This window comes from Urocitellus parryii, unplaced genomic scaffold (genome assembly GCF_045843805.1).
Source record: "Urocitellus parryii isolate mUroPar1 unplaced genomic scaffold, mUroPar1.hap1 Scaffold_45, whole genome shotgun sequence".
NCBI classification, from domain to species: domain Eukaryota; kingdom Metazoa; phylum Chordata; class Mammalia; order Rodentia; family Sciuridae; genus Urocitellus; species Urocitellus parryii.
Genome location: NW_027554016.1, coordinates 4196106 through 4470000, shown reverse-complemented (window position 1 = coordinate 4470000; position 273895 = coordinate 4196106). Strand labels below are relative to the sequence as shown.

General features: G+C 34.6%; 2 protein-coding genes and 1 pseudogene across 2 annotated transcripts; 1 reads left to right on the top strand and 2 right to left on the bottom strand.

The window, feature by feature from the left end:
• Nucleotides 1-31944: 31944 nt before the first annotated feature.
• On the bottom strand, nt 31945-190729 carry LOC144252550 (roundabout homolog 1-like; annotated as a pseudogene).
• Nucleotides 190730-195930: 5201 nt separating this feature from the next.
• LOC144252549 (nucleosome assembly protein 1-like 3) lies at nt 195931-217583 on the bottom strand. The gene is given in 4 exon segments (XM_077794803.1): nt 195931-196386; nt 196388-197240; nt 211139-211266; nt 217563-217583. Coding segments are annotated over 4 exon segments (1458 nt in total).
• A 26354-nt stretch (nt 217584-243937) lies between these two features.
• On the top strand, nt 243938-265925 carry LOC144252548 (protein FAM151B-like). Its single transcript, XM_077794802.1, has 6 exons — nt 243938-243947; nt 244266-244391; nt 245896-246061; nt 249625-249842; nt 252766-252901; nt 265766-265925. Exons 1-6 carry the CDS (start codon nt 243938-243940, stop codon nt 265923-265925), a joined length of 816 nt encoding a protein of 271 aa, XP_077650928.1.
• The last annotated feature ends 7970 nt before the right edge of the window (nt 265926-273895 follow it).

Sequence of the window (273895 nt, the reverse complement as noted above, 5' to 3'; positions counted from 1 at the left end):
ATCAGTGAAGGGATTTCTGAAGTGAGTTGGCATAATAGGTCCTTGGCACTTTGCTTTAAGATGATTTATCTTCCATAAGGCTCAAACTTGAAAAGTTTAGATGACTAGAGCATGACTATGACTATTAGACTCTTTGTTTGAAACATTAGAAGTTGTCTGTCATACACACTTGGCGCTAAGAACAAAATCATGGTTGATTGATTTGTTACTGAATTTTCTTACAATGATGGTGTTGGCTACATTAGAAGTAGTATGAGAAATCAAGTATACTACTGTATTTAGCAAATTCAGGAACAAGACTCTTTCACAGAGAAAAAATAAGGTTAATTCACTGCAGTACAGGGTAGCTATAATCATATGTGTAGGTAGCATGGACCATTCAGTGTTCAAGGTAGAAAAATAAGAGAAAGAAAACAAGAGAGTTGAGGAAGGATTTTCCCTATAGAAAAGTAATATGGGACTTCCCATCTTAGGGGAAAGTCTAGACATAAGGAGGAAGAAAATATATCTGCAAGAGAAAATAACAATAAATTAATTTGGCAAAAATAGAGATTTAAGATGTTCTTCCTATGCTAATATTAAAACATCAATAAGATTTATTTTTATTTTTGTCAGTATTGACAAATGTAGCTTTCTCTTACTTTTACTTTGGCAGACTTCAGACAGGACCTTTCTCTCTAGTGACTAATCAAATTATCTCTTCCACTACTGATCAAAGCTAACTTATAATCACTATGTTGCTGAAATATATAATAGCTATTAAAATTATGAACTCTTTAATTTTTATAGCAATTCAAAACCACAATGCATTTTATCACTTGAATTAAAATTTTATGTTAACCTAATAAACCTTCCAAAACCTATAAATAAGAATTCAAAAGCCCAGGGATCTGTGTACATTCATGAGACACAATATAACTCCTATTATGGAATGTAACTCTCCAATTACTCTTCTGCCTTTGGTTTAGAGCACCACTAGCCCATTTTCAGGAAGGTAATGAATTATAAATTACTAACTTGGTCCTGGGGGGAAAACTTCGGTCACTTTTAAATTATAATACTTCAATATTTGTGCTGCCTCTTATAGACATCATATTCACAAGTATTTACAGTATCTGAAACTCCGAAATGTCCCAGGAGTAGGAGTGGAAGTTCTAAGGGCTTTTATATGCTTCCTGTTGCTAAGGTAACCACATCCTTGATATCCATGTGTTCAACATGTCACTCTCATTTTGTGTCTCGCTCTCAGAGAGCCAGCACGGGTGCATGGCATCAAAGAAACACAAGAAATAAAAAAAAATAAAAAAGACAAAAGACCAAGGGAACTGTTCCTTCTCAAAGATATTTGTCTGCAGTAAATTCTCTCAAGATAATGTTGAATGAAATCCTTCAATTTCTAAATTGAAGTCACAAAGATATTTAATGAGAAATGAAGAAGTACTATTTAGGGTTATTAAGATCATTAAGTACTACAGTAAATTGAAAGAAACAAGTTTTTTTATGAGTCAACTATAGAATAACATTCACACATGAAGCAAAAGCAAAGGGATACTGAATTAGAATACAGATTGCTAAATAAACTCAACAAACTTTTACAAAGGTTAACTATAAATATACCAAACATAATTGCCTAAATATAAAAGTCAGCTCAATCATGAAAACTTTGATCAACATTAAAAGCCCATTTAAGAGAAAGGAACTTAAATTTATATGATAAATATGAACAAATCCATTAATATTTTTATTACTATTTGAAACAAATCTTTCCTATATTCTGATTTCTTTGTAAAAATATATATTTAAGTTTAGGTCAATAGAAGCAGTAATTTAAAATTTAAATTTTAAGCTAATTTAAAATCATTATATATATAATATTCAGAGGAATTTAGAGATATTTTCATCCGTCCCAAATTAAAAACAACAAATTATCTTTCTGTGTCTAATTCTAAATAAATCTGGTGGCATGAACACTGTAGGAGATGACTAAAGGTAGTCCACCCAAGAAATACCTGTTCTTCCCCCTTGAATTTTTGTCTATGTCTGTCTTTAACATTACTGACTACAGTTTCAGGTTTCAATATAACAGAATTCTAAGTTTTATCTCTATATCTATGTAGACATCAGAAATCCAGCAACTTCTTTTGATTTAGCATAATCTTCAGTTTACAGCAAGAGGAGCCCAGTTTCTTTTTCTCCTTTTTTAGTGCCTGTCTCTCCAACAATCCCTATAACTCTGAGACACTGCCTACCAAGATTGAGCCAAAGCTTAAACTGCTGAATATAAAGTATAGAAAGGGCTTCAGTGTCACCCAGCAATGTTAATATATGGACAAATGGTCGAAAAGTGAATTGCATTATAGAGGACACTTCTTAATACAATATAAATATTGTATCACCATTTTAGCATTTTGGACAGCTACTGCTATTCCTTTAAAAAAAAGTATTGACAACCCATGACATAGAAATTCTAATATAAACATTTTACTACTAGAGCAAACTTAGAGAAAATACATACCTAATTCTGATCTGGGTCTCTTAAACAGTACAGATAAAAGTGTACATTTTCTTACAGTACTCAAGTAAAAAATACTTACATGGTTTGGTTTTAAAGTGCACAGATTTTTTTTTTGTCACAGAGCATTAACAACTAATGTTAAGGACATAAGAAAAAATGGTGATCAGTTGGCGAGTCTCAATAAAAATTAAAGGTATATAGCACTGATATTAGTCATGGCTTTTCTTTTTTTCTTTTCTTTCTTTCTTTTTTTTTTTTTTTTACTAGGGATTGAACTCAGGGGCACTGGACTACTGATCTACATCCCCAGCACTATTTTGTATTTTATTTTGAGACATGGAGTTGCGTAGCACCTCACCATTGCTGAGGCTGGCTTTCAACTCACAATCCTTCTGTCTCTGTTTCTGAGCGGCTGAGATTATAGGTGTGCACCACTACTCCCAGCTAGTCACAGCTTTTCAAACTGACCAATTGACCAGCCTGTTGACTCCAACTGATTCAGGACTTAAGACTTTTTAAAACCAAAAATAATACTTTTTAAATAAACTTTTTGAAACATAATTTTAATACTGATACAGGTAAATTGTAAAAAAAAAAAAAACATGAAAATGATATGTTCATTAATTGTTTTTATGCAGGTGTTTTAACAGTAAAAGTCTGATACACACCCCCCTACATCCTGAGATAAGAAACAAGACAAGGATATCTTATGTGTAATTTTAGATTTCTACAAATTTGAAGTATATAATTCTCCGTGCCTTATATTAACATTTTTAATATGAAATATTCATCAAAGCAAAATTCTACCAGTAACATAGTATTCTATCAAATTGATATACATATATTTAAACATTTCCCATTATTGGAAAATGTGATTACTTTTAAGTTTTTTTTTTTTTTTTTTTTTTTTTTTTTTTTTTTAATAAACAACATTTGGAAAGCATACTGAGTCAAATAATAGGGGAACTTACAAAGACTTTGATCTACTTGACAAAATCCTTATCCTGTAAGTTTTCACTAATTTGTACCCCTACCAGAACTGCCTATCTTACCCAATATTAAATAGCTTGAAGTAATATTTTGAAATTTCAAAATTTTTATATATCAAAGACAGAAAATGTTAATTTACATTAAGAAGCCTTAATTTTCTTAATTTATATTTTTATTTATATAAAAATATTTTTCATGTTTATTGGCATTCCTATTATTTTATGTTATCTGTTCATATTTTGAAATATTTTATTGGAATGTAAAATAATTTTATTTGCAATTGATATATAAAAGTATGAACTTGCACATAATCATGTGTCAAAAGTGTTTTATCATTCTTTAAATCTAGTTTAATGAATCAAATTTTAATTTTTTAGAAAGAAAAAAATTATTAGTTCATTTTTAATTTCCTTTTGAGATTTGTCAAATTGTTAGCAATATATTCAATATAGTTTCATTTGTAACTCTATAATTCATGCAGTTTTGATAAGTTTATCCACTGTTAAAAAATATACATACATTGAAAACAAAGCAAAAGAAGGATGATATCAATATCATGCTGATACATTAAATAAAAGGCCCACACAAGGTGTATTTAATTCACAAAGAGAATATTATTTCCTTTGATATATTATTTACTCTTAATCAGGGTCCAAGTTCTCAAATTATATATTAATTTATTATTTTTTTTCTAGTGGCTACCCAATTTATTTTTGCCCAAAAGTAATCTCAAAGGTTCAGAGTTATTTTTCTATCTTCTAAAAAGTTTTTATATAATATTAGCAATTTTATTCCAACATTTCTTTTTCATGGACTGCACTGAATACTTAGTTCTTCAGATATTCTTGAAACCTGATGGATCATATAAATTGATTTCTTTATTAATTTTTTAAATTGGTTTATATATTTTTTGACACATGTTCCTTTAGACTTGTATAATGCTCATGTTTACATGACATTTATAACTTTATGAGAATTAACGGTACATATGGATCTACATACAAATTTAAGTTCCATATATTTTAATCAAAAACTTTATCTTCATTATATGCTATTTATTTAGCATCTTTTATATTTGTACTCTTGTTACTAAAAAAATATTCTTTGATACTTTTACTTGTTTCATTTATTTTGGTTTTTAATATGATTTGAATGATCATATATTATTTGGGTTTAATTCATGTTACTTTTATTTTATCAACATTTTAAACTTTAATCTTAAATATCAAAAAAGAAAGGTAAGCTTTGCATTTTATCATAGTTTTAAACCTTTTCTGCTACTCACTTTACTGGCAACCCAACTCTAGTGGCTTTCTTATAATGCAGTCTTGGGTTTCAGGTTGAGACTATTGAAAATACATTATTATTGATGTTGTTGTTAACCCTCTTTCTCCTCCTCCTTCTCCTGTTGAAACTCTTGACCCTTTGTATCCATAGGTTTTACAACTACAGATTAAACAATTTCAGATAAAAAATATTTGGAAAAAAATTCCAGCTGTAATTAATATAACCAGACATTTTTTTCTTTATCATTATCCCCTAAACAGTATGACAACTATCTACAAACCATTTACATTGCTTTCGATGTTATAAATAATCTTTTAAAAATAATCTAAAGATAATACATACAGGAGGATGTGCTTAGGTTATATGCAAATGCTATATCTTTTATTGAAGGGACTTATGCTTTTGTGGATTTCAGTATCCTCAGAGTACTTGGAACTAATTTCCCATGTATAACAAGAAATAGTTATCTGTGCTTTCATTCAAAAATATCTCCACTAAATTTTATCACCACAACTAAAACAAGGTTAATTAATAATAATATGCCAGAACTGTGGAGAATATTTAAGATACCTTATTTGGCCACTAATGATCTTTTTAGTTTGCTTTTTATTATTACTCCCACCTAAGAAAACAATCTGAAGCTTTGCCCAAGGTCACAGATTTCTTCTGCTGCTGTTGTTGTTTTTAGATATACATGACAGTAGAGTGAATTTTGACATATTATACATACATGGAATACAACTCCTTTCAATTAGAATCCCATTTTTGTGGTTATACATAATGTGGATACAGTAGTTGTGTATTCATTTATAAGCAAAGGAAAGTTATGTCTAATTCATTATACTGTCCTTCATATTCCCATCCCCCTTCCTTTCCTTCATTCCCATTTTGTTTAATACAATGAACTTCCATTCTTCCCCTTCCTACCCTTCCTTGTGGTGGATTAGCATCCATATACTAGAGAGAATATTCAGCCTTTAGTTTTTGGAACTGGCTTATTTCACTTACCATGATATTTTACAGTTTCATCCATTTACCTGCAAAATCCATAATTCTACTCTTCTTCATGGCTGAGAAATATTCCATTGTGTATATGATAAGGCTGCATCACAGTAGTGTGCTGATTTTAAGTCCTTTGGGTATGGACCTAGGAGTGGAGTGAGATAATTGAGTTAAATGGTGGTTCCAGTCCAAGTTTTCTAAAGAATCTCTATACTGCTTTCCAGAGTGATTGCACCAATTTGCAGACCCACAGGAATGTCTGAGTGAACTTTTTCCCCCACATCTGAAACAACATTTATTATTTGTATTCTTGATGATTGCCATTTTGACTGGAGTGAGATGGAATTTCAGAGTAGTTTTAATTTGCATATCTCTAATTGCTATAGATGTTGAACTTTTTTTCACATACTTGTTGATCTTCTGTGAATTGCCTCTTCAGTTCCTCTGCCTATTTATTGATTAAGTTATTTGGGTCTTATGATGGCAAGATTTTGAGTTCTTTGTATATCCTGGAGATTATGGTCCATTTGAGTTGTAGGTGGGAAAGATTTTCTCCCATATTGTAGGCTTTCTGTTCACATTCTTAATTGCTTCCTTTGCTGTGAATAAGCTTTTTAGTTTAATACCATCCCATTTATTGATTCTTGATTTTACTTCTTGTGGTTTAAGAGTCTTATTGAGGATGTCTGTTCCGAGCTGGCATGATGGAGAGTTGGGCCTATTTTTTCTTCTAGCAGGTGCAGGGCCTCTGGTCTAATGCCTAGGTCCTTGATCCACTTTGAGTTGAGTTTTGTTCAGGGTGAAAGATAGGGGTTCAATTTCGTTCTATCACATGAATTTTTAAGTGGCCCACTCAGGAATGAAATATACTTTGTCTTCCTAGAACCTGTGTTTTAAACCACTGTCGGATGTTACTTTTTAATTTATATTCAACTTCATGTTTGTCTGACATCAATGCTCATTATCAAACATTTTCTGTCATGTTCCTGTATTTAAAAATAATTGGGTTGCATCTTTTGTTACCCATATTACACTGTAAAGATTATTTTCCTTAAAGATGAAACACTGAGAAATATTTTCTAAGACCTTAAATATGAAAGTCTATATTTTTATTGATTTCACAATTTTATGACAACTCAATGGCAAATAAAGATTGCATATCATAATCTTTTGCATTTTAATTCAGTAGATTTTGCTCCAGTAGCACATTTAATGTCACATTGCAAACAGAAAAGAAGTTTCCATCCCAAGTTTTCAGTTTTATCTCTTAGTTTTCTATCCAAATGCTAATTCCTCAACTAAAAAAATAATAAGTGGTAATTACAACATTTTCAGGATATATCCAGATATTTATCTCTTTCCATCAATTTTGTATGTAATATAGTGAACATTTTTGCTATAAGTAATCAATTCTTTAGTTGTGAAAAGTTTTCAAGTATAATAATTGTTACACTTGTTTTTTCATGTCCCCTATAATTATTCTTTCTACTTTCAATTCATTCAAGAATATCTCACAATCTTTTCCTTATTGACTATTTTCATAGTGAGTACCAAAGAATTCTCTAATATATTTCACCTTTCACAGATAAATTACTTTTCTATTGGCTCTATGTTATTTGTTTCCTTTTTTTTTTTTTGTATCAACACTGGTAAATCTCAATTATTTCCGGAGTACATATTAACCTGGACTTCAGTTTCTAAAATGAGGGTTTTGTGAATTGCTTGTTGTCCTATTTGGGGAATAATGGGCAGCAAATCAATAATTTAGCAGAAATATACTTGTCTAAAAATGAATGAGCAAATAAAAGCAAATAAGAAAATATGGTTTAATAGGCAAAAGGATATAAGTAATAAGATAGACATGTCATGATGTGGGCTTAATACAACTACACAATGGGACATAATGCAATATTTTAAAAATCAGAATAATAATGGGGAAAAGTACACAGATTGCATTTCAAGAGTGATAGAATCAACAAATTTTACTTTGTATTTCACCTACCATGCTTATTTTCAGATATGTGTGCCCAGTTATTTTTGATGATGATGAAAATGATAACAATAAAAGGAGGCAAAGAATATATGTACCATATACAATATTATTATGTTCAAAACCCTGAGATAGGTGTGTGATTTCTTTGCTTGTTTATTTTTGATATGAAGTACAATAACTGAAAAGTTGGAAATAGAAATGTGTATCATTTAATGGGTTTTATTGTTTTTTTTTAATACTTGAGTACTAAATACATTTTTATCCCATGGATAACCAATACTTTTCATTGTTTTAAGTTAGATATCTAGATAGCTAGTCCAATTTCTAGTAATGAAAGAGTTTTGCCAGAACTCTAAAATTTATATAAACCTTTAACATGCATACAAAGTTAAATATCTAATACTTAAACACAATATATGTTTTCATTCTATAAGTTACAACCTGGTTCATTGTGAAGACATTTAAATTAGAATAAATGCTTAAGCCAATAGGAAGACTTCCTAAACAAATCATTTTACTTTCTTTTATTTCTAACCAAAATCATACTGAAAAATAATTAAGAATTCTTACACTTCACTGCCAAGAAAGAGGACCTTTCCCACAGAACAAAAGAGCTTCTCAGTTAAAAAAAATGTTCAGAAATGAAGACCTCAAGGTCTAAGTACTGTCATTTAATTTGAATTTTCAGCACAATATTAAGGGATTGTTTTTCATCAGTTGCCACCCACATGCCATTGATCAGCAACCTCCTTTATTTTTGAGCTCCAAATGTTCTAAAGTGTCGCTTTGACAGCTAAAAATTCTCTAAACAGCCCAAGGGACATTTAAATATCTAACTTCCATAAAAAGAGATTTTAATATAAATGATGTAGAATGTAATGAGACAATACTAATTATATATTGTACTTAAGGAAAATGTCTAAAAATAATGCATTTTTTAAAAGGACTAAGAACTATGGTAATGCAGTCAATAAAATGAGTTAAGTACAGGGTAGTGTAATTTGAATCACTTTACAATTGAAAAAAAATTTTTTTTAGTTATACATAGAAACAACATCTTTATTCTTTATTTATTTTTTAATGTGGTGCTGAGGATTGAACCCAGTGCCTCACGTGTTCGAGGCATGTGCTTTGCCACTGAGCTGCAACCCCATCTTGGAAAAAGGTTTTAATAGTCCATTCACATTCTATGTTTTGTATAGATAAAGGAACAATTAAAAATAATTTCTGATATCTTTTTAGTCTTTCATATATTCTAGTTCCTGTTTTTCTCTTATATTTATCTTTCACTAGAAACCTGAAGTACTTACATTAAAAATATTGCTTACAGTCATGCAGATGACTTCAAATATTTCTTCACGGTGAATTGCTCATTTACCTGAGTGTTTAACAGTGTCAGTGTGCTCAACATTATCATATTTAATTGAATAGTTCAACAAGATAATATGCCAGGGCACATATCATCCTGTGAAATCATCCAATGCATTAGACTCACAACAAATAAAATAACACTTAAATGCAATACAGGGGACTTAGAGGAAATTACAAAAACAGTAGAGACAAAAGAGAGATGAGCAAGAAAGAGGAAATTTGATGGAGAAAATAAACTTAACTGGATATAAGATATTTCTGAAGTTTGATGACATCAATTCTTACATTTTATTTTCTCAAATGGCACTAAGAGTAGTCATAACTCAGATATTCCTCATCACCAACACATATTTGACTTGTCCTCAAGAATACCTTCTTATCAAGTGAAGCAGAGAAGTATTCAAATCCAAATGCAAGTTTCAAATAATATGGAGTAACAATGTGTCAGTCATTTAGAAAATTTTTGAAAGATTTTGAAGTTGTGAAAATGATTAAAATTACTAAGGCAATTAAAATAGTATGGAATGACATCAGGATTATCTCTCAGGATTATTTATTCATCCTAGAGCTATTTATCAAATATTTTAAAGATAATCACATTTGGCTTACTTTTACTGAACTCCAAATTATAATAACAGTTACTATGTTTCTTACTTCTGAAACAAAGACAAATGCTTTGCCTGATTTTTCCCAAAACTTCTCAAGATTAACAAATGCTTAGGAAACTGATGGACTAGGACTCACATTCCAGCTTTATCACTGGCCAAAAATTTGACCTCTGATAAATTATTAAATATCTTTGTACTTCATTTTCCAAATATGTAAAATGATAATAGAAATCCTTTTATTTTTTCTCCTCCCCCCTATATTTTTGGTGCATTATAATTGTACATAAAGTTGTAATTCATTGGTACATATTCATACATGCATACAATAAAACAATATAATATGGTCAATATCATTTCCCCAGAATTTCCCCTTGCCCTCCCTTGCTCCACCACTCTGGTCTGTTTCCTCTCAACTGTTCCTTCTTTAATTTTCATGAGAACCCCTCTCCACCTTTCTTTTATTTTTTTTCTCTAGCTTCTACAGATGACAGAAAACATAGAACCCTTGACTTTCTGAGTTTGGCTTATTTTGCTTACCATAATGGTCTCAAATTCCACTCATTTTCCAATAAGTGACAAAATTTCATTCTTCTATTAGGCTGAATAAAACTCCATTGTGTACACATACAGAAATACTTCTTATTAGAAGATAATTGGTGTAGAAGAAAACCAATAGCAATTAAACATTTTTCAATAAGTGCCAAATTTTTGTTGTGATTAATCAGGGTTGAAATGGCCTAATTGGGAATTTTTTAAAAAAATGTAATTAAAATTATGGATATGAATTTACCTTTAATAAGATAAATATAATCTTGTAAATACAAGTATGTATTTATTCTTAGAACATAATAAAGGATTGTATTAATGGAGAGGGAGGTATAACTGTTTTGGATAAAATACATGATTGCATGATGTGACTTACAGGAGGAATTTTCTTCAAATTTCAAATTTTAGGTCCCAAGTCAACATTTTTGCAAAAAAAAAAAAATCATATTATTTAAAACAAAACTCTTCAAAATAGATAAACTAAAAATAAAGTTAATCAAGAAAAGAACCACTTGCTACTTAAGTAATTATAGCATGTACCTCTATTTTAGATATTCCATATACTTCATTTTGATCTAAAACCAAATTGTCTTCATTGCATCAGTAAAATATTAGATAAGGTATGTGAATATTTTAAATTATTTTTAAAAATCTTTGTAAATGTTAGGAAGAAGTAGTTTGGAGTTTTATTGTTGTTTTTACAACCAAATTAGGTACAGATATTTTAAATGATTTTATTTCTGAATTGACTCACTCTGAAGATCATTACAAAGTATTGACAAAATATGTGAAATGATGTTCCTCTAATTATACTTAGAAACTCACATTTAGATATAATGATATGAACCATACTAACCTTGTGAATATAGTTCACAAGGAACTTAAATCTACAGCTTTCTTATAAGAACGAATTTACTTTGAGTATTAAAAGCCATGGGCCTTTTCATTTTTAAGACCAAATAACAAGCATATAATATTCCTTAATGGATTTTTAAAAATGGCACAATTGTTGTAAAACTGTAAAATGATAGGATATTCATAGCAGTTGAAATTATGAAGCTAAAATGTGTGACATGAAACAACATAGTTACAGTTTTTCTTTAATACTTGGACTCATAAAGCATTTGGTTTGAAAACTTTAAGATCACATCATATGACAGTGGGATGAATCAGACAGAATTCCCCTATGTGCATATATGATTACATGACCATGTACAACCAGAAGAATGAAAAGCTACACTCCATTTATGTATGATATGTCAAATGCATTCTACTGTCATGTAAACCTAATTCGAACAAATTAAAAGAAGATCACAGCATATAACATACATCCGTTTTCTTTAGATATGGTTTTCTATTTTTTTTTTAGTTCATATCATCTAACATAAATTTTTACACATTTTAAGCAGACTAAGAGAGTACATGCTGTCACAATGAGTAGTTTGCTACAGAAACTTAAGAGTATTTATTTAGACATTAAATCAGTTCATCCATAAGAAATTGGAAATTGAATTATAATACAAGGAACAAGTTTGGCAGTTCTTTCTGTGATTATATCAAGCATATAAATGTATCTAAGTCATAATGGACAACCATTTTACTAAGCAAGTTGCTATATTAGGCAACTTAATGCCCACTTATTTAAGTTTAACTAGTACCATGTAAGCATTTCCATAAAATACATAAACAGAAAGAAACATCTAATTTAAAATTTAAATTAAATCATAAGAATTCAATGTTTTTAATATGTATGAACCACAAGATCATGAATCAAGTTGAACAGAATGTTACAAATATAAACATATAACTTAAAGGAAGTTTCCAAGATTACACAAAGATTCTTGCAGAGGATTCTTAAATAAACCCTGGTGTGGTGGCATATACCTGTAATCTCAGTGGCTTGGGCAGTGAAGGCAGAAGGATTGCAAGTTCAAAGCCAGCCTCAGTAACTTGGAGATATCCAAAGCAACTCAGTGAGACCCTAAATAAAACTTTAAAGGGCCTGGGGATGTGGCTTGGTGGTTGAGTGCCCCTTGGATAAATCTCTGGTACCAAAAATTTAAAAACCTATCCTATATTATGCTAATTGAGGTATTGTTGAATTTCAATAAAAACTGGTCTTTAAAGAGAAGGATTTCTCAGCTAATCATTATCATATTTGGAGTTGATAAAAACTCATATATACATACCATCAGGATCAGAATAAAGAAATGCCATTATCTTGATTATGTGGTATATTTCAAGATAATCTTTTTTGGGGGGAGGGGATACCAGGTATTAAACTCAGGGGCACTTCCCCACTGAGCCACATCCCCAGTCCTATTTTGTATTTTAATTTAGAGACAGGGTCTTACTGAGTTGCTTAGCACCTCACTTTTGCTAAGGCTTGCTTTGATAATGGCAAAAAAAGAATGATGGAAAATGTTACACTATTTTTCATTTAGTTTTCTTTCTTTTTCAAGTCTATCATACTCTAGCAAAAAAAGCATATATGAGTGAACTTTTTCCCAAAAAAATGTGAAGTCAGGATGCCACAGTCTGGCTGGGCACAAATCACCGAGCCGCCACAGCCACAAAGCACTTGTATATCAAACAGGAAGCTTTATTGCCCAAACTCCACCAGCACTCCAGGCACACTCCCCGCTTTCTCTTCCAGCTCTCCACCGGGCTCTGCCCCAACTCTCTGGGAACCCCACGACAACTCAACTCCAATGTAATGGGTGCCTGAGGCAGCAAGAGCTGCCCTATTGCCGGACAGCAAAGGTCTAATATACAACTGAATACACAGCTTAACTAACCATTATCATCTCAATGGCTCACTGGCAGCACCTTTCAACCATTCCCTCTGGCAAAATGCCATGTGTCATTCCGACTAGGCTGTGGCCCTCAACATCAGGATATTAAAGAATGATATTGATTGTCCAAGATTTATTTTGATTTTAAAAATTAGAAATTATTTGCCATTGCAATAGACTAGAAATATGGAAACAAGTTTTGCATTGGGAACAGCTATCCAGATATGTATTGTGTGTGTGTTTGTGTGTGTGTGTGTATGTGTGTGTGTGTGTGTGTGTGTGTGTGTGTGAGAGAGAGAGAGAGAGAGAGAGAGAGAGGTCCACCTGTCTGTTATCATGTTTCTTTCTTTTTCTTTTTAACCTTTAAATTGTGTTCTAAAAAATCAAAATGTTCTACAAGAAGATTTTTATTTCTGTCGTTTGTACTGTATGATTCTGAAGAAACGAAAGTCCACACTTAAGCAAATCAACAAAGAAGAAATAAAAAATACAACAAAAAGTCTTACTACATTTCAATACCACATGCAAATAAACTGCATTTTTTCAGTTTTACATTGGGCTGTATTACTCACAACTTCATCAATGCACCAAAATATGGAAGGAAGTACTTACATTTAGATTGGATAAATAAAGTAGTGAATAAAAGCCTCCATAGTAACATTCAAATTGACCATGACTGTCAACTGTGACTTATTCAAAGGCTATAAATTACCCATATTCACATGCATCCTCAGAAAGATCCAAAAGAAACTGGACAGTTAGGAATGCTCCAAAGGTGGTACAATATCTTTCCTGCTTAGCCTTCAATGTCAAGGTCATAATTTTTGACCAAATGTTGTACTGATCAAATATTCACTATGTATTGAATGCCTAGCTCCTATTTAAGTAAATATTGGTGACACATCTGATATAATGAGTTAATATTGATACGAGTTTTCTCTCTTTGGTTGAAATACACACAATATTGTGATATGCACACATACATATATAGACACAAACAGGTCATTTGTATGCATACCTAACATACATAGATTGTGCTGTAATCACTCCTTGTAAATAAACCTTGGGATGGTCCAAGACTAGCAAGGAACATTGCAATTTTTATTGTCAGGGTTTTCTTTTAATTGGGAGAAATATTTTAATAGCAAATATGCTGGAAAAGAATATTTTAATACAGAAACATCATCACATATTTCACCTAAAGTCAAAGGGAAAATATGATTTAATTTTGAAATTTGCATTTTAAAGCAATATTTTTGGAACAAGTATCCATCATTTATTGGCAGTTAGTCTATGTTGTTATTACAGATAAATAATAGTTTTCCAGTACTATTCCTGGTTTAGTAACTGTTTTTTTGTGCATTTCTCATTAGAAGTGTTTGGGTTTTTTAAATTTTTTTTTTAGTTGTAGTTGGACACAATACCTTTATTTATTTATTTTTATGTGGTGCTGAGGATTGGACGCAGTGCCTCACACGTGCTGGGTGAGAACTCTACCACTGAGCCACAACCCCAGCCCCTAGAAGTATTTTAATATTGCTATTTTAGGTGAGATTATTTTTCTATTATTTTTAGCTGTCTATTGTTGGTATGAAGTAAAAGTATTCATGGGTATATTGAGCTTGAATCTATGTACTTTGATGAATTCTTCTATTAATTTGAATCCTTTGTTCATTGACTGTCTTTGAATTTTGAGGTTATCATATCACTTACAAATAATTAATATTTTTCCTCTCTTTCTTAATAGTTAACTCTCATGTTTTCTGCTGTATTATACATTATCTAAATTCACTCCAAATAGTTGAATGATAGCAGCAATGCATGCTTATATTGTTTGGGATACAATGGAATTTCCATTACATCTCACATGTATTTAAATTTGTTATATTCTCAATAACAGAGTTTATCATGATAAATATTTGTCTACATAAGAGATATTTTAGTAGATATTTACCAAATATGTACAATAAAGTAGTCCTTTGATTAGCCTACAATTTTTTAAAACAATTTTTTAGATGTTGATGAACCTTTATTTATTTATTTATATGTGGTACAATGCTCTACTACTGAGCCACAAATCCAGTCCCTGATTAGCCTATAATTTTAAAATTAATACTTGTAAAAATATTTTTATAACAAAAAACAAGATTTCCAATAGGAAGTAAAAATGAGCGTTTTTGACTATCATGAAAATTGAAAAAAAATGGAACTTATATCTGTGGTTTGAAGTTTCAGGAAACTAGGAACTACAGAAATGATAATTTTTAATTAATGATTTGAATGAAAACAAATGAGTTTTAAATTAATATTTTTAAATACACACTTGCATTTGTTAAAATAACTCCAAAGTAAATGTGTACTTAATTTTTATGAGTAGGACATATTTCAGGATGTTTTAAGCAGGAACAAAACCAATATTTATTTTTGGCACCAAAAAAGCCTAAAGAGTACAAACATGTATCATGAATATTGAATTGGGATCTTTGGGATTATAACACAGAGATTCAAAAGACTGAAGTACAGAATTATTAAAATTGAAGTAGTACATGAGATATGAAGGCAAAGAACTGACTTTAACCCTGGTTCTGTTTTTAACTATCTATATGTTTGTGGATTCATAATTTATTTTTCATGAACTATAATTAGTCTATGTGAAATAAGAAGTAAATGATATGTTTCTATTTTTTCATCAAGAATGTTTCTGTTTTATTTATTTTGTCCATACCCCAGTGGCTATTATCAATATTCTATCATGAATTAAAGTATTAATAGAGGAAAAACAATAATTGTTCTCTGATATCCTTGACTACCTAATCTTTAATTTGTTTTCTGGAGTGTCTACATAAGCCTTTATAGAAATGATCAGTTGGTTTATTTAAATCAAATTGTGATGATTAACTGGACTATTGATTATGTGAAAATATTGGTTAAAATCTAAGCAAAAATAATGGAATAAATTTATAATACAGATCTACACATAATCAGATCAAAATGATGCTCTTACTTTAAAAATAATTTTAAAAAAGAAGTCAATAAATTAATATATGTCAAAAATATCTCCAATCTGGTGGAGTATTTGAAGTTATAAGTAGATTCACACAGAAATTTCTATACACAAATTTACATACTAAAATTTCTGTACATACATATACTACATGTATACACAATATTCATTCCCTGTCCATTACTTAAAAATATCTTAGACTAGGAAGATTATTTTTCAAGTTACTAGTTTTTTTGTTTGTTTTCTTTATTCATAATAAATTTTAGTTTGGTTACTTAAGCTAATTTTTCCCTTAATAAAATTTACATCCAATTACACACATGGACACTGGTGAAGTCTCCCACTGTACGGCTCAGAAAGAAAAAGAGGGGGCTCCCAAGTGCCGCCTGACCTTTTCGATGTCAGGCCAACTCCAGACTAGAGATGCTGTACCTTGTATTATAAAAGAACAGGTCAATGCCAAGAGGAATCCCAAAACAAACAACCAAACTGGATTTTAGCTCTGCGGCACAGACCTCGGCGCATTGCAGTTCCGATCCTGCTCCAGTATAGACCTCCGTCCTGTCTTCCTGTAATTCCTCTCTGTTCTATCTGAACATTTTAATCAAAATAAGAGTGATTTCAGTCACTTTTCTTATTAAAACTGCCAGAAAGACACACACAGTTACATCTTCTCATATCATGTGTGCACAGATGCACAAAAAACACCGACATGGATTTTACTCAATGATCAAGGTCAGAATGAGGGATATATTTATAATCAAGTTGAAAAATCCGAAGGTGTCCACTTAAACATCTTGGTATGTTATATCCAAATGTTCACTCTTTACCACGGAAAAAGGAAATTTTATCCAGAAAACGTTAAGGTCTTAAGAAATAAATACTCACATTTTTCTTCCATGTATACAAGGTGGGTTTTTGGGTTTGCTTTGGTTTGTTTTGTTTTTGTGGTACTGGGGATGGGACTCAACAAGTTAATGTTAATCTTATACTTGACCCATTTTATTAATGTATTTAGATGTTGGCAACTCTGTGAAGTTGTGATGTTGAAGCAGAAAGAAGGGATAAGCCTACCAGAAAAGAAAGGAGAAGAGGAAACAAAATAAAGGGGAGGGGCCATTCTTAATGCCTTAAAATTACAGGAGATATTACTTCTTTGATCAGGAAGTTTTGAAAAGTATATTTTCTGCCAAAGAAAGAAAGAACCCCCCCACACACACACACACACATACCACACAGAGAGAGAGAGAGAGAGAGAGAGAGAGAGAGAGAGAGAGAGAGAGAGAAAATAAAGCAACTTGAAAGATAAGAGTGGTGAATACAAGAAAGGATTCTGCAAAGTTTCTCTAAATATTCTGGATAATATTATCCATCCAGATTTTCAAACCATATTCTAAAACATAACCTTTAATTAGTTACTGAAAAAAACAAGTGCTTTAAAACATTTATTAGAAGTTGCAGGAGCTGCAAATGAAAGTCTGAATCTGTTTATTCTGAAGAGGGAGTCAGGTGGGATGCCTTCTGTTTGCAGAGAGGGCCATTTGCACAGTTTTTCCCCCCTTCCAGAAACCAACTAAGAATGATGCGTGCACATAAGCCAGCAATGGTGGACCTAGGAACACAACAGAGATATTCAAACCTGGTGATGAACATAGACTAACAACTTCAGGGTGAAAGATACTTTGATTCCTAAATTATTTCTGGATTTCAGAGGAAACTACCATCTTGGTCAAACTGCCTATGAGGGGACCCTGCTAACAGCCAAGAGGGACGGGGTAATGTCATTGGCCTGGGAAAGGCTGAAGTCCATGAGAATGGGTTGGATTCAGAGGACAGGTCTCTATGTAACTTCAGGTCTCTAACATGAACTCTTCACAAGCTTTGACACACTTTGGACTAGGTTTCTATAAAATTTCCACCTCTGAGTCCCCTTCTCGGGACCAAGGTGGCAGTGCACCCCCAAATTATGTCACAAATGCCTAGCCCTGAACTCTTGAGGCAGAGTGAGTAAGGGATTCTGGTGAGGTGAATCCTTTTAATCCATAAACAGATTCTCTACTTCCAGACCTGGCTGATCCTCAGGGTTACCTAGGACAGAGGTGGGAAAGGAAGGCAGCTTTTAAATGTGGGCTGTGAGGGGCCTATCTGATTTAGGAATCAGAAATTCCTATTTAACTCCCAAATTGGCATTCTGTAAGATGAGAGGCAAGGCGAATCTGATCACCAGGCAGCCACGAACATGGGTGGGAGCGGGAGTAAGGGTCCACTGATCCAGAGGCATGGGTGCATCTCCTGCAGCTCAGTAAGGGGGCAGGGATCTGCAGCAGTTTAGCCAGACTACCACGCTGCAGGACTGAGGTCTTTGAATCTCCTGGCCCAGAGCCAAAAGTAGCTGCTGCCTGCAATTGCTCTTGTGCTGTTGCCCCAGGACACTGGGCCAGAGATCAAGTACCTTGATTCTAGGTAGCACATCCCTAGGTCCATCTTCATCTCTGGGCCAAGGATACCTGTTATCTGCCCTTGAAATGCTGTGTGCTTAGCATGGCGTGTTTGAAACTTGAGCGTGCACAGAAATCTCCTGTAGTGTTGGTTAAAATACAGATTTCTGGGTCCCATTACAGAGTTCAAGATCAGTAGAACTAGAGTGGGACCCAGTGATCAACTTTTCAGGTGCTGCTGCTGCACACTTAGAGAACCATTGCTTTAGTCTGCTTTTTCTCATCTACTTATCTTATTTTATTTGTTATTTGTTCTTTTTCGATATACATGCCAGTTGAGCGTATTTTGACATATTATATATACATAGAGTATAACTTATTCTAATTAGGATCCCATTCTTGTACATGATCTCAGTCTTTCTTTGATTAGGAGGGAAAAGATATTGTAGTATCTAGGGCATATGACATGGGATGATATGGCTGACAGGTTGAGGCCCAGGAGTGCTGTAAGAGAAACAAAAAGGCTATGGAAAGGTGAGGTTTAATGTGTTAGTCAGCTTTCTGTTGCTGTAACAAAAGAGCTGAAGAAAACAACCTAAAAAAAGAAAGATATTTTGGCTCATGATTTCAGAGCTTTCAGTCTGCTTAGTTACCTCCCTTGTTTTGGGGCCTGAGGCAGGGCAGTACATCATGGCAGAAAGGTGTGGTAGAGTAAAGCTGCTCACCTCATGGCAGCCAGGAAGCAGCAAGAGAACTGAAAAAAAGGGAGTGTAGGACAAATGTAATCCCCACAGGCATGCCCCAAAAGACCTACTCCCTTGAAGTATGTCCCGCTTCCAACAGTTTCCACCACCTTCTAATAGTCCATTTAGCTACAAATTCATAAAAGTATTAATTGATCCAAGGCTCTCATTACCACATCACTTTGTAAAAGCTTCTCCTCTGAACGCAGTTGCCTTGGGAATCAAGCTTTCAACACATGAGCCTTCGGACACATTCCAGCTACACACTGTAACAGTCAGCTTGAGTAGTTACTGCTAACTCCTTATTTGAAGAAGCAGAGGCTAGAGGATCTATGTTCTTTCTTGCCCAAAGGGTACGTGGGGTATTTAAAAATTGTCCTTTCCTTTCCCAAATCTCACCAGAAGAATGACAGTTTTTCTTAAGTCCCTCAGAAACAAAAGACCTAATTATTCACTAATCCACACTGGCACCATTAAGACACTCCAGAGACCAGCCCAAGAATAAAGGTTTTTCTTCAGACAATTATTTGTTATTGCTGAATCAAAGTGCCATCTCTACTCAATCTATACTACACACACACACACACACACACACACACACACACACACACACATTGAGCACCTGTTTTATACTTCATTTGGTTCCAGGAACTGTGCATAAAACATAATCATTCCTGCTGAAGAGCAGATGATTAAGAAAAAAATTAAAGGGAGGTAATTACTATGTAGAAAAACAAAACAGAAGGTGAAAGAAGGTATGGCAGTTGAGCTACAATTTTAAACAAAGTCATTACACAAGATGTCATTAGAAAACAAAGACTTGAAACAAAAAATTTAAGCTTGGTATAGCTAGAGGAAGAGTGTATTAATTTCAGGGAAATCAAATGCAAATACTTAAAGGTAGGGTGTTTACCAGATGTATTCACTGAACAGAAGGAGGTCATGTGACTGGAAATTAGTGGTAGGTTGTTATAGTTTCAATTTGCAATGTCTTCCAAAACTTCTGTGGCGAAAGCTTGGTCCTCAATGTAGCAGTGTCCAGAGGTGGGGCTTTTGGCAAGTGACTGAATCATGAGGGCTCTCTCCTGGTCAATGTATTAATCTACTAATAGATGAATAAACTAGTAGGTGGAGGTGGAACTGTAGGCAGTAGGGCATGGTGGGAGGAAGTAGCTCACTGGGGGTATGGCCTCGGGGATTGTTAGGTTCAGATATGAGATATCCCCCCAAAGCTTCTGTTAATGACGGACTATTTTGAGGTGAGATGATTGTAAGTCCTAAAAAGTCCTAACCTAATCTGTTCCATTCTAGTTTGAATAGGCTGACGGGGTGGTAATTTTTGGCAGGTGTTGTGTGATAACTGCAGGAAGTGGATGTCCTAGAAGAGTTGTTCTTCTTGTGATCCCTTCTTCTGTTTCTCTCTTATTCTCCCTCTGCCCCCATTTCCTTGCTGCAATGAGAGGAACAGCTTTCCTTTGCTAGACCCTTCCTCCATGCTGGGCAGCCTCACCCTGGGTCCGGAGCAGCGGAGTTAGCTCTCCATGGACTGAGACTGCTGAAACTGTAAGCCCCAAATAAACTTTTCTTCTCTAAGTTGTTCTTATTGGGTATTTTGGTCACCATTACAGAAATGCTAACTAAAACAGGGACTCTGTCTTGTGCTGGAATGCTTTTTCTCTCTCTTCCTGGCTACCATGAGCTGAGTAGCTTTCTTCCCACCATCTCCTTTTGCCCTGATGTTTTGCCTCGCCTTGAGCCCAAAGCAATGAAGTCAGTCAGTCATGAACTGAAAAGTTGTGAGCCAACATAAATCTTTTCTCCTATAAGTTGTTTATGTTGGATATCTTGGTCACAATGACAAAAATCTGGCTAAAACACGGGTAAGGTCATAGAGATAAATGGAAAGAGGGTTCATAGCTCATTGTATTTATTTATTTATACTATGAATGAGAACAAAGCTAGGGGAGCTTCGAAAGAGATTCAGAATGATGATCAAAAATACATTTTAGAAGTTTCACTCTGATTGCTATATGAAAAACATACTTGCTTTATGTTAAACCACTCTGTGGAATATTTTTGTAAACCAATATAGTTACACACACAAGTTCAATGACCAAAGGAAAAAAAAATCTCCGTGAAACTATAGATAATTTGTGCTGGAGATACTAGTTCAATCATCAATTACTCTTCAGAGTGAATTGTCTTTAAGTCAACAGGTTACCAGTTCTACAAGTCCCAGGGAATTGAGTTAAAGAAAAGAAATTTCCTTGATTCCAAATATGAGAATGTACCCTGTTTGGGTTCTCAGAGTGGTAGTAAATCACAACTAGTAGTTTATAAACAACCGTGCCAGTGCATTTATAATTCTGGTACCATAATGCCAAACAGGGATAGCCACTCGTTAGTCCTCTTTTCTGTGTATTGTGGAACATCATGCTTCTGTAAATCCCCAAATTCTTTCCAATGTTTCCAAATTCTTGAAAAATATTAGGTGGATAAAGACTAAAATTCAACACCTGCACAGACAAGGTCCTTGAGATATTAATGGGAGAAGATATTGAAATACAGGTGTTGTTTGAATTGATAGTACAGTAAATTCAGGTTATTATAGTCAATCTAGAACTTATAAACTAGATTTATGTCTATTTTTTAGTAACTTAGGTGTGTGAACTGGGGCAAATCACCTTCTGAAGCCTTATTGTCTCATCTGAAAATTAAAGTTATGATGATGATTCTATTTGAAATGCATTTAAAAATTCATTATTATCTGATAAATACTATAAACATTATAAAGAAGTAGGGAAATAGTCTATCAAATTTTAATTTTTTTATTAAACCTTTGTTTCTAGTAAAGGGAATAATATTAACTAATCTTTCTCTGTATTGATGTTTATTGCCTTGGTAAAATTAGAAATAAGAAATAATGAAAAAGAATAGAGGCAGGAGGAAAGATAAGAAAAATTGTGTGATTGCCATATCTGTGTGAATGATTTAGGTCCTGGTTACTAGCAGAAGAGCTGTTTCCTAAACTTCAAAATTTCTTTTAAGAACTCCTGCTGCATCTCTGGCACATAAAATCAGGGGAAGAAATATATATTTCTGGTTTATAAAGTAAAACCTGAGAACTAGTGACTTGATGTGTGTGTTCTGGGCAGCAGATTTCTTTATAGCTGGACAATATACTACTTGGATCACTAAGAGTGATGCTATACATACAGTACAAGGGTTTTGTTTATCATCATACTATTTCAACCCTTCATCCTCCACTCTCGAAACATATGATATTGCTTAAATGCCTGGCAACTTCCCTTTTTTTTCATATCTTTCTTCCTGTTTCTACGTTTATGGATTTTCTATTCACTAGAGACATTCAAACAATTCTGGTTATTGCTGTGTAAAAACCACCCCACACTTGGTGATTTAAAGTGTCATTAATTTATGCTCATGGATTCTGTGGGTCAGAATTCCAGGCACAGCTGGGACATCTTGTCTTGTGAAGTCTTCATGGCTGCTTCATGAAGTCCAGGGTACTAGTTGGGGCGATGTGAATGACTGGGGTGTCTCAAATGGCTGAAGGTTGGAATCCTCAGATTCCCGTGACAGGCAGTAAAGCTGGCCTCTTTTGAGATTGTTGACCTATACAAAAACCTTTTAGATGGCTTCATGTTTTTGGTAGCATAGCAACTATATTAAAAGAGTGAGATAGTGTAGCGTAAATTTCCAAAGGACTAGAAGGAAGTTTCATTGATTTTTAATGACTTAATCACAGAAGTCATGATCTTTCTCTGGTGGTTGAAGCAGTCAAACATGCATCTAGAGAATTCATGGTGATAAACCTTGCCTCCTAATGAGAAAAGTGTCAAAAACTTTATAATCATTTAAAATAGTTCCACATACACTAAGTATAAGTGTTCACGTAGCACACAGACTAACTGCTAAATATATTAGTGAGAATGTTTATTTTGTTCCTTGTCGGGTACTTTCCTATTATCCATTCTCTTCAACAAACAGTCCAAATGCTTCAGGCATTGTAGGTCAATATATTTCAGCAGAGGGAAATCTAGGTTTAAGTCAAATAGTGTATGGTATTATTCTGGACACAGGATTGGTCCTGGAAAGAGTATGTATAACAATTGATATCACTGGATGCACTGTCAGAGTCTTTTGAGAAGTTAAATTGTAATTCTTTTGAGATAGGCTCTCACTATATTGTGATATTCCTGCCTTGCCTCTAAATTGTGATATTCCTGATTTGCCTCAAATGTCTGGGATTATAGGCCTGTGCCACTGCACCTGGACTATCTGCTATGATAACACTGTGAGAAAGCAGTATGGGGAACTAAGCAGAGCAAAGAAGTTCACAGACAGGTGGAGTTGGAGCCTTGGTTGAACCATGTCTCCTCTGAGTCCTCTTGTATGTCTCACTTCCATTGCACCATTACACCATAAATTTAATTCATTGCATTGACCTGGATTTCATGTGTTTTTTTTTTGTTGTTGTTTATAACTTGAGTTCAGAAGCATCAGTAATGATTTTCTGTCTATATAAGGGAGAAAATAAATATTAAAAAAAATTAATCCCAAATCCTCTTAATAAGTTTCATCAGTTAATCCTTCTATGCATTTATTGGTAAATTCTTTAAATTTGTGTGGTTCTAAAACTGTTTTAGCTGGAGAATGATGGAAACTGACCAATAAAAACAAACAATCTAAATCATTACTCAAACATGATTAATAATTGATCCTTTGGCTCATTTAAATCATTTTTAATTTTCAAATGTCTTCTATGTGCTTCTGTTGAGAATATAATTGAGATACACAAGATTCATATGCTATAAATGAGTTTATGACTTCCTTTTCAGCCTTCATGATCCAGATAAAACATGCCTTCAGTTCCTTTTTAAAGCTCCCTGACACTGTGTGGATACTTCTACCACACAATCCACACTGCTGTGTGTATGTCTAGAGTTTTCTTTTCTTCCTATATATTGGAGATGCTCAGAAGATCACAGAATCAAGGAATGACTACCTAGATAGAAATCAGAGTAAAGAACATGAAAAATAGTTGATGAGTAACTTTATCAGACTCTTGAATACCTTATAGAGGGTGACTTTTTTAAGTTAATCTGGTAGTCATAATTTTGGTACCCTATTATATAGCAGAATTAAGAATTTTATCCATAATGATTGCTTAATTATGTACACTTGAAATATGTGAGGCTTAATTAATGATTGTTGATATTAAATCATCCAGATAAAATACATGAGCTTCCAAATATATGCTAATGCTATGCATAGGTACATTATTAGTATAAGCAATTTATTATTTTTCTTGACTTATTTTTCCAAAGCACCTCAAAATTCAAATGGCAAAAATATTATTATAAATGTATTAGCAAATTTAAGAAAAACAATGCAAAAAATGCTAAAACTTCTCCAAAACATTTCACTTTTCATGGAAATAGGGATGAGCTGGACCAATGGGATTGCTGGGTCAGGTAAAGCAATGAAAAATTCTGATCCGAGAAGCAATTTCTATGACCTTGAATAACTTCTTGAGTTCTTCTATTATAAATGATGCTGAGTAGCACTTGAAAAGTTAAGTTTTGTTAAATTAAATTGTTAAGTTCTTTTAATATTGAAAATGTTAATATGGGATGATTGTATATATTATATGCAATTCTTAGAAATTTACATTCACAATTTCTTATTTTTAAAAGTGGTCTTTGCATGCCTAAATAATATTTTAAGATTTACATATATTTTACAGTCAATGGCACTTTTAAATATTTACAAAGACCACTTTTAGCACCCCTACACCCACATACAGATACCATTCTTGTATTCTACTTAAGAATGGAATTTGGGTATTGTTTTAATGTTTATTCATGTTTATTAACTTGGTCTCGAGGATTGTTTTAAATTCTGAAAGGGCACTAGAGTTGAGTAAGATTCATTTACAATACTCTATTTTTATCTCCCTATTGTGAATTTCAGCAAGTTTCCTAGTCTTGGTTTCCTTGTCAAAGGAAGTGAACTACACATTTCATACCAATTTTGGCCAAAATTCAGTTTGACTATATGTTGAAATCCTAGCAGGTACATAATAATGACTTAATTTTTTGGGTATCCACTTATTCACAATTTACTTCTTACGATATTCCCCACAGTAGCTATTCTGAATGGTTTCCACTTCCCAAGCCCTTACTGACATGTTGCATAATTTTTTCTTGTAAGTTCAAAAGCAAAATGTATGTAAAGAACCATTAACTTTATCATTGCCACCCAAATCACAGAGACACACATAAACATTCATTTCCATACACACAAGGAAGATTCATTTTAGAAATGATGTATGAGTGTCCTCTACAGAGGACAGGTAGATAATGTGCTGAATATATACTATCTAATCTTATTGTGGAAAACACTAAGTAGAGTATTAAATAGGCATTTAACATAAAACTCAGGTTTATATTAGATTTGGTTTAAAACCATGCCGCTTCCCTGTGTTCAGAGTTGTTCTAGCCGGCAGCCAGGGCAAATATTTCTACAGGGCTCCTATCTATAGTAACAATTTAAGTCACCCCAAATCAGATGACAGTGCTATTCTGGCAGCATAACCCCACTCAATTTTATGAAAAATAAGTAAGTCAGCCAGTGTGAGCAATCTGCCAACAAAGCTACTTTCCTGGAACCAGGGAGCCAGCTCCAGGGCCCCAGGAGGACTCCCTAGGCTCTAATTCTGAAACTACCAGATGTCAACTCCAAGGTACACATTGGTCCCTATGTAGGCTCTAAAACTCAGTTCTGATGACACTGCCTGCCCTGGCCAGTTGCATGCAACAGAGAAGGACTTAAGTTCCAAACAAGGCTCTCCAAAGTGTAGAAGACCCCTAAAGTGCAGGTCAGAGAAAATGTCCCACTTGTCCAGGTTACTTTTGTTAATTTCTGAACTAAGAAAGTTATAGAAATCACTTGACCTAGAAGCACTGAAAGTTCTGTTTTACTCAGAATCAAAACCCTCAGTTTCTCCCAAAAGAATTTTTAATAACTCAAAGATTAACTTGCACAGAGAGCTGGTGATTACGCCAAAGACCTGTCTTACTATTTTCAACCTGTTGTTACAAATTACTATAGATAATGTGGCTTGATAAATAACAAATCTAACAGTTCTAGAGGCTAGAAGTTCAAGATCAAGGTGGAAGTCTACTAGGTCTTAGTGCACTGACTTCTCCTGTATCATGGCAGAAAAAAGAAAGAGCGTTCCAGGGTCCCCTTTTATAAGGACACCAGTCCCATTCATGAAGGCTCCACCCTCAAGACCTCTTTAGTTCCCAAAGGCCCCAATTCATAAGGCCATTACATTGGAGATTAGTAGTTAAACATTTGGGAAGACAAACATTAAGTTTGCTCGAGTACCCAATTCATGTAAATTTTATGAGCACAATTTAAGGGAATAAGCTCATATACATGTTACATTTCATTAAATTTAATACTCCATTAAATTAACAGGTTTGTTTTATGAGATTCTGTGAAAATGCTACCAACTTTTGTTACAATATAATGCCTCAATGATAGTCTTAGACAACAAATGAATTGGTTACGCCATCCTCAACATTGCTTGGTATTTCTTTCATTTTATTCCAAGGGATTTGGTAATTTAGCCTGCCTTCATCCACTATGTGTGTGTGTGTGTGTGTGTGTGTGTGTGTGTGTTTGTGTGTGTGTGTGTGTGTATGTGTGAGAGAGAGAGAGAGGGAGGGAGGGAGGGAGAGAGAGAGCACATGTGTTAGAAGTTACTTTATTGATTGTGAACACTTATTTTTCTTATGTATAGTAAAGCTTTTCTCTTTATCAGAAAATGGAAAATTGCAGCTATTTTTCTAAGGATCCTCTTTGTGTCTGTTTTCATATCCTTTATTTTGTTGTATTTTAATGCTGATACTGTAAAAATTTTTAGAAGGTTAAATGGCAGTTAAAATTCAACACATATACTACCAATAATTGATAATTTGTCATAACTCCACCAATGTGAAAGTAATTTGAGTAATTGTGACTAATTTCATTTAGGGTATTAGGAAAGAATATTTACCTTAAATTTGGAAAATGGTAAGCTGAGGATTATTTGATTTTTGATACCAATTTGAAGCATTTTTCTGACAATCCTATTCATAGGAGCTGCCACTGAGGACTCACAGTGGCTGTCATTTCTCTTTGAGCTCAGACTCACCTCCTCTTGGCAACTTCCCAGCTCAAATGCCTGCCAGATGCTGCCTCCTTTCTGCTTCATCTTTTCTGCTCCCACTTGGTCGACTCACTATAGTGTTTGGAAGTTAGGTCCCTTACCCAACGAGCAACCTGCAACTAATAAGGAACAGGAACCAAATGATAATGACCCAGGTTCCTGTCCTTCTGTGCAAGGTTCTGGGAGGCATTTTGAATTCTTCTCAGAAGAACCAGTGAAGCCCTCCAGTGGAGGTATTTTCACATCCTTTCAAGGACTTACATAAACTTTTTCTTCTTTTATTCACCTCTCACTTCCACTTCCTGGGATTGTATCCCAAATATATTCTTCACATCCAAGTCTTTGTCTCAGACTCTGTTTCTGGAGAAACATGGACTAGAGTAAGTCACTGACCTCTTCATCTTCATGGATGAGTGTAAATTCTCCAAGGATTTTTTTGATTAATATTTTGCAAATAATAAATGTGATTCATGTAGCCCTGAGGGTAGTGGTTATTTAGCCTAAAGAAAAAGAATGGTTTTAGGGTTCTCTAGCCCAGTAGAGATAATAATATCATGTTTGCATTGTCCTAAAGAAAGTTAACTAAGCAATCATATGTAAGTTCCTTCTGCAGTTGCTTGCTCTTCAACTGCTCTTGTCTTCTTGCAGTTTTCCTTATTAATGAGGCAAATAAAAGTTTGACACATGTTCACTATCTGTTTTTATGAGACCTAATTTTTTTAATGGCAAGCAGTGAAAACTACATCATGAATGTCACCTGGCTGAAGTGATTGTTTAAGATACTGCAGCTGTAGGATGCATTCCAGTTTCAGACATACAACAATGATTTGTTAGGATAATGGCTTCCAAACTATTTTTAATGTAAAGGGGTTTATCTTCAAAATGCAAATGATTTTACTTTAGAGTTTTCCAAACTGCAGTGGTAGCTCTCATCCTCTTCTCCAATCCACACACTGCCCAAACGTGGCGTGCAGTTGAGGAGGCATAGCAGTACCTTGAAAGGCTCTGAGGAAGTCCCAAGTCTCTAGAGCCCCAGATATCTAAATCCTGGGTCTCTGGAGTCCCAACATGGCATGGAAGAGTGTAAAAACTTTCCTCCCAGCTTGCTACTCAACCTACCTCAAAGGACTCAGAAGTGTCTAGGGAGGGTCATTGGATAAGAAAATCAAGGCTGGAAACCAGAGGCTACACATCAAGGGTTCAACAAATGGAGATCACCAGAAATTTTGGCAATAGCAATACCCCAAGCCCCCTGTCTCCCACGTCCCTGTGCTTTCTACACATGGAGTCAGCCTCTGGAATGTAGATGCCACCTTGCAAAGGTGGAAATTAGACTATATCTGAAATGAAAGCAAGCCAGATATGACCTAAATCTCCTGGAATTAGGATTACATTTTCTGCCTCTAGGCAGAACAGCAGCCCAATATACCAAATCTATATATGGAGAGTTCAAGTGACATGTTTGCATCCCTGAGTTGTGAAAAGAGTGCTGGAAACATCATTATCACCACCCCTTGTATGGCCCTTGAATTCAGAAGCAAGCAGACAAACAATAACACCAAGAATTTATTCCACAATTAGGTATTTCACAGTGAATTTTACTTACCGGAAACTGACCACCCTCATCCTTATACCACACTTATTCTTTTACGTTCATGCAAATATTTAAGAACAAACTATGTATGAAAATGGGGTTGCATGTGTAATGAATTTCAGTCCATGAATATAAGATCTTGTATTGTTTGTGGAGTTTACAAAGTCCATACCATATACATTAACTCACTAAATCATGACAATAGCTCCATGAGGTAGGTATTACTGAATTTATAGGTGAGGTACCTGAGACTTAGAGGTTAAGTAACATGTCCAAGGAAACACAGTCAAGAAAAAACTGGGACTAAAATTCAGGGCCTTGATACACATAATTTGCATGTGTATTGCATACTATAAAAAAAGAAAGGCTTAACTAGTCTGCCCATCAAGGAAAAGAAAAAATTAGGCCATTAAACATGACTCTTCATTGTTTTCCTTCAGAAAGCTTGGAAACTGACTTGACCTGTGGACCTATTCATCTATAAATGGATGCTGGCAATTTGAAATTTCACTGCTTTTTCAGTTTTTTACTGATTTTCAAATTCTGATACACATAAAATTTAGGTAGGAGAACAATATATATGTCATAGCAAAAGAACCTTCCACAGTTTCTTTTGCTTTTATCATTTCCAAGACATGATACCCATCTCATCCATCTAAAGTTGAATGCTTAAAAATGCTGACTTTATCGAATCATAATGTGCAACCTGGTATATGGTTTCTTAAAATGTCACATGAATTTGTAACAAGAAAAAAGATAGTTACTAATGAGCAATTTGGATTCTTTTGGTCAACAGAATGTAGGCAGTTCAAACTTTACAAATCAGGTTTATCATAGTTGAATTCTGATTATTTTAGAAATAGGGTTACTGAAATTCAGATGCACATACATAAACAAATACAGCAAACCCTTAAGAGTTACTCTTTTACCAAATAGTTAACTTCAAGCTCAGATTCATCTCACATTTTTCATATCAGAGAAATTAAATGGGAATTTTTCCTTATAAGTAAAACCTGGATGTCCATAAAACTAATTGAGAATTTTTACTCATTTGATAATATAGTGGTGAAATGTTCAGACAAAACGACTTTGTGATTAAATGAAGTAAATTTGATCAGCACACAATGGAAAAAAATCAACACAAGAAAGAATGATGTATTTGAGAACATTTTTAATAAATAATGTGACAAAATTACTTTTCTGATTATTGGATTTTCAGTATGCAAAATTATGGCTAAAAATAAGAGGCTTCTTACATGAACATAATGAAAACATTAATCACATGGGTTGTTCCCTTAGTACTGCACACGCTTTCTATGAAACTTTCTCAAATAATCTAAGTGAGCACTTTTCATTTTTGGTGAATACCAGCCATTGTTTGTGGTTCAGTTTTGTTTTGCTTTGTTTTTCCAGTGGGGTCAGGCCTGATACCTGTATATGAATAAATGTACATTTTTTTCTTCAAATAGCACCAATTATAAAGTCAATGAATTTCATATAATGACAAAAAAAGATCATAAAAATCTACAGTCAGAGGGCATCGTTTGGCAATTCAAAGCAGTAATGCCCTATTTGAGCTTATAATGAAAGCTTGTAGGATTCTACATTGGCCACAACAAACTTAAACCATTTTTTTTTCTTTAAATCTAGGAAAAGTAAGAACCTCTAGTTCATGGCCCACGATAAAGTATGCACGTGACTCCACCATCTCTTATCATTCAAATATTCCAAATACAAATATAGAGCATTAACGAAACAGGTTAAAAACGCTTCTCAACATTTTTTTTTTCAATAAGACAAAAAAGGTTAATAGTTACAATGTTTTACAAATAAAGTTTAGTGATTGTGCTTTTAAAACAAACAAAAAAAAAGATTAAAAACAGTGCATTACAAAAACAAAAATCAAATAAAATTCCTTAAGTGGCACTTCTGAAAGCTGAACTGACACTACCAGAAGAAATTTAGGCCAGTTAAGATAGGATGTCTTTACTCGATTGGTCATCAAAGGCATCCATTTGTTTCTAATGTGCATTTATAATTGCTTCTCGATTGAAAAATAGAACAAGGTTTTTGCTAGGCGTCCTTATGACAATGACTAGACAACCAGAGATCCAATTGGCTTAGCCCTCCTTATCAAAAAGTACATTTCCAATAAGAATATACTTCCATGGTTGAAATGAAGACAAAATAAAGTACCACCAGGGGTTGCAAAGAGTATATATTTACAATGTTTCTACCCCGTTCGAATTGTTTGTTGTTCTGCATTTGCTATATTTTTAGTTTCTCCCCACAAAGGGCGGTATGAAAGACTGATTTCAAAATCATGTTAAAATGAAATATGCTTTGATTTGCATTAGCAGTCGGTTATAGAAAGATTATACTTTGAGAGCCCTTGGCATGAGGTTGATAAATCAAGTTTGTATCTTCAATCAATATTTTGCTATAAGTTAGCTTGGTATATAAGCAGTGCAATGCCATATTTCAGGGGCAAAATGCAAAAGAACTGTTTGGTTCTTTCTTGAGGCTGATGACTGAAGCAAGAAGTTGATACACTTCTCTTGCTGGAAGTCAAGAGAAATGGTTCCAACATCGAGGGGAAGAGAAAGGTTCTTCCTAGGGTTAGGGATCAAAGAGCAACAATAAAAACCCAATAACTTTTTTTTTTAAAATGGTACCCCAATACGAGGAATAGAAACGACAATTTGTACATTCTGATTGCACTGAACATTTTATCTGGCGTCATGTGTCATCAGACAGGAGGCATCTTGACTGATAATTTTCACATTAGATCGCATAAGCCTCTCTGGTTGTCTTCAGCTTTCAGTTTCCTGTAAAAGAGGCAGTATTGTTAAACTTGAAGATAAATCACAAGAGTATTGACTCGTCTTGTTTTTTAGGCATTTATTCTTACAGTCTAATGGTTTTTTTTTTCACTCATTCACTGGCATAAGTTGAAAAGTACTCATGACAACTAATTCATCTATCAACTTTAGTTGTCTTGATAGCAAATCCAACAGTTCTCTAACAAGCACAAAACTGTTTTGCACTGTGCCTCAGTGTTGTGGGGGCAGAACACAGGGCTCTGCAGGAGAAGGAATATGCTGAGTTCTCCATCCCTCTCCATCTCAACTCAATCCTATAACTCTGCCTTTGTTGACTTTAAATATTAGAATTAACTATAATGATTTTTTATCCTCCAAGAGGGTTTTCCTATATAAAACAGGCAAATTTGACAAAAAAAATCTCCCCAAAGCATTTGCAGCAGGAAAGACTTTTTCCAAACTTCAAAATCAAAATACATTTGGCTTTAGACAGCATTCAATCAGACATGATTGGTTCTAATATTTTCTTCATTTATTATGAAGTTATAGTTTAATCCTCACCATCTATTTGAGGCTAAATATATTTGTAATAGGAAAAATTTATTCTGTGCTGATTTTTTATTAAATGTAGAAAACAATAATTTTTAAAAGGGAGGGGATTTTATAATATGACATGACTTGCAATTCTATCGTGCATCATAATTTATAGATTCCAATAAGGGAGGAAATATTTGAATATTTAAAAGAATGAAAGTGGAAGATATTATCCAGGGCTGGGGCTGTGGCTCAGTGGTAGAGGACTTGCCTCAAATGGGTAAGGCACTGGGTTCGGTCCTCAGCACCACATAAAAATAAATAAATAAATAAATGAGGATATTGTTTCCCATCTACAACTAAAATATATACATAATATATATATAAAGTTGTGTGTCCAAATCAGCTAAATTGATCCTGGTGATTGCTAGACTGACAGGTAACATGGGCTACGCACTCTCACATTATAAAACTCCATCACCTCACTGAGTTTTCATATAACAATAGGAATTACAGTATATCTAGATCTATAATTCTTATTTCCCATCATTATCTTTGCCATGTATATTTCTTATCTGAAAATATCTTCAAAGAAACTACTACTGACATTTAAAATTATAAAATACATTTCAAGAAAATCCTTATATGCTCAGAAGTTTAGTTTTTGACATCACAAACATTAGGGTATAGAGAAGTGTGTAATAAAAATAGTAATGTTTCTGCACACTGATGGATATTCCTAATTTTGAGGTTGACATATTAACTACAGTCTAATGAGGAAAAAAATTGGGAACAAAATAGAGATACCTCTAATTCTTCATTATTATCTTCTCCTCTTTCATATCCTCCAAGTACTTGCATTTCTGCAATATTTCTTCGACCTACATTTGCTTGTTCTCTTTGTCTGCTTCCTGATCCTCTTGATGACATTGAGCTTGAGGAACTGGGATCTCTGGGATTATTCAATGTTGGAAAAGTAGGTCTACAGTAAGGTAGAATATCCTCTGTGTAACAGAATATAATAAATGCATGTGAACACCACTGTGCACTTTCATTGTATAAAGCATCCCTCCTGTCTCAGTAATTCTGAATGGGGAATCATCAGTAACTCCAAAGAATAAATAAGGGTACTATAAAAGCATAATGCATAATGCACACTGGCTTTTGAAAATAAAAGTAGCAAGCCTTGTTTTCCTAGTAGTGGCTGGAGATTTGGATTGACTCCACTCCTAAGCTTATATCCACATCAGAATTCTCTTGGGACTGATAACACTTAAGGAAGTAAACCAAACCTGGAGTCGACTTGGTTTCCAATTCTATGTCATTCACCATGTGATCTCTGATCATTATTTAGGCTTTAGTTTCCATTTTTTTTTCCCAAAAAAGTGATAATAGACTCTACTTAGAGAAGCTCCTGGTGTTGATATAAATACAGATAAGATAGCGAAATATACATGTAAGCTGCAGAGTGTTCTTAAAAGGAATCAGCAGAAATGAAACCCAGTCTTCTAGAACTACTAAATCAGAGCCAAGCCTGGGTTTACTCCCCAGCCACAGAGGTAGTCAATGTGTATGTCTTATGGAACTCTGGACTTCAGAAGCCTGCCATTATTGCTGACTTTAAAACACAAGGCATGCTCGTCAATGTCTAGCTAGTATCTGAATTTCTATCTCCAGACTATTTTCAATTTACTGCCACTTTTATTGAAGATGCACCATTCAATTGGTCACATTTCTTTGTATCCTGTCCACTCTACCCTCTGAGCATGAAAGACATCAAAACCAATCTCTTCTACATGCTTCCCCCCACCCTGAAATGCTTCCTCTGCCATCCACATTGTCTGAAGAAACCCCACTTCTTCTGACATGCCCACTGGTACTCTTCCTAGAGGAAGGGTCAGGTTAGAAGACTTGCCGCTCACTCACAGCACCACTTCTAAATGATCACTCCTCCAATCTCGCACAAAATAACGTTGTCCTCCTCCAAGTCTGAGCCATCTATCATTCTACTTCATCCGCAGATGGGACTCATGGGGGTGTCCCAGACCATAAGGATGAACTCTCAGGCAACTTCTCTTCGGAGACTTGGTCACCTGAGGCCTTAGCCCTCTGTCCCTGTTTCAGAAACCTTTTTCTTTCTATTGATTCCAGTTTTACCTGATATATCTGTACCTATAATACATTAAAAATATTTTCTGCTAAAATTTTGCTTTACCCTCTTTTCTGTAGGAATCAATACCTTCTTTCTTCACTGCTCAGCTGAGCTTCTTGAAAAGCAATTTTGACTCAGTATTGGTAGTTACAACTCCCAATCACTCCGTCTCCCCTGAAATCTATTCATGCCCACATTACTACTGTAAAACTCAAAAAAAATGGATAATGCTAACCAAGTTTCATTCCTTAATCTCTGGACTTCTCACTGCCCTTATCATTTAAATGTTTCTATTCTCTTAGTTCCAGTACTCCTTCCTTCCTGACCAATTTTCTGGAGAATGCTTTTGATTTTAAGAAGTGCCTCTTGCATGCCAGCACCCTATAGTTCTCTTCTGTCAGCCCAGTGCCTCTTATTCAGATAGTATGCTATCTCTCCCATTCATCCTGGGTGATTTCTGTCACTCTTATAGATTGAACCTTTTCCAGAATATAATTGCCATGAGGACAGGTGTTTTTGTCAGCTTCACATATTGATATATTCCCCGTTTGACATAGGTCATTAATAAGTAGTTTCAAATGCATGAATGAGTGAGCACCTTTAACTGCTATTTTCATCATTAGGTAACATTCATTTATATTTTTGACTCCCAAATTATGTCCGAATCTTTGGGCCCCACAGCCAGCCTAACTGAACACCTCCTCAGATTCAGCATACAGACAATGATCTCATCCTGCCCATCTCCCTGAGATTTCATCCCCCTTTCTATTCTCTAGTACAACTACTGGTATCACTAATCACTAGGATATTCAAGGTAGAAAATTTGTATTGCCTGAGATTCTTTCAAAAACCTTCCTGTATGTCTTAAATGTACTTCCTCCATATATTTAAACATACAAAAAGTAAGGATGATTTTGACTCTAAGAGTTTCTTGAATTTTCCTAATAACTCATCAATTCTCCGATATCCTGGTTTAAATTCTCTGTATCTCTTGTGTGGGAATTGTACACATCTTCTAACACATCTCTGCCTCTACAGCAGTTACCATATCAACCAGCTTCTCTCAACATCCTTCCTCTTTCTATGATCTATGGGCGCCTATGATTTAAGCCTTCTTCACCTCAAGAGCTTCATCTTTGCACTTTTATTGATTGAATTTCCTACAATCTCCCCAATGGGACCATATAGCTTTAAACGCTGACTTTTCCATGTGAACAATCCACTTTCCTTGCCTGGCTAAATCCCACCCATGCTCAAACACTCAGTTTACATGTGTTAATTGTCCCTGTTTCAGACTTTCAAGTAGCATAATACCATGAAAAGTATACTGAATATAAAATAAAAATATTCATTTGACTGAGACTTTAGGGCTGCCTAGAGGCTCAATGGTCAGCAATGATGGCCCTAGGGAGGCTGCAGAAATTTAAAAATTAAATAAAAATATCCGTGAATTTATAGATTATCTGTCTCTCTCTTTCTGACTTCAGTTCCTTAGGGTCAAGGTTCATGCTTACACAAATCTCAGGACTTAGTACAATAATTAATAGCATAGTGGGCATTTGATAGATGCAGAAATAAATTGAACTCACAGAGGTAAATGCCAGCAAAAAGATCAGATGTTCAAGTCTCAAAAACCACTCTTCTTAATTAAAAAGTACCATACATTACACATGTAAATCAGCATGCCTCTTTCATTATAAATAATGTAAGTTGAATTATGAAGGTGAAAATTACAGCAAGCATAGAAATGATAATCTAATGACACATACAGAGGGCCATGGTTCAAAAAAAAAATCTGAAAAGCAGTATACTCAATACTTTTCATGAAACAGAAAGAATTTCTTGTTTCAAGATTAATGGTTCCAGAGCTGGGGTTATGGCTCATCCGTAGAAGGCTCTCCTAACACTTGTGAGGTGCTGGGTTTGATCCTCAGCACCACATAAAAATAAATAAATAATATAAAGGTATTGTGTCCAACTACAACTAAAAAATATACATATATATCTTAAAAAAAAGGTTAATGGTTCCAGTCTTAGTTCACTCATTAAATTTCTGAAGATCAATGTTTAAATTTTCTTTCTTTGTCCCACTTTTGTGACACCAAGATCCTTACCAGGCTTGTAAAGTTTCCTCCTGAGGAATCCCACCTACTTTGGAGAGAGAGATTGCTTCGAGCAGGAAATCGGTCTACAGTTTCTGGCAAGATATAAAATTCATAACTTACATCGTGACTTTTTATTGATGAATCAGTACTTGGAGCACTGTCACCATGAGCCAAAAGCTCAGGTCCAGATCCACTCAACTTAATTGATTTAAAAATAAGCAAGCACATTACTGAAATTTTGGGTTGTGGTGACGTCTCCAGGGGTTTGTGGTCCCAGAGTGGAGGTGACTGAAGAGCAAAACAGAACTCTCTACCTCACTTCTGAGTGCACACATGCAGTAGGAGTCCAGGTTTCAGTCCCTGAAAAAAGCCAAACTGCCCTCCATGTTGAAGGGAAGTTCACGACTGCCCAGATGCCCACAGTGGACAGAGCAACAGACGGATGTCAGAGCTTACCACGACATAATCTCTATAGGGAAGTACCCTCAGCTTTCCTGTCTACTACCCTCTCTCTTTCCTGACTCCTCCTTCAAGCGAATTTTGTTCTTGAATCTCTTCCTCTTAAATGGTTTCTTCTCCTTATTTATAAAGTACATGTTCAAATCCCTCATCCTCAAAGATTTCCACCAATTTGACTTTCCTGCCAACCCTACTGCAGCCCTTCCTTCTCTTCAACTCAATTTTCTGGAAAGAGGTTTTGCTCAACACCTCCCTTTCCAAATTTCCATTCACTTTTCAATCCTCTGAATTCTGGCTCCTATTTTGCATACTGCGCTGAAGAGTTTTGTTTGTTTTAATACTACTAGTACTCATGGGTGATGTATTAAAAAATCCTTTCCTCCTCCATTATTTCCAGTTTATTTTTTTGGGGGGGGATGGGCAATGCTGAAGGTCAACTCAAAGCCGCTCATATGTGTTAGCAAGCTCTCTACCCCTGAGCCACACCCCAACATTAGCACACTATGTTCAAAACCCTGGATAATTTTGATTATTATCTGTAGACAGGACAATCTCAGTTTCCTTTACAGAGCATGGATTCTCTGCCTACTTTCTAATTATAATCTTCTGTGGCTGGCGGTGACACTTTGGGACATCTCACTAGAAACTATTGTACTTGTCTCTTCCTATTACCACATTCACCAATCACCTCTAAGTAGATTAAAAACAAAGTTAACAGAATGCTACAAATTAGTCTTGAGGTTTTTTTCTCCCTGAGAACTGATGGCTAACCATTTACCAGCATATCACTGCTGATATTTAGCTTTTGTAAATCACAATTATCACCTCTGGGTCCTTGGTTCCAAAATCTACTCTACCCACAACCTTCCTCCTGATCTTTAAAAACAATCTTCTACATTCTTATTGATTTTCTTTATATCTATGCTCTTGTCAGCATCTTCATTTAAGACTAAATTTATTTTCCCCATGAAAATTATTATTTTTTTCTTTTTTCTATATTGGTTTAAATAATTCTGCTCAATTATATTACAACTCAGACAGGGCCACCTAATCAACATTTGGATAATTGTCTTTAACTGGATTACTTCAATTTACATTCTGACATCTGATGAGTCATCAAGTCCTATTGGGCCCATCTCTGAAATGCAGATGTAGGCTGTTCTCTCCTTTTCATTCAATCCATTTTAATTCAGTGCTTTCACATTTTATGCCTGGATGATCACTGCACTATTCCACCTGGTTCCAGTCTCTTTCTGTGCCATACAGCCCAGGCAGTTATTTTGCTAAAGTCAAATCTGATTGCTATTTCTCACTCAGAATTCTTTATTGGCTCACTATATCCTATAACATAAATCCCAAACTCTTTTGAAGAGTACCTCTGGCCTTTCCAATCTAATTACCTTTTCTATTTTTACCATTTTTCCATTTATCCCCTGGCCTTAAGCATCCTATTCTTCAACCAAACTGGAAACCACTGTTCATCAAACATTCATTTTCACAATTTCATGTTTTTGTTTGGCCTATATTCTCTATCTGATATCTTGTTTCACTTGTGGAACCTGTTGAAATTATTCTTAAGCTTTAGATTTCATGGAGGAAAATAATTTCCACCTTGAATTAGGATGCTGACAAGAACACAGATATAAAGAAAATCAATAAGAATGTAGACAGTTGGTTTTAAAGATCAGGAGAAAAGTTGTGGGTGGAGTGAATTTCAGAACCAAGGACACAGAGGTGATAACTGTGTGATTTACAAAAGCCAGGGTACATGCCTGGCTCCATGATAAGGAGCGAACTTCTTGATCTTACCTCTCTTCATATAGCCCTAGGTAGCCTGTGTGCCTTGCACTGTGTTTTCTCATCTGTGTTTTCTATGCATAAGTAAATAAGTACCTTGGATGAGATGAGTCTTTGCTGGTGGAAGGTCTCACTTTGCTGCCTTGTTTCCTAGTCCTTTCCCATCATTTTGCTGTTCCTGTGCTTCTCTGGGATCACCCGGGTTTGTTCGCAGGTCAGCAACCTGCCTTCCATCCAATACTTCTCTCCCCTTGTAACTGCCTCCTTTTCGATCTGACGATCTGTCTGTTCTGGTTTCAGCAGAAGGGAGTTTTGGCACCATTACAGGTCGTACCTCCAGCTGTGCCTTGGATTGGACAGTAGGTGATTTTATAGCAGGTGGTGGCACTGGGGGAGGTGGAAGATCTAAAAAGAAATATTTAAAATATTTTAAGAAGTTTGCCACTTAGAAAATAATCAAATATTACTGGAGTCACATTCAACCGTGAAATATTGTATCTTAAAGGAACCAGATGAAGACAGCCAATGGATAAGACAACTGCCAAATTCAATGTTCTCTCATTGTCTAGCAAGGGACTACTGAATGACAGGGTGGGGACGTAGAGATTATCTTCTGGGACAGACAGTACTGAGCACAGGTACTGTAATTTCTCCTACTCCATTTAGGGCAAGACTTCCTAATTGATTTCAGCATAATATTGTTGAACCCAGATACAAGTGCTCTTACACCCTCAGATAACCACACCAGATTGAGTGAACATGGCACTTCAGTTGAGACTTACTGGCCATTGTCCAATCCAGCCTAAATCCCTTCTTGTTTTGTAGACAAGAAAGCTCCAGATAGTCTTAAAGCTAATTCCAATCTCAAAAGCAGGATACAACAGAATCAGGACTAATGTCTTTGTATTCTAAATTTCTGGTTTAGTGTTCTTTATGCTTCTTCATTTAATCACATTTATAATCTCACATCCATTGATGGACTCTCTCCCTTCTGTATAGATCTGCGAGTTTTAAGCCACATAATTACTAATATATATACAGATTGATTACTTCATACATATATGTTGTATATATGTATACTCATAGCTATATTTAAATAATATAAATAATAAACTAATTTAATTTCTTACATTGTAGACATATACAAGAATGAAAGCATAACATTTGATAACTAGGAAATATTTGTTTTATTTAAACAGTACACTCTTTTATTTATTTTTTATTTTTTGGCACTGGGGATTGAACTCAGGGGCACTAAACCACTGAGCCACAACCCCAGCCCTATTTTATGTTTTATTTAGAGACAGGGTCTCACTGAGTTGATTAGCACCTTGCTTTTGCTGAGGTTGGCTTTGAATTCGTAATCCTCCTGCCTCAGCCTCCCGAGACACTGAGATTATGGGCATGTGCCACCATGACCGGCCAGTATACCCTTTAAAAATGAATCATAAACATTCCAGGGAGGAAAGGTAGATATGTCTTAATAATATTTGATAAATTAGTAGAAGATTATGAACAGGTTTTTACAGGTTAGATTGTTTGAGCTATGGTATGAAGGATGGATTAAAATTTTAAAAGTTTCACTTTGGGAGGCCATAATGTTATTACAATTGCTCATATAAGTAATGACAGAAAATGGAACAATGTTGGTGGTTGTTCAAATGAAGAGTATCTTGAGACACTGAGGAAGGAAAAGCAATATCACCTAATGATCAATGGAATATAGCTTGGAGGGGGTGGTGAAGGGAACGTAAGATGACTTTTAGGACTTTAGCCATAGATGGCTAAGTTGATGAGAAAAACATCACCGAAAGTATGGAATGTAGGAATAGGAAGAGATGTTTATGAAGAAAGAGTGTGAGCTCAGTTTTAGAAAAGTGAAAGGGAGGAGCTTTAGAGATAGCCAGATAGAGATGTAGGATAGGTAAATCCATATAAAATCTGAATTTCAAGAGTGTCAAAACCAGAGAAACAGAGATTTGGGAATTAACAACATAATTATGTTTTCAGTCATGTCATTAGAGATGTCTATAATAAACAGCCTAAAAAGTATTCATAAAACATTTATTAAATATTTAGTACTTTAAGATTTTAAACAAAAAAATACATTTACATAGTAAAAAATTTTACACATTTTTAAGGATTTAAATTTAAAATTACAACATTTAGTAGCTCCCATCTGCATTTCAAATCTTCAATGTTGATTTTACAGAGTACTCAATCTGAACTATTTTCTATAGACCATTCCCCAAAATATAGCACTTTTACATGTTCAAAACACTAGAAAAACTAGGGATAACAGGAACATATCTCAACATTGTAAAGGCTATCTATGCTAAGCCTCAGTCTAGCATCATTCTAAATGGAGAAAAATTAAAGGCATTCTCTCTAAAAACTGAAATAAGACAGGGATGCCCTCTTTCACCACTTCTATTTAACATAGTTCTTGAAACACTGGCAATTAGACAGACAAAAGAAATTAAAGGGATATCTATAGGAAAAGACGAATTTAAATTAGCACTATTTACTGATGATATGATTCTATACCTGGAAGGCCAAAAAAGCTCCACCAGAAAACTTCTAGATCTAGTAAATAAATTCAGCAAAGTAGCAGGATATAAAATCAAGTCCCATAAATCAAAGGCATTTCTGTATATCAGTGACAAATCCTCTGAGAAGGAAATGAGGAAAACTACCCCATTTAAAATAACCTCAAATAAAAATAAGATACTGGGGAGACAACTTAATGAAAGAGGTGAAAGATCTATACAATGAAAACCACAGAACCCTAAAGAAAGAAATAAAAGAAGACCTTAGAAGATGGAAAGATCTACCTTACTCTTGGATAGGCAGAATTAGTATTATCAAAATGACCATACTACCAAAAGCACTATACAGATTTGATGCAATTTTTATCAAAATCCCAATGGCATTCCTCATAGAAATAGAAAAAACAATCACAAAATTCATCTGAAAAAATAAGAGACCCACCAGAATAGCTAAAGCATCCTTAGCAGGAAGAGTGAAGCAGGTGGCATGACTATACCAGACCTTAAACTATACTATAGAGCAATAGTAACAAAAGCAGCATGGTACTGGCACCAAAACAGACTGGTAGACCAGTGGTACAGAATAGAGGACACAGAGACTAACCCACAAAATTACAATTATATTAGACAAAGGTGCCAAGAACATACATTGGAGAAAAGATATCATCTTCAACAAATGGTGCTGGGAAAACTGGAAATCCATATGCAACAAAATGAAATTAAACCCCTATCTTTCACCTTGCACAAAACTCAACTCAAAGTGGATCAAGGATCTAGGAATTAAACCAGAGACTCTGCATCTAATAGAAGAAAAAGTAGGCCCTAATCTTCATCATGTGGGATTAGGCCCCAACTTCCTTAATAAGACTCCTATAGCACAAGAATTAAAACCAATAATCAATAAATAGGATGGAATCAAACTAAAAAGTTTCATCTCAGTAAAATAAACAATCTGTGAGGTGAACAGAGAACCTACATCTTGGGAGCAAATTTTTACCCCTCACACATCAGATAGAGCACTAATCTCTAGGGTATATAAAGAACTCAAAAAGGTAAGCACCGAAAAACAAATAACCCAATCAACAAATGGGCCAAGGACCTGAACAGACACTTCTAAGAAGAGGATACATAATCAGTCAACAAATATATGGAAAAATGTTTATCATCTCTAGCAATTAAAGAAATGTAAATCAAAACTACTCTAAGATATCATCTTACTCCTGTCAGAATGGCAGCTATTATGAATACAAACAATAAGAAGTGTTGGTGAGGATGTGGGGAAAAAGGTACATTCATACATTGCTGGTGGGAATGCATATTGGTGCAGCCAATAAGCAAAGCAGGATGGAAATTCTTTAGAAAACTTAGAATGGATCCACCATTTGACCCAGCTATCCCTCTCCTCAATCTATACCCAAAAGACTTAAAAACATCATACCACAGGGATACAGCCACATCGATGTTTCTAGCAGCACAGTTCACAATAGCTAAACTGTGGAATCAACATAGATGTCCTTCAGTAAATGAATGGATAAAAAAATGTGGCATATATACACAATGAAATATTACTCAGCAATAAAAGAGAATAAAATCATGGTATTTGCAGGTAAATGGATGGCATTGGAGAAGATAATGCTAAGTGAAGTTAGCCAATCCCAAAAAACAAATGTCAAATGTTTTCTCTGATATGAGGAGGCTGACTCATAGTGGGGTAGGGAGAGGGGAGCATGGGAGGAATAGAGGAACTCTAGATAGGGCAGAGGGGTGGGAGGGAAAGGGAGGGGGCAGGGGATTAGCAAGGATGGTGGAATGTGATGGACATCATTATCCAAAGTACATTTATGAAGACAGGAATTGGTGTGAATATACTTTGTATACAACCAGATATATGAAAAATTGTGCTGTATATGTATAATAAGAATTGTAATGCATTCCACTGTGATTTATTTAAACAAACAACAACAAAAACAGGGTGGCCAACTCATAAACTCAAAGAAGCAGCATTCATAGTCAAGGACCACCAAAAATGGTCACACTTGGGATTAAATATAGTGCTTACCTGATAATCCACAGATGGCAAGCCTGAGAGATTGTGCCAGACACAAGTATATAGCCTTCTGTGTTTAATACATGAATTGGATTGTACTTTTTTTTCTTTTTACCATGTAATCATATATTTTTTATAAATGCATACTTTTTTGAGAAGTTTTCATAACAATTTGTTCTATTAATATATAATTAATTTAGCCAATGTCTTCAGAGGAATATGTAGGCTATTTCCAATTATTTTATTATTACTAACAATGGTCTACCAACTATCATTTACATGTACCAATATGAGAAACTTAAACGTTAAAATTGTGACTTGAAGATTTTTACAATAGTATATTGAAGGACCTAGAAAGCATCAGCTTTAATCTAGGAGTCTATTCTTATATTTAAAAGATAATAAATGAACCCTTTATTTTTTCCTAAAAAAATTGTAAGATTTTCTTAACTAATTTTCTCTTGACATTATAGGCTAAAGCTTAAAGCATTAGGATTCATGGCATTGGTCTTTGAAAGAAGCAGCTTGAACTCACATTTTTTTTTAGTACCAGCTGCTGTATTTGAGAACCCATTATAAAAAGTGATCAAAGTTTTAATTTCAATTTCTTGTTGTTGGCTTTCAGGGACTTAACATGTTCAAGTGTCATATCAATAGCCTCAACATAGTAGTTAATATGGTGGCCAAAATAGAGCCAACAGTACTAATTTCTCTCTGATGTTAAAATTCTAAGTATTCTGTCTTGCAACATGGATTGCCACTGTTACTAGTACATGAATTACTTCCTTTGTCCATTATTTGAGTGGATTTTTCAAAAATATTACTTAAAAATAAGTACAAGATGTGTCCTAGATAAGTCCTCCCTCTGCTACTTGTTGATCAAGTTAACAGAAAGAGTTAAAAACCAGACCATAATGAAGGGCCTAAAGGCAGGAAACCCAAGGCAGAGTGCTTTAAATTCATATTGAACCTGGGACTAAAAACAAGAGGAAGGGAAAAATCCTCATTCAGAGCATACTCTGGCTGTAGATGCATTTCCCTACTCTCTATTTACTGTAAACATAAACCAGATTGTGAACTCAGGTTATCAGGAAACAGATGAGTAAAAGCCACTACCATCAAATCACAAATTATCTGTGTTTATCAACTATCAAATCTAACAATTACCACTAACACAAGATCATACAAAGTCTTGGGAACATATAACTCTTAAGACAAAACCTATTACCACATGTTCCATTAGGTGCTGTCTGTAACACAGGTCAAAAGTAGAACTCAGTGATGATTTAAAGATTCCAACTTCCTGTATATAATCTTCACTGTGTTTAATTGACAATTATAGAGGAATGCTAGCACGTTTAATTTCTCATATAAACATGTTTGCCCAAGAAATTATTTAGGATTATAAAATGATTATGAACTCAAACCAGGCATAATCACGTGTAAACAATACACCTATGTGAAGTAGTTTTTTCACGTAATTCATGTCATAAAGTACTTCAAATTGGGTTTAAGAACTGGGATTATGGACCTGATTTACGTGTGTGTGTGTGTGTGTGTGTGTGTGTGTATTCTTTCTTTATATAAGAATACTAACTCACTTCTTACACAAGACTCTAAATAACAAATTAATATAGCATGTACAGAAATATGTAAGAACATGTGTATGCAGACAATTCTGCCAGCACAGCATTAACTCACTATAGAGATTCTGCAGCCTATTTACTTAACTGCTTAAAGTCCCAAGACCTTGTAATTAATGATAAATCAAGTCAAAATAACATCATTCCAAAGAGTGTGGCAAATTTATAATTTATGAAAAGTACAGCTAGAGAAATAACGTAGATTTGGTTTTTAAATCAAGTATGTAAATGTATTGGAAAGGTTGAAAAGAGGGGGTGGGAAGAATCTATTAGAAGGTCCTAGAAATGCACTTGTGCTTGGCTATAACTCCATAAGATTTCAGCTGATAAATATTCATATATTTTAATTCTATCCTCCATCTGGGTTAAACTTGAATGTGGCAAATATGAAATAAATAAATAATCAGATGCTGCCTGTCAGTCTGACTGTGGTGTGAAGCACGATGCCTAGCATTCAGCAGTCCCACAATGCAAGCATTCTGGAGGGGCTGGTAGAATCTTAGGGACCAGAATATGTCCCCCTAAAATTCAAATCAAAAAGTCCTAACTCCCCATACCTCAGAATGTGACTGTATTTGGAGTCTCTAGAGAAGTTATTAAGATGAATTCTCTGGTGTGAGTTTTCATCTAACCAAAGACATTCTAAGAAGTGGAGATAAGGACACAGATACAGGCAGTTGGAAGATTATGTAAGACACAGGGACAATACCATCATCTTGAAGCCAGAGAGGCTTCCCAAGACACCAACCCTGCTGTCACCTTCTTAGTGATCTTCTAACCTCTAGAGCTCAGGAAAGAAACCTCTGTTGTTTAAGTCACCCAATCTTTGGTAGATTATTTTGGCAGCCTTAGCAGCTACTATGGGGACTGAGAAGACTCATTCCAGATCGCTCTCTCAGTTCAAAGTTACTCTTTATTCTTCTTCATAGAGTTTACAAAAATTCTACCAAGGGAATACAGAATTTGAACTAAATTTACAAAGTAAAAGAGCTACAAATGCAAAACTGATACATCATGTTCTAGACAGTGGACATAAATCTATAAACTATAATCAAGCTCATCCATCAGTCTATGCATTACATTCAGAAAAAAAGAAAAGCCAACAAACCTTCCATATCTTACTGATATGTGGAATTCACATTCTAACAATTGTAAGCTTTTAAAATTCTATCTCCTTCCCACTTCTCCTTTTAAATTATTATACAAATTTTGTCTGCTTTGAGCTTCATTGTAGAATGGTTTGTGAGTATATGTTTAAAAAATATAATGTAGTAAGTTGATAAAAGAGTTTGTGAGAAAATGACTTTTCTTCCTGTCATACCCATAGCCATTAAGACTATGTACATTTCAGAGGGGGTAGGTAGCTCAGTGGTAGACTCTTGCCCCACCTATCTGAGGCCCTGGGTTCAATCTCTAGCGCTATGGAGTATGGGGATACATGAATTTCTTTTATTTGAGGCATTAAGAAATATCTGCATTTTTGTGGTTTTAATTAATTGATGTGCATGCTGGGATATGTATAAAATATAGCTTTATTACTTTTTCTCCTACCCACCAGTAAACACACTGAATTAAATTCAAGAAATATTAGTATAATAAGCATAACTTAGCAAAATGTTGAAGGGAAGTTAAATATATAATTTTAAAACAGTTTTAGTTATTTCTCCATTTGATCTAATTTTGTTACCTAAAGAAAATAATTATTAGCTTCTATATTAAAGTATGTACTATGATAATTTTGCATAATCACTTTTGTGAAATAAGCAATTAGAAATCCAAATAATGTTTCAGATTAACTTTTTGGCTTTACACATGTTTCAATATAGTTCTTTGGTATTCCTGAAATTAAATTAAAAAAAAAATAACTTGTGTGCTTCATCATTCAATTTAAGTTATTATTCAGGGATTAGTTAGAATTTACATTTAATTATTAAACACACTGAAATAAGTACTGTGGAATGAGGACAATAAATACAGATAACAATTTTCCAGCACAGTGTAATTCAGAACTACAATGCTGTATTTTTCAACTTGGCATGTTTGCATTACTTAAAACATTTTCAGGGGGCATTATTCAATGCCATGTTTCCCAAAGAAACACACATAAAGAAGAAGTGGAAAGATCTGATTTAGGAAGATTTTCCCTTATGCATTCAATTTAGATGTGTTTACATCCAGACTCCATGTTGGCCAGTTTTCCAGTTAGGAGCACGCTCTTCTAGATAATAAAAATTGATAAAACAGCCATAAAACTTGTAAAATGGCATTACAGGGATCCCATAAATGTAAAATTGCTGGTAGAGTTGGGGAATTTACACCTAGTGTTTTCCCCTCACAGAGGCAAACACGCACAAAGCCACTGTAATAACCCTTCAAAATCAGATAATATTCTGACAGCTCAGTTTCACTGACAAAAGAGTCCTGGGAGGAAGCCAGGAGGCCCAGGTGCGCTGTGTCACACCAGTATTTAATGTAGTCTAATATCAGATAGATGCTAGTGAGAGAAAGTACTCAGAATAAAGTACAGATAATAGCCCGGACAGCCACTCATTGCAAAATTACTTGTGCTCATCGTGCTGTGAGCTTTGTATTAAATTTTTCTGTCAAGTGGCAGGAATCACAGGGAGAAGTACCTCAGAAAACCCTCCTCGTAACCTTGGATACGGATCTATAATATTAGGCTTTCATATGATAATGGCAAATGATGCCCTTTTTGAAAAATTGCTGACTTGTAATGAAAGTCCTAATCAGATTGTGGTTGCAGAGGACCAGGAGGTGGAGGAACTGTGCCTGTGACAGCCTTCGTCCCCCACCCCTTTAGCAAATTTAGAAAACTTGACAAGGTGGGTGAGTTGGAGAGAATTTATCTTACATGCATTTCCGACGAAGCCCGTGGCGTTGTGTTATAAAATGAGAAGGTGGCGGTTTAATAAATGCTGGGCCACCTGAGGCACTTTCATTAAAGTCTTTCTCTAGACAACATCACAGTGGTTTGCATTCTCCTCCCATGCTCCCTTGAGAATACAAGCAGCCCCTCTTCAGTGAGAGTCAATATCATATGTGAAGGCACGAAGAAGATGATTTGATTTGCCTTTTGGTGCACAAAATAACTGGGTGGTGATACCACTGCGGGTAGAATTAATATTCACACAAATGTATTGTCTTCTGTTTGAATGTTATGTTGTAAAAAAAGTAAAATGAAAAAAAATTAGAGATACTTTGGAGGAATCTGACAAAAGTCAATCCTCTGCCATTATTTCAAATATAGTCACATCCAATTGTTTGAAAAATGAAAACTTCAAAATATTAAACGTGTACACTTGTTCTTAAATAATCAACTTATTAGAAAACAATAAGGGCTAGAGGAGCTTGACAAGCTATGGAAGTAGATCACTCCTGTACATAATGTGACACTTACTATCAATGAATTTTTAATGTAATTTCTAATGTTAGTGAACCCATTCACTGATCCCAGAGAGGCAGGGTAAACAGGCGGGATTCATAGGTGCTTTTCAGTGGACTTACCATCTGTGTAGGCTTCTCTGCGCAGATGTACTGGCTGGTGTTTTTGTTTCTTGGCTGGTCTGGCTTTCTGCATGACCGCAGCACTCATGTTGCTGTCTGTAGACACAGGACTTGTGGGCCTCGGGCACTGAGATGCATGAAAATGTCAGCGACCTGGGAAAGAAGCAACAGAGCCAGACACATCAGTGAATATTAATTATCAACAGGAACAACAACAGCAAAACACTGAAGCTAGGAATCTAATTTTAAAAATCACTTGAATAAAATCTAACAAATACTAGGCTGTTTCCCACTCTGTGCTAGTCACTAGAGAAAAAAGCCTAAAAGAATTTCCAGTCTTTATTTTTCTTTTATTATTTTAATCACTTCTTATATTCTGTAAGAGTTCATGATACTTATTTGGTAAAGAAAAACATTCTTTTTTTTTTAATTTGTGGTGCTGGGTATTGAACCCAGGGCCTTGTGTATGTGAAGCAAGTACTCTACCAACTAAGCTATATCCCTAGCTCCACATTCCCATATTTTTGCAACTAGTATTAGTAAATGTTCTTGGACAAAAATGTTAATTAAAAATTTTCATAATATATTCAATGTTTGTTGTTTTCTCCAAAGAGTCAGAGTCCATAAAAAATTCATGTTCTAAGAATGAACTGTTCTAATCACATCCTTATTTTAGCTAAATATATATTTTCGACATTCTATGATGGCAGAATCCAATGTATTTCTTTTGAGGTGATCTAAAATTATCTATCTCACATATTTAGATGAACCAAAAATTACTTACATCCCTTTTCTGTCTCAAGATAGTTGCTGATTCTAGATAATGTGACTCTTCTAAACACTGTGTTTTGATGGAGGTAGAGGTAGTTTTTGGTTATTTATTTTTGGAGAAACAATACTCCAGATACCAATGGGAACTGAATTTACCAATCAGACATGGTGCATTTCAGTGCTATCAAACTCTCTGGCTCTCCCACATAGATGATCTATTACAACAGGTACAACATACTTAACCCAGAAGGGCAATGAAGAGCCATTGGCCTTCTGGTGACCTTCCCTATTTTGGTTTCTACAAAATCCAGTCACAAACCCAGAACTCCTTAGTACCATAAGAAATTTCAAACAGACCTGACAACATATATTTTGACTATAAACAGAAGAAGCCACATACAGAGAAATGAACACATTTAAAAATGCTAACCCAAGCATATTAAATAATAGACATTAATGCAGCCAAGTGAGAAGCAAGGTGATTGGATTATTCATTCATATTAACTTCAAGTCACATGGTGAGCACCACCATTTCCTGAAAAGAACACTGCAATAGGCAGACATGTATTTAGTTCATTATAATCATGAGCCAAGAGAAAACCAGAAATGCTACTCAATTACAATATAATAAAATATTAAACCAAAACCTCTCCTTAGCTGTGATAGAGACTATTACAATTAACGTTACATATCCATGAAAGCAGAGAATTAGGGCTGAGAGGAAGCCCATTACTCATTCTATTGTGTAAGGCCATCCACTGCTCATAGACCCTAAGGCATAAGGTCCTTTACAGATGAATTTTCAACATCATTTCTATGTTTTCCTGATTTAATGAACTGAAAAACACCCTTAATGCAATCTGAAAGTAGTGGTCTGACATGCTTAATTTCCTGTATTTTTTTTAGCAGAGAATTAAAAAGGAAAGGGAAACAAAAGCTATATATAAGGTTATTTATTCATTAAGAAACAGAATTAGGTTTGCATATTTTACTGAATTCAGCAGCTACTGGAAGAAAAGATATTTGTCTAAATTTCATAAAATATAGACCTGACTAAAATACATACATATATATATATATATATATATATATATTCCATAATAATAAGATGAAGAAAATTAGAAATCTTTTTTCTGCAACATATTCAGGATAAAAAAAATTTATAGAGATGACTTAACGATGCAAGTTAAATTTTCTCTGAAAATATTCTATACTGATAAAAAATAATGACCAATGAAGTATCTAGAAAACACAGAAAATTACCAATGTGGTAGTTGTTAGTAAAACAACTAAGTAACAAGTATCAATTGTTGTGATAGTCTTTTCTTTTTCCTAAATATTATCTCTTTTTTTGATGACCACATTCTTTTATTCTACTACTTGCATTTTTAGACTCGAGAAATACACATGCATGCGTGTGCACACACACACAGACGCGAATGCACCACACAATAATATGAATATATGTATTAATATAAACATAGATTCATCCTACACAAATTTAATCATATAAAAATCTATTTTATATTCAAATTATTTTCTTTATCATACTTGGGAGGAGAAGGCAATAAGCAAAAATGAGTTAAAACATAATAAGAGATACATTCTCATTAAAAATAGGTTACTGGCAATGAGAAAGGGAAACAGAAAATTTATTATGTGCATCTGGATTAACCTGCTCTCTCAATTATTAGATCAAAGAGGGAAAATATTTATGCTTGCAAATGTGTGTGTGTTATCCAAATCTTTAATTTTTCCCAATTAAATTAATATTCTAGTTTGAAAAGCCACGAGGAAATGAGTTTCAAAAAGAAATAGCCTATTTTCCAATGGCTGACTGTCCCACCTGGATATGTAAATATTTCTTTGACAGAACATCTGATTAAATGAAATAAAAGAATTATCACAATAAATTTTATCTGGTTTACTTTATACATACTAAGCATTGAGCAACACAAAGCTCATTTAACTGAGTAAATACATACCTTAAAGAAACTAGACCAGGGGAGGTGGTGAGGCTTGTGTGGGTGTGAGAGGCTTGTGGGAAGCCTGTGGTGGCAGTTGGGCTCTGAGGGTTTTTTCCTGAGGAGCTGTTTTGTTTGGCGTTTGTAGTTCTAAAAATAAAGTTAGTTTCTTTTGACAAGTGGCTCCTGAATTGTGCCCAGCCAGACTGTGGCTTTTGGTGGCTCGCACAGGGAGTGACTGAGGTCTCATCCCCCACAGCGGACACTCCACCGAGGCAGTCAGCGGCCACCATCCGGGAAAGCTGAAGGATACACCGCCACTCTCCTTCAGAGTGCAACATCAAAACAGGTCGGTGTCATTCAGCTCACCCCCCAGACAGCGGGAATTCGCATAAAATCTCTCCTAGGCTTGCCGGGAGAGGGAGTATCAAGCTGAGCCTCCATAAAGACTAGGGGGAAACCAGAGACACCTGACCTCCAACCCCTCCTCCCAGTAGCAGCCAAAAGGAAACCTGGCTAGCCAGCGCTGGGGGAGGGGCAAGCAGAAAAAATCAAAGTGATAGAGTGCCAGGGATCCCAGCAGCCTGCAGCAGGGCCCCGGAGATCCAGGCCAACTGATTCGCGCGGCCTGCCCTGCGGCTACAGAAGGCGTGGCGCCTCAGTGAAGCCATTAATTAGCAAGCAGGGAGGTTAGGGAAGGCCATTAGGTGGAATCCCACCAGCCAAGCCCACACGGACCCTTGGGCCTAGCACGGGATCTCAGAAGGGGAAGGAAGCGATACAGTCCCATCCCCCACAGCGGACACTCCACCGAGGCAGTCAGCGGCCATCATCCGGGAAAGCTGAAGGATACACCGCCACTCTCCTTCAGAGTGCAACATCAAAACAGCGGACACTCCATCCAGGCAGTCAGCGGCCACCATCCGGGAAAGCTGAAGAATACACCACCACTCTCCAACAGCTTGCAACATCAAAACAGCCAGCAGCAGGACCCCGGAGATCCAGGCCAACTGATTCGCGCGGCCTGCCCCGCAGCTACAGAAGGCGTGGCGCCTCAGAGAAGCCATTAATTAGCAAGCAGGGAGGTTAGGGATTGCCATTAGGTGGAATCCCGCCAGCCAAGCCCACCGCCCACGCCCGGAACAGGCCCAGCGACCTGCCAGCATTGTAGTCACGACACCCCAATTGGAATAGGGACAGAACAGAGCCGCCTTCCACTCCCGGAACAGGCCCAGAGAGCCGCCAGCGTGGTAGACACGTCACCCCAATTGGAGTAGGGGCACAGCCGCCGCCCGCACCTGCAAGGGAGACTTTTCAAGTATACAAGAGCAACATAAATAAATAGGGGGTAAATTTCAAAACACAACAGTTGCACCAAGCAGAAAGAAACGCGAGCAGTATGAAAAGACAAGGAAAGAAAGGACCACAAGCAATGCAGGTCAACTCAACTTTAGAAGAGGTAATAGCTGCAACAGATGGAATATCAGATAAAGAGTTCAGGATATATATGCTTCAGATGATCTGAAGTCTCAAGGAAGACATGAGACAGCAAAATCAGACAATGAAAGATCACATTGACAAACAAATCCAGGAAGTAAAAGATCAATTTCACAGGGAGATAGAGGTAATAAAAAACAAACAAATAGAAATTCTAGAAATGCAGGAAACAATAAACCAACTTAAAAACTCAATTGAGAATACTACCAGCAGAGTAGATCACTTAGAAGAGAGAACATCAGACAATGAAGACAAAGTATTTCAACTGGAAAAGAACATAGACAGCTCAGCAAGTCTGCTAAGAAACCATGAGCAGAACATCCAAGAATTATGGGACAATATCAAAAGACCAAATTTAAGAGTCATTGGGATACAGGAAGGCACAGAGCTCCATTCCAAAGGAATAAACAGTCTATTCAGTGAAATAATACGAGAAAACTTCCCAGAATTGAAGAATGAGACAGAATCCCAAATCCTAGAAGCCTACAGGACGCCGAATGTGCAAAATCATAAGAGATCCACACCTAGACACATTATAATGAAGATGTCCAACATACAGAATAAGGAGAGAATTTTAAAAGCTGCAAGAGAAAGAAAGCAGATTACATTTAGGGGTAAACCAATCAGGATAACAGCTGATCTCTCAACACAGACTCTGAAAGCTAGAAGATCCTGGAATAACATATTTCAAACACTGAAAGACAATGGGCTCCAACCAAGAATCGTGTATCCGGCGAAATTAAGCTTCAGGTTAGAAGATGAAATTAAAACCTTCCACAATAAACAAAAGTTAAAAGAATTTGCAGCTAGAAAACCATCTCTTCAAAAAATCCTTGGCAAAACATTACAGGAAGAGGAAATGGAAAATAACATTGAAAACCAACAATGGGAGGTAGGACAGTAAAGGGGGGAAAGTAGTCAAAGAGGATAACAAATCAGGTTTAGTAACATCAATAAACAAATATGGATAGAAGAACAAACCATATCTCAATAATAACCCTAAATGTTAATGGCTTAAACTCACCAATTAAGAGACACAGGCTAGTAGAATGGATCAAAAAACAAGACCCAACAATATGCTGTCTACAGGAGACGCATTTGATAGGAAAAGATATACATAGACTGAAGGTGAAAGGTTGGGAAAAATCATATCACTCATATGGACCGCGGAAACAAGCAGGAGTGTCCATACTCATATCTAATAAAATAGATTTCAAGCCAAAGCTAATCAAAAGGGATATAGAAGGACACTTCATACTGCTCAAGGGAACCATACACCAACAAGACATAACAATCATAAATATATATGCCCCAAATAATGGTGCAGCTGTGTTCATCAAGCAAACTCTTCTCAAGTTCAAGAGTCTAATAGACCAACATACAATAATCATGGGAGACTTCAACACACCTCTCTCACCACTGGACAGATCTTCCAAACAAAAGTTAAATAAGGAAACTATAGAACTCAATAACACAATTAACAACCTAGACTTAATTGACATATATAGACTATACCACCCAACATCAAGTAGCTACACTTTTTTCTCAGCAGCACATGGAACCTTCTCAAAAATAGACCATATACTATGTCACAGGGCAACTCTTAGACAATACAAAGGGGTAGAGATAATACCATGCATCTTATCTGATCATAATGGAATGAAACTGAAAATCAATGATAAAAGAAGAAAGGAAAAATCAAGCATCACCTGGAGAATGAACAATAGGTTGCTGAGTGATCAATGGGTTTTAGAAGACATCAAGGAGGAAATTAAAAAATTCCTAGAGTTAAATGAAAACACAGACACAACATATCGGAATCTATGGGACACATTGAAAGCAGTTCTAAGAGGAAAATTCATTGCTTGGAGTTCATTCCTCAAAAAAAGAAAAAACCAACAAATAAATGATCTCATACTTCATCTCAAAATCCTAGAAAAAGAAGAGCAAAACAACAGCAAAAGAAGTAGAAGGCAAGAAATAATTAAAATCAGAGCTGAAATTAATGAAATTGAAACAAAAGAAACAATTGAAAAATTGACAAAACTAAAAGCTGGTTCTTTGAAAAAATAAATAAAATTGACAGACCCTTAGCCATGCTAACGAAGAGAAGAAGAGAGAGAACCCAAATTACTAGCATACAGGATGAAAAAGGCAATATCACAACAGACACTTCAGAAATACAGAAGATAATCAGAAATTACTTTGAATCCTTATACTCCAATAAAATAGAAGATAGTGAAGGCATAGATAAATTCCTTGAGTCCTATGATCTGCCCAGATTGAGCCAGGAGGATATAGACAACCTAAACAGACCAATAACAATAGAGGAAATAGAAGAAACCATCAAAAGACTACCAACTAAGAAAAGCCCAGGACCGGATGGGTATACAGCAGAGTTTTACAAAACCTTTAAAGAGGAACTAACACCAATACTTTTCAAGCTATTTCAGGAAATAGAAAAAGAGGGAGAACTTCCAAATTCATTCTACGAGGCCAACATCACCCTGATTCCGAAACCAGACAAAGACACATCAAAGAAGGAAAACTACAGACCAATATCTCTAATGAACCTTGACGCAAAAATCCTCAATAAAATTCTGGCGAATCGGATTCAAATACATATCAAAAAAATTATACATCATGATCAAGTAGGATTCATCCCTGGGATGCAAGGCTGGTTTAATATACGGAAATCAATAAATGTTATTCACCACATCAATAGACTTAAAAATAAGAACCATATGATCATCTCAATAGATGCAGAAAAAGCATTCGACAAAGTACAGCATCCCTTTATGTTCAAAACGCTAGAAAAATTAGGGATAACAGGATCATACCTCAACATTGTAAAAGCAATCTATGATAAGCCACAGGCCAGCATCATTCTGAATGGAGAAAAATTGAAGGCATTCCCTCTAAGATCTGGTAAAAGACAGGGATGCCCTCTCTCACCACTTCTGTTCAACATAGTCCTCGAAACACTGGCCAGAGCAATTAGACAGTCAAAAGAAATTAAAGGCATAAAAATAGGAAAAGAAGAACTTAAATTATCACTATTTGCAGATGATATGATTCTATACCTAGCAGACCCAAAAGGGTCTACAAAGAAGCTATTAGAGCTAATAAATGAATTCAGCAAAGTGGCAGGATATAAGATCAACACTCATAAATCAAAGGAATTCCTGTATATCAGCGACAAATCCTCTGAAACGGAAATGAGGACAACTACTCCATTCACAATATCCCCCCCAAAAATAAAATACTTGGGAATCAACCTAACAAAAGAGGTGAAAGATTTATACAATGAAAATTACAGAACCCTAAAGAAAGACATAGAAGAAGACCTTAGAAGATGGAAAAACATACCCTGCTCATGGATAGGCAGAACTAACATCATCAAAATGGCGATATTACCAAAAGTTCTCTATAAGTTCAATGCAATGCCAATCAAAATCCCAACAGCATATCTTGTAGAAATAGATAAAAGAATCATGAAATTCATATGGAATAATAAAAGACCCAGAATAGCAAAAACAATACTAAGCAGGAAGTGTGAATCAGGCGGTATAGCGATACCAGACTTCAAACTATACTACAGAGCAATAGTAACAAAAACAGCATGGTACTGGTACCAAAACAGGCGGGTGGACCAATGGTACAGAATAGAGGACACAGTAACCAATCCACAAAACTACAACTATCTTATATTTGATAAAGGGGCTAAAAGCATGCAATGGAGGAAGGATAGCATCTTCAACAAATGGTGCTGGGAAAACTGGAAATCCATTTGCACCAAAATGAATCTGAATCCCTATCTCTCGCCGTGCACAAAAGTTAACTCAAAATGGATCAAGGAGCTTGATATTAAATCAGAGACACGGCATTTGATAGAAGAAAAAGTTGGTTATGATCTACACGCTGTGGGATCGGGCTCCAAATTCCTCAATAGGACACCCATAGCGCTAGAGTTAACAAATAGAATCAACAAATGGGACTTACTCAAACTAAAAAGTTTTTTCTCAGCAAAAGAAACAATAAGAGAGATAAACAGGGAGCCTACATCCTGGGAACAAATCTTTACTCCACACACTTCAGATAGAGCCCTAATAACCAGAATATACAAAGAACTCAAAAAATTAGACAATAAGATAACAAATAACCCAATCAATAAATGGGCCAAGGACCTGAACAGACACTTCTCAGAGGAGGACATACAATCAATCAACAAGTACATGAAAGAATGCTCACCATCGCTAGCAGTCAGAGAAATGCAAATCAAAACTACCCTAAGATACCATCTCACTCCAGTAAGACTGGCAGCCATTAGGAAGTCAAACAACAATAAGTGCTGGAGAGGATGCGGGGAAAAGGGCACTCTTGTTCATTGCTGGTGGGACTGCAAATTGGTGCAGCCAATTTGGAAAGCAGTATGGAGATTTCTCGGAAAGCTGGGAATGGAACCACCATTTGACCCAGCTATTCCCCTTCTCGGTCTATTCCCTAAAGCCCTAACAAGAGCATGCTACAGGGACACTGCTACATCGATGTTCATAGCAGCTCAATTCACGATAGCAAGACTGTGGAACCAGCCTAGATGCCCTTCAATAGATGAATGGATAAAAAAAAATGTGGCATTTATACACTATGGAGTATTACTCTGCATTAAAAAATGACAAAATCATTGAATTTGGAGGGAAATGGATGGCATTAGAGCAGATTATGCTAAGTGAAGCTAGTCAATCTTTAAAAAACAAATACCAAATGACTCCTTTGATATAAGGGGTGTAAACAAGGACAGGGTAGGGACGAAGAGCTTGAGAAGAATATTTACAGTAAACAGGGATGAGAGGTGGGAGGGAAAGGGAGTGAGAAGGGAAATTGCATGGAAATGGAAGGCGATCCTCAGGGTTATACAAAATGTCATATAAGAGGAAAGGAGGGGTAAGACAAGAGAATACAAATGGAAGAAATGATTTACAGTAGAAGGGGTAGAGAGAGAAAAGGGGAGGGGAGGGGAGGGGAGGGGAGGGGGGATAGTAGACAACAGGACAGCCAGCAGAATACATCAGACACTAGAAAGGCAATATGTCAATCAATGGAAGGGTAACTGATGTGATACAGCAATTTGTATACGGGGTAAAAGCGGGAGTTCATAATCCACTTGAATCAAACCGTGTAATATGATGTATTAAGAACTATGTAATGTTATGAACGACCAATAAAAAAAAAATGACAGAATAATAAGAAAAAAAAATAAAAATAAAATCTATTGTGTATAATTAAAAAAAATAAAAAAATAAAAGGCATAAACAAAAAAAAAAAAGAAACTAGACCAATCAGTGTGAAACAGACACACAGATATACAGTCATATATATTTATACAATTACACTTAAAATGAGGACATTTGAATTAGCTTCTTTTTACTCTCATTATATAGCATTTATTCAATAAATGCAGAGTTTAAAAGTCTGATAAAAAAAAGGAAGGAAAGAAAGAAAATAATACAAATAAATTATATTCTTGGACTTTGGTTTCCTTACTCAATTAAAAAAAGAAAAGAAAAAGTAGTTATAAATTAGACACCAGACCATAGGTGCTAACCAGCACTAATGCACACACATTGAGCTTTCTTTGTGGCTTGGGGAAAGTGCCCGACTTACCACCAGCATCCTGCATCTGCCTTCGCGCCACTTTCAGACCAGCATACTCTGCGGCTGCTGCCACTGCCTGGGCAAAATCAGCATCAGTGAAAAATGAGCCATCGGAAGAACTAACACTGGAACGCCCACTGGAGATGTTGTCCTCCTCTGAGGCTGAACCCCAGCCGTTGATCATGGACCCAGTGACAGAGCTCTCCAGGTCCCCAACGCTTGAGGCAGGGGTCTGTTCAAGCCCAAGCAATAAAAGCCTTCTAGTTTGTATTTTGGCAACTTCCATGTCTGCTTCATCTTCTTCCTCTTCTGGCGCATCCGTATCCATATCTGAGACCAGGGGTCCTGAAATGTAGCCATAGGTGTGCAGGGGAGAAATCGGCCGCGGAGGCAGAGGAGGACTCGCTGGCTGCCTTCTGCATGGAGAGGAATCAAAAGCAAGAGCTCAGCTCATTATCTAAGTCAGGACCCAATGAAGCAACCAGAAATTCACAAGGAAACTGATTTGATCTTTGCTTCTGTTGAGCTGAATTGCTCAGAGGGAGAAAAAAAAAGGCTATAAATCTTTTATATCAGAGTTTGATTTTACTTTGGTTTGTATCTCACTTAGGGGCTTCCCTGCAGTACATTTTATTCAAGTTTTATAGAAATATACTCAGCTAAGTCTCATGTTTATCGGTTGAATTGAAAAGTTTTTAAAAGTTAAAATAGGAAGTGATACATATTTTAATGTTTTTATTAGTGCATTATAATTATACACAATAGTGTGGTTCATTGTGAAATATTCATGTATGCACCTATAACATAGTTTGTTCCACTTCATTGATTAATACTCTTTTGGGGAGCATCCAACTATATATTTGTCCTAAAGACTTTCCAAATTATCGATAGCTTATTATTGCCAAAGACAACATTCATTCATCCCCAATTCACTCCAAAACATTCATTTCTTTCCCTTTTCTTTATTGCCACTCTACAATTCCAAGTGAACGAAGTCAATTCAACTAGACTATAAATAGTAAAATTTCATAGAATTAACAAAAACATATTCAGCACATAACACAATTCCTTTCATATTTTAATATGTATGTAACATATATGTATTAAATAATACTATACATTCATTTTATTTTTTTATTTTTTTAAGAGAGAGAGAGAGAGAGAGAGAGAATTTTTAATATTTATTTTTTAGTTCTCGGCGGACACAACATCTTTGTTGGTATGTGGTGCTGAGGATCGAACCCAGGCCGCACGCATGCCAGGCGAGCGTGCTACCACTGAGCCACATCTCCAGCCCCTATACATTCATTTTAAAAGCTATGGGACCCAAGAGCAATTTTTCTCTAATTTACTCATTTATGAGTTTAAATGAAGGTATTTGGCTGTTCTAAACTTACTTGGTTTTCTGTTATTCTATCTATCTCTTTAATAATATGCTTAAAGATATTTTTTTCTAATGAGCTGAAATTAGTTAAGGATCAAAAAGGAGGGTAAAATTAAGTAGTATCCCACAGTCTTAGTTCACAGAGTAACTGATGTTTCAGCCACCTCTCCACAGGCTTGAAGAACATCAGTTAAAAGCAGTCTTTCTACTAACGCTACCCAATATACTCCAGTGAATATAAGATGTCTGAGAAGATAGAGAGCATTTGGACTTAAGTGAAAGAAAAGTCATGAAAAGGTGTTATTCTCAAGGTAGAAGAATAACAAGAGAACAGCACCTAATTAAGAGCATGCCTGCAAAAAAGGGAAACGGACACACAGTGATGCTCAGAAGATGCAAGGTCAAAGATGGGACACAATGGGGGACTACCAAGCAGAAGGTTCATGACAGCACCTCATCAGATCCTGCACTCCTGATTTCATAGAATTAAAAAACACAGATTCAGCACATGACAGTTAAAATAAATGATAATTATTTTAAACACAACAACTAACTCACTGAGCACATATTTTGTATCTAAGCATATTTTACAATGTTATCTCAATTCTCAGAGCAATTTTCTGAGTTACTTTTTAAATTATCATTTTATATGTGAGGATATTGAAATTCAGAGGAATTAAGGATTTTGTCAAAGTTCTTAAAGGTAGGGTATCTAAAATTCAGAATTTAAACTCAAATTTTGCTTCCAAGATCATGACCTTCCTTCCTTCTAGGAATGGTATTAACACACACACACACACAAAAAAAAAAAGTATGCCAAGAGAGGTGTGTGTGTGTGAGTGTGTGTGCATGCACGCGCACGCCAGGAGAGGTATGTTTCAGTTATATTTGAATTAAAGACACAAGAAACAAAAATAACATGTTTTAGTAAAGGACTATGTGTATATAAGTATACATTATTACACATTTTTTATATGTTCACACATGCAGGGTTCTTTAATATAATTCATCATTTTTCATTTCTGGGTGGTTTGTAATGTGTCTGTGTGTGGCACTAGAAGAAATATGAAAAATGTGCCAAAGCTGGAGTTATTTAAGAGATTAAAATGGATAATTGTTTCAATGTGGATTCTGTCATACACATAGGAGGAAAACCTTTGTTTAATTTGGAATGCAATAAAATAGCATACTTAAAAGTTAATTTGCAGCCTTTGTAAGCATGCACATCCAAAATACCACAAGAAATTTCTTTTTTTTTACAGTCATGTAAGAGTTTTTAGTACAAAGGGTACTGTTTTGACTATCAATAAAGGGGTGTAGAATGGCCAGCTTCCCTGTGAAAGGATGCCAGCATTGCTGTTTGGATAATTCACATTCTGTAGAGCAAAAATGTTAAACAAGGGCTGTCTTTTAACTACTACCAACACGTGCAAATTCTGAAGAAAGACAGGAAAAAAAATGTATTCAAACCATCTGTAAATAAGGCCATCCCGGGGAAAGTGTGATAAACATGTACAGTTTGAAATATGTAATATATTCTACTTGAAAACAAAAAGCTATTTCGAGATGCTGCATTCAAGTGGGGCTTGTTGAAAATGAACCTCAACCTTTTAGATTCCTCCCCCTGAGGGGTTTTCAGCATCTTCTGAAATAATGTACAAGTATATGACTGTGACTCACAACACTCTAGGCTCCTACAAAAATGATGCCTTCATAAATATGTTCAAGAAAGAAAGGGGTGATTCCATTAATTTATGAAAGCAGGTGTCTCTACAGTTCACCATATAGCATGTACCAGGAAAAAGACAAAAGGGGAAAAAAAAATCCATACCTTACAAATCCTTTTTTCTAACACTAGTGTAGTTTCAATTTTTTTGTATAATCAACTATTACCTAGTTTGTAAAAAGACAAGATATTTAATTTTCCTTTACCTTATTTCTTTCTTTTCCTTCTAACAATATCATATTCAACTTCTCTGTATGAAAAAACATTCGACAATTTTCTACTTCATACATGAAAACTATTTTTGCTGTTCAAGGTATTTTTATTATTAACTGCAGTGAATGCAATAGTGTCATTTTTTGAAACAATATGTATCAGTTTAATTATATTATTTTCATTGTTCTTATATGAGAAAAAGAGAAGGGTTGCTACTATGTTAGTCACTTAGTTTATCTAATTTTAGACAATATGGAATATCCTAGAAGCTCATAAGAACAAAAAATCGCAATATTAATAATAGTTCAAGCCTTTAAGGCTTATAAAATTAATATTGTGGTATTATAATACTTTTTTCATTAACTTTTTGTTACATATATTGTAATATTTACATATGCCCCTAATCAACAAGCATAAAATAATGTATTTATTCTTTTTTTAAAAAGTTTTTTTAGTTACACATGGACACAATTTCTTTGTTTACTTTTATGTGGTACTGAGGATCAAACCCACTGCTGTACATGTGCGAGGCAAGCGCTCTGCCACTGAGCCACAACCCCAGCCCCAGTGTATTTATTCTTTAAACATCTATTGTGCATATATTATTGTGTGGTCCCTACTAGATTTTGAGTCTAAGGATTATAAGGATTCAGTTTTAAGGCATACATACTGAATACAAACTAACTATACATATCTGGGCCAGAGAGATCTCATTTTTCAAAATACCCATAATAATATCTCTAAATTCAAATGATCTTCTGAAACAAGAGAGGGAATTTGGTTCTACATTGTTAAATCAGAATGAGCTTTGTGACTGCTTTGACCAATAGGCTATAGAAGGAGTAAGATTATGCCCCTAATCGGAATATAGTACTAAAATGATTTGAAAACTTTCTCTTTCTGCCTTCTTTGAAACCAGCTGACATGTTAAAAGTGTCTCTATCCTGAAACCTTATATTATGAGAAGCCCAGGCTTATGTGATGACACTTTGGAGATGGAGGCTGAGGAATATTGGGACATCAGATATGAGGGATAAAACTAACTTGGCAGGAGATCTTACCCCCCAAACCAGGCGAAAGTCACGTAGATTAGAGATGAATTGTCCAACTGAATTTTTTTCAGAATCCCAAATTCATGGGATTGTGAATAAAATAAAATGGTTGTTATAGGCCACCAAGCTTTAGAGTAGTTTGTTAGACAGCAATAGAGACAGGAATTCAGACACTATGTTAGAAATTCAGCTGAATAAAATATACTTCTTATTTGAACTTGTAGTCCAGTGGAAGAGATCAACAATTCATTATGTGTGCAATCATAATACATTAAGTCAGCACCCTAATGGGGCTATATACGGTGTTGTGGGAATACATATAACAGGCTCCCATCCCTTCATTGTGGTATTAGGGAAGGAGGATCTGCCACTTAATTTTGAGTTTAAAGAATACATAGGTGTTAGCTCTGAAAAAGGAGCAGATAATAGTGTTCCAGGAAGTTGGGCAGAATGTGCAGAGACCTTGAAGTGAACAAGAACTGTTCTTCTTCCAGGAACTGGAAGAAACTTAAGAGTAAAACAATACAGACATTGATGGGGGTGTGGCAGTGGGCAAGGATGAAGTCACAGAGGGGTCAGATCACAAAGGGTCTTGATTGCTACATTAAGGAATCTTGTCTTTATTTTAAGGGGAATGGGAAACCATTGTGAGATTTCAAGCATTGATGAAACTTGATCAGCATTGCATTTTAGGAAAATGTCTCTGTACAGCCTTCAGCAGGGGCACAGTTTGAAGAAGGGGCAGGGTCAAAGGCACTGAGACCACTTAGCAGAACATTACTGTAATGCAGGCATGAGAAAATGGCTGCTGGAACAAGAAAAGTGCATTTATGCCTGAATATATGTGCTTCTCTCAGAGTGATATTTAGGCAGTAAAAATCTGCAGGAATAAGTACTGGGATATATGGGTCGAAGCTCTAGAATGAGACCTGTAGAGAAATAGCTATCTATCTCTAATGATTGCATCATTAGGGAAGTGGCAGAATGATAAGAAACAGAAGTCATTGACTGATGGGACTGATGTTTGAATAGGTAAAAGGATTGAGAAGAGGCTTCACTCAAGGACTTAACTACAGATGAGAGTCCAACACTCTATCTAGTCTCAACAGGGTAGGCACAATTTAAATGCCAACATTAGGGAATGAGCTACATAAATTACAGTATCTATTTAACCCAAGTGTCTACACTAAAAGTTACCAACAGAGAAAAATACACTGTTCAGCTAAAAGAGTAACTTGCAAAATAATATTGGCAAGCTACCAATTCAAGACAATGTGAAAACAGGTAGAGATGAAAGTTTGAAAGGATTTTTACTGAGCTCTGAACAGTGACTGCTTCTGACTATACAGATCATTGGTACTTTATATTTTCATTTTGCTTATCTGTATTTTTAAAATGTCATACAGAGTCTATAGTCACCATTTCAAAAGCATTAACAGGATTTTCTTTTTTTTTAATGGGCTCACACCACCTTTTTATTAGTGTCCAGAATTATTTCCAGCAATGATCCTGGAAATAAAATTCATAATTTCTTTATAGACTGAAAATAAAAAAAAACTTAAAAGCTAAAACTAGTTAAATTCACTATAAGTGCTGCAGGTATGGTGTTTTTCTCAATCACATCTGTATACTTCAAGATCATACATGTATTTGTCACCCTAAAACAGGAGAAAGTAGGTCATTTTCAGTATCAGATTTCAGCCATCATTTACTGGGTCGGGGGGTGGGGGAAATTCTGTGAAGGCAAAGACGTGAGAAAGACATGAATTCTGACATCAGAGAGCTTTGAATTTAAATAGAGGATCAGATAAACAAATAGGAAATACTAAAGCAACAAGAAAACTGATTAACTGAGATGGGAACAGAGCCTGATGAAGATGAAAAAGAAGACTGGTGGATTTTTGCCAGTCAATCAGAGGAAAGCTCCATGGAGTGTTTCTGAGCAGGACTTGGAAAGATGAACAATGCTTGCCAAGCAATCAAAAAAACAGCATGTCCTAGACCAGGATGTTGGGTGAGTTTAAGATAAACTCAGAGAATTTCAAACAGACTAATTAGAAATGTTGTGGGAAGGGAAAGAGAGGACAGTCAGGGGCTTTGAGTGCGGGGCTCCAGAGGAGGACTGGAAATGGGGGAAACAGATCCAGACTTCCATGCAATGAATGAACATTGGAAGGTAAAGAGAGAAAGGAATGAAAAATGGATATCATTTCAAGAGTATGGGAAAATTCCAAGGGACAGGGATCGGGCCCCTGGTCCAGTAGCAAGAGAAATGGCAACAAAGGAATAAAATCGTAGGCTATTTTGGAATTAGAATTAAAGGGAAACGGTAAATATTTTAATTCATAGACGGTTTGAAAACCACAGATGAGGCAGAAGGATAATTAAGCTCATCTCCAAATGGCAAAAGTATTTTTTATGCTTTTGCCTATCCCTTTGGTATATAAATAAGTAGTCATTAAAGTAGGACAAGGAGCAAGTGTTCACTGCAAAGATGATCAATTTGGGTTAAGACATGTGGAGATGTCCAAGTGAAAATATCATTGTGACACACAGGGAAAAGGTCTGGGCTGGCTAAATAAATTTGACAGCCATCAGAATATAATTGTCAAATCAAGTGATGGGGTGATACACAAGGAGGAGGACAAAAGGGAACTAGTATTTGCTGAAAACTTATCCCTCTGCAGGTACTTAACATACATTATCTCATTCAATTCTCCAAACAATTTATAAAACTGCCATCATTGCAGAAAGCTCAAGAAAAATAAGGGCAAAGAAGTCTTTAGATTTTAGCATTAGGAAGTTACTTTCAGCAGACAGATGGAAGCAAAAAGTGTAGAAGCTAGGACACAATGGGCAGAGTTGTAGCCAGGAACTGGGAAGGTGGAGGTGGCTGAACCACAGTCAGCAGTAGGAGAGTCTGTACCCTGTAACCGGGAGAGAAGGCTACGGAAAGTTTAAAAGCCACATAGTTAATAGGGAAAGAAGGGAGGATTGAAGGGAGAGCCTACGTCTGTAATGTCCACACAGATGACAGGAAACTCATGTTTGTTTTTTGTTTACAAGGAAGGTAAAAAGGATTACAGAAGGAATAATTAAACAAACAAACAAAAGGCTATTCAGGAGGAAGATCTGGGGTCCCAGTGGCCACAAAGAGGAGATAGAAGGAAATAGGTTACTATTGAGAGAAGGAAAGAAGCTTAATGGTCTCTGTCCGTCTCTCATTTGCTTCTAATAAAAGTAACTGAGATGGCTTGTGATGCTAATAGGAAAAAAAAGACAACTTATTTGCTTTCAATCTTCATGAAGTTCAAAGGTTAATACTATTTAAATATATGGCAATCTAAGTTTCCCCTTGTCACACAGGGAAAGGTTTAACTACTTCTTTCTGTTTAAGAAGTATAGGATTTGAATTTGGTAATAACTTCTTAATGACAGAATTGTTAGCAAACGCTGCAAATTCTATCTTAATCAGCAGAATAAAATTCAAACAGCACAAACCAGGATTTGTTATTCATTCAAGAATATTGAGGAAAAATCTTCTGAGGCAAATGATATACCCGATTTCAAATGATATTAGGAATATGGAAAGCAATAGACACATATTATAATGTGTCAAGGGCAATAAAATAGTACAAACAATATCATCAACAATTAGAGAAGAGCTAACATGATACAGTAATAGCTTTTATGTGGTAGAAATGACAACTGAAATCCCAGATAACAAAAATATGTATTGGATGATGATGTTCACTAGGGTAAAAAGTCTAAACACACACACTCACACCCACACCCACTCACACATATTGTGTAGTAACCTGGATAAAAATAATCCCAACCTATATCAAAGTAAAGGTATCTGAGGTCAACATAAAATGAACACACTAAACTCATTCATTCTACTATGACATTACAGCTATGAAAGAACAAATCATTATGTGGAACTCAATTTTAGAAGATAAGAGAAAAATCTCTTTTTCTAAAGAAAGAAGTGGTTTGCTTATGCACAACGAAAGTTAAAGTACAAAAAACACCCACCAGCAATAACATGTCATGAGACTAGCAGGCCACGTGTACTTGAATGTAATTATCATAAGTGGGTAAGTATCAATGCCCATTATTTTATGGTTGCAAGTGCCCTGGGATCAATTAATCTAATGTCATGGTCAACAGTATTACTGATATGTCCTTTATCAGGCTTTACTGTGGGAAAATACTCCAAGAAAATGCTCATGTGATTTGAAAACTGCTTCATGGGACAGCATTCAGTGAGTAGTGGAAATGATCTGATTCTGCTAAAATTTATTTCTAAACCACATACCGCCTGTCTGGTGGGTGTTGCATATGGCCAATCTCCTCTGGGCAATCCTGCAACATGGGCTGGAGTTCTTCCTGTGGGGACGGGGTCAGAGTGGCAGTGGACTGATGGCTATAGGACACAGCAGCTGGAGAAGAAGCTGCTCCCCGCACAGGAGGTGTGGGGCCTCTTTCATCTTCCTCCTCTTCTAATTCATCCTGCTGCAAATACATCCGTGCTGGTGGTACAGGACATGGCATTTCTTGATCATAGCTGAAACAACATGTTATGTGTTACTATAAGAACATGCTGACTTACTTCAGTTTCTCCCAATGAACTACTGCTATAGTAAGTGGAATGTCAGCTTTGACTTGTTTTCAAATATGAAGAGAGAAATGAATTGTGGAAGAGCTTATTGAAGAAGAGGAAAAGGAAAAATTTTGTACAAGACTTCTAGTTTGGATGAATGAGGAAACTGCTAGGCTACTTGATCACAAAGAAAACAGAGGAAAAGTGTTACACAGAGTGAGACAGTGGGATTAGGAAAGCAAAAAAGATACAAAGCACCCACACGATTTGAGCATCAACTTTCCTGAGCTAATGTCATCAATTTAGGTGGTAGAGAATAAGCAAGAGAGATGTAATGAAATTACAACTTATATAATGCAATACATCACCGCCCTGCTAATTCTTCTAAATCATAGTAAGGAGTCATTGTTTTAAAAAGTCTGCTATCATAAAGATTTTTGAAGTATTACATATACTATTTTTCTCTGCAAGATTGTAAATTATTATTAGCATATTATACAGGCTGAGAAATTATAAAGAAACAGTAAAAAAACCCACTTAACATAGTTTAACTTAGTATATATCAAATGTACTATGTTCTATTCCTCCAGTGCAACATATTCTCAAGAAGATGCAAAGATGGCATTGCAGATAGTCTGATGATGAAGTTCTAGACCCTGAGCAAAGGACTTTCTAAATTCTTTCAAAGGGAGAGATACTGGAAACAACTTACATAGTTCAATAGAACTCTCTTTTGAAAATGCAAATAGATCATTATTTCTTCAGTTGGGCACAAAATGAACTGGTTGGTTTGAATTTAGGATGGTGAGTGAAAAATACAATACCCCTAAACAGTAAAATGCTCTTCTGCTCCTGGGCTAGATCTGAGTAGGAAACAAGATAAATCTGGAGAGTACTTACACTTTTCTATCTTATCTTATCCCAGGAATATGTTTAATGATTAGAATGACAAAGATGTACTGCATTATATAAACTGTTTGATTACTGCTCTCTCTTATTTGTTCTCTACCACCCCACCTTGTTTACTTTACCTTAGGAAAACTGATGCTTAAATAATGTGGTTGCTTTTTATCTTTTTTAATTCCCTAATCCTCCTACCTCAATTTTTGTAACTCCTTCTTATGTTTCCTTTGTTATCAAGTAGCCAAGCAATTTGCTCACCTATCCAAATTAGTAATCTTGAAGAGAATTATTCCTTTCTCCTCTTCATTAACCTGTCTCACAATTCATCTGTATTCTACCTATAAGGACTCTCTACAATCTGTTCCCTTGTTTTCATCTGTTGCATGTCCTACTGCAATAATCTTTTAATTGATCTCTTTGCCGCCAGTCACTCCTTGCTTCGCCATGGTCACATTGTTCCAAAATTGCTTTACTATAATACAAGTCACTGTCAGGTCGTTCATTTGCTCCAAGTAATAAATGGCTCTCTAATTGCTTAGAGAATAAAATAAAAATGCTGCAGCAAGGCATTTGAGTATCGGCATAATCTGGCTTACGTTTGCCTTCCCAGTTTTCCCACCCCTGCCATGTTAGTTTTGCAAAAGTCCATATCTCTGCATGGTCCCAGGATCCATAAAAATCCCTGCTCTTAATTGATAACTTTATCATTTTCAAGGTGAAAAACACTTATCAGCAGATTAGATTCATTCTTACCAGGCAAATCAAATCTTTCTCTTTGGGGAGAAGTTGTATATCTTGTAGTATTTTTTTTAAATCTACAATAGCATATTTTATTTTAACCCTTTTTAGTCAACTAAAATAGAAGAAAATATTCTATTAAAATAGCCTGGAAAACAAACTATTATGACCAAACTTATCTTCACGATTTGCAGATTCTATATTCGCAAATTCACTGATTCAGTGAATTTGAAACCCCCATATCAATACTAGTGATGTTTTTGTGGCCATCTTCATACATACAAAAAGACACCAAAAAATTGAACCACCTGACATGCATGTACCCAGCAGAAGCAAAACAAGACAACACATATTTTCTTTCGTCAGCTCTCACATCATTTGAACAGTTGATTTAGGGCCCACATTGCTTGAAATTTTCTTGCTTAATATCAGTGATTTCCCTGTTAAAAATGGCACCCAGAGGAAATGTTAACATGCAGCTTGGCACTCCTAACTTAAGAGGGTTGTGATGTGCCTAACAGAGAAAATGTGTCTATAACAGATGTGTTTTCTCAGAAATGACACTATATTAATGAAAAATATATATTAAATAATGGTGCTTTAAACAAAACACATATAAAAAAAGGCCTCAGATCAACCAAAATGTTGTGACCTGAGGCTCAAAGAATCTAACCCTGTATTTCCCCTAGAGACTAATGGTTCCATATTCACCAATTCAGTGTTCACAGCAACTTTATAAAACATAACTACTATGGATAATGGGAATCGCCTGTTAACATTTTTGTAAAAGAATTTTACTTGAAAATATATGTTATTTAAAAATGATTAAAAAACAGAAGCACAGAGGTTTTGTCTTCTGTGCACAGCTGGGACTGTAAAACTCTTTTTTATAAGAATTAAAAAACAAAGCCTTTATTTCTATAAAGTCATTGAAAAGACTATTTCCAAGTAGATTTCATTTTTTTTGTAGTTAATTCTCTAAGTCAAGAGAATTCTCTGCTTTTAATCTCACTACTAAAGCAGCTGTTTTGTTTTGTTTGAGGTATCATGTCCAATTATAAAGATTCTGGAATGAGAGGAAGCACTCTAACTTTTCATTTTTTCATGTGGACTATTTGTTCTTGTTAAATCCTTCTGAGAAATAGTTCAGGGAAGTTTAAACCTCTACAAGTAATTTTCAGCATAATGTGATAATATCTAAGAAAAATGTAGTCTCCAGAAATTGTGGTATGTAAATCCACATAATTATTTTATGAAAACTTAACAATGTGTCAAAGAAATTCTAACACAGTCATGTATCACTTAACTACAGGAACATGCTCTAAGAAACACCTTGTTTAGGGATTTCATGACTGTCTGAACTTCAGAGTAGATTTAGACAAACTCCCATGGCATTAACACAAACCGGGCTAAATAATATAGCCTATTGCTCCTAGGCTCTGGACCTGTATATCATCATACTTAATACTGAACGCCTCTGTAACACCAGGGGAAGTAGTCAGGTATCTAGGCACATCTAAGTATGGAAAAGGTACAGTACAAATAATAGACAATGGGAATTTTTCTGCTCCATTTTAATATTATGGGAAGAGCATCATATATGTGGTCTGCCATTGACTGAAATGACCTTAGGCAGTGCATGACTATTTTGAAAATCACAAAATCATATGTGAAATTCTATATATACAAACTCAAGATTTCCTGTGTGTGTGTGTGTGTGTGTGTGTGTGTGTGTGTGTGTAATTCCCAGTTCCTAAAGAAGTTTCTAGAGCACTCATTCTTTTATGGGCATCCCTGAGGAGGGTTTTAAAGCGACACTGATCAACATTGTCTTATTTAGAGATAACACTGTGAACTTCAGGAGTCAGTCTCCTCTTGGCAGTACAGGGTAACAACTACTTGGGTGGGTATAAGCAAATGTATTATACCATTCACAGGTTATGTTCCGCCTACCTTTCATCTACAGAAATACTGTACTCTTCACTGTTGCCATGGGGAGAAGGATGTGCCGGGGGAGGAGGAAGCAAGTCTGCCCAGTTCATGCCACCCTGTTTGGGAACCTTGGGTGTCCGTGCCCCTTTCTTGTGCCCTTGACTTCCTAGAGAAGAAATTAAGTACAAGTCTTTTATTCCTGGCCTTTAATTTTTTTTCCTATTATCCATGATTAATTATTTTCTGTGAATATGATCTTATAATTTATTCAGGTATATAGAGATAAACACACTTTTCTTCATTAATTTTAATTCAGAATTTTATAGAAGAGAAGAAGCAAAGAATTGTCAATTTAACTGTAGAACGCATAGCAAAAAAGCAATAAAACCATAAATGAATTTTACAAGTCATATCATTAATAGTGATCTTCCTACAGTAATTAATTGCATTATGGATTATCATCTAAAACAAATGAGCTGTAGACATATTTTCTGGAGTGCCTTTCTATTATTTAATTGCTGAAACCTAAAATACAATATGATACAGATACGATCTATTAGAGTTCCACTGTTGCATTAAATCACTGAATATATATAATTTGTACTTGTCCATTGAAATGTTTTGGGCACAATGAAATTATTAGTTTTCTTCAGAAGGGCAGATACAGATGAGAATAAATGCTGGAAGAACTAATATAACTAACGACAAAAGAAGCCAAAAAATGCTCTTAGAAAGGGACAGACATCTTCTCAGCCGCTGTTTCTATAAAATTGTGGCTTATAGTAAAATAATGTTGCTGAACGTTCCTAATAGTTTGAAATAACCCAATTCTTCAAGTGCTACAGTTTTCCAATTTTAGATTTGGTGTATTCTTTGAACACCATAGATGCATATGTTCCCCTTTTAAAACCTTCAGGTCAAAAGGTATCTGGGGATAAAGTTCTCCCCCTGAATATATTTTAGAATCATATTTATATTATAGACAATAATTGTTAATTGCAATTGAATTGTAATTGATTTTTCTCATATGATCCTGTAATATCAGTGAATTGTCTTGATCTTTTTTTTTTTTAAATCCTAACTTAAACAGCTACATGTCACCCTGCATATGACACAGGTCTTAGCTTACTCAGTGGCAGAGGGACTTACTTTTTTTTAAGTCACTTGGGAATTTTCTAACGGCAGTGTTTGTTATACCAGATGTTCTTGCCTTGGTATGTTACAACACCAAGTGTGGGCTGAGGAACAGGCTGTTACTAATAAACTGTGACTCCAGCCCTGAGCCTGGGTGTCTCTGTTTCTGTCTGTCACTCGGTTGTTATGTACTGGGGTGACTGGGCATGCATGACAGAGTCAACATTGGCCAGTGTCTTCCTCTGGATTTCCTGAGACACATGCATGGTAGTAACTCCACCTGACCCAGTGACTTGACCCATACAAACCTTTCCTGTACTTCATGTACTAGCTTTACTTGCTCCCTACCTTCACCAGACCTCACTCCTTTATAATTGTTTTACCAAATATCCACAGAATAACAGGTGATGAATAGCAGCATGGCATCATGGTCTCAGTGTCTAAGCTAAGAGATGGAGAAGGTCAATCGAAAATTAATAACCTAGAATCATGGGGTTTTTCCCCTATTAAAATATGATTTTCTCTATAAGTAAGAATATAAAGATGAAATGACATCAACATTCAAATATCTAAATATTTTATGTTTTTATGTTTTTCCCAAAAGTAGATCTTTGACATTTTTAAGTCAGTTTACTTGATTTAAAAAAGAAAAAAAATATTTGATAATATTTTCATTGTTAATACAAATTAATGTACAGTAGATTCTGAGAAAATCTACAAAGAAAAAGGGCCATTTCTAAGCTCCTTTAAATAAGAAAAATTTCAACACAGGTTAGAAAATGTTAAACCAGCATACTTTAGCTAAAAGAAGGCAGCAAACTGTGAATGTGATGTTCTTTACAGAAGGAGGTAGAGACACTTGGCTAAAAGAACCTAGCAATGACTTTGATCCAGTTGCTGGGAGGTGCAATTTCTACCCTCTCCTGCAGATACATGCTCCATTCAAGACCAATTAGTTTGTTCTCATTGTGGTGTGACTTGCCACATGTTAGTTCTAATAATGAACCACCTTTAATTAGAAAAACAGGACTTAAGTACCATCAAGCTCCCATCTGCAACCCCTATCAGGAAAACAGCTGGCAAACAGCTGTCCCAGCATGAAGACCACAGGGAGGAGTCTCTGTGGTTTTTGAGGCATGGACAAATTGAGGCTGAGAGGTTGCTTTATGAGGCTCTTGAACAAGAACGGAGGGATCACAGAGAAAGTACAAACTGAGACAGTAGCTGGATCTCAGGTTATTGTCTCTCAGGTTTTTACAGTGCTGAAGTGTACTTAAACGTTACTTGCTTTAATAGCATTATTTCAAATGGTAACAGATTTATCTGATTACCTATATGTACAACATTTCTTATGTTATATTTTGGAAAAGGGAGAAAAAAGTTTCAGCTGCCTTTAAAGTTTAGTGGTAGCTGCTTTTAAATTTTAGTTCATACTTTTGATTTACTGATAAAGGAAGAAAACAGGGAGCTTAGTATTTGATACCTAATGGAAAATAAAATGGTTTACTGAGAATATAGTCCCTTAAACTGAAAAAATAAGACCCATGTCTGATATAAAAAACAAAAACCCAAGCCTGATATAAAGAAAGATTAGATTCAAATGATATAAAGTGATTCAATACTTCAGTCCATCTGGGGCTGTACCATCTTTTAAACAGAGAGGTAGATGTTTCCTGGGATCCCCTTACCAGATGTACTACTGTCCTGATTCGAACTGTTGTAGGATCCTCCCGTATTCTGGTCATATGAGTGATTGTATGGAATTGTTGGAGGAACTGTGTCATTTGCTCGATAATCTAGATATTTCAGATAGAAAAAATATATACATTTATGTTTTCTTTGTGAGTTATTTCTAATCTCTTTATTTTGTATATATTTCTGAGTACATTAAGAAACCAATTGTCTGTTTTTCTCTTTTATTTTTAGATTCAAATTGTCAGGCTATAAAAAGACTTACACTCAAAATGGATGTCTATATATCCATTTAAAAATATAGGAATAGAAACTGGGGGTATAGCTAAGTGGTAAAGCACATACTTAGTATGCATGAGACCCAGTACCCTCAATCAGTAGTACTCTCCCCCCAAAATATGTACATACATGTATATATAGTAACAAAATAATTCTAACAAGAATAAATCAGAAAATGCCACATCTGCAACTCATAAAACATAAATTACAATAAAATAAAAATAAAACGGAAACTTGTCAGCTAGATGATATCTCATAAAAATGTATCCCTGATAAGAAAATAAAATATCTAATCTGCCCCAGAAATGCTTCTCCTTATTTAGGCAAAGGTGAAAATCCAGATGATAAGCTTGCTACTGGAATGTAGTCAGTAATAATCTGTCAGCCTAGCTGCATTCCGGGGTCTTTATTACACTCTGACATACCAAATCTGCTTACAAGCAGTACAAACAATAAATCAGAGTTCTGAAATGTTTGTACAGAGGACTGTCAGAGCTTTCTGAGGTCCAGAGTAAAACCACACACTATGGAAAAATAATGTAATGGTTTGAATCCCCACAGTAATCTCCATAGCTGCAGAATCTGCTCTCAATTTTGTCAGTCTTTGTCATCAATGTATGTAGGAATCTTAATAAATATTTATTAAATTGGATTATTATACCAGTTAAGTACCTTCTCAAACTTGGGAAAAAGCTAGATGACTTTATTATCAAATTAAAACATGACATGAACTTAATGAAATGTTTAAATTATCTTGTTATACTCTCCAGCTTCACAAAGTTTTATTTTTGAAGAAAATGCTCTCAACTCAAGCCTAAGAAAATAAATCCGTACCTCTAATTATGTACCATAAAATGCATTCTTGACCAGGATACGTGCACAACATTGCCCCGTCTATTCAAATTAGAGCAATCTAGTTATAGCTAGAGGTATATAACTTTGCAAATCATGTTATTAAAGCAGTAGCCTGAAGAACTACAAAGAAATCAAACACCTATCTCTTTCAACCCACATGCATTACAACATTACAATACACAGATATTCCCCTCAGGCCATAAAATACTATTCTGCTGCTTCAAGTTAATACTAAACTCCATTTATTTTAGGTTCTATACTGGCAGACTTCAATCAGGTCAACCCAAGAAATTGAGGTTCTAAAATTATATACATCATAGCAATCTCAGGAACCACACAAGGTCTGAGAAATACAACAAATTGAACCACTTCTCCAGTTCAAGTTTAATTTAATTATTTTTCTTCAGTTTGATATAAAAAGGCCCTTCATTCATAGGACCATGTAGAAGCAATTATCTTCCATCCTCAAGTGGAAAGAGTGGAATAGTCTATTTATTGAAAATTCGAGGTATTGTGACAGTTGTACATCTGCCTTATGAATAAAAGATTGTATGTCCTCAGCAATCCCTCACCTACTATTAAATTTAAATTAATCTCAAAACCATTTGAAAATACTTATATATTATTATAAAATCAATTTTCCAAGCTTATTGTGGTGCTAATTAACTCTTTGACACTGGAAATTCCGAAACCAAAGAAAGAAGAAAATCACAATAACCAAAGGAAAGAGGTGACTTTCGAGTCACAGACAGTTGTTGACATCTAGTGCCGAGGGGCTAAGAATGTCAACATGGGAAAGAGAAGGAATAAGGGCCGAGCTGTTCACCTTTGTTCAGTTTGTTTTGCTCCATGATGTTATACTGAATTGGTGCCACTTCTTGTTTCTGCTGACCGGGTGGTTTCCAGTGCTTCTCGCTGGAGTCCCCGCTGCCATTGTTCATGTTATTGGTGAGGTTGGACTGGATGAGCTGGGTGGTGGCATAAGGAGTGGGCTGCCCTGATGGATTGACAAAACGCCCGTACTTCAGATTTGGGCTATTGAAGGTTTTCATCTCATTGATTTTGTTACTAAGATCCACATCACCATAAACAGTTGACTCAGGGAGCATCAGATTTGTTTGTTTGTTATCCAGTTGGTTGTTATAATTTGCTATACAATCAGCTATGTGCAATGGAGAGGAAAAGGAAAAAGTCATTCTGCATGGTTATTCGTTTTCAATTTCTTTCTAAGAAGCTTTGTGAGTCACAGTAAAATTGCGATGTAAAGTACAAATGGGCTTAAATTAGATCAATAGAAAGGGCCCCATATTCATATGGACTTTCTAAGGGAAATCAAACTTGAGGGAATAAGAGCATCCAGAGCATTTGTGTAGAGAGGACATAATTATAAACTTATGCCACTGCTGTATGCTAAATAATTCATCTAATTTAAAATAGGAATTTCCTTTAACAACCATTTTAACAGGAATTCCACTAAAATAATACATACGTGAATCTTTGTTAACTTTAAATTTTCTAGTCTTGGGTTAATGAACTATTTGAAGCTACAGAACAAAGCACATAAGAATCCAAAGAGGAAAATGTATCCACAGGTCAATTCTAATATTTTTATCCTCAAAAGATAAGATGAGCAGGGATAAGGTGATAGTTAATAGTGCTTAGGAGAATTTTATTAGTTCCTATCTTGGTCATATAGGGTAATCATTATTGAAGAGAAATGCTACATAATCATTTTTTCATGGTTTCGTAATGACATCCCAAGTATAAAATGACAATAATGATGACAAAATGAACCACACTAACCAGGTCACTTAATCAAATAATGCCTGAAATAATATCTACTATGTCTAATACCTCATTCCACTCTGATCTTCCCTTCATTGAAATATTTAGAAATTAAATAACTGATCACACACACACACACACACACATACGCACGCACGCACACACAAACACACACACACACACACAGAGAGAGAGAGAGAGAGAGAGAGAGAGAGAGAGAGAGATATTTAAGGCTTATGATTGAAAATATTAAAACAGCAGGAATAATTAAAGTCATATTGTAAGGATAAACATTTTTAAATTAAAAAAGGTGCTATGGAAAAACATCATTATTCTATTCAGATTGATTAAAAGTGGCACTATCACTAACAGGTCTCTTTAAGAATTGGTTTTAACTGGATATCTTAATAAATGAAAATTAACATGCTTTCTACTGTAGATGTAAATATGAATATAATCTTAAGAAAAATTTTCAGCTTCTCTATGTTACTAAATTTAGCTACTTAATTTAATCATACATGATCAAGCAGCAGAGATATTTGGTACATCTGGATTACAGTAATTCTCATATCAAATTTCTAGGAATTGTTTTGTTTAATGATGATTAAAAAATAATCTAAAGGCACTATACTCATTTTGCTTTGCCAATATTTCTATATGAGTGTTATCCAAAAGGTCTTCTAAAAGTGTTGGACTTGTCCTAGACTCCAGTGTCCAATATAGTTGCCACTGGCCACATAACAGCTATGGAGAACTTGAAATGTGGGTAGTGAGAATGAGGAGCTGAATTTCAAACTGTATTTTATTTAGTTGATTTGAATTTAAGTAGCCATCTGTTGCCAGTAACTATCATACTGGACAATGCAACATATTAATTCCAGTAGGTGTCCCTTTTGTTTATGATACATGACTATCTATATAGACAGCAGAACCTGGGCCTCTGGAGGACACACACTAGTTGTGTGAATGGTCATATCCACATCTAATAATGGAGACATGGGATTGTTTTTAGGGTAGACATATTCATAGTTCTATGATTTGTTCTTTATAATTTATTACATCTTTACTTGCATGCCATCTTCTCATTCTCATTTCCTTAGCTCCAGGCATTATTTTACTTTCATAGGCATCTTATTTGTTTCTTTACAACTATTTAAATGTTTCCTATCTTATTAATAATGGGACTTTTTGTTTCATAAGAAATTATCTGTATTTTTTTCTGCCTTTAGATCTTGCAGTGCTCCATATCTACTTGTCTTACTGTGATGTTTTAGCATGAAATTTTAGTGAAGTAATTTACTCACACATATTTCAGAACCAAAGTATAACAGACTATAAATGTACACTTACACACCTGAAATATATATGGATGTGTGTATTTCTTATGTCTTCAGGATTTACATCTATACTATAATATCTGATTTAAACTTTCATTTAAATTTTTTTGTTATTATTCTTGTTCAAATATTATAACTCTTACTGTTAGAATTAAGTCCACTCAAACTATGGATTTATTGACCTTTTGATCTTTGTTATTTATTCCTAAAATCATGAATATAATAAATTATTGCAACTAAACTTATCATTGTACTCATTCTTATAAATGATTGTGCATGACTTTGTTTTCTTGCAATCTATGCTAGAGCTTGTCTTCTTCATTCTCTGAGGAAATCTTGGTGGAGGGTGAAATATAAAAGTTTAGAAATGGAGAAAATATTTGAATCATGCTAGCTTGCTACACAGTGTTGGACATTTCATGAAAATGTGGATCAAAGTTCCCTTCCCCAGGTGGGCAGAGGGAAAGGAAAGTCAGCTGCTTCTGGATAACTAGCCCAAGGCCAGTGCATATCTCCCTCTCTCCGTGTCCCTAACCTGGGCGGCTGTAGGTGGTCAGGTTGCTGTGGCTGTTTCCATTGCCCGCGGTGCAGCAGTTGATGGAGCAGTCATTGTGGCTGTTGCCAGTATTAGGCCACTTGTCTGCCAGCCACAGCTGTGCGGCAGGTTCACTGATGTTGAGAAGTCCTGGCCTAGAGAGAAAAAAAAAGAGTAAATGTTATATGGACAGAAAATAATATTTTCTATTCAGAATTGCAGCAAATATTTCATTTAATTGTTCTTACAATAATTTGGTGCATTATACTGAATGATATTATTCTTTTTATTTACAGAGAGGCAATTATAATATATCGTTCCAGATGTATCTCAGTGCACACAGCCATACATCTGTGAACTGGTACTGCTGTACTTCAGACTTAAAATCTTTTACTGTTTACAATGTTCTATTCTGCCTTTAGTCATGGTGATTGAAAAATCAAACGTGGAATCTGAAAACACAGATGCATAAAGACTTTTAGTAACTAAAAATTATTCTAGCTAAATCTGTTTGCATTTCTTCATTTTTGACCTATTAAAAAATTGCAACTCTTCTCACAACTTCATTAAAAAAATGCAACAATTTCCTTTATGGAGACAATGAACCCTTCACATTAGGCAGATTTACAGATTTTGCTTCCAACCCATGTTTAAGAAACAGTGAGCGCAGACTGGCGTGACATTTTGCACAGAGCTACAATGATGTTTCAGTGAACAGTTCTGTGAGCTTGTCAACATTTTCTGATGGTGACAATGTAAAATGCCGTGAGTTCCTAAATAAACAAAGGAAAGCTACTGAATGAAATCTGGTAAAACAAAGATGTCGACTAAAAGAAATATTAGCACTCATGTTTTTTTTTTGGCACAACAGATGTTAATCCTCTTTCACCAAGTGCTGGAGAGGCCAAGTGCATCGGGAGATATTAATGGGAGCCCTGGACCACCAGTGCCAGGGACTCAAACTGGAGTCCAAGAGCAGCATTCTTCACGTCCTTTTTCAACATTGACTCCGTGTGATAACTCAGCAAAAGAGGCGATGATGTATGATGTGCTGTCCAATCCTCAATAAACAGTCTGGCGCTACAGACTATGCAAAGATTTTCTTGGTGGTTTCATTTTCTTTGTTAAAATGCAATAACCAGCCTTCTCATTTACTTGAGAAGCAAGAAACTGACATTGCCCTCTAAATGGTTCCTATTTTGCCACAGAGAAACATATTTTGCAAGTGATGGTTATTTGTAAGTCAGTTAAAATGAAGAATATGGATTTGCAGTCCATATATCTGTATCCATATATGTGCATATTTATACAATTAAGGATGCATGTGTTTCCTCTTTGTTTACAGTGGGAGAGGCACTTTGAATTCTTTACATATATTCATTTATTGAACCATCACAGCCATTTTACAGGCAGGGATTGCTAATACCCAAGTTTTACAGATGAGGAAATGGGACACTTGGGGGAAGTCAAGGCACATGGGCACAGCTATATGGAGTGAGTGAGTGACTACCTGGGATTCCAGCACAAGCTGTGGCCCTGGAGTTCACACCATGAACTAGGATGCTATAAACACACACTGGAGCCTGAGGAAGTTCCCTGAAGCTCTTAAACATTCTTAATGGAGAGTGAAAAAAATATCTGAAGGCCCCAAATTCAGGACAAAGTTGCTAAAATTGAATTACCTATTATAATTGTTGATAAAAATATGCTTTGAAGCCTGGTGCAGTAGTACATGCCTGTAATCCCAGTCACTCAGGAGGCTGAGGAAGGAGGATGGCAATTCTGAGGCCAGCCTCAGCAAAATAAAATAAAAAAGATCTGGGGTTGTAGTTCAGTGGTAAAACATCCATGGATTCAATCCCCAGTAACAGATAAATAAATAATTTGCTTTGAAGAGAAATGTCGCTGGACTTAAAATTTCATGCATTTAAATGATATCTAGTGTCTGTGAAATACATGTTGGTTATAGAACTTCTGCATCTAGTAACCTTTAGCTTTCCTACTTTATTTCTCCTTGAACTTAAACCATAAATGCTATCACTGTCGAAGTTATTCAAAATAAAACTCCCATTTTTGACACTGAAGAGATGATACTATGTCTGCAGTAGAGGTCAAGTAGAAATTCTCCACAGCTCAACTTATATGTTTTAATAGAAAGAGACAATATTTTCATGCTACTATGACTCCCTCTGTATGTCTGTGGTTGTGGGGAGTGTTAATATTTTTCCAGTGAATGCTTTGCTAGCATCACTGGCTTAGAGAACTTTTCATATAGATGGGTGATTTCCAACAGGAAGTAGGATTAACAACTCACATCCTGCTTTCTGTTTAGACTTGAGTTTGGAATGCTAATTATTTAAGGAAAAAGGTAAGCCATGTTCACTGTCCCATGATGGATCTTAAAATGCTGTGTGTGTGTGTCCAAGGTCTTGGAGGAAGGTGAGGTCACTGGCAGCTACTCTGACAACAGAGCGTGAGAAGTCTTTCAAAGTAACAGCTTCACAGGCTCCCTGTATCCCTTAAAACTCATCAGCATGCATCAGACAATCAAACTACAGCCAAATATGAAGCAAAAGCAAAACATGTGTTCGTTACCGAGGTTAACGTGTGCCTAACACATCAATACATCATGTTACATATTAAGGGGACAGACCTGCGTCATGAAGGAGAAGAGGGCAAACGTGCACTAATAATTAGGAGGCAACTGCCTTCAATTCCTGCTCTGCTACTTGATACATTCCAATCACTCACTCTGAGAGAACCTGTTTAAACTGTTAAACCACAAAATATAAGACTATGGGGTTCCAGAGCTGGGGATATGGCAGAGGGCCCTTACAGAAAGTAAGTATTGTCAGCTGTGGGTCATGTCTGACCCCCTGCCAGGCTGAATGAGTGGCCAAGGTTTAAAGAGCACCTTCACCTGATGCTGCATTTCTCTCCTCCCTCTTACTGACAGGGAATGTGGTACTGGCTTTTCACCAGGTTATCTTCACTTGTTCACTGCTTTTTTTTTTGGAGTTTTCTCTAATTTTTCCTGGTTGAATCTGTGGTTTGAATTTTAAGCAGAGGTTTTGGAAGACACAACTGGAATTTTCCAGGGAAAGAAAAGAAATTAATAAAGACGGCTCCTTAGTATTTCTATGTTTCTCTCCTGCGTTACCTCAAAGGTCATTTGCCATTTTCAAGTTGAGCCCAGAGTTCTCTTGGCTTACCATTATGTTATTCTCTCTTTTCTGAGAATAACTAAATGACAGTTTGGAGAACTAGGAGAGAGTTCCAGACCACCTCCTCATTTATTAGAGGACACAATCCAGCACCGAATAATTTCCTTAAAGTCATCAAGAACTGAATTGAGGTCTTCTGACATTCACTTATTAAATAACTCATTTGTTCTTTTTTTAGGTAACTTGTAAATGACTGAAAGTTCATACAGTTTTTGAATTTACTGATGTCCTTCACTGAACTACATTTATTACATTACAAAAAAATTAACTTATCGATAAATAAACCTCATATTTTCTATAATCCAGGATCTCATATTCTCTTGTCAGAGGCAATTCTATCTACCATGGTTGGCAAACTCTCTCTGTAAAAGGACCAAATAGAAACCACTGAAATCTCTGCAGGTCATTCAATTTCTGTTGTAACCACTTGACTTTTCTTTTATAGCTCAAATAAATGAGAGCCTGTCTGTATTCTTATAAAACTTCATTTACAAAAACAGATGGCAGGTGGACTCAGGGCAAAAGCTATAATTTGGTGACTCTTGATACAAAGAAAAGCAAATGCATTGTCTCCTCCTGGGTAGGAGACAATGTGATAGTTGCATAGTACAGATTTTGTAGAGGGTACAGCAGGTAAAATCTGATACACTAACTAGGGATAATGGGTGGGAAGACATTGTTAGCCTGTGTATAAGCAATGTGCCATGTAGCAAGGATACAGGACACTGACATACTGGAGATAAGCTGACACAAGGGATCATAGGGCACAGCACATAATAGTGAAAAATGGGGCTGCAAAGTTCAAGACTTTATGGACTTCACAGGCTATGGCACGTTTGGACTTGATATTTTAAACACAGCAAGTTCTGCTGCAGGTGGGATTTTTCAACAGCTCAGGAACTTACACAATTAGCATGAATTTCAAAGATTATTCTGCCTCTACTGGAAAGAGAATTAGTAGACAACAGTGCTAATAAAACTGGATGAACTTAGGACAGCTGGGAGCTCATAGTTTTGGCAAGGGAGAATAAGTGCTTAAAAAGAAAGAATATCAGTCATAGTGGAGGGGTAAAAAAAAAAGGATCCATAGAACACAGTAATGGTTGCAGGAAGCAAAAGAGGATGATCAACAGATCTTAGCTTAGGTGCCATCAGCCAAGAGAGGTGGTAGGTCCAGGGAGGACCCATGAAGTTTGTGATGAATGAAGAAAACCAAGACAAGGGTTGGAGGTGAGGAAAGCCAAGTGGATATTGAATTTGCTATTCATTCTCTTTTCCAGTGACCACAAAACTCAGTGTTATGGTTTGGATCTGGAATGTCCTCCAAAAGCTCTTGTGTTGAAGATTGGTCCCCACGTAGCAAAGTTCGGAGGTTGGGCTTTTAGGCAATGATTGGATGGTGAGGGCTCCGACCTTATCAGTGGCTGAGTTCATTTGATCAGTGGATTAATCCACTTGATGGATTAATACATTGAGAGCTCAGCAGACTACTGGGAAGTGAGACCTCGTCAGAGGAAGTAATCACCAGGGGCATGCTCTGGAAGAGTTTATTTTGTCCTTGGCCCTTCCTCAACTCTCACCTCTCTGCTTCCCAGCTGCTGAGAGTTGAGCAGCTTTCCTCTGCCATACACCATGATGCTTGAGCCTAAAGAAATGAGGTCAATGGGGGCTGGGGTTGTAGTTCCTTGGTAGAGTGCCCGCCTAGCACGTGCAAGGTGCTGGGTTCAATCCATAGCACTACATAATATGTATTAAAAAAAAAAGCTGCAGAAATGAAGTCAATGGACCAGAGCTTGAGACCTGTGAGACTGAGCCAAAACACTTTCCTCCCTAAGTTGTTCTTTTAGGTATTTTGGTCCTAGCAACCCCTCCCTACCCCCGCACAGATTCATCATGGCTAGGAAAGAGGCCTCTTCTTAATGAACCTTCTCTTTCTCGTCCTACTTGATTTTTACCCCAGTACTTATCAACTGTTGACACTGTACAGTTGACCTTTTAAAAAATGTTTATTATCCATCTTCCATCTCTCCCACCATAATCAAATGCCCACAAGATCAGGAATTTTATCCACTTTGCTCACTGATGCATTCCAAGCAGCTAACACAGTATCTGCCCTGTAGTCAGTGTCCATTATAGTTAATGAATAAATACATTTAAAATTGTGTGTATAACTGTCAGTTGAGCACTGACTCTAAAATTTTTATTTAACTATTATTGCCTCTGTGACATTCCAGCATCTTTTATCAATTCATTTAGTAAAATGATGATTTCTAGTTAGTATTTGAGATATATCCATTTCACTGTCTGGATTCTGTTTTTTAGTTGAAAACGCTATGATTCTTTGTTAGTGAGCTTTCCAAATAGACAGTTCAGGAACTTGACAATTCTTTATTCCTGTCCTAGAAACCACCATTTCCCACCTATGCATTCCTGCCACTGTCTTCCATGAGACCATTTGGTCTGTCTGGGTTGTAAATTGTTTAGAGAAGGAGCTAGGTTAATATTTTATGGGTGTGCACGTGTGTATAAGCATGTGAACACATGCCCATGCACAGGAGCTAGTGCCAATAAAACTGAAGTCAACAGTCATGAATAGACACAGAGAGAGGTAGTTAAACAATCAGGCATTCCAGATTCACCCACAGGAAAATGTTCTCATGGCAGAAGCTCTTTCATGAATGTCTGGACTGTGACTTATATGGAATTCCCCTGGATGCAAAAATGTGTTCTGCTTTCATCCCTCAATCAAGTGGATTTACTCCTCATAAAAACCACCCCAATATTTGGGTCTTTTGGTGGCTGGCTTTGTTTCACAGTTGTGAAAACAGGAAGTTAGTAGTACCCAGGAAAGAAAAGATTAATGCTTACTGACACATTTGTACAGCACCAGCTAAAGGCAGTCAATATATATATATATATATATATATATATATATATATATATATATATTTAAATAACTCTTTGTCATAAACTAAGTTTAGTAATTTTCTTATTAGGAGGTATATTCCTTGGATTCAGGAATAATATCTTACTCATTTTTTGACTATTCAGTAGCTAACCATATTATCCGACCATATGAAGAAGGGCACTCTAATAAGCTAATTTAATTGAATTATAAATTGGTTTTGGTTAGAAATTTTTTTTCTCCCTTTGTGCCTAGGTGCTACTGTTTTTGAAAAAAAGAAAAATCACCTTATTGTGGAAAATCCTGGAACTTGCCTAATGTAATTTACATCCTGTTTCAGCCCCTTTAAGCCGCCTGTCACATTAATTTGTGATTTCTCTGTGAATATATTAAAGTTCACTGAATAATAATTACCTCAAAAATCATAAGTATAGGACTGAGGATATTTTTAGTTAAAGGGTGAAAAATTTCTTTGTTAACAAACTACCTAGATTTCTTTTTTTATCTGAATGTATTTCCCTGCAAACGGAGGTATCTACTAAGCTGAATTCATAACAAGAACAAACAAACATAACCTATAACTTCTGAGCAACTGCTTAGTTCAGCAGGTTTTCAAATGAGCACTTTTTCTTTGATAGTATCTGTTAACTAGCTATATTTCTTAATCTTCATAAATGCCACAGCTTAATCACTTTAACTCCTTTTAATCATCTGCTAAATCAGCAGTCTGTTTTTCTTGGTTAACGTACTCCCTCTGGTGGCCATTGTCTAAAGTGCAACAGCTCCATCAGGAACTGTATTTCTGTGTAAATGACTTGGTTCAACACCCCAGATGAATGGATTCTTTCCAAAAGATTGGGACACTTTTTATCTTTAAGTTGTTAAACCTCTGAAGCAATGAAACTTGCATCGGTGAGGAAGACAAGAAGAAATATTTTTAATTCCCCCAAGGATCTACAAAACAAGGAAGATAATTACCTCCCTCCACTGCTCACAGCTTCGCCTCCTCTCTGATAAGTTACTAGAATGTTAAAAAAAAGGAACAATTAATAGACACATTTATATATCAAAAGCTATTACATTCACAAGCATCTTTGTACAATGGAATTCTTTATCCCTTCCTACCCAGTAACATTGTAAAAATCCTTACAGGACATAGCAGTTTTCTAATTCAGCTAATAATTTAAAATTCTTATTAAATTAAATATGCATCATTCTTAGCCTTAACAATATTGAGAAAAGCAACAGTAAAATTTCAGCAGATTCTTGGTAAATGTAACTATTATATATTTATTTGTACATTAGCATTCCCATAGATTTTTATTTTGAGTGTACTAGATCATACCACTTTATAATTCTGTAGGTATAATCTTAAAGTCTTGCCCTTGTAGGTAAATATTACAAAACCCTACTAGATTTTCCCATAAGATTGAGAACCAGTGAGACAAAAAATAGATGTTAAGCCCTTCCAAAGACAAAGACGTAAAGTTGTGACTATAGATGTGACCATTTTTTAACCTATTTTTTCTTATTGTGGCTTTTTGAAACTCATACTCATTATATTTTCATAACTATATTTTCATAAAATATGGTTTAATGCTTTTGAAGGCTTTCTCAGCTAAATAAATTTGGGGTATAAAAATAGAACTGTACCACAAAAAGATTTGCACATAGTTATGCAAAGGGTTAAGAAGATTAGCTTTTCTGTAAATACAGACACATTTTCTAAGAAGAAATGTATTTTTAAAAGCTGCCAAGTTCTGCTACTTAGAAAAACTCCAAACTGAGAGTCTGCTTGGGAGAGATAACTGCTCCCAGTGATTCCAATAACTGGATTAAAACTGAGGCGGCATAACTACAGGTACATCTTTTACTAGAGGTGATGTGAAAGAAGAGGATCCACTTTGAAAGAAACTGAATAGAACAGAATATGAGGACTCAGACTTAGGGAAAATGAAAAGTTTTATCTTTCACATGTGCTGGGTATTTTGGTTACCTTTCAGAATACTGATTCTATGGACAGAGAATTACAAGGCAGAGAAATTTTTGTTGGAAAACCTAAAAGCTTAAGTTAAGGGAGGGGGGAATGCATTGCCAAGTATGAAAATAATCAATAAGATGATTAGCATGTTAAATCATGCTGAGGCTAGAAACACTGTGTCTTTTTAATGAAAATACATGCAAACAGGGCTAAGATGCAACGTGGAGTGGTGAATAAATAAATGCATTGGATGGATGAAAAGCAACACCAACCATTTCTACTTCAAATGCATGCCTGCCGTGAGTAAATGAAGTATTGTATTCCATTTAAGTCCTTTCCCCCCAGTTACTGCTGAAAATGAGATAAAACCAGAAACACAATAGTACAACACATGCCAAACTAACAAAGGATAGGAGGAGGGTAAGTGCAAATATATACCTGTTGGCGTGAAGGTAAAGGATGGGACTGAAAATCAAAACAAAATATAAACCAGTTATTAAGCTGAAGAGAAAGGGAACATATCACATTAGTATGAATCAAGCAGACAGCTGAACATAAAACAAATGTAAATAACCAAGCCAGTAGGTCTGAAACTCTGATATATGAATAAAACCCAATATGAGGTTAGAAAAAGAAGCTTGTCTCTACAGGTACCATTTTGAAGTGTCTGACATTCTAGTACCTTGGGAGGGGAGCTGTGCGTTACCCTGTGAATGACCCTGCATTTAGCAACAGAGATTTAGCTCATGGGCTCCAGTACAAACAGGAATCCTCTGCTATTAATCATTTCCAAACACTGGATGATGGATTCTTAAACAAGTATTATCAGGTGTATGCTGGAACCTTATCTAGGAATCTGAAAGTAAATGCTTATTAAATGGACTAATAGGTGCACTTAAGTATTTATTATTGGAGGAAAGAAAGGAGAAGAAAGAGGAAAAAGGGAGGGAAGGAAGGAAGGAGGGAGGGAGAAAGGAATGAAGGAAAAGCAAAGAGAATCATAAAAATCAAAACGTCCTATAAGTCTGATGCCTTACACAAACAGTACAACACTACATTTTTATCATTATAAACATTTCTGAACGGATAGAAAAATGTGTGGAGTTTTAAACTTTGATTTCTGTGTCATAATTTACATTTAGAAGCTGGTTGAGTAGGCTGAACATTTTTCTAATGCCACGCTAGAAGCTAAACAATAGAACAATAACACCCCTCTGAGAACCTTCACTCTCTCTGCAGTTATAAATCTTAATCTAATCAATAATGCCTGAAATTGAACTTCAGACCTCAAAAGTAGCAGCATGGCCTCCCCCACTTTTCCTATCTTCTATTCCTGGTGTGGGATCACACCAGAGCAATTTGCATGTCATTTCATAAAGGGAGGAGACTGACATATTTTCCAATCTTTTCCCCTTAATTTAAAGTAAATGCTGCTCTGGATGAAAAAAAAAAGCAAGGAAATCCACATTACACCCTTTAAGGTTAAAGCTTGCCTGGAAAAAAAAAATCTTTACAACAAACAAACTAGAATATTTATCACCGATCATGTATCAAAAAAGCTGCCAAAATGCATTTTCCATTGTACATTTGAACAATGATAAGAAATTTACTTTAGGATTAGAGCTCTGGGTTTGCAAAGTGGAACACATAGCATCCTCTACAACTGTCACTTCTTACCAAACCACTTCATCTCTGAGCAGACTGGAAAGAACAACAACAAAAACCTTAATGCTGTGTACCCAATTGATACACTGGCCTTCCTCTGCAGCACAGCAGCCCCTGTCTTAAGAATTCCATTGTGTTGTCTTTCAGTCAGATCTTTTCAGAGAGTCAATGTAATTTAGCTACATTCAAAAATTCAGAGCCATAGTAACAAGTCTTCATAAAAAGAAAAAAAAAAAGGTACATTTGAAACTAAAGCTATTCAAGCAAGAGTGGAGTGCTTGAACATTAATTTGCAATCACAAGGACACGGGAAATATGAAAGGTCCTTGTCATTACTTCTCATAGATAACTGCTAACCCCAGTTTGAGGAATTGAAGAAGAAATGAAAAAAAAAGTCAGCCTTAAATGAAATTTTCGCTGCTAGCACACCAAAGAACAACTTAATTTTCAGAGCTTCCAATAATAAATATAATTAACTCTGTGTACTGAGTGGTGCTGATGTAATATGTGGATGTATGTGGATGGAGCCCCCAGTGTCCCAGCAGATGTCACACCTATAGCTATACGTAAGGGGAAATGCTAAAACAATGCTCATGAGTACCCAAAGTCACACTCTGGCTTGATATTTTATGTCAAGAGGTTCTTTTCATTTATTTAAAATATTTTACTTCCTGTTTCCCTGAAACCAAACAAAACTGGCATTGTGTTTGGCATAGTAAAATTTAAGATACCCAAAATGCACTTTAAAAAAAAAGTGCATAGACATAGAATTTTGAAAAAGTTCCAACAGGATGAAGTGAGGAAAGCAGAATCAGTGCTCATCCAATTACATTTGTAATTATGTTCTATGATTTCTGCTTAAACAGAAGCTAGTTGAAAAGACCAGGATATTAGTTTAAAGGTCCCATAGAAAGATCACATGGGCATTTGTCAGCATGCTCAAAGGACATTAGTAAAGAACAAGGAGCATTTCAGAAAGGAGAGTTTTCCTGTCACATTCTTAGACTTCAAGACAATACAGAGCATTAAACTGTTATAATCACACAGCTATGACACTTGATCATGACAAGGAACACTGGATTTCACTGACTGGCTGTTTATGAAATGGAGTTAATGGGGCAAGTCTGATGAACAGAAAATTCACATCTAAATGTTAGTTGCTTTTCCTTATTGAAATCAGATTTCTAAACCTAGTCTCCTCCCAGAATCCTGCCCCTTCCCCACTCCACCAAACACATTCATAAACCCCGTCTCTGCATGGATTTGCAGTCAAAGGTTCTATTTAGTAACACATGTGCCTGACATTGTTCTCTTTCTATACATAATGAGCACCACTCTCTTCTCAGTAACCTCTAAGCCCTTGTTTTCCATTTCACAGGCAGGGGTACTGACATTTTGCTTCATGTCTAGGTAGGACACATATCTGAAAAAAAACATATTTCAGGGTGATAACGCTAAGGCAAATCTATGCATATGAGGAGACTGCTGCCGAGCCACAGGCAGGAGGCACATGGATTTATTTCACAGTATTGATGATGAATCTCTGTTGACTCTTTTTTCCCAAGACCTCCAGGAACAGCACAAATATCCCACACTGTTGACACAGAATGTTTTATAAATGTGTAACGACATTCAAGTTTTACCTCGTCTTGAAAATTTCATGTGATTAGAGAAATACTCTGTCCAAGATACACAGAAAATGTTCTCTTAGGAGATATGTAGACCATTAGGAAAAGAAAGGATAAGTGACAGTCAAGGAAGGGATGACTTAATTTCTTGGTAATTATCTTTAAATTTGCTTTGCAGCAAAGCAAAACTTTTTTGTTATGTTGGCTCTGTAACGAAGGTGAATGTGTAATTTTCAATCCAAACCATGGCATTTTTTGAGAGTAAAATGCAACACTATGAATCATTTTATTGAACTAAAGACATAAAAATGGACTAAAATCGGAAAACTAGGAGGCCACACAATCTACAGCCGAGGTATGACGACCAGAGTTGGAGGATATATTTGGGGGAGAGGAAGGAGCAGGATTATGTGCCTCAATGTTTAGATTGTCAACAATTCATAGGACTTGAAGATATGTAGCCAAGGTATTTATGAAATATATTGGCAGAGTCTATCTTTGAAAATGTAAATAATAGCAAATATTTTTTTTCCTAAAATTATAAAGACATACGTAACAAAATCATCATCATTAATGGACAGTATAAAAGACATTGGATTGCAGGATCTTAAGTCTATGAATGGAAAAGTACTAACACTCTTCCCTCCCTAGGCAGGACATCCCTCATAATGTGATCATATTCACTAAGAAAGGACTGCTTCTAAAAATAATCAAAGAAATCTCTCTTTTTGTTGCTTTTCAAAGGACAACAATCCCCTTAAAACTATGTGAGTTTAAAGACCCAATTTATAATTCCTGTGACAGGGAGATTACAAATTTCCCCCAAGAAATAAAGTAATAAAATAATTGCCTAAGAGAAGAAGGCCACAGTATCACAGACAAGCCTAGATGTACCTTAGTGAAACATATTTGAAAGGATCTGGGTCCTAAGAAACTGATTAACTCTGTTGTACTGCCACAGGAGAGTTGTTCATATGCAGATATCATGATAAAAGTACTTTAGAGAATTGCTGTATATTGAAATAATTTAACAGGTAGGATATGTGTCCCTGTGAATCAGGTGGAGTCAGGTGTAAAACTAAGAGTTTCATAAACATATTAAAATATGAAAAACCTGAGAAAGCGAATACCTTTCCTGATACCCGCGTAAGTACTAGTAAGTCCGTTCCTCTTCTTCCTGTGTCGGTAGAGCCAGATGCTGAAGACCATGAAGATGATCCAGCAGGCTGCTCCGATTCCTGCGATGAACGCTGGCTGCTTCACCACGTCTGAAATCTGCTGAGCAATGCTGACCTGGTCCTCAGGTGACACAGGGTTCCCATGAGAATCTGAAAGGCCATCTTCTGATGAGTTGGGAGTAAGACTCAGTGTGATGATGTAAGAATACATATATGATGTAAAATACCTGTCATTATATTTTGTTAATTTTGGACCATGATTTCTCTTTTTCATTCTGCATTACTGCAGGGAAGTGAATGAGTTCATGAGATCACTAGTAAAATTCATTCATTTTAATTTAAAAGAAGTATGGGTGTAATTTTGTGTGATCTTAGCTGAAACAAGGACAGTAGCACTCTGTTTTCTTTTTATTTTACAAGTTTGTGGGATCCTGTTTAGATTTAGTTTCAGAGAAACAATGCTCACTAATTGAGATAAATATAAAAGTGTTAATACCATAAAATGCAAACCCCCAGCCAAAACCAAGAATACTTTAATGCAATTATACAAATAAATAACAGGTACTGAATATTATATTATAGAAAAGGTTGAAAAATTCTCAAAATTCTATAGAAACATCAAATATGTGCTGTAAAAAGGCTTAAAATAAAATTTTACTTTTTCTTCAGGCTAGATATTGAAAAATGGTGTGTGTGTGTGTGCGTGCATGTGTGTGTATTTGCATACTCCTCCCCAAGATTATATTGCAACATCCTTCACTGTCTTAGAAACATATTATTTGAACCCACGATCAGAACGTCCTATAAAATTAAAGATCATTAAAACACAATGACAGATTAAGATAATGTTACCATTGTAAGAACTATGAATAATCTTTCTTTTAAAATAATAACCATCACCAGCAATAGATATAAGAAAAGAACATTAAATATGTAAAAGAATTATCAAGTGTTATGAATAGTCAAAAAGACATTCTCGGTTGGATATTTTGATTCAAGAATTAAAAATTGATGGATTATATGGCTAATAAAATACGCTTATTTTACATTTATGTCTTAAGCCTACGGTGATATTTTTCAAGCCCGCCATTACTCCAGGTCACACAGAGCAGCCTGCAAAGTCTTTGTAGAAAACGCAAGACTGTCGCTCTTCCATCAAAGCTGTATGTCACTTTGTAGACACCTTGTGATGCTAGTCCTGAGGTTGCCCAGTGGGGAGAATTCCCAGTGGTGTCTGTAGTCTTAATGTTCTTCCCCTGCAACATCTGATGACATAAGAAGGGGCTTGTGCATTTCATTAAGATTGGGAGATTGGGGCTTCCTCACAATTATTAAATCATTTAACTTGGAAAAGATTCATGTACCACACTTTTAAAATTTTATGTTGCTTCTGCATTCATTTTGAATCTAAGATTAAATACTAAAAGACGGGTTTAGTTACCCGGACAGAGTTGCCAGCTCTCTGCTAACTCCCAATTCCTCAGTATGGTCAGGGCAGATATCCCCCTTATATAACTGCCTCCTGGTGACCACCTCCCCATGGGCCACAGAGATACCACCTCCTGGACTCATCATCCACAGAACTGACAACTCTTAGTCACAGCACGACCCCATGGAATCCTTCCAGCTTTCTCTAAGAACAATTAGAACTCCCTGTAGGAAACCTCCTTGAACAACAAACACCCTGAGCACCAATAAAACCCTCAGCCCACAGGTCCTCTCTCTCTGTCTCCCCACCTGCAGCCACCCCCCCCCGGCCGCTCAGTGGCCCCTGGGCCTTCTGACTGGCTCTTGTCAGCACCTCTGCTCTTGTGGATCTGTGAGTAACCCACTCCTGCTATTTCATGTGTTCTGTTGCTTCACCCCTCTGAGTTGAATCTGATTAACACACCTGGCAGGATCTCTCCTCCCAGCTGGGGCTCTCCCAGAGAGGAGCTATCTTAGCAGGTCAAAAAAGCCAGAAGGGCATCTGCTGGTTGAACAGTCTGCTGTGAGAAGGACACCCAGTCACAGGGTTGGATACTTAGGCATTATGCTCTCTGTCAGGACAAAAGAGTATCCCACGGGCTCCATGTAAACATCTACAACCAAATCCCTTGGAGCCCTGTCAGGTGGGTTTATAGCTGCTTCACAGATCTCCAGACCAAATTTGAGAGAAATACAATCTGCTAATGTAATACAGTCTGCTTTGAAATAGAAATCTTTCCAGTCCAAAAATATATTTTCCATAAAAATAATTAGTATAACTCATTCGATAGGGATAACAGTTCTTGAAGAAAAAAAATCCTACAGGTTTTCTTATTAAATGATATTGCATCTTAATATGATAATTGGCAGAAAAAAATCAGCAGCATTCAATAGCTATGGAAACAGCCTTTCTCTGTGAAATGCTGAATTCCTTCTGTTGTGTGTATATATGTTGTGGGGGGAGGATATTTCCTTTTTTTTGTTTTTCTTGATTCCAGATTTCATGCTATGGAGGATCAAGACTGAAAACCTTATTTTCACAAGCAGTCACCTGCCTTCAACTGTTTGTTGACTGAAAGTTTTATTTCATGTTCCAGACCCTTTTATCTCTGGTTATCCTAAAAGCACTTCATCCTCTAAAAGTTCACTAACCAGACCTATTCTTTTTATTCCTAATACATCCTTTGTATCTGCTAGGTTTATAGACTTTATGCCTATTTGCGCAAGTTTATCTTGGGTAGCTTCAGATTTTATGGAAACAGCCCAGAGAGGTTCCGTGCGAGCAAGCAGATGGACCTAACAGAATAAAGTGCAGTGTGACTAATGAATTAAAGCAGCCCCTCTCTACCTCAGGCTATGTCTCCCTGCAGCTGAGGCTATATTAAGATCTGAAAAACTGGAACCCACTTATAATTTCAAGGAAATCAACTTGACCCTTAAATCCCATGATTTAAATCTTCAATAAATAAAATTTACATATGGTTCTTTTTCCAATTCATCTTCCCAAAACTAGGACTAAACATCGTATGTTCTAAAAACAGGTAAACAGTATCCACAATGGTTAGGGTCATTCAAGACATACCTTTTAATTTCAGTTTTAATAACCTAATGCTGACATTTGAAAAAAGTGGACAAATATTCGAATATCAGCTATAATTTTTCAATATAAACTCCCCTTCCCCATGTTATATAACATTGCAACAGATGCATCAAACGATTTTTCCTAGTTTCCCGTATTGCTTGAAATAAACCAGGAAGCTATTTTTGTCTAGAAGTTTTTAAATAATCATTTAAAAATGTGTAACATGGAAAAAAAGAGTCCAAAAAAAATAATATAAAATTCTGGCCCAGATTGTGACAGTCAGCAAGCCCCCACTGAAGGCTTGAATGGGCCTCTCATAATTGACTGCTGGGAGGCAGCTCCTGGCCGCTGCTTTCATTTAGTCCTCGTTCACCTTCTTACAATCACATCAGGCATGAGTCATGTGCACCTTTCTAGCCTGCACCATTTCAAGCTTCCCATAGAATATATATTTCCTTTCTTGCATTCTGTTGGTGCAGGGACAACCTTGGAAGCCCACATTAAGAAATTAGGGCTCTTCAGCTTACAACCCACAAACACTAGGTGAAACAGAGACCTACTGGACAACTGGAATTGTAGTAGACTTTACTGTGTTATGTCATATAAACTTTGCAAGTTTATGCATTGCAGCAGCTAGCATTGTCTTAACAGTGGAACATTAACAATATTTTCAAAATAAATATGAAGTTCTTTAGGTATTGCAACAGAGTTAATCAAAGTCAAATGTTTCTTTTACTTTTATTATGAAATAATTCCAGGATGTCATTCATACTTCTTTAATATGCCAAAATAGTATGTACTCATTTGTGAAGCATAAAGATTGCTACAAATGATCCTTTTTCATAATTTGCATCTGACATAAAATATTACTGATGCTTAACTTCTGATTTGCAATATAAAGACACAAACCAGACTGTATACTTCTTGGCCTCTTTCCTAATTTAAATGTTAACTCTTAAAATCTGACCTTTTTCTCCCCACTTCTTAGTTGCAATATTGTTTTATTGGCATTTCAGTTGTTGCTTGTTTACATGTAAATAGCAATCACTTACTAATTCATATAGTATGTTCATAATAGTTTGCCTATAGTGATCTCTAGTAATGAAACACAGGTCAGGTTTGCTGTTTTTTTTTTAATTTATGTATAATTTTCAAAACACAAATTGTATTTAAATTTGAGTGATTAGCATAGAAACATTCCAGTGCTCTGACATCTCAACTTATCTTCTTCTTTATTCACTGCAGTGTCCTTGGACTTGATTAGTAGTATTAGTTAAATAGATGAAAAAAATTTCCACAGGGCCCCAGTTAGGATGATACTGAATATTACCTAACTTTTATTTGAACTATCATCTAAAATGTATATTTGGATAAGGTTAGTTTAGTTATAAGATATCTACAGTCATGCCTCACATAACGTTTCTATCAACGAGGAATGATTTCTATTGACTGTTGTATAAGATGATACTGGCTAATGACATCACATATATTTTAGTTTGTGTAACTACACTCCGTGATGTTCACACAAGGACAAAATTGCTTACCAATGTCTTTGTTGGAAAGTGGCCTTGTTGGTAACCAAGGCATAACACTGTATGTGAGTGTATTTTAAGTGAAGCTAACACCACTGTAGTTATAAGCCTCACTTCTGAATTCTATTAACTTCCAACAGTGGCTCAGACACATGTAAAAACAGCAAAGCAGGACAAGTAGTACAGTGACAGACTGTGAAACTGGACTGCTTGGACACTCACCTAACTGGATGAATTGAGGCTCACTTTTCACCCCAGGTCCAGCACCAGTGCTGGCTGCCACTTCCACACTGTACCGGATCCCGGGAACCAGGGAGGGAATAACCACAGAAAAGGTAGAACCATCTACTGTCTTGTTTATATGGTATCGGGTTTCATTGCCCAGACACCAAACCTGGAAGAAGAACATAATGAAAATCAAGCTGGTAAAATTTCCAAGATAATGCAAAGATCCACAGAGGGTGAAGACGGACTTTAGACCTTGACCCAGTTGAGATGCCGCATGAACCACCAACACAAGGTTTCAAAAAAGTCATTCTTCTCCAAGAGGGAGCTCTGAGAAGACTCTTCCAGTCAAGCCCAGTATTGGTAATAGCTGCACAATTGGAGAATTGTAATAGTTACACTTTCTCAAATATCTTAAAGGATTGTATAAGGTGAGTCTACAAACTTTTGCTTGAAGATAAACATTCCTCTCAATCCACATCATATCGCATATCATTAGGTTTTTATTCTTTTTATTTAAAAAAAATTTTAATAGCATGAGGTTATTTGTCAGGAAAAACAGGACTCTGCAAAAAGTTATACATATCCAGGTAAAGAATAACAATGTGTGTAAAATTATTCGACATTTGTGTGATAGATGTGGTGCCCAATGACCAGGCATCAAAGGTGAGGAGGGAACTCTGTCTGACACTTCAACAGTTCTCTGGGATAGAATCACCTGGTACTGTCACTTCACATTTCGTATCAAACTCATGAAGTGGTTGATTTAAAAGGAGAGTAGTTTCTGCATAATACAAAGAAGTATGTATAAATAAGATTATTAAAAATAAAACTGCACTCCAGGAGGAAAAAAAACCATCCTAGGCTTTTATTCAGCTTTTGGTACGCTGAACTAATATCAATGAGATAAATTAGCAATCTGGTATTATAGTTAAAGGAGAATATTAACTAGTCTTTCACAACATCCATAAGATCATAAAGAATAAGAGTACATACTCGAAGTGCAAGAAAGACATTCTATAATGAGAAAGTTGTCGTATGCCTCATTGACTTTGATAGTGATATTTGTGATAGGAAATTGTATTTGGATTCAGTTTCCATAAGAGAATAATCCGTGCAGGAGTGAAGAACACTCTATATTCCTTATGATATCCTCAAGCTAAATATAGGATTAGCTTCAAGTGGACTACTGTCCACACTGGAATAGGAAATGGGATTTTAAATTAATCTAAAAACACCAGCATCCTCTACTACTTGGTCAATAACCTTTAATTTTGTTCTTTGAAATTTAATATTATTTTCATATAGTTTCAACGTGTAATGCCACCGAATGGTCAGACACTATATCAGGATCTGACCATTTGGAAATAAAGACTCCTTTGTGAATCTTTTTCCACCCAATTACATTACACAGCTGAACCGAAGCCACAAACTGATTTTGTACCAGTCAATCAGATTCTGAAAGGCATTTTATTATTTTAAATTGACCATGAAGTTAAGTGAAATCCACCCTTTCACATTTCTTGAGGAAAGAAATGAGTTTTGACTCTTAGGGGAAAATGCCTACATTATACAATTTTGCGTGAGAGCTGAGACATCACCTCATTTTAAATCCTTAAAAATCTTCTGTAACAGTCTATTTTTCCAGACTGAAACATAGCATCCTGTCACTCACCAGTATTGAAATAACCTTGAAACTTGTGAGAAAGCACTTAAAAGTATGGATATTTTTACCTTCTAATAACTAAGTTACGCTAGAAAAAGCCTTATTCAAAATATCTCAAAACATCCACAGTGCATTTGTAGTCATATTTTAAATATATTTTAAAGCAGCCCTATTGATATACTTAAATTTCACAAAATGTTGTTTTTTAAATTTGATTTAAAAATAATTTTAAAATAAAATATCATACCCGAAATTAAGCTTAGATTGGTTTTTAGTTATCAAACAAATAAATTTGCTACTCAAAAGAATGTATGAGAGATTTATCAGGATACACATGTAAGGGACCTGTCAGATCAACTGCAATGATTCTGCTGTTGGCCTATACTTGAAAATCCCTGACCTATACTAGTGAAGGTAGATATCCTATGTCCTGTCAATGGACACATATCAAGGTGTGTCTACTCTAACCTCAGTTATGAATCAATAACTTCATATCACCTTCATAAAATCAGTTTCACATCCTAAACAATGATCTGGAATATTTACATATAGAAATTAATATTCTAAGTATCATTATTTAGCTAGTCAACTAAAAAATGACTCAGACATCAGAGAAATACAGATCACTCAGCAGAGAAGTACATCTTTTATAGTTAAAATTCTTCTAGTATGTAACTGTCGAAAAAGTACACATAAAAATGTACACATATATTTTCTATTTATATTTATCCATTCTGACAGCACATTAGGATCATCCTATAATACAGATTCATTAATAAGTTCAAACACAATCTTTCAGCTAAGTCTCATGTCTCCATCTCAGTTTTTGATGCATCTTGGCATGCTTGAAAATATTTGCCTAAAATGAATCCATGTTAAGATTGTCCATATTTATTGAATAGAGCTGCTTTATTTCATAGGGAAAAATAATTATTCAGAACCACTGGATTAAATCAACCGATAATACACACATGTTTTAAAAGTTTATATAAACATACGGAAATTTATAAAGGACTATTTCCTGAGACATGATATTTTGTTTTGAAACAAAAACAAGAGATATATAAACATATGATTTCCACACACACCAAAATTATTTTTCCAACTTTGTTCGAAGTTTCTAAAATCTCAAAGATGTAAATGATTTAAATTAAATTAAAAAGTTAGAAAAAATCTGGTAGAAAGTGACTCTCTATATAGCCAATTCCATAGTGCAATCCAATTCTGAAAAATATGTTAAAGCATTTTTCAGAGAGGAAAATATTATTACCATTTAAATTTATTGATTTTGTAGAATTAGATGGATGTGTAAGTTTTGTAACCATTTGGACTCTCTCTAGCATTTTTTTTTAAGTAACTTTTCTAGCAAAGAAATTATTCCAAGACTAGGTCTATGAATAATTGTACATGTTGGTAGTTTTACCAGCAGATGGCGCCAAATATCTATAAACAATTTATTTAGCTTTGTGAGTAGAAGAGGGTGTCCATCAGTAAATTAGCATATGTGTATTACCTTATATTCTTGAACCATTCCATTTTGAGTGTCTTCTGGAGGTGGCTGCCAGCTGACAAGAATTGCTGTTCCATTTCCATCATTCTTTGATACAGTTACACTTTGGGGTGGGGCACTTGGTGCTATTAAATTGTTTCAAAAAGCAGATATATTAAAGTGTGCTACAGAACACTGAAAAGCAGATAATTAATACTTATTAATTAATATAAGTAAATATCAATAGTGAACTGATTAAAATTAATATTTAAAATTAAAAAGAAGTATATGGATTTTAAATTCAATATCTGCATGATTCAAAGATGTAACCCACTTAAATGTTAATAGTCCAAAATTACTTTTTTCCCTCAACCTTACCAACCTGATGTTATTGTGAATTTCCATAATCAAAGTTATATATATTATCTCCATGAAACATGAAAGGACTTCTATTTGTACTTCTTTGTAACCCTAATTTCCTGTTTCCCCAAAACATGGAAAAATATAAAAAGTGAATGCTAATCAGGATATTAACCACATCCTATCACTAATCCAAGAAGTGGCAAGGACATATTAGGAGACATTATTAATGTTTTTATGGAGTGTAGTTGTGACACAAAACTATTTACATAAACAATACTTTTTAATTTCTAGTTTTATGGTAACCAGTCATACTGGTTTGCCTAGAACTGAGGGATTTCCAGATAGGGGATGAAAAAGGACAGAATGATAATTCTGGAAAGTCCTGGAAAACCCAGGTGTTACTCACCTTCTTTATAAATCATTAATCAAAGTAACATTCAATAAATGGGTGGTGGAAAGGCAAGCAAATTGAGAGTGAGTCCATCTTTGAATGTGGACTGGAGTTCTGAGTAATTCAACAGACCCTGTCTATGTCATTAAGTAACACAAGGTTCACATTTGCACTTTTTTAATGTATAGGCCACTAATAAAGCAAGTCAACGCTTACAGCATTTTGGTTTTTCTATTTAACCAAAAATAGTTGTCCTATTTAAACAAAATTTCTTAACAAAGTATGTTTAATATCAAGACAGTTAAACAATGGATTCTACTATCATGTATAGCTAAAAAGAATCCATTTTAAAAAAAAGACAGTTAAACATTCAAGAAAGACACTCTTAACATTTTAACAACTCCAAGTTAATAAAAGCCCAACAAATCTACTGCAGTGCACAGATATCACACACTCCATATACTTGCCTTCTTCTAAGGTTTTGGCAAACTTGATTTGGCTATCTGCTCCTTGAAATTCATTAAAAAAAGGGAGAGCCTTAATTTCATAGTTGACTCCCTTTCTGAGATCAGGGATAACCACACTATTTTTGGTTGGAGTTCTCACTTCAAAAACTAACCACTCCGATTCACCATGGTTGGCTCCAGATGGCCGATAGAGAATTTTATATCCTTGAATATACTGAGATTGTTGGTCCACCTATTAAAATAACAAAATAAAAATGCAATCACTCATAGCTTTTTATTGCTTATTGCAAAATAATAAAAAATGAAGTGCAACAAAACACATTTTTTTTTCCTATCAGGTTTCACCCTGAGTATTTCTAGTTCACCTAAGTTAATACTTAAAAAATCTTTTATCTTTTGTAGGATGATATTAATTTCTGTGCCTTATGAATAAATATGAAGTGTCATAGCAGTTCTGAGATATATCATCTAGAGACACGTGAAGGTCAAGGGTATGTGTTTTACTACTTCCTGATCTTAAAAGCCTACTTAATACTACTTGGAAATATTTCTAAGATTAAAAAAAAATCCTTTGATAATGGGCCTACCATAAGTTGCAAATTCATAGTTAATATTTTGGAGTTTTGTCCTCTGAGAGGGGTAGAGTTCATTATTTCATTATATAAACAAAAAGAAATATACACAAATAAGAAGCTTTTATTGATAAAAGTCCGTCCATGGCTACCATAGTAAATGACAGTCATGTGTTACATGAGAAAGCTGTCATGGCATAGAAGTGATCAACAGGTAATTAAATTATATCTTATATATATATTTATATATATTTTATATATATATATATATATATATATATATATATATATATATATATATATAAAATGATCTCAGACAAGCCACTTGCTTATTAAGACTGAGATAAAATATTACAAGAACAACTCACTGTCCAGTGCACTTCAATTTATGAGGAAGAAAGGATGGTGGGATTGTGGAGGTGCAGGACGACGTTTCCCAGTTCTCTCTGGACCTGCTTGTGGTCCACCCCCTGACTTGTCGGTGGAACATCTGCAAGGATTCAAGAAGACCCTGTCAGGCTCCGCATCATGCTAACGAACTGAAGCAAAGCAGCTTGAACCAGTCCTTTCAATCAGAGCCACTCTTAGAAAAGAAGACTCACTGGGCCTAGGAAGCCAACCTGTGCTACAGAACAACATAAGAACAACTTAGCCTTTTCATTAGGTTCAGAAGACTAGGGACCTACAGAGAAAGAGGAGGGGAAGGGAACAAGTAGAGGGCCTGCAGAGAGCCCGAGGGCAAGAAACAAAAAGACAATGGCAAATAGTAAAGTGTAAGGGCTGCTCCCACCATGTCATGATCATGTTCACGCTGAGAGTGAGGCTAGGCAGTCCTCTCTGGTATAACCTTCCAGAAGGATCCCAACTTTAAAAAAAAAAAAAAAAAAAAAAAACAGAAGGATCCCAACTAAGCAAGGAAGACAACAACCAGACCTGTTAGCAGAGAGTTGGGCAAGGAAGAGCAGAGAAACATGGGCAGCAGAAGCAAGCCCAGAAAGAAGCCCAACAGCTACATTTCATAAGAGAGCCCTGGTCTCTTCCCAGGCAGGCAGGGTGGATAAGGAAGTGGCAGCAATATGGGATGCAGAAGGCACTACTGAGGCCAATAAAATCAATTAGATCCATGAGCAAAGAGCACTTATTAACATCATCTTAATTGATGATGGTTTACGTTAGTTATTGTATCACAGTGAAGAATGCTTAATAAAGAGCATTAGCCATTTTGCAATGGCAGTCTTTTATGTGTTATTTTAGAAAATTTCATATTAGAAAGAAAAATAGAAAGTGATGCCTAGAAATGTAATTTGGAAATGCTTATGAATTGATCCTTTTATTTTTCTTGTTCTCCTCCTGAAAGAAATGTTTTATAATTCAGAAAGGCTTTTCCCCACACTCAGAATTGGACTGGCAGGAAATCTTAATATTGCTCTATCCTACAGCTTCACAGGTACTGGAATCCCTCTATGCATTGTTCAGAATTCACCCACTATTTATAGTAACTGTCATCTTCTTATCAATATTCTATACACCATCTTTCATTCTGTGTAAGTGTACATTTCCTTTAAATAATAGGGCTCAAGAATGTTTCAAGGACACGAAATGTGGAGGTAGAATAATAGCAATAGAGGTGACGGCCACCCCATCCCAACAATGACCACTATCCACCCAATTCCATCCCTGGCTGCCAGTTTCTTAGCTCCTCCTCCTTGCAGAGTCCAATCTTGCGCTTGGTGACAAGGAGCTAACTCCAATGTGACACAGGTCTGTCTACCTGACTCCTATACTACAAACCTGTTCTCTGTATGTATGCATGTTTAACTTTTGGTTACAGCTCATTCATTGGTGTCTCCACTTGGGGAAGACTCTGGTGCAACCATATTTCCCAAGTGGTTATAGACACCATGCCTGTTCCCTTGGAAATCAATTGCCAACAAATCTTCCCTGAACTTTCTGCATGATTTCCTTTCCCTTACAGCATATGCATTCTGTCACCTCCGATAGATTTTTTTTTCTTTTTTAGGTCCTTTCCAAGATTTCTACTATGATCATAATCCTCAATTGGGTTGTACAGTGTCTCAAAAGCAGATTAAGAACTAAGTAATAAAACACGCCTCTATTATTTTCACTCATTGGTTGCTTCTTGTGTCCTGGAGTCAGAAAAAAGCATGTTATCGTCCAGTCTCCTAAAATATTAAGGAAAGGATGTCATGTTTCCTCTAACACTTCTTTCTTTTGGGGCTAATCATGCCAAGAGCATTGCATTTCCTCTGTGAAGTGATCTTCGGCTTTCCATGCACTATGTTCTCTTAAAAGTCCATCTGAAAATGCAGTGCTCACAGCAAACCCATCACTCCATTTGTGATTTGACCAGTTCGCAGTGAAAGAGACGACGCCTTGATCCAGAAACAATTGTGTTATTCCAGCAAAAACAACATTGGCTCTTTTTGCGGCTATATCACTCAGGGGTTACAGATAGGTGTTTGAGTTGACTCCAAACACCAAGTCTGTCCACCTCCCAGAGCACCAACATGCACACACTTCTATTCCTATAAGCCTAGAGTTCTCAGACTATCCTTTTAAAGCTAATTTTTTCAACCTCAGTTCAAGTACCTGACTCTTTAATTTGCTCTGTTAATTTCAATCATGTTAGTGCTGGCTCTTCATTCCAGTCTGTCAAGATATATTTGATTCTGATTCTCTCACTTGGCTGACTAGCTCTCTTTCTTGGTTTTTTGATAGCTGCAAATTTTATGAACTTTATTTTTAATCTGGACACTGAAAGAAACAAAAGTAATTATGGCATTTTAAAAAAAAATTAAATCTATGCTCATATATTGATTTATTTATCCTGCATGCTTATTTGTTGATTAATTTGTTCTGATAGAGATTAATTCAGTCTGGGTCCAGTCCCGAAGAATGCACTTATTTAGTTCCATTCCAAAGGCAAAAAGACCAAAATGCAGAAGGATTGCCTATCTTCCTCAATGTCACAGAGCTACAAGACTGAAGAGCTGAGATGAAAATGTCTTTGACTTCCAAATGTGTGCCTGTTTCCCCATATATCAGTTTCTGGTTGACCTAGATTCATTTCCCTTAGATTCATTTCCCTTAGATTGTTCCTCCCACTATGCATAAACAAAGGGAAGTTGATTAAAACTTTCTTTTCTAAAAAAATTAATATTCAGATAAGATATTAACTACCCTTACAAATGACAATATAGATTATAAAACCGTTCACATGAATGCAAGATAGAATCAGATGAAGTAGTAGTATGACTTTTGGTTAGAGTCCACTAGATAGAGACACCTGTACTGGGGACAAAAGTTTAAATTCATTTTACAGCTGCCATAGTTTCTGCATTCTTTACAAATGCGTATCCAATATTGAAAACCTCAAACTGCCTCAGGGCGGGCTCCAAGTGTATTAAAGCTCCTGATGAGGTGACTCATAACAGCAAATATAGGCATCTGGGTGTGTTGAATTCACACAGCCAGAGACAGACAGACGTGGGCATGTTCTTTAGCTCAGCTTGCTTTCTCTTGAATTCTGAGGCAGAATCCCTTCCATAAAGATTGTTAATACACACATTTGAAAAGACAAAATGTGCAGACCCCTTCTGAACCAGGAGAAAAGTTGTTCTGGTCTTTTAGTCACCTTGCACATAATTTGTTTCTTTCATCAGAACTAATTTGTGATTTTTCCTTTGGAAATGTTAACTTACAAGAGAAATGTTGATTCCCCTCTATGTTGGAAAAAGAATTTTGTATTTCCAATTAGCACCTCTAAGAATTATCTTTCCATGCTAATATAAGAACAAGTACATTTAATTGCAATGATATAGGTTATAAGAAAGGTAAAGGTTAATTCAAATGATTCTTTTTTTAATTTCAATGTAATATAAGAGTCTCTATCAGAGCACTAAAATAATAAAAATGAGCAAAAGAGTAAAAGGTAATAATAATTTGTCGGGCTGGGGATGTGGCTCAAGCGGTAGCGCACTCGCCTGGCATGCGTGCGGCCCGGGTTCGATCCTCAGCACCGCATACAAAACAAAGATGTTGTGACCGCTGATAACTAAAACATAAATATTAAAAAATTCTCTCTCTCTCTCTCTCTCCCTCTCTCTTTAAAAAAATAATTTGTCTACTGAGAGATAAAATAATTTCTCTTCAGAGAATGTAAAAGCCATATCCAAAACAGTCCAAGTGAACCAAATTTTGAGTTTTAAATGGCTTAGAAACAGCTTTAAACATGTCCTTTTTAAAATTTTTATCTATTTCTTCAACCTACCTTTGATCAATCTATAGGTATTTTACATTGAAGAGTCTCAAATATTTTGGCTGATATAATCAACAATGAAAGACCAGTCAAACAAATATAAAGACCTAAATATTTTCCATGCTCTGTAGGAGGGTGATTGGACATAGGAATTAAGAACAAGTTCCCAAATATCTCCTACATTTGTGTGATTTTGAAAAAGTATGACTTGATTAAGATAGAAATCCTGAAAACTCACCCAGAAGGTGATGAGTACTGAATTTAAACATAAATAGTATATTCAATGTTAAATACAATTACCTTATGATTAGGATATTATATCCACATATATCTATATTTAAAAATCAACAAATTGAATATAATACACAAACATTCATGTAATATTTTTGCCTTAAGAATTTGTATTTTTATGAGAAACAGTTCTCTCTGTTATCAACCTTACCTTCCTATTCCTAAAACAGAAAATAATAAAGTTTGTGGACACTGTGTCTGTGTATTTAAAAAATTAGTTAAGCAATTTGAACAGACTGTAAATGTACAATCCTAGCATTTAGTACAAATGATGTGCCTGTAAATTATAACTCTAAGGATAAGTAGGTGTCACCAGGTTAAGTAAATCAATATTTACCTTGTGTTTTCACCGGGTCTGATATTTGGCTTGGATCACTAATTCCATAAGCGTTAGCTGCCCTCACAAGGAAAAGGTAAATTGCACTAGGTTTGAGTCCTTTAATGGCAAATGTTTCTGTTTTCACATTCTCTGCTACGGTCTGCCAGCTGCTACCAGATGCATGGCTAAAGACAGATACAGAAGTTAGAACACGCATATTAAATGCATAATTTTTTTAAACAAAAGAACAACCAAAAAACGTCCTTTTCACTCTACCTGAAGGCTTCTATAATATAAGATGGTGGAGTTGCTCCTGAATTCAAATTTGGTTGCCATGATAAAGTGACTGTGTTTCTGCTGACATCTGTGACTTCAGGTTTTGAAGGGGCACTAGGGATTAAATTTGGGTCAGTAGGTCTCGGAGGTTGAACTGGAACTCCAAATTCTAACAAGTGGGAAAGAAATAAAAGGAAGCTGTTTATCCATGTACAGATAAGCATATAAATGTAGATGACTTATCCACACATCTACTCAGGAACAGGATGTTTACTTCACCAACTTACCATAAAGTAAACAACTAACTTTATTTTCAGCCTCTTTTTAAGGCAAAAACAATAATTTACCTTGGACTTCAATGTAAGCACTCCAAGTGGCCTCACCACTGGGGGTCGATGCGATGCAGGTGTACCGACCAGTGTCACCCAGCTGCAGAGGCAGACAGAAGATAAATATTTGCAACAATCAAGAGCTTACTGGGCTGGAAAAGCAATTACAGGTTTGTATATGGTCCATGAATATGGATAACTGCATTAAAATTCACTAAGTAGGAACATTCCCTTAATCGAACATATTTTTATTGAATCTAAAACATTACAGGAGGACAGGAAAAAAAATTATATGATTATTCTCATTGTATAATAGAATATAGTATTAATTACATTAACTAAAAATTTACAATTGACATTATTATCAATACCAGGGACAATAAATAATTGCTAAGGTATATAATTCTTCAAAATCAAAGGGCTAATCTTTATGGCTAAATTATATCTCTATGATTAATAAGTCACAAAATAAGGCTTATTGCATATTTTATCACTGTAACACTTATATGGATATTTGAGACAAACAGATGTTGTAGAAAAAGAATCAGCATGAAATATTTTCTTATAATTTTTTAAAAAGTAATCATTCTTATTTTCCCTAATTTTTTAAATGAAAACTTAAGGCAGTCTATGAAGTATGAAGCCAAATTCCTGCCTGAATAAACACTCTCTCGCCCTTCTGAAGATGGAATGCCAAAAAACAAACACAGACCACACATTCAATTTCAAAATCATTAGCAACTCAATAAACCTCTATACTTCTGCTTATTGTAATAATTCTATCTTCAAGTAACATTTGATAAAACAAAACCCTTGTCATCTTGCTCTGGCAATTGCAATAACAAAGTCACAACAGTTGTAACATAAAAGCACAACATATTAACTTCTGAGGCATACAGAAATTAACTGTGATGCTGATTCAAAATTCCAAAGAAGCCACCCACAATAGGTAATAAAGCTATTTCAATTTATGTTTACTGCTGTCAAAACTAACTCTTTCATATGCTTTTTTAAGGAGCTTGTCTTGACCTAAAAAAGAAAAAGAAAATCAAAACAAATAATACAGTCCTGAAAAATCTGATATGAGATATGACACCCAGGAAGGTAAATTCCTAAATGTTTCCCCCAAACCTGTGGGCTTTCAATCATTTAACATTCTGATTTGAAATGCTTAGTCAGTGTGTGCATTGCTTTATAGGTTTCTTTGCATGTACAGTGCTTTGGAACTGCAAAATTTTGAACCAAATACTCAAAATAGAAGAACGGTAAGTACACTGCACATAAAATATTACTGGAATATAACTTAGAAAATGCATTATGAAATGACTGCATCATACCACTATTTAGAAGGTATTTTTTCCCCCACAAATTCCCATCTACTTTCCTCAACAGGTTAAGTTATTTTTTATCCTCCTCCATAAAACAAAAAATTGCTTTTCATGGGCTAAATTATGAGTCAAATCATCTCAAGTGCATATAGTAAAATGCCTGCAAAAAATCAAGCATCAAATAAAAAATACATTCATACTTTCACTCAATATTTCAATCATGCTAAGAGGTCTCAACACAAGTTTCTGGAGACAAGAACAAAGTGGAACAAAACAGGAAGTCCAGTGTGTCATTGGAAGTTTCCTTTGCATATCGGATCTGCAACACTCCTGTCTCCAGCTGTTTGATTCGGGAATCTTGGGTTGAAACAAGGATTCCATCCTTTCTCCACAGAATTGTGGGCACTGGACTGCCTGTGGCCACACAGCTGAGGACTAAAGTACCATCCACAGCTACGGTCTGATTCACAGGACCTTGTCGAATGACTGGGGGAGGCCGGTCTGCAATCACTGCCAGAAGAAACAACAGGAAATAGATTTCTGCAACTGGAAGCAATTTTTCTAATCATCCAAGCAATAGCAGTTGCTTTGAAACAAACTGAAGATAATTAAACAAATAATTAAAGTAGGAGACATGCATTATTCAGAATGCATTTATATGATGCACTGATTCAGAATATTAAGAAGAGATACAATGTCCTTTCAAAGGGCCAACCACTGACTGAGCTTGCTGCATTGTCAAGGAACCTATTTAGGAGTTCAAGAACTCAAAGAGGATTGTGGATGGTGAAGTAGATAAGTAGTGGTGCACATGGAATACTGTAAACATGAAAAAAACAGAACACAAAACCAAATAAAAACATTTTTCCCAAGGAAACACACGAGACAAATTTTAATGAATGATCGAAACCCGATGTGACATTTCAAAACTGTTTGGTGCTCAACAACAACAAAATAATGGTACTAGAGCAGCATATGATTTTGGATTTAAAAAGGTGCTTTGGACTTTCACACCTCAATAGGATCAAACACCCTGTGTCTATTTATCTAGGATTTTTTTCTATTAAAATAGATATGGGTTGAAAATTACCCAAGTATAACAAATTCAAAGAAACTGAAAAATTGCCCAAATTCATTGTTGGCAGCCTGATCCAAAGATAGCTCATGAAGATGTTCAAACTTGGCAAATATCATACTCCTCTATTAGAATTATCAGGAATGACAAAAGCACTTAAACCATTCTGTTACTTCATAATAGATTTAATTGCACTATGAAAAGTAACAACGAGAAGCACTTTTATTATGTGTAGATAAAATTATTCTTGTTATATAAAAATTCTACAACCTGAAAACTTTGCTGAGATCAAGTCATTACTTTAAGGAAAATCTAAAACAAGTATTGGGGAATGAAAACAAATAAAATAAAATTGCAGAAAAAAATTAAAACTATAAAGCCTTAAATATCTGGATACTAGTTAGAGTAAAAAAAAAAACAAAAACACAAATACTCAAAAGAAAATTGTAAGAAATTGCCTGATTAAAGGAAGCCAGTTGCCAGAATAACTACATTTGGGGTGCAAAAATTTACAAATCTGGATATGTCATGTTCAAAGTTGTATGCACCAAAGATTTCACAAGCTAGAGTCACACTTCAAGTTGTTCCTCATTTATCATGCAATAATTACTAATTTTCTGCATTCATTTTTTTTAAAGAAAAGCAATGACATGAAATCAGCAAGTGTGCATTTCCACTCTACTCTTCAAATTATCTCTGTGTCATCACTGGTGTGAAATTTGCTGATACCAAAAGGTGTATTCTAGAAAGCTAAATTTTGAAACTTGGCAGGAATGTTTAAGATAATACATGGTTGAAAAATGTAAACCAGTAGTTCCACTGGTTAGAAATTTTAATCTGTTCCACACTATCAGTAGAGGTTGCTAATAACAAATTAGAAGCCCCTTTTGATATGTATTATAAAAATAGGAAAATATTTGACTGCATTGAGGTATTCCTTTCATTATAGGGAATGAATGAACATGTAGTTTCAGACATTAATTAAATTAGTAGCAGAGTGCTTCTCTATAATTGATTTTAATTAAGTCCAGTAAAGGTGTGGTTATATTTGGGAGTCTCATAATATATAGAAGCAATCCGACACCTGGAATTTACTCAACTTTCTTTATGTCTACAGTCCTTGGTTATTTGCATCATATTTAGCATCAGGCATACCTCCTTATTCCATTCCAACCCAGTTTACTGGTGCAGTTTCTCTGTCATCTATTTCTGCATGATTTCCACTGGGCAGTTAAGAAAAATAAAGCAAGAAAAGGATCAGCTCTATCATCTGTCATGAGACTTTGGACAAGTTCTTTAACTTCTATAAGCCTCAGATTTTTTTCAACATGTAAAATGAGGATAATAAAATCTGTTCTTAATAGCTCAGGGGATTGCTATGGACATTTAAGTGTAATAAGAAGTATGAAAGTGCTTGGCTAATTGTAAAAGACTAGACATCTATATACATATTACTACTTGTCCTTTTTACAAAAAAACTAATATGTAAACCAGTGCTGAAAGATTTAATAGTTCATTAAGGCAATCCATGTCTTTAGGTATAAAAAATAAAATCATAAATTTCAATAAAATACCAATGAAACGTTTAAACTTTTAACACCTATGTAGTACATTTATAAATCAAACCTAGAATTTAATAGACAAATTTCAAATTAGGGTTTAATATCTTTCATGGTAATTATTAGAATGAAATATCAGGCAACAAAAACAGTAAGGTGGAACACCCCATTTAGTGTTGGAAATGAACAATCTACTAGGAATAAATCCCTAATTCCCAGGGTTAGTTAGGTTTTTAAAAAAATTTTTTGGGGGCTATGGCTCAAGCTGTAGCGCGCTTGCCTGGCATGCATATGGCACTGGGTTCAATCCTCAGCACCACATAAAAGTAAAATAAAGATGTTGTGTCCACCAAAAACTAAAAAATAAATATTAAAAAATTCAAAAAAAAATTTTAAGTAAATGTTCTATGCATGTCTAATCTCAAAAATACAAACCATTTGTGATAGTATCATGGTGCTATTTAAAGACTATAAACTTTATTCTGTGAGCACTAGTCCATCAAATAATGAAAATTTGTGTTCTAAAAATGTCCTCCGTATTTTTTAAAAATATGAAATAATTTCAAAAATTCTAGTAAACATTATGTGTGATTGTGAATTATTAAATGCTTTCCCTTGGAAGTTAAGATCACGATGATTACATTGACCATCACCAATTCTACTCACTATACTGAAGCTTATAAACAATATAGGACAACACAAAGAAGTCACAAGTGGTACCACATTAAGAAAGAAGTAAAAGTATCTATCTAAAGTTGACAGATGTTGTACAAGAAAATTTCAGAATAACCTATGTAAAAATTTTTGAGAAATAATATGTGGATTTAGAAAAGTTGCTGGACATAAGGTTAATATACAAAAGTCAATTGTACAACTAGAAAATTTCCTTAAACAATTCAATGATGAAACTTTGAAAATGTTGAAACTTAAAATATACATATATAATCTCATCAAAAAACATAAAATATCTTAAGTATAACACTACTAAATCATATTCATGACCTGTATCCAGGAAACTATAAAATATTACTAAGAGAAACTTTATAACATATAAACAAATTAAAAGGCATATGTGGGATATATACCATTTCTTTGAATTGAAAGCTTCAGGTTGCTAAGAAGCTAATTCTCACTAAATAATCCAGTACTAAAATTGAATCTAAATTGTTTATTGGTTATTGGTTCATATGTACAGAATTTTATAAGTTTATTTTAAAATTTATAAGGAATGCAGAGGATCTTCAACAGTAAGCCTAAAACAATGAAAAATAAAGTTCGAGACTAATACTACCAGTCTTTAAGACTTACTATAAAGCTGCAATAAGTAAGACCCTATGTAATGGCATAAATAGGTCACTGGACCAGAAAAGAGATATTACAAATCAACCACTAATTTATGTTCATCTGAATCATGATAGAATACCACCAGAGTTAGGGAAAGAATAGTCTTGACAATAAGTGATGAAGAAACAATTAGATTTCTTAAAAGGAAAATAAAGAGTTTTGATTCCTGACTCACACCATTAATTTGGATGGATCAAAAACTTGAATCTCAAAGGAATAAATAATAAAGTTTTTAGAAAAAGAAAGAACATATTTGTAGCCTGAGGAAAGAACAGGACATTAAAAGTGCTAATAATAAAAGAAAAATAATTATTACCCATTGATCATTATTAAAATTAACTTCCTAATACTTAAAATAACCATGAAGAGAATTGGAAGAGGACTGGGGTTGTAGCTCAGTGGCAGAGCTCTTGGATAGCATGTGTGAGGCACTGGATTTGATCTTCGGCACCACATTAAAAAAATAAATAAAAATAAAGGCATGCTGTCCCTCTACAACTATGATTTAAAAAAGAGAGAGAATAGGAAGAAATAATTACAATGCATACATCTGAGAAAGAAATGTATTTTAACTAGATGATAAAATGAAAAGAAGAAAAATTAGTACACATGTCCACCAAAAAGCAAACCCAGATAAGTAAGTGCACGTGCCCATCAATAGACTGTATAAGAATATTTAAAACCCTAAACTGAAAACAATCTATCAGTAAAAGAGCACAGAAATAAATTATGGCCTATTTATGCTATGAAGTACTACACAGCACTAAAATGTGAATGAACTGCTGTTATATACATGGATGAATTTCACTGACATTATTTTGAACCAAAGATGCTATAACACAGGAGATTAGATACTATGTGATTTCACTTAGTTGAGTTTCCGGAATAAGCAAAACTGATCGATGGTGATGAAAGTCCTAAAAGTCATTTTATCTCTGCAGAGAGAGGCTTATTAACTAATAATTGTAAGCCTTCTACAGTCCTGGAAATGCTCCATATCTTGATCTGAGTGATCATTATGTGAATAAATTAATCATACTGCATTTGCTTACTTGACTTACTTTACAGTATGCATATTATATTTCCATTTATATAACTGGGAAGAAAAAGAGCGGTCTAGAGAAAAAAACGCTCCAGCAACAATATGAAAATGTAATTTGGGAGTGCAGTGAACAAGAAAGGATGGAATTAGTAGGTTATTGCAGTTTCAGGTGATTAGGACTGGGAGTGATAAAGATAACCGGATGGATTTGAAAGATTATTGAGTGGATTCAGTGATAAGGAAGGATGAGTGTCAAAGATGACTCCACAGTTTCTAATTAAAGAAATGCTACTGTGTATGATATTTTAATCATTATCTGAAGTTTAAAAACAAGCAAATTGAATGAAAAGAACAAATATATTTTATTACTGATTCTCTTCCCTGACTCATGTTCCATCACCATCTTTGAAAGACATTTGTTTCATCTTTAACATGTTCCTTTACCTACTGTTTAGAATTGGGGGTAAAAAATCATTTCAATTGCTCTAATATATTTAGTTTTAGAAGCAACAAACTTCTTAACTGTATTATGCTTTCAGTTTTATTTTTAATTTGGAAATATTTCCTGATTACACATAGACTAATATATTGTGTGTACTATCTATGCTTTCAATGGTTCTGCAAAACCACTTGTGTTCATCCAATGTATTTATAGGTATCTTCCTTATGTAGAAATAGATGTGTATACATATATACATTGCATACCCTTATAGGTATTTTTTCTCTTTGAGCTTCAAACTATCACTACTCTCTTATAATCTGGAGATTATTCTCAATTAACCATATCTTTATAGTTGGTGTTAATCTATCACATTCAAAGATGTTGATAAACAGAATAACATCAGATCATTTAAAAAAAAACTTGTTCACTATCATTGATTGTGAGTTGTTAGACTTTGGATTTATGACCAATTCATTTTGTTACCTTAATTTAGAGAAAACACAATAGTCAATAATTTACAATAAGAGATTGCAAAATAATCTTTTCATCTCCAAAACATGAAATATTCCTGTGTACAACTATAAACTTCTCCTTGGATAACTGTTATGCTTTTACGAATCTAACTTGATACTAGACATTAGTTCATTTATATTAAAGTAAAAGTTTGAACTTATTATTGTATAAATTTACTCTTAAGTTTTACATTAAAATATCTGTAAAAATATTTAAAGTGGAAAAAATACATCTATTGACATTCTCTCTAGATCCTAGGACAAATTGAACGTTCTGAAATAAATGTTTGACATTACCATCAGTAACTTCCAAATATGCTTTCGTGATGATACTTCCAGCAACATTCAAAGTCTGGCAGATATAATAACCAACATCAGATCTCTGAACATTAGTAATAGTGAGGTCACCAGTCTGAGAGACAGAAAACCGGCTGGATGATTGTGGTGGCTGGTATGAGAAAAGCAGATTCTAAAACCAGAATTTGGGAGGAAAGAATTAAAATAGGTTAAATGCTAGGTTCCAACATTTTGGCAAAGCTACATATACATTTATAAATATATGTGAATATGTATAAATACACACATATATATACAAAAATAAACTCAATATTCTTTCGTCATATACCCACATATAAAGATGTGTACATGTTTAAACATCATTAAACACACATGGATTTAACAAGGCAGGCTTAAATAGGATCATGTAAAATTTTAAATCAATCTCAATATTGACATATGGTCTTATAACTATCAATTTTGAAACAACATAAGGATATTAGGTATCATTAGTATAGAAGATTTTATACATGTAAGCCCACTATGACAAAATCCTTGGTTTACATTTTGCTACCAGAAAAACCTTAAGACCTTTACTACATAAGCAGAATAGAATTCTGATTCATTCTTATAAATTATAATGGAGTATAATACCATTTTGGCATCATGACCAGTATCTCATTAGCTGCCCATTATAAATGTCCAGGAACCTTAACAGTTGCTATCCAGATTTTCATATTAAAAGGTAAGAATTTGTCAGGTGCAATGGTGCACACCTGTTACCCCAGTGGCTTGGGAGGCTGAGGCAGGAGGATTGCAAATTGAAAGACAGCCTCAGCAATTTATTGAGGTTCTGAGCAACTTAGTTGGGACCCTGTCTTGATAAAAAGAAAAAAGCCTGGGAACTGAGGAGTAGCTCAGTGATTGAGTGCCCCTGGTTCAATCCCTGGTACAAAATAAAAAAAAATAAATTTTAAAAAAGGTAAAACTTTCTAGAATGGATTTCTTTGAAATTTCTATATTGTTCTGAATCAAAAGATCATGCTTCTTCGAGTGTACATTTCATGCATAATAATGATCCATACTAATTGAAGTTCATAAAATAAAGAATATCAACTTTTCTTCTAATCAAATAAAGTTGCTTGTTTTAAAGAGTTTTGGTGCTTTTTAGCATACATCATTTTTATTAAGGATTAATTAGTGATCCACAGATACATATGTAATGACAAAAATTTTAACGAAAAATGACTTGTATCATTAAACCAAACCACATGAACCAAAACTTTTTTGGAAATTTAATCTGGAGTTTAAATAACTTAAGTGAATCATCTATATATTATACTATTAAGAAAAACTTCTAGTGGGTTCACTCTTTTTACTATCCAGATTTTCTTCTATAATCTACTTCCAATTTTTCCTACTGCATTAAAATATTTTGTTCTGTTTTGTCTTTAACTTGCTATCAGCAAATTTAATCCTGGGAGGCCAACTGGAGTATCCTAGAATCCAGCATTATAGTAGTATAAAAATGATAGTTTACATACCATAAATCAATATTTGTCTACCAAAGTAAAAACAGAAGTGAACTTGAACATATTGTCTATAAAAGATTATTGAGTTCCATCAGTAAACTACCTGTTTGTTATTTGTAAGGGTACATTAGAAGCAAGACAATGAAGCAAAACACCGAAGATTGATTCAAGCAAAAACAAAAATGGTCAGGAATAACTATTAAAAATGAATAAGAATCAGTTTTTTACAAGCATCAAAAATAAGTGAAGAGAAATGTTTTGCTTTCCTGTGAGAGGGAAGTCATTAAGAAATGAGATAAAAAGATAATTTAAATTATTTTAATATTTCTTCTTATTAAATGGAAGCCCAAGAGTCAATTTAAAAGAGTGTAGATCTCTATATTCTAGTGTGGATAGAAAACTCTGGATTATAAAATGTTTAGAAAATAGGATTACTGGCAAATAATGATCAGATTTGACAGTTTAAAAGAATATAATGAACTTATAATTTAGGTGACATCAATATTAACTCATCATCTCAGATGTGGAACATCTACAAAAACTTGAATATGGTATGTAATATGTAATTACATAACATATAATTGCAAATAATATGATTAACAATATCAATTAATATCAATATATATAAGTTATCAATTATGATTTTTAACCTATTTTCACCTGTGATAATTTTGTTAAAATATTCATAGAATTGAAAATTTGGAACTTAATTTTTTAATTCTAGATATTTGAATAACAGAAATGCTAATTCAATTATGTGGAAAAAGAGTAGTTTTTTTTTAATATTTCTGAAGTAGAAATAAAAATAACACTTACATGATACAACAGTGACTTCTACATACCACCCTCTGTACCAAATGGAAGCAGGAAAATACTGCTTTGAGAATTAAGGCAAGGAAAATAGCTTGCCTCCTCTCATTCTGAGAGGAACCAGTTTCTGGATTCTCTTAATGGAACAGCTAGATAGCTACATCACACATTGGTTTTTCTTCTCATAGAACAGGCCCCCATTTCTACTGATTAAAAACAAACAAACAAACAAAACAAACAAAAACAAAACTAGTAAAAGGTTGTACCTGACTCCCTTCTCTCCTCCAAAAAATAGCTGGTTGAGGGTTTCCTGTTGCTTCACACTGAAAAGTCACAGTTCGTCCTAAGGCAACAACCTGGTCACGAGGTTTCACAACAAAATGTGGAGGTTCTAAAGGAGATGAAAAAATTACATTGACTCAGAAGCATGCAGTTAAGATCCCAACTTTGAGGCAGCTTCCTGATAACCCAAGTGCTGCCTTTATTTTTATACAACACATTATGTATACTACTAATAATTGACCAATTTTCACCCTTAATTTTAAGTTAAACTGTTAAGTGCATATTTATAGAATGAAATAGAGATGTATTATGAAAAGGTTTTTTTTTTAATGACTTGACCTCCTAAGATTAACCTTCAAATGTAAGATAATTCTTGAGCTACATTTTGACCCTTCACATTCAAAGAGTACCTGAAATATGTATGAATAAATATTATCTTTTCTCATTCAGAGTGCTTAAAGGTGAATGAACTTTAATCATATACACAAGGACCTTCTGATGCAGGCAGGTCCTGAAATTACTTCAATTTGACTCAAAAGCTCCTGAAATGCTACCAGGCAAATTATAATATTTCAAATCTTCAGTCCAGTTGCTTGAATAGAAATGAATTTAAAGCAATAGTGCAGTCAAATGCTTCCTTCATTTACATAGGCAAGGGCATGCTCAAACAGAATATATATGGAAATGAGGGCAAATTTGAAACATCTGCTCATCCTGACATTATAAATACTGCCAGCTTTGTCCAAACTGTTTGATTTATACAGGCTTAAATGGCCACTTCATCCAGCGGTAAGTAGAGTGTCACAAAATTGTGTCAATTACATTGGGTGCAATGGCACTTGGAAACATTAGGTGTGCTGACTAAGCAATCCTGGCCCCAAAAAAGAAAAAAAAATCTTGTTTTGAGGATGAGTTTTGAGGATGGAAAAATATGTACTGAATTTAAATCCTTTTACCTACTGTTTACACTTTCCTATCCATTTCTTATCGGCTGGCTGTCTGAAACACCTAATTATTCTTCTCTCTTGTCTCAGTTCAAATTCAAGTGAACAAATGTTTCAAGCCAGACATTTAGCAGGACAGGATTATTCTAATACACTTTTTAAGGATTTTTCATTATTTCTAAAGTTTTCTTTAAAAGTATTTTCTTTAAAAGTATTTTCAGTTACTTATGTCAGTCATCACTTAAGGTAACTCCCCAAAGTAAATATGAATCAAAAATTGTATTCAGATTAGACTGCAAATGTTACCATTCTGCTTACTTCTTTGTTACTAAAAGTCAGTATTCATTAAGATTCTTTCTCTTGTTTAATATTTTCTAGTCAACTGCAGCAAATGTATAATATATGTATAGTATGTATTATATAATACACTTATAAACTTATGCATTTACAAAAAATAGTTGACATGCCCTTTACTCTGGGTACTTAAATACATAAGTCATTAAAAAACACTAAAGTCTATTTAATATGTACATTATTTATAAATATATTTAAAATATAAAATCCCTTAAAAATGAAATGTAAAATGACTTTTCTGAGATTGTATTATGGCAAAACTGAAGAAAGTAATTAGATCTCCTAACTTCTAGATTAGTGTGCTTTCTTCTATGCTTTCTTTCTCTTTTTTTTTAAAGAAAATTGAGGTTTAGTAGAAATTATACCATTTGACTAGAAAATTATAGGAGACCTGAAAAATCAGGTCAAATGCTTTCAAATGTCCTCTAACTTATAGGGAAGAAAATACAAAGTTAGAAGATACAGTTTAAGTTCAGTTTGGTAATGGTGAAGTTCTAGCTTATAATTTTTTTAAACTGTGATTGTAATTGAGTGGTTTACTCATGAATTTAACAAACACTATCATTACCCAGGTATAATAATAGGCATGTACATCATCCTTTCGGGATTTTCCTCCAGTACAAATCCATACAGGAGCATTTTATTCCTTACTTAAGGGTTGGAATAATTGACACAGAAATCAGACCAAGAAATTGAAAGGACTGAATGGATAATAAACAAAACCTAGTCTAGAGTTTGGTGTCTTACAATGAAAGAAAACCAAGTGATTAATCAGATGAGTGGGAGAATATGACTTTCCAATATGAAGGGAATTTGAGTAGGAAAATATAAATGTTCAAACCATTTAGTCAAGCAAAATCTTCGTGTGGTCTCTTTCCGAAATCTCAGGAGCATGTCTAAGAATGTGTGCCAGAATCTGTGTTTCTTTTATAAAATGCCAGCTCTCTTCAAAACCTCAAAGACTTGGTGGGGAACAAGGCACACAAACCCTCATGCTAACTACATTTATCCTGAAGCAATCCTTCTACACAGGATATTTGCCTGGAAATGAATTTACTGTATTTTGTAGGCATATTCTCAAGCCAACATCAACAGTGACATCAGCCACAAGACATGTCTCAGAAATAAAGCTTTTAAAAATCCTCTTCATCCAACCTCAGTGACACATAGGGTGTTCCAGCTACTTAGCAGGCTGAGGAAGGAGAAATACCTTGAGACCAGGAGTTCAAGGCCAGCATGGGCAATGTAGCAAAACCCTGTCTCCAAAAAACAACAACAAAAAAATACAAAAATCCTCTACTTTCACATTAGATGTCAGATGTAGCCATATCTCTAAGAAAAAAAAAATCATGGACTAAATTTGCTTCTATTTATCAATCTATTGTGTTTACCAATCTAGACTGAGGCCATTAATCAAATGCATCTACTTGAATTTTATGAGGATATATTGGAGTTTTCTGAAGGATAAAATATTTTTTTTAAAGAGAGAGTGAGAGAGAGAGGGACAGAGAGAGAGAGAGAGAGAGAGAATTTTAACATTTATTTATTTTTTCTTAGTTCTCGGCGGACACAACATCTTTGTTTGTATGTGGTGCTGAGGATTGAACCCGGGCCGCACACACGCTAGGCAAGCGCGCTACCGCTTGAGCCACATCCCCAGCCCCTGAAGGATAAAATATTGAAACTTTCTATAATCAAATATGCATAATCATACTGACAATGTCATATATATTCAGTGTTGAAAATTTGAAAAGTTGGACAAAGAGGAAAAACAGAAAAGCCACTTAGAATTCTACCATGCAAACTGGCTTTAAAATATTCTCCTATAATATCATTTTAATGACTCTACAATAACCAATTTACAAATTATCTTAAATTATTTAACCACTCTTAGACTCTTCTCGTTTTCACTTTTAAAGATGGTGTAAGATTAACACCCTTCTCCTAAAGATATTCAAGATTATTTCCTAGAGGCAAAATTACAAAGTCTGAAAATATGCAAAGGTCTAGAGCACATTAAAAAATAGCTCAGTTGTGCTCAGGAATACTTTTAATCAACTGAGATTTTCACTAATAGCACACAAATTGCCTTTTCTCCCAAATTTTATCAACACTGAACATTAACATCATTGCCAACCTCAGAATAGACTTTCCTCTTAATTAATATTTTTACCTTTGTGAGTTTAAGTATGTGTCTTCACATTACCTTTCTGCCTCTGAGAACAGGACACAGGTACCTCCTCAAGCACTTCCCGATTCAGAGGTGGCTCATATACTTATTGCTACTGATTCTCTGGCCCCAGTTCAGAGGGTTCTGCTCTATTTGTTTTGGATATTATGTTCATATGTTTATTTATATTTTATTTCTGATTTCTAAGAACTGTTGGTAAGATCAAACTTTTCATATCAGTTATAAATGTCTTTTTTCATTTTGTTAATACTCCTTCTAATCTGTTTAGGCAATATTTTTGTTATTGTATCAATAAAATGATATGATAATGGTATTGTGTAATATACCATTACATATGTATAGAATATAATACATTACATAAATATTCAACTCCAATTGCACCCATACTTTAATGCCCTTATTATTTTTAATTTTTAATCCAACTATAATTTTGTATATATGGTATCATAAAGAAAGCAATTTTTTTCCCAAATAGCCATTGACAGCATCACAATTATTGAGCAGTCCATCCTATCTGCATTAATACGGAATGTCATTTCAGTAATATTTGTGTCAATTTTTAGCTTATAGAATAGTGAGAGAGAACCTTTTAGGGTGACATACCCTTTAGCATACCATATTCATGTAAAATTCTCTAAAAATGGTGTTCTAGAAGCTTACAGAATAAAAAAGCCTTCTCCCAAGGTAAGTGCTTAGAAACATGAGGATGCTTTCTTTATAGAGGGACAAATGTTTATTAAAATAAATTTGATAAACTGTGGATAAACCATGTAGTTATTTCATATAGAATGAAATGAATCTGACACAGAAATGAAAATGAATGCAAGAAAGCTTGTAGTGCAAAGGCTATTCACCAACAGAACTTTAATACTATTACTGACTTATAGCTATGAAAACCTAGACATGCATGAATTAATAAATATTCTGAAGGGGGAAAAACCAAATTATTCTCTAGACATATATTTTGGTTGTTTGTTTAATCTTGTAAGATGTAAATTGAAATAGTACTTAACCAATCAATCCTAGCACTTATCACTTATTTAAGGACAGAAGAAATTAAAGGATGCAGACCATACATGATTTAATAAAGACATAAAGTTAGCAACCCCATTACCTTTACTCTTTGCCAGTTACCCATACTTCCTGCAGACTTTATTCTGTGCAGTCTGTCTTTGTGGCCAATGACAAGTGAAACATGGAGGCTGATTGGTTGAAGGACATGGAAGGGTATGGATGGAAAGGGGAAGAGAAGTTCCAGTCACAGTGACACAGTGATTAGAAGATGGCGAATAAAATGTCAACTTACCAGACCCAACTAAAACAAAACAAAAAAAAAAAAACATGGAATAAATAAAATTAAGGAAACATAAAATGAAACAGAAAAAGTATAAGATTTGACTTAACAATGATCCTTCTATTAATGTAAAATAAAAAAAAAACATGTTAATATTTGGATATAATAAGCACACTATGGATGGAAATTTGTTAGCATTTCAAGTGTAATTATGAATAATTTTAGAAAAATAGAAACAAATCTTCAAATCTTTACTATGATTAAATGGCAGAGCTACGATTGATGGTAACCATGAAATTATAAAACATTTTTCAATGACTCTACATTTTGCTACCAGAAGAAAGGTTAGATAACTATATGTGTAATGGATTTAAAAACACTATAAATCTTAGCCACTAAGGCTATACAGAGATCAAAATTGATCATCTTTTAAAGATAAGGAATGTTAAAACCCATAACTCCATCAACAGACTAGTTTTTAAAAGATTCATGCTACCAATAATATTCCACTCAGATCATGCTTTCACATGTGAATAAACATACAAATCATCAGACAATCTGGTTAAAATACAGATTATGGTTACATGGGTCAGGGCAGTGGCCTGAGATTCTGCATTTCTAACATGGACAAGATGCTATTGGTCCATGATTATAAGTCAATCAGGAAAGATATTTTAAAATGTTTCACTTAAATTTTTGCATATTATAGATGAGAAGATCTATAGAAAAAATGTGAGTAAATTACAAGATCAGAAAAAACTTTTATAACCTTAGATATAAGTCAAAATCACCTTACTTAATTTTAGTGCTGAAACGTTGGGCATTTTAATATAGAAAGCTCAAATTATATATGTTCAAACTAATGCAAAACAATTCTTTTATTTTAAAAATACATAGAATTACTGTTAAATGCAGTACTTTTCCATATTAGTAGAGTCAAAACCCACACTACATTTACTTCAAATAAATAGATCCTATATCTGCTAGTAACTCAAAATTAATTAGACTTACTAAATATTCCTGTAGTTTAAATAAAAAAATGAAGGGCTGATGCTATAAAATAGTAGACTTATAAAACAGAGGCAAGGTTCTCTGTTATATATTTGCTATATATGCACTATGCCATAAAATGGCAGATATGGAAAATACATGCAAAATGTTAAGGTAAATCAAAAACACATTTTAAATCACACATTCCAATAATAAAAATGAGTGAAATAATTTCTCTTTATTTTTTTATTCTAAAGTAAAAATTTAGCATAATTTTCACTCATTCAATTAGAAAAAATGTTTTAAAAAATCTTATTACTCAGGCTTAACATTTATTGTATCACTAGCTTTCATAACTAGACTCAAAACCATAGAGGAGGTAGGCATTCTTACATTTCATAATACTTTAACAATAGTATCTGTTAAATGACAGGAAGAAACATTTAATACAAGAGTACCTAATGAACTGTCAAAATAAAATTTTTCTTTGAATCAACAAAAATTGTGAAATTATTTTTGGCTTAATTGGTGAAAATAAGTTTGATCCCATTAAACTAATGTAGTTAAGTCAGAAGACTAGAAAAATAATTCTAATTTTTTTTACCTATTTTTGTAATTTAAAATTCATTAAATATTTAAAAAATATATGATATAGGAAAAAACAAGATAATAACTGGAAAGCAGCAACTTTAAAACTTAAAATATCCCTTTCCTTGTGTAGAGTTTTTAACTACAATTGGGTCACAGCATTAGAATAATTTTATTAATTAAAATCCAATATAAGAAATTCAGACTATTACATTTGCATATCATATCAATGACAACTTTCAGTCTGTTAAGGATCTTAAAAGTTAGGTAAGCACATCCTCTAACACAGAAGCTTCTTAAACATCAGAGATTGTTGAGAAAACTCTATTTTGAATGATCATTTAAGCTTTTAACAACCAAGATTATCAGGAAATGATGTTTCCTGTCCCAATGAAAACCTGTCTGCTCACAGATTAACATCCCTTTGCATCTGTGCCAGTTTCTGTAAACAAATAAAAGCCAATAAATCCTCCACATAAAATCCCTTTACTCACCGGAAGGAAATTTTCATCCCTCACTTCTGTTCTAAAGGCCACATTATATAAACTTACTTAAATTTTTTTTTACACCTATTTCCCCTTTATCTACATTTCTCCTAGGGTCAGGTAAAAGGATTCTCTTTTCATACAGAGAACAGGAACACTTCTATAAAACGGTCAGTGCCCATTATTGTCCAGTTGATTACATCAGAAAGACACAGGCAAAGGGAGAGTGGCTAGGAATCTGCTTATCTGTAATCCTAACTCTGAAGTTCTGCGTTCATGGGGGACCTCAACTCCCACCCTTAGGCTAGCTCCCCTCCACTTTCCTTTCCACTTTTAAGGTTCAGAGCACATCTAACCTGTCCCCTTCACTCTAGCAAAGAGGAAAAGCTTGTCTGTCTCTACCTCTAATAAAACAATAAAACTATAAAATGCTGGCACTGGAAGAGACCTTAGAACTTAAAGAGTCTAACCCTCATTCTTTCTGCATGAGAAGACAGAGAACCTAAATTGTTAAATAACTTTCTCAAGTTCACAGATGGTTAAGCCAAGAATGGCTTCCAGGTCTCTGGACTAAATCATGTCTCTGTACAAATTCTCCTACTGACTTATCAGTTAGTAGAGACACATGCAATAGGACACCGAATAGATTTGATTTTACACTTAAACTTTTAAGAGCTGTTTAACCTAATATTTACTACATACACATATGAAATATGTTTTTAAATAATTCCTTATGATATAAAAACACCTTTGAGAATAGTTAGCTGAAGTCTTTAAAAGCATGGGAAGCTAAGAAGTGATAAAGCAGACTTAAAGCTGCTTGAAAAGTTTGCCCTTTTGCAATGAAAAGTAATGTAATCTTTTAAGGGTAAACCAATTTTCACCCTTCCTTCACTTGTAATCATTATAAATTGAATAAAATAGTTATCACTTTTAGAATATGAGAAAAAAATATGTTTTGGCAAAAGTACTTTGTAAAGTGAATACATAAATAGGCAGATAAAATACCTTTAAAAAGCGAATATATATTTTTAAATTTTTTTTAGTTGTAGATGAACAGAAACCTTTATTTTATTGATTTATTTTTATGTGGTGCTGAGGATCAAACCATAAACCCAGTGCCTCACATGTGTCAGGCAAGCACTCTACCACGGAGCTACAACCCCAGCCATGAATATACATTCTTAAAAAGAGTAAAATTTACTGTTTTTTTTCTTAATCTAGCAACATTGTGCAGTATCTACAGTGATAGCTCTAAATTTTCTTAGTTTAGAAGAGAATTTAGAAGGGGTGAAGGATTAGAAAATTTGCCATGAGGCTGAATTTAAATAAAAATATACTGTTTTCACCTACATTCCTCTTTTTTGGTGAGGAAGGAAGAGGGAGTAAAGCAAAGCCTGAAATATGTGTTATGCATAAATTCACATCATGCATATAAGGTATGACATTGTAAAATTCTATGGTACCTTTTGAGTCTAAAAAGGAAAAACAATAACTGTGTAAAGTATTGGAAGATATATAAATATTATTATATAATTAAATAATAGTTTTTTTTAAAACTGTTTAAAAAATTGGGGAGAATTTAGCATCCTTCTCCCACTGGTCGGTCTCTCTCTCTCTCTCTTTCTCTCTCTCTCTCTCTCACACACACACACACACACACACACACACAGAGAATAAAAAGATGCTCTAAGATTCTCTTCCTTTTTTTGAATGTAGCATCAAAAGCCTCCTTATTTTGAGATATTCTATAATCTAAGAGTATATACTTTCAGACAATAATCTTTGGATAGACCAGCTTGGAAAAAAATACAAGGAAGGGTGGGGAGTGGGAAAGAGAAGCAAGGAGGTTAGGGAGGCAGAGAATATGCCTCATATTTCTTCCATCTTCTTGTCATATTCAGGAGGCATGAGTCCGAAAGATGATAAATGTTTGAAAATAAATTATATAGGAGTTGGAGGAAAGACTTTTCTGTTCTGAAGAAAAGAAGTTAGCTCCATAGATCCTTCAGAAGTCTCCAGATTGGGTTTAATAAACAGAGAAAGCAGCCAATTTTGACAAACACTTAGGCCAGAAGAAAAGATAATGGGCCTAAATAATAGCAAGAACATCCTAGGCAAAGTGTAGAAAAGAAGCAGTTAACAGTAAAGGTCAGTGAACCACGAAGTGGTTGCCAACTGTGATGTCTCTAGAGGTCTTTAAAATGGGATTTGTTTCCATTTGGCCACCTCAGTTTAAATATAACCCTGTCTGGCAAAGGCAAGTTGAATCTTAAAGTGCTTTCAGTGCTAGTGTCTTAAGAATGTGGTCATTCAGAGGGAAAGCAGGACAACTGATACCTCCTTCTGCCCTGGTAGCTTCCTTTCCCATTACAAATATTAAACTGCATATTCTACAAGGAAAAAGTCCTCAAGAACATTCTTTTCAGATCATATCATCTTAAAGGAAGAAGTACTTTACACATGTGGATCCTATGATAATTTCAGGACACATCAGAAAATTCCAAGTAAATGAAATATTTGCATAAATGATGACACTATTATGATTAAGATTTTGGTATTTTCACAATGAGATTGTAATATTGAGGCATATTGGCAAACGTATTTGTATCTATCCTTATGAATTAAATATAGAAATTCTTCACTGTTAGCAATAAGTGAGAAGTGTATCAGAGATCTTGGCTCTAAAATAATAAAAGTACGCTACATTCCTAGGATGATTCAATGGAAGATTCAGTTAACCAAATTTATCTGTGATAAGAGCAATCCTACTAATCAACAGAGAAAAGCATTTTTGTTGAATTGGCTATTAATGAAATAAACTTGACTCAGAAATTCTTCTGCTAGTTAATAGATACTAGTTTTTCATTATCAGTAGCTAATTTCTAACAAGTCTTAAACATAATGTGATTTTTTTCCCATTTAATCTATAGTGTTTTTTTTCAATAGCAGGGCTCAATTAACAAATCTGACAGACTAGTACTGTAAATACCACATTCCACGAGAATATGAATGGATATAAGGTAGTGAGTTACAAGACTTTTTTGGAAGAAACACTTAGTTAAACAGAGGAACACTCAAATTTTCAAGTGGTGAAACGATCTACATTTGTACTGAGAAAACCCAGTCACTGGGATAATGGAAAAATGATATGCACAGGAACTCATGAATGATAACATCTCTAACAATTAAAACTCTTAGGATACTTTAATACAAGGTATGATTTCTTTGGGAGTGAAAAGATTGAGTTTAACATAAAAGCCTGTCATTATGTCTTTCAATTTTTCAGACATAAAAATAGAGAGAATAAAAGGGCATTTTTAGAATATATTTAATAGATACATAAAATGCTATGAACTTTTTGCCTCCACTCAAATATCTAATGCTATTCTGTAGCTCATAGTTCTAGAGACAATTTTGGCTGTCACAACTGAAGTGGAGAGGAAGTGGGAGAGGCTGGCCAGTAGCTCTACCTCATAGGACAGAAGTCAGGGATTCTAATAAATATCCCACAATACACAAAATAACCCACCACCACCACCACAAATAATACCCTAGCTCAAAATTCCAGTGTCATAGCTGAGAAACCTTGCTGGAGGTTATTGAAAGAGTTTAAAAAAGAATTGTCCAGAATATGTACTAACAAACACTTCCAATTTATGTAAAAGTACCCTGTACAATGCCTGATATGTCACAGGAACTCAGAAAAGATGAATAACACTCTTCTTCCTTTCCTTCCTCTTCTAAAAATACCCATACTCTCCCACAAAGCACAGTTGTTAAATGGTTCTACTTATTTATTTGTCCATTAAAGAATCCAAACATCAAAAAAAACAAAACAAAAAACTATCCAGCCATCTATGACAATGTGCATATTACCTGACATGGATCTCAGGGTCATCATTTTAATGATAACATTCCCTAAGTCAGCCTTTAGAAAGCATCACATCAGAATGCTTTCTTTTCCATCCTCCCTGAAAGATGTACTTAATTACCAATGGTCATTGCTTTTATTTTGTAACTACTTGTGATTTTAACCATCTGTTTCTGGATACCACAACCCTGGCAAAGCTATCAAATGACACTCATCTTAACTAATGACTTGTATTTTTCTAATCTAATCTCACATTGCAACCAGAGGGATTAAAACAAAACAAGGCAAAACAAAACTAAACTGATCATAGAACTTATGTGATTAAAATCCTTCAATATCATCCAGTGCTCTTAAAACAGAGAGCTAAATCCTTTACATGGTCTTGTGCATTATGCTCTCTGTCTTCTCAAACCATCCCCCACCCCTCCCTCATTTCCTCAACCTGGCCTCATAAACATTCTTTTGGATCTTAAGTACACCATGCTCCATCTTACCTCCAGTTCTATGCACGCCATCCCTCAAAATCTCTCCCTTCCCCTATTTAATTCTTACTCACCCTTCAGATCTTAGCTCAAAATCCAATGCTTTTTTCAAGAAATAATCAGGTCTTCTATCCTTCATAAATTTCATACATGTTCTAACTCTCAGTTTAACAAGAAGAAGCTATCAATGTTAGCTGTATGTCAGACCAAAATATTAGAAATTCTCTTAGCAAAGAAATAATTCAATATCCCAAATGTGCAAAGGTTGGAAAGTGAAGATTCAGGGGCTTTCTTAAAGCTGCTCATCAGGTAAGAAAAGAATTGGAAATTCAAGTATGTCCAGCTTTTAAAAATCTCGCTTTTCTTATTACACTGCATTTTTTTTTCAAGATTTAAACCTTACTTTAATGTAATTTTTGTTCTATTTTTTTTCTCCAAATCAGTAATAAGTAATATGAATGTATGATGTGCATAGTAATACATTAAATAAACACATACATAATGATTCCACTTACATAGACATATTTCATATGTACAAAAAATTGGGAGAAGAAACAACTCATGTTATATTTTATTTTCTCTTAGCAACAATGTCAAAAAAGCCAATTCCATCTCCAACATGTGATGTGATATAATCATTTAGGACAATCACTATAAACTTTCAGACTATATAGTCAAGAAATTAAGAATTAGAATTCAAGTGTCTCCAGCTTTTAGAATCCTTGTTTTTCACTGCACATTTAAAATATGCAGTCAAGAAATTAAGTATGCATGATTTAAGTTGACTATTTAATATAAAGACACATAGGAGCTCATTTTTCTCATTTGTAAGATAATTCCAAAGTAAATGATTTGTAGACTACCATTCATGAAAGTTTCAAAAATCCAGCATAGGATTCATAATTTCACATTTATTCCCAAGATATGTAAATAAAGCCAAAATTTTCATTTCTATCTAGCGATTGTGTACATGTTTTAGAGTAAAAAGCCTAAAAATGCGCCTCCTCTCTTTAACTAATAAACTAAAAAGTACAGTTGGAAATGACTACCATACACTAAGTTAACTTTTTAAAAGCACCTTTGTAAAATGGCCCATCTATCAGCTTTAATTGTGCAGTGCTCTAAATTCTCTCCTAAGAACATCGACCACACAAAATAAATGTCCTAAAGCTAACATTAACAACCATTTATGGATTTTCCTATCCTCATAAATCTGTTATAAAGCAATTATTCAGCTATATTTTGTCTTATACCTATTTTAGTATTTTCTGCAGGTGTGTTTATTTTGGCACATTATTTATCAAGTCATGAGAATTATAGTTTAAAAGCAAATTAAAGTGCTCATGGTATTTTAATCAGTTTTTGCAAACTTTGGGTATGATATTTCAAAATGTTCATTTTTCAATCTATGCAGAATCCTCTTAAAATAAAAATAATTACTTCATATTTTAAATTATTGAAATAAAGCTCAAAGGACACCAGATGCTAACATAATTCTAAAGTTTATTTATTTTAATGATTACCTGATGTTTGGAATATGCTGAAAAGATTTACTAAATCTACAAAAAATGAATGCAGTTAAAAATTATTTTTAATACTGCATAAATCTGTTGGAAAATAAAATCATGTCAAATAAATAATAAAATAGTTAATACATATGGATGAATAAAAATCCAATTTTCAATCATTTTATGTATAGAATTATCCAGAGTTTTCCATAACAAAAAGGCATCCTTAATATACTCTATATTATTCTCTTTATGATTATTGTCATTTAAATAATAAATAATTTCTATTACTTGATGTCTGAACAATTTCAGATAAAATACAGCAAGATGAAATTAATTTAGGTTTATTTCTTTTACATTCAGTGATAAACAATTTCACATAATAATTCCATGTTTTAAAATTATGTGAGCTTGTTAGCAGAGAATCTAACATTTTAAAACAGTTATCTGTAAATGACTAGGGCAAAAATGTAATTTATTTCTCTGAATATCATTCTCAGGCCGAGTGATTCAGATTTTATAGATCCACACAACTCAATTACATATTTCCATGTTGACACCTTTATTTGATAATGTTGGCTGCTAAAGATAGTTGCTCAGTTATACATGCATATAACTGCCTCACAAGAAATCCCAATCCACTGTTACACAGAAGAATAAATCACAGTGAAGCTGAGACCATAATGGAAGGCCCGTGATGTACTATTTACTAGTGTGGTGCTGTGTAATTACTTGTCACCAAATTATCTCATGAATCAATTATTTCTTCTACCTGACTGCTCTTCTTATTTCTTCAAATATTTGCCCGGCACATACATTAAGAGAATGTTTCGAATTTTCTGTAGTAAGATCACCTGGTGAAGGCTTTTTCTTTTGATTAATTTTTACAATTTATATCAGTGCATTTGAAATAACTGAAAGTAATCCAAAACCTGTATATGAGTGAAAGAAATCTAAAAGGATATCACATCTTTAGTGATCATTTTGGTGGAAATTTTAAGTTACAAGAGCACAAGAATTTCTTTACTACTGGAAAAAAAATATGTCAAGTTATCACATGTCAAAATGATACTGGGACTCAATCAAACCAAATATTAAAAAAAAACCCAGCAGGAGTGAAGCTCTGCATCCTATTTACACTACTGGATCAGGACAGTTAGGGAGGGAGCTGTTCTCACAAATCATTCTCTTGTTAAATTCTGTGGTAGGACTTCATTAAACCTCTTAGCTGATGGCATTTTACTTTCTTTCAGTCTGCTCACAAAGAACTCAGCTGGCAATACTGAAACTTGAAACTTGAAAAGTTTCCATCACATATTGAGTTTTTAAAATTTTTTGGGGGGGGTGTTTCTTTTTACAATCACAAACCTTTTTTCCTCATTCCCCCCTCTAAATTTCAGTTGAATTTTTCCAGTCATCAGCTGAACTATGAAACAACCATGAGAAGAAAATGAAGCGCACAATAAAAGCATAAAAATTCTAGGAGGGTGGCATTTTGAATTTGACTCTAGAATTCAGCATTAAGAGGAGCAATATATACAGGAGGAAGTAAGTATAGATATGTAATTACATGCATAATGTATGTATTCATGTAACTATCTTATATTCTCCACCCCATGAAGCACCTTGCCTTTCCTGATTATTGTCATCTGTCACGAAGAACCATCTCCTAAAAGATTCAGTTTGCTTATCTTGTCAGAGTCTGACAAAAGTATCACACACATAATCAAGGTTCTTAAAAACATGAAGTGAAGCTTTGGAGGTCTCCTAATATGTATTTCTTCAAAATGGTGATGAACTCATGGTTTTGTAACCAGAATCATGGATTAGAGTAAATCTCATTGAACCTGCAAAAGGCCCCTTGACACTATTAGTTTTGGCTTTGACTCAAATAACCAGGTTAATGGTCAGAAACTATGCACCATTACACTTTTCTCAAATGAGCAAGTTAAGGAAATGGTTCCAGCAAATGATTTAAATGAAGTATCCATCATTTTATTCCTTTTTATACCTAGATATCATATGAACTCCAAAATGTCATGTGACTTTTGTATAAAGATCTCATGTGCTGATAGAAAGTGAAACATGGTGAACTCTATTTATGGAAAGCACAAATTCACAAAATAAACCTTCTTTTCCTGAGTTTGTTTGTTTGTTTGTTCGAGGTGTGTGTGATGCTGGGGATTGAACCCAGGGCCTTGTGTATGTGAGGTAAGCACTCTACCAACGGAGCTATATCCCAGCCCCCAGAGTTTATTTTTTAATGAAAGTTTTTAAAAAGTTCATTCTGTACTACTGAGAGTAAAGTCTACATGAAAGCTATAATGTTTTACATTTATTTAAATACTTAAAATTTTTACTTTTATTTTACTTAAATTTTTACTTAAAATTTTAAATTTTACATTCTAAAATAATTATCTAATAGGTCCATAAAAAGTCACATGTGCATATAATATTTTCTATTATGTAACATTAATATGTATATTGATCATTTTCAAAGTTATTATTTTATATGTTAGAAAATGATCAAATTCATAGATGCAAATTTATTTTAAGGAATTACGCCTGTTGATTCATTTCAAGACCAAATTATAAAGTAGTTATAGCTGGGCACCATCTACCCAAATTCAGTTGTTCCTCTGTAAATGTAGGGAATTGGTTCTAGGAACCTTGTGGATACCAAAATCCACATATTCTTAATTCTTTTATACAAATGGTGTACTACTTGCATGTGATAAATGAATGTCTTCCCCTGTACTTTAAATCAGTTCTAGATTATTTATAATACCTAATATTTTGTAAATGCTATGGGAATAATTGTCATACTATATTGTTGAGAATAAAGATAAGAAAAATAGTTGGTATGCATTTAGTACAGTTGAATTTCTCTTTTTGAACTTGCTTATATGGAAGGATGACTGTATTTTTAACTTCAGTGCACTCAATTGTTCTAATATTTGTATTATTTTTATGGAGTGAGGTGTGAAACATTTCAATATTATTTGTTTTGTCAGGAAATTCAGCATCATCAAACATATCCAGAGGGATAATAATTATGTTAACTGTCTGAAAGAATCATGTAAATTGTGGATCTGTTTAATTTAAAAAAGTAAATATATGATTTGGTTCTCAAATATATATTAGATTCATAGAATTAATACAAAAAAGGAATTTTAACTAAATGCAGATTTCTAATTTTATATATCACTTGTCCAGTTTTGCTAAAGTGAACTAGAAAAGACAACTGACATTTTTGAACCACAGTCACAGATATTCTGCTATAATTCGTTGAAAAATATTTATTGTGTTTCTGTAAAAACTTAGGTGGATGTATAAAAAACTCAAACCTTAATTCTTTTACACAGCTAGTTGTAGGAAGCAAGGACAAAGGCAGATATAGTAAGATTCTGACACACACAACACACATCACTGAAATGACAATTTAAGTGCCTCAGATGATGTACTAAGCATTGGATGTTTGTCAGTTCTTCAATGTCTGCTATCTATGAGAAACATTTTCACTCCCACTTGTTTTCTTTTCTTTTTGTTACTGGGGATGGAACACTGGGGCACTCAACCACTGAGTCATATCCCCAGCCTTCTTTTTTTTTTTTTTTTAGAGACAGGGTCTCCCTGAGCTGCTTAGGATCTCAATGCAGAGTTGCTGAGGCTAGTTTTGAACTCACAATCCTCCTGTCTCAGCCTCCTGAAACACCATTTTACAGGTAGCCTGTTTCCAGAAGAGATTATTGTTTGAAACAGTACATTAGACAAAGAAGTTCTTCCCTCACCAACGTGGGAAGGCATCATCTAATCCAATGAAAGTCTGAATGGGAAAAGAAAAAGTGGAGGAAGGACAAATTTTCTCTCTGACCTAGAGGTGGGACATCCATCCTCCCCTGCTCTCAATCATCAGAACTCTAGGTTCTCAGATCTGTGGACTTGGACTGAATTGCACCTCCTGCTTTCCTGGTTCTCCAGCTTGCTGTGGGACTTTTCAGCACTGCTGATCATGTGAGCCCATTCTCTTAATTAACCCTTTTATATATCCTACTGGTTCTATTTCTCTAAAAGAGATGCCTCTGAGACAGTAGAACGCAAAGGGACTAAGAAGACAAAGGAAACCAAAGTGCACCCCTAAGAAGCTCATATTCAAGCAGGGTAAACAGAAATGCAATAAGGGCAGTTATAGCATCCAGAGGGTCTATGAATGAGGGACACCTCATGTGTGCTGGGATGGACAATGTCTGAAAAGTTTTCTGGAGAATGCTAATCTTCTCTGAGTCCAAGGAAAGTGTAATTAGCAAGTACAAGTGGTTCAGGCAGGGTTTGGGGCATTTTAGAGGCAACATAACAAAAAGAACTAAGTTACAGGGTAGTACATGCGTGAAACAAAATTGAAAATATAGTGTATTAGATTGAAGGGAGAAGTGAGAGAGGAGGCTAGCACCAGTACATATTGTGGATCTTATGTATAGAGAGGGAACCATGACCAAGTTTTATGGAAGGAACTACTATAACTAGATTGTGTTTTAGACAGATGTGTCTGTTATGGACAATAGATACAGCAAGATAAAAGCTAATTGGTTAGAGGTTAGCACTTTACAGACAGATGACAAAGATGTGAATAGGTGGAATGGTAAGAAGGGGAGAGAGCTAGTAAGAGCTCACAATAGTGAAAAGCCAAAAGAAGTGGGACTCTGTGGCAATTAGGAGTAGGACATGGGAAAAGCAGGAGAGTAAAGGATGACTCCCCTCCTCACACTGTCTGCTGGATATGTCTCTGCAGGCTGCACTACCAACAACCAAAATGGAGGTTTTGCAAAATTTAGCTTTGAATGTCTAGTCTGATCTTATCTTCACTGCATCACTACTACACTCTGTGAATTATACTTACAGCCTGGTTTAGAAGGGACTTAGCATACACACCTTTGACAGTTGCTTCTTGTTTTACTGAAAGCTATAATTACTCTTCAATTCCTAGTTCATTGGGATACTTAACAGGGGTCAATCATAAACTGTGGCACCCCAAATATTTCAGCAAAGCTCCCTGTTTGAAGCATGTAGTTCACTACTAGCAAGGAAAGAAGCTCGAGGAAACATTCCATTAGTAGCAATTAAGTCAGCCAAAAGACAGCCCAGGTCTTTTTTCTGCCTTTGTGTCTCCCTCATTTCATGTCAATCTCATACTTTAAGGCTCAGCCTTCCAGCAGCTGTCACTGGCTAATCAATCCTAATGAGCAAGTGCTTTGCTCATTCATTATATGCTTGGCATAAATACTTATGGGAAGCATAAGACAAAATAGCAATTCTACAGAGTAGAACAGAATGCACATCCTTTTGATGACTCATTTTAACATTCTTACCATAGGTCAACAATAAATTTAAAGAGTTAACAATATAATTCAAACCATATTTAATAGTTTAAAAACAGGTGATGAAACTGAGAGAATGGAGTAATTTCACATCAAGGGAATAAAAATTGGCAAGCACTATTTAGAGAAGGGCTGAGATTTCACAGAAATCCCATCCATCTGATCACAGAGCATGAACCGGCTTGGCAATGTTTGGCACTTGACTTTTCTTTCTTTTTTTTTTTAAACACAGCTTGCAGAAAGGGCAGAAAAACAACCATTCCTTGACCTTCAAAGAATAACTGGTCCCTGTGAGAAGTCTAGTGAGGAGTGTAGTGGGGGGTGAACGGAGATCTAAATGTATGGCTTCCTTTGTCTAGTGGCCCAGTATTCAGGCCTCCAGGGAAACAGGAGGACTAAATGTCTTTTAGTTCCTTTTGTAAGAGAGATGAACAAAAATGAGATTAGATTTTCCTAATGGTCCAACTCAGGGAGATAAAAGGTGATTGCCTAGGAAATGGCTGGTGGGTGGAAGTCGGGTTCAGTTCAGTTTCCTGTGACGGATGGGACATGGCGATGAGAACATGATCATTCTGGTGATAGAGTCACAAATTCACTTTGGGAATAAAATTGTGACAGTAATAAGAGCTGCTTTATCTGTGAAGCTGCAAAGAGAGTGGAAAGATTAATAACGCCATCTAGTTTGCCCTTTTTAAGAAATGAGTTGCTGAAGCAAAGACTCATAAGGAATGTTTGAGGCTGAGGATAAAATTGGAAATGGAAGAAACTCAAAGTTGAAACTGTGTGGCTTTCTCTGCTATATTTCTTTGGGGATAGCACTCCCCAGAAAAGAAGTGATTTAAAAAGCCATCCATAGGATTGCTATTATGAGTAAATAATTTGTAAATTTTATGGGGTTTGTTATTAGTAATAATAAACAGAATAATGTTTCTTCCTTTATTTTTTGAAGTATTTTGAGATTGTATTCTCTATCCTTTTCCTCAAATCTATCTTTAAGAAAAGAAAAAAAGCACTCACTTTTTAAATTAACCATGAATGGATCCTGAAATAGCAAACTAATTTGACTATCCTGATTCCAAGAAGAAACTTGAGGCCCACATGACAAGCATCTAATAAAGAACTAATGGGTTTAGATTAAGACAGTAAAATAATATAAAACAAACCTGCAACCGGACTCAAACACCAATGGGAAGCATAAATTTTAGCAGGTTCAATTACACAATGTTTAAAACCTTGGCAGGGTGCCTCTATGCATCTATTTTGTTCTGGTTAGATTTTTATGTTTTATAGGTATGTCACAACCTATAAAATTGTTATAAATACTACAATAAATATCTTTTTCCTTAAAACATGGGAGTTATTAGGCAATACGAAACACTAGTTCAAAAAATAAGTCATTCCTACCAAGCCAGCAATCCTAACACTTGTCCATTCGTGACACCAGAATTCAAATATAACAATAGAACAAATCAAAATTGTGGTGTGATATGTCTGTAAAAAGTTACCTCATTTTGTTTGTAAATTTTAGGTTCATAAAAAGAATGCTTGAGGGTGTGCAAGATGTTATACATCTGAAAGGAAAACAGTTGCAGACAAACATTAAGTATAAATAAAATAACTGATGGTTAAATGATGGCTTACATTTATAGGCAGTCAATATTTGATAAGTCTAACAAATGAGTAAGCATAAACATTTCTGGTGTAATTAGTCCAAAATGGCATTTTATTTTTCTTTTCTTTTCTTTTCTCTTTTTGTTTTGTTTGGTACTGAACCCAAGGGTGCTGTACCACTGACCTACATACCCAGCCCTTTATTTTTGAAATTTGGAAACAGTCTCTTGCTAAGTGGTTGCCCATGTTGGTCTCAAACTTTGGATCCTCATTGCCTCAGCTCCCCAGTAGCTGGGATTACAGGCATGCAACACTGTGCCCAACTATTCCACTGTGCTTATTTGTTGTGTAATGAAGGTTATTCTTCTTCAATAGGTCAAATTACTCTAGACCTTTGAGTTTCATTCTAATAATGAGATTCAGAGACATACCAAAATTGATATGCAGGTTAAAGGCACTGGGATATTTTTATTGGCTAAATATTTTCAGAGGCCAGTGGAAATATATCTTTACTCTGAAACTACCTAGTATCACCAAATTTTATTACAATTTGCCTATTTTCAAAGTAAAATAAAAATCTTTTATATTAAATAGTCAATATTTTGATTTGTTTCAGATATTTAAGTTTGGTACTTTGCTCTGTGCGAAGAAGTAACCCAGACATTGATGTGCTACTAAGAGAGTATGATCTCATATTGCTCCCATGTTTTGGAGTGGTTAATTGAAGTTTCCAAATGGCTATGAAGATGAGTAATCAGTTTTTGAAGATAGTTACTCATGGATAATCTTCTTACTATTCTCTGAATCATAAGAAAATGCACCTGTTTTATAGGAAGATAGATTGAGGGTTTGAGAACCTTAGAAATTGGAAAACAAGAAATAATGAAATAAAATTGAGGTCAAATGATTTCTGCTGAATGTTTTCCCACAACAATAATATACCACTGCATATAAAATGCAATTTTTAAATGATCTCTATTCCCAAATAGCCATAATTTTCATTATTGAGTTATTTTGTAAAACTTTAATGAGTCTACCACTATTTTAACAAAACTAGCAAAATCCAGCATATTTACTACAAAAGTCAATATTGACTTTTAACATGGAAATGCAATGATTTGTATTTGAGAAGAGTTTTTAATAATTGTTTGCACAATAAATTGTCATGTATATGTTAGTATTTCAGATTTCTCATTTGCAATAGCAGAAGAACTATTAGAATGAGCTACTAGAACTATCTAGAATTAACTCAGAATTAGTATTTTTGTTACTCAATAATTATTAAAATCAAGCAATAGAACTATCAAAAATAAAAACACTCATATGAGTACTGTGCTCCTTATTTATAAATCATTTACTCATAATAGACAATATGTTAAATATTAATATATAAATAATTTAACTCCTATAAAAATGCTGTGATATTGTATTACTATACCCATTTTACATAGGGGGAAACCAAGTCCTCAGTCACATACTTCTGAGTCACATAGTAGTAAACAGTACAAGAAGGATCCAACTAAATCCAGTCTGATGCTAATGTCAATGCTCTTAGCAACCATTCTTTATAGCAATTCTACTACATCTGGAAAGTCCCAAACTACAAAGAAATGTTTTAAAGTCCTTCATTCTTTCTGTCAGTTTATCTTATAACTCCTCATGCATGGGATTTGTGAACTTGCTTGCTTAAAAACAAAAATCAAAACAAATTTCTGTGTCCTAACCCAGATCTTTGGAAAGAGATTCTCCAGAGGCCATGTCTGATAATCCGCATACTTAACAAGAAACTTCAGATAATTTAGGAAATTCTGTCTGGTCCTAGATTTTACTGTGCTCTCTTTCTCCTCCCCCCATCTCTGCCCCTTTGGTATTAGGGATTGAACCTAGGGGTACTCTTCCACTGAGGTACATCCCTATTCCTTTTTATTTTTTATTTTGAGACAGGATCTCCCTAAGTTGCCCAGGCTGTGCTCAAACTTAAATCCGTCTGCATCAGCCTCCAAAGTCATTGGGATTACAGGTGTCATGAGCCTTGTTCCCTTTATTTTCTTAATAAATTTTATTTCATATATTTAAAATATAAAACATGATATGCTGAGATACATATAGATAATAAATTGGGTCCCCTTCTTTGTTCTTTTGAACACAGATTTCCAGGCAGCATTGATCATAAATGGTGAGCGCCTCAATTTTGAGCCACAGGTACTTATTGCAGGCACCCAGGATCAGAGCTTTCAGCAGCTGCTAGAGTTTCCCGATTCCCTGTGCTGTTTCCACCACTCAAGCAGTATTTTTTAGACAAAGTGCCTACTAGATGTGTAGTACAAATCCAAGCACTGTGAAGAGTACCCACATTTAAAGACCAAGGAAAAGCTAGGCCTAAGAAAAGAATACTTAAGTGTATCTTTACAGACAAGCATCTACAGAAGAGAAATTAGAACAAGATATAGTCCATGCTTGTGCAATTATATCAAAATGGATTCTACTGTCATGTATAACTAAAAAGAACCAATAAGAAAGAGAAATGATTCTCAAATCAAGGATCTTTTAAAGATGTTGAAATTAATTACTTCTGTAATAGGGGGGGTGAAAATCAAATAACCACCCTTATTTAAGATAATTTTCCCCATAAGTTCTATCTTCAGCATATAGTTTTATTGCCTTAACTCAATTCTCTGAATTAAGTACTCACTGGATAAGGGGTAAGGGGGTAGAAATTTATTTTTAAACATATACTTACTCCAATAGTGTCTCTTTAAAAATGAACCACATATAAAACAAAGAAATAAAAACCAAATTCTCTACTGAATTTCTTATTGTAATTGTTTCCTGCTACCAGAGGGTTTCACTTGTGATGTAGTTTCCTTTGTAGTCACTAATATTTTCTACATTCTTCTCAAAGGAAGAAACAAGACCTAACTTCTCAGGTTTCCTTTGAATGCTTTTTCTTAGTTATCTTTTGCAGTTGGGAGTCATGTTACTTTCTCTAACATACTGTGTACATTATTCTAACATGTTAAAGACATTTTAGCAGTGATGCTAATGTGCATATTCTATTTTAATATTGAATCAAATAATATATTCTAAACTATATACAGATCCTTCATAAGTTTATAGCTAAATTCAGTTGAAATGAGAGCATCTGCATTCATCAAGTAGTTTCTGGATTTGATCATTTGTACCCAATTTCAACTGAAATCCAGGCTTAGGGAGCAAGCATTCCATATGGATATCTTAAGGCTGAATTAGCTTTGGAGCTGAGTTTAAAATTGCAGGAGGAAACTCTATTTTGATTTCAATGTCTGCTGCATGCATAGCAGAATGGCTATTATTTATAAAACATCAGGATACCAAGGTATGAAAACTTTAAAACATAAAGTGAAACATATTTCACTGACTGATGTGATAGACAATCAAGCTCCCTGTCACAATTGCCTAGAGACAGACACACCTTTTAATGTCCTATATTCATCCTGGCTACTTTTACTCCCTCTGAAGGGCTTTTGAACTTGGATTTGACATCTCTTAAACTTATGCTTTCTCTAAATGGAAAGGGGTTTTCTTTTCTTACAGTCTCAGCCTCACGTAGAGTTCAAGTCTAACTTAGATTAAAGAGAAGTAGTCTAGGCCTTAGAAATTCAATGTTTGTTCTTGATCTTTTTTTTTTCTTTTGTTTTTATGAGGTTGAGCTAAAAACCCCAAAGTGGGACATAATGGCTTTAGAGACAGGAAGGAAATATTCTTTATTCTTTCTTCTAGTGTAAAAAGCCCACAAGGCTCTTTTGTAGAAAGCCCGCAGTAGAAGCACTCCCTCAAAAGCCACCTTTTTCTTCTTAATAGCCTCTGAAGAGACAGTGTTGAGAAAGATGACAGCACCAGGCATTGCTAATGTTAGGCCCAGAAACAAGCTAAGTGGTTTATGGTCAAAACCCTTGTTTACTACAGTCGCTTGTCAAAATAGGGAATTTTTTCCACCAATAAAATGTTTTAAAGGTCATTGCCTCTCAAATTGCACAATAAACAAGTCATCACCAGAAAGGGGAAAAAAATGTGGGAAATAATAATTTTGACGTCAGAGACAAAGGAGGAAAGTAATGATGAGGAAATGCCTGTATTGTGGATACCACAGAGGTGACAGAAACGTCTCTGATTTTAAAACTTGAAGTCTGCTGGGTGCAGTGGCACATGTCTGTAAAACATCTCAGTGGCTCAGGAGGCTGAAGTGAGAGGGTTGCAAATTCAAAGCCACCCTCAGCAATTTAGCAAGGCCCTACGCAACTTAGGGAAAACCTGTCTCAAAAAAATTTTTTTAATATTTATTTACTTTTTTTTTTAGTTTTCGGTGGACACAACATCTTTGCTTGTATATGGTGCTGAGGATCGAACCCCGGGCTGCACGCATGCCAGGCGAGTGCACTACCTCTTGAGCCACATCCCCAGCCCCTCAAAATTTTTTTTTAAAAAAATCTGGGCATGTAGATCAGTGGTGAAGCGCTCCTGGGATCAATCTCTGGTACCAAAACATCTAAATAAACCAAGTAACCAAAATAACCATTAAAAAACAAACAAAAAAACAACAACAACAACAACAAAAAAAAACTTGAAGCCTTTAAAGCCCTATCCACCAAATAATAAGGAATGAAATTGACCAAATTATATTGTTATGTTGTGTGCACATAGGAGTATAGAAATATGTAACAATGAATTCCACTGTTATGTATAATTATAATGCACAATAAATACGTATGTACAAAAAACAGCAAAAATAATAAATCTTTATAAAAATTAGCAAAGTACAAATGCAAATCATTCATCCAACAAATATTGAATGTCTGTTAGATCACAGGAACTATGTGCTCAGAATAAAGATGGCGAAGTCCCTATTGTACAGATGGATCTTACATTCTAAAGGGCAATAGATCCATCCATGTTTATGCTATAAATTGCATAGACCCTTGAAAGCACATCATCTGAAGTAATGAAGATGTGTTTTCCTCCAAAGACAATGTTTTCACAGCAATAGCTGTCATGTAATTAACGATTAGAAATATACTATGTTTAAGGACCCAGAGAATAAAACACCATCTTCTCTGACCCAAGATAGAACTCTTCATAATTTCAAAAATGTAATTCATTCTTCTTTAATAAACACTTACATAATATATAATAGTGCCCATTGGTAAAGCAATGCTTTCTTAAATATGTTTGACATAAAATTCTATTCAAAATCAACATCCTATTTCACATGATAAAACAACCACAATGACGAGCTCCCCGGTGCCTACCTTGAACAGTCAGAGTGGCTGATGCTTCAGCTTTTCCAACCATATTTTCTGCAACACAAGTATATGATCCCATGTCACCAGCCATCACCTTCAGAATTTACAAGGTATGATCATCTCGGATTTCATATCTAATATTGCAGCAAAAACAGCATGGTTAAGGATTTTGTTCTTGAATGATCCCATTTTTACACTATGATGTATCCAGACATCAAATCACATGCAATAATCCCTTCAGTAATTCAAAACAAAATTGAGGATGTGATGTTCCTCTAAGTTAGCAGGCAGAAGAAATGAGCTTGTTTCCACGTGTATATGAACTAACATTAAAATATTTTCTTAAAAATAACATTTTTGAGTAAAGTTAACATTTATACATCTATTTCCTCAAGCTGTGGTACTCACACTAAAATTAAATGGCATTGAAAATTAATTAAATTTTTATAATGTGCTGGACTTTAAATGATCTATAGATTTTACCTTCTTAAATTCTTATAACAATTTTATAAGATAAGTATTAACCTTATCTTCATTTTGTAGGTGAGGAAACTGAGAAACAGGAAAGTAAGGTTACTTGGCCTTGGTCCTCAGGGAATTTCAGGGCAGAGCTAAAATTTTGAACCCAGATAGTCTTCTAGAGTTCACTTGATTTGTCTAGACTTCCCTGCCCTTAAAAATAGGGATTCTTGATATAAAATTTTCTCATATAAAATTTTCCTGAGTTATATTGTCTGATACGGTTTATATATTGATAGACCAGATACTTCCCACACTCCAAGTAAATCCCCTATTCACATTCCCAACTTACTAACAATTAGACATCACATTTCAAGGGACCCTAATATTTAATATGTTCAATAATTCTTTTCTTCTCTTAACATAATCCTCCTCCTCCTTCTACCCCAATCTGCCTATCTTCCTTCATCAACTCTCTATTTCTAACTAGTCGTCCAGTTTGCCACTGTAGTCTCAGAAATTTCTCTCCACTCTGTACATTATCTCCATCTCTCCAGGCTAAACAATATACAACTCTGATTTGTTCAATCAAATAATGGTGTCCCTATAACCGGCTTCTCCTCATAGTAATGGAACATACATCATGCTAACAAAATTATGTTATTCTAAAAACTAATCCTGCTCATAATAATATTTCTCAACTCATCAATGTCATACAATATGATGTGAGATTTATTATTACACAAAGCCCCTGATGATATGTCCCCAGTATTTCCAATATGATATCCATTACTTCTCACCACATATATTATGTGCTAGTGATGCTCAACTTTCTACCATTCAAAATATGTGGTGTTCTTTCTTTTTTTTTTTTTTATTGGTCGTTCATAACATTACATAGTTCTTAATACATCATATTACACGGTTTGATTCAAGTGGATTATGAACTCCCGCTTTTACCCCGTATACAAATTGCTGTATCACATCAGTTACCCTTCCATTGATTGACATATTGCCTTTCTAGTGTCTGATGTATTCTGCTGTCTGTCCTATTGTCTACTATCCCCCCTCCCCTCCCCTCCCCTCCCCTCCCCTTTTCTCTCTCTACCCCTTCTACTGTAAATCATGTCTTCCATTTGTATTCTCTTGACTTACCCCTCCTTACCTCTTATATGACATTTTGTATAACCCTGAGGATCGCCTTCCATTTCCATGCAATTTCCCTTCTCACTCCCTTTCCCTCCCACCTCTCATCCCTGTTTACTGTAAATATTCTTCTCAAGCTCTTCGTCCCTACCCTGTCCTTGTTTACACCCCTTATATCAAAGGAGTCATTTGGTATTTGTTTTTTAAAGATTGACTAGCTTCACTTAGCATAATCTGCTCTAATGCCATCCATTTCCCTCCAAATTCTATAATTTTGTCATTTTTTAATGCAGAGTAATACTCCATAGTGTATAAATGCCACATTTTTTTTATCCATTCATCTATTGAAGGGCATCTAGGCTGGTTCCACAGTCTTGCTATCGTGAATTGAGCTGCTATGAACATTGATATAGCAGTGTCCCTGTAGCATGCTCTTGTTAGGGCTTTAGGGAATAGACCGAGAAGGGGAATAGCTGGGTCAAATGGTGGTTCCATTCCCAGCTTTCCGAGAAATCTCCATACTGCTTTCCAAATTGGCTGCACCAATTTGCAGTCCCACCAGCAATGAACAAGAGTGCCCTTTTCCCCGCATCCTCTCCAGCACTTATTGTTGTTTGACTTCCTAATGGCTGCCAGTCTTACTGGAGTGAGATGGTATCTTAGGGTAGTTTTGATTTGCATTTCTCTGACTGCTAGCGATGGTGAGCATTTTTTCATGTACTTGTTGATTGATTGTATGTCCTCCTCCGAGAAGTGTCTGTTCAGGTCCTTGGCCCATTTATTGATTGGGTTATTTGTTATCTTATTGTCTAATTTTTTGAGTTCTTTGTATATTCTGGTTATTAGGGCTCTATCTGAAGTGTGTGGAGTAAAGATTTGTTCCCAGGATGTAGGCTCCCTATTTATCTCTCTTATTGTTTCTTTTGCTGAGAAAAAACTTTTTAGTTTGAGTAAGTCCCATTTGTTGATTCTATTTGTTAACTCTAGCGCTATGGGTGTCCTATTGAGGAATTTGGAGCCCGATCCCACAGCGTGTAGATCATAACCAACTTTTTCTTCTATCAGATGCCGTGTCTCTGATTTAATATCAAGCTCCTTGATCCATTTTGAGTTAACTTTTGTGCACGGCGAGAGATAGGGATTCAGATTCATTTTGGTGCAAATGGATTTCCAGTTTTCCCAGCACCATTTGTTGAAGATGCTATCCTTCCTCCATTGCATGCTTTTAGCCCCTTTATCAAAAATAAGATAGTTGTAGTTTTGTGGATTGGTTACTGTGTCCTCTATTCTGTACCATTGGTCCACCCGCCTGTTTTGGTACCAGTACCATGCTCTTTTTGTTACTATTGCTCTGTAGTATAGTTTGAAGTCTGGTATCGCTATACCGCCTGATTCACACTTCCTGCTTAGTATTGTTTTTGCTATTCTGGGTCTTTTATTATTCCATATGAATTTCATGATTCTTTTATCTATTTCTACAAGATATGCTGTTGGGATTTTGATTGGCATTGCATTGAACTTATAGAGAACTTTTGGTAATATCGCCATTTTGATGATGTTAGTTCTGCCTATCCATGAGCAGGGTATGTTTTTCCATCTTCTAAGGTCTTCTTCTATGTCTTTCTTTAGGGTTCTGTAATTTTCATTGTATAAATCTTTCACCTCTTTTGTTAGGTTGATTCCCAAGTATTTTATTTTTTGGGGGGATATTGTGAATGGAGTAGTTGTCCTCATTTCCATTTCAGAGGATTTGTCGCTCATATACAGGAATGCCTTTGATTTATGCATGTTGATCTTATATCCTGCCACTTTGCTGAATTCATTTATTAGCTCTAATAGCTTCTTTGTAGACCCTTTTGGGTCTGCTAGGTATAGAATCATATCATCTGCAAATAGTGATAATTTAAGTTCTTCTTTTCCTATTTTTATGCCTTTAATTTCTTTTGACTGTCTAATTGCTCTGGCCAGTGTTTCGAGGACTATGTTGAACAGAAGTGGTGAGAGAGGGCATCCCTGTCTTGTACCAGATCTTAGAGGGAATGCCTTCAATTTTTCTCCATTCAGAATGATGCTGGCCTGTGGCTTATCATAGATTGCTTTTACAATGTTGAGGTATGATCCTGTTATCCCTAATTTTTCTAGCGTTTTGAACATAAAGGGATGCTGTACTTTGTCGAATGCTTTTTCTGCATCTATTGAGATGATCATATGGTTCTTATTTTTAAGTCTATTGATGTGGTGAATAACATTTATTGATTTCCGTATATTAAACCAGCCTTGCATCCCAGGGATGAATCCTACTTGATCATGATGTATAATTTTTTTGATATGTATTTGAATCCGATTCGCCAGAATTTTATTGAGGATTTTTGCGTCAAGGTTCATTAGAGATATTGGTCTGTAGTTTTCCTTCTTTGATGTGTCTTTGTCTGGTTTCGGAATCAGGGTGATGTTGGCCTCGTAGAATGAATTTGGAAGTTCTCCCTCTTTTTCTATTTCCTGAAATAGCTTGAAAAGTATTGGTGTTAGTTCCTCTTTAAAGGTTTTGTATAACTCTGCTGTATACCCATCCGGTCCTGGGCTTTTCTTAGTTGGTAGTCTTTTGATGGTTTCTTCTATTTCCTCTATTGTTATTGGTCTGTTTAGGTTGTCTATATCCTCCTGGCTCAATCTGGGCAGATCATAGGACTCAAGGAATTTATCTATGCCTTCACTATCTTCTATTTTATTGGAGTATAAGGATTCAAAGTAATTTCTGATTATCTTCTGTATTTCTGAAGTGTCTGTTGTGATATTGCCTTTTTCATCCCGTATGCTAGTAATTTGGGTTCTCTCTCTTCTTCTCTTCGTTAGCATGGCTAAGGGTCTGTCAATTTTATTTATTTTTTCAAAGAACCAGCTTTTAGTTTTGTCAATTTTTTCAATTGTTTCTTTTGTTTCAATTTCATTAATTTCAGCTCTGATTTTAATTATTTCTTGCCTTCTACTTCTTTTGCTGTTGTTTTGCTCTTCTTTTTCTAGGATTTTGAGATGAAGTATGAGATCATTTATTTGTTGGTTTTTTCTTTTTTTGAGGAATGAACTCCAAGCAATGAATTTTCCTCTTAGAACTGCTTTCAATGTGTCCCATAGATTCCGATATGTTGTGTCTGTGTTTTCATTTAACTCTAGGAATTTTTTAATTTCCTCCTTGATGTCTTCTAAAACCCATTGATCACTCAGCAACCTATTGTTCATTCTCCAGGTGATGCTTGCTTTTTCCTTTCTTCTTTTATCATTGATTTTCAGTTTCATTCCATTATGATCAGATAAGATGCATGGTATTATCTCTATCCCTTGGTATTGTCTAAGAGTTGCCCTGTGACATAGTATATGGTCTATTTTTGAGAAGGTTCCATGTGCTGCTGAGAAAAAAGTGTAGCTACTTGATGTTGGGTGGTATAGTCTATATATGTCAATTAAGTCTAGGTTGTTAATTGTGTTATTGAGTTCTATAGTTTCCTTATTTAACTTTTGTTTGGAAGATCTGTCCAGTGGTGAGAGAGGTGTGTTGAAGTCTCCCATGATTATTGTATGTTGGTCTATTAGTCTCTTGAACTTGAGAAGAGTTTGCTTGATGAATACAGCTGCACCATTATTTGGGGCATATATATTTATGATTGTTATGTCTTGTTGGTGTATGGTTCCCTTGAGCAGTATGAAGTGTCCTTCTATATCCCTTTTGATTAGCTTTGGCTTGAAATCTATTTTATTAGATATGAGTATGGACACTCCTGCTTGTTTCCGTGGTCCATATGAGTGATATGATTTTTCCCAACCTTTCACCTTCAGTATATGTATATCTTTTCCTATCAAATGCGTCTCCTGTAGACAGCATATTGTTGGGTCTTGTTTTTTGATCCATTCTACTAGCCTGTGTCTCTTAATTGGTGAGTTTAAGCCATTAACATTTAGGGTTATTATTGAGATATGATTTGTTCTTCTATCCATATTTGTTTATTGATGTTACTAAACCTGATTTGTTATCCTCTTTGACTACTTTCCCCCCTTTACTGTCCTACCTCCCATTGTTGGTTTTCAATGTTGTTTTCCATTTCCTCTTCCTGTAATGTTTTGCCAAGGATTTTTTGAAGAGATGGTTTTCTAGCTGCGAATTCTTTTAACTTTTGTTTATTGTGGAAGGTTTTAATTTCATCTTCTAACCTGAAGCTTAATTTCGCCGGATACACGATTCTTGGTTGGAGCCCATTGTCTTTCAGTGTTTGAAATATGTTATTCCAGGATCTTCTAGCTTTCAGAGTCTGTGTTGAGAGATCAGCTGTTATCCTGATTGGTTTACCCCTAAATGTAATCTGCTTTCTTTCTCTTGCAGCTTTTAAAATTCTCTCCTTATTCTGTATGTTGGACATCTTCATTATAATGTGTCTAGGTGTGGATCTCTTATGATTTTGCACATTCGGCGTCCTGTAGGCTTCTAGGATTTGGGATTCTGTCTCAATCTTCAATTCTGGGAAGTTTTCTCGTATTATTTCACTGAATAGACTGTTTATTCCTTTGGAATGGAGCTCTGTGCCTTCCTGTATCCCAATGACTCTTAAATTTGGTCTTTTGATATTGTCCCATAATTCTTGGATGTTCTGCTCATGGTTTCTTAGCAGACTTGCTGAGCTGTCTATGTTCTTTTCCAGTTGAAATACTTTGTCTTCATTGTCTGATGTTCTCTCTTCTAAGTGATCTACTCTGCTGGTAGTATTCTCAATTGAGTTTTTAAGTTGGTTTATTGTTTCCTGCATTTCTAGAATTTCAATTTGTTTGTTTTTTATTACCTCTATCTCCATGTGAAATTGATCTTTTACTTCCTGGATTTGTTTGTCGATGTGATCTTTCATTGTCTGATTTTGCTGTCTCATGTCTTCCTTGAGACTCCAGATCATCTGAAGCATATATATCCTGAACTCTTTATCTGATATTCCATCTGTTGCAGCTATTACCTCTTCTAAGGTTGAGTTGACCTGCATTGCTTGTGGTCCTTTCTTTCCTTGTCTTTTCATACTGCTCGCGTTTCTTTCTGCTTGGTGCAACTGTTGTGTTTTGAAATTTACCCCCTATTTATTTATGTTGCTCTTGTATACTTGAAAAGTCTCCCTTGCAGGTGCGGGCGGCGGCTGTGCCCCTACTCCTATTGGGGTGACGTGTCTACCACGCTGGCGGCTCTCTGGGCCTGTTCCGGGAGTGGAAGGCGGCTCTGCTCTGTCCCTATTCCAATTGGGGTGTCGTGACTACAATGCTGGCAGGACGCTGGGCCTGTTCCGGGCGTGGGCGGTGGGCTTGGCTGGCGGGATTCCACCTAATGGCAGTCCCTAACCTCCCTGCTTGCTAATTAATGGCTTCTCTGAGGCGCCACGCCTTCTGTAGCTTCGGGGCAGGCCGCGCGAATCAGTTGGCCTTGATCTCCGGGGTCCTGCTGCTGGCTGTTTTGATGTTGCAAGCTATTGGAGAGTGGTGGTGTGTTCTTCAGCTTTCCCGGATGGTGGCCGCTGACTGCCTTGGCGGAGTGTCCGCTGTGGGGGATGGGACTGTACCGCTTCCTTCCCCTTCTGAGAACCCGAGCTCGGCCCAAGGGTCCGTGTGGGCTTGGCTGGTGGGATTCCACCTAATGTCCTTCCCTAACCTCCCTGCTTGCCAATTAATGGCTTCACTGAGGCGCCACGCCTTCTGTAGCCGCAGGGCAGGCCACGCGAATCAGTTGGCCTGGGTCTCCGGGGCCCTGCTGCAGGCTGCTGGGATCCCTGGCACTCTATCACTTTGATTTTTTCTGCTTGCCCCTCCCCCAGCGCTGGCTAGCCAGGTTTCCTTTTGGCTGCTACTGGGAGGAGGGGTTGGAGGTCAGATGTCTCTGGTTTCCCCCTAGCCTGTATGGAGGCTCAGCTTGATACTCCCTCTCCCGGCAAGCCTAGGAGAGATTTTATGCGAATTCCCGCTGTCTGGGGGGTGAGCTGAATGACACCGACCTGTTTTGATGTCGCACTCTGAAGGAGAGTGGCGGTGTATCCTTCAGCTTTCCCGGATGGTGGCCGCTGACTGCCTCGGCGGAGTGTCCGCTGTGGGGGATGGGACTGTACCGCTTCCTTCCCCTTCTGAGAACCCGTGCTCGGCCCAAGGGTCCGTGTGGGCTTGGCTGGTGGGATTCCACCTAATGGCCTTCCCTAACCTCCCTGCTTGCCAATTAATGGCTTCACTGAGGCGCCACGCCTTCTGTAGCTGCAGGGCAGGCCACGCGAATCAGTTGGCCTGGGTCTCCGGGGCCCTGCTGCAGGCTGCTGGGATCCCTGGCACTCTATCACTTTGATTTTTTCTGCTTGCCCCTCCCCCAGCGCTGGCTAGCCAGGTTTCCTTTTGGCTGCTACTGGGAGGAGGGGTTGGAGGTCAGATGTCTCTGGTTTCCCCCTAGCCTGTATGGAGGCTCAGCTTGATACTCCCTCTCCCGGCAAGCCTAGGAGAGATTTTATGCGAATTCCCGCTGTCTGGGGGGTGAGCTGAATGACACCGACCTGTTTTGATGTCGCACTCTGAAGGAGAGTGGCGGTGTATCCTTCAGCTTTCCCGGATGGTGGCCGCTGACTGCCTCGGCGGAGTGTCCGCTGTGGGGGATGGGACTGTACCGCTTCCTTCCCCTTCTGAGAACCCGTGCTCGGCCCAAGGGTCCGTGTGGGCTTGGCTGGTGGGATTCCACCTAATGGCCTTCCCTAACCTCCCTGCTTGCCAATTAATGGCTTCACTGAGGCGCCACGCCTTCTGTAGCCGCAGGGCAGGCCACTTGAATCAGTTGGCCTGGGTCTCCGGGGCCCTGCTGCAGGCTGCTGGGATCCCTGGCACTCTATCACTTTGATTTTTTCTGCTTGCCCCTCCCCCAGCGCTGGCTAGCCAGGTTTCCTTTTGGCTGCTACTGGGAGGAGGGGTTGGAGGTCAGATGTCTCTGGTTTCCCCCTAGCCTGTATGGAGGCTCAGCTTGATACTCCCTCTCCCGGCAAGCCTAGGAGAGATTTTATGCGAATTCCCGCTGTCTGGGGGGTGAGCTGAATGACACCGACCTGTTTTGATGTCGCACTCTGAAGGAGAGTGGCGGTGTATCCTTCAGCTTTCCCGGATGGTGGCCGCTGACTGCCTTGGCGGAGTGTCCGCTGTGGGGGATGGGACTGTACCGCTTCCTTCCCCTTCTGAGAACCCGTGCTCGGCCCAAGGGTCCGTGTGGGCTTGGCTGGTGGGATTCCACCTAATGGCCTTCCCTAACCTCCCTGCTTGCCAATTAATGGCTTCACTGAGGCGCCACGCCTTCTGTAGCTGCAGGGCAGGCCACGCGAATCAGTTGGCCTGGGTCTCCGGGGCCCTGCTGCAGGCTGCTGGGATCCCTGGCACTCTATCACTTTGATTTTTTTTCGTGGTGTTCTTTCTTACATTCGTGTCTATGTTGTAAGGATCTTCTGTCTGGAACACAGGACTCTTTTTTTTTCTTGCTTATCATATTGGTACCTATTTTTGAAGACTGTGCTTATCTGTCCTATTCCATGGGTATTCTCCTTATTCTTTCTCCCTACAGTTGCATAGGTCTGCCTTTTCGTCATGAAAGGGAATAATGAGGTTATTCCATATCTACCCATAAATGTGTCTTTTTGCAAGCTCCTCGAGAGCAGATGCCCTCTCTATGCCAATGTTGTAACCCCAACACCTAGCAGGCATTCAATGCGTGCATGCTGACAGCTAACTGGCAAACTCAAATGCTTTATTCCACCGTCTCATTCCCCAAAGCTTGGTATTTCCTGAATCACTGCTCCTAGCCAATTTAAGTCCTTATCAGACACTAAGAAACTTCGAACTCTTCTACCATTCATTAGTGACACATAGCTGAGGAAAGCAAAGTCTGATTTTTAATTGGTTCATAATTCTATCATTATTGCTATATGTTTCTTCCTTTTCCTACCTGGCCATATATAAGAAGTTGGTATTAAATGTGATTTGGCTGAGCAGGAAAGAAACTGTCTATAGAATACCATGTTTTACTAGGGAAAACCAGGGTCACAAAAATATAATCCAACCCCAGAGGAAATCTGGAAACCTCCTGGTTCAAAGTATCTCTAGTATTCTATTCTGGCTCCTGATCAAGGAGTCTACAGATGCTCCTCAACCTTTGACAGGGATGTGTCTTTGTAAACCTATCATAAATTGAAATACCAAGAGTACAAAACTGCATTTTGTTCACCTAGCCCACTGAAGACCCCACATGGCAACACAGTACACTGTAGAGTATTGGTTCTTTCTCCTCCTGGTTACAAAGCCAACTGAAAGCTATGGCTCACCACTGCAGCTAGCTTAGAGTATCACACCACATATCACCAGCCTGGGAAAGATCCAGATTTGAAGTATGGTGTCTACAGAGTGAATATAGCTTTCATACTGTCTTAAAGTAGAACATTTTAAATCAAACCTTAGCAGTCAAAGACCATCTATAGAGTTAACCATCTATCGGCACCTAGAGTCTGATGAGAAACAGAAATTCTAAGTCGATGAATCACATCATTAAATTCTGATCTGTACCTGGATTTGGGCAACTCTCCATCATCTTTTCTCCATTGGACTGTAGGCACAGGGTCTCCTTGGGCCTCACACTTAAATTCTGCACTGTCATCCACGGTCACTGCCAAGTTACTAGGTCTCTTCACAAAGGATGGTCTCTCTAAAATTAGAAAGAGCCATCTCAAGATAAAACACTTCAGATGTTCAGTGAGAAAAGATTTATAATTCAAAATATTGTTTAGAAAATTACTTCGCATAATTTCCAAGTTGTAGAGACTACTCCCCATCTTTAATATTTCCTTCTACTTCTTTTTCCACATCTTTGGCTATTTTATATCAGGTCACTTCACTTCTCTTTCTACCCCCAAAACAATGATATAAGAATATTTCTTTCTTATATAAAGATCATTTGTATTTTGATTAAATATTATTTTATTCTCCCTTGTACAAAAATATAATAATGATAAAAATAATGATGATAATAAGAAGAAGGCTGTACAGTAGTAAGAAGATTTGATACAATGGCACTTACCTAAAACAGTGAGCTCTGCTACTTCACTCTCACGTTCCCCGACCATATTGGTCCCAACACAAACATATTTGCCAGCATCACTTTTACGGGTGTAAGTAATCATTAGCTTTCCTCCTCGTATCTTAAAAAAAGAAAAAGTTTGACATATATACCATTAAAAGAATTTTAGCTATGGTTTTGTGGCAGGTCTTCATAAATGAATTCCACTCAAAGCTATATACCAAAGCCTAGTTATATCAAACAGCTGGTGTGTACTGTTTGCTATATTTATAGGTAGTAACTTTAAACAGAGTAAATTCCAAAAATATAATATAAAAGGAAAACATGTTGCATTACCTACATTTCTTGTAAAATTTTTATATTCTAACTATGCTTGTGTTTCAAATCAACCAAGTTCTTTCCTATAAATTAATTAAGTGAAAACCACAAAGACAGTGCTTGAATAACTTGATTAGCAAGTGTAAGAAAGAAAAAGGAGTCTTACTATCATATTATACATGTAAAATGTAAATGTATTTATGTAATAATTGATTTCAGGAAAGAATATTCTAATATTGTTGTATGTGTAACAAAAAATTCTCTAGTAAGTTTTCCAGAGTTTTCTTAAAGAAATATATCTTATTTTCCAAAATGTAGTAAAATCTGCCATTTTCTAAATATATATGTGTGTGTGTGTGTGTGTGTGTGTGTGCGCGCGCATGCACGCACATATTTATTTTTTTCAAATATATTTATATATATGTAGATGTACATGTAGCTCTCTCCCAAGCAGCTTCTTGGTAACTTTAGAGGCACAGATTGAACAGATCCCAATCAATCACTTGGAAAGTCATGTTCAGGTATAGTCTTGAACATTAATTGAATAATTACAAATATAAATAAATATCCAGTTCAAAAAGTAGACTGAAGTCAAATATGAATTAAGATTGGGATGCAGAAATTGGACTGGATTTACTTAATGTAATTTATTTAATGCAACACACTTTCAATTAGGGAGTTGAGTTCAGTTACCCATGAATATCTATAATGTCCCAAATTTTACAAGGATAACTTCTAAAATGTTTATTCATGAAGGTTTTAATCTCACATTTGCTTATTTATGGTGAGCAGATTAAACAAAGGAAAAAAGAAACAGAAACAATGAAGGATGAAAGAAGAGAGGGAGAGAGGGTAGAAGAAAGGAAACGTTCAAGCACTTTTTTCATTATGCCTAATAGAGTTTATTGAAATCTCTATAAAAGTTTTACTATTTTGGAATGTCTGAGTTATTTCAATGTAGAAAATCAAACTAAATATTCTGGTTGTATAAGAACAAACCAAATATTAACAGAGAGGTTTTCATTTCTGTTGTTTTAAAATTTAGTATTTTTTCAATAGTTGTATAAACAAATGATGAGGTGCTCTAAGGTTCTACTGTAAATATCATCCTGGTATTTTTTCTTTGCATTGTTCATTCTCTAACTTTCATATCTGAAATAATACCTGCATACAATAATCATGAGATGTGTTGACTAGAAACTACTATTATAGGTAAAATCTAGTTATTTATCCAATTTGATATAGTTTATAAAGGTTTATATATGTTAAAATATACTAAAGTTTCCTTATCCATTCATCTACTGAAGGGCATTTAGGTTGGTTCCACAATTTCACTATTGTAAATTGTTCTGCTATAAACATTGATATGGCTATGTCCCTGTAGTATGCTCTTTTTAAGTCCTTTGGGTAAAGACCGAGGAGTGGGAAAGCTGGGTGGAATGATGGTTCCATTCCAAGTTTTCCAAGGAATCTCCATACTGCTTTCCAGATTGGCTGCTGCAATTTGCAGTCCCACCAGCAATGTATAAGTGTGCCTTTTCCCCAACATCCTCACCAACACTTATTGTTGTTTGTATTCTTAATAGCTGCCATTCTGACTGGAGTGAGATGAAATCTTAGTTTGATTTGCATTTCTATAATTGCTAGAGATGTTGAACATTTTCTCATACATTTGTTGATTGATTGTATATCCTCTTCTGAGAAGTGTCTGTTCAGTTTCTTGGCCCCTTTATTGATTGGGTTTGATTTTTTGTTGTTAAGGTTTTTGAGTTTTCTTTATATACCCTAGAGACTAGTGCTCTGTCTGATGTGTGGAACATTACTCAGCATTAAAAGAGAATAAAATCATGGCATTTGAAGGTAAATGGACAAAGTTGGAGAATTTCAAGTGAATCAGGCCAATCCTAAAAAACCAAAAGCCAAATGTTTTCTTTGATGTGAGGATGCTTGTTAGAGTCTGTAAACAAGTCAGGATGGCACCTGGCATTTTGCCAGAGGGAGTGTTTGTGAAGTAACGCCATCGAGCCATTAAGTGTGGAGATTCCTTATTGGTTGACTGCTGTATCTAGTTTATGTTAATTAAGATAAGCTGTGTGGAATGTATAAATACCTCTGTTGTCCTACAATAAACGGCTCCCACTCCTGCTGTATCAATGTACACAAGTTGTTCGTCACCCCCCCCCCCGCCCTGGTTATTTTGCTGCAGCTGGACTGCAGCAGATGCTGATTCATAATGGTGATGGGGTAGGAGGAGCATGGAGGAATGGAAGAACTTTAGATAGGGCAAAGGGGAGGAAGGGGAAAGAAAGCCTTAAAGGGGTAGGAATGATGGTGGAATGAATTAGACATCATTACCTTAAGTACATGTATGAAGACACCAACGGTGTGAAAATACTTTGTGTTCAGTGACTTGAGAAATCGTGCTCTATATGTGCATTATGAAAGGAATTGCATTCTGCCATCATGTATAACAAATTACAATAAACAATTAAAAAATAAATGTTAAAATATACAATTATAATTTCATTGCTTCCATATGTATTTAAATTTTTGAATAAATCAGGGAAGAAAATATATGTCACACTAAAAAGAAAAAAAAATCTTCCAGAGCTAATTATTATCCATGTTTTGTGATCTTTCTTTTTAGCTTTCTCTCCGCATGTATGTGTGTGCATGTATATGTGTGTGTGTGTGTATATATATATATATATATATATATATATATATACTCATACATATATAAGTATTCACAAATGTAGTATATGCACACAGGCAATAAGATATGCATAAACATATATACATATGAACATATGTACATATTAAAATTCTACTTTACTAAAATAGAATCATGTGGTCTTCTGTGACCTGAATTTTCAATGAAAATGAGGAGACTTTTACATTTTGATTGCTAAAATATAGAACAGTTATTCAGCATTAATTTAAATGGCTACATAGTATTCATTGTATGGTTTTACATATTTTGTCAAATTTTTCCCCTACTGATAGATATTTAAAATGTTCCCATGTTTCCTCTCATAAATAGCACTGAAATCAGCATCAGCATTACATGTCTGTGTGTTTCTTATGCATCTGCAATCATCTCAGAAAATCTTGAAGTAGGATTCTTAAATAAAATGAAAACCCAGCTTGAGACTCTTGGTTCTTGGTGCTACCTATTTTGTTTCAGGAGATGCTTTTGGTGTAAACATATCATTTTAAATATTGGTCTTTAGTGAAATCCCACAGTTAGAATGGCAGCAAATGTGTTATAATACCCTCATTTCTCACTAAAGGGATCAGCAGCTCAGCAAACTGCAACCTTACCTCCCACTCACCTCCACTGTGTTCATCATTACAACATGTTCTAATTGTGCTTTTAAATGTCAGATTTTCCTTCCTGACTGTGAATTACAAGGCAGAGGAGCATATCTAATTCCTCTTCATAGCCTCAGAACCTGTCACCATGCCTAGTAAACAGTCAGAATTTTCTGGGAGGAAAGTGACTTGTCTGATGTCACATAACAAGTTGGAACAGGGCTAAGATTCTAGGCAAGATATGGGTCTCTGGTTATGTGAGTTGGACAGATGAAAATACATGCACAGCCCACAATCCTGTTATCATCATTACTCTTTAATAAATTTGAGTTTAATAAACTTGAATGCTTGAGAGTCAGAACAATTTGAGTATCATAAAATCAAGACCTTCCAACGAAGACCCACTATCACCTTTCATCATATACTTACTTTGTAACACATGAACATTTCTAAATATTCTGAAGAAACAAACTTATTATAGCTAAAAGAAGAGTGAAAAACCCCAGTACTGAAAGAGAACGTAATTGATCTGAGATGTGGTCCTAGATGTACTTTTTTAAATATTTTTTTTTAGTTATAGTTGGACACAATACTTTTATTTTATTTATTTATATTTATGTGGTGCTGAGAATCAATCCAGCACCTCTCATGTTCTAGGCAAGCACTCCCCTGCTGAGCTACAACCCCAGCCCCTAGATGTACTTTTTTGGTTCTGTATTTTGGACAACACATTCAGCTTCCTTCTCAGCCTCAGAATCTAACCTTGAATGTCCTGGTATGTTTATTTAGGAAACTGATTAATTTCAGAAAGAATTACACAATAATAGATAAAAGAGATAGGAAAAACAGAGGAAACAAATGGTTTAAACATTATTTTTGTTCTTAAAATCAATAAGTCAAGGTATTTTATCTAAAATCAAATGCAAGGCTTTGGGAATAATTTTAAAACCTATTTAAGTGTATGTTTTAAACATATGTAGAAAATGAGAGCCAAAACATAATAACATATAAATAATTTTCAACAGTAGAGATTTATTTCTAAGCTTTTGTATAATATAGTACTAATTTACTTTTATAATTTTTAAATACTTGGCAATGTCTAGTCTTGCTTATGCACACATGGGAATAACATTATTATTATAATACAGCCCAATGCTATTATATTTTAAAGGAATTCTTATAAATGGAGGAGGAGAATTTTGTTAGTAGGAGTTAAGAGAGGATTGCCTGGAGATTCTCAAGACATGGAACAATTCCAATTGTGAGATGAATGGTAGGAAACAATAATGAGATGAACCAAAACTCAAAGAGAGCTAAGAAATCCAAAAGACTTTGTAGTACACACCCTGTTATTACAGTCCTGACTGTAATAACTCAGCTCAATTATGGAAAAACTTGATAATTCATTTGACAAGGAGGCATGCTTTGGGAACACATATTGGTGTTTTCAGTATTTAATATAAATAGAAAAAACTGTTTCTATTTTTTATATAAATTTGCTTTACAGTTATCATTTACAATTGAATTGTATCTAGTATATAAATTAAAAGTAACCCACTAGAGCCAGGTGTTTTGGTGTACGCCTGTAATCCCAGCAGGTAAGGAGGCTGAGGCAGGAGAATCTGGAGTTCAAAGCCAGCCTCAGCAAAAGTGAGGTGCTAAACAACTCCGTGAGACCCTGTCTCTAAATAAAATACAAAATAGGACTGAGGATGTGGCTCGATAATCAAGTGCCCCTGAGTTCAACCCTCAGTAACCCCCCCCCCAAAAAAAACTAATCCACTAGGCTTTCTACAAATATTTTCTCTATCTTTTGTAAGTATACAAATACTAATAATATGTACCATTTAAACAATTTTTTTAAGAAATGTTCTTTGATGAGTCAAGTATCTTGAGAAGTTTTTTTTATTCTTAGTAGCATAGAACTAAATGGATAAACATCATGACTGCAATGCATATATAATTTACATACTGATGCAAAAAAATCTTCCAAACTTATAAAAGCTTTAAAAATTAAATTTATAAAACATTTTAAATTTAAAAAATGTATTTTCTTACATCAATAACAACGATTTTAGCTGTCAATGACTGAAAAACATCAACCAAATTGCACCTTTGATTTTCCACTTACGGTATTCTTCATTAATATTTTCTAAGATAGTACTATATATACAAAAATTATATAAGATATTTAAAACATTTTTAAATCCCAGACAATCTTTCAATACACACAGAGATACGTACATATAGACAAAACAAAAAATATCTACCAGTTATAATAATTGTATATTATACTATGCACTTGATCGATTCAAGAGATTAGTGCTCTATCTGATGTGTGAAGGATAAAAATTGCTCCTAGGATTTGGGCTCTCTGTTCACCTCACAGATTGTTTCTTTTGCTGAGAAGAAACTTTTTAGTTTGATTCCATCCCATTTATTGATTTTTGGTTTTAAGTCTTGCGCTATAGGAGTTTTATTAAGGAAGTTGGGTCCTAATCCCCCATGATGAAGATTAGGGCCTACTTTTTCTTCTATTAGATGCAGAGTCTCTCTGGTCTAATTCCTAGATCCTTGATCCATTTTGAGTTGAGTTTTGTGCATGGTGAGAGATAGGGGTTTAATTTCATTTTGTTGCATATGGATTTCCAGTTTACCCAGCACCATTTGTTGAGGATGCTATCTTTTCTTCAGTGCATGTCTTTGGCACCTTTGTCTAATATAAGATAACTGTAATTTTGTGGGTTAGTCTCTGTGTCCTCTATTCTGTACCACTGGTCTACCAGTCTGTTTTGGTGCCAATACCATGCTGTTTTTGTTACTACTGCTCTGTAATATAGTTTAAGGTCTGGTATAGCCACCTGCTTCACTCTTCCAGTTAAGGATTGCTTTAGTTATTCTGGATCTCTTATTTTTCCAGATGAATTTCATGATTGCTTTTTCTATTTCTATGAGGAATGACACTGGGATTTTGATCAAAATCTCATTAAATCTCTATAGTGCTTTTGGTAGTATGGTCATTTTGATAATATTAATTTTGCCTATCCAAGAGCATTTCCATTTTCTAAGGTCTTCTCTGATTTCTCTCTTTAGGGTTCTGTAGTTTTCATTGTATAGATCTTTCACCTCCCTCACACATTAGATAGAGCACTAATCTCTAAGATATATAAAGAACTAAAAAAGCTAAGCATGAAAAAAAACCCGAATAACCCAATCAACAAATGGGCCAAGGACCTGAACAGACACATCTCAGAAGTGGACATACAATCAATCAACAAATATATGAAAAAATGCTCATCATCTCTAGCAATCAGAGAAATGCAAATCAAAATTACTCTAAGATATCATCTCACTCCAGTCAGAATGGCAGCTACTATGAAGACAAACAACAATAAGTGTTGGAGAGGATGTGGGGAAAAAGGCACACTCATTCATTGCTGGTGGGACTGCAAATTGGTGCAGCCAATATGGAAAGCAATATGGAGTTTTCTTGGAAATCTGGGAATGGAACCACCATTTGACCCAGCTATCCCTCTCCTCGGACTATACCTAAAGGACTTAAAAACAGCGTACTACAGGGATACAGCTACATCAATTTTTATAGAAGCACAATTCACAATAGGTAAACTTGGAGTTAACCTAGATGCCCTTCAGTGGATGAACAGATAAAAAAAAAGTTGCATATATACACATGAAATTTTACTCAGCGCTAAAAGAGAATAAAATCATGGCATTTGCAGGTAAATGGATGGCATTTGAGAAGATAATGCTAAGTGAAGTTAGCCAATCCCCCAAAACCAAATGCTGAATGTTTTCTCTGATATAAGGAGGCTGACTCATAGTAGGGTAGGGAGGGGCAGCATTGGAGGATTAGATGAATTCTAGATAGGGAAGAGGGGTGGGAAGGATAGGGAGGGGCAGGGGATTAGCAAGGGTAGTGGAATGTGATAGACATCATTATCCAAAGTATATGTATGAAGATTCTTATTGGGTGTAAACATACTTTATGTATAAACAGATATGAAAATATTGTGGTATATATGTGTAATAAGAATTGTAATGCAAAAAAAAGTACATGTATAAAGGCATGAATTGGCCTAAACATACTCTATATACAAAGATGAAAAATTGTACTCTATATGTATAATAAGAACTATAATGCATTCCGCTATCGTGTATTTAAAAAACAATAAAATCAATAAAACTAAAAAAAAACCTAAAAATTGATTCAAGAGATTCCTGTCTAATCAAAAGTAATCTCCTTTGTTAGGCCAAATCTAGCATTATTCTATTAAAATTAATAACTAACATATCTTTCATTTGTTTTATCTGGAAACATATGCATGTGTATTAACACTGTAAAGCCTAACAAATAAGTTATACTTAGGCTTTATATGTTATAAATGTTTCCTCCAAAACAATGATTCTCAGTGAGGGCAATCACCCTAATCTTTCCTCATGGATATTTGGCAATATCTGGATATATATGTACATATTTGATTGTCAGAAGTAGGAGAAAGGGGGACTAAGGATGTATCTCAGTGTAGGACACTTTTATAGCATGTTCAAGGGCCTGGGCTCAAGTCCCACCATCAAAAAAATGAAAACAAAAAAGAAAGAAAGAGCAACTGGAGGGCTGGGGCTGTAGCTCAGCGGCAGAGCACTTGCCTAGCATGCATGAGGCACTGGGTTCGATCCTCAGCACCACATAAAAATAAAAATAAATAAAATAAAGGCATTCTGTCTGCAGCTACAAAAAAGATTAAAAAGAAAAAAAGCAGCTGGAGTCATAGTTGTAGAGTAGTTGCCTAACATGTGTGAGGCACTGGGTTTGATTCTCAGCACTGCATATCAATAAAATAAAATAAAGGTTCATTGAATATATATATATATATATAGACCCAGTTTGTATAAAAAAGAAAAAGAAAGAAAGAATGAATGAATTAGGAGCAGAGACAGTGTTACTGGTATCTAGTGGGTACCTGGCAGAGATGCTATTAAACATCCTACAAAGTACAGGGTAATCCTTCACATTAAAGAACTATCTGACTCAAAACATCAATAGTGCTTATTCTGAGACACTTTGTTCTAAAGGTCGAGCTCTGGACTACGGAGAAAGGCTGAATTAAAATGATAAATGGAAGGAGAAGATAAAATTAGATGATATAAGACACATTTATTCTATTTGGAAAAAAATTGATTGGACTTCCCCAATTGGTATAAACACTTCTCAAGCCCACAACCCCTGCCCACTCCATCAATAAGACAATTTCACTGTAAAATACAACATCCCATTTAGTATCCTGGCAATAACATTTAAGAATCCCAAAGATGTTACAACTCCAATGGAATTTTAAACAAGCTTCATTAAGCCTGAGAGAAACTGATTTCCTCAAAGATTATAAACACAGAAATTCATAAAAGTATAAGGAACAAGCAACACAGTTGGACAAAAGGAGAAAAAAAATATAATAATAGTCTATCATTTCTATAAAATCAAATTGATTTAGGAATTATGGCAATGCCATTTGGCAATGGCTGAACTGAAGCCTTAGTTCTCTTTGCCACAACAACCAATATGGAATACAAAGTGTCCTATTCTTTTCAAAACACAGAACAGAAACAGCACATAGTATGGTGCCCTCCATCAAATTAGCATACCAGCTTTCAGTTGGTACATAATGTACTATTAACCATCACCAATTTATGTTGAGTCATATGTAATACCTATTGTAAATTTAGGATGCCCCTTTTTAACGAAAATTTGACATTTCCTCTCTCTGTGAAAGGAGGAAAAATATGTCTAACACACACAAAATACTAGAAATGTGAAAACGGCACTATTTGAAACAATCTAAGAAATGTTTCTTGGCAGGTTTCTTCCTACAGCTGGATTTGACAGCCAAATTGTAAACCTATCAAAAACTAGTTTGTATAATGAACAGACACAATGTTAAACACTGAGCTGCTGCAGCACTTCTTCAATTAACATAATCCTGGGGGTGCAGAAGCAGAACGTGTTCAGCTTGCAGATAATATGCTGGCATCTAGCCTATGTCAAAAATCCAAGGCAGAGGTCTTGCTTCCTCATTACCATCCACCTTACGAGCCCCAGTGGTAACCACATTAGAAGCCCACATTTCCATAAGCTCTAGACAGTGCTTAAAGGGGGGCCTCAGCCATATACATACTTGATGAAAGCAAAACAAAAAGAAGGTCCCAGTAGTCTTGCTCCTTGTGGGGAAGGAGACAGGAAGGAAGAGAAGAAGGGTGGTAAAATTTTTTTTTCAAAGTCTCAAATATCTTTAAACTTTATATTCTTCATTGGAAGAGTCAGAATTTTTTTAAAAAGAAAATGTTTTGAAGACGCTGAGGTATAAAAGTCTTCAGTGTAGTCAATCCATTTGATTTTATACAGCAGAAATAGTCCCTATGAGTAAGTAGACTTGATTATCTTCCTGAGAAGTGAAAGTCCTCTAGAAACACTTAAAGACTGCTCTGGAGCAAGAGGAAATCCCTTTGTCTAAGGCTTTATCTCCTTTTCTGACCTGTTTACTGAATAACAATAATGAAAACTCAGGTATAAAGTACATTTTTTCTGCCCAAAGTGAAGAAAATCATTTATATCTCCTGATTCGCATGAAAAAAAAATCTACCATCATTATTTTTATTTTCGGAATACAGGAGAAAATTCGTATTATCTTTGCAAACATAAAAGCATGCTTCTTTATAAAAAAGTAAATTAAGTAAGCTTTTTGGTTTAGTTATTCTGTGGAGTACACAGCTTACCCTGCAATCAGAGCTCACAATCAGAAATAAAGATGAACTTAGAATGAACTCCTTGGTACATCTTCATTTTCTAACCTAGAGCAAGTCAGATGATTTGCAGGATCTGTTACACAGGAATTTTTTTTTCAGGCATCAACCCCACAATGTTATCCATACACATCTGGGTTAACACACTAAACCGACTGGGCCTAATTAACTAGTTTGGCTACACAAAATCTTTTCTGCTTTTAATTACATTAACCTAATGTGACTTGAATTCAACAGACCAAAAACGAAACCGCTAATTATATTAAGGGCTTCAAAGATGATTTCAAATTGCTAACCACCAAACTGTCATATAATTTATCTCATTTCCTTTTATAGACTTTGCATTCAAAAATCTGTGCTTTTTACTAGAAATACTAAGACATTTAAGAAATACCATCCAAATAATGGATTAATAGAATACTGATTTAGAATGCTAAAAGAGAAGCAGTTCAGGTAATACATACAAGACACACATAGGCATTATCTTACTAATGAAAAATATGTGTGATACTTAATTTTTATAATTTTCTAAAAGATTGGAAATATTCACTTATAGTAGTAACAGTTTGATTAGCAGGATTAATATGAAATGTTAATTTTTCTAAAGCACCTAGGATTAGAAGTGATTTTTTTCTGAAAAATCTCAGTTCTTTACCATGGAATCATTTTCATGCTATTTTCCAAAGAAACTGAGATGAGACTTTAGAATTGTAATTTAGTCTATTGTTCTTAAACAATTTTCCACTGATTCTGCATGGGCAGGATATCTCTTCATAGCAATGTTGTCAGTTCTGCCTGGATCCTTGACCTACAGACTGGACAACAAGCTGTTGTGAACTACAGAAATGCCTTGTATGGCTCCTTAGTGACAATGAGATGCAGGTATCCCAGATGGCCAGCCATAACCCCTAGACATTCTCCTTGGTGAAGTAAGCTGCAGGACAGATTTGGATGGTCTCCAAGGACTTCTTTCAACAGAAACACATGAAGAAGAGTCACAGCAATAACAGCTCTTCTTTCTTAAAATGTGGCATTAATTCAACAATGGTAACAACAATAACCAAAAAAAAAAAATGTAACCTTGTGTGAGCTTGGAACATAGAGAAGGAAAAAGCAAAATAACTCCCATTACTTTTTATTGGGTGATAAGGTTGGTGTCAACCTCTAGTGTTAGGCAGTGCAGAATAAAGCATCCGAATCTTTTAACACATATCACCTTTATTTCAAAAATAATCATCTTTTGCTGCACTCTAAATCAAGCAAAAACACTGGTAGCATAATTACATTGTATAAATAATAGACAAAGGATTGGATAAACAATCCATAAAGACTCGTTAGCAATCTAAAACAATATAATTAAGTAAAAAATACTTCAGATAATTCTGATCTTATATAATATCAGAGAAAATACAGTATTTCTCATTTGGCCACATTTCTTACGCATATCCCCAGGTAAGTAGTACAATAAAAACAGCTTTAAAGAAGACATAGTATTAAATGATATCATGTTTTTATTAATTATTGCTTAATATTATATGTATGTACTTTATATTTCTGAATACACACATTAATAATTTTGCTTTTCTCCTTGAGATCTGACTTTTATTGTATTTATGAAATAAAAATTAAAATTTTTGATAAATTTCCACCATCAAAAATCATTGACATAAGGTTTATATCTTTTATTCTGGTCACTTCTCTTAAGTATTTGTATTTCAGGCTGGGTTTTAGCTCAGTGGTAGATTGATTGCCTAGCATGTGTGAGGCACTGGGTTCAATTCTCAGCATGGCATATAAATAAAATAAAGGTCCATTAACAACTAAAAATGTGTTTAAAAATATATGTATCTCAAGAAATTAATTTTAACATTCTCTGCTTATATTAAGTTAGCACAAAAAATAACACTTTTAAATGATATCGTATATCCACTGCAAAATAAATTCATATTTAAGTCTCCGAGCACAAGTTTTATTTTGGATAAATATAAAAAATAAACAAAGGGAAGTGAAATCAGTTATTCCTCAAGGCAAGCAAAGTTTATTAAAGTTTATTTACTCTTTCTAGTTTTCATGAAAGCTACTGACTCTCATTTCATTTTCCAAAAATTTTCATATCTCCCTATTCCTATTTCATTCTGCTTCATAGGCCTATTGGAGAGATGAGTGGGGTGGGGGAGGAGAAGAGGGAGGAGGATGAGGAGGAATAAAAACACACACATGGTTTTAAGTATGTCTTGATTGGAACATATCTGGTTTCATGTTGCTTGTCCAGAGGCCAGGAGATGAAGCTACATGTTCTCGTGACCATTATATAAACTGAGAGTACCCTGAGATAGGTCAAACTAAGAAAAACAGAGGAATGCTAATATTGACCAGATTGATTTTGTTGTTGTTGTTGTTATTTGTTTGTTTACCAGTGAGGTTTCAATCATATTGTAAAGAATATTCAATTTGATTTTTAAAGATTCATGTTGATTTCACTAATCCATTTACCAGTCAATTTTAAAGCAAAATGTATTTCATCTTTCACAGTCTATTTAAAATATATATAACACCTCTGGGATTTGCAAATACACACACACACACACATCTTGTCTAACAAAATCATGCTGGGTGAGTATATAGGTCTTGTAAAGAAAACTGAAAGCAGCCTACTGAAAGCAGTTGAAGGGCCATTCTAAATTTTACCAGGTGACATAAAGTGGACAGCGTTACAAGGAGAAAAAAAAATGTACTTATAAGTGTTTCGATTATTCTCTTAGGAATGGAATTGAGAGAAAAGTAGGCAATTAGGAGCTCTCCATTGGTGTCCCATGTTTGCCTGGACTACACAGATACAAGAGAACATGATCCAATTTCATTTGCTTGCTGGTACACTTTACAATACCATTTGAAAACCAACATGAATTCAGCCAGGAGTTTAAACACACTTGATCATCAGAGAGAAACAGCAAGAGGCTCATGCAGAAAAAGCAATTATCCCAGTGGGAACACGTGGCTCTCCACACAGCTTGGTGAGCTGCCAGCTGAGCACACAGGCCAGGGAGAGTTGCTGCCTAGGACTATGGCAGCTGCATTTCTCTGTTATTTCCATTTTTCCTTTTAAACTTTTCATTTCTTCCTCTTAGCGATTTATAAATTGGTAGTTGGCTGTTTGCTGCTGCAGAAGCACACCTATGATAATTTGATTATAGTCTACACCAGAAAGAGCTGTATTGTTAATTGCAGGAAAGTGAGAGCCACCCTGCAGAGAGACATATTTAACTTAAAGGGAAAAGATGATTTTCTTTGTGAAGGTATAAATTAGTACCTTTCTATCTATCTACTATATCACCAGAATACCTTTTTAATGAATCCTAATCTTAACAAAGAATAAAAGAAAGAAGAAACACAGGCTTCTTTAAATATACTTATTTTGACTGCTTAAGTGTGTCTCAAAGCCAGAACAAAGACTTGAGTTTGGCATTTTCTCTTGCAAACCCATTTTCTTGGGGCACTCAGAGGTATGTAGTCTAAAGCAATCAACCGAGAAATCACCCCCTAATTTATAGTATTATAAACTAGGGACAGACAAGTGGAATGAGTGCTGACGAAATGCAAAGCAGATGACTCACTGAAGCCTTTTAGCAGATTCCCCAGGTGTCTGGTTCCCAAGTCATTAATACTGGAACCTAAAAGTGAATCCTATAAAAAGCATGCAATATAAAGAGTGGTTTTCTAATAAAATAGCCTTTGCTAGCTATCTCCTAAAAGCGAAAAAGAAAGCTGATTGGTGTTTACCTCTATGAAAATTCTGGACAGATTACATGGCAGTATTCAGCATGGATATGAAAAATTAATTTAGCTTATAGCTATTAAAGTTAATGTATTATTTCCTTCACAGGTCTCATGAAACAATGTCCCGCTGTTTTAAAGGTAAAAACAAAGTCTTATGGGCAATTTTCACTTTCCCACAAAACCAGGTTTGTTTTTTATCACCTCATCCAACCATCTGGCTATAATTCTGAATTTACATACAGTCACTGCTAAAACAGACTGAACCTAAAATCTATGGAGGAATTATGACTATGCTCTAGAAATAAAGATGACAAATGTTCATAGTAGTTGAGGGGAGAAAAGCTCATTTTTAAACTCTTGTCTCTTTGGAGTTATAAGTTCACCAGCTGAAAATACTTTTCCAACAGTAAATCCCTATTTTTCCTCTATGGGTTCTTAAGCTTGGTTGTTCTCTATAGTTTTGTTCCAGTGTGAGAATTTCCCTCACTACCAAATACCTTGCTAAGATAATGCCTTTTCCAGAGACCTGTGTAATTTTTTCCTCTGGAAATTTAAATCCACTTATATTCTGAAGAAGACACAAAGCCATGGCAGACAAAGTCAATCTGGCTGTGTATGCCAGGAATTCTTGGATTCAGAAATTGAGAATGACAAAATTTACAAAACCATATTTTTAATTGTAAATACAAAAGAGCAATAAAGTAGTTCAATATCATTAGCTAACACACTGTAGAAGTATGAACATGTCTAAAATAGTTGCAAAATGAAATAAACTCTCATTTCTGTTCTGTGGTATTTTAATCCCAAAGCATCAAAGGGGAGCAAGAAGAGCTTGTGACAAGCTTAATTGATTAATCAGAAGTCAGGCCTCATCAGGCCAGAGTCAGAGATTCAATATCCATATGGCCAGTCGCTTTACTCTCTTTTATTGATCACAAGACTATGCTAGAATCTAGCTCAGTTATTTGGCAAATTTGTTGCTCATTTTATAAAAGGTACATGATAAGAAGATAAATAACTCCCATGTGCCCCTACGCTACATGGTAATATAAATGAAAATGTATCTGTGTGCTTCCAAAGAGGAAGAAGGTAGACAAATTCACCTATATAAGGAAGAAAATATAATCTTTGGAAGAAAAGTTTGAAATGGAACTTACAGGAACTTTTCTATAGGTTAAATAAAGCTACAGTGTTATCTACAGATACTTCTCACCATGGCCTGAGAAATAATGATTAACTTGTGGGCAAATAAAAGGTTAAAATAAATGCATCCTGTCCACCTCTGACTCCATAGTTATCTCCGAAAACAAAATTAATGGGAAAATTAAATCTACCTAAAAAGTAGTTCAAAAGTTGTTTGGATTAGTATTTGAGATATCCTTTCTCACTCAATAAATGGTCCAGTTCCATGACGGGGACAAAATGCATACTGAATAGAAAATGTGGGGTAAATAATATTAAGGGATATTGGTATTTTGAATTGTTTCTGATCCAAGTCTAGGTTGCATTGTTGCAGTTTTGAATTGAAAAAAAAATCAAGATTTCCTGAATCCTCAGTTGCTTTCATAAAAACACCTAATTAGGAATTCCCATGTTAAGGGGTGGGAAAGTTTCTGGAAGAAGGGATATCAGCCATAGGAAAGATTAATGGTCAAAGTAAAACCACTGGAAAAGTTTCTTACCTCTTTTTTTTTAAACATAGAATATGTATTCCATGATGACAAGTACTTTACCTAAACTTTGGCATTTAAAATGCAAACCTTCTATGTAGAAATAAAATTATCTGTATTTTTCACAGAGATTGGCTATGTAGAATTGTTTACACTTTCAGTCGTCATCTCTTCAGAAAAAGAATTAATAGTTTAGAATTTATATTTAAGACACACTATTTTATATTACATTACAGAAAACAAATTGAAATCCTATACACCAAAATAACAAAATTTAAATTTCTGTCATTTCTACAGAAATTTTAAAGAACAAATTGCATAACTTGTTAAAACATAACATCTGAAAAAAATGTAATTGATGGTTCTTTCTGAAAACCCATGAACAATGCATCAGTAAATCTGTGGTAAATTTAATAAATACACTAATGAATTTATTAAAAATATATATTATTGCTGTAATAAGAACTGTGATGTACTAATGTCCTAACATCTGCCATCCACAAGGTACTGTTATGTGCATATTCTTTAGTTTTACAATATTCTCGCACGGAAAAGTATAGTTTCCTATTTTTGAATGAGAAAACTGAGGTTCAGAGAATATCGAAATTTGCTCCAGATCATTTAGTAAGTGTATCGGAGCCCATTCTGGATAAGTCCAAAGAAAAGTTTCTGTAGATGACTTTCTTTTAGGTAGAAAACAAATGCTTCCCATGCCAATTCCACAAACTAGCTATATCTTGCACATATGTAGATACCAACACCGAACGACTGGAGGAAAAAACAGGTGTGATCCGTTGACTCCCTGAGTATGTCAGATTGAGAGTCCACTTTCCATCATATTCACCCCACAGTTAAGCCTGCTTGATGCGAACAGCCAACCTAATTGCCTTTAATCCATCTAGTTGTCATCAGAAAAAAAAATGTGCATATTTACATTTCACACATGCACATTTCATTTGCAGGAGCAAATATAGTTAAATACCCACATTAGTTTTTATTCAGAGGAATTGCTCTCCTATTCCCATATAATCCTGAGATTATGAGTGTAGCATGTTTAAAGTGTGAACAGAATATTTACAAATTTCCCTAATAAAGATGAGAAAATTTGACATGATCTTCTATAAGCATACTGTCTGGTACAATATGGTGATGTGATATATCTAAGTGAGATAAGAGTGACACCATGTATGTTAAAAGCAAAGACATAAGAAATAATGGATTCCTTACTAAATTACACTTTATCCACTCAAAGAGACAAATTTCCATTTTTCAGCCAGTATTATATAGATTGAGCTCAACTACTCTTGAAATTTTCCCATACAAGACAATGCTCTTAAACATGAGCCTGTTTCTAATGAGATGGGCCTTTAAAGCTTTGTGATCACCTAGATTTGTAAGATTTGAGAAAACCTGCACCATCTGGTAGCAATTTTGTTAATGCACACCACATTATTTTACAAGTGTACGATTTATCATATTATCAAATTCTTTAGTTTCAAGGAGATAAAAACTGAAATGGTCAGATATTCCTGGTAACTATTTGGTTAAAGCAACTAGCCTTTAAACAAAGAAAATGCACAATCAGCACTAGATTAGAGGAGACCTCAGCCTCAGCATAAAATTTAGGATTATCCTTTAATAGAGAATCTTTAAATAAAAGTGATAATGTGGCCAAGATGAAGAAACAGATAAAGTTAACCTTGGCCAATTATAAATAATGAAAAGGAAATCCCAGCTCCCTTTAAAAGGCTCAGATTTAAAATTGTTTAAAACTTAAGCCTTAAAAGTATATTCAATTTCTGCACTTTGGACTCTGCTTTAAGGATAGAATTCCTTGTACAATAAGTGCATTTTTTAAATGTACTTCTTGGAAAAAAAAGATTGCCATTCATTTGGTTTTATGTAAACAGAAAGAAACACATGCTGTTTGGGTCCTCATGAATAATCACAAAGACTAAAAGCAATTGGAAAAGTCAATTTTTTAAAAAAGAGAAATTTACCAAAAAATATTCTGATTTCATTTAAATTTTTCCCAATTTTAAACATAAGATTTTTAAGCACTGCTTTAAAATAAACTTTAAACTATACATTTAGGGAAGCAGCTCATCTGTGATTAATAGAACACTGAAAATAAACTAAACTGGTTAGAACACCATCCTTGAACCCACAAAAGAGTGTGCCTTTAATTTGGCAAACTACTAACCTATAATTAAACAAAGTGCTCCCAGGCAGTAGTAAAATTCCACTAGTCTTTGGCCATTTGGAGAAATGTAATGGCCTGATCAGATATATCAAAGTGCTTAGAAACTGAAGAAACTCAGCTTCTTGAGTAAGCATATATTGTAAGGAAAAAAATAAAAGAGGAGACTGCATTTGAAAGTCTGCTGTCTCTGGTGGAATAGTAAAACTAATCTCAAATTTCTGTTACAGGCATTGTCATTTGGCCATGTGTGTTGAGTCTGTAGAGTTATAATATTTCTGCTTAGTGTACTTTATTGATAATTACTTTGAATGATGAGCACCAACTTTTTTTGGCTGATTACTCGAATTTCTGAGACTTTTTTTGCTTTCTAGAAGAGCTACTCTGATTGAAGAATCGTAGATGCTGACCAGCAGCACACTTCCACACCAAGCTTTGGCCCAGTCATTTCAAAAGAGTTGGCCAGATTCCATATGGAAGGCAGTGTAGGCAGACCCGTCAAGCAGTCCTCTATGTTGCCTAATGGGACTCTGACTGAACACAACTTGGGTGGGACTAGGCTTTGGGAAAACATTCAAAACTGGTTTTGAGGATAACTATTTGAGAAAAAAAATGAGGAAAATAATCTCAAGAGATTTATCAGAATACTGACAGCAGGCAACAATCAAAACAGCATAAAACACCAATATTGAACAATTCCCAAACTGTATTGAGATTATTCAGATTTTTCACATACGTGAAGACATTTACTCAGATGGAGGTCCATTTTAACTACTTAAAAGAAACTTAAAATATACATATCACTTCCCAAAGTGACCAAAACACGCTATAAAACACACTATCTGGCAATCTTTGGCTTGTACTACTTTCTGCATCTAAGCACTGAAACCCTTTCTATGGTTCTTGAATCAGTTTAATTGGACCTGTCAGGGCTCTGTAAGGAATTATAACTGGGTATCCTGAAGCACCTGGAGTGGGGTGGGGGAATGGCATGCAGACCCTAAACTGGACTCTACTAAATGCATATGTCATACAAAGAAGACATAAAATTGATAGATACTTGTAAATTGGTTAAAACAGGATGTACCACAGTGTTACAGGTATGGGGTAGTTCTTTTTAGTATATATTCAATTTAAATTTTAATCACTGACATTAAATATTTTTGGTTTCTGGATTCTCTCTATCATTAATATTGTACAGAAAGAACATTAGTTGAAGTTAAAGATGAGGAGTACTAAAAATAAGCTTACAATGAGGCTGTTATTCCTCAAAATACTTTCAACTACTATGACTTGATTCTCATAAGAATCCTGAAAATTATTATGCAGAGAAGATACTATAACCTTAATATTTTAACAATTAAAGGATTTGATCAAGGTTTGATTATTAGTGGGGCTCAAAAAAAGAACGTCAGACATAAGAGATTTTTTTTTTTTTACCAACATGGCCATAAATTAAATTACTATGTAAATTGCTGTAATTTTGTCAATGAGATTGTGAGGTGAACTCAGACATTCAATTAAGATGAATTGGACCTTTTTCTAATAACAAAGAGAATATATAGAATAATAATAAAAAACCCATAGCTATTTTTATTGTAAGCCAACCAATAAAGAAATAAATAATGTTGTTAAACCCTATGTATTTCATGTATCATTTTAGTACCAGTGCCAAAATAGGAAATACTGAATTTAGGGTACAAAGCAAGTCAAGAAATTGTCTGAAATAAATCCAGTAAAGCACTGTATTTGTGGCTTTTTTGTTAATCTATATCATAAACAAAGTTAAGTCTTGTTTTAAATGGGTTGACCTAATTTGTCATGAGAAAGGTATAAACAGAAAGAAATCTATATGGAGAGGTTTGCCACTTATTCCAGATTTAAGACTAATCCATTATGTGACTCAGGATAAATCAACTTCCCTGGCTTCCCTTTCATTCCCCAAAAATGAAAGAGATTGCCTATTCACAATCTCTCAAATCAGCACCATCTATAAGGTTCTGTGAATAGCCGTAAGCCACACTTAAGATAATATATGTGTTCAAATAATCTGTGTAATATTTCCTATTGTTAAACCAATGGAAACCAGTAACTGGGGCAAGGATATTCTTGTTCTATATTATGCGAATTGAGGAAAACAAATACATAATTGTGCATGATAATAAAATTAAGAAAATCAAATGTGTTCAAATTAGCAACTTTTCAGTGTAGGGTATTTTAACAAGACATTATTTCTGATTAATATTTCATTCATTTAACATTTTCTCAAGAAATTTTATATTGAGCTCCTACCATAGGACACATACAAGGAATACAGCTTGCCCTGAAATGTGTCTTAGGCATGGTTAGAAGTAATGTATACATCATGATTTGAACACATTAGAAATAAAATACTTGGCAAAAAAAAAGTAACTGTGGTAGGATTCAGTAGAACATTCTCCTGAAGACAATACCTTTAAGTTGGAACTTGAAAAATGAGTGAATTAGACAAAGGGGTGGAGGAGGCAGAATATTCTAGGCATATAGAATAGCATGTGCAAAAATAAAGACTTTCATAAATCTGTGAAGCTCTGATATCCAAGTCTGTACATGCACATCTAGTAAATGAATAATGAAAAACTAGAGTAACCATCAAATGCTCATCAGAATTATATTAATAATTGTACTGTGATCTAAATTAACTTGTGTGCTACAACTGAGAATGCCTTAGTTCATTATCATCTTTTCAAAGAGTGCTTTGGCTTCTCAACTAAGTAAGGAATGCTTGCATTTATGTTTTTCTGGTTTTAGTGTCCAGACATGATAAGTGTATATGCAATTATTTAAGTAGATTTATGAGTTTGTGGTAAGGTTCAGGGTGTTCCTTGGGAAGACAAACCAGCCTTTCTCATCTGAATCACAAAATTTCTCAATTCCCTTAAGGATGGTTCATAACTAAAATGTTCTAGACTCATGGAAAAAGAGTTGATTCATAACACCATGGATGCCTTAGAGCATTAGGGCTTAATTCCCTTGTGGAATCACCAGTTGACTATTTCATTGCACAACAATGGTGAACACAAAACTTAAAACAATTTCTTCATTTTAACACTAGTCTAAATTCTTTAATTACTCATAATATTCACCCATGGTTATTCTGTGAAAACTGGAAATACTCTTACAGTTGTGGATCACATATAGATACAAACAAGGAGAGAGGAGATATAATGCTGGATTTATTTTCATATACATTCAAATGATCTTGCTTATGTGGGATATTTGGAATTATTATGGTACAAATATCCCTGATTTTCCTTCTCCATAAAGTTTTTGATGACCAAATACATAGTGGAGCTCATACTGCTTTACTAACCCAGAGAACTCATTACTAATATGTAGAGAGTGTGTTACAATTGCATGTATTTTCTCATTGTATTCCTATAATAGCTAGGTAAGCTATTAGGCAATTTACTTGGCAGATGCAAACAATGAAATGCATGGAGTTCAAATGACTTTCTTAAGATTATACATTTAACAGATGTGAAAACCTTATAACGCAGTGTTATAATGTGCAAGCCTATGCTGTATTCTATTAATCTAGTGTTTTCAGTTATGAATTTTAAAAATTCAGGATAAGAAATAAATTCATTTTTTAACTCATTTCTTCCTGTTGTTACTGATATACAAGAATTATGTTAGTTTAACTTACACTTATATTTAAAAACACTTAATTTAAAATTTAACTCTTTATAAGATATAAAATATATAATGTGCATTGACCTTTTTTTTGTAAGACACACAGGGGGAAAAAAATCTACTTCTGGTTTATCGCCCCTTCAGTTTCCTTTGACCTTCACACAACAGAACTACTTATTTATTTTGCAGGAAAGCAAATTTAACTTCTCAGGGAAGAGGAGCTCCATGACATCAGCTGCATTAAGTGTGTTCATTTCCTCTAGGGAAGAGGAGAAGGAAAGGAAGCTACAGACACTGAACAATGAAAGAAATTGGAAGACCAGATGAAAGCACTAATCGAAGGAAGGAAGGAGGAGCAGATGGTTTAGGAGGGAGACATGTGGGAATTGGGGGGAAAGGAAGCAATTGGCAAGGAGTGGGCTGAATGCCAAATTTGTGAAGGATCTGGAGGACACTGGGGATTTGGATGGGATATGAGTCAGCTGCCTTTTACCAAAATATCACACCAACAAGGGAAATCAAAGAAACTTGCAAAGATACACAGGATCCAGAAAGGACGGGAAAAAGTTACAAGTAGATAAAATTGCCCCCCCAAATGGTTTAAGTTTGAACTATAGATTTGATGGAAATAAATAACATAAAAGATCATTTCCCTACCATCTAAATTATTTTTCCTTAATCAAGTAAAACACTTAAGACTGCTTTAAGGACAGGTAGGAAGAATAGTAAAAAATTCAAAGACAGCTTATCTCAAAAGAATAATACAAATCATTCGAAAATGTTTATGTCACAAAGGGTTATTATGCCTGATAAGAATTTCAAACATGAAAAGACTAATATCTTTCAAGCTGTCCTTTTTAATACTAAAATAAAATCATTAGAAAAAATGACAGAGTCGTTAAGAAGAAAATCATCCTAGAATTTCATAATTGAGTCCAGGCAAAACTTACCATGTACACTGTTTTGTATTTACTATGTTTTATTGAATCTACACAAAATTACCAAACCACTAAATCAATTAATTTTTTCTGTAAATTAACTTCCTATTTATTAGATAATTTCTCATAATTGCTTAATCCTTTCAGCCATAACTTTCAAAAAGTGTGCAACTGATGCTTTAAGAAGCTTGTTGATCCACAGCTTGGACTGCTAACTAAAATGTAAATTCAGTTGAATCACTTATTGATTCACAATATCATTTCGGATATCAATTTTTCTTTCCCTAATTGCCAAATGGGAAACAAGTTAATTATTACGCTCTGTATATAATCTCTAATAATTTTTTAGGTAAAACTTCTAGTCTTTAGAATAAATAATTTCAGTTTATCTGAGCTATAAGATTATAATCTTAGGTTGAATTTGACGATTCCTGTGCCATCTTTTGAGAAATTACTAAACTTACCAAATTTTATAGATCTTTGTTATGCTACAAGATTTCATTACTGGAAATAATATGAACTAATTATTGAAATTAACAAGCCCGATTTCAAGATTACCATAACATCTCCATACCCTTTCAAATAAGACAAAATTTTATAGTGGAAGCTAAGAGACATAGTCATACTGAGTTGAAATTTACATTGACAGCCTATCAAAATCATCATATATGTAGCAAAATCTATAGGACCCTGTAGAAAGTGTTATCAACAAACAAAACTAGTTCCCAAATTGTTGTCCCTCTCGCCTACAAATCAATTTGGAATCAGCTAATGCACTAGCAAACTTTCTCTGACAGTGGTGTCTTTAAGTTAAACATGTCAATGTGTACACAGAATGATCTGAATGGGGCTTAGCACATAAGAAGTGGTACGTTAAGTTCCTACTACAACCAACATCTTACCACTAACATCTTGTTTTCCCAGGGAAACTGAATTGTGAGGTAACTGTGCACAACTGGAAATAAAATAGCTTATTCATTAAGTAATCAAGTAAATTAAATGAGATAATATAAAACATTAAATATGCGTAAATTCTCAAATACATAATAGCTATTACATTATTGATGTTTGAACAATAACTGTTTCTAAAGCTTTACACGTGTTTGGAAAATTTTAGGTTAAAAATGAAGTACTTTTCAAATTCATTTATGTGATATATTTAAATAGAAGTGCTGAATACAAGCTTTGAAATGTTAACTTGCAACATTCAATAAACATTTCATAGGTATTAAGTACCAAGTGTTGAGAAAGTATTATTATTTCTATCAATATTCACTTAACTAATCTAAAAATGTTTAATTTCTATTCATCAATTATCAGATCTTACACATAAATACATACAACTATCATTTTGTTTTATTGATACAGTGGTATACATTTGCTATCTCACATTTATTGTATGTTAAGGCAAGTAACATATGTTTGTTCTACAGAGTTTGTGAGGGATTGGTCCCTAGACCCATCTCAGATACCAAAATCTGTGAAGGCTCAAATTGGTGGAGTACTGCATATATATTATGCATAACTTCCTCTATACTTTAAATCTTCTATTGCTTACAATGCTTAATACATTATAAATGTCAGGTACACAGTTATTATATTGTATTGTTTAGAAAATTATGATAAGAAAAAAATCTGTATATGATCATTACAAACACCCCCCCCTTTTTTTTTTGTTTGTTTCTGAATATGTTCAACATGTGGATGGTTGAGTCTATGGATATAGAGGCCACAGATATGGACAGCTGACCACAATTGCTCTTGTTTCATTAATTGTCATGTGGATGTCACTGGGTACCTGAATATTTTAGTTTATAAATACATTTATTATGCATCTAAAAATCAAGGAAATAAAATTTTTATAAGCTATCCTCCATAGCAAATTGACAATTTCCTTCCTTCTCTACGCCTGCAATTCCTGTAGCTACCACTAGAGCATTAGCTTTATAGAAGCTCAACAGACAGAATATCAAACTGATGTCTGGAGTCATTATGAAATTGTGTTGGAATCTCTCCATAACTGCACTAATGTAAAACAAACTGACTTTTTCATTAACATAACCATACTAATAACCATGCAATCTAAGCCAACAATTGTAAAATAAGTTACAAATTTTAATAAACTTTATACCTCTTAACAATGTTTTTACCATGAGTATATTTTTCCTCTCTCTTCACTAATTCCAAAACTTTCATTATTTATCTGACAATTTATCTCTCATTCTATTTAGAAATCCAAAATTATACTGAAGGTTTCCTTGGGCCTTTAATAATGTACATATCAACCTTTATTCTACCTAATCCTGTAAGTGACCATCATCATGAATATTTACAACCTTTTATAATCTAGGAAAATATTTGTCATGTCAACTTTATAGTAAATTTAACTTTTTACTTAATTCAAGAGTAATTTTCATTTTTTGATTGAGCAGGAAAATATTGTGCACTATTTTTTTAATATTATCATTCTCTTTTTGCACTCCTACAAAATATCTTGAGCTTAAATACAATATTTCCAAAATGTAGTTCAATAAAAGAAGCACATTCCTTCTTGTGCAATTCATAGGAATGCTTTTGTACATCAAAAAGGAAGACTTTATTCCTCTGATTCATCTCTATTGATGAAATATCATTTATTCTAAGTTGCAAACACATGAAGTAAGTCAACTGAAACTAGTCTCTAAGTTAAACTACTTCTGTTTCTAACTATAAATGTAAATATTCATGTCTAAGAAACAACTAGAGGCAAATATTATTTAAGACATCTTTTATTCCAAGAAAAGCTTGCCAGAATGGTTTTAAAAGATCCTCTTGTCATGTAGAGGAATAAGAAAAGGTGATTTATATATTCTTGGTTTATGATCATCATGGACCTAAAATTTGGCTCAGAATCCAAGCCAATGTATTTTTTAAGAATATAAAAAATACAGGTGCAGCTACAATTCAATTACATTTTTCCCCTTTTTGCAGGGTGTGTCTTTGTTCTCACAGCTGGGAGATGTGTACTTCAAATTTTCAACAAAGAAAGTCACCACATTAAAGATCTCTAGAAATTCCTATAACAAAAACTGTAGCAATAACCATGCAATTTTCAATTGCCTTTCATAAAAATGTAATGTGCTTTAATCTTCTGTTCATTCGTACTCAACACATTTGGCAAAGTACACTAGTAACAGAAATGAAAACAATCATTTGAATACAAAGCTTGGAAAAAAGACTCACATAAAGTATCTGTAACCAACATCTCCTAAGAATTTATTTTCAATTTTTTGAAGTATTAGAAAAAAATTTCAAGCATTCCATTTATGATCTAAGTTTGAAATACTCAATTTTAGTTTTGCCTAAAGGAGGAAAATAAAGCAAAAAACAATTTTGATCTAAATAAAAACACTGACTTTGAAACCAAACTGCCGGTTTTTAATCTATTCATTTCCCCAAATGTATAAATGTGCTTTCTACCTCTAGTGTTTTATCAGTTCAAGAGTCATAATTTATACAAAACACACAGATGGTCACAGAAATAGTAAAAGTTTCAGATGCTACAACTTCCTGGCATATGGAACACTATAGTGGATGATCATTTTGGCAGCATTCAAATGATTTTAAAATTATTTATACATTTTCATCCTGCCATCGTTTCATAGTCATAGGTTATTACAACTCTAAATTGTTTGATTCCCGATTAGAAGTGATTCTTACATTGACTTCACGCTACTCATGTGACTGAGGACTGATGCTTTTTAAATTAGAAGATAGCATCCTTCTAGACAGCAAAAGTAAATAAAGGTATTATAATGAATTAAACATTTTCACATAAACCATAAAATTTTGTCTCATTCAATATATGATACAGTAGGACATTCCAAGATTTTTTTTAAATCAGATTTACTACAGCAGTTTAAACTGTGAATGTTACAAAAAAACTAATACACACAGATGCACACACAAAACATCCTTCAAAATTAACATGAACCTTTTTAACATATGAGATTACAATCACTTTTATTTTTATATAATTTATGAGATACAGCATAAGAAGGTTCATCCATGATTGACCACCAATTCAATAATTCCCATGGTTAATTACCAATCTTCATATTACTACCAGCTACAGTTGACTCAGTTACTGCTGATACCTCCTTAAAATGTAATATTGGTGGCTGCCGTCTGGTTTTCTTCCTTTCTCATTGACTAATCCTTCTCAGTTTCTGCTGTTCTTTCTGCCTCTACTCCCTGAGAGCATGGTCTTAGATCTCTTTCTTTCTATGCATAACCACTCCCTAGATAATTTCAGTCTCCAAATGATGTACATACACTGATGAGTTGCAAATTCATCAGGATTGGCTGCATTATACTGAGGTAAGAAATTCTCAATGATTTAATGCAGCAACAATTTGTTGCTCATTCATTCCTCATGTTGATCACAGAAGATAGAGGTGGGGCAAAAGCTCTGCTGCACATAATTCAGGGGCTGAAGCTCTCAAAGTGTCCTCTATGTTGTAGCTGCTCCACCTAAAACATGTGGCTTCTCTGTTTGCAGAGCGGTGAAGAAGAGCATTCCTGGTTTCACTCAACTACTGAAAATTTCTTTATTTTTCACTTAGAGCCCATAAATCTGAAATAGTCAATTAGGTCTGCTCAAGATCTCAGGAGACAGGGAGGATGACATAGGAATGAGTACTCACATATCTACCACAACTTAATTTTTTCTCCTGCCTCAACCTCAACTCTGAATTTCTGATTTACATATCCAACTGCCCATTTGACTTGGATATGTATAAGTATTTCAAAATTCTCTTGTCAAAAACAACCCCTGGTATGTCCTGCCCCAAATCTTCTTCTATAATCTGCATGACAGTTAATAACGTCAAGGGAATGGGTTTATGGCTCAGCAGTAGAGCGCTCACTTCGCATATGCAAGGCACTGGATTTGATCTTCAGCACCACATAAAAATAAATAAATAAATAAAGTTATATAAAAAAAGATGTCAGCACCTTTTCACTACCCAGGCCAATCAATGAAGGCAATGCTTGACTTTTCTTTTTTTCCATAAGCCATATCTAATCCATTAGCAAATACTGTTGGCTGTTGCTTCTCAGTTTAGGTTGACTCTAATCACTCCTCAAAACCTCCATTCCTAGCAGACCAGTTAAAACCATCATTTCCCTCTTGCCCTGATTAACAAAACTCCCACCTGGCTTTCCTGCCACTGACATTGCCACCTTCTGTGTGTTCTGGAGATAGCAAAGGCTTTTTCTGAGAAACCTCTGATTCTTCCCATTTTACTTAGAAAAAAAGCTATTCACAATGCCTATAAAGTCCTATGCAATCAGCTACCTCTCCCCACATGACACTATCTCCTACAAATCTCTCTGTTGTTCCCTGCATTCAACCCACACTAACTTAGCACTTAAGTGACAGTGTTAGTTGCACCTCACCTTAAGGTATTTGAATGTTCTGCTTTGTCTGCAAGAACACCTTTTTTCCTGAAACTTGTAGAGTTTCCTTCCTCATTTTTTTTTTCCATTTTTTTTTATATGAGACATTCTCTGATCGGGCTATTGAAAATTTCAATCCCTACTGGACCTCTAATGAATCCCTCTATCTATTGACTCCTTTATTTTTCCAGGACTCGTTATACTGTATAACATTATACATTAACATATAACATTTAATTAGTATAGTCTGTATATACACTTTTAGAATGTAAACTCCACAAGGGCACTCACCAATTTTGGTCTAATCATACATCCGGGGCATTGAGAATTTTGTCATTAATTTATATTGAAAACAAATAGGTAATCAGGAAAGACATAAGGAAAATCAGGGATAATAATGGTTTCAATGTGTTTGAATTATTAAGGCAGAGAAATGGGAATTACAGATGATGATCATTAAATGATCTGGAATACTTGTTTAAGGATAGAATATTCTTATCTTAATTGTGCATAAACCCAAAAGGAATTTGTTATCACTAACAAGAGAAGCATTTGTTCCTACACCCTCTATTCCCCTGTGCTATGGGCTTCATTTCCCATAACCAACTTTTCCACATGTAGTTTTCACTTTGACATGTGACTTTTCAACACCTCTTAAATGCAGAGCTGAGTCATCCTCACCCCAGTCTCTAGAATTTCAAAAATCCCCTGAGGCTCATTTTAATTCAAATCAGTGCAGAAAAAAAAATGCTTGGTTGTCTTTTAAGGTCCCTAAAACTTTGCCACAACCTTCTCTTCTTTCCTCCTATTTAATTAGCACACTCATCAGTTAACTGGTTGTGCAGAAATAGTGCAGGCATTTAAAAGATTTATGTTATAGCTGTGTTCTTCAACAAATTTAGCAGTGACCTTTACTCACACACATATTCTCCTAGGGAACTTTGATTCTTGGTAAATGAATTCACAATGGACAGATATCAGCGCATGCAGAACAAAAGGGAAAGTGTAAAGGGTAATATTTTACAATCATAGAATCAATGAAAACTTGGTTGATGGAGGTGTGTTAGTGAACACCTACCACTACAGAACAAGCAATGAAGTCACACAGAAGCGCTGCTATCAAGAAGAAAACACACAACCTACTACATATCATGTAATTCTCTACTTAGATCAGAGCAGGAACTCAAAATTCAATCACCTACTCTCACAGTTTTCTTTTATGAGATAAATTCATCATTAACCCTCATGACGAATGAGATTTTATTTCTCAGAAACAATATCAAACTCTATGGAACAGAAAAGCAATTTTAAAAAGAGACAGAGGTATAAAAAATCTTAAAGTGACTTAGGAGACCTCCTGGAAACATACTACATAACTAAAAATTTTATGAGAAACACTTTTAATGGTAATATGTGGAAATGTTATAAGCCCTGAGTTACAATAATAATTTAGTCTACATAAAAGTGTTAACTCCAAGACATTAAAATTGAAATTATAGTTTCACTTTTACTGATCTTTAAACTAAACACCGTGCATTTTCTTCACTTATTTTCATGTCTACAGAGAGAGAATTGAAATATATTTATTTTAAGGAAGAATTGAAAAATGAGAGCTAATGCTAGTCTTCATCTAAGAACCTGCTTTGTGGAGCAGGGTGAAGATGTGTACAGTCAAACCTGAAGATGGTCCTGCTATTGGTTAAGTACTTACAGTTATTCTTTCATCTTTGTCATCCAGTGGAGAGCCATCCTTCTTCCAGGAGATGGTGGGCTCCGGATGGCCTCGTGGAGGCTGGCATTCCATGACAGCAGGCTCCCCTACTGCCACCATAACATCGGAGGGGTTTTGTCTGAAGTCATCCCGTAGTACTGTAGGAACAAAAATAAATCATTGCACTCAATAGTGACACATGCAATCCTTATCTCTGCACTTCAGCAAAAGAGACATTTACTATAATAAATTACTACTATTAGCTATCACAATGCAGCTTGAAGAATATCTACTTACAGACAACTTCAATGTAAAAAAGATATTTGGCCTTAGCATGCACAGGAGGGGTAATCTGACATTCTTCAAAGGCCAGTGGGTGAATGTAGTCTGGGGCCTAGTGCCTTCACAGTTAGCATTTGAGTTCATTTTCACTTCCATTTTTTTGCTGCCTACTGCCTATATTTTTTCTTTCCAGATGCTAATGATTATAGTTCCTTTTACTTATCAAGATGATGCTCTCTACAGTTAAATAAATTAAGTATACATACAAACAAAATATTAAAAGGAAAATAAAGATAATTCAAAGCATTATTAATTGAAAGATGTTACAGATACCTCAAATTAATGTTCAAGATTATATTAGCATTATAACTTAAATGTATATATTAATAAAAAATGAAAGATATTATTAACTTATATAGTATCAACCCTATAGTTTAGAGGCGTGAACAATTCATTACTGTAATCTCAACTGGACACTAATACAGTATTAAGCTCCTATAAGATAAGCAGTGTTATTCACTTTGTGACTGTAGGAATAAAATGTGAAAAATTAAAACAATATGTATTCATGAATACTTCATATGGTAAAATTGTCCTCAGTATCTTGATAACATCGAACCATCTCAAATTAGTTGGCATCAGTAAGTCCTAAATCACAACTCTGTTGTTTGCTTGAACACATTCTTGATGATCTCTGTTTCCCGATTTACAAAACTGATATGGAATATATACTTCATTGAGGTCTAATGAATAGTTAACTTCCCCATCTTCAAATCCTTGATCCTGGGTGTAACAGAATGTGACCCATTGTAGAAGCTCAATTTAAGACAGTGCTTAAAATGTTTATAGGTATATTAAGATATACATTATGATAAATATTATTTATCTTTTAAAATAAATTGCATTGTAGATTTGATACTACAATTGTACATTGGAATGGATGTATTTCCATACTAATGGCATTTAAAAATGTTTTCAAAGATGAAGCACTACAACGTGAAAAACTTATACTCAAACCAGTATTTCAAACATTACTCTTAAATTTTAGTTTCAAAGCCTCAGATTAATAGGTTTTCCAAAGGCTCTATTTTCCTATTTCATTTCTTGAATTTTGTTCCTCTATACCAACTGAACACATGCATATATCTTAGTAAGCCATAGCACATACTCAAAGCAGTTCTTTAATTAAAATATTGAGACAATTTGGGCAGACTATGATTATGCTAATGCCTGGAAAATACTTGCTTCACTATCTTTGGAAAAATAGTAAAAGAAAAAAAGACATGGAAATATGACTGTACCAAGCTGTTGTGATTCTAACATCATACACTATTAATAAATTATACACTATCAATAAAATATAGAAAAAAAAGTAAGATTTGTTGAAATAAAAACTCTAGCTACCTTTAAAACATAATTTTTAAAAAAAAGACTATTAAGAATTTCATTATTTATAAGCTTAGACTATTATTACATGTTAATAATGTACTACAAAAATGTAAATTTTATAAAAAAAGCAAATGAGTTAACGTTAACAAGCAACATGTATGTTTTGCTGGATAAAATTATTAATCTATGATAACACATCTGAAAAGCTTTAACACCCCAGAAATACCCAAACTAAAATATTTTTCAAGTAAAAGTAAATAATTTGCACAATTTTTCAATTTGTTAGGCTTTAATCCAACTTGGTAATACTATATCTTATTTACAAATTGAGATCACATCACAAATAAACTAATGAATAATAAAATGTCTTGCAAAATATCAAAGGGCTATGTCAGATAAATCAAGCTATTTTTTCATTTATTATGTTATTGGGACTTTACAGTATATAATGAAAAGCTAACAAAATGTAATCCATTAAAGATTGTTGCTTAGATAATGCTCATGTAATTATTTTTGCAGCTGTAAAACATAAAACTCTAGCACTGCCTATGGCTACAGGCAATCCTGCATAAAACTATGAATTTAAGATTTTTCTCCTCTCTTTCATAAAAGCAATATTTCTTTCTTATTATACTTGCCCTGAACATTTTCTTTTGAGAAAAAATGGTATGTGTCACATTATAAAATGATATGAAGCCTTAGTTAAATTGTTGAATTTTCTTAACACATGTGTATATTTAATTCATTAAAATAAAAATAAAATCTATGCAATTGGCAACAGTATGGAAGAAAAAATTTTAACATCCATATGTAGACCCAAATTCAGATCTTTTTAAACATCTCTCATTTCCTTCTCTAACATTTATCATAATCAGTCTATATTTTGTAATGTTTCTCAATTTTAACAGTATAAAAAATTAAATTTTAATTTTTAATTTGGGACTATATTTTTTTAAAAAGGTCTCACTATTAATTTGAAAAAGAGTAAACAACATACATAGTATATTCAAGTACATGTCACCTAAGAAGGTGTTAAGACATAGTCATTCTAATATTGTAACCAGATTATATTTCTTCCATATTTATGAAGTTTTATGGGTAAAAGCTAGTGCATATAACACAGCTCAAATGATTTCCATTTTTTCCTTTGTTAAACAGAAAAAACAAAATCTAATCATTTGTCTTTCTGAGAAGATTTATACCGATTTTAATACAATTTGAAAATAGTAAAAGCTTTTTATCAGAAAAGAAAAATATTGGTGGTGTGCTAGAAACCTATCTGTAATGCTGAGAAGATAAGAGGAAGAGTAGAAAATAATATGTAAACATAAACTGTTCCAAAAACAATGGAGGCATTAATTTATTAAAACATTCTGTAGAAACATTATAAAAAGTTAGAACTGAAAGAAATGAAACATTATAGAACAATATAGTAGCTGACAATATCAAATTCATCCCCAAACTAGATATAATGGAGTGTCAGGAAATTGCCACTTGCTAGCCTATGTGATTTGTCTGAAAAAAGACAAGAGGAAAACACAGGTATTCTTATTTCCTGAGCAGTACCCTTGGCTTTCTAACCATGTCCTCATTGTCCTGTACAAAACATTGCTCTGACCAAATACACTGTGTTTCTAATGGATTTGATCCAATGTGGCTCACAGCACCACCACAGAAGGCTTGTCCTATGATGTCTCTACATCGCTGCACCAGGGTCTCATAACTCTATCCAGTCTTGATGGGCTCAAGTGCTCCTCAAGTTAATCTTGTCCCCTAATCATGTGTTCAACATCTGCAAACTATAATGCATTCAACTTCATGAAACATAGAATCTCATTGCACTTAGGAGCCTCAGGAGTATATGGTACAAATTTTCTGTTTTAGAAATTAATAAACTAAGACTTTCATGGGTAGAGGAACATGTCACAAAGGTAATAAAAATGATGAAGATGATTTAGCAAAATGATAATGTTAATGATGGTGGATGTTTAACAAATGTTTACTGTATAAGAAACCATACTAAGTATCAAATTACTTAATCCCCAGAACAAGCTTATGATAGAATGAGTTTATTAGTTTCATTACACAATGAGAAATATTTAAAAACTTAGTGGCCAAGTTAGAATTCAGGTCTCTAGTATGACCAGATCTCTAGTTAGAATTCAGATTTCTAGTTGTCTACCTATCTGGTCTTAACACAGAGTTCACAATTCTAAGTACACAAGTATATGATATAATTAGTATTTCAATCTCTTTCCAATGAAACAGAAATTAAGTGAGAAATTTCCCTCTTAATAATCATATGTTTATCTTATTCTGCATTCTTGAATTTTCTCAGATTTCCCATGTTTGGAAGAAGATACTTGACATTCACAGCATATTGGGAATCAGAATTCATTATTCAGAATACACATGATGTGTTACTTATTATCAATGACTCATATTTTACCACAAAATGAACAGACTGTACAATAATAATCATTTTAATTAAATATGGGCATTTAATTATCAGTAGGTATCTTGGGGAAAACAAAGGGAGATAATAACACAGTCTTGGATTTTTTTTCTGCTTTACAAACTACCTCATGAATGCAACCCTGCAGCAAATAGTAAACTTGTTGACTAGGAAGAGAAAAAAATCAATGAAACCCTTAAAAAGCACAGAGTTTATTGGAAAAGAAAATAAATGAAGTGTATTCCTAAAGACAACTCTATAGATATTTAGTATGCCTCTACTACAATGTGTCATATAATTATTTTTAAAATTATTAAGCATATACCTAGTCCTTAATTTTAGTAGAGAATATGTTAGTCATTTTTATAGTCCTTTTAGTTCTCTGTCTGAATTCCAATTTACATGTTGATAAGAAGAAATGCCAATTAATTTCAAAATAACTATAATTCTCTCTCATTTAAAATATACATTGGGCACATTTTTTGTACCTGACAGTTATGCTACAATTCTTGCATTTCCCTTGCAGTGAAATACATGTTAAATGCTGATATTTGTAAAAAACAAAAAAAAAAAACAAAAAAGAAACAATCTTAATATCCACCTTGTATGGAAGGGCAATGCAACAGGATTTTGTTGCAGATTATTCTGAATTCACATATATGTTTGGGAGCTGGATAAGAAAGTACAAGCATTTTTACAAGCATTATTTGCATTCTTGCATTGTAGTTGTTGCCATTTATGCTAATATTCCTATGTACATATATGAACCATGTGCTTAAAACTTCTTCAAATTTCTTGAATAATTCTAATCTTTTAAAAATATTTCAACAAGAATACAAATGTACAGAAAGAGAACCCATTAGAAATGAAAACTAAATAATCACATTTAAAATGATATTCTGAGAAGTGTTATTCATTTACCTTACACCATCATCTTCTAAGGCTAAGAAATTTGTTTTTTAAAATAATGCATGCATCTACTGAAGGGCACCTAGGTTGGCTCCATAGCTTGGCTATTATGAATTGTGCTGCTGTAAACATTAATGTGGCTGCAGGATGATAGTAGGCTGATTTTAAATCCTTTGGATATATACCATGGAGTAGGATAACTAGGTCAAATCATATTTCCATTCCTAGATTTTTCAGGAACCTACCTACTGTTTTCCAGAATGACTGAACCAATTTGCAGACCCACCAACAATGTATGAGTATACCCTAGGTGCCTTTTAACCGATGAATGGATAAAGAAAATATGGTGTATAATACACAATGGAATCTCACTTGGCCATAAAGAAGAATGACTTTACAAAATTTTTTGGTAAATGGATGGAACTGGAGAATATCGTTCTAAGTAAAATAAGTAAGTCCTAAAAAGTCAGAGGTTGCATGTTTTCTCTGATATGTGGAAACTCATGAGGTGTTGGGGGTGGGTTGGTAAAAAAAAAAAAAGAAAACATAGAAGAAAGATCAGTGGATCACTCCATTGTCTACCAATGAGGAATGAAGAGAAGGGAAAAGGAATGGGATAGGGAAAGACAGTAGTGTGAATCTGACCTAACGTTCCTATGTACATGTATAAGTATACCACAGTGACTCTCATGATCATGCACATCTACAAGATAATAGTTTAAAAAAAAAACTATAAGAGCAAAAATATCAGTAGAGTAGGGGGGCAAGGGAACAGGAGGTGGGAAGAAGGAATGGGAAGAAGAAGTAAGGGGGACTGAATTAGAACAAATTATAGCCCATACTTTTATAATTATGTCAAAATAAATTATATTGTCATATATAACTAAAAAGAACCAATAATTTTTTAAAATGATACATGTAGACATCATTAAGAAGTTATGATTTAATAATGATTATTTCCTAAAGAAACACATATACTTTTTAAAATTTGAGATTGAATATTCTTTGAATATTCTTCAATAATTATGTCATCTTCTACTAGTGTTTTTTTATAGAATGCCACTTTATTTTAAAACCTTAAATTATACTTTGGTTAAGACTGTGAAAGAAAATATGCTGGGAGAATGGGAGAAGCAATTAACTACCAGAAGTTTTGAAGGTTTCACAAACCTCTTATGCTTTATCCTAGGAAAGCAGTACTTTTTTTAACTCAAAAATTACACATTCTGAATGTCATATAAGAGGGATAGATGTCAAACATCACTCAACCTTAGAGAACAGTGAATACAAACTATTGTAAATGGAAAGAGATGCTATTACGAGAATAAAGGAAGCCAGTGTAATTTGTTTCTTTATATGAGGTATAACAGCAGAGCAGCTCACTTAAACATGGCTGTATGAGCTGTTTTTCTGCTGGGCTATGACAGTGAGGGTATGTCACAGCCAGTCTTGTTCTTTGTTTCTTTGCAATAGTGGAAATGGAATCTAAGGCCTGGCGCACACTAAGCAAGCACTCTAATACTGAGCTACATTCCAGACCCACCCCTAGTCCTTTTGTTTAGACTTACTTCCAGATTTGGTCTAATTTAAAGCCACATTTCCATTGTGCAGAAACATGGGTGCCATTGTGACACTTCCTTCATTGCATACAGTAGAGCATAGTCCCTAGTGTTTATTACAGTGTCACTAAGTCATGAAGACAAACAAAAGTTTGGCATCCTGTATGTAAGTTAAAGACTGTCACATATTCCAGAGAAAAGTAGACATTAGTAAGAAACAACATTCAAACAGTTAATATTCAGCAGACTTGAACACCTTGAGATCATAAAAAAAATGTAACACCAAATTAAGTCCAATAGGTAGAATTATACGCCTGACTTTAAAGATGCCAGTAACTTAGTAGATGTTTGCATTTTACACTTTTGGATGTAAATTGTAAGTAAAATGGATTTATTAATGAAAAAATGCAAAATTTATAGAAAACAATTAGGTTCCTATACTGTTGTAATCATGAATGTGTTAGAAAACAGAAGTCAAGAATTTCAGAATCACAACAAATTCTTCCACTATTCTGTGACTTTAGTTAGGATATTCATAATGACTCAGTTATTTCCATACAAAACAGAGAGTTTTTACACTCTATCTTGATAGGGTTATTATGAAAACTAATTATTTAATGTTTGTACAGGACTTGCCATTTTTATGGTACATTACATCTGCAAAGAAGTATTGCCATTAGTCACTATGTAAGGAATTGCCAAATTTTTCAGCTGCCAGTACAAATGGAAAGGAGGACAAAGAATGCTATTGATGAGGGTTTCTAAGTGCCAGAGCAAAAGTCACATTCAGGAGTAGCCCAGCAGGGTTAAAAAAACACAGACAAAATGAGATATCTGAGCTATGGGACCCTGATTAGGAGCAGGACAGGCATGCATTCTTTCTTTTACATTTAGCAACCTGCCCTGAGAGAGTCCTGAATCAAAAGACTATACTTCTGTATTTATTGCCCAGCTCTTTGTATCTGAAGGTCAGGTCCATGAGAACAGGGTTGTCTTTATCACCTCTGTATCTCCAGTACCCTGAACAATGTCCAAGACACAGCATACATCAGAGAAAGCTTAAAATACAGTTTCTACATGTTGGGTACTGGGTATGAATCGTGGCTTAATTTGGCACAAGTCCTATGCTCGTGGTCCTTGAGGTCTGTACTGTGGGGGTAAACAGACAATATTCAAGTTAACCCAAGCACAAAGACAGGATTACGATACATGCCATGAAGGAAAAGGATAAGAATTATAAGAAACATAATTTCGATAGGAAGTAAGGCACCCTGAGGAAGGAACAACTAAGCTGAAGCCTGAGAAACGGGGAAAACATCCCAAGGAAGCACACTGCAGGCAAAGCAAATAATCTGGTTTGAGGAGATACACTCAAGGGAATTTTAAAGATGTCGACCCTATGTAGTGAGTCAGGTGGAGAGCAATGTGTGTAACATGAGTTTGACAGAGAAGGTAGAGCCCACACTGAAGTCTTAAGCAAAGTGATTTTAAGATGGAATTATATTTAAATGCTTGTCCTGGCTGTCCTGTGAATGAAATGAAGAGGGAAGCAAGAATGGAAGGAGATGCCATTTCACTTCCACAATGGAGGAGAAGGGAGTATCCAAATCTAACGGTTCTTCAGAAAAGGCTGGAAAGTCACCAGTAAGAAACAACAACAAGGTAAACTGTGAAACAGCTCATACCAAGTGTCAGTGCTGTTCCAAGGGATGTATGAGTACTAACTCCTTTAATGTTCATAGTGAACTAATCAGTGAGGACCATTATTGTTTTCATTTCACACCTAGGTGGAGTGACTTAGGACAGGTTGAATATTTTTCTCCAATTCCTTTACAGGTGTATAATATGCAGTCAGCCAATGATAAATTTGGAATATGGGCCTGAATTCTGTTGGCTACAACAACATGAACTTTTAGCACTAAACTCTATTGGTCTTCTAGAACTCAGACTTTGGTGGCTGACATGAGAAATCCACTTCTGGCCATTTCAAAATACATCCAGCTGAGGAATTTCTGTCACTTTAAACTGAAGTGCAGAGGAGTGTCATTCCTAGCATTTCAAATAATTCCTTAAAATAATTGTGCACTATGATAGCTCATAAAATCACAAATTTATACCATCTCTGTACAACCTCCCACACTTTGACTCCCACCTCCAGCTGCAAATGAGGACTCACAGTCAGGAGAGAAGGACAGGACTCAAGGTTGTCTGAACTACTGGACATGCATGAGATTAGATCCTCACAACAAATGCTTTCACACTTTATTTTGATAAACACATATATTTTTTAAAAGTGTCTGAAAATATTAGAATGTTTTCTAATTTAAAATATTTGCTGGGGAACAAAGGTGGCTGGGGGTGGGGGAATATACACAAGTGCTCCTTCATCCTCTGAAGCCCAGGAGGAGGGTTAAAGGCCGTTTTCAGATTTTATTGGGGGATAGGAGGGAAAGAACAATCTCAAGGGAGAAACATTCTCACAGTTTAAAATGATCTCATTAAAACCTCACTAGCAATTGTGGAGGACCAGAGAAAATAGCTATTAGATTAAAAAAAAAAAAACTGTTCTCACCAATGTATCTTTGTGCATCTTTGTGCAGCATAATTAATGCTGCCAGTTATAACATTTTCCTCCCCAAGCCCAAAGGAATATTTCGGTGAGAGCAGGAAAAAACAAAACAAAACACCAAGTCTAAATAGCACACACAGGGACATATCATCTAGACAAAAATGTCTTTAATTGGTGACAATCTGCCCTATATCACTATTACTATTCCTGAACATAATAACTTTCAGATCTGTTCATTCCTTGTATCTTGCCCTATCACAGGCTGTCTAGGGCTTCAGCATAATAATGCGGAGTACCTAACAGGGCTTTCAATCTCCAAGGAACATAACAAACATACAATTGTGAAGCTGTGTGAGCTGCCTTTTCCTTAACAAACTACAGAGCTCTTGGGAGAGTCCCAGCAGCCTCCAGCTTCTTTGGCAGACAAGGCTGAAGACCCCCTTCTGCTGAGCACTGGAATCACACTAACAAGCCCTGACTGAAGGTACTAGGGATTAAATTAGTAGAAAAGCAAATCATTTTATAAATCGTATCAGTGATGCTATCTATATAAATAACTGTATTTTTATGAAATATACAACCTATTTATCCTCAGGAATAGTAGAAGCAAAAGAACTAATATGGAACACAAACTAACTCAAGGAGAAAAAAAAAGGCTCTATCAAAGTAAAAATCTTGAAGCACAAATCATTCTTAAATGTTATTTGCACGTGTTTATTTTTATATCAGATCTTGGAAGTGGAACGGTTCCAATGGAGGGAAATCCAATGCTATAAAAAGCAGGTCTTCCACAGTTCTCACCTGAACTTCAAAGTCTCAGGTGAGTTTATTTATGGCCAAACAATTGCAACTAACAATGGCAGGTTAAAGGTGCACAACAGAAAGACCATAGCCAGCTCTGAGAACAGGAGAAGCTCTAGCTCTCTCCCTGGAGCTCCTGGCTCACACAGAAGAGAGGCTCCTGCAGGAAGTGTGATGGAAGTTCGTATGTTTTCAAAGACGCTGAAGAATACCCTCACCCATGATGGCCTGGTAGAGGGACTTCTTTAATTTGCCAAGGAATTAGCACAAACACCTGGCCTACTGTGATATGCTTGTATCCAAATGTAAAGAGCTCATGCATGTCAAGTTGGTGGGTTCTGATCCACAAATCAAACTAGACATAAAGTTGATGATGAGCTACCAGAGGGATGAGTAGGGCTCTGTAAAATGGACACAGGGAAAACACTACCAAGTGGTTTGCTGCAGTTATCACAGCTATGGAGTAGTTGAAAAGATAAGGAATCTCAAACCTAAGATGTCCTCAAAGACTACTTCAAATGCAAGAAATGAACAAACAAAAAAACCAGGGTTATCAACAAAAGGAGTTAGAGAAAGAGAAAAATTAAAAAAAAATTTAAAAATCACTGGTCAAAGTTGGCTCCTACAAAAGTTCTAGATTATTCCATATCATAGACATTGAGTTAAAAAATAAATCTTCTGTGACTCTTCATAATTCTGTACATCAATGAACTATAAAGACCATTGTGATTAAATGTCTACTCTACCCGTTTAAAGATATACTTGGTCCTTCACATCTCCAGATTTAGCATCCATACACTCAACCAGCTATAGATCAAAAATATGGAGAAAAAACCTGCATTTGTACCAAACATGTACACTCTCTGTTGTTATTCACTAAATAAAAGAGTATAAAACTATTACATAGCATTACATTATACTATGCATTATAAGTAATCTATAGGAGGATATGTGTAGGTTTTATGCAAATGCTATACTCTTTTATCTAAGGGATAGGAGAATCTGAATACTAAGGGAAATGGATGCCAAGGAATAGCATTATATATGCACAGCCTCTTAAAGTTGTAAATTTCAGTGTTCATTTTCCTCTGTGAATTTACATTTCCACTCAACTCCTACCCAATTTTATCCTCATACAAAATGATTTTATATACTTGAGAGATCTGTTACTTTTGCTCATGGATCACCCAGTCCATGCTGTCTGAGATACTGAGGAACAGGGCACATGCTCCTATATTTGCTGCCCTTAGGCTTTTTACACCTCTAAAGGTGCAAAACAGAAAGATCTGAATCTCTGAATGGCCTTTCATTTGTAAAAATGAATGAAGTAAAAGAATGAAAGTCAAGATGGGAAAAGAGAATCATGAAGCAAGGACATTTTAGGCAAACCAGTTTTAGGAATGACATATTGAGGATGGTGAGAATTGGAATGATGTAAAATCATCATGCCTGTACATCTTTGAAACCTATGGGTACCTACCTGGTAACCACCACCCCCTAACCAAGGCCCCCACTCCCACTAATCAAGTCATGGGCTTCCAAGGAGATGGCCAGTCATCCCTGTTTTAATTGCAGCCACAACCTAAATGTCAGTGTATATGGCAACTCACAAATAAACAGCAATTAACTTTGAACAAAATTTTGGTTAAATTTCATAATTGGAGCTGATTCTTCTATGTGTTATATTTTAATCATAAAATTTACAGAAAACCAATACAAACCAAACATAATTAGTTATTATAATTATTGAGTTTGGTAAATTATCTAAGGTCTACAGATCAAAGAATAGTTTTAATATGATAAATAGTCAAAATGGGAATCAAACAAGAACTAGGTCAGATGTATTGGGAGGTGGAAGGTGGGGGTGTGCTTTCTCTGGAGAGTTTAAGGTCTCTGCTTCTAATGAAGAACAAATGGTTCCTAAGTCCAGCTTAGCTGACCAGTTTTTTTTTAAATATATCCTACAAGCAATTTAAGGAACTATAAAACTATTAGCAACTTCAGGGGAGGAAAAAAATACAAAGAAACCTCTGAGTTTCTTTGCAAAGCTGGCAAGCTTTGGATTACTTTTCTCCTTTAACAGATCCCAGTTGGAATAGCAACATTTCTTGTAAATTAAACAAATGTATAATGTTTTATTTCTCCTAAAGTAGTAGCTGTAACTTCTGTTTTCTTGACTGCTATTTTATTTATTTATTTTTTATTTTCTACTTACTGAAAGGTGTTTCTGTTTCTACCAAACAAAGTTTATAATGGGTCAATAAAATCTGATCATCACAAAACTTTGTCTATATTTTAAATATGTTGATAAACCTGTTTCTTAAATAATTGATAGGCTCTTTTGGCATATGTATATATAATGTAAATTTCCTTTATATATTAGCAACTCTTTCAGTTAGAACTGCAATGAAAACTAAACAAAAAATAATTTTATTAGCCATCTATTCTTTTTACTATAATACTATATTGATTATTAGATTATGATATTAATTATTAGAGGGAAAGGTAGAATAACTGGAAATTGATAGTGTTTAACTTTCTTAGCTGCAATTACTGATACTTAATTTTGACAAAAGAAAGCACAATTGGTGACATTATATTTTAAAACATGAATTAAAATTTGATTCTTAAAATCACTGTACCTTCCTATAAATGAAATGTGTTTTTTTTCATATGTGAAATTCAGTATTTTTTTAATAGCATCATACACTTTATTTGACATTTATTTATTTGAGGTTACAATAAAGGATCATGAAACAAGTATCAAATAATGCAATCATTTTCAGTGAAAGGTAAAGTAAAACATAATACAAAGAAAATGTGATACCTTTAGTATGCAATTACACAATGTGATAAAACTTTTTTAAAAAAATACTGTCATATTAACACCTTAGTGGTAAACAATAACTTCATTATGATTGATTTATAAACTATTATTCACATAAACAAATCCATATAAATCAAATATAGTTTTGACAGACATTCTTAAAAGTATACTCATTTTTTTTCAAGCAGTCAAATTTCACAATGCACTGTTCTAGTTAACAATAAGTAGTGTATTTCTATAGCAAATTAATGAAGGCACAGCTAGTGCAAGCAGATTTAAACCCTTAGACTTCCGGGCTGGAAAAAGGAAAAAATAACAATAAAACTCTTGCATTGTTACTTCAGGAACTTTTTTTTCCAAGCAAATATTTTTCTAATAATTCTGACAGTTTTCACAGCTACAATCTAAGAGGAACATGACAAAAGGATTTCACAAAAATCAACATTCTGTAGCACCAAACTAACATGCTTTAAATAACTAACAACAGTTTACATATTTTGAAGAATATTACACTATAACAGGCTCAATAGAATAAACTGATACTTAAGACACTTTATAGAACAATTTTTAAATGGGCTAAGAACATAGGAAAACACAAGACATTTATAAGAGTAATAGTGTTCAGGTTACAGGGCAGGTTTTTATTTATTTCAAGGCTACATAAACCTGCTTCACTTCTGCTTGCTTGAATTTTTAAGATTCTTGAAAATTTTTTTCAGCCAGCTTTTTTATTTTCGGTATTTCCTATTTCCGGTATTTCCTATTTCCGTAATCTCTGCCATCTTGATAGTAGGTATCATTGACTTCTCCTGTATAATAATAGATTGACTTCAGAATGACATTATCATGTAAAATTTGACCAATTTCAAAGTCCTCATCAAGGATAGCATCTTCTCGTGGTTCCTGCTTTCCAGTCTTAGGAATCTCAGGAGGACTAAAGAAATTGAAGAATGATGCATTAGGAACCTCTCTTGGCTGAATTTCAATTTCTCCAGTAGCAGTTGTACGACTATGGGTGGTTGTCACAGTAACATCCTTTCCTCTTCTCCAATCTATCTTGCAGCCTTTGCAATCTTCAATTTCCCATCCCCAAGAGAAGAAGGGATCATTGTGATCTGGTTTTGACTTTATTATGTATGTCTTCATAAGCAACTCATTTCTGAAGTATGGATTGGGTAGGAAATGGAATTCAAAGGTGTTAACTTATAGGCTGGCCAGGTTTTGAGAACTTCACTCTAACATCAGACAAGAATTTCAGAATGGGCTCATCATACTTCTGAATCATAGGCCCAAGCTTGTCAACATTCTTTAAAACGGTCAGCCAGTAGTCAGGAATGCCTTTAGGATCTTCTCTTTTAGGTTTCCCCTTCCGAGCTCTTTTAATACTCACTCTTTCTTTAGGCCTTGTCTCAGGAACTCTTTTATGAGCCTCTCTTACTGCAGACCTTGCCTTTGGCTCTGTTACTTTAGGTTTTTCTTCCTGTTCTGCCTTTGCCTGGATGGCTTCTTTAGGATCTTCTTTTTCTTCAGGAGTTGCTTCCATACAATCTGTAGAATCTGCTTCTTCACCCTTTATTTCAGGAATTTCTTTAGGAACTTCCTTTTCTTCAGGCTTTACATCAACAATTTCTTTAGGAAGTTCCTTTTCTTCAGCTTTTACCTCAGGACTTTCTTTAGGAACTTCCTTTTCTTCATCCTTTACCTCAGGAATTTCTTTAGGAACTTCATTTTCTTTAACCTTCACCTCAGAGTTTTCTTTAGGCATTTCTTCTTCTTCCTCACCCTCTAAGGGAGGCATTTCACTAGGAGTGTCATCCTGCACCTCCTCATCACTGCTGAACTCCTCATCCTCTGAATTCCACTCACATTCTTCTTCTGTAGGCTCATATTGGATGCTTGGCTGGCGACAGTGAGGGCCCGGGCACTGGCGACCGCTGTGGCAGCTCAGGGCGGGGCGGGACTGCAAGCCGCAAACCGCGGTGCTGTAGTAGCAGCTTCTAAGGCGGCAGCGGCAATGGAGACTTGGGCGAGAGCCACGGGAGTAGGGCCTCTCCCTGTTGCAGCAGAAGCAGACCGAGGTGTGCCGCAGTCCAATGGCGCAGTGTCCAGTATTTTAAGGTAAATGTGACATTAAGTTAACTTGATGTTTCCAGTCTTAATAATATGTATTTGGATTGAAAGAGTCTAGCTTTATTAAAAAACCTGTGATTGAAATTCGCATTTATTTTTTAAATAAGATTTACATTGTCTCTAATGATACAAAATTACATTTTGCTGCTAAAGAAATTATGAAAACAGTTTTTTTCTAGTTTAAACAGGTTTTCAAGTTTTTTCACAGATATTGAGAGGTAAGTAAATAAAAAGCCCACATTAAATTCATGATTGTTTTTAGCTGACAATAACCTATAATTATGCAGATGAGGGTATGGACTTACAGATATCCTGGAGCAATCCCATGGTCTTAATGAGCAAATCACTGTGTTATATGAAAAATTATTTATGAGTTAAAGAAAAAAACTGCAGCATGGCAAAACATAGAATGCCTTTTTGACCTAAATACCAAAAGCCAGGAAATAATAAAATTGAAAACACATTGTTATTCCTACTTTGAATTATATTTCTATTTGTTATTTTTGTTTGTTTATTAGTGTCAAATTCACTGTAATAAGGAAAAGCTTATGTGAATATATAACAATCTGGATGCATATCATTTAATGTAATAATAACCCTAAACAAATGATATAGCAGCATTTTTTAATCATAATTTCTTATATTGGTTTTCTTTCGTGTTCTCAAGATCAGAAGTAGACAAATAATTTTACTTGAGTCATGAAGTTCTCTTTAACTTGCAAAAAATAATAGAAGATAATGACCAACATTTCATATAAGAAAAAAAATCAGTTGTGTTTAATTTTTCTGATTGAAAGCATACCTTTTAGGGATCACTAATTGTATTATCTTTACTACCAAACTACTTATACTGTTTAGTCATGAAAATCTTGAAAATGATGTCATTTCTCTTTCCTAAGAAGCAAAAGAATCAAAGGAAAAGAATTTCAGAGCATCATCACTAGTAAATGAAAAACCACAATCACTAAGCCTATGACATTCCAGGATTTGAGGGGATCATAGGCACATGGAGAAAAGTAATTAACAAAGAAGAAAATGAAATGGGTACCCTACCAGGTGACAAGTGACATTAGAGACATGTACATTCTTCTCTCAAACACTATAAATAATTGACAACTACTGCAATTATAACTAATTGATCTAAGAAATACTTGAAATATTGCCCCATTTCTCACAAGAATGAGAGCAGGGTATGGGGCCATACTTGCAATTAAAAATATTATTTGGCTCATATGGTTGCATAAATTCAGAATTAGGATCAAAGTAGCAACTAAACAAATGTAAAGACATGAGAAAAGCCAGATTAATAAGTTAGTCTCTAGTACAATTTTTTTGGTACACTGATGGCTAGGAAATGAACTTCTGAAGATTATTCATGCTAATTGATGAGGCCTTCTGCACTTAGAAGATGTTTTAATATTTTAATCCATAATATTTTAACCCAATTTGAGTAATTTAACATATGTGACACTCTACTAACTTTAGCATTGAAAAGAAATTCACGAGCTAAGGCTGTGGCTCAGTGGTAGAGCACTTGCCTGGCATGTGTGAAGCAATGCATTTGATCATCAGCACTACGTAAAAAATAAAGTTTGTTTTTTTTTTTTAAAGAAATCCATACCTTAATCTTCCAGATTATAATCAAAATTGACAGACTGTTGAGGCAGTTGCAACTTCTAGTTAACCACATCTCACATACCTGCATTATAAGGTTTGGTAATGCATGTCTATAAACTAGACTTTACAAAAAAGAAAAAAATAAAACAACCATCATTTTCTCTACCTCCATACCCCATGCCAATTATCTTTTTTATTTATACATCTTTGATTTTAATTCAGTAAACAGACATTTGAATTCTTACTTAGAGGGCATGTGAAAAACCAAGGCCTACATCTATTTTGAGACATTATTCTACAATAACTGCTTGGCCAACACCACCCCCACAGCTCACTGCCCATAACTCCACCTTTCCAAAACCTACAGCCTTTCCCACCTGGACCCTATTTCCTACCTCTTACCTTTGTTCCAAAGACTGATAGTCTGTACATGAGAAAATTTAGATCCACACAGAGAATATGAGCAGTTAAGGTGAGTAGGTGTTAGTACGTGAAATACAAGTTTTATGGAGTAAAGGCATAAGAGATGTGATGAACATGTTACAGAATTTAATTTCAATTAGTAGGAAGGCTAAGATAGAAGCAGATTGTTTGGGATGTGAATTTTCCAGAGCAAAGGGAATTTTAAAGAATATTTTCAGTTTAATTCTAACAGCAAAGGATTTATTCTTATATTCTAAAGTTTTATATTTTGGAGACATGTCAGAGATAAAAGATAAGCAATCTAATCTACATTCTGTGATCTTATTTTATATGGATATAATTTTGAAACTTGAATGTTTTAGTTAAAAGGAATTTAGAGATCTCTTTAGTCCAAGTCTTTTTTTTTTTCATTTCAAAGGTGGAAAAATTGAGTTGCTAGGTTAAGTAATTGGTTTAATGCTATAATAACCCAAATAGTTTAAGAAAGACCATTGACTTAAAATCAGATTACCATTACCCATGAAAACTTGAACAGATTCCAAAGGTAACAAAGGAATTCTAATTTTAAAAAATTCTTTAAAAAAATTTTTTAGATGGAATTAAGACAATTTCTGAAGGAGCTCTAAGTGGGACTTTAATGAAAAGTCCTTGGAAACCATAAGATTTGATTGAGGTGGCTCCCTGGGGTAGGGTGGTGGGGGAGGTTGCTTATTTTACAGTTTACCTCTTAAAGCAACCCCAGAGTCTCAATACTTAGAAGAAAATTGTATTAATATAGTAAGTAATATCACTATATTAAGCATTAACCACATGAGGAAATTAACTAAACCTATTCCTGTAACAACAACTTAAATTTGATACTATATCTGTTAGTTTACTTTCAGTTTTAAACATCTTTCAAGCTCAAGAATTTCATTCTCAGGCTCACAAATTTAGGTTGAAGACAATGTCACCATAATCACTAGCTATCACAGAGATATAAGGCCAATACTGATCAAATGAATGGTTCATTCTGTCATCATGACAGCTTTAAAAAGTGACAGCTCTCTTAAGACTGACTACCTACTTTAAAATGAAAAGGCACCAAAAAAAAATAATTTGCTGGTTTAGGTTTCTTTTTTAAAGTAAAAGACTTACTGTATCAGAAAGGTAGAGTTGTAATTTTGCTTCAAATTGTGGCATGTCATCTATATCTGTTACAGATTTTTTTTTTCAAATGTGTATTTTAGACTTACGTTTTTATTGTTGATGTTGTTATAATTTTGATTTTTTTTTTAATAATTGCAAGCTGGAGACTTACACTTGCCAGGCTACCATTGCACCACTGAGCTCTGCCCCTGCCCCCAGCTGCGTTTTTACTGTCTAAAACCTAAGGCACTGAATGGGCAAAGACCAGCACTTCCCCCTTAACCTTCACAAGATTGGCTCAAGGTCTTCCTTCAAGTCTGTCTATGCAGATCATTTGGGGATTATATTCTGCCCTAAGTCTTGTAGCGAGTCAACTGACTTTCATTCGAAACTGGGTCCAACAAAAAGTTTTGATTGTAAATGAGGGAAAAAAAACCCAAAAATAAAATGATTATTTTAAATATTTTCTTTTAAATTTAGAAACATTAACTATGTTATTAAAAATAAATTTGCAGGGCTAGGGTTGTAGCTCAGTGGTGGAGTGCTTGCCTAATGTGTGAGGCACTGGGTTTGTTCCTCAGCACCACATAAAAATTAATAAATAAAATAAAATTGTTATGTCCATCTACAACTAAAAAAAATTTTAAAAAATAAATTTGCATTTTATGAGATATAGTTATTTCTCTCTATATAACTATGTTAGATGTTTTACTAAGAAATTACCTTAAACTTAAAAAAAACCCTGCTTTTGAAACTTATTAAAGACACTTTATGAAGATAACCTTTTTATTAAGAGAAAGAGTAGAAGAAAAACTCTCCACATAAAAGGAAAGAGAAAATAAAGTATATATTTGGATTATTATAGTAATAACTAATATTTAACAGAATAGCACGCTAATAGGGTGGTCACTCAAAATGTATGGTTTAAGATAAATATATGAGAAAGCCAAGGGGATCCAATTTTATTTTATGGTGTACTACAATAGAGGGCAAAGCTCATTAAACAGATGGCACTCAGGATTTCTCAATGAATTCAGCATCTGTGTGTACATGTTGTATAAATGCCAATTAAAATGTGTCCGAGTAAATTTACATCCCTTGCTGATAGAAAGCAAGCCAATCTTGCTGGCTCAGGATCAAGGTTAAACTTAATCATCTGCTGAACTTGCAGCAAGTTGCTCTCAAATTGTACAGAAATTCCCTGAGAAGTAATAAAAACAGAACTCCTATTGATTTGTATTTATTTACATTCATAACTCATTTCTAAAGCCTTGGACCAGGGCTCAAAGGGAAAAAAGTTATTATTTGTGTGACTTGGCCAAGTACACTTTTGACCACATTTCTAACAAATACGTCTTTGATTAAAATGCCTGCCTGAATAAATTTTCCTAACCTCCTCCCTGCAACCTCCTAGTTGAGATAATTTTGTTTAAAAATTATGCTTTCAAAATGATCTTGAAAAGGAAAAAGGCATGTAGCAGTAGTATCTCTCACTTATATAGGAAGGGTAAAGCATCTGCCTCAGATTGACAGGCAACCATGAAATTATTAGAAGCAATTCCTCCTAGAGGAACAAAAAAATGGAATGGAATCTTTTCTGCACAATACTCTAGCACCCTCCCCCATCCCCAGTTCACTTGTACTTGCATATACTTTCGTTGGGTCACCTCAGATTTGATGTGTGTGTGTGTGTGTGTATGTGTGTGTGTGTTTGTGTGTATTTAATTTCAAGCTTTCAACCAACCACATTCTACAATGAAGATTTTTACCTTGTTATTAAAATAAGAACTGCATTGCAAAGAACTATTACACAATCATTGAATATCATGTTCTTTTCAAAAGAAGATAATGAAATACTCAAGATAAAATGTTAATTGAAAAAGTACATAAAAATTAGTAGTTTCCAAAACTATGCTGCATAAAACACTAATTATCATAAAATGAACTGATCTTATGTATTTTCTTTAAAAAGTCATTTACGTCTGGAAAATCCTGGATATTTTAGTCCCAATTTGGAGATAAGAACAGTCCTTATTGTATGAAAATATTTCAAGGTCCAATGGCAAAGAAACCCACTTGATTATCTCACCCTAATACTTTGCAAACACAACTGTCCATGCTAACTTTATTTCATTAATTTTTCAAAATAATTTGAGGAACATCATGGACATCTTTCTAAAACAAAATCATTAGTAATAAATTTGAGAAAGCCTGGTGTCAAATGTTTCTATTTTTGTAAATACACATAACATACACAAACACACACACACACACACACAGAGAAGAGAGAGAGAGAGAGAGAGAGAGAGAGAGAGAGAGAGAGAGAGAGAGAATAGCTATTCATAGAGATATATGCATGTATCTACCAAGCAGTGTCAAAAAGAAAAGATCAACTATTAGGAGTAATGAGATTATGAATGATTTAAAGTTTCTCCTTTGCACATTCCTAAGTTTTGACTTGTTTTCTTATAAGTAACTTTATATTGTTTTGTAGAAGGAGAAAATATACATAAATCTAAAATACTACCCCATTTGTACTTATAAATTCATGTGATGGATTCTTAATGACTGTACTATAAATAGCTAAAAATCTGCAGTTGACTATGTATAGAGTTTATGTTGAGGAATGAATCTCTTTTAATCTTTGTAAAAATACAAGAGTTTCTACTATTTTACACACACACTTTACACATTTTGGGAGATGAGGTCATTTGTTTGTTGTAAGGGGGAACCAGCTTTCCATCCTAGGTTTGTTTGATGTTAAATTACAGGGTCTTACCACTGAGCTCCAAGAGAAGCTTCCAAGAGAGCAAGAATCACATATCATATTATATATTATCAAAGTATATCATCATTCTGCCATACAATAACACTCAAGTGAAATTAATAACTACACTTCCTTATTAGCTATTAGGTGCAAGATATATGTCCTCAATGCTAACATTTACTTAAGTGTTTAATGCTATGCTAGGAACTGGGTTAACAATTTGTTATACATTCATCTCATTAATTTTTACCAGATCATCTTAACTTTTATTGGTGAGAAAAAAAAGAAAGAAATACAGAGATACAAAACTGGGGAATAAACCATATCAGTTAAATCTAAAATCAGTGCTCTTACCCATTTAATCAGCATCCACAGAATGGATGTGCTGGTATTCTAGTATGAAATATTCAAATTAAGTTATTTAAAAAAAAGTTTAGAGGATAAGCCTAGTTGAACTTTATTATAGATGTTTATTTATTTTACTTGTATTTATTCAATAGAATGATTAAATTAAACCATTATATAAAAATAATGACAAAATCCATACCATAAACCATTTCAGATTTTACTAAATTTCCAAAAAATGCCTTAAGGGAATATATGTTTTCTCAATAAAAAAATTTTAAAGTTCTTCAAAGATTAATATCCTATAATTTTCCAATTTGGATATGGATGGGAAAGAAAACCAATCCTCCTGATAAGTTTGCTCTGTACTCTGCATGGTCGTGTGCTGGACAATCCCCAACACTAACTCTTTTTCAATATTTTTGTCTTCTTCCTTATCTTCGGTCATAAAATACTGTATCAGACAAATAGTAGGTGCACAAAATTATTGATTACTGAATAACCGTATTAACCATATATCAGTTTTAGCCCTGAATGGCTTTAATATTATGCCTCATCTCCATCTTGACAACTCCTAAGAGATCAATATCACTAAGTTTCAATGCCTTGTAATTTTCTGAATACTTGGGGTCTGGTAGTGTTTCTTTCACAATAAGGAGATCAACAAATAATTTCTGAGTAAATTAAATCATCTCATATGATAGCCAGAACAATCCTGAGAGGTCTACTTATTTTCTTAATCATTTTCTAACATAAGAATTTTGCCCAATGAAGAGTAGCTAGTTCATAACAGAGGACTATTACTTTGTTATACCTAGGCAATGTATAACCAGTTTCACTGACCAGTCCTTACCATTCATTTGTCATTTAGTTCAGCTCTAATACTACAGCTGGCCCATAACTGCAACAATTATAATTATCACATAATTTAAGCATTCTCACTGTCCTCAATGTTTCCAGGTGTTATGATCCTGCACATTAGATGCAAATTGAAAACTCCTTCAGATGTTTTATTCTTTATTGCAAAAAAGATACTTGCTAAATTCATTTTAGTAAAAATTAAATAAATCACTTGAAGGTATCAGAGAAGATTTGCTTTGACTTCCATATCTTGGTAAACCATAGCTTTTACAAAACAACCAAAGATATAAGTAATTCAGATTGTGTCCCTTTTTGAACAAATGCATTAAAGCAACAACAGTTATTAATACCAATAGTCTTTAGTGTGACTCATTATTCTACATAAATAAAACCATTCAGAAATGACCTTCTATTCATCTTGCTATGTATGACAGATGTGAAAATATACTTAGTATTTCTGTTTAATAGATTTCTTATCAAATACAAATTGAGACTATATAAATTGAGACTGATAATTTGATAATCCTCTTCAAAGCATATCATAAAATTTAAAATTTACTTATAATTTTAATTACTTAAGAATAGATTTATTCTGTTTTTCTACAGACTCTTACATTGAATGGATATGTTATTTCTGATTTTTGTTTATCATATACTTTAAAGAAATGTATTATGTGCACATATACCTTTATAGAGGATACAAATTTATACCCATCATAAAACAAAGCTGATTAACTGGTAAACAATTTAATGAAATTCTGTCAGCCAGCTTATCTAATAGGAGTTTTTCCACTAAATTACCCAGATGAACACGAACCTTGGACAATTATATTCTACTAGCTCATGTGAGTAATTGCTAGGGTAGAAAATTGCAGCAAGTATAAAGGTACAGATGTTCATTTTCAGATGACCAAACAAAATTGAGGGCATAGCTTTCTCTTCCATACTGAATTCTACTTATGTAATACATTTTTCTATGCGACATATATTATATGTATTTAATAGGAAATAAGTAAAATAACTAAAATAAAATGAGGCTGATAAGACTTTTAAAACATGCACTAAAGGACTACAGTTATTTACTTTGCAAAAGCACTTCACTCAACACCCAATAATTTAGTCATTCCTCTGTATAAAGAGGCAAAACCGTCACCCTCACCCTCACCCTAACGCTAACTACAGGGAAAAAAAAAAAGGAGTGAAGCCACATGCCTTAAAATATGTGCAAAGATCTTTCACTAACTGGCTGAGAAAAAAAAATTACAAATTACCCCAGCTTTAAAGCATTCAGAACTTTTTTCTCTAACAAGCTTGCCCTGGTTTCCCTGGTGCTATTTCACAGTATTTCACTACAGTTTAGTCGCCTGGCCCAAGTTCTGCTGCATTGTTCAGGGCAGAATTACTGACTGGGAACCATTTTGGCCTTGAATTACAAGGTTCCCCCTCCCCCAGTTGCCTTAGCTATTGCTTTATTCAGTTTGTGCTAAGATCTGGGGACACATTCTGCCCAGTCAAGTCTCTCACAGTGGTTGAGACCTCAGCATCTGCTTTCACAGGACTGAAGAAGCTGGCAAGGGCAGACTATAGTATTTCTATAAACTTTCCCTTATGCAAACCTTTACCCTTCAGTGCTGCAGTGGAATCAGAATCTTATCATAACAATTGAACAGTATAGTTAGCATGTTATATCTTTATTTTTTATTGTCTCTTACTCCCACTCATCTATGGGTTTTAAGAAAACTTTTGTCTTTAGCACACAGAATAGAGTTAAGGATATGGTAGACATTCAGTAAGTGTCGCTTAATGAATGACTGAATAATCGAACCATGAATCCCCTATCAGACATTCTCCTGTGTGAAGAAATTCTTTGAATCTCCATCAGAAATTGGCCCTTCTTGGCTTTTAATACGATTCTATAAACAATAACCAAACCTTTGGCTATTATTGGGAAAAAATACACTCTCCTGCTGACATACGTATTTTCCTGTGTGAATTAATTTATTTTAAATCCAAGTGCACAAAATCTAGAGGGTACTATGTTTGTAAGAGAAGACACGATGGGGTCTCACTGCCTGGGTTAAGAAACTTCTCTCTGCCACTTACATAGATTATGACTTAGACAAGTTGCTTAGCTTTCTTTGTACTTGAATTTCCCTATACATATAAGAAAGATCACAAAGTAGCTATTGATGATAAAAACACAATTGGAGAACTGTTGTGAGGATTAAATACATTATTATATGTGATGCACTTAAATCTGTACTCAGTACACTGAATAAAACCAGAATGTTACCTATGTTTACCAATGTAGTCTCATGTTTTGCTTATTAAGTATTAGTGGGTTCTCTTTCTAGCATTGCTACCAATATTATTAATTCCATTAGGAGTTAGGTTTGACTGAACTGGACGCCCAAGGAACTGATATTTTTAGGGTGGACAGTAAAATTGATTTCCTCATTATGCAAAACTGAGTACTAAACTCCTGACATAGGCTAACCAATTAGAATACATATATATATTGTAAGAACAGTCACCTTTGGCTGCTAATTAATGTAGCATCAATAATAAGTTAACATAAATAAATTATTTTAATTGATTACACTCACAAACATTAACATCTGAGGAACGGAAGAGAAGGTTCAGAGAAAGTACACAGCAATGTCATTTTGAGGAGAATTTTAAAACAAGAGACAAAGACACTGAAGCAGAAATAAGAATCATGAAGACATTCTTTGTTTGCTACACAATTTTCCATAGGACATACCTGCAAAAAAAAAAAGAAAAAGGCATCTGGTACCACGCTGTTTTTCTTATTACTAGTTGTACTAAAATTAAAAGGTATAATTTACATTAAGATTATTTCTATTTGTTTGTTGTTGAAAGTCACCAGGTAGACACAGACCCCTCATCTATAAAACCCCAAATTGGAAATGCTCTGATATCTGAAACACTTTGAGTGCTGATATGAAACCCCAGTGGGAAATTCCACACCTGACCTCATGTGAGAGGCTGCAATCAAAACAGACACACAGCACATTTTATTCAGCATTCCCAATGAAAACGGACCTTCCCAACCCCCTTCACCTACTCTATGTATTTTCTGCATATGCCCAGATTCCTCCACACAAGCACTGCCACAAATGGTAATAAAACAGACATGGTGGGCTTGATGGCCAATGGTGGGCTTTTTACTGTGTGATTTCTTATTCTCTGCTCTACGGATAAAGATGTTCTTTGTTGTTGCTGTTGTTTAATAGTCCAAATGGGGATTCTGGTGATGCTACCTTCGCTGACTAGTTACCCTGAACACGTTATTTTTTTTTTCTATATTAACAACATGTCATTTTTTACTATAAAGTATTAGTGTGTGAATGAGCATAAAACATGTTTGCATTTAGTAGCATACAAATTCAGAGTCAGGGATCTACTGATGCCAAATCATCATAGATTGTCCATATGGGCAGCTGGGATAGCAACACCTTTGCTTTCTGATGATTTCATGTATACAAACTTTTGTTTCATGCAGAAAATTATTTTAAATGTTATACAAAAATACCTTTAGGCTACGTATCTAAGGTGTATTTGAAACACGATGAATTTAATGTTTAGACTTGGACCTCATCACCAAGATATTTCATTACACATGCAAATATTCCAAAAATCTGAAAAAATTAGCCCAAGTTAATATATAAAATCTCCAGAAAGGTGAATTAGTGATTGTGGTTCAAAATAGTTTCCTATGTGCTTCTAATATAAGAAATCACTTTTCTCCCCTGCTGTCTCTCTGTTCTGGGTTGAAATAATTCTTCTAATCCCTTTAAGTGGTTCTTATCCTCAGATGCACACTGAAATCCCCTGAGGATATAGAAAAATTTAGATGTCTGAATCCCATAGAAGACATTCAGAAATAATTGTTCTGGGATGCAGCTCAGTGATTTTAACCTATAGCCGAGGTTAAGAATCACTGTTCTAGACTAACAATATCTACATAGAGCACACATTGCTCCAGGGCTCCAGAAACTAATCCATAAATAAAGGACATTCACAGGAATTTTGTTAATACACATATCTTAGTTTAATACTTAAAATTTTAATAAAATATTATATTTAAAATATACATACTACTACTGTGGCATTAGTATATAGTAGCACAAGTAAAAAAAAACAATGAAAAATTTGTATTAAATAGGAAAATGTTTCTTTCTACTTAGGCATGCAAAAACCAAATAGTCGGGATCTCTGCTGAATGCTCTTATGCTCTGTATGCTCTTATGTACACAAATGTCTAATACCTGATCTTCTCTCACTCAGCCTGCAAGTTTTGCTGGGCCAAATAATTATTCCACTCTTGTTCACTTCTGAATGACCAAAAATTAAACAAAACAAAATATTAACTTTATTGACTTCGAATTTCCCAATATATATTTCAAGATGATCATTATACTAAGTAATCTATAAAAATTAAGTAGAAATTCTTAATGCAGCTTGCAGAAACTATGGTTTATCTCCAAGATGTACAAATTAATTTCTCTCCTTTTCATCCATATATTTTATGATGAAATGATATCCCTTTTATCTGAATATCTAAGTCTCTCTTCATCTATGAGAATACTTTTTTTTTTCTTTTTTGCCTGGCAAAAATTCATTTAATTTGCAAAAGATGATTAAAACATGGCTCTTCTTTCAAATATTTCAGGATTTCTCTAAACAGTATGAATTAAATGTCTATCAGAGCATTTATCACATTATACTGCAATTATTATCATACACGTTTATTTGTCCTCAGTAAACATTAAGATCCTCAAAGACTAAAATTGGCTTGTTCATCTTTACATTTTCCCAATATTTTACAGTGAGCTAAATACACAACAGTGAGTTAATGTAATATGTTTGCTGGATAATTTCATTTAGTTTTCTCAAAAATATTATTGATTCCATGCTACATGCCAGACACTCATACAGGTACTATGAAAATAAAAATACAAAACTAATTTCTTATTATTTTTAAAAAACGAATGTGTGATTTTTTGTTATAAAGATGATCAACAAAACTAGCCATTATTCAAACCAACAAAAACCAACTCAATCTTTTCTGACCAAGATACCTTCTATGTACTACACAAATTCTGTTTTCTTTACATTAATATTAATTAATATAGCAATTCTAAATGTCTATAGTTTAATTACATTTGCATAACAGTGATCCTAAGGAAATCCAAGACTCTAAAATGCTGCCTCAATCAAAGATTAAGTTATGTTTATTATACTCTTAGGTTCTACTAAATTTTGTAATGTATTTTATAGTAGTTTTGGTACTGAGTACTGAACACAAAGGCATCTTATCACTGACCTATAATACTAGTCTTTATCTTTTATTTTGAGACAGGGCCTCATCAAGTTGCTCAGGCTGGCCTCAAATTCACAATGCTGCTTCTGCCTCTGCCTTCCAAGTTTCTGGAATTACAGGTGTGTGCCACCATACCCGTCTGCATATTTTAATTTTCTAACTGCAAGAAAATTCCAGACTTATGCAATGACAGTGCCGGAAGAGATAAATTACTCAATTCATAAATGGGTAAACAGATTCATAGGAGTAAAGGTCTTTATAAAGTCCCATAATTAGTTATTAACTGAGCCACTGGTACAAATCATACTTCCAAATACTGATTTTTAGCACTTCTCAAACTATACCAAATTCTCTTGGTAAACTAGGATATCTAATCCTAGACTACATTGTGAATTGTACTTCACTGTCCAAGGAACAGGCTGTCATTATGAATAAAATATTATTTCTCTTTGTTTACATGTAGTGAAACTTGAGAAATATAAAACATTATTATGGCTCTATGAAATATTAAGTGGTATTGAACTAACATCTTTTTAAGCAACTAAAGAAAATGTGATGGTTAGGGAATGGTACATGATTACAAAAAAGATATTCTGAATAATAGGTCTATAATTCCTTAGATATAATAACTTATGTAAGCATAATAACACATAACACCTATAAAAAATTTTATCTAATTATTAACTTAGAGATAAAAGTTGCAGCATAAATTTGTTTAGGCTGAAAGTGAATTCACTGTTAAAACACCCACTTACTATTCAATGCAACAGTTTCTCATCTGTAAAAGAGGGACATTAGTAGTGATTATTATCTTTTATAATTAAATGAGATTACTTATATAAAGCCCAAATGTCATGTCTGGTATATTCTGAAACACTAAAAGTTTTAACCTCAACTATTTTTATCAAAAACATAAGAATACATTATAGACAAATGCTTTAGAATACAAAAAGAAGCAATTCAATTATCGTTTGAAGTCTCTATCTATATGGCCTAAGGAAACATTATTTAGTCTAGATACAGAATACATGATGACCACATACCTATGAATTACTAAATTATAATAACCAAGTATGAAATTCACCTAGAAAAATTTACTAATAAACTTAAAAATAAACTGTGGAGAAAAAAGACATATTCTTCAGGAAACAATGAAGTTCTTATGACACAAGGAATAAATGAATATTTGTCTACAGAAAAATACCAATAATTTCTTGTAAAACTTATTTTGCATAGGTAAATTTTGTCTAAATATTAAATTATACTTACGCCTTCCTTCCTTTTAGAATAATCTTGGATGCCTTTAGTCATTTGCAGCTATAAGGGTTACTTACTCAATAATTCCCAAGGCGTTCTTGTGTGTGGGCTTCATTTTTTCATCTACAGTGTGAACATGTTCATCTGGATAATTGCTAAGTTCTTGTCCCATTAGATACTGCAAAATTACTAATGAAGTACCACCCTGAACAAGTTCACAGGTTATTCAATGGGACTGAAATGCAGCTCACCTTCCACCTGTCATGCTGTGCTCAGGGATGTGACCACCAAAAGAAGAGAGTTTTTTGCAAAAATTGCAAAGGTACAGACTGAGATTATAATACCATATAAAAATGAAGCACACCATAAATATGTTGTGGCAAATTCAATCTTAAATTTCTCATTGTGTTAATCTGGCAAAAATTAAAACTCCTTTAGGTCTTTTTCTTTCATATCTGTACTTATTTTCTCTCATTCTTAAAACAGTGCAGTGGGGATGCTAACTATCAGTAAGGTGTCAGACTGCCTCTCTTTTTAAGGATCCAAGGTAATACCAGTTTACCAATTTCCCCTGCAAAAAGGCTATTACACAACTTTTACTACATCACCGCTCTCGAGACATGGAACTGTGGGTTACTTATTTAATAACTTTTCAAAACAACTGTCTTTGCCTTCTTATTTGTGCTGCTCCTAATATATACCTGCTTGTATATATGATAATGAGACAAATGTACTCACAAATTCTGCCTATGATTCGATTCCTTCTTACATGAAGATGAATATGTAAATCATTCCTTACATAGTACTATATTTTTTCTTACAATCTGGTTGGAGATTAACCTGATTCCAATTACTCCTACAATTTGCTATTCTTAGTAACCTCACATATGTCCACCTTATATTTCACTGTGTTTATCCTCTGTATACTTGCATTTATTAAGACTTGTTTTGCAAGGTATAATGAATACATAAATGCCCTTGTCAAATCATGGATGCATATTTTATTTAGCTTCCTTCTTAGCTAAGTACAGTTCACCACAGGTCGTAGTCAGTGAAGGTTGTTGGTTCTCAACAGGTAAATTTGCTAAGTCAAAAATCAGGACTAATATTTTTAAATGCTAATAAAAGCACCTCATTATCATTATGAAACATTTTAACAATGATACATAAACAGCATTAATGTGAAGAGTATTTATTTTTAAAAATATAAATCAGTTGAAATACATAAGAGCACAGGTCCTATAGTCAGTCTTCTGGTTGGAAATTGGTTCCACCATGTACCACCCACTGCTTTTCTCTGCTACCTTTATCCTCTTTAGAAAAGTAAAGTTTTCTAAATTTGTCTATCACACAAATTTGATGTGCATGTATCTTAGAAAAGTGACTTATTACTAGTGCTCTCTGTGCTACCTATATTATGTAACCAAGTTTAATATGAGCAATAACAACAGAAAAAAATTGTTGAAATAATGTTTCATAAAACAAATTTCAGTGCTGGATGCAATGACACATGTATGTCATCCCAGTACTTGGGAAGCTAAGGAAGAAAGATTGCAAGTTGGAGGCCAGCCTCAGTGAAACAGGTAGACTCTGTTTCAAAATAAAAAATGAAAAGGCCCGATATGTGGCATCCCTGGGTTTAATTCCCAGTACTGAAAAGCAAACAAAAATAAAACAAACAAGAAAATGAAAAAAAAAAAAAACAAGCTTCATTGAACTTCAGGAATTACTTCTCAATATACCATCAGCCAACTGGTATAGTCACAAATCATGATCACAAATCGTGAGGAAAATGCAAATCAAAACCATAGTGAGCATTACCTTTTTAATAATACTATTATTAAAAAGAATAAAGATGACAAGATTGGTGAGAAAGCACAGAAAAGGGAACTCCTGCACACTATTGGTGGGAATATGGGTTAGTCCAGCCATTGGTAGGAAATAGCTGAGGCTCCTCAAAATATTGAAAATAGAATTATCATGGAACCCAACAATTTTGCCATTGGGTATATATTCAAAGGAATTGCAATCAGTATGTTAAAGAAGTATCTGTATTACCATGTCCATTTTCACAATAGCCCCCCAAATAGCCCCCCAAATAGAAACAACCTAAGTATGCATCAACAGATGAATGGATAAAGAAAATTTGGGACATATTCACAAGGGAATGTTATTCAGCCATAAAAAAATGCAATCCTGTCATATGCAACAGCATCAATGGAAATGGAGGTAATCATGTTAAATGAAATAAGCCAGACACAGAGAAGTGCTGCATAATCTAACTTTAGACGTGCAATCTAAAAAGGTTGATCTCACAGAAGCTGAGCGAAAAAATGGTGGTGACCAGAGACCAGAGAGAATTGGGATAGGAAAGGAGGGGGAAACCTCTATTAGTGGTTCAAAGTTAATTAGGAGTCAAAAAATCCTCATGTGAGTTGCACAATAGGGTGACTATAGCCAACAATACCGTGCACACTGGGCATTTCAAAAAGCTGTTGAGACAGTATATTGAAAGTTTTCACCATAAATAAATGATAAATGATTGTGGATAAGATATGTTTAACCTGATTTAAATATATATAATTAAATGGTACCCCTGTAAAAGGGATTATTTTTATGTTTTATATGTCAGTTTAAATAAAATTAAAAATCCATTCAGAATAAGAAAGAATTCTTGATATTCTTCTTAAAATCGTCAATAATTTAGGAATTAGTTTGTATTGGGATGAAACTATTCAATTTAATCTTTATGACAGCCTTAGGATCCAAGTATTATCATATTTACCACTTTGCAAATGAGAGATCCTCATCTTAGAGAGGTTAAGCAACTAACCACAGGTCACACAGTTAATAAAGGAACAATTCATGAGTAGAACTAAAGATTTATACTCTCGGGCTGGAGTTCCTGAACTAGTGGTTCGTGAACCTCACTTCATTTCAGAATTCCCTATAGATGGATTTGATAAAATGCAGATTCCTGGATCCCCTCATTTTTTATTAACTTACTCCAGTGAAAGATCTGAGAGTTTGGTTTCTGACAAGTTCCCATGTGATACTGATGTTCCTAAACCAAGAAACCACACTTGATGATCATTGTCCTAAATTATTAAGCATACTGACTTGACTGTTAAGTAAACTATAATAAAATTAATTAGTAATGTGTAGGCATAGAATAGTATTTCATGATTGTTGTAATATAACCACTCACAATGTACTAATGTTTGAGTGATATAAGACTTTAAAAGCACTCTTTAATAGAGTCAAATCCAAGTACTATTTATTTAGTTGAAGTCAGATTTTTTTTTAACTATCCAATACTGAGTTTTGGAAGGGAGATGATACTGATTTGTAAGAGAATGAGTTCATCCAAGGTACATAATTAACATAACTACTTTCACTCTTGTGGAGTTTATTTTGTGATCTGCTGGTCTACACTGTCGTAATAAAAATACACATTTAAAACAAGCGATCAACTCTGTGTGGTTTTCCTCTAATAGACACTTATATACACTGATCCCAGAACAAAGTTAAAAATTTGAATTCAAAGGTCACTCTTAGGACTAGACTATCCAATATTGCCAAATAAAGTTTCTGACATCAAAATGCTGCTTCCCATTTTGGATCGATTTTACCTCCTTATTTTCTAAGAGGCATTTAGTATATTGATTTCCTCTGAAGACAGCCCTCTCCCTGTTACAATCTGAAATATTTCCAAAGCATCTAAATATTTACCATCTTGGTGGTGTTTCTTTCTTTTTGTTAAAAAGAGGGAAAAAAATGAACCTCAAGTCTTAAAGTATAGGACATTTGGTTTTATAATTGCAAAATATGAAGGTTTCTTGTTCAAACAGGTAAAACAGATACAGATAATAGGCAAAAATGGCTAACATTAAATTCTAAATTTATGTCACAAATTATTTGAGGAATCAGGAAAAAGTTGTGCCTCTAGTACACTAAAATTTTATAATTCCACAAATACATACATGATACTTAGAAAAGATTGCATACTATAAAATTTTAATAATGCCATGACTAGTTATAGTATTTAAGAGGGCAGACAAATGCCTCCACAACTTAAGGGAAAAGAATTATGAATGGGTTCATTTCACTAACCAAATGTGGGCTGGGCCAAATGCTAAGATATAAAAGATCAGTATTGTCATCCAAGATAATAAACCATCTTAGTAAGGTCTGAATAAAGTGCTGAAATCTATTTCTAATAAGTGTTGATTGATCTTGGCAAAGCTAGAGAAAACAACCACACATAACTAAAATTCAACAAGTCATCACTAGTTTTGTGTCTCGAGGAAACAGAATGAATAAGAGCAAGACAATCACTTTTAATGATGAAAATAGGAGAAAAAAATGAAGTTAAGATATTGATATTGATAATGGTATTTGTATTTCAAAAGCACTAATTTGGACCTAACTTCAGCTTTTGGCTCAAAGTTCCAAATGAAACTAGGGTACAAGTATGAAACAGTCTTTTAATGAGTAAGAATGAGGACTTTTCCATAATCTCTCACCACCTTAGAATAAAGAAGTAATAGATTCATTTTCAGTAATGATTTGTGACTGACATTTTGAGCAGCATGGGTTATACTTCACATACCAATAAAAATAAAAAACACCTTTAAAATAGAAACAATGGGTGTCACTTATGGTCTCAAAAATCCTATAATCTTTTGTTTTTACTACATACTTTGGTAAATTTTAAAAGATCTGCCCTTTGTCTTACATATATTCCATTTTTCATACACTTTTGTCTTAAATGAAATCTGATTAACCTGAGAAAATGCTGGGAGGCTCTTGCCATCTCAGTTTTCCAGTGCTAGGAAGAAAGGCTAACATGCCCTTCTTGAGCTCTCTAGACTTTTAGTTCATGGATCATACACTCTTGAGGGGGAAAAAAAATCCCCACTCCTGAAAACAAGCTCAAGTCGTTCATACATAGAGCTGGCTATCGCATCTCATCACTTCCAGCCAGCACCACTAGGGATCAGGATTTAGACAATTCAATCCCATACATCCCCTCTATACCCTTCCAAATTTTAGGAACATCGGGGGAACATCTAGGAACGTCTAGTTCAACATCTATACTGAGGTCTCATACAAAAATCCTACTTTTTTTAAAAAAAATCTTTGTAACAAATTTAATTTGCACTCCACTGTAGCCCTATCCACATGCCAGGAACCTCAACAAAAACCGGAGGCTGTTTGAACTCCAAAAGATAAAACTCTAAATAAATCTCTTATACCTCTGATAGCCTATTTTTCTAGTTTGCTTCTTCTTACTATATCTAGTATCAGGACACTAAAATTTGCTAAAACTTTCAGATTGTAGATTGTAGATCTGTCCCAGCCTCACTTTTTTTTTTTAAATAATTCCCCTCCTAGACTTACAGCTTCTCATATGCAGCTTGGAATTTTAGATCCATTGCTTTAAATATTTGTATCGGTAAAGACTCTCAGCAGCAGATTGCCAACATTCTCTGCTCCATTAGATTATCATCAACAACCACCACCACCAAAGGAATTATCTTAACAGCAAAGAACGACAAGTTTTAAGATAAGGAAGCTTCAGAAATTGTCCCTTCTCCAGTGCAGCAATGTTCTTCAAGGCCCCTGTTTCTTTCCATTCTCCAGTATTCACCCTTTATGTTTGCTTCCTCTTCACGGTTGAAAGATGGTGACTATAATTCTAAGTCTCACGTATAGTAAAAAATACCGAGGGATAGAGTGAGGAGGGAAATGCCATCCCAGACATTTGAAGTATCCATCATCAGACTTCATGGACAAGAAAGGGTTCATACATAATTTCAAAAACAAGTACTGTAAAGGAAGTGGGCTAACATACAGATTTACCCTGGTGGTAGTAAGAGGTTCATGCTTCCCTAAGTCTTGCAGAAGAGAAACAGGCAGACCAGACCAAACACTTTTAATTGAAAGAATGGGAAGGAGAGTGGCTGGTAGACTGCACACAGGAAGGATTTGCTCCTTTATTTCCCTGTCAATATTCATTTCTCTGTTGCTATTCTCATTCCTACAATGCTTCACACGAACCCATTGTGGGGTTAGGTAAGTATCAGTAGAATTATGGTCCTACTCTCTCCTGTAGATTAATAGAGAGACTCAAGCCAATTGGCTTAATTATCTAATAAAAAGAGCAGCATGGCATATTAGAAATAGTACTTTATTTCAAATAAAATTAAACCACAGAATCTCACTCTCATAGTTAAAGCTCTGACAGTGACACTTCTGTCACCTGGGAAAGCCATCAACTTTGGAAACCAATATGCACAGGTGAATGTATCCTGAATCAAATGAAGTTGAAGCTTCAAGGCCCTTCAAAATTTGCTGCTTATGCATTCTGACATTGTATTAATTTGCTCTAAAAAAAAAGACTTGAAATTTTTATGAACTTCAGACCCTAAAATCTGCATCTGCCTCTGTTAATATATCAGCTTTTTTTATCTGTACTCTATCAAGCACGTCACTTACCTTTCTATCCACCTCTTTCATTGTGTTAAAAATTGTCCTACCTTTCTTGCAAAACCGTGATGAGGATCAGAAATACATACAAAAAACTGCTATGTAGAAATGTTCTGTGTAATTATTATAATCATCGATATACAGTGTTCTCTTGTGGCTGCTATTTTCCAGCAAGACGCTACTATTGCATCTGTTCCTGCCAGTTTGTCTCCAGGATATGACAAGAGCTAAGCTCTAAATGAGCTGAGCAGTCCCTGATTGCTGTCCAGAGTACCCCTTCAGCTGCAGGTGTTTTCCAGTTATCTGCTGTGATGTTACATTGCTCCAGGCTGTGCTACAGGGGACCCTCTTAGGGTTTCATCTGTCTGCCATGTGCTCCACTCCCTTCCAGCCCTGGGGAGTTGACTTTCATGTAGGATGGTTTTTACTTCTCAGGATTGCATGAATCCTGAGACCTCACTGTAGAAAGCATGCCCTACCATCTGGTGTGAAGTGTGGTACTAAGAAATGCTGATAGAATTTGTCTCATAATTGAATGTGGTGATGGTAGGTGTCATTTCCATAAACAAGACTAGACAGCACAATGGCTTCGTTGACTTTAATTTTGGTCTGGAATGTGTTTCTTTGTTTTCATCATCCTGTCATTCTTGCAAATGTTATGAGTTTTAAAATATGATTTATCACTTTACCTACTAATGTGCCATTATTAGCTAGCAAGCTGCTGAAGTAGCAGAATTTGATAATAAGCAATTTCACAAGTAATTATGCAGTCATGAGGTTGAGTGTATCCAAGTGCTGCAAAGGTTGGGTGGACAATAACAAGTAGAAAAGTACAGGGTGCAGGGATGAGCAGCCTGTGTCACAAAGAGAAAGGAATATTCCTGTACGGGCCACCCCATACCACTGAAGAGAACAAACATTTAATGTTAGGACTCTAGACAGGAAAGATTCTAGAGTAAATTCATTTCCTTCCTCTCATAGTTTATATTGATTAAAATGAACTTACAATCAATATTAATAGTGTCCACTATCTGTTGAGCAACTTATGAGTAAGTAATAATATCAGTATTTTATACAAGAAATAGTCTGAAAGTTGTTATCAAATAGAACTAGCAACTTGTGGGAGTTGGACTGTAAACATGAGTTCATTAGATTCCAAAAGCTTCATTTTAGTTCACTGTCTTTTTTTTTTTTAACATTGAGTTCATAATAAAAGTTCCTAAAGAGCTAAAAAATAAAAAGATACTGATGCCTGTCATGTTCACTAGCCTGGACTGGGAATCTGGTTTCCTCCATTTAAAAATTATTCTGCAGATAATTCTGGTGCACACTTTTAATTGTAACACTTTGGTTATACTTAGACTTACAAGAATAATCATAAAATGTCACTGAAAGAGACGGCAAGTAGGCGGGCAGAAATCTCCTAAACCTGGGGTCTGAATGCCAGTATACGATTTAACCATTTTTTTCTGTTGAAATATGGCAGAACAAGGTTCTTCACTGTGCTCTGAGTGACACGTAAACCATCAATGTCAATTGGGTTATTCACTGAACCCTAGAGACTACAGAAGACTCCAACATGCAAATGCTAAAGTTGTAGTATGCTATATATTGGGAGGTGAAGGTAAAGAAAAAATATTTGGCTTTTTAAAAAATCTCAAGGTGCTCATTCATATGGATTTGTGAACTGATATTCACATATAAAATATTCTTCTTCATAAACACAGGTAATTCCCTGTAGCCAAAAAGAGTCAGTCATTGAAACATATTTTTTTTTCTTCAAGGAAAAAACATTCAATTATTTTAAAATACATAAATTTAAGTATATTCACTAAAGAATTATATTTTAACTAATCTGTCATTCACCAAAGAGGAAAATGGTATTATTTTGTGACTTTTTATAAAACTTAATGTTTGACCATATTTTCTATTTTCTTTTTTATTTGTTCTTTTTATATATACACAACAGTAGAATGTTTTGTGGCATATGTACATACATGGATTACAGCTTATTCTTGTGGTTGTACATGTTTGTCGCATTACCCTGGTCATGTATTCAAATACAAAGATAGGAAAGTTAAGTCCAATAAATTCTACTATGCTTCTTATTCCCCTCCCTGACCCCCTTCCCTTCATTCTCCATTGTCTAATCCAAAGGACTTCTATTCTTCCCCTCCTCACCCTCACTCTCCTTTGCTGTGGATTAGAATCCACACACCAGAGAAAATAGTAGGCCTTTGGTTTCTTGGGACTGGCTTATTTCACTTAGCATGATGATAGTCTTTAGTTCCATCCATTTATCAGCAAATGCCATAATTTCATTCTTCTGTAAGACTAAGTAATATTCCATTCTGTATATATACCACATTTTCTTTATCTATTCATCTGTTGAAGGGCATGCAGGTTAGCTCCATAGCCTAACTACTGTGAATTTAGCTGATATAAACATTGTTGTGGCTTCATTACTGTAGTATGATGATCTCAAATCCTTTGGGTATATACTGAGGTGTGGGAAACTGGGTCAAATGGTGAATCCATTCCAAGTTTTCTGAGGAATCTCCATACTGCTTTCCAGAGTGGTTACACCAATTTGCAGTTCCACCAGCAATGTATGAGTGCACCTTTTTCCCCCTACATTCTCGTCAATATTTGTTGTTACTGGCATTCTTGATAATGGCCATTCTGACTGGAGTGAGAGGAAATCTCAGTATAGTTTTAATCTGCATTTCTCTAATCGCAAGAGATGTTGAACATTTCATATTTTTGTTGACCATTTGTATTTTTTCTGTGAACTGCAATTTTTCTAAATATAATCAAAGACCTATACTCCATTCCTAATCTCAAATTTACAAAATTAATATTTAAAAAAAGCACAAAAATATAAAAATAAAGAACAAATTGGGAGGTAGTTCAAGAACCCACACTGTGGTACCCAGCTGCTTGTATTGGACTCGTGGTTCCGGTCTGAGCCACCTAAGTCAACAAGGGCACTCACTGAACTTCACCTTACCTTAATTTTCCTACCAATAAAATGGAAATAATAATCATTATGCTAATTTCATGGCATTATAATATACTATTATGTAAAACAAAAATATATAAAATGAAAATATTTTAATAGAACAGAGATATTAAATACAAATATGTAGTATGCACTATATAAATGTTGATTATTCTCACTGATATATTAAATATATCAAAGTCTGATTTCTAATAGAGGAGTATGAGACTTCAGAGTTGGAAGGGGCCCCTTATTTTGCAAGGAGGGAAAGGAATGCTATCCTGCATTTGAGAGTCAATTTGAGAGTCAATTGCACAGTAATGTTTAGAAGATAATGTGCTGAATAAAACAGAGTAGTTCTATTGCAATGACATTCTTTACCAATGACAACATTTTTGGAGCTTTAAATAGGAAAAAAATTTAAATCACTCATTTAAATATTTTTCCAGAAATGTATCTTATAAACAGCCTATTACAGTACTTGTAATTATATTTAACAGAAAACAACCCATACTGAAAATTATTCAACTGAAATTATGCCAAGTGTTCCAACTATTGATGCATTATTTATATTTTCTTTACAGAAAACAATTTTTGGCCGGTAAATACATAACATTGCCTTCAAATACTGTTATGGTTTGGATCTTACATGTTCCCCCAAGACCCATATGCTGAAGGCTTGGTTGCCAGCCTGTGGTGCTACTAAGAGATGGTAAACTTTTAAGAGGTGGTGTTATGATTAAGATGTGAGATGACCCCCCAAAACTCTTGTGTGAGACAATTCAAGAAAGTTTTGAGATGAACTGATTGGGTTATAAAATGTTCAAGCTAATCAGTTTATTAACCTGGATAGGGATTAACTTGGTAACTGTAAGCAGCTAGGATGTGGCTGGAAGAGGTGGGTCCCTAGGGGAGTGCCTTTGGTATTTATTTTCCATCCTTTGTTGAGCATAGTTCTCTCTGCTTCCTGGTGCCATGTTCCTTCCTGCTTTCCTCTTGCCACACCCTTCTGCCGTGGTGTTCGGTCTCACCTGGAACCCCAGGAATGGAGCCAAATATCTCTAAACTGAGACCTCTGGAACTGTGAGCCCCCAAATAAAAGTTTCCCACTCTAAAATTGTTCTTGCCAGGTCATTTGGTTGTAGCAACAAAAAGGCTGATTAAAACAGGCGGGGTCTACTGGAAGGAAGTTAGGTTACTATGGGCATGCCATTCATGGGGTATTGGAACCCCAGCCTATTCCCCCACCCCTGCTTCCATGAGGTGATCAGCTCTTTCTCCACCTGGTCCCATGATATACATACTACTACTATGCCACCACAGGCCCAGAGACACAAGGCCAAGAGATCATGAACTGAAACTACTGAAACCTAGCACCAAAGTAAACATGTCCTTCTTTAAGCTCTTTATTCTAGGCAATTCTTCATGGTGAGGGAAGGTGAGTAACACTATCTACCCTAGATAACACTATTGATTTAAACTTATTCTCTAACTACAAGTTTGTTTGATGACACAAGAAAAATAATGAAAGAAGAAAGCAGAATACCAACTCATACTCAGGCATTCTTTTATTATCCTATTGCTAAATATGAAGCTATTTCTCAATGCAATCACACATTCTTTTAAACACAATCTTGAAGGCCAAAGTTATAACCTCCCCCTCCCACCATGGAAATTGGGTAACATTCTGGTTAATGAACCATATTTTTTTTTTGACATGAAAGTTTCAAAAATATTTCACAGCCTTCAAAAGTGGCTTGTCATATACAGGTAACACTGAGACAGGGAACCAGATGCCATCTTTATTGAGATATCAAAAAAATCATATATTATAGAAGAAAGAAGATAATGCCAAGGTCATTGTCATCAGGTAGTACAATGTTTTTATGGGAAACATGAATGTAGTATGAAGATGGTTTATAATTATGCATAAGACATATCACGGGGAGTTAGAATAGAGTACAATTCTAAACCAAAAAGGGGAAAAGGCCAATCTGCAGCTGCTGAGGTAAGTTTAAAATTGGCACAGAGAAATGTTAAGGTCTATGTTATTATAAATGGGAGGGGATTTCCAGATCAGCCTTCTATGGAAGATAACTGTTCATCACCAAAAAGAGGAGCCACCCAGACATAACCCCAAGAGTTGGGGAAGAGACACATAGGAGCAGAGCAGATCTTTGACACTACAAAAAGCCATCCCCAGGAAGCAACTTTTAATGCATTAATGATGCTGAATTTAATCTGAACTTCTAATTCATTTTTTTAAATTTCATATTTTTATTGGTGCATTATAGTTGTACATCATGGTGGGACTTATCGTTACATATTTTGTACATGCACCCAATATAACAATATAATTTGGCCAAATATCCCTCCACAGCACTTTCCTCCTCCTTCCTCTCCCCACCTGCTTGTTCCTTTCCTCTACTGATCTCCCTTGATGTTCACAAGACTGCCATGCCACCAAAACACCAACTTGATTTTTCTTTGTTCTCTCTAGCTTCCACCTATGAAAGAAAACATAAAAACCTTGACCTGAGTTTGGCTTATTCACCTAACATAATCTTCTCAAGTTCTATCCACTTCTAGCATAGACTTTTACTAATTTTGAATCTCAATTCCACCATATACTAGCAAATGTGCTCTTCACAAGTTATAATACCTCTTTTTATCTTTTCATCATCATTACGAAATGGAGAAGATAATAGTAGTAGCTATCTCATGTTGTAGTCATGAAAAACAAATGAAATAATGTAAGCACAATGTTTGAGATAAGACATCACCTATGTTGGTAATTTATTATTTGTCTAATAATCAGACATGAGCAGACAAAAATAATAGGGAACATGTTCCCAGTGTATATGAAATATTTCCCTTAGCCACATCTGGCTACAAATTTGACCAATGAGAGACATAAATCAATGAATCCCATATAGTATTGGTACATACACACACACACACACACACACACACACATACACACACACACACCTTTCTTAAGTTGTTTACAGTGCAATAAATTGCCACCAAACACAGAAAGTAGATATCCCAAGCCACTGTATGCAAGAGCCAGCTGAACATCCTCACTTGATGCCACATAGGTATTCTATAGACTCATCAGATTTAAAAGTGAACTTCTAATCTTTCCTGCCTTCTATCTTTTACTTTGCCTATTTCTGTTGTGCCCATTCTTACTCCATCACGAATTTATGTTCAAATCCTTCCAATGTACCATCAAGTCCCAATTTTAATTCTACTTGAACTCTCAACATTGTACGGTTTGCTAAAACTCTTTCATTTTTTCTTCCTATTGAGTTACGGCAACCAACTTTCTAGGTCTCCAGACTTGAACCTCTTTAATTTCTCCTTCTCTCTGTAACATACCTGTGTTATCTAAATGGATATTTGAAAATTTTCACTTCCCTCTTTAATATGCAAATAGATTTTTATTTCTTTTAAAAAGAATGATAAAGTCCTTGGCATAATTTAAATTTTATACTTTGACCATTTTAATTTCTAGTCTTATCTCTCATCTTTCAATCATTTACTCTATGCTTCCACCATCTGAACCAGTTTTCACCTATGTGTTCTTTCGCTTAGCTCCTATTTAGTATCTCCTCCTATTAAAGTTTTCCCTAATTCCCTCTAACTCTAAGACTGGTCTCTCTCTCTCTCTCTCTCTCTCTCTCTCTCTCTCTCTTTCTCTCTCTCTCTTTCTCTCTTCTTTTGCACTGGGGATTGAACACATGGGGCACTTTACCAATAAGTTACATCATCCCCAGATTTTATAGTTTTTATTTTCAGACAGGTCCCACTAACTTTCTTAAGGGCTTGCTAAGTTTCTTAGGCTGACCTTGAACATGTGATCTCCTGACTCAGCCTCCTGAGTGGCTAGAATTGCAAGCATGCACCACTGCATCTGGCTGACAGGTAACTGCTTATGCTATGGTAGCAGTCGATATTTCTTAAATTTCTTAATTTTACCTTTAGCCACCATAACTGCATGTTTAAATGAGCTTCCCATAAGACAAAAAGCTTGCAAAGAATAGCATCATTGTCATTGTTCACTGGTATATTGTTAACTCCTAGCCCATTTCTAGTCACACAGTATAGTAGAACATCCTGATTTGTGGTCCTGATTTCTGAAGTTTCAGTTACCTATGGTCAATCATTCTAAAAATATTAAATAGAAAATTCCAGAAATAAGCAATTCATGAATTTTAAATTTTGTGTCATTTCTAAGTCCTGCTCAGGATGCAAATCATCACTTTGTCCAGTGTATCCACAGTGTATAAGCTACCTGTTGTTTACTCATTTTTTAGCCATCTCATATATCAGATTGGCTGTTGTGGTATGAGAAAGTTTGTGTTTAAGTACATTTACTTTACTTATTAATGGCCTCAAAGCACAACAGTATTGATGTTAGCAATTTGAATATGTTAAAGGAAAGTTGTAAAGTGTTTCCTTTAAATGAATAAGTTAAAGTAAATAAGATATTCTGAGAGAAAACATTAACATTTTATGAAAGTATATCATTTTAATTATTCTATTATAAATTGAACTTTATCATGAGTATTATATGTATAGGAAAAGTATATCATGAGTACCATATGTATGTATGTATGTATGTATAGTCTATAGTATTTATAGGCTTCAGCACACACACACAAAATGTCTTCAAAGATTACCATTAAACAGGGACAAGAGGTGGGAGGGAAAGGGAGAGAGAAGGGAAATTACATGGAAATGGAAGGAGACCCTCATTGTTATACAAAATTACATATAAGAGGAAGTGAGGGGAAAGGGAAAAAACAAGAGAGAGAAATGAATTACAGTAGATGGGGTAGAGAGAGAAGATGGAAGGGGAGGGGAGGGGAGGGGAGGGGAGGGGATGGGAGGGGGGATAGGAAGGGCAGCAGAATACAACAGACACTAGTATGGCAGTATGTAAAAACGTGGATGTGTAACCGATGTGATTCTGCAATCTGTATACGGGGTAAAAATGGGAGTTCATAACCCACTTGAATCAAATGTATGAAATATGATATGTCAAGAGCTTTGTAATGTTTTGAACAACTAATAATAAAAAAGAAAAAAAATGTCTTCACACATCCACTGGGACTCTTATATCACTAGGGGATAAGAGAGGACTACTATAAATATCAAAGGGAATGAATTTCAGCATGTTCACTTTCCATAGTGGTTGTTTAGACATTTTCAATTAACCTTCCTATTATCCTTATTTTAAAACTCCGTATTGCTATGATATATACATGGAATGGGAAAGTGCCATCAACTGTTACAAAGGCTATGTGGCCCTTTGGAGTATAACAGCACCACCACCTGCGAATTTGCACCTTAGCTCAGCACATTCTAGCCTGCTTCTGAGATATGGTTACAGCAATTCAAAACAGACTATGTCCTAAGAGGATTTGTAACCAATCAGGAACAACTTCTTTAACCACTTTTCAAAGGCAGAGAGGTGACTTGTTTGTTTTTGAGTGCAGGTAGAGTTGAGGATGACAGAAATTACACACCCTTAATGTAATAAAATATTTGATTCTCTACAAAAATGAATTTGTTTTTCTCAAACACCACTAACATAACCAATTATAACCATAATGTGTCTTGGAATTATAGTAATGATTCGAAAATAATGATCCTAAAGTAATCCTAGAAATCAGATATGTATTTCCAAATCATGAAATACTTACCATAAGATTGCGAAATAAAACAAGACAAAAAGTGACCTCTGGACATGCATGCAATGACTGTTCCTCATAATATGAGGAAGCAGAGAACAATAGTGTAATGTGCCACCAGCTCTTGTGATTTTTTTTTCAGTTTTCCTTTCTCTAAAAAAAAAAAAAAAAAAAAAAAAAACATTAAATAATCCAAATCAACTACAACTGTGAGAAGCCTGTGCTATTTTCCTCATATTTCACATGTGGAATTCAGTATAAAGAAGATATATGTTATTTAGAAAACATGGAAAAAATTCAGATAGATATAAAGGAATGAAGGATTTTAAAGTATAGAATATGGTTCATTGTCATTCCAGTGTTACACTTAAATAAAATGCCTTTTCTTTAGCAAAACATACCATTGTTATAAAAAGTTACTTTTATTAATGTCTCATGGGCTCTAATATATTTTCATTTAAGTGTCAAGTATACTGCAGTTGATGCACCAAATACATAAAATTATTAGGGAGTAATGATAGATATTATCAAAATTTTTTGATTGATTCATACTTTGTTTACTCTGCATTTACTACCCAAAGCCACAAGCTTAATAGTTCTATTTATAAAAACAAAGTTAGGCAAGCTCAATGTGAAGAACAAATAAATGTGAACTCATTTTTAACTTGTGGATGCATGCACGCACACACATCTTTTTATTATCAGCATGCTCCCAAATTAAAATTGTTACCACATGCTAAGTAAACTTTTTCAGATGTTCAACAAAGGAGATCAAAAGAGATTTCATCACATATTTTTAGATCTCTGACCAAGCAAACATATAGGAACACAGACATGTCAAGACATCAAGTGATCCAAAAGGTACAGTAATTTGGAAATTTTCCGTTCAATGAAACTTCCAAGAAGAGTAGTTTAGTGTGCTTTCGTACTTTCCTAGCTGAAGTTTTACAGGTGAGACTGAGCTTGGGGATTTACTCAGTAGTTGCCTGGAGGCAAGACATGAGTGCAGACTAAGATGAAGAGGAGAACACCAATAAACTGAGATGAGAGGTTGCGTTCTTCTTGTAGATAGAAAAATCCCCAGACAAAGCATGCAGGTGGAAGGAGCATGTTCTATTTGAGGCTATGAGAAAAACAGCTTGAATGATTTTCTACCAGAATTCCCAGAATGACAATGTGATAGATAAAAATCATATGCTGGAATCTGATGATGTTCCTGGAATCCTTTTTGCTTGCTACAAATTCTCACAGCTTGTCCTAAACCTCTTCAGTAGGTAGAGGAAATATAAAGGATGTGTGTGGGTCCATTCTCTGGTGTATAAAACTCAATTGATTTTACTTTTTTGTTCCATCCTTACCTATTCATGCAGTACATTACCAGGTTTGGGGCCATTTCTGAATCTAAGCCTAAGTACTACTCCAGTTTTTAAAATTGAAATTGAGTTTTCTTATTTTATTACCTTTTTTAATTTTTTTCCGGTACTTAGGAACACTCGATACTGAGCCACATCCTCAGCCCTATTGGCTGAGGCTGGCTTTGAACTCTCAATCCTCCTGCCTCAGCCTCCCCAGCCAGGGGATTACAGGCAGGCACCACCATCCCCGGCTCTATCGCTTTTTAATCCCTATCTTGTTTCTCCACTTGGTGTCTGGTCATGGTCTTCCTTTTTCTCATCTCCTGGTTTTTCTCCACATTCAGCAACTGTAATTGGACTAGCACACCTTCTCCAGCTTCTCATGCGCCTCACCTGTCCCTGACCTGGCTGGAGCATCTCCTTTTTAACACTGTATGTGGCTTTACAGTAGGCACAGGTGTCTCACTCACAGTACAAGAGTGTTATTCTTGTTCTAGAAGGATTTTATAATATAATAGCTGTTATTAACCTTTCTCATATTCTTCCTCAGAGTAAGGTGTACTTTTTGATTATGTTTCTATTAAAGTATAATGTTAAGGGGCTGTGTTTAATAGCTCAGAGGTACAGCACTTCCTCACATGTGTGAGGTGCTAGGTTCGATCCTCAACACCACATTTAAAAAAATAATTAATTAAAGGTATTGTGTCCATCTGCAACCAAAAAAAAAAAATTAAAAACATAACATTAAGTCCTGAAATACTTCTGGGAAAAAAAGTAGATGTATAAAGCCACTCAGAAACAAATCAAGACAAGATAACTAAGACAAAAAGACCCCATCAGTGGCAATCAGGAAATTGCTATACTTTTTAGAATCTCTTATTGAACTCTTAAAAGACATTAACGTATTATGAAAGAAAAGTAATGAACAAATTTAATAATATGCTCAAGAAAGTTAACTTGGAATGAAAAGGGGACCCCAAAGGCATTTCCCTCAATCTCAGAATAGTATGTTACCCTCACCAGCAATAATAAAGCACTAATAGTAAAATAATACTAATAATATTTGTGAAGATGGCATACTGAAGGTTTTTGTTGTTGCTGTTGTTTTGGGTACCAGGGACTGAACTCAGGGGCACTCGACCACTGAGCCACAACCCCAGCCCTATTTTATATTTTATTTAGGGATAGGGTCTCACTGAGTTGCTTAGTGCCTTGCTTATTGCTGAGGCTGGTTTTGAACTTGCCATCTTCCTGCCTCAGCCTCTGGATGCCCTGAGATTATAGGTGTGGTGCCACACAACTGACCATGAGGTTTTTGAAAGATAATTTTAATTAAAAAAAAAAAAAACAAGTTGAAAAGCTGAACTCAAGAAAATATGAAAGTGTTCATGAAAAGAATGAATACTGAACCTCTTAATACTGAATACTGAACCTCTGCTTTTTGGTGGAACAAATGATTTACTCAGCTAAACACAGGTATAGAGAACTTATTACTGTGAGGCAGGGTATGGCTGTTCAAGGGCTTAAGGGAGTCAAATTACAGATCCAGAGTTTTATTAAAGGAAGTTAAAGACTGTGTCAATATATTTGTCAAAAAACTTCATGGATGTATCACCACAGAATGGATTCTGGATCAGTTTAATTAAGCATTAACATTTTTGCTGTTTTTGTTGAGATTTTGTTAAGCACAAATTTCTATATCAAATTATTTTCTAAAGCTCTAAGATTAAGTTATAGAATACTCTGTTCATAATTTTAACCCTGAATCTTTATAATCAGATATATTCAGTATTTCAAAATGAAGAGTTTATATCAAAAGACACTGATTTCCAAGTTTAAAATTTCAAATCTATCTTCTTTAATAATTGTCTTTACAACCGTACCCTATTACTGCCACTAAAAAAACACATATCTGCAAAATGAAAATAACATAATTGAGTTTTTTATAAACATTTAATTGGAAAAAATAATTGCTATAAATATGCTATATAAAATATAAATGAAAAACAAGTGGTTAGATGTAGATAATGACGTAACATAGAAAAGTAACAATAGTTCTAAATATAATATGGGGCACATTCTATATGTCACTCTTTTAACAATTTTAATTTCTTTGTACAGTTACAACAAATCAGGATGAAACTGGTTTGAGAATAAAATGCCACAAGTAATTAAAAAATCAGAATATTCTGTAACATTGGGGGTTCATTTACATATATGAGGACACAACAAAAAAAATGAAGAGGAACCACTTCCTATGGGTTCATGAAGATATTTTTAAACATTTGATGTCACTTTACTAATCAATGTCACTTTTATATTAAAAGTGAGATTATATTAAACAGCATTTAAAAGATATTTTTTCTTAAACTGATCTACCCTAAAGAGGTCTCATACATGTCAAGTTCTTCTAAACAAGAGGCAGTTTTTCTGGCTATTATTTCTGTTACTTTGCAATTCTGCAGATGACTCAACAGCCTAAGTTACACTAGGAAGAGATTTTCCTGAAAAGCAGAGTAGTTTTACAGGGAGTGAGAAAGTTCCCAACTAAATTCAAAAGAATTTCATTTAATTAGAAAACTTCTCTAGCTAATTTGCTACAATAGCATGCTCCCCTCATAGACCAATTCTACTATCTAGCTGAAGAATGCATAGTTTATGGGGGAACATCCTCAGAGTGATACAAAATAGTGTCATTTGTCATATTACCAAGAACCAGAGAGAAAGCTTTCAAGATATAATCATTCCAATTTTCCAGGATATGCGAGGAACTCAAAATCTGAACATCAAAAATCCAAATAACCCACTCAATAAATGGGCAAAGGAACCTGTACACACACTTCACAGAAAAAAAAATACAAATGGCCAACAACTGTATGAAAAAATGTTCAACTCAGTCCAGTCAGAATGGCATTATCAAGAATACAAGTAACAGTAAATCTTGGCGAGGATGTGGAGGGAAAGGTACACTCACACATTACTGGTGGGACTTCAAATTGGTGCAACCACTCTGGAAAACATTATTGAGATTCCTCAGAAAACTTGGAATGGAAACACCATTTGACCCAGTTATTCCATTCCTCAGAATAAATCCAAAGAATTTGAAATCATACTCCTATAGTATTGTAGCCACCTCAATATTTATAGCAGCTCAATTTACAGTAATTAAGCTATGGAACCAACCTAGATTCGCTTCAATAGATGAATATATAAAGAAAATATAATAAACACACACACACATACACACAGTAGAATATTACTTAGCCTTAAAGAAGAAGGAAATTATGGCATTTGCCAATAAATGGGTGGAACTGGAGAATTTCATGCTAAGTGAAAAAAGCCAATCCCTCAAGACCAAAGGCTGACTGTTCTCTCTGATATGTGGATCCTAACACACAAAAGGTGGGTAGGGGGAGAATAGAAGTTAATTTGATTAAACAAAGGGGAATGTAGGGAAGAGAAGGGAGGATGGGAAAAGGAAAGACATAATGAATTGGATGTAACTTTTCTATATTCATATATGAATATATAACTAGTGAACTCCACATCATGTACAACCACAAGAATGGGATCCTAATTAGATTAAATCATATTCCATGAATGTATAATACCATGTATATCTAAAAAGAACAAATAAAAAATTTTTAAAAGATATAATCATTCCAACTTTTTTTTCAAAAGTACAAACTAGACAGCAAGATCTTCCACACATGGAGAGACATGTTTCAGAGCCTGTTCTAATCACTGGAAAACAACACAAGCCTAAAATATCACTTTGCCAAGGTATACGAAGAACAATTCAGGTTTGCTGGGCATGGGGGTATACACCTGTAATCCCAGCTACTCAGGAGATTGAAACTGGAGGATCACAATTTCGTAGCCAGTCTGAGCAACTTAGAGAGATTGTATCCCAAAATAAAATAAAAATGGCTCATGATATGATTTCAAATATGTAATTTAAGATATGTCTAAGGAGTTGGACAGACTCATTAAGCTATCTGGTACAAAAGCAAAACAAAAGAAAAACAGATTACAGTTCAAAGATATACCTATTTTTGTTTATCAAGCTTAGTTAATTGTAATTCAATAAATATGTGACTTCAATCCTATAAAAGACTTTCATGGAAAGGTGGTATAGAAGGAACATAGACTATCCTCCTCCTCCTCATCACCATCAATGACATCACCAACATTTTAAAGCCTTTTACAAAGTTGTTTCAAGTTTGTCCTTTCCTTTTGAAGGGGTAAAGTCTAAGCAGACAGATTCCATATAAGTTCTTATTTTATAGATGCAAAAATTGAAATACAGAAAAGGTATATAAACTCATGATGACATGATCCCAGACACATAGCCAGTAAGCATTCTGAACAAATACAGTTTTAGATAAAGGCTATTTCTACCCTGCTTTAGGAAGAACGTATTTTCTGCCTTTAATGAAAAGACATACCCAATCTGTGAGCTATACTACCTTCTAATGGGAGAAAATATGCCATTGCAGATAAAACACAGGTATGGGGGCTGAGGTTGTGGCTCCGTGGTAGAGTGCTTGCCTATCACAAGTGAAGAACTGGGTTTGATTCTCAGCACCACATAAAAATAAAATAAATAAAATAAAGGTAATGTGCCCATCTACAACTAAAAATGTAAAAAATCAAAATTAAAATTAAAAACACAGGCATGTGCATTACATTCAGGGGCCTCAAGTTCACACTCCTCTGTTTCTTTGGTAAGCTGGTCAACAAGCATGATCCTAAGCTCCCTCATTTGCATATTGGAAAAATGCCTCTCTAACCCCCCTGCATATGGTTATTATGAAGATTAAATTAGATACATATGATGAGAGCTCTATGTAATGTCGAAAACATTCTATAGGCACACACATTTTCAAAATGTTCCCTTTCCTCCAAACATTGAAACATTCTATTCTGAGAATATAACATTATGCCCAAGGGGATATATGCTATGGTCCTTGCTCATGACTAAAGAGAAAAAAAATTGTAATATAGAACAACATAATGTAAATAGGAGAGAACACAAAAATATGAGGCACCAATAGCTCTTAAATAAGATAGAAAATGAAGGGGCCTCCAGTAGTCACTTCCTGATAGTTATTTTCTGCCAGTAATTACAGTCCCCATAAGTTACTGGTCTTTTAATCTTCCACACAACATTCTTAAAAGGTAATTGTAACAGGTCTTATTTCTGAGATATTTCCATGAAACCATAAGTTCATGATCCTCATTTTCCCCCTGTAAGCTAAGCAGGGGCTGCTATTGGCAGGAGGAAGAGTGACCTCACAGGGACATGTCAGCCAAGGGACTCAGCTCTGGCTTAGCAAACCAGCAACACAAAGCGTAGTTTATTTGCAGAAAACCAAAAGTTGAAAAGGAAAAATATCATTGGATCTTTTCAGTCAAGGAAAATCTTGGTACTAGTGAGTGATAAGTTCTTAAATGTGTTGTGTTCATTTATAAAGATTTGAGACTGTATAAAGTGACACTGTGTGTTAAAAGGTAACAACATGCAGTTTGATTTTTGAAAACCTTTTGATTTTTTTTCCTCCACATAGGAACCACATGCACCTAAATCCTGTGTGTCTCTTTTGCTGTAAACTTTGGTTTCTTTAAGAGTACACCAAATCATTTTCTTCCAATGATTGTTTGTCAGATTTAATTAAAGCTAATAAACAAACCACCCAGCAGCACTTTGAAATACCCTTTCACAAATAATGTCACTAATAATACATCCTCCCTCCCAAATAATTGCATTTAGATTTGGTAAATACGATGAACTCTTATTTGGAGATTTTGTCTGTTTATTTTCCAGGATTTCTACTATTAACTCCTTTGTAAACCCAAGATTTCAAAGAAATGGAGTATCAGGAAGTCTTTTATTTTTTTCCCCTCAAATGTATAAGAAAATTTATTTTTATATTAAAAATTAAGTAAAGCAACTCTTCTTTCTCAAGCATTTTCACTTAAGATTTCGTCTTTCTTCCACTAACACATTTTCTGTGTATAGAACCTAATTAAGGAAAACCACAACAGTTGTTTGGGTTTTGCCAGTGGGAATGTTTCAAAAATTAATACTTCAAAGTAACTCCTTTCCCATTGCCTCACCCACCCTTTTTGGCAAAAGACTCCTTTATTAAAGCCACTGCCTGCCTGCCCCAGCGCACACACACACTGGAAGAAGGAGCTCTGTGAAGGAATAAAAAGTTCTGGGGAGGACATTTATTTTCAATGACAAAGGGTCTGAAATTCAGCAACTTGATAAGAAATTGGTTATCTGTTCCTTGAGTTAGCTCACTGTAGCAAGAACAAAGAGAAGAAAAAGAAAAAGAAGGAAAGAAACTAGGATTTGGCAAAAACCTTATCTTCTGGTGTCTTCCACTGGCTGGTGGCAACACGTGCTGTCACCACCATTGAGTGTCAGTGTCGGCTGGTTGGGTTCATCTGCTTGGGGCCTTTTCCCATTAGCTCAGGACCTTGTGGTCTTGTAAGAGCTCCTGGAAGCTTCAGGTTCAAAAGCCTCTTTTGGTCACCAGAGCTCCTTCTGCTTGTTCCTGTCTGTGGCTTCCTGTGTGTGCCTGTTTATGAAATGCCCCTTTCCAAGTAACCACGGACTGCTGGAACTTTTACAGGATTCATAATGATTCATTTGATCTTCAAATGCTTGGAAAGAATCCGTGTTGGTCCTGTCCGCTTTCTACCACTTGAAAGTCTGTCAGCCCAATTAACACATTCTCATTTCTGCTCTACCAGGGCTCTCTGTGGGAAAGTTTCTACCAAACCCAAGAGAAATTTACAATTTCTGAACCCCCCCTTTTTTTTTCTTTCCAAGTATTTACACTTTCAAAGGTTGAGAAATATCTTTGTCAAAAGATTACTTAGGACAAATTCCATCTCCCTCCGTCTTTTGTTTCTAAATGACATCATCCATATGAGAAAGTCACTAGAAAATGAAATATTATAAACCTTTTTCTTAATGCTAATATTTAACCACACAAATAATGATCAGTGAGCCATGTGCAAAACAAATTTGATAATTTTCTGATGTACCTTAAATACCTTTCTTGAACTCTAAAGTTATCTTAAAATTTTAATTTTCTATTATTTGGTTCTTTTTATACTCATAATAGTATCTAAATATGAACAGGATTTAGGTTTGAGGATAAACCATTTCTAACATATTCATTATGGCATCTTCTTTTAGACTGACTCCAGTTCTCTTGGGGGAAATGCATCATTCATTATTATCATCAAATGAATATAATATCATTCAATATCTTCATGATTTTTAACTCATGCTGTTTTTAGCCTAGATTCTATATGTTGCAATATACCTTACCAATATATGCATTTTCATCCATCAACCATATTACAAAATGAAGAACAAAGCACATAATATGTAGTATAGTATAAGCATACTGTATTTTGGCCAAAGACATACTTGCACTAAAATTATAATTATCATATACCTATTTATATATCATATACTATTATCATATACCTATTTATATCATTATCATTATCATATACCTATTTATATATCATATACCTATTTATATATCATATACTCTATTTATGAAGGATTTTTGATAAATTATTAAAAATATTTTGGCTCACTATCTCTAATTTTTGAGTTACCTGTGCTGACCTTCATCCTAACCAATATGGCACCCAATTCAAATTTGAGGGGTCACTGAAAGTTCTGAGGGAGAAGAGGTGTCTCAGATGGACAACTGATGGGTGAGGGGAGAGGGTAGGCATGAGAGGGTGAACACATCATGATGAGGAAATGGGATACACATATAAGGAGAACAGAGCATGGCAGGCTCACACTAAAGAAACTTCGGAAAAGGTTCAAGTCTTCATGGAAGTGGCGAGCGAGTAGGTTCCAAGAGATGAGATGGCCACTAATATAAACAGGGCTGGATGAAGAAGGACTTATCAACCACTGCAAGAACTTGCTATTTGAGGAATTATGAAGCCCCTGAAGTGTTTTATTCTGTTTTGTTTTTAACAGGGGAGAACCAGATCTGCATTACAGTAAGATTATTTTGGCAGAACATATGTAGAAGTTCATTTCAATGACACTGATATTCTTTTACACTGAAAGTCTTGTGCCAACTCACAACATGGAAGAATGAGTTTAAACAAACACTTTTGTACTAAAAGATATGAACTTGATATTATAAACCTCTGAATAACAATATCACTCAATTGCCCCTTTATATGTTCTTGAGTTCTAAGATGGAATTGGTGCATATAGTAACTTTGCAAACTAAAATTATATTAAATGCTAATTTACATAATGCATAATAAAGTTTCCTGCATAGTCATTAAATGATTTGAATATTCTAGGTAGGACAATGTAATTGTCTTAGTTTATATTACAAAAAAAGCTTTCTATATTTTTAAAATCAACCGTTAGACAGTTAATAGGGACACAGCACTTGCTTTTTAAGATTTATTAACAAAGCCACCTATAAATGAGAAGTACATACAGTGGTAGTAACAAGAATTCTAGAATATAAACGAGAAAAGGAAATTGTGTTCATTTTTGATTATTGTGTTCTCCACAGAAAATAATGTTACAGTTTAAACAATTTATATTTCCTCTATCTTCATACTGTTAGTCCTTTGTGTAACCTAAGGTATTTCCCAAAGAAACCAAAAATCTGTAGGTGATGAGGAATAACAGGAAATGGGCTGTCAGAGCGAAAGAAATTTCCTTCCTATAGGCAAATGAGGCTTTGCTATTTTTCATTCTATTTTAGTGAAAAATGTTACCATCTTTCACTGAACCTAAAATGCTATCAACTGTAAAACCTAGCCTGATTTCAGAGTTGTTGGACATGAATAAAAAAGACATAAGTGATTAAAAAAAAAAAAAAAACACTAGCGCTACAGAAAAACTAAAGTCCCTAAGCAACTTTCTCACGGTCTTCTCAGAACCAACGCAATAATGAAGATGCTTGTATACAAACAAAAGCTTCTGCGAACATATGGTTGCATCTTCTTAAGCTTTAATTTAAACATTTGTATGCATACATACAGTATACGCATGTGCATTCATGCATGTGCAGGACACTTTGTGTATGCGCGTGCACGTGGGCATGCATGCAAAGACTGAATTTCCATGGGGTGGAGGGGAGGGTCGGACAGAGGAAATAAGAGGGAAAAATCTACAAGGCAATGAATAGCCAGAATGCCATACCATAATATGAAAATGAGCTATAGCATTCTTATTAGCACTAAGTAAAAAAAAAAAAACCATTAAAACCCAGTTAAAAAATATTAAGAAGATTTGTCTTTACAGTTCTCTGTCACATAACAATGACAGAACAGCAATAAATAATAATACTTTTATGGTGCAGAAACTAAAATTCACCCTTTTTTTTCATGAGAGTTTATGAGAGTTTAAGTAAAATGAGATAAACATGTAGTAAGTGAATTTGTTGTGTAAAATAATTTATTTTATAAGCTATTATATGGTTTTCATTCTCACAAAAATTAACACTGCTTTCCCTGATCCATAATTGGGTTAAAAACAATGAAAATGAGTAATGTAATGTATATGTAAGTGTTAAGCTGAGCTAAAGACAGAATCACTGACATAATGATGAATAAAAATAAACTACAATGATTTTTAAGCTAAATTGTAATAATAACCAAAGAAGAGAGAGGCAAATGTCACAGTTTCAATGACTTAAAACATACTGTTAAAAAAAATTCTGATTTTAAAAACGGGTTGCATAATTCAGCACTCATGTTACAAGCAACTGTCCCAGGTTGGAGGGAGACGCAGGAAAATTTGGAACTAAAAATGTAAGACATATGGTCTTGATTGCCTTTCGCAGCTACGTTAAGAGTTCAGTGTAAAGAAAAGCGTTCCAAACGCCAGCTTGTAAACTAAGTTTTTATGTGAAACTCTAATAAAACAGCAGCAGATGTTTCTATGCTATTAATTTGTTTGGGACATTTTTGGCTGGTTCCTTCCAAATCAACTGCTATCCCTTGTCCAACAACTGCAGCATTCATTTATTTTTTACACAAGGAGAAAGAGAGAAGGGAAGCGTTTCCTTTGGAATAGATAGTTCACCAATTGGTTGTATTCATGGGAAAGAGAATGGTTGCAGTTGTGCATTTCCCCCCTTAGAAAATGGTGAAAAGGTGCTTTTTTTAATTGGTGGACTAAATTATCCAGCCAAACCATTGCTGAAGTAAAAATAAAGTACTAGACTGTTCAAGAACATACATTGTGTAAAACAGCACAGACTCTAGCATGAAGACTACTTAAACAAACCTTGAATTACTTGATCTTCTAAACTTGCTTATACTGAGGTATATTACAGACAGATTCATTCTGGTGCTAAGTGTTGTGAGTAAAAGATCCTCACCTGGTAAAATGTTCACACTATCAGAGTCAATTCACTTGCATTCCTCCACTCCCACCTGTGGAATCAATGCTTGTTGCCCCCAAAGACCTTAAGAGGGGCTGGGAATGTGGCTCAAGCGGTAGCACGCTCGCCTGGCATGCGTGCGGCCCGGGTTCAATCCTCAGCACCACATACAAACAAAGATGTTGTGTCCACCAAAAACTAAAAAATAAATATTAAAAAAATTCTCTCTCTCTCTTTAAAAAAAAAAAAGACCTTAAGAGATCACCTTTTGACGGAGATTAGATAGACACATGGATAGACTGGATATATTCACACAGACACACACACTATGTATGTATATATACACACCGTATATGCCTTATTGATATTTATTAAAACATCAAGTTTTACCTCTAGAAAAAAAACAAATAAGATTTTTTAAAGTAAAAATATGCCTGTCCTTAACTTAGTCTTTCCTATTTCCAATCACTCTTCTGCCAGAGAAGGCAAAAACTGGAGAAAGAAGAGTCTGTTGATTCTTTCCAGTTGAGACACATGTGTGCACTCCTAACAAGTTCTGCTCTGTGACTAGGCAGTTTGCTTATTATGAAATTATACTCTATGACTGGTTTACTGGGAATTCAGTGTTAAGGATCATTCTCAGTCCATACAGCTTAATAATATCTTTCCAGATTACACAGAAATCCTTAATAGGATTCAAATGGAAGCCCCAAAGCCTATTACTCTATGAAATTACTCAGGCTACTGGCTAAAGTGCCAAAATAATTTGGATTTCAGTTTTGTTTCTCAAACAAATGTAATAAAGTATCATTAACAAATTCAACTAAAGCTGGTTCAAGTTCAAAAAGTCTGCACAGTCTAGTGTAATTAGAGAAGAGAAAGTTTTAAAGCCCTAATGGAATTTTCTATAATTCTCTCTTTAATTGGAAAACGTTTACTACTTGGAAGTATTTCTATGATATAAAAGCCAACTAACAAAGCAGTCTACCTTCTAAGACGTTTTCTATTCATGATTCTACTCTGATCTTTTGACACCACAGCTGCTCTTCTAGTTTGTAGAAACAACTAAATCTTACAATACCTCTCAATTGGCCTGAGAATAAAATCCATGTTCTGGACTGAGGAGCACCTTTATGATCTAGCTTCTGTCCTACCTAGGGTCTTTCCATCTCTTGACCCCCACCAACACTCTGTGTTCTAGGGAGACTGTAGATTTTCAGTTCCCTAAGGGAATCACTATCCATTTAGCTACCAATTCAATGCTAGTGTATGACCTCCTCCTACACACCAAAATCTTAAGGGTTAAATCCTATTTGTCCTATCAGACTCAGATCAGAGACTCTTTTTGTTCTTCCTGCCATTTTTCCAATTCATTTCTTTGCACTGCTTTATCTCATTATCACTTCTATTGCTTTCTTTCTACTGTAAGGTGGGAAAAGGATCTTACTTTCCCATGCTCACACAGAACACAGTCCTAAACTTTTCTACAGCATATCACTTGTCAATCTCACTCAAGCTCCTGCCCCAGTAGCAACTCTCTAAATGTTACCATGAGATCTCCTAGCAAGGTGCCTGAATTATAGAAGTCCTTTGACAATGTAGGTGGACCCAAACGTTCTTTAGGACCTATACAACAATAGTAGAATTTGCTAGTAGGGGTTACATACACATCTAAATAAAAATGGGTTTTCAAAACTTATCCCAAACTGAGTCTTCTGCCTTAAACTTCCTTTCATCTTCCTACAAAATTACATTTCTCTTTCACTCTTCCTTAACTCAAAAAGCCCTCCAATACTCCCATCTTAGAGTAAAAGCCAAACTGTCTAGGAGACTCTCCACCATTTATTCATCCCACCGCCCCAGCCACACAGAGGTCCTAGCCATTCCCGAAATGCCTCAGGCAAGCCTCTTCCCTCAGGGCTGGGCTGCTGCAGTTTCTACTCCCTCTGTGTCCACTGGGGAAAGGCACAGGCTCTCTCCTTCAGCTCCCTCACATTTCTACTCAAATGTCACATGCTCACTGAAGCTTATCCAGATCCCCCTATTTAAAACTGAATGAACACCCAGGGACTTCGCATTTCCTATCCCCTCTTCCTGCTTTCCTTTTCTGCTTCATCATCTAACAAAGAATTTACTTTTAGTTATTTATATTATTTACCATATATCCCTTCTTCTGTACTTTAAGAACCATGAAAGCAATGAAAGCAGGATTTGAAGTTTGTTTGTTTGTTTTTCCTCTCTTTTGAGTCACTTCAGCACCTAGAATAGTACCTGCCATTAAGGTGATATTAAATTAATATTTAACTGAAAAGTATGCAATGAATAAATTTCAACTATATTTTTATTTCCAAGCATGATATATCACTATGCTAAAATAAACTAAAATCCTAACTTGAACCATTATTTTAATTGGATTTTTGCAATTATTCTTGTAGTAGAACTTTTTAAATGACAAGAATAAAATATTAAACTTCTAAAAGTAGTTTTCCTTGTATTTGTAGTTTTTAGAAATTGATAAAAGAGTTTCAATATAAAATGTTATCAACTATTCTGGATGCAAAAAAAACACACTTACAGATATTTTATCAATTGTTATGTGATCTAATCTTTGGACTAGGAAAATTTCAATTAAATAATAGTCCAATAATTGGAAAGAAAATGGTGTGTAACATGCCAAATATTGCACATCTTGAATCTTTAAACACACACACAGGCACCACTTTGATAACAGAAAAGATCCAGAAAGTCATACAACTTGAAATTCACATCATGTCTAGGCTGAAACTCATGTTCGCAAAAACGTCACATTGAAAACCCCTTCTTTACTCTGCTGGGATTTGCAAGGAATAAACACATGTATAAATATATAAATATGAATATATCTTAAATCACCTGTAACTATAATGTATATACAGTGCTCTCACCTAAAATTAGTTTATTTTTTCTCTGAAATATTAATATCTGTACTTTCAATTTATCAAAAATCACTTAAAAATAATTTTCAGAATCACTCTATTAAAGAAAAATGCATTTTTATCCATCACATGAAAAAAGTTGCACATCATGCACACTTCTGACCTCATTCTCAAGGTTATCTAGCTGGTAAATCAGATCTTAACTCAATAAATCTGACTCTAGCATCGATTCCAAAACTACTTCAGACTGCCTCCTACAGTACCATGCTAAACACATTCATCCCTCTCTCACCTCTTGGTGTAGCTCTCATTTGCAAAAATATACTGGTGCAAAAACATTTCATTTTCCATGTTCATGTAGTATTTGAAAAATTGCATAAGATTCAACACTTTATAGTAAAATGGGCTTTGTGTTTGGTGATTTTGCCCAAGTGTAGGTCTTCTAAGCATGCTTAGTAGAGTAAGCTAAGCTCAGATGTTCAGTAGGTTAGGTGTATTCAGTGCATTTTTTTAATTTATGATATTTCCAACTTACAGTGAATTTATTAGGACATAACCCTATCATAAGTTAAGGAGCATCTGCATATAGTTGTGGTTAAGTACAATATAGCAATTTCACTCATTAAAAGGGCAAGAAATTTTTTAAAAATTTTAATTTGTTATATATGACAACAGAATGCATTACAATTTACATTACACATATAGAGCACAATTTTTCATATTTATGGTTGTACACAAAGTAGAGTCACATCCTTCATGTCTTCATATGTGTACTTAGGGTAATGATGACCATTGTATTCCATTGTCTTTCCTACTCCAAGAACTTTTTAATTCTAATGTTTTAGATTCTTCAGTCACAGTATTTGTGTTTCATCGGTCATTGTAATTATACATAGTAGTGGGATTCGTTGTTACATATTTGTACATGCACACAATAGAAGAATAAAATTTGGCTATTTTGTTGCCCATTATTATTAATTTATAAATTGCATTTATAAAACTTCAAATGCAGTGTTTAGTTGAAAAGTGCCATGGATTATCTTATTATGAATCATTATCTAACAACTAGATTCCATTAAGTAACCATTTATTTAAGTCATTTGGTCTGTCTCAAAAACTTTATTTGTAACAGCCACATTAGTAACATATTCTATCATGAGAATATACTATGATTTAATTATCATCCTATAGTTGGACATTTGTTAGGACCAATAATAGGCCTTCTATAATGCCTGGCTTAAATATTTTAAAAATGATACCTATGCACTGCCATCTAAGTCTGAAAAGTCTCTGACTCTATCCTGTATGCTAAGTAGGGCCATGCATGGTGTTTTGGAGACTGGGGATAGTGGATTCTCCAGCTAACCCTTCCTTCTTTATTCTATTGCCCATAATCTAGGGTGGTTGCTGGGTCCCTATGCATATTAGTAAGAAGTTTAATTATTTGCTCCTCTGTTCCCTGATAAAATATTACTTTTATTTATAGTTTCTGATAGCCTTTTTAAGGTTTGTAACTGTTGTTAGATGGAGTTCAAATGACTTACACATAGGGAATTTGTAAGCAATGTTTAAGTGAAAAAAAAACAATAATTAGGGATGTTAATATTATGAAAAACTTTTTTATGGTGTGGAAGATCAAACTCAGGGCCTCACATGGGTTTTTTTTTCCCTCTTTTTTTTGCTTTTTAAAGCTTTCAAAAAAGTTCTATATTAGAAAATGCCATAGTATGGAGTTGGCCTGGATACAAGTATTTTTTGCCACCACCTGCCTTAGTCTCAGTTAACTTTCATTTTAAAATATATAATTATGAAAAATCTTGTATGCCAAAAGTAGTTGATAGACATGAGAATTATTTAAATTTGTACATACTAGATAAATCTATGACTGTTAATTCGAGTTTACTTAATATGAGGGTCTGAGAATCATAATTTGAAGATGAATATGTAGCAAAATATGAGATTTGAATTTTATTTTATTTATTTACTTGTTTGTTTGTTTGGTGTTTTGAACCCAGGTGCCCTTAACCACTGAGTCATAACCCCAGCCCTTTTTATTTTTTATTTTGAGACACAGTCTCATTAAGTTGCTCAAGCTGACCTTGAACTTGTGGTCCTCTTTCCTGGACCCAGTCTCTGGTATTACAGACCTGCACTACCATGCCTGGCCTGTCATTTGAATTATAAATTGTCAATAGACAGTAAGACTTCAGGTAGAGAAAACAATTAAATTGCACAAAACTTAAAAGTTTTAATTATAACTTTCGCTTTACATAAATTAGGGTCACAATCATTAGAAGACATTGTAAAATATTCTGCTCTTAAATTTCTGCTTTTTTCTGGTTTTATTTTCTTTCTACATTTTTATGCTTCTGGTGTTCAGACCATCTTATATATCTACTAGTTATATTACTCATATGTATTATATACCCGTCACATCATAAGTATTCTTTGTTTTTTTTAATCTTGTATTTTCCTCAGGCTAATTACTTTGTTATCCTCCCTGGATAAGTTCATTTTTATTATTTTTTTTATTCTATCACCTAGCCATCCCTTTTCTGGGCATATACTCAAATAAAATAAAATCACTACCTCTTAAATATATCTCTATGAACGTTATTCACAATACCCAAGTTATGGAAAGAACTTGGATGTCTAAAGGCAGACAAATATATCAAGAAGATATGCTATGTCCACACATTGCACATGCATGAGCATGCATTGGGTATATGTGCCTATGTGCACGTGCACGCACACATACACACACACACACACACACACACACACACACACACACATTCAATGTAATATTATTCAGCCCTAAAAAGAATGAGATTTGCTATTCACCACAATATGGATGAACTTGAAGGACATTATTATGCTAAGTGAAATAATCCAGACACAGAAAGAAAAAAACTCATGACTTCATTCATATGAGGAATCTAAAATTTAAAATTTGAAATATACAAAGATGGAGAATAAAAGTGTGGTTACTCAAAGGAGGAATGATGAGACGTAGGTCAGAGGATACAAAGTGGCAAATACATTGGATGAACAAATATAGAGATTTCATGTTCAACATGAGGGTATATGTGATATTATAGTGTATATGTGATTTATGCTCAGTGAATAGAGATTTTAGCTATCTTGCCACAAAAACTTTAAAAATAGGTAACTGTATCAAATGACTGATGATGTTAATTTGCCTCATTTTAGCAAGATTTTTACTATCAATATGTATCTATATGATCTATCTTATTATACATAATAAAACATTTTAAAATTTTACCTGTTAAAGAAACATTCTTTTTCATGTAAATACTGTCATTTTAGGATCTTGGAGTGAAAATATACTGGAATATTTTCTGAGAAATAACCGGATTAAAACAGAAGATAGCACTGAGATCATCTGGTATCATGCAGCTAACCACAAAGCACAGATGAATGAGGCATTGAAAAGTAAGTCAGTCCAGTTTCTGATGTTTGCTTTAAAGAGTAGATTAATTCAATACCTTTTTTTTGATATCTAACCAAATTTTTTTAGTCCTAATCTACCAAATTCATTGGACAAAGGAGGGCATTCTTCTCTCTGCTTCCACCTGAACAGTGAGAAACAGCTGTCTGGACATTTGTGTTTGCTAGAACTTTCTTCAAAAGGACTGTTCCAGAATTTGGATTTGGGGATGATGGTGGAAGTTAGAAATTATCTCTCAATTAAGCTGTACCCACTGACCTATCTTTATAGGTAATATAAGTAATATTTTGAACCCCATCTACTAATTTGGCTACCTTATTTTTCAGAATTCTTTCAGAAAATGTAATGCTGTTTGTTGAACCTTCAAACTGCATCGATAGCCTGAAGTCCTTGTGCAAACTGGCCTGTTTTTTCAAGTTCTCCTGTCCCAGTATGCTTAGTTTGCGTCTGTACCAGCCTTAGAGTCCTCTCATGGCCCAGCTGTTCTCCTCTGACTGCTATATACATTCTTTCTGGAATGCTCTCTTCTCACACTTTGCCTGGCTAACCTCTTAAACATCCTTTGGTATCAATTAAATTGCCTGTTGCTTTATGAAGACTTTTCTTGAACTCAGAATCACAATTCAGGGTAGCTCCCTGTACTCTTCCTTCACATGTGAACTTCTGTGTCCAATTTCTTTTATTTAGCATATTTTTAAAGTTCATTTATGTTCTAAGGTCTATCATTATTTCATGTCTATTTATGATTGTATCATTTCATTGTATGTATATTGCAGTGTGTTTATCCATTCATCAGTTGATAAATATTTCAGTTTCTTATTTTTTGATACTTTTACTACTGCTATGAACATTCATGTACAATTTTTTGTGGACATATATTTGCAGTTTTCTTGCATTATATGTCTATAGAGTAGAATTGCTGAGTCATAGTATGTTTAATTTTTTTAAACTGCCATACATTTTTAAAATGTCTCTATCTTTTATATTCCTACTGCTGTGTAGATAAGGATTCTAATCTTTCCACATCTTTGCCAACGTTTGTTACTGTGCGTTTTTAAAAACAGCCATTTTGGACTGGGATTGTAGCTCAGTCGTAGAGCACTTGCCTAGCATATGTGAGGCACTGGGTTCAATCCTCAGGTGCATACAAATAAAAATAAAGGTATTGTGTCCATCTATAACTAAAAAAGTTTTTTAAAGATAGCCATCTTGTGTGGTTTCTTTAAAAAATATTTTGTTGTAGATGGACACATACTTTTATTTACTTGGAAAAATTCAAAAGTAGAACACTAGTTTAAGGTAAATTAATTTAGCTTCTTGGCATGTTTGCTCATCTGTAACAAATAAGGATTAAGTACAGTACCTGACATGTAGTAGTTACTCAGTGTTAGTTTTCTTTCCTTCCTTTTATCTTCTTTAAGAGGGACATGACATCTCCTGCAGTTCTGCAGTTTTTCAGCATTAACTTAAGTTCTTTTATTTGGACAGGTAATGCTCATATGATAGAGGCCAATGTCATTCTTCCAAGTAATGGATCAGAGCATGCACAACCAGTCATGGCCCATCCCCCTGAAACAAACAGTGATAATACTCTACAGGAGTGGCTCACTGAGGTTGTGAAGAACAATAAAAGCATCAAGCTGGATTTCAAGAGGTATTTGTACAAACATGCTACTGGCTGTTATAGAGTAACTTGGGGTCAAAATTAATAGCCACACATATGTCTGACTATCTACTTTTGTATCTTTTCCAAAATGAAAATGGATTTATGGACTCTAGTATGTTTCAGAGTGGACCTAAGACCTACTGAGCTGTTTGCTATAATTGTTTCTTTGAGGCTAAAGCTAATTTTTATAAAGGGATTTATCATGCATGATCATTCTGATAACAGATTGCTAAATCTAAAGTTCTTTTGTTAATAAGTAGTCTTGGAAGGAAAGGTTCGGAGAGATTTTTTTTATGTGTATTCAGTTTGATTTATGTTGTTATTTGTGTAACAAGGGAATAATTTGGAACTTTTCAGTAACCAAAGAATTGCTTAAAAATACTATTTTGGAGACATTGATAATGAAGAATGAGGCTAAATGTCATTACTTCTATGTGCCCATCATAGGAAATTTTGCCTTTAAGTATTTTGGTGTGAAAAATTATAGGTAAAACCAGGAATAAACTGTGACACCAGAAAAGCGCACCATAAGCCCTATGAAGGCTGCTGCTATTGAAATCCAGGGTTGACAGTAAACCTGCCTTATCTCTGAGTCATACTTTAAAATTGAATTATCCTCTCTGCCCCCAAAAATAATTATTTGGAGATTTTATGGGATTTTTAAAGTGACTAACCATTTCTTATGGGGCTGAGTATATCAATAAGCCTCATTATTCTGTTGGTGAACAAATAAATATACAGAATCTTGACATGCAGGGGTTTTAATTGACTAGGTTAAAGAGTTAAAGAGCTATCTTAAAATCATCAGGCTTTTCGAGTGATGACTGGTTCAGCTCTGTTTTATGGACAAAGAGACTTAGTCCCAGAGAGATTAGGTGATTTACCTAAGGATGACAGCTAAGCTTTGCCAGCTGAAGTAGAACCAGATCCTAGGCATTCTATGCACTATGATAAAGCATCTGATCGTTGATACTTGGCAGTTTAAAGTTTTAGAATGCCTTGCCTTTTCATGTGCTCATTTTTTTTTTGTAGATCTACTATTGCCCCTTGGATTATCGACTGTGATCTATTCTTTGGCTCCCTATATATTAGCCTGTTTATTCTTTAATTTTTTTTAAGTTTTTGATGGACACAATACCTTTATTATATTTATTTCTTTATTTTTATGTGGTGCTGAGATGCAAACCCAGTGCCTACCACACACTAGACAAGCAGTCTACCACTAAGCTACAACCCCAGCCCCTGTTTATTCCTTTGTGTGTGTATGTGGGGGTAGGGTGCTGGGGATTGAACCCAGGGCCTTGTGCATGCAAGGCAAGCACTCTACCAACTGGGCTACATCCCAGCCCCCCAACTGTTTATTCTTAAATGCTAGCAGCTACCCCAAAAGAACTGGGCCACTGAAAACTGAAATTTTATAGTGATTTTTTTTCCATAACATTTGAAGAGGAATGAATGTAAATTAATGGTTATAAGAACACTTATTATGCATCAGACATTGTTCTAAGGGCATTACTTGTGTTTTTCATTTAATACTCGTAACAATCCTAAGAGGTAGATTGTTGCTGCTTTTCTCATTTTCCAGATGAGGCAATGGAGATCGAAGGGATAAGTAGCCTGCCACAGGTCACATTGTTGGTAAAAAGAGCTGTCACCCCAATTGGAGAGTTCATGCCCCTAGCCAGATTGCTGCACTACCTGTGTGAGAGGAGCTGAATGATATTTTAGTCAATGTTTAGTAGTTCTTATTTTATGCTTCTAGGTTACATGTTTTAGTATAAAATAATAAGTTTTTAAATTTTATCTGGAGTTTTAGCCAACTCCAGAGTTTAAGCAAAGAATTATTTTCCCTTAAATTGTAATTTGAAGTTACTTATTATAATGTCAAGTATAGTTTATGTTTTGTCATCCCCAATGTCTATATGAAACTTGTAGGAAAGTAGGATAAGATATTCAGTACCATGCTATTTTGATTTCTATAGCGATGTGGTATGTTTTGTTGTTGTTGTTTTCTGTTTTTGTTTTTGCAGTGCTGGGGATCAAACCCAGGGCCTCACACATACCAGGCAAGCACTCTACCACTGTGTCACATCCCCAGCCCACCAGAGTAGTATGTTTTGAAATTGGGTCTTATGGTGCCTCCAGCTTTATTCTTTTTGCTCAGCATTACTTTGACTATTCTGGGTCTTCTGTTGTTTCATATGAATTTTAGATTTGTGGTTTTAGCATGGCATTGATACAGTACAAGACAGGAAGAATTTAAAGCAGAGAAATGAGAGTATTTAAATTAGAATCTACAAAGCCAAACATTAGGGCTTCTTGAGCCATTAAAATCTAGGGCCTTCATTTCAGGAGCAGAAGAGTGAGAAGACTTGAATCTCTTTCCCTCTGCTGATATGTGGGAGAAGAGGAGTGAGAGACCAGAAGCTAAATGCTAGAGCCTGGTTTCTCTGGTTTATTTCCCAACTTACTGAGAGTATTAATTTTTCCTCTTTTTTTTTTTTTATATTGGTCGTTCATAACATTACATAGTTCTTAATACATCATTAAGGTAGGAGGCACAAAAGGAGTGGAGAGAAGAAAGATAGAAGCACAGATGGAAGTGTCCTCCCCTAAGATGAGGTAAAAGTGTGGAGAGTGTTGCTGAGTGTTCTCTCTGGCACCCACCTTCATAATGCTTAGCCTTCGCTGCAGTTAACTTTCTTGGAAATGAGCATTACTAAAGGTTCAGAAGGATTAATCTTAAAGGTCAGAAGATAGAATTAGAAGTAGTGAGGTTTTCTAGTACATTATGTGTATAATTTTAAAAAGTAAAAGTGATGTAGGCTGATTAAAACCTTATTGTTTTAAAGTACATAGGTGTCAGCTTCAGTAGATGTAGGGAGAAAAGAAAAAAAAAGAAGCAGCCTTTCAATTTAACTAAAATATCCTTGTCTCTAGTTTATAGAATAGGTGCTTACAGTAAAAGAAAAATAAATGTGGAACTCATAAACACTTTAAGGAAATATATATATTTTTTTGCTTTCTAGTTATTTTTAGAAATGTGTTTATGTCTCCAAATTCACCCAAAGAATACATGAGGCAAAAAAAATTTCTTTTTTTTCCTTTAAGGTCTTGAGCTGATACTGGAGATATAGTGCCTGGACACACTTTTTATTTCATGACTGTGTATGTGTAGGTTATGAGTACATTTCACATTTATTGTCTTATTTATACATTGTCTGATGAGTGAATATTTATGTCTTATATTGTTTCACACTTAGTGATCCTAATATGGAGAGCTTTGAAACCCCTATTTGGTCCATAAGTAGTGGAATTATTTAAGTACTGATAGAACCTTTAAGTTCCTTTCATGAATAATAAGTATAAATCAACATTTTGAGATACCTTATCTTTCTCTTCTGTGTGTGTGTGATTTTTTTATTTTATTTAATTCAGGTATTATTGTATTACATTTTTATTACAAATTCAAGAACTTTAAAACCATTAGTCTAAAAGAATTTCTTTTTACTCTAGAAATATTTCTCATTGATACCAAACTATGTTTTTAGTCTGGCAGCTGTGAAACCATCCATGATACTCTTAGAAAATGTGAAGAGGCACCTAAAGTGTCCCGTATGGATTAATGCTGATATTCTCCCTGGTCCAAATGGAAGTAACAAAGTAGTAAATGCAAAACCATTTATAGACACCGTGACATCCTTCTTTCCAGATGTGACATTTTCCTTGTGTTGGACAACAGGATGGCATCCTGAGAAAGTCAATGAAGGTGATAATGCTAATAATTTATTTTTTGTTGGTCAAATTAAAATATCCTTCAATTATAAAAATAACATCTTTAATATAAAGTAAAAAAAAATCATCCCATAAAATGTAAGAGTAATGGAGAGAAAGACCTGACCCAACAGGTATGTGTATGACCCTTCTGTTATTTTAGATAGATACTGTGTGTATGGTAGTATCTTATCACAGAGCTTCCGTGGCAAATATTTATTTGCAAAATCTAGAATAACCAAAGTTGCCTCTTTAAATTCTTTGAACAAGTCCCGAATTGGTCTCTTTCAACTTGTTAACTGTTTTAGACACCCCCATATTCCTTAGAGCAAACTCCATATGTCAGATGTCAAAAGCTTTTCAAATGATATGAAACAAAAAGTGGTTAAAAATTTCAAATGTTTCAAATGATATGAAACCAAAAGAGCACAAGTTCTGCTCCCAAGTCATTGGACAGGGCCCTCATTATGTTCTTTGTGGCTGACAGGAGAGTGGGAAGCCAGAAGACATTCTGTAGGCTGGATCCCTTCTTTTTATTCTTGTCTTTCTACAGGTGGACCTCACATTCAGTTTGTTCCTGGTTTAAACTTATTACACTATTGGGTTTATCTATTTCTTCATACATCCCTATGTAGTGATTTCTAGATAATCAGCCAGTAAGCAACTCTCTGGGCCATATTACCCACATGATAAATATAAAATCATCAACTAAAAGACATTAGAGACTATCAAGATTGTCCTGTGGATTTCAGGGTGTTCAGTTTCTATTCATGTGCTTTTTCCTTTTCCACTATGCTGAGAATGGAATCAAGGGTTTTGCACATACTAGGCAAGTGATCTACCACTGAGTTACAACCCCAGCCCCAGATGTAAAGTTTTCCATCCAGAACAAATTTAGAGTAACTACTGTCTAGTGAGTAGTAACATTTAGCTAATAACCAATAATTGGTATAATCGAGAGAAAAAATCATATACTTTAACCTAATTCCACTTTAATTTTCTAATAATTTAGTTTTTTATTAAATTAATTAAAGTATATAGCCTATAATTTAAAATGTTTGAGGTATAAACTAGAAACTATCTGATACTGCTGTACTGGTTCTAAACTCCATTTCACTGTTTAGTCTAACTCTAGTCTTAGCCTCATGCTGAACTGAATTCAGCCACACGTGGGTCTTTGGATGTCTCCAGGCTACTTTTCCCTTCCTAGCTTCTCATCGTTGCCAACTCAGGCTTTATCCTCCCTTACTTCTTATGTTGCATAGTTTTTTTAAAAAAAAAGAGAGGTCAGAGGTTTATAATCACAAAGGCATAGCTTCTGTTAGCAATCCCTTCTTCTAATGATAAAAATATTATTTTCTAAAAACATTTCTATTTATCAGGAATTTAACTGTCAAACCAACATATTGACTTAGGATTTCTATACTGAATTTAACTTACAATACTTTTTACAACCTACTTTTGAGTTGACGGTAATTTTTAAAAATATTTTTCTGATGTTGTTTATAAACAGGCAAGTGTGTTAACATGTCCTAACATGATCAAATTTTCCACTATTTCTTTTCTCTTTCTTTCTTTCTTTCTTTCTTTTTTTTTTTTTTTTTTTGGTACCAGAGATTGAACCCAGGGGCGCTTAACCACTGAGCCACATACCCAGCCCCTTCTTTTAAAATATTTTAGATACAGGGTCTTAAAGTTGCTTAGGGCCTTGTTAAGTTGTGCAGACTGGCTTTGAATGCATGATCCTCCTGCCTCAGCCTCCTGAGCTACTGGGATTACAGGCACTATGCCTGGCACTATTTCTACTTTAGTTAAAATGTACAAATAATTTGGATAGCCAAAAATAAAATGGATTTGAATTATCACTTGAACAGCTAGTAAATACCTACCACCTTATTTTGAGAAAGAAAATACAACTAGAAAATCTCAGTTTGTAGAGAATATTAATGAATATCAATGATATAGATATATCTAAGAGAAAAGCTTTAGAACCTTTAAAGTAAGTAAAAATAGTGTCAAATTTGTGTTTTTTAGAGAATAAAATTATGGCATTTGCAGGTAAATGGTTAGAGTTAGAGAATATCATGCTAAGTGAAGTAGGCCAATTCCAAAAAACCAAAGGCTGAATGTTTTCTCTGATAAGTGGATGCTAATCCATAATGGAGATGGGGTTAGTGGAGGAACTTTGGATTGGCCAAAGGGGAGGGAGGGGAGCAGAGCAGGCATGGGGATAGGAAAGATGGTAGAATGAGACAGACATCATTACCTTAGGTACATGTATGATTACATGAATGGTGTGATCCTGTGTACAACCAGAGAAGTGAAAAATTGTGCTCCATTAGTGTACACTGAATTGAAGAGTATTCTGCTGTCATGTATAACTGATTAGAACAAATAAATTAATTAATTAATTTTAAAATTTTGCTTTTTTTTTTACACTTGAGAGATTAGTAAAACCTTCTTGGGTTTTTGTTTTGTTTTTTGGTGCTGGGGTTGACCCCAGGGCCTTGTACATGCTAAGCTCATGCTCTATCACTGAGCTGTACCCCCAGCCACAGTAAAATCTTCTTAATGTTTTAATTTTTTTCTGTTGAATTTGCTCTAGGGTATTTATGGCATGATTTTTATCTACATTTCCCACTTAAAACATTTCCTTGGGTTGGGGATGTAGTTCAGTAGGTAGTAAAGTGTTTGCCTGGCATGCACTGGGAACAGGGTTCAATCCCCAGCACTGAAGGGAATTTTTTTTTATGTTTTATGTTATTTAATTCACTCCAACTCCAAATGGAAATTTTTATGAATTACCTATGAGTTTACCTGTAGATTATCTATGGATTTACCTATTAATGGGTAATTTAGTATTTTATTAATCAACTCACAAGATTCCAATCAAAAACTTAAATTTCTTTTCCTTTCAGGGTATAGTTGGACAATGGTGAAGGAGATGGAATATATATGCAATGAACTAAATCAGCCTGTGACATTCCCAGTCAGAGCAGCATTAGTTAGGCAATCTTGTTCTCAGTTACTCTGGCTGTTAAAGAAATCAAACAGGTAAGTATTATTAGTTTAACAATATAGAGTATGCATGTAAGACAGAAAGGGCATGAAAATTGAAAGACAGTGTGAGAGAAAGAGACCGAGAGAATGAAAATAGTATTTAAGTGCATTAGCTGAAACTCCATGATGAGCCTTCACTTATTTAACATCCTTTTCCACAGAAAAGTTTAGTAAATGTTTTCATCTTTTTATTATATTATAAATTCACAAAATTTTATGAGTAGATTAAATAGTTTCTCTTTGAATTTCATCATAATTTCAGAAATCTTTTTCATATAAAATTAGTTGGACCATATATTAACTACTAAAATGTATTATAAAGTTAGATATTTTAAAACAGTTTGGATACTATGTTTTTAATAGACTGGTCAATAGAAAGTTTAAAAATAAACCCAAATCTATCATGTATAGGAAAAAGCTGGCATTGCAAATCACTGGGACAAAAGTTTAATAACTGATGTTAGAATGGCCATTTAACTGTGCAGGTAAATCAATGACGACAGCTTCCTTTTTCCTTCTCCAAAATAAATTCCAGTTGAACTAAAGACTTGAACATCAAATAGTAAATGCATAAAAAAAAACCTGGGATGATATTTAAATATAGTAAATATATTTTTCTCCTTAGTACAGAAACTATAAAGGAAATTTTGATACATTTAAATACATAAAAATGGAAAGATTCCGGTAAAATAGTACTTTTTATATATGTCAGAGAAGTGTAAAGAATTCTAACACATAGTTTTTACAAATCATCCAGAGAAAGATCTAGATTAATAAATTCATTAGATTGTAGAGAGTAGCAGAAACTGACATAGATTACTAGAAACAGTGTAAACTGGCCAGTAGTTTCCTTAAGAGAAATTGGCAGAGAGCCATGAATTTCATCAGTGAGGACTGATCTTATTAGTGGAAGTTCACATAAGCACACAGAAATAGGTACTAAGATATTCTTGAAGTATTTTAGTTGTGAAAAAGACTTGAGACATTCTAAATCCCTATCAGACAGAAACCAGTTGAATAAATTAAGGTACACCCATATGATGGAGTATTATATACTCATTACAGATAGTGCATTAGATGCTATGTTTAATATGGAATGTTCTCTAAAATAATTTTTAAGTGAATAAGTTACCAAAGATAGGTGTAGTTTTATTCCATATGCATGGGAAAACAGGATGTATAAAAGTATTTTTAGATGAATTTAGAATCATTTGAATCAATGGCTGCTAGCATTATGCTTAAAGAGAAACATTAGATGGTACCAGACAATGTCCTAGTTAGGTTCTTTGTTTCAAACAACTGAAACAAATCTGGCTAACTTAAGCAGGAAAGAGATTTATTGAACTACAGGGAGACATCCACTCTTGCAGTATCCTGTGATGCTATTAGACATTCTCTTATTGCAAACCCATCATTTATTTATTAACTCTGCCTCTGGTTTTGTTTTCATTAATGTTGGAGAACTGCATGGAAATCAAGTAGCATACTGTATTAACTTTTAAAGATTATTATTGAAATTAAAGCATTCAGTTAAATGAAAAATTGTAAATTCTCAGAACTCTAGAGCCCTTGAGAATATATTCTCATGCCTCTATCTGAGAAACATTTATAATACAGATGAACTATATTTTCATGAAAACATAGTACTCAAATAATCAAGCACACAAGCTCCAGAAGACTATGGGAAAACAGGATGTATAAAAGTACATATATAAAAGTACACCACATTTGTGAGAAAATTCAGCGCAGGCTGAATTCCATTTCTGTACATTTTATATTGTCTTTTAACAGTGTGTCACAGTGCTTTTCAAATAGTCATGTTCAGTACTATGGAACTTTCAATTCACAGAGACATCTGATAACCCAACAGACCTCAATCAAAAATAGATCTTTTAAACATAATCCACATGGGCCTGTAAAAGCTGAATTAACACAGAGTATTCTGTGGGCATGATGAAAATTATTAGCTGCTAACTAGATATTCCTGAGCTGTTCAATGTGGCAGTTGATCTAAGAAATCTAAGACTTCCTCCCCATTAAGCAGAAAGTATTTCTTAAATATCTAGTGTTAGATCTTTCAAACTGGAAAGTACTGGTTTATGCAGAAATAATTTATTTTTTCTATAGTTTTTCACATGTAAGTAGGTCAAAACAAAAAGCTATTTAAATTAATATTACAGCAAAGGTAAAAGTAATTTTTTAAAGCAGGCTTTTTTTCCACAATAAAGTATCTTATCTTTCAAAAGATATTGCAAAAAAAGGTGTTGTTGAAACATATATTTAGGAACAGTGATGTGATTATCTTCACCCCTTATTCTGAATTTATATAATGCATTTTAAAAATTAATTTAAAATTAATTAATCCTTGCCCCAAATTTTCACAATAGGGGTGAGGTGTGACTGGTTGGAGAAAGTTTTTAAGTAACAAATTCTAATATAAACAGTGAATTACCACTATTCAGAATATCGATTAATACAGGCCAATGTATAAATATGTATAAATAAAATCTTTAAAAATGATTTAGAAAGCATTTTAGGATTTTTGTTTTATCTTAGGATTGTCATTAGAAAAATTAATTATTGTAGCACTGTACTTAATAAGTAATTATTGAGAGTATCCTAGTGAATAGGATGCCAAATAATAAATTGTATTTTATTATTTGTTTTAGTTATGAAGTGCTAATTGTTTCAATTATGCATTTTTATTCATATATTGTTTCAACCACTAAGAGTGTGTGTGTTATAAAACTTCCCTGTATGAAAGTGCTTTCATCTAGTTTCTTCATATAAAAAAAATTGCCTAGCACTTGGCAGTCTCTATGGGGAGCGTTAAGCCTCTTTTTAGTGATATAATACAGGTAATTTTCCCTTCTCATTCAATTTATTGCCTAAATATATGCTAAAGGAACTAGATAAAAATGTGTAGCTAAAAGAACACTAAATAATCACTAAAAATAATTTAGAATTCATTTCAATACCATCTTATTAATGTACAAAGACAAATATGTTTGTATATTAATACTTAATGTAAGTTAGCATTATAATACATTTTCTTTAACCTCATAGTAGCAAATATTTGAAGTTAATATGTATATTGGATTATAATGTGTGTGTGTGTGTGTGTGTGTGTGTGTGTGTGTGTGTGTGTTGTTGGAGATCGAACACAGTTCTTCACACATGCTAGGCAAGCACTGTACTGCTAAACTACATATCCAGCCTCTAAATGTTTTATTGAAAAATTTAGTTATATGTATGGATGTTTTTCATAGTAGCCAGCATAAAAGGCCAACACAAAATTAGTACAATTAATTTTTTTCAGTTCTTCTATGAGCATTTATTTAAATGATGTCTGACCTATAGAGTTAGACTACTAAGAAAGAAAACATTTGAAAATTCGGAGGTTGTATCTAGTTATTGTCATACAGCTACTGGTTTCCTTAAATTAAATATCCCCTCAAAAAATACAGTAGGAATACATGTCCTTTGAATAAAAAATACAAGAAATTCAAAGATAAATGCAAAAAGTCCGAGTTCTTTTCCCCACACACTGATCTCCATTGTCGGAAGCAACAGACTATAACCTAATAGTCTGGGGTGTGCAGAGACTGTCCATACCACTTTCTCCTCATGCTTTTCCTCCAGGTGGTTGCCAAGTTCCACAGATTCTGCTTTGCCACACTTCCTACCATCATCTCTTATCATTAACTGGTCCCCATGTCTCCGGTCGTGTCCCTTTTTAATCTGTTTTCCACACTGCCACCAACCCATTCTAAAATTGAATGTTTTCCAAGATGCAATTCTGATCATGATGTCATACTTGAAAAAAAAAAGCCTTTTGGGAACTTTCTGTCACCAGTGGGATAAATGACTTATAACTACTGGTGCTTAGAAATTGATGGTCCAAATATACCTTTGGTTAGTACAATTGTTTTTAGACTTACCTAGTTACTCTTTCTATGGAGTATAGGATCATTTTCATTCTACTAAGTTTCTAATTTTGTAGTTTGACTGTTTTTCTAATTATCCTATAGAAAAATCTGTAAAACATTTTTGTCATTCTTAGAGTCCTGGACGGGCTTATACTGTTTGAGATAGGAAGAAATAGTAAATTAATTGTTTTTTTAAATTAGGGCAAAATCACTGAGATATTTATTCAATCATTAGTGATTCAAGCAACAAAATTTGAATAAGATTCTGCCAGAAGACTGAAGGTTAGAATTATCTTCATGGTGGATGTAGGTGTTTTAATTTTGTTCCTAATAATTATCTCTTATTATCTGATGTTTTGGAGCTTACATAAAAACATCAGCCTTGTTTATCTTGATAACATGAATCCTCAACATTTAGAACAGTGCTAGGCACACTTCACAGGGATTTACTAAACTCGTGTTAAAGGGAAAAACCAAATGCTCATAGGCATTCTTTAATCATAGAGACTTAGAAATCAGTGCCTTCTGGAGAGAATTTTCTGGTTTTTAAATAGTTACAAGCAGCAATGTTAAACAAAGAGTTTTAGAGGTTATTTAGATTATTCTGGTGTCAGGTGCTGCATAAATCATTTTGTGGCATGCACTAATGTCATTACTACATGATACATAACAAATACAATATAAATATATACAGTACATTATTTGTACAATACAATACAAATAGTATACTACAAAGATGTTATGGCTTGGATGTATGTGTACCCCAAATGCTCATGCATGAGGCAAAGCAAGAAGATTCAGAGCGGAAATGATTGGGTTACAAAAGCCTAAACCTGCTCAGTGAATTAACCACCTGCTGGTTAATTGAGTGGTAACTGAAGGCAGGTGGGGTGTGGTTGGAGGAGGTAAGGCATTGGGGGTGTGGTTTGGAGGAATATATTTGTATCTGGCAAGTGAAGCCTCTGTTTCTGCTGCCTGATCATCATGTGAGCTGCTTCCCTTTGCCATACTCTTCTGCCATGATGTTGTGCCTCACCCTGAGCCCCAAGGAATGGAGCCAGCTGTCCATGGAATGAGACCTCTGAAATGTGAGCCCTGAAAAAAACTTTGACCTCTACAGTCGTGCTAGTTGGGTTGTTTAGTCACAGCTGCAAAAACAGCTGACTAAAACAAAAGAGGAGTGGCTTCTAGAAAAAGAACATTTCCCAGAAGATGCGCAGCAATGTTTCATTCACCTTTAAACAAGATCTTCATCTTGAAACAGTCAGTAATGCATAGTACATGAATGAATCTTGTGATGTTGAGAAAGCCATTGAAGTAGGACAGCGTTCATTCTTTGTCAGGGAACTATAACAATGAACTGCCAATCAGTTTTTGCTTCTTGCTTAAGCAGCTGGTGAACTCATCCTGCTGTAGAAGCTATGAAGCATGGAGAAGTTCCAATTCTTGACAACAAACCTGTTCAAGAACAGTTGCTCTGCTGAGAAGTTGAAGTTTGTTAAAGTTTTTTTTTAATCTTAAACAAGCAAACAAATATACAACCATCTTTAATTTTTTTTTTAGTTGTAGATGGACACAATATCTTTATTTTATGTATTTTTTTTAAATGTGTTGCTCAGGGTTGAGGCCATTTCTTTATATACATTAGGCAAGTGCTCTACCACTGAGCCAAAACTTCAGCCCTTCAACTTCTTTTGACTCTTAGACTATTCATATTATTTTATGTGTATAATGGGGACTTATAGTTCAAGCAGGATCATGGCACAGGTTTAATTCCCAGTCTTACACCTTTTCCTGGAAAATATCAAAAACACAAGGAGAATGACAATAATATCAACAAAATCTCACATGCTGAATTATCAGCAAACCAGAAGGCAGAAAGAATAAAAACCTCTCTGAATTTCTGATTACTTGTAAATGTTCCAGAAGCAATTGAGACCCATATAAGCTTTTATTAGAATCTTGGCCATCTAGCCAGAGTCTGTTTTCTGATCTCAACTTATTAGGTGTGCTTATGGGACCACATTTTGGCCAGCAAACATCATATCTGTTCACAACATTTTTTTCCCCTTTTTCTTTCAACATTTGTGGGTTAGAATGTGAATAAGATAGTAAATGGCAGCCTTCACTTTTGTGCATGAGAACACTCTTGGAGTTAGTAGAGGAAGAAGATAGAGTAGAGTAGAACCTGAACTCTAGATGACCATGGAAACAGAGACCCCCAGCCACCTGAGTCCTCATTCCTGCCGTTGAACAATTTGGGAGAGAAATACAAAGTCTGTCATGTCTGAGTCACTGTATTTTGAAATTTCCGTGTTAAAACAGCTTAACCTGTGCTCTAAACAACACATTGGCAGCCGGATGCAGTGGTGTATGCCTATAGTCCTAGTGGCTTGGAAGGGTGAAGCAGGAAGATCGTAAGTTCAAAGTCAGTGTCAGAAACTTAGGGAAGCTCTAAGCAACTTAGTGAGACCCTGTCTCTAAAGAAATTACATTAAAAAAAGGATTGGAATGTGGCTCAGTGGTTAAGCAACCCTGGATTCAATCCTCAGTACCAAAAACACTAAACAAAACAAAATAAAACGAAACCAAAAAACATACTGGTTATTTTTGCTTGCTTTCCTCTTCTACTAGAGATTTAGAATCAGCCTATTGGTTCAAAAGTGAAAAACCCTGTTATTTTTTTTGAAGAATAATTTGAATTAACATCAAGAGAATTGAAGGTTTAAAGTCTTCCTAAAGACATATTAAACATACATTTGTACAGTTCCTTTTTTGTATTTCTCAAAAGCATTTAAGCTTTTCTCTACTTCAATATTTTACATTGTTTATGAAGTTTTTTTTCCTACTTAGTATTTTATGTTAAGTTGCTATTTAAAATAGGTTCTTTGCTACCATTTTATCTTGTACTGGGTACTGGTTGTTTTATATATATATATATATATATATATATATATATATATATATATATAGTATACGTGTGTGTGTGTGTATGTGTGTTATTGATTTCTGTAAATTTACACTGTGACCTAATATATATATATATATATATATACACTAAATTCTCTTATTCATTTTTAAAGTCTTTCAGATTATTTTTTTTAATTTCTAAACAAAAAATTAGATTCTTTTCCATCATATTAATTTTATTTGTTCCCTTTCAAGCTTTATACCTCTAAAAATTTATTTTTCTTTTCTAGGTATGTTGCTTAGTACCTCTATGACAGAGATTGTCACTATGGGGATTTTAATTCTCCAGAAGACAATGCCTGAGGACCATTTCAGTTGTCAGATCTTGTGTGTGTGTTGCAGGGGCAGGGATTCCTTTGTCTTTTAGTGACAGAGGCCAGCCACACTTCTCTAAATACCCTGTATTACACAGGACAGCCCCACACAGAAGGCAATAGTGTCAAGATTGAGAATTCTAGAAAAGTATTAAATAATAGTATTTCTAGTAAACATATACATCTCTCTACCTTTAATGTAAAAGTTTTTAGTAGTTTCTAGTGATAACGGTCTAAAGAAATATCTGTATTCTTATGGATAATTGAATTTTACTAAATACCTTTCCAACTTGTATAAAAATACTAATGTTTTCTCTGTATCTATTAATAAGATAAATTATCTTGATATTTCATAGTATTTAACCATCCTTGCATTCAACACTTTATTATGATATATCAGTCTTTTAACTTGCTATTCAATTTAATTGCTAATATTGTAATCAGAATTTCTGCATTAGGAAGTGAGCTTAGTCTGTAATTTTTTGTTCCTTTCTCAGTTTTAGGCATGAGTGTCATGCACATTTCATAAATAAACGAGGGATCTTTCCTTTTGGATGTATTAAAATAATAATGAAATGGCCTGAACCTTTGTTTTGGTAAATTCAATAGTAAAATGGTTTGGGGAAAGCTTAACTAAATGACTTTTCTATTTTAACCCCCTTTATGGTACTGGGGATTGAACCCAGGGCCTTGGACATGCTAAACACTGAGCTGTATCCCCAGCCCTTTCTAACATTTTGAAACAGGTTCTTACTGAATTACCTAGTCTAGCCTTAAATTTTTAATCCTCATGCCTCAGTCTTCTAAGTAACTGGGATTACAGGCATGTTCCACCAGGCCCGAGTCTATTTTCTTCTTGGTAAATGATTTTTTTATGTTTTCTATCTCTTTGGAAACAAATTTTTACAAATTATATTTTCCTAGAAAATTGTTCGTTTCATCCAGGTTTTTAAATTTGTTTAGATATGGTTGAGTGAAGTACCGTTTATTACTCTCCACTTCTAAGTCTTTAAGATAATTCCCTTAATTTGTTTATTTGAGCTTTTCCACTAGTGTCTTGATTGGATTATGTGAATTTTTTTTCTTTTTTAGTTTATTTTTATTTTTTTAATATTTATTTTTTAGTTATAGGTGGACACAATATATTTATTTTATTTTTATGTGGTGCTGAGGATCGAACCTGGTGCCTCACGCATGGTATACAAAAGCTCTACCTCTGAGCCACAACCCCAGCCCCAGTTTATTTTGTTTTTAAGAATCAGCTTTTGGATTTATTTATTTTTATGGCTTCTGACTTATTATTTTCTGCTTTTTATCTTTATTAATAGAGATTCTACTTTCTATAGTTTCTTTTCTTCCTTTGATTCTTAGCTTATTTATATTCATTTTTATATTTGATAATATATTTATAGTCATTATTTATATTTATCAACGTAAGCATTTAAGACTGTTTTTTTCCTTCTCTCCATTTCTTTGACTGTATCCTATCACTGTTACGTAGCTTTTCATCTTATTCATTTATAAATAATCTGTAGTTGTAGCTTTTTCTCTTTTGTCTCAAAGGTATTTAGAAGGAAATTTTTTTAGGCACCTCAGTGGTTGAATTTTTTCATTTTGTTAATTTCCAGCTTCATTGTATTGTAACCCGATAATGTCTATATTCATACTTTATAGACTTCATTGAAGATCAGTTTACTGTAAATCTGTGGATTTATTTCTGGGCTTGGTTCTGTTCCATTGATGTGTGTGTGTCTGTTTTTATGCTAATGCCGTACTATTTTGATTGCTGTAGATTTTTTTGTAATGTAATTTAAAATTTTTTTGTAATTTTTGTAATGTAATTTTAGGAGTCTGCCTGTATTTTTGAGGATTTTTCATTCATATTCAAGTAATTTTAATGTCATTTTAAATTAGGAGTCAGGTGCCTCCAATTTTATTCTTTTTGCTCAAGATTGCTTTGGCTATTTGAATCTTCCATGGTTCCACATGAATTTTAGGATTGATCTGTTCTTATGAAAAATGCCATTGGTATTTTGATAGGGATTTTATTGGCTGCTTTGAGTAGTATAGACATTTTAACAATATTAATTCTTCCAATCCCTGAACACAAGTTATCTTTCTATTTATTTGTGCCATCTTTAATATCATTCATTAATGCTTTGTAGGTTTTGGTCTACAGATATTTCACCTCCTTTGTTAAATTTATTCTTAAGTAATTTATTCTTGTTGATACTCTTGTAATCAGAATGTCTCTTTTAATTTCTTTTTTGGCCAGTGTGTTGTTGGTATATAGAAATGCAAGTGAGGGCTGGGGTTGTGGCTCTCAGCGGAGCTGTCGAGTGCTCCTCTCATGCGTGTGAGACCCTGGGTTTGATCCTCAGCACCACATAAAAATAAATAAATGAAATAAAGATATTGTGTCCAACTACAACTAAAATAATAATAATAATAAGTAAATAAATGCAACTGATTTTTATATGTTGGTTTTTATATCCTATAACTTTATTTAAATTATTACTTCTAACAGCTTTTTTGGGGAGTCTTTTAGGGATTTGAGGTGGGTACTGGGGATTGAACTCAGGGGCACTCGACCACTGAGCCACATCCCAGCTGTATTTTGTATTTTATTTAGAGACAGGGTCTCACTGAGTTGCTTAGCGCCTTGCTTTTGCTGGGGCTGGGTTTGAACTCACCGTCTTCCTGCTTCAGCCTCCTGAGCTGCTGGGATTACAGGCTTGTGCCACTGTTCCCAGCATCTTTTAACATTTTATATGTATAAGATAATTTAATCTGAAAACACAGACAATTTTATTTCTTCTTTTCCAATTTGGTGAATTTTTAATTTCCTCCCCCTCCCCCTACCACTCTCCCTCCCCTCCCCTTCCTCCCTCCCCTCCCCCTTCCCCTTCCCCTTCCCCTCCTCCTCCTCTTCTTCTCCTTCTCCTTCTCCTTCTCCTTCTTCTTTTTTCCATAATCGATTTGATTAGGACTTCCAGTAGTATGTTGAGAACTGGTGAAAATGGGCATCCTTGTCTTGTTCTTATTCTTAGAGGAAATACTTTTAGCTTTTCACTATTGAGTATGATGTTAGTTATGTGCATATCATATATGGGCTTTATTATGTTTAGGAATTTTCCTTCTGTACACCTAACTTGTTGAGTTTTAATCATGAAAGGATTTTAAATTTTGTTAGATATTTTTTCTACACCTATTGGAACAATATATGATTATTATCATTCATTCTATTAATGTGCCATGCCACATTTATTGAGTGGCATGTTTTAAACTGTCTTGCATCACAGGGATAAAGATGATTGTGATATATGATGGTTTGAAAGTGCTGTTGGATTCAGTCTGCCTATATTTTTTTGAGAATTTTTCATTCATATTCTTTAGGTTATCAGCCTGAATTATTCTTTTCTTGTAGTATCATTTTCTAGGTTTGATATTAGGGTAATGTTGGCCTCCTAAAATGAATTTGGAAGTATTCTTTCCTCTTTAATTTTGTGGTAAGGATTTGAGAAGAATTGATGTTAATTCTTCCTAAAACATCTGGTAGAATTCACTAGTTAAGTCATCTAGTACTGTGGATATAAAAAGGAAAATTGATATTGAGTAAAACTACTAGCTTCTTTCACACAATTACATGCTGTTTCTTTTGTGCCTTTTTGTTGTCTTTCAGAATTATTTTTAATATAATTATTTAAATATGTAATGCATGTGTTCAAAAACCAAATAAACTAATGGTTACACTATGAAAATCCTCTCTCCATCTACCTAAAACTCCTGCCCAATCTCGCTAACCATCATTGTTAGCTTCTTGTTAACCAGAGTTATTATTCTCTTCATGCACATCAGAGTAAAATATGAATTTATTCTTATTTCCCTCTCCTTTTAAAACAAGAGACCTACTTTATACACATTGCTTCTCAAAGTGGGAGAAGGAGGAAAGGTAGAAGAGGAGCCATGCAGGGAGAGGAGGCTGAGATGGAGCAGGGATGCACAGGTGCCTTCTTAGGTGATGGCCATGTGCTATTTCTTGCTTTTTATTTTGGCTACAATGGCATTCATTTTATAATGATTTGTTAAAATCTACATTTATGTTTTATGTACCATGTATGGTTTTTCACAATAAAAAGTTTAATAAATGAAGCCTATGACTTGATTCAAATGAGTTCAATTTAATATTCAGCAATTTTATTTCTCCCATTTCAGTTTAAATACAATAGAGGAATATTAAATGATGAAAAAATACACTGGAAAGCTATTCTTTTAACCTAAATGATCATATCTGTGTCTTTTTATAAGGTTTGTCGCCATGGTACCCATAAATTAGTAGATTCCATTTTAGCCAAAAAAAAAAAATAATAATAATAATACAGGTTTCAAAACTAATTTTCATTTTTTTCTATTTTGAGTTCTTTGATGTAGTTTAAAATTCTTTTTGATTTGTTATATGATGCTGCTATGCAATAAAATCCAAAGTACTTTCTTTTGTTATTATATTTCGAAAATGATGTTAGTATTCTTAAGGGCTGGAATGTGTCAATTTAAGACCAGATGCCTCAGGCAGTTATTTCTTATCATTAGTAGAAGAAATGCTTTAAAGATTTTTCCCTTAATTCTGACATGTTTATGAGAAAATAAATATGAGCTTAACAGCTATGCATTTCCCTAGACTCTAATGCAATAGTGGTATTATCACTGGAAGAAATGAAAATGTGGAGTGTAAATAACATTTAGATTCTGAGCATATTCATATATCCATACAAATTTGCATATGTTGTTTTTAACTCCTCAGAAGGTGATATAAACTTATTCTGTTATTGTTTTTTAAAATATGTTTTTACTTGTAGGTGGACACAAAACCTTTATTTTATTATTAATATGTGGTGTTGAGGATCAAACCCAAGTCCCCTTATGTACTAGGCGAGTGCTTTACCACTGAGCCAGGACCCCAGCCACTGTTCTGTTATTCTTTAAAAAAAAACAAAAACATTTATTTTTTAGGTGTAGATGGACACAACACAATGTCTTTATTTTTATGTGGTGCTGAGGTTCGAACTTGGGTCCTGCCTGTGCTAGACTAGCGCTCTACTGCTGAGCCACAATCCCAGCCCAGTGTTCTGTTATTCTTAATGACATCTCTTGGCATTCTCACATCTCATACAAACCCCCAAAAGGGATAGTGAATGAATGGGTTGACTATGGTGACTATGAGTGTTGGGAATGTCAGTAACATTTATGCTCTTTTCCAGTTGTGCTTTGTACTCTGACCAGGTTATAGCTGGAATTTGTATGTGGGGGGATGAATTCCTTGATTAGCAACACAGTCTCTTCAGTTCCTTTTCCCCAAATTAGACCCATTTTCATTACCATCAGTGTGAGTTTCCAAAGCCATTTAATTCACATAGAGAGGTGATATAATTTAGACAACATCAGTGTGAATTTTTTCTCTTTAGTCTCTTTGATGTTGATGAAGGAATGAAATAGAAAAATATTAATTACACCATTGCTAATTAATTTTTTCATCTGTGTGCTTTTGATTCAGAGACAAATGGGAATATTTTTAGGCTTATGGGAATTGCTCATTTATGTTTCTTATTTTCATTTTAACAATATAGTTCTGTTTTATTTTAATACAGGTACAGTCTGACAATTTGGGCTGGAAAAAATGATAACTATTCCATTGAAGATTTGCTTTATATTCGAGACCATTTTAATAAAAGTCAAGTTTTCTATGACATTTTGGAACCACAAAACCATGAATTTAAACAGGCCATTGGAATCAAATTTACTCTTTAAGAAGAACATCTTCTAAATTATTTTCTGTTTTGGTTTTGTAATCCTCTGCTTTGGTCTGAATTAATTGCCATATCATGATTATAGGCTTGTGCTCAGTTTTTCTAATCAAAAAGTGCTTATTATATGCTTACTCTGTTAGACATATGTCCTTGTAATGCTTCATTTATATAAAAGATTTGATAAGAAGAGACTAAAGTGGGCTTAGTATAATAATAATTTACCAAATGTTTTCCAAGCTAGATTGTAAATTCCTTCACAGTAAGGGTACATACATCTGTATCCTTTGCTCTGCCTGGCATGGTCCTGAGCAAGGCATTCAGAAAAATATGTTGCTTCTTTGATTTAGTAAAATTTGATTTACCAGAGAATGCCCTAAGGTATAATTTGCCTTTTGTTAATCAATTATTTTTTTCTCCCAGAAAATCAATTAGTTTTCTATAGAGAAAAAAAAGAGTTTTGGTTTTGAATGCAGACAGATTTTCTTTACAGCCCCATTTTTGTCCTTTACTAGCCACAGACTTTGGGCAATTTTAATGACATCAACTCTCACTTTCCTCATCCATAAAGTGGGGAGTAAATTGAGCATTCTCTCAGAAAGTTGTGAGGATTAAGTGAGACTCACATTACACAGACATCTAACTCAATGCCTATCACACAGTTAATGCCCTACAGATAGTTTCTTTAAACAAAAAAGACAACTTATGATTATGTGCATTATAGATAGATGGTTCTAAAAGATACAACACAAAACACTGTAGACATATACTTAAATAGTTATAGTATTTCTACTTTAATATTCATCTCTAGTTGAGAACAGTGCTATTTGTCATATAACACCTAAAATTTCATTTTCTGTGGTTGTTTGCCAAAATGAAAGGTGCAATTTCATATTAAAATTTTTACAATTGTAATAAAATTTTTTTTAAATTACAGTAAAAATTTTGTTTTCTACAATGACATATATTAATTACTTTTGTACAAAGACTTGACTTAATAAATAAACTGCATTTTGATAAAATTTGAAATAAAATTTATTTGTCCAGAAGGAATTGCTACTTGATTATCTTACCCTTGATAATATTTTTAAATATTAATATTATAATTCCTTTATATTGAGAAATCTATAAGCAGAATAGCACTTAGATTAAGATGTAAAGGTGTTCTTAGGAACAAAAACACCCAAGGGAGTTATAAAATGTATTCTGTTAAAGTAAATTTTGAATGACTATCCATATGGGAAAAATAACCTTGAATCCCTACTTCACACCATACATGAGTAATTTGAGATCTTAGGCCTAAATGTGAAAGCTAAAACTATAAAGCATTTAAAAGAGAATAAGAATATTTTTGTGACTTTGGAGTAGGCAAAAAAAAAATTTTTTTTACTTTTTAATAACCAGAAAGCACTAACCAGAAAAGAAAAAAATGATAAATGAACTTTATCAAATTTTAAAACTTCTCATCAAAAAACCACCATTGACACATACCTGACAGGGCTTATATTTAAAATATATGAAAAATTCCTGTAAACTCATAAGAAAAAGCCAAAAAAACTAATTAGAAATGAGAAAAGACTTGAAAAGATGCTTCACAAAAGAAGATAGTCAAATGGCCAAAAGAATATGAAAAGGTTCACAATCGAATTATTCATCCAGTAAAGGCAAATTTAAACCACAACGGAATACCAATATATACCAATGAGAAGGTCTAATTTTTTTTTGTACCAGAGATTGAAACCAGGGCATTAACCACTGAGCCACATACCCAGCCACCTTTTATTATTATTTTATTTTGAGATGGGATCTCTCAAATTTGCTGATAGACTCACCACGTTGCTGAGGCTGGCTTTGAGCTTGCTATCCTCCTGCCTCAGCCTAGGGCGCTGCTGGGATTGTAGGCGTGTGACATCCTGCCTTGCAGAAAGGCTAAGAATGTTAATGAGGACCAATGGTGCATTGTAGGAAAGAAAGGAAAGCAGTTTGGCAGCTTCATATAAAGACAGTATCTATACCCAGGGCCCAGCCATTCTCGCTGTAGCATAAATTCAAGAGGAAAGAGCTAATATGTGTGCATAAAAAGATCTCTACAAGAATTTTCATGGGGTTGGGGCTCTACCTCAATGGTACAGTGCTTGCCTTGCACATGTGAGACATTGGGTTCTGTCCTCAGCACCACATAAAAATATTGTGTCAATCTAAAACTAAAAAAAAAAAAAAATTAAATGAATGTTCATAACAACTATATTTTTAGCCAAAAATAAACTAGAAACAACCAACTTTCCATCAATTAGAAGATTGCTAAATGGCAAAATCACTAAAAATGTTTGAACTACTGATACGTAAAACAAAAAGGGTAAATATTAAAAACATGCAAAAGGAACAGTTTACATGAGCCACATAGTATAAGCATCCATTTATATGAAGTTCAAGAAGAGCCCAGACCAGTATATTGGGATAGAAGTCAGAACTGTGGTTACCCATGGGCATGGGTAGATTATTTTCTAAGATGAGGCATATGGGAATGTTTGAGGGTTGATGAAAATGTTCTGTATCTTGTTCTTGTGGTTATTTCAATGTGTATGTAGTCAAAAAATTATTGAACTGTACATTTTACTGTATGTAAATTATATATATATGAATTTCATGTGGAAAGATGTTACAATCTATCTTGGCAGGTTGTAAAATAACATTATGGTATCATACTATTTATGTAAAATTGTATGTATTTATATTTATAGAAAAATTTTGGAAAGAAGTTCAAACATGAAAATAGGTAAATGGTTAAGTATTAACTATTTGTCCCTTCTCTAGTTCTCCAGTCTAACATATTGAAATCCCAAAGCCTCCAAATGCTATTGCCCAAGACTGGCAGAGTAACCCTAACCCTAACTCTGATAAGATATTCATTCAGTTGTTCAAAAATTCAGAATGACTAACTTATGCTATGTGCATGATTTTAGTCAGTTATTTCCCTGATGTGACCAAAAGACCTGACAAGAATAATTAGAGGAGAAAAAGCCTACTTTAGGACTCACAGTTTCAGAAGTCTTAGACCATCGCCTGCCTACTTTTTTTCTTTGGAACCCGAGGTGAGGCAGAATATTATGGTGGAAGAGTATAGGGGAGGAAAGCAGCTAGGAACATGACATCAGGAAACAGAGCGAGCTCCACTCTTCAGGGACAGAATATATACCCCAAAGTCACTCCCTCAATGACCCTCCTCCTCCAACCATACCCTACTTGCTGACATTCACCACCCAGTTAATCCCTACTAGGTACTAATGCACTAATTAGGATAAGACTCTCATAACTGAATCATTTTGCCTTGTCTCATATGTGAGCTTTTGGGGAACATCTAAAATATCTAAACCATAAGAGCATATATGAGTATATCACAATTAATTTTGTAGAACTATTACATACCAATTTAAAAATAATGAATAATAGAAGGAAGACCAATAGAGCAGAGAAAGGGAATCAGGGGAGGGGGTGAGTGAGCAAGGTATTAAAATAGAACAAATGATGTTATATGCATTTATGAATATGTCAAAATGAATTCCACTGTTATGTATGAATATAATGAACTAATAAAAAATTAAAGAAAAGCACAGTTGATTTTGGCCCTGTAAGAGTGATAGAATTGCTAATTATTCAAATATGTACTAATTTATCCAGTGGGAAATTATTAAAAGTAATTTGGAACAGTTTGCTTATTTGCTAAGATTTTGGTTCTTTGCACACACACACACACACACACACACACACACACACACCCATATTTAATTGGATATCTAGTGAATATATAGAAAAATGCTCTCTAACTTCATTAACTAAGATGTAAATCTACCTAGTAGGAGCTTATAACCTACTTATACTCATACAGTCATGAATCAATGCAAGAAAAATGACAGTAGTGTAAAGAAATTCTTTCTATAGAAAATGAGAGGATAATGAATAAGTGGAGCCAAGAACAGCTGATAATGAGGTCTTCAAGCAGTATGGAGGGATCCTAGGGAGCTCTGGGGACCTCAGCAGCAGGAGTTCAGGGTATAGTGTTTGAGTAGCCCAATCAATGTCAGCCTTCTACTTGCTGTAATTACTTCTCTCCCCTCTTTCTACCCATCATCCTTTAGTCTGGGCACCAGTCACCTGTTTTATTTTTTTAATGAGAATCCCATGAATCCTCCCAGCTCAGTAGGAACTCTGAAGAAGGAAGGAAACAGGCATCAAATCTCTCTGTCTAATTTGCTAAGGTTCCTACCCTAAGGAGCTTATGTTCTAATAGGGAGAGAGAGAGAGAGATGTGAATGATGAGTTGCACACTTGCTAAAACTCCTCAGATCTGGGTGTGGTGAGAGCTTGAAGGAGACAGCAGGGAGGGCACGCTTGGGCTGTGTTTTGAAAGATGAATTGGGTTCACTCATAGGAAGGGCCTTTCAGTTGGAGGGGGCACACCAGCCAGTGGGGAAGATACTGATCTGACATAGAAATTTTTAAAAATTACCTGTGGCATACTAGACTCTGAGGCAGGGACTGCATTCCTTTTCTTTACTAAACTTTGTATCTTTTGTCTTAGACAGTGGGGGGCATTGCACCTTTTTTTAATATTTATTTTTTAGTTGTAGTTGGACACAATACCTTTATTTATTTTTATGTGGTGCTGAGAATCGAACCCAGGGCCTCACACATGCTAGGTGAACGTTCTGCTGAGCCACAACCCCATCCCCCCCATTCCCCCCAAGCCCTGCCCTGCACCTTTTAAGTAGAGAAAGGTTATAATCAATTTTGAGTGTTAGAAAAGTGATCAGAGTGACAGAGGAGGAGAGAGACAAATTAGGAGACAGGATTCTCAAAAGTGAGAGAAGATGAAGGACAGAATTATGATGGAAGCAGAGGGGGATGGAGAAGCTCAACAGATAGAGGAAAGGCTAAAAAGGAAGAATTCTACAAAGCTTAAAACTAGTCAAATGAGTATGGGGGAGAGGGAGGGGTCTAGCGTTTTTAGGTTGTATGTCAGAAGATCAGGTGATGCCACTGAACCCAAATAGAAAAGAGGCCAGGGTGTGGCTTTATTTCTCAGTAGCTCACTGATTTTTCTACTTCATACCAACTTTGGGGAGAGGGGGAATGAAAATTCCATCTGCCTGATTCTGAACTTATCTTCCATTTTAAGAAAGATTTTTCTAAAAAAAATTAATCCTATCAGTTTTTTAAATACCATTTTCCCTGCTCTCCCCACTGTGTATATACTTCTCCCCACCTAAGTAATTTTTACTTTACTACATATTTAAATTATTTCCTAATTATTGTGGTTTGGACATGAGGTATCCCCCAAAGCTCATGGATGAGTAGATGCAGGGACATTCAGAGGTGACATTATTAGATTAATTTAGTGATTGATCCATTTGATGAATTAATGATTTGAATGGATTAATAGGTGATACTGTAGGCTGATAGGGCATGGCTGAGGAAGTAGGTCATGGGGGCATACACTTGGGGACTATATTATGTCTGACTTCTTTTACTTTAAAGCTGTCTCTGCTTCCTGGCTGTCATCAACTGGGCAGTTTTCCTGCACCATGCCCTTTCATCTTGATGTTCCACCTCATCTTGGGCCCAGAGCAATGGAATCATCTGACCATGGATTAAACCTCTAAACCATGAACCAAAATAAGTTTTTCATCTTCTAAGTTGTTCTTGTCAGGTCTTTTGGTCATAGCACTGAAAAGTTGATTAACACAGTAATCTTAATAAAGCTACCCACATGGTCCCATGATTGGAGGGAAAGAAAGCAGGCAGGCTAGAAGGGCTCCCAGCCTCCTGTCCTCTTAAGGAGGTTGCTTATGTTCCTGTCTTGCTACAAGTACCAGTCAGACTCACCTGGTGACTGAACTGTCCTGGATCCGTCTGGCCGGTGCTACAAAAGCTTCAATAAGGCTAGTCATTGTCCCTTTCTTCTTAATCCCTTCTGTGGAATGAAAGAATAACAGTTTTGGAAATTTAATTGAAATTTTGTTTGTGAAAGTCTGTTGCTACTTTTGTCAATTCAAGGGCCAATTAAAACAACAACAACAAATGCTTTCAATGTGTAGGTGTAGCTCAGGGGTAGACTTGCCTAGCATGCATGATGCCCATACAGTCCCCATATAGTAAAACAGCAAACCAACCAACCTCTGTGTTAGAGTAGAGGGCTTGTGCTCTTCACAGAACCTGTTGAGCTCTGCTTCCAAGCTGGGGCTCGTTCAAGGATTCTTCCATGACTTCCCCAGACAGAGGTGGACTTCTTCTGCTGCTGACAGTTTTGTGTAGGGACTGATAGTTGAAAAAGTGTGTGGTGGTGTGCCCCAACCCTGCGGGTTCTGAGGACTTGAGGATGGTGTTAATGGGGTTGTGATAGCTCATGTTTACCACAGGACATGATAACAGAAGGGTGCCCCTGTGTGTGCCTCAGATTCCATCCACATTCTTTCTATCTCTGATTTTGTAGTTCTGAGAATCACTCCAACTAACACTATGACCCCTTTTGGAAAGGAATCCAGAGTGAGTAGTGGAAGAAGTATCATTATGTCCTTTGGTGGAAGTGTTTTTCCCTTGGATGCCAAAGGAAATTTCTTTCCAAATTGACAGGAAGCCCCTTTGAATTGAAATATTTTGCCTGGCAATCAAAATTTGTGCCACTATAATCAACCCCTGATAAACACAAAAATATGGCTAAAAAGTCTTGTGGTGATTGAAATCCCCAAATCTACTTTTGACAATTAGTTTTCCACTTGTCCCAACTTTACATAATGCTATTAATAAGAAAAGGTTATCTCAAAGAACCTTCTGGTTGAAAGAACTTTATAGAATCTCTTTTGTCAAATGTCTGATCAACATCCTCTCTGCTTATTTCCAGAAATGGCAGTTCACATCTTTCTAGAACAGGCTTTTCCATAGAAAGAGAGTTTTTAGTAGCTACAAGGGAACTGAAATGTTTCTGTAACTTCATTTTCTGGTCCTACTTTGTTTTTATCTGGAGGATTCTGGACTAAGTCAATCATCAGTCCTTAGAGTATTGTAGGCCAACTCGCTCATTTCAACTGAGTCCTTTTATCTATAGGCTAAACAACACTAATTATTCAACCTATTTAAAACACTTTCAGGGTCGGTGATGGTGCACACCTATGATCCCAGCAACTTCAGAGGCTGAGACAGGAGGATCAGAAGCTTAAGGTCAGCCTCAGCAATTTAAGGTGTCCCTAAATAACTGATTCTCTCTCTCTCTCTCTCTCTCTCTCTCTCTATATATATATATATATATATATATATATATATATATATATATATGGCTGGGGAGGTGGCTCTGTAGGCTCTGTAGTAACCTCAGTTGTAAAGTGCCCTGGATTAAATCTCTAGTACTAAACAAAACAAAAAAGTGCCTTTACCATCTTTTTCATTTTCTTGTGTATATACTTTGGTTTAAGATTTGGTATCTAGAATTAAAACCACTGTTTCAGATATGACCTATGAGTGCAGAATCAGTAGAAGGCACTGATTAATCTTTTAATAACATAGTCTTATCCCTGTTGGCAATCCCAACATACTTGAATTATATTAAGCTAGGAGTTAAATAAGTGTCATATTTTTCCCTCATTAATTGTCGATCATCTTAATCTTATGCAACTGATTTTCAAAACCTCAATATATGAGATCCATGACTTTTAAGCTTTTAGGCTATTGGTTTTGTTCCAGTGTTCTAGCCAATTAAGGTTCTTTAAAATTTTTTTTTGGTAATGTTGTTAATTGCAACATTAACTATTCTTTCCTGTTTGTTTGTTTGTTTCCTACCTTTTAAGAATTGAAGACATTCTGTATCCGAGGCACATGTTTGTAATCCTAGCAACTCGGGAGGCTGAGGCAGGAGATCATAAGCTAGCCTTGGCAATTTAGTGAGACCCTGTCTCAAAACTTGAAAAAAAAAAGATTGAGAAT

Bases quoted from the DNA above. Each gene is read 5' to 3' on its own strand.
- LOC144252548 (XM_077794802.1), top strand. The intron at 244,392-245,895 runs GTAAGTCAGTCC...TTATTTGGACAG, and splicing joins GATGAATGAGGCATTGAAAA to GTAATGCTCATATGATAGAG. The intron at 249,843-252,765 runs GTGATAATGCTA...TTTTCCTTTCAG, and splicing joins TCCTGAGAAAGTCAATGAAG to GGTATAGTTGGACAATGGTG.